The sequence below is a fragment of the Stegostoma tigrinum genome, chromosome 30, assembly GCF_030684315.1.
Source record: "Stegostoma tigrinum isolate sSteTig4 chromosome 30, sSteTig4.hap1, whole genome shotgun sequence".
Classification (NCBI taxonomy): Eukaryota; Metazoa; Chordata; class Chondrichthyes; order Orectolobiformes; family Stegostomatidae; genus Stegostoma; species Stegostoma tigrinum.
In genome coordinates, this window is record NC_081383.1 from 19,891,528 (window position 1) to 20,138,856 (window position 247,329).

The following is a 247,329-nucleotide window of genomic DNA, read 5'->3' on the forward strand; positions in this document are numbered from 1 at the left end:
CCTTTCTTTCAAGGTAGTTTTAGATTAGATTCCCTACAGTGTGGAAACAGGCCCTTCGGCCCAACAAGTCCACACTGACCCTTGGAGCATCCCACCCAGACCCATCCCCCTATAACCCACACACCCCTGAACACTACAGGCAAGTTAACATGGCCAATCCGCTTAGCCTGCACATCTTTGGACTGTGGGAGGAAACTGGAGCACCTGGAGGAAACCCATGCAGACACAGTGAGAATGTGAAAACTCTGCACAGACAGTCGCCTGAGGCTGGAATCAAACCTGGATCCCTGGCGCTGTGAGGCTGCAATGCTGACCGCTGAACCACCGTGCCGTGTGAGTATAAAAGTAAGGAAGTCATACTGCAACTGCACAAGTTACTAGTGAGACCACGTCTGGAGTATTGTAAGCAGTTTTTAGTCCCCTTATTTAAAGAAAGATATCATTCCATTGGAGGCACTACAGAGAATGTTCACTCAGATGATTCACAGGATGGAAGGATTGTCTTATGAGCAAAGGCTAAATAGGTTGGGAGTCTACTCACTGGATTTTAGAAGAATGAGAGGTGATCTCATTGAAACATACAGGATTTTTAAGGAGCTCAACAGGGTAAATGCTCAGAGGACATTTACCCTCATGGGAGAGTCTAGAACCAGAAGACATAGCCTCAGAATAAAGGAACGCCAATGTAACATAGGACATAGAACATTACAGTGCAGTACAGGCACTTCAGCCCTTGATGTTGCACCTACCTGTTAAGTGCAGGCTAGGTGGATTGGCCATGCTAAATTGCCTGTATTGTTCAGGGGCGTGTGGGTTATAGGGGAATGGGTCTGGGTGGGATGCTTCAAGGGGCGGTGTGGACTTGTTGAGCCGAAGGGCCTGTTTCCACACTGTAGGTGATCTAATCTAAACCAGACTGAAGCCCATCTAATGGACACTATTCCATTATCATCCATATTTTTATCCAATGACCATTTAAATGCCCTTAAAGCTGGTAAATCTACTACTGTTGCAGGCAGGGCATTCCATGCCTTTACTATTCTCTGAGTAAAGAACCTACCTCTGACATCTGTCCTATGTCTATCACCCCTCAATTTAAAGCTATGTCCCCTCGTACTAGCCATCACCATCTGAGGAAAAAGCCTGTCACTGCCCACCCTATCTAATCCTCTGATCATCTTGTATGTCTTTATTACGTCACCTCTTAACCTTCTTCTCTCTAACGAAACAGCCTCAAGCTCCTCAGTCTTTCCTCATAAGACCTTCCCTCCGGACCAGGCAACATCCTAGTAAATCTCCTCTGCACCTTTTCCAACGCTTCCACAGCCTGCCTGTAATGGGGCGACCAGAACTGCACGCAATATTCCAAATGAGGCCGCACTAGCATTTTGTACAGCTGCAGCATGAAATCCCAGCTCCAGAACTCAATCCCTCTACCAATAAAACCTAACACACTGAAAGCCTTCTTAACAGCACTATCAACCTGGGTGGCAACTTTCAGGGATCTATGCACATGGGCACCGAGATCTCTCTGCACATCCACACCACCAAGAATCTTACCAGTACTCGGTAATCCTGTTACCCCTTCCAAAGTGAATCACCTCGCACTTTTTCGCATTAAACTCCATTTGCCACCTCTCAGCCCAGCTCTGCAGCTTATCTGCGTCCCTCTGTAATCTGCAACATCCTTCCACACCATCCGTAACTCCACCAACTTTAGTGTCATCTGCAAATTTACTAACCCATCTTTCTACGCCCTCATCCAGGCCATTTATAAAAATGACAAACAGCAGTGGCCCCAAAACAGATCCTTGTGGTACACCACTAGTAACTGAACTCCAGGAAGAACATTTCCCATCAACCATCACCCTCTGATGGATACACAACTTTTGTTTTGTCAAAGTCATTGATAAATATATCATACGCTGAGGCCTCTGTACAAATCCCCGAGAGACATCATTCATCACATACAGCCAATGTACATATCCAGTATATCTATTTTGTCTTTTACTTAAATCAATTGCTTGTCTATGCCAAAAGCATAAGGAATTTGTTTCAAGTCATTTTTGATAAACAGTTTATTTGTGAACTAAGAGTATTCTGGAAAAATGTTTGTCTAGAAATGTCCTTTAATTAATGAGCAGAATGAGAGCAGTATAGAAAATCAACATTTTTCAATTCAGTCTTCTGCACCGTAAGCCCAGCAAAAGTTTTCACCCAAAGTGAAAGAAGTGGCTGCAAAAAATGCTGATTTCACTGCAGCAACACCACAGATCAAGCTCACCTCACATCAACAGAAAGCAAAACTGCATAATAAGAATTATTTAGTACAATGGGTTAACTTACCTCTCTGTGCGTTAGCTACTGAGGTTGATGTTGCTGGGCTGCTCTGTACAGTATGTACAAAAGCCGACTTGAGGTTGAAGATGTCATTAGTCAAGTTGGGGCATTCCCTGAGGGTTGCAAATCTTTGGAACTCCTTTCCACAGAGAGCTGCGGGGAAAGAATCCTTGTGTATATGTAAGGCTGAGATAGATAGATTCTTTGTCAGTGGGGGATTCAAGAGTGAGGGAAGAGGGAAGGAAAGTGGACATGAGGATTATTGGATCAGTCATGATCTATTCAGTCATTATTGCCACTATGCAATAAGATCATTACTGATCTGGTAGTGGTTGCAACTCTACTTTTCTATCTGTGTTACCCCCCCCCCCACCCCCCCCCCCCCCCCCCCCGCCAATTACCCTTGACTCCCTATCTGTCTCTGTCAGCCTCAAACCACTGAAAAGGATGTATTAATTGTCTAATAGTGCTCACGATCCACAAACAAGCTTCCATTGACGTTCTTTGTGAGGCCTATCAGAATTGTCCCATCACCCAGACCTTATCTGTTTGCCCATTCAATGTTCAAGTTGATTAATCTCCCCAATTGTCATAACTAATGAATTGTTGTTGACGTTTAAACAAGATCCAAAGAAGAAAATGATCAACCTTTGAGCAAATGGAGCAATTACTACAGAACAAAACAAAAGTTAAAGATCACCCTCAAGATATTCTATTTCAATTGCGTTCCTTTTGCTTGTACAAAATAGACATATTTAGATCTTGGGCCAGATAGGTACACCTCTTGATACAAAATGCGCCAATCATATATAAGTGCTCACCATCATGGTATTCAGTAGAATATCTGAAGCAGACTTGAAACTTTGTCGAGTTAAGTAGTTTTATACAGCTTGTCAATAATAATCATTCTGTAACTTCTTTTAAACAACTGTAATGTTAAAATTGGATTGCAAAGCAAGATGGTCAGGACTACTAAAAGATATCAATTTACTGCTTTTCTAATTTAAGTGGTGAAATTAGCCATACTGAAAAAGGGGAAGTTACACGGAGAGAAAGGGACCCCAGAAACAACTTGATCTGGTTCATTGCAGGAGCAACTGATATAATAGCAGATTTTATGCTTGAAAAGATAGAACAGTTAACCCAATATATTGAGAAAAAAAAGTAAAAATCTGAAACAAAACATAAATTGCTGGAAAAGCTCAGCAGGTCTGCCAGTATCAGTGGAGAGAAATCAGAGTTAAAGTTTTGGGTCCATTCACCCTTCTTCAGAAACGTTAACTGTGCTTTCTCACTGCAGATGCTGCCAAAGCTGCTGAGTTTCTCAAGCAATTTATGCTTTTGTTCTGAATACACTGAAATTGCTTGAGTGAACACTGGTTCTGAGTAAGAAAATTAAATGAAATCAAGAAGACAGGATATGGAGACCTCTGCAATTGTTTGCAGAAAATAAAGGCTACAATGAATATGAAACTATAGTTTGGTAGCTAAGCTATTTCATTTTAGAAATGTGTTTAATGTAATTATTTGTTGTATTTTATTGTTAAGTTATTAACAGAAATGTGAATATTAGAACCATTGTATAAAAAGGAAACACCTGCAAAGGTCAAAGTGTTGGGGCAAGAGATGGGAGGATGACGATGAGAGAGGGGCACTTGGGTGGGGCATGTTATGGTCTATCAATGACATCCGCTTGATCTAATTATATTAACCAGCATAAACTGCAGTCTAATATGGAATAGTAGGGGTCTCTCGATGTGAATAAATGGAAAGCGTTATTGGACACACACCTGGAGAGGCAAACTATAGTCAACAGAGCACAGGAAGAATAGAGGAAGAGGAGACTTTGCCCTCAAAAATCTTGGAAGAAAGAACTATCAGAACCTGGCCCATTGCTGTTGTGAAGTATCAACTTTGTATTTCTGTGTGATATTTAATAAACTATTTAGCTTATTTAACATACTTACTTGGAGGTCAGGATGGGTAAAGAACTCTGACCAAGAGGGTTTGGGGCATCTTCTGTCTCACATAGATTATCATATTCTTGGTCTGTCTCTTTGGAACACCTTCCAACTTGCTGAAGATAATGACCCGTAAAGGTCATCACCTTAAAGACACTAGACATTTATTGGGTTAGTTACGTTGATTATAATTGAAGAAGGCAATGAAAAAGATAAGTGTTTCTGTTAGAACTATAATATGGCCGTAAGTATGAAATGTACTTGTACTCAATGTGATTTGGTCATAAGATGAAAGAACTGTTTGTTAATATATTGAGAGAGTACATTTTATTTTGTTGTACTTTTTTTCATTAGTTTTTCCCACTGACAAAACTGAATACATTTTAACAGCTTCAATATTGCCACACAAAATATTACCATAAGGAGGTAAATAAGTTGTTGGGTCACCCAATGCATCACTTAGCAACTAGTTCATAAACAAACTACAGGTCCAGAGATTGGTCAAAAATAGATTAGAAATTTATTGAGAACTGTTATCATCTGATTTTCACTTGTTTTCTTCCTCTGGAGTAAATAATTTCTCTGATTCACAAGCAGGAAATTAAGTAACCAACCTCTGGACCTGTAGTTTATTTTTGAAACATTTGCTAATGGCTTATTTGCTTCTCTATGGTAATATTTTACATGTGGTAATCTTAAAGCTGTTGAAATGTGTTCAGTCTTGCCAGCAGGCCAATCCAATCCAATGACAAGGCCAGTCACAGGAAGCTGCCATCTTTCCTTCATTGATCAAGGGTCAGAATTTGAAGTTACTGCGATGAGATGCCAACCTTTTTACATAAGTCTTCTGTTCCCAGCAAAGCTGCTAAGTATCTAGCTGTTGAGTTGACAGGAGTCCACTTAATATAAACTCCTTGCCAATTCCTATACAGTAATTCTTTGGCAGTTGCAACTCTAAATTTGAAAACAAAACTGCTTTCCTCTTCAGAAAATTGAGAGATGAAATCCTTCACTAAGAAATTCTGAGGAGTGGAAATCAGGGTAAGAAGTCTAAATATGCTGACCACTAAAATGATCAGCTCAAAGAATTTCACCCAAAGATTGCCATGGAAACATTATGAATTGGCTTTAGCTTCTAGGCAATTATGTCGTTATGTACATCTGGGAGAAATTGGTTGGGAATTTAAGTTAAAACAAGATTGCTTGCTTTTCTCGCTGACTAATCTCCCCCTCAGAGTGAAGTAGGCAGGTCAATGCTGTTGTTTAATCAGCAGTTAACACATGTTTTGAATAAAATCTAATTAGAAACAGCCATTTTTACGTGAAGTAAAGTTTTGAGATAATTTGTAAAGTAATACTGCACTAGATGTATGGGATTTCAATGTTCTTACCAGGTTTAGGTTGCAGTTTAATCACTTCAATTTACAGTTTGAGATGAAATTTATCAGTTTAAAAGTAATCTCACAAGGGTTTTTATGTTAAAAGAAATCTTTTGATAAGATGACTAACTGAATATTTAAGGACATTGTAGAAATTATGAAAGAATTTTTAGAAAGTATTCAATAAGGTGTTACACAGTGGATTTATTATAAAAGTGGCTAATACACATTGGACGTAACAGATTTGGATAAATGGACTTTTATTCTGGTTTGAAGGTGTGAGGTTTGGGAGGTGAGGGGTTAGTTATCACTTACTTTTGATCACCTTAAACAATAATTTCCATCACCGCCTGCACACACAGTAGCTGCAATGTGTACCATCAACAAGATACACATTAACTCAACAAGTCACCTTCAATAGCACTTTCCTGAGTCATACCCTCTACCACCCTGAAAGATAAGGGCAGCAGGTGCATTCCTTTCAAGTTTCCCTCTAAGCCGCTCACCATGTGGACTGGTAACTGTATATACCGTTCCTTCATATTGCTGGGCCAAAAAACGTGAAACTGCCTCTGTTTCAGCACTGTGGATGTACCTACATGCCATGGATTGCAGAAGTTCAAGTAGGTATCATATTAAGATCCTCTCAATTAGCAAAGGACGTCAAATGCTGACCCAAACTGCTTTTGCAAAAGTCTAGGAGATGGATTTTCTGACCACAGGACTGGAATTCACTGGAAGAATTCGTCCAATCAGCCACTCAAAAACCCCGGTGATAATACTGATCAACGAGAAATATCTAATTACTGAGAACTCACAAGATAACTGAAAATAATGGCTGACTTGGGATGCTGAGACTATTTAGTTGAGAGTTTTGAATACTGTCTGGTTCTGACAGGATGATTTGGGAATATTTATTTCCTTCTCATCACTGAGTCACAAGCTGAGAAAGTCAGCTTCAAATGCATGAATAATTGTTCTTGCAAGAGAATCTGTGAACAGAATTTTGCCCAAATCTCAGTTGCTACAATTTACATTGTTCCATCATTATTGCAAAAATGGGAATATCATCTTCTCACCATGTGTTATTTGGAGGATCTGGAGAGCAAGCAAAAGAGGGATTACAGGTGAATATAGTAACATTGGAAGTCCACTGACCAGAGGGTTACTTACTTTACCTACTTGCATATGTGCCTTGAAATATCATTTTCTTATTTTTTTTATTCATTCATGTGATAAGCGCATCATTGGTTAGGCCAGGATTTATTACCCATCCTTAACTGGCTGAGGGCAGTTATTGCTGTGGACCTGGAGTCACATGTAGGCCAGACCGGTGAAGGGCAGCAATTTCCTTCCCTAAAGGACATTAGTGAACCAGTTGAGCTTTCCTAACAATTGACAACAGATTCATGGTCATCAACAGATTCTTCATTCCAGATATTTATTGAATTCAAATTCCACCACCTGCTGTGGAGGGATTTGAACCTGGGTCCCCAGAGCATTATCTAGGTTAACAGTCTAGTGGTAATACTACTAGGCCATCCGCCTCTGCTGAATAATTGCATAACATCATAATTAACAGATAGTGTTTTATTAAGAATGCAGTGATAACATTGTACCATCTGTTGAACTCTGACAATCAACCAATCAGCACAACATGAGAAGCAATCTCTGTGGTGATAAATGTTATCACAACCCTGCTTTGGTATCCAGGACAGTCCCATGACAGTGTATGAGGTTGCATCATTGCAAGCTATCTCATTAATTTTTCATAACATCTGCCAATGGCCAGTTTACAGATGTGTTCAGTGAGTGCCAGATATGCTGTTTACAAGATCAATTTAAAAACTCACCCCATGTGCAGCCAACAGCAAATTGAGTGGATTGCTCATGAATTGTTTTAGGACAATTGCTCTATAATGTATTCTGCGTTTAACTTGTTTGATCACTGAATCTTAACAAATTATGTTACAGTACCATGTTATGTTGTATTTGTGTGAGTGAGTGTATGAGTAGCTGCGGGGAGAAGGAAAACATAAGCATAGTACTCACCTTGTGTTACTGAATTTCTTGCTATCTGACTGAGTCCCATGTGTTCTGAAGGGACAGCACTTCACTTAGCATAGCTCATTCACACTGAACAGGAGCTGTAGACAATGACAATCTTTTGTTTGAGTCTACCCCTGCCTGATGAGCAAGGTGTTGAATCAATGCAGATGCTGTACATCACAGGACACTGTGACTGAACTGTGCTGGATTCGAAAGCAGGATCTTAGACTGCAGGAGTGGGGGGCCATTCTCTGCTGGTGACTGTGATGTGACAGTGCTTTGAACTTCTATGCAACTGGCTCTTTCCAATGAGTGATGAGTGACCTGTGGGGGATCTTTGAGATACTTGCTCACCAATACATCAGGACCGTGACCAATGCACGTGTAAGACCAAACTGGTCGAGTTTTCTGCCCGCATGATTAATTCAGTGCTGCAGCCTGGACAGTAAGATTCGGGAGCCTAGCTGACTTCCTCCAGGTGCAGGGTGCCATTGAATGCACACACATGGCACTGAGAGGGCCATGTTTGCAGCATCCCAGAATCTGTCAACAGAAAGGAGTTCTATTTGATTGATATCCAGGCTTCAACATCCTGGAACACCCTCCTGTTATCTGGCATTTTGTCCAATGGCCTTACCACATTGGTTACTGGGAGCTAAGAGCTTCCCACTGTCACCAAGGCTCATGACACCGTTGTGCAAACCCCTGACTGTTGCAGAACACAGTAGATCCAATGCTGCTCATAATTTGACCAGTGCTGTGAAGGATTCACCTAACCCTTCCAGCTTTCTCTATTGGTGGTGAATCTACATTGTTGGTTAAGCATCTGATATGCAACACATACGACCTTCCCATGGTCAGAGCTATGTGTCAGGGGAATAGGTTCCTTATATGAGATCAAGGATAAACTGAAATCAATTTATGGCAGGGATGGCTCTGTGTCAAAACAAGTTGTTGCTCAGTGGCCTGAATGAACAGGCAGGGCAATCCATTTGTCAAAGCCCTTTATATAAGAACTTTGATGAAGAAGCTGGTGGGACTATCTGGAACACTAGAGTGATTACCTTATAGCAAGGCACTTGTTTGAAACAGGGCTGATGGGAAACTTATAAAGCGTGGAAGAATGGTTGATAGACAATATTATCTGGATGTCAGGTAGAAAAGTCAACAACAAACTTGTATATCCAAGATATGACAGAGAGAGAAGCAAACTATTAATGTTGAAATTCAGAGTCCAGCTCATTATAGTCCATTAAAAAGCCATCCACTTGCACAGTGTTTGAGTCAAACCTCACAGAATCTACAGTCAGTGAGTTATGGTTGTGTTTTTGTTGTCATCAGAACAATAGAACATTTTGTGAATAACTGTCCTAGTCACCAAATGCTCAAGAAGATTTCTTGATACAGTGTGTCTACTAGAAAGGACTCGATTCAGTATTTACTAAATCATTAGCAGCTGCTTTCATTGAGAATGTTATAATTGGAATCTCTTTGTGGTAATTTAACTCAAATACACTATCGTACATTGCATAATCAACATTTTAATTTTTTTTAAATCTATTCCCTCATAGGATATAGACTTCAGTGGCTGGCTATCATTTATTGCCTCCCCCCCCCCCTCCACTGTTGTACTGGAGAAGGTGGCAGTGGACTGCCTTCTTGAATCGCTGCAGGCCATGTGCTGTAGGTAGACCCTCAATGGCTTTAGGCAGATAATTCCAGGATTTTGACCCAGCAACAGTGAGGGAACTACTATCAACCATTTAAAATGATTAGATAATTCCATCAGATAAACTACTGGAAAGGAGAAACTTAAGAAATCAATTTCTGCAATAATCGAGATTGATTCTTTATGGCAGAGTCAATGATCTGACATTTGAACTAAGATTTCTGTAATGTTCCAAGGCATGATTAATGATTAACCTCCTCATTGATGAACTCTGAACAGATAGACTTGTCACTGGGGCTGGACATCTTTTGCTTGGCTCCAGATAACCCCACCAGCCATTTTTCTAGTGCGTTGCGTGGTCAAGCGTCAGTTGTTTACCCAGTTTTCTATGCTAATAAACTACTTGATTAAACTATGCAATGATCCTACTTACAATTGGGAAGACCTAAGTCTTGGTCCTCACTGTTGTGTCTGAAGGAAAAACACACAACGTATCAGGCAAACTTCAGCTCAATGTACATGAATATCTCTTGAGATCCAAAGCACAAAGTCATGTATTTCCTTGACCAAAAATTGTACCATCTGCCAATTGTGAATTTATTACTTTACACACTTACTGATGAAATGTATTTACTGTGACAATTTTTAAAAAACCTTAACATTATCCCATTGCAATCTTCAGATACAAAATTCTGTTACTCATAAACTGTGTTTGACTTTATACTTGAGTAAGTTAAGAACAAAGGTTATACAATGTAAACTACAGAATTTTAATAACTGCTCATGCCCTGTAAAAATCAACAAAGATAAACTGTTACACGTGGATTGAAAGAATGAGCAATAATTCTTTTTAGAATAAACTGCTGCTTGAGATGAAAGGAACAACTAGAAACTCATTAAAAGGAGTTTCAGCAAGGCGTGAATTAACCATCTCTGGGAAGAAGGAGCTACATAAACAATACAAACCAGCAGTTTCCTGGGAGAGAGTTGACAAATTACAAATGTGCAGTTTGAATTCATTTGTCTCCATTGACATCGTTTCTACAGTAAAATTACACAACAGCTGCTGATACTGTGTTATCGTGATGAAACAATAATCTGTCTGCCTCAAAATACAGTGACCAGAAATATCTACTGTCTGAAATTTACAGCAGAACATGTTTCAAGCTAATTGGACTCTGTAAAATGCAATAGAGAATGCATGGATTGGTACTAAAAAGCTTGTAGAATAGTGTTGTGGGTAAATAACCAAAAGTTACCTTTTATTCAGCCTATTAAGAAACCTCACAGAGACAATCAAATACTGAAACTGTAATTTACATGTTATCAAGATCCCTCAAGTAAGTAAGTACAAACGTGAAACCCAGCTTAGCTATCACCCGAGTAATGGTGAAATCTGGCCAGGATTTCAACAAACCACAATCTGTTTCTGGAAGTCTCCAGGGTTCAGTCCTTCTGTTCTTCGAAGTTCTGCTGTTGAGTTGTTCTAATGTTCGATTCTTGTACAAGTTTTCTTTCTTTTAACTTTGTGGTGTGACATTGTTGATAATTTTTTTACATTCTTTCTTCCCCAACATTACTTTTATTTTCAGAGACCACAAGTCCTCTTCTGGCCTTCCCACCAAAAAAACCTTCTTCGTTCCTTGTTACATTCAGGGCTAGCTGTGTGTTTAAAATGTAGCTTTTTCCTGCAATTAGCTCCTTTTCTTCAGAACATTGCTTCAGCAGGCAAGTCTTAATTGTTCATTTGTCACAAAGCAGCAGATTATCAAATAAGTGTTATCACCTCTCTCCCAGGAAACTGCTGGTTTGTGAGATAATGGGAACTGCAGATGCTGGAGAATCCAAGATAACAAAATGTGAGGCTGGATGAACACAGCAGGCTAAGCAGCATCTCAGGACCAGTGCTCCTGAGATGCTGCTTGGCCTGCTGTGTTCATCCAGCCTCACATTTTGTTAACTGCTGGTTTGTATTGTTTATGCAGCTCCTTCTTCCCAGAGATGGTTAATTCACACCTTGCTGTAACTCCTTTTAATGAGTTTCTAGTTGTTCCTTGCATCTCAATAAGCAGTTTATTCTAAAAAGAATTATTGCTCATTCTTTCAATCCACGTGTAACAGTTTATCTTTGTTGCTTTTTACAGGGCATGAGCAGTTATTAAAATTCTGTAGTTTACATTGTTACAATGGGCAGGTAATTTTAGAAATGAATTTCTAGTTAGCTAGCTGAAAGAATATGAAAATCACTTCCTTTTTGAAAAAATAGGATGCAGAGGTATGGTTTCACAAATTACTAAAAACAATAATGTAGCTACTGTGGCTCTAAAAAATGCAAACAAAATACTGTGGTACATTTTTAGAATAATAGGATTAAAAGTTAGAGACGTTATGTTACAGTTACCAAAACTTATTGAGAGCATATTTGGAACGTTGTGCACAGGTTTAATCGGCTTATTATGAAAGGGACACTAAAGCACAGGGGAAAGTACAAAAAAGTTTCACTAGCATAATATCAGTACTTATATTTTTATTTTAAAAATCAAGAAACACACAAGCATGCACAGTAGGAGCAGAAATAGACCATTGACGCCTCAAACCTGTTCCTTGGGCTGAAGCCTGATACAATGGGATTATTTCCTGCAGGAAGGAGGTCTTTGATATTATGAATAGATTTGACAAAGTAGACTACAGAAGTTTCAGCTTTAGGGTGATGCCAAAACAAATGTCAATAATGTAAAATAGTCTCTGAAGAATCCAACAGAGATGAAGCGACTTGACCCAAGTGTGGTAAGAGTGAGGAACTCACTACCACAAGACATAGTTGAGGAAACTATCATATCTGCCTGTAAGAGGAGCTAGATCAACATGTGAGAGAGAAATGAATAGAAAAACATACTGAAGGGGTGTGAAGAGGGGTGGTAGTAGGCTCACGTGGAGCATAAGTTGAGGCATGAGCTCCATTTGACTGAATATATCACCACTGTAGATTATGGGTGAGAAGCTGAAACTTTTTATTTTAGAAGTGATAAATATATTTTTCCCAGAATGCATCCACTGCTTACATACACGTTTGGCGTCAGATGGCACATTAGAGAGAGGATTAGAATGGGGACAAGGAACAGGTGTCTGAACCACATGCAGCAGGGAGATCAGAACACCAATTGCCATGCAACTTTGATTTGATACCAGTGATTCCATTCTGGATCTTTACATTCCAGCTAATAACAGCTAAAACACCCCTCCCCTTTCTTTAGGGATTATCAACTACTTACAGATTAGTACCTGGTTGACTTCTTCCATCTTCTTTTGATTCTGCAAGTGTTTGATGCTGTCTCCATAGATTCATAGAGTTATACAACATGGAGACAGACAGTTTGGTTGAACTTGCACAGGTCTACAAGGTCTGGTGCGGCAATTGTTGAAAGAGATATTGTTGTACTGATTTCAAGGCTCCTGAACAAATTATTTTGCTCTCAAACATGGATATACCAAAATGGATTGCCCTACAGAATGAACAGAGGTCACATTGAGTGGGATAAGCTGTTGGAAGAGGGAGGAGTAGGAGTCAGAGAAGGGTTCTCAATAGGACACCATCTCCATCCAGAGTGTTAAGGAAACAATGCACCTAACTGAATGTGAGGAGCAAAGTGTAAGATATCTATATGTCATTAAGGTCATTCGAATTGAAATCTTCTATCTGCTGCAGCCACAACTGCAATTTAGAGCAGAACAATAATTGCTTTGCCTGTGTCTGGCAAGATGAATATGGATCCAAGTTATTATTTTACTTGGTTCCTTCCAGGCTGTCAATGGGGGTGTTAATCATTTTTCACAGTTTGCAGCGCGTTATTATCTAAGTGGGGTCAATGTGGCTGAGTATTCAAGGTGAACTAGTGACATTTCAATCTGCCCTGCCAGGCATGTAGCCAGAAAGATAGCAGTTGGGTTAGGGGTGCCATCAATTGCTTTTGGGCACCACTTGTCATCTGTGCCTTTTCTGGAAGTGAAATGTATTTCTCTCCTTTAACATCCGGTAGTGAGTGACCAGACACAGAGAAATATGCAGGTCAGTAAGCAGACCTCTGCGCTTCCTGTATTGGAACCACAATGGTATACCAAACGTGATGACTGGGCAATAAAGGCTTATCTCTGGTGCTATGGCTGATGACAGCACTGCACCACCCATGCATGTATATTTAGTATGCATGGAGTGAAAACCATTCTGGCACGCCAGATTCATAGAATCACAGAGATGTACAGCACAGAAACAGACCCTTTGGTCCAACTTCTCCATGCCAACCAGGTATCCCAAATTAATCTAAGCTCATTTGTCAGCATTTGGCCCATATCCCTCTAAACGCTTCCTGTTCATGTATTCATCTGATGAAGGGTCGAGGCCCGAAACGTCAGCTTTTGTGCTCCTGAGATGCTGCTTGGCCTGCTGTGTTCATCCAGCTTCACACTTTGTTATCTCATGTACTCATCCAAGTTATCTTTGTACAGCCTCCAATATTTCTCTGGCAGCTCATTCGATACACGCACCACCCTCTGTGCGAACAAATTGCCCCTTAGGCCCCTTTTAAATCTTTCTCCTCTCACTTTAAACCTATGTCCTATAGTTTTAGACTCCCCTATCCTGGGAAAAAGATCTTGGCTACTCACCCTATCCATGCCCTTCATGATTTTATAAACCTCTATAAGGTCACCCCTCAACTTCTGATGCTCCAGGGAAAATAGCCCCAGCATATTCAGCCTCTTCTCTACAGCTCAAACCCTCCAAGCCCACCAAAATCTTTGTAAATCTTTTCTGAACCCTTTCAAGTTTAACAACAACTAAATGTGTTGGAAATGTGTAATGAAATGACCACTTAAACAGTTTCTGCTGCTTGGGCTGTTCTGACAGAACTTCACTGTTCGTGACAGGGTGGGTAACAATACTCAGGGTGTTTCTCCACAAGTGACAGAACACTGCTTCCAGAAGGGGAAGGCCCTTGCAGCCTTATTGTGAGCAGCTGAGGAGAAAGGGCATTAGGATGAGCAGGAAAGGAGGACACATTCTTTTCAGCTCTGATGATTGTGAAAACCTAAGTGTGGTACTGGTATCTACAACTCAAATTCTCTATTTGCTTACAGTCCTAAATATTGCCTTCCCTCTGGTATGGAGTTGCCAGTTGTCTTTTTTTAAAATTCATTCATGAGATGTGGGCATTACCAGCCAGGCCAGCATTTATTACCCTTGCATAGTTGAGAATCAACCATATTGCTGTGGGTTCAGAGTTAATGGTAGCAGTTTCCTTTTCTAAAGAAGACAGTGAACCAGATGGGGTTTCCAACAAGCAACAACAGTTTCATAGCCATCATTAGACTCTTAATTCCAGATTTTATTGAATTCAAATTCCACCATCTACCAGGCTGGGATTTGAACCCTGTTCCCCAGAACATTATTTGGTTGTCTGGATTAATAGTCTGGTGATAATACCACGAGGCCATCACTTCCCCTGAAGGAACACAGTAACACTACATTAAAAAAAAATTGTGTGCTTTGATCTCTCACTCATTTTTCAATGCTGTCAATATTAGCACCCAACCTCACTCTAATTCAATATCATGAGAGTTTATTCTTTAGATAGTCTCCACACCCATTTAATCTCCAATGGGAAAGCTCTTCAATAACATTCCCTGCTTTCCTAAGGGAAAAACATACTTAAATGTCTATTAACATTACAGCTTACATTATTCAACTATGAGTGATCACCCAGACATTTCCTTCAGTGCCGGCAGCTCTGTTACTGTTTCTCGAGTATCATAAGAGGTACATCTATCTCCTAACTCTCTATAAAAATTTATGGTTGCATCACACAAAAATATAGCATGTGAACCAATCACCTCTGTATAAGCTGTAGCTGAACTGCATGCTCAAAGTCTTAACACAGAATATTTGTACTGAAGTTTTACTCATCACTCGATAATGCCTACATTTTTGTGTGCCCAGAACACAACCCCAAGTTTAAACGTAAATTCAACTGTCACATATTGGCATTAGGCCATGGGAAAGTTCTCGGGGTGCCCTTTGACCTCCCTCAGATGACATACCCGGCGTTTCTGTTCTTGGGAACAATAACATTAATTTAATGAAACATCTGTCTTTGTGTTCTGCCGGTTTGGTATTGAATATTTATTCAAAATTCTTTCATGGATGCAGGAATGGCTGGCAGGGCCAGCATTTGCAACCCTCATTGCTACTGTGGACAGTTAAAAGTCAGCCACACTGCTGTGAGTCTGGAGTCGGACTGTAGGCCAGACTTGGGATGGAAAGCTGATTTCCTTCCCTAAAGCAGACTAGCAACACTTTGGGGTTTTTAGAAAAAAGTCCACGCTGAACATTTTGCAGACCTTTCATCAATTTAAATTCCACAAGCTGCAGTGGTGGGACTAGAATCCATATCCAAACACCATTAGCTTTGATGTCAGCATACTAGTCTCATGATATTACCATGAGATCACATATCCCCAGCAATAGACTGCAAGATTACAACATCTAATGCTCTGAAATCTAGAAGATGAAGAATGTGTTAGTCATATACATTAAAAACACAAAGTGCTGGAGAAACTCAGCAGGCGTGGCAATGTGTGTGAGACAGAAACAGTGGTAATGTTTCAAGTCCAGCTTCTTTGAAAGCCTTGGAACCATGGCTTACCAGGAAGCTTACCTGCATAACTGTAAGAGAAAGACTTGTAGGTGATAATCAGGCGGCTGTCTGGCTAAGATGTAAAGCTACCTTACATAGCCATTAAGTCCTGGAGGTGGACTTAAATCTCGAACCTCTGGCTTAGAGAAGAAATACAAATAACTGTGCCACAAAAAAATTGTTGATGAAGTAGTTGTTGTCTTATTCATTCACGGAATGTGGACATTGATGGCTAGGCTAGTATTTATTACTTGTCCTAATTGCTGTTAGGACTATGACCGTGAGCTCCCTTCTTAACTGCTGAAGTTCGTAGCATGTAGGTACACCCATAATGCTATTAGGTAGAGAGCTCCATGATTTTGTCCCTACTGCACTGAAGAAACAGTGATAAAACTCCAAGTCAGGATGGTGTGTAGCTTGGAAGTGCTTGTTTAAAATATGTTTTTACATCTTTCCAAACAATGAAAAAGCATTTTTGATTTTATGTTATACAGCCTACAGCCTTTAATGGGAAAACACTTTTACTGGTAATGAAATAGATTAAGTGCTATTTCATATTCCAATTAAACTTTTATCTGTCACTGTATTTTGTTTCCTGAATGTTTTTGTTGCATTAAGTCTTCAATAGAAGTACACATTATTTATCTTCAGCCAATTCTTAAAATCGGCGAGAAATTAAGAATTTCAACTTGTGTCAATGCCATTTTGGTGTTGTTGCCACTGCCTTCCATTAGGTTTCCATCACAGATTTGCTATTGCACAGATCTCCCTATTTCTGAAATTAAAATCAGGGCACGGTGCCAATGAGGTCATCAACTTTTGCATGTTTGTAGGCCTCCACCTGCCTGGTACGGTTTACCTTTAAAGACGAACATTTCCCTCAGCTAAAATGCTTTTGGACAAGAGAGGTCTAGAAATGCACAGTTACTGTTTTTGTATCGGCTGGGCTGGATTAAAATCGGGATTTGAATGTCATGTTGAATTACAAACCAAATCAGTAATGGAGCAGTGAAGTAAGACAGACCCGCATTGTCAGGTTTATTTTGCATGTCCTTTTGTTTTCTTAAATCCATACATGTACAAATTCTAAACAGGGCCAGTAGATTTGATTGACACACAAGACTAGGACATTTTGTTCTGTGGGTGGTTGAAATTAAGCAGCTGCAGTGAACCATAAAGTGTTGAATTCTTAATCTTATTTGCTCTGTTTAATCATGATATGATTCAGTATCCATCTGCTTGTTGAAAATATGTTTTTAATATGTCAAGGTTCTATTTTATTTATTTCTGCAAAGTATTAGTTTGTTTTACAACCTGTCAGTTGTGTTCCTTGCTGTGGCATATTGCGCTGACTATGTGCCTGCTGCAGGAAGATGATTAGCAACAGGAACTCACTGCACAATTCTCAGCCCTTGCTGTATGCAAATAAAATGATTGACAGCAGCACAGAGATAGAGTGAAACACTGTTACATCCCATTTCCCTAAATTGTCGACAATTTCAGCATCACAAAGAGTCATTCACTTATATTTTGTTGTCATACATACATAGATTACACTTAATCAGCAATGAGTCCGAGAAATTGTCACATGCATGTATTTGTTAAATGGTAAAAACTACGGTTGTAGGCAGGACTCTTGGAATTTGCTTAAAGTGACACTTTTAACGAAATGTGTGTTCTGCCTGGTGTGGGAATGCATAGAGTTTTAGAGTTGTACAGCAGTCCAACTCGTCCATGCTGACCAAATGTCCTAAATTAGTCTAGTCCCATTTGCCAGCATTGGGCCCATATCCCTCAAAATCTTCCTATTCATATACCCATCCAGATGCCTTGCAAATATTATAATCATACCAGCCTCCACCACTTCCTCCGGTAGCTCATTCCATACATGCACCACCATCTGTATCAAAATTTTGCCCCTTAGGTCCCTTTTAAATCTTTTCCCTCTCATCTTAAAGCTATGCCACCTCTAGTTTTGGACTCCCCCCCACTTTGGGGAAAAGACCTCCTTAAGGTCTAAGTGAAAATTTTTAGCTCAAGTTGTGGACATAGTTGTTCGTTGTTCACCAAGCTGGTTGTTGTGTGCTGTGCAGACGTTTTGTTACCCTTTTCGGCAACATCATCAGTGCACAATCTAATCAAAGCGTTGGTGTTCGGCTTCCTTCCAAATTTATATAATCCTCTGGTGTGATGGATCTTGTCACTTCTAGTTCTGTCGTTTTTAGCAGCGATCTGTATATGGAGTCTATTTCTATGTGTTTGTTAATGGAGTCCCATGTTGAGAGCCAGGCTTCCAGAAACTCCCTTGCATGTCTGTTGTTTGCTCGTCCCAGTATAGTCTCTTTCTCCCCGTAAAACTGATGGCCCTCGTTTTCTGTGTCTGTGTGCATCAAGACACGTGAATATTAGTCGTGACTTTTCACTGCCAGCTGGTGTTCATGTATCCTGGTCATCAGTTTCCTGCATGTTTGTCCAATGTAATGTTTATTGCACTCGCTGCAAGGGATTCTGTATATCACATTGGTCTTGTTTACTGTCAATATGGGGTCTTTAGTCTTTGTTTACATTTGATGCTGTGTTGAATTAGGTTTGTGTGCAATCATGATCTTATGTAGTCTTAGGAGTCTATTTAGGTGTTGTCTACTTACCCAATCCATGCCCCTCGTGATTTTATAAGCTTCTGGAAGGCCACCCCTCAGCCTCCAACTCTCCAGGAAACGTATCCCTGGCCCATTCAGACTTTCCCTGTAGCTCAAACCCTCCAGCCCTGCTAACATGTGTGTAAATCTTTTCTGAACCCTTTCAAGTTTCACAACATCCTTCCTCCAGCATGGAGATCAGAATTGAATGCAATATTCCAGAAGTGGCTGAACAAATGTCCTGTATAGCCGCAGCATGACCTCCCAACTCCTATACTCAATGCACTGGCTAGTATAGGCAAGCATAACAAATGCCGCCTTCACTATCCTGTCTACCTGTGGCTCCACTCGCAAGGAATATGAACCTGAATGCAGAGAGAGTTCAGCATGGATTTCTTGGGTCCACTCAACTGAATGTTAAACATGTACATAGGAGTCACCCTCTGCTCTTTTATTAAGAGGTGGGATTAAAATAGCAAAAAAAAAGAAAAATCTGCTGTGGAGACCCTCCTCCCTTGCTAAGTGGCAAGCAGGGAAGGAAGTGTCAGTGGCAATCCCAGTGTGAGGTGGAATTTGGTAATCATGGCCAAAATGCCGAAACACTATTGCACACCCTAACCCTCTCTAAACCACCCTTCTCTCTAATGTCACATTATTTCCTTTTTTAATTACCCTTTCCTGGGATGTGAGCATCACAGGCAAGGCCAACATTTATTGTACATCCTTCAGTGCCCTTGAAGAAGGCGTGCAGGGATGTTGGCAAACTATCTTCTTGAACAGCTGCAGACCATGTGCTTTGTTTCAGTAGTGCTTTGCTACAACTAGATGGCTCATAGACCATTTCAGAAAGCAATTTAAAGTTAATGAAGTCACATACAGGCTAGACAACCAGGGATTTTAGGTTGACAAGCATTCATGAACCAATGAAATTTTACCTTTTCTAGTGAGAAAAATAGCTTGTACTGGAATTCATAATTAATTAAGTTTAAATTGTCCCTCTACTGCATTGTGATTGGAACGCATGTGTCAGGAACATGGTTCGGACGTATGGAGTTTCCTCAGTAAATAACATTCAGACTATGCTGGCACTGCCAGCCTTTCTGGTTTTCAGCAGGATTGTGATGAAAATTCTCTCTCTTCCAATTTACCCTGGCTGTAAAGTGTTAAGGTATAAGTGAGCTCAGTATTCATCCATCCGTGTAGTACTGTGATGCAAAGGTCTGATTCACTGCATTGTACTTGGAAACAACTCCAAAATCTATCCATGTGGAAAAGAATCTTGATGAAATTAAGTTGCCCTCAGAGGAATTGGCACAAAATATCATCACAGGAACTAGCACAGGAAAGTGTTCCAGTCAGGAGAGGGGGATGATGACTGTTTTGATTCAGAGTGGGTAACTATTAAAAATAACCTTAAGTACTGATTACAAAGCAAAGGGTGGAATTTTCCCATTTTCAGGCACAATGTCTGTTGAGTGAAATTCATGTGGCCCGATCCATCATAACCTTCAATGACTTTTCTCATGCATTCTTCTATTGTTCACTTCATCAATTACACAACTGGACTTTTGGGCACCTTTCTTAAGGAATCACCTTGCTTGGCCACTGCTGTCATATTTAAAGCACATCATTTCTGATGTTACAGACCTCATATTGTGGTGATTGAGCCTCCACGTTAGAACATGATGCAGAGAAAAGGAAAGCTTGCTTCCTGCTTTAAGGACAGTAATATGGAGATCTTGGTGGATGGGTTTAGAGAGAGATGGTAATCCTTTTCTCAAGCTGGCTATGACAGGAGCACAAGCCACCAGACAAAGTCAGCCTGGACATCAATTGTAGCCTGGGTCATCACTGTGTCCTGAGTGAAAGGGACGCCTGGTAGTTCAGGGGCAAATTTAATTATCTTCTTTGTTCCAAGATCTCTTTACTACTTTTCACTCACAGGGTCACACTCACGCTAACTCGCATGATGCATATGCTTCTCACCAAGGATCATGGACTACAACTCTCACAATTACATGCGTCTTGACTGCTCAATGGCTCTCAGTATCTCATCCTCCCAAACTGCTAACTCTTCCTACCCACTGCATTTCCTATTCATTCAGTTGGGATACCTCACTACCTCCCCTGTTCATGTGTCACTTTCAACTGCCCTTCCATCCGCTTCCATCATACTCAATCCCCCGCTTTGTCTCACTGCAGGAAAAATTGGCAGCAGGTAAGTAATTACAGTCAAGAGTCTAAATACCAGGAATAATGTGGTACCGAGCAGGAGGCACCGAGTTCAGCCTTTAATTTCTGAGTTGGTTTGAGGACAGCTGAATTTAATAATTGGCCTCAGTACCCATGTATATGAAAGGACGAAATCAGCCATGATTGCATTCCCTGATTGTTACCCTTCCCAGAAATCCAATTGTGCACCTTTTTAGTTTCTCTAAATGTTTCAATGTGGCATGTGATGACTACACGCTCAGTCCATTATGGAACTGTAACAAATGCCATAAGAGTTTGCTTGTTCATCTGAAATAGGTATTAGGCCCATTGTCTAAGTGTACTTGGGCCTAATAAATTGCTGTTCTAAATTGGGTCTCGTTTGAATGAAAGGAAGTCTCTATAAGGAGCCACTCTATGGGCAGAAGAAAATCACAAAATGCTTTGAAATTGATCTGCAAGACTTGCTTGTCATCTAGGCCATGTCATTGTTGATCTGAAATTTGCCATTAAAACAGTAATGAATAAGGCCAGCAGACATAATGCAAAAGTAGGCCAGTCAACTCATCTTGGTTTGCTCTACCATTCAATGAGATCATGGTAAATCAGATAATCTTCAACTTCACTTTACTGCCTTATTCCCAACACTCCTTATTCCCATTAAAAACCTGTCTCTCTCAGCCGTGAGTATACTTAATGGCCCAGCCTCCACAGCCCTCTGTGGGGGAAGAATTTTACAAGATGAGAAAATAAAAATCCTTCCCATCCCTGTGATAACAGAGCAACCCCTTACTCTGAAATTATTTACAGAATCTCTACAGTGCAGATAAAGGCCATTCATCCTACCAAATCTGCAGCTACCCTTTGAAGGGCATCCCGTTCTGACCCACCCAATCCCCATAACCCTGCATTTATCCTGGCCAATCCATCTAGCCTGCACATCACAGGTCACTGCAGGGTGAACTAGCATGGCTAAACCACCTAAACTGCACACCTTTGGACAGTAGGAGGAAACCAGAGCACCTGGAGGAAACCTGCACAGATACGGGGAGAACATGCAAACTCCACATGGAAAGTCACATGAGGCTGGAATCAAACCCACGTCTCTGACACTGTGAGGCAACAGTGCTAACCGCTATGCCACCATGCTGCTTGACTCTCCTACAAGGGGAAGCAACGGCTTTATGTCTCCTTTTGTCAAGATCCCTGGGAATCTTATATATTCCAACAAGGTCAGAGTGCCATACAATCATATAGCATAGAACATACCCTTCGGCCCACCGTGTTACGTTGACCAACAAACACCAAACTATACTAACCTCATTTACCTGCACTTAGTCCATAGTCTATTGTGGCCCAGCATTTTAGGTCTCCTCTTATCTTACCAAACTCCATGAGTACAACTTACTTATCATCTCCTTACAAGAAAATACTCCCATGTCCTGGAATTAACTGAGTGAATATTCTTTGGACTGGCTCCAATGCCAGTTTGGATTTCCTAAGAAAATGGGTCCAAAACCATTCACAGTATTCCAAATGTGGTCTAACCAGTGCCATGTGTATTTTTAGCAACTTCCCTATTTTTGTAATTAGAACAAACGAACAAGAACAAAGAAAATTGCAGCACATGAACAGGCCCTTTGGCCCTCCAAGCCTGCACCGACATGCTGCCCGTCACAACTAAAACCCCCTATCCTTCCAGCAACTGTATCCCTCTATTCCCATCCTATTCATATACTTGTCAAGATGCCCTTTAAAAGTCACTATGGTATCTGCTTCCACTACCTCCCCCAGCAGCAAGTTCCAGGCACTCACCACCCTCTGTATAAAAAACTTACCTTGTACATCACCTTTCAACCTTGCCCCTCGCACCTTAAACCCATGGCCCCCAGTAACTGACTCTTCTACCCTGGGAAAAAAGCTTCTGACTGTCCAGTTTGTCCATGCCCTTCAAAATCTTGTAGACCTTTATCAGGTCGCCTCTCAACCTCTGTCGTTCCAGTGAGAACAACCCAGGTTTCTCCAACCTCTCCCCATTGCTAATGCCCTCCATAATGCTCTGCAGGCAACATCCTGGTGAATCTTTTCCATACCCTCTCCAAAGCCACCACATCCTTCTATGGTGACCAGAATTGACCAGAATATTCTAAATGCATCCTAAGGTTCTATAAAACTGCAACATTACCTGCCAATTTTTAAACTCAATACCCCGGTCGATGAAGGCATGCATGCCACATGCCTTGTTGACTACCTTTTCCATCTGCATTGCCACTTTCAGCACCCAGATCCCTCTGCCAATCAGTACTTCTAAGGGTTCTGCCATTTACTGTATATTTTCCATCTGGATTAGACCTTCCAAAACGCAATACCTCACATTTTTCTGAGTTAAACTCCATCTGCCATCTCTCTGCCCAAGCCACCAATCGATCTATATCGTGCTGTATCCTTTGACGGTCCTCATCGCTATCTGTAATTCTATCAACTTTTGTGTCATTGGCAAACTTACTAATTAGACCAGTTACGTTCTCCTCCAAATCATTTATACTTATTACAAACATCAAAGGTCCCAACTCTGATCCCTGTGGAATGCCACTAGTCACAGCCCTCCATTTAGAAACGCACCCTTCCACTGCTACCCTATGTCATCTATGACCGAGCCAATTTTTTTATCCATCTTACAAGCTCACCTCTGACGCCTTGCAACTTTACTTTTTGTATTAGCCAGCCCTGAGGGACTTTGTCAAACACCTTACTGAAGTCCATGTTGACAACATCTACTGCCCTACCCTCATCGATCATCTTCGTCACTTCCTCAAAAAATTCAGTCAAGATTCCATTTGAAGTAAAGACCAATATTTCATCTGTATCTTCTATGACCTGCTTAACTTGGATGCTAGTGTTTTGTGATTCATGCACCTGGACTGCCAACTCCTTCTGCTCTGTAGATTTCTGCTGTATTTCCCCAATTAAATAATATTCAGCTCTTCTGTTCTTCCTGCCAAAGTGTATAAATTCATATTTTCCCACATTATATACCATCTGCCAAGGCTTTTGCCTATGCACTTGACATGTCTATATCCCATTGCATGCTTTGTGTCATTCTCGCTGTTTGCCTTCCCAAGTATTTTTGTGTCATTAGTAAACTTAGTGATAGTACATTCACTTCCTCCATCCAGATCATTTATATATATTACAAATAATTGTGGCCCCAACATTAATTCCTGTGGTGGCACTCCACTATTTACAGGTTACCACTTTTAAAATTGGCTGCCTTACCCCAACTCCTTGTCTTTCATTAGTTTGACAAGACTCTATCTATGCTAATATATAATGCCCCCAACACCATGAACTTTAAATTATTAAGTAACCTTATGTATAGCATCTTATCAAATGCCTTTTTGTAATCTAAATGTACTACCTTTAATAGGTCCCTTTTATCTATTCTGTTTGGCATAGCTTCAAAGAATTGTAATAAATTTGATTGGCATAATTTCCCTTTGTGAAGCAAAGCTGACTCTGCTGGATACTTCTATACATTTCTAAATGCTCTCCCATTACATCCTTTATAACAGATTCTTAACAGTTTCCTAATGACAGGCACTAAGCCACCTGCCCTTTAGTTACCTCTTTTACATCTCTGTCCCTTTTTGGGTAAGGATATTACACAGGTAGCTTTCCAATCCTTAGAGATTGTTGCTAAATCTGAGTATTCTCAGAGGTTTTCTACCAATGCATCCATTATCTCTGCAGCTCCTTCCTTTAAATTCATAGGATGTAACGCACAGGCCAGGGGATTTATTTGCTTTTAGCCCCACTAATTTCCCTAATAATATTTCTCTAGTTATAGTTATTGAGCATGTTTTTTTCCACCCTTGGACTGCTTGATCATTTAGTTTTTCTGAAACTCTATTAAGGTCCTCTACTATTTTCTCCTTTGTTTTCTTGTTTGACATATATTATTTGTCCTGCTTGTTCTGTAAAGGCCCGACATTTACTTTAGCTTTTCTTTTTCTCTTTATATACTTAAAAATGCCTTTATTGTCTGTTTTCATATTACTTGCTAGTTTACCCTATAGTTTATTTTCTCCCTTCTTTTGGTAGCTTTCAAAGCTTTCCTAAATGTCTGGTTTACCACAACTGTCTGCCACTTTGTATGTTTTTCTTTCAATTTGAAGATATCCTTAACTTCCTTCGCTAACCATAGCCAGTTTATCCCCTTCTGAGAGACCTTCGTCCTCACTGGGATATACCTTTACTGTGAGTCATAAACCATTTTCTTAAAATATATTCTAACATTCCTCAATCATATTTTCTGCTAAACTCCATTCCCAATCAACTTCTGCCATTTCTGCCTTCAGCTGTATGTAATTACTCTTCTTAAAATTTTAGTTCACTTGTTTCTGACTCAAGTTCAAACTGAATGCTAAATGCTCCTATGTTAGGTTCACAGTTCCCTCAGGGAAAGTCTTTACTTTGAGATCATCTTTTAAAACTGTGTCATTATACATTGCCACATCCATAGTGGCTTGTTCCCTAGATACACAACATTTTGTCCTAGGAAACTATGATATGTATACTGCACGTATTCTTCCTCATGGTCACCTTGGTCAATTTTGATTTCCCCACTCTATACATAGATTAAAATCAACCATGATTAGTTACTGCATTTTTTACAAGTCCTCATTATCTCATAATTTATTCTCTGTCCTGCAGAACAGCCATTGTTAAGTGGCCTATAGATTACTCCCACCAGCGTCTTCTTCTGCTTGTTATTTCTTCCACTGGTCAAATTGTTTCTACACCATCACATCCAAGATCATTTCTTGCTATCATACTTAATCCATTTCGTACTACCTCACCACTCTTCCAACAAGTCACACGTCCCTGAATCTTTAGTCCCCAGCTTTGATCTCCATGTAACCAAGTCTCCATTCTGTCACTGAGACTATACCAATGAAACTCTATTTGTGCCATTAACTCATTTATTTAGTTCTGAATTCCGTGCACATTTAAGTAAAGAGCCAATACTATTTTTTCTCCTTTGACCCCGAGAATTTAAAAAGGACATCTATGATCTACTGCTGATGGTTCAGGACACCAACTGAACAATTGTGGTTGCAGATTAAAATTTTTTGTTCAACAACACTCTAAGAACTTTAAACTATATGTTTCTGTTATTTAACATTGCAACTGTGTGTGTTTGATTTTCTTATTTTTCTCAGGATTAGCAGATAATAATCTTATACTCAATTTCAATTTAATTGACTCCTTTCCCTACAATAGAAATAGTTAAAGAAATTTCCATAGGAGAGAGGTATAGCTTTGATGTGGCTAGTCAGGGATGTTGAAAAGAGGGAACCAATTCACCGCTTGTCACCTGGTTAAGACAGGGTACCCAAACCATTACTTCAGTTCCAATGCAATCCTGACCTTGCCATTCTCATCAAATATCTATGCTTGTCTGGAAAGTTGGTTTATTCAGTTGGAAGTTTCCTTGATCCTAAGTAAGAAGGTTGTGGATTTAAACTCAATTCCTAACTTGAAGCGTTAAATAAATACTTCAATCTAGTGATAAGAAGTATAGAATTGAAATGGCATGGGAGGTGAGCGTGTAGATGGGGAGGTCTGTTTTCTAGTTTACGCAGATATTAATGATCCCCCATGATACTTTTGAAAGATGATTTTCCTAGTGCCCTGGCTAGGATTCCAAACTCAGTCAACACCGCTGTCGTTTATATGATCCTGCTATGTTGTATAGTTCTCATAGTAATTTATTATTGAGACTCTTTGCAAACAATGCTGAAAAGTGCTAGCTAAACATATTTGTTTTATTTCAAGGAGTGTGTGACCTGACAAAGGCTAGCCAGGGTTTAATCTCCCTGAGGAGAGAGCTGCAATTACGTGTATACACAACGTAAGAAGCATTTTAAATGCTTTAGTCATCTTGATATGTAACTCCTTAAAAATTCTTCTATATGTTTTGAATACTTCCTTGAAATGATTACATGAGTGGGAATTATTGAGCTACATTATCCAGCATCCATTTTACATTATGGACAGTACAACTCATTAAATATTTTTGTCATATAATCTAAACATTTTCATGTTTCAAAATACCAGCTGCATCACTTGATAATAGATTAGTCAAGAACATATTTGAACTGTTAGCAAATTGCATCCTGATATGATATTCTTCTAATCACCTCAATGGCATCAAATCATTGCTTAACATCAAAATGAACAATTTTTGCATTTTTTAATTCATTCATGAGATTTGGGTATTGCTAATTGGGCCAGCATTTATTGCCTGTCCTTGTTTGCCCTTGAGGAGGTGGTGGTGAGCTACAGTCCATGTGCTGAAGATAGACCCTCAGGGATGAAATTCCAGGATTTTGACCCGCAGACTGAGAATGAATGGTGATATGTTTCTGTAGTGATTGGAACCAGTTGGATCATGTTGACTGCGAGATCTTTGATTGGGATTGTTAACCTGGGCCAATCAGGAAAGCCCTGGCTGACCAATGTAACCAGATGATTTGGAATCTCCTCAGTGCAGGGGACTAACTCTGAGCTGGCTGGCCACAGTCAGTGTACTGTACACAAGTAAATAAAAGGGGACAGGATAGTGGCCTCTGCAGTTATTTCAATTACCAAGTCAGGAAGGTGAGTGGCTTGGAGGGGAACTTGCCTTTGTCTTTCTAGATGAAATTGGCCTTGGGTTTTGAAGGTGCTGTCTAAGGATCTTGAGTGAATTTCTGCAGTGTATCTTGTAGATAATATGCATTGCTGCCACTGAGGGAGTCGATACGAGTAGATGTGGAGCCACTTGAGCAGGCTTGTTTGTCCTGGATGGTGTCATGCTTCTTGTGTTGTTGGAGCTGTACTCATCCAGGAAAGTGAGGGGATATTCCATTACACTTCTGACTTGTGCATTGCAGATGGTAGACAGGCATTTGGGAGGTAGGAGGTAAGGTACTCGTTGCAGTATTCCTAGGCCCTGACTTATTTTTGTAGCCATTGCATTTATATGGCAAGTCCAGTTGAGTTTCTGGTTAGTAGTAATGCCCCAGGATGTTGATAGTGGGGGATTCAATGAGAGGAAATGCCATTGAATATTAAGGGATGATTGTTAAATTATCTGTCTTGATGGAGATGGCCATTGCCAAATGACAGTCTATGCATACACCATATCCTCCAACTTAAGTAGTCTGAACTTTATTCACTTGGTACCAGCAGAGGTTTGATTAACAGCAAGCTCTGGAATGTAACAAAGTGCAGTCAAAAGTTTAAAAACATTTCACACAAACATTGAGGTCTAGAACTTTCTGAGTAAAGTGCCTGTCATAGATTTAATGAAGCTTTCTTTCATACTGAACATTAAGTGCTGTGTTTGCATTCCACTCTCTGAACAATACGTGGGTGGTCATTGCTAAATCTTTTAACTTCAGTACCCAGATATTTATGAAGCTTCAGCCTAATTCTGTTAACTTTACATTTTACTTAGACAGACAGGCTTTTAAAGCATCATTAATTCTGCCATAGGGTAAAGTGGAGGGATTGGCACTGCAGAAGTCTATAGCCAAGTTTGCAGGTGATACAAAAACAGTGGGAAGGCCAGTGACGTAGGTGACACAAAGAGACTACGGGGTAGATAGATATTTAGGGATAAGAGAATGGGCAAAATCTTGGCAGACGGAATGCAATCTGGGAAAAGGTGAGGCTATGCACTTTGGTAGGAAATTGAGAAGCTGAACATTATTCAAATGGAGAAAGATTTCAGAAAATGACAGATGAATTTGACAGTCCTCGTGTAAGAGCCAATAAAAGGTAGTATCCAATTCCAGCAGGTAATAGAGGCAATTAGAAATTTTGGCCTTTGTTTCGAAGGGAATGAAGCATAAAAATAGGAAGGTTTTGCTAACACTATACAAAGCACTATTCCGACAACAGCTGGAATACTGTGACAAGTTTTGGGGCCCCTTATCTAAGGGAAGATATATAGTATTAGCACGAGTTGCAGCCAAGACAACATTTACAAGGCTGATACAGAGTATACAGGGACTGATTCGTTGAGTCGGTTGGGTCTGTGCTCACTGAATTTAGACGAATGGGAGGAAATGTGGATGTTTTTAGGGGACTTGTGGGTAGATGTGGAGAAGTTCTTTTCTCTTGTGGAGAAATCTATGACCAGAAGGCATAATCTCAGAATAAGGTGGTTGCATATTTTAAGGTGGTGATAAACAGGAATTTCTCTTCTCAGAGGGGAGTGAATTTGTCGAATTCTTTACCACAGAGTGCTGTCTAGGCTGGTTTATTAAGTATGTTCAAGTCAGTGAAGGAATCGAAGATTATAGGAAAGGCATGGAAGTGGAGTTGAGGATTATCAGATTAACCGATTAACCATGATTTCACTGAGTAGTGGAGCAGACTCGATGGACTGAATGGCTTATTTCTGTTCCTGTGTCTTATGGTGTTATGGACTTATAACTTCTCTTTCCCTGTTACCTTGAATTATTGGTGAAGTGGTTTCTTCTCCCCCCCCCCCAAAAAAAATTATTTGCTCCTTTTCAACAAAATTTGACATTCCAGATCCATGAAAGACTACTTTTTTTTTCTCTCTGCCATGGTAGCCACTTCTAGTTAGTTTTCATCCCACACTGTTCTTAAGTAAACCATATTAGGTTTCATGTCATGCTGCTGCACTGGGTCTCTATTTAGCACTGACGCCTCACAATGTCAGGGATTCAATTCCAGCCGTGGGTAACTGTCTGTGTGGAGATGCACATTCTCCCCGTGTCTGTGAGGGTTTCCATTGGGTGCTCCGGTTTCCTCCCACAGCCCAAAGTTGTGCAGGCTAGGGTGGACTGGCCATGAAAAATTACCCCATAGTGTCCAGGGATGTGCAGGCTGGGTGGATTAGCCATGGGAATTGCAGGGTTAAGGGGGTAGGGTAGAGGATTGGCGCTGACTTGATGGACTGAAAAGCCTTTTTCTGGGCTGTGGGGATTCTATGATTCTGGTGTAGAGATTAACTATTCTCCCATTTAAAGTGATTTATCACATAAATCCCAACTGCCCTTATATTTTGGCCCCCATTCCTCGTAGCAACTCGACCACAACAAGCAAAATTTACAAAAGCTCACACCAATCATTGAACTGGCCCACAATTCCAACTAGTTCAGTGGTGCAACAATCTCATGCAAAAAAGACCAGCCTCAATATTTCTGGAAGCACTACAGCCCACCTGGGGTCTCTTCATTGATAATGGGAACTGCAGATGCTGGAGAATCCAAGATAATAAAATGTGAGGCTGGATGAACACAGCAGGCCCAGCATCATCTCAGGAGCACTAAAGCTGACGTTTCGGGCCTAGACCCTTCAGAGAGGGGGATGGGGAGAGGGTTCTGAAATAAATAGGGAGAGAGGGGGAGGCAGACCGAAGTTGGAGAGAAAAGAAAAAAAGAAAAAAGCTTCAAAATCTCCCCTTCCCCCAACGCATCCCAAAACCAGCCCAGTTAGTCCCCTCCCCCCACTGCACCACACAACCAGCCCAGCTCTTCCCCTCCACCCACTGCATCCCAAAACCAGTCCAACCTGTCTCTGCCTCCCTAACCTGTTCTTCCTCTCACCCATCCCTTCGTCCCACCCCAAGCCGCACCTCCATCTCCTACCTACTAACCTCATCCCACCTCCTTGACCTGTCCATCTTCCCTGGACTGACCTATCCCCTCCCTACCTCCCCACCTATACTCTCCTCTCCACCTATCTTCTTTTCTCTCCATCTTTGATCTGCCTCGCCCTCTCTCCCTATTTATTCCAGAACCCTCACCCCAACCCCCTCTCTGATGAAGGGTCTAGGCCCGAAACGTCAGCTTTTGTGCTCCTGAGATGCTGCTTGGCCTGCTGTGTTCATCCAGCCTCACATTTTATTATTATGGGGTTTCTTCATTGCTTCTATTCGATCAGTGATCAATTGGAAGCATCCAGTCCTAGAATATTATCCAATCAGTGGCACTCAGTGAAAGAAAGTTTGACCCAGGGTCACCCTCAGAACAATCACCTGATTTATCTCTTAAAATACCACTAGAATCTCTGTGGAGGTCTTGGCATCAACCTACCAATGCCTGTGGTGGCACGAACTGCACAAGATTTGGCTAACAAAAGGCCTTATGCAGAACTATGCAATGTTGAACAAAGAACTTGCAGTGTTGGTCTGATGGCTTGCCGGTCAGCTATGACCTCAAACCAATTTCCATTTCCTTTTTGTTGTACTGCAGTACTGGCCTAGGGAATGGTGCCTTTTTGTGGTAAACAGTGGCACATGCAGTATAACTCCATCAGCTGTGATCAAACAAGGTCACATTGGTTGCTCCACCATTGTCAGTATAAGAACCTTGTCTCTTTCAGGGGTCAGGTGGGTGCTCTGGTACCTGCTGTTCTTGCTTCTGCAATAGCGTGTCAGGCATGGGCTGCAGGCAGCGCTGTGTGTGCCTACCCTTGCCTCCCTTTGACCTCAGTCATGATCCAATTGCTCTCAGGAACATAACCTCCTTGGAAATCTAGGCCAATTAACACATTCAATCATTCCTTAATTGGTTCCAAGAATGTTGCTGCAGGCATCCATTTCAATTGAAGACTTTGTTCACTCTTTTTGAGCTCGTAAGATCAACAACATACACAGAATTGCATAAATGTATCTCAGGGAAGGCAGATAAGTAAATGAGGGAGAAAAGAACAGCAGATATGATATTATGTTAATACAAAGTAATATGGGAGGAGGTTTACACAGAGCTTAAATATCCTAAGTGATGTATTTCTGTGCTGTAAATTCTAAAAGAAGAATGTCCTGTGGGAATGCCTACGGCGTGACAAAATAAAAGCAAATTTCCTTGAAGGCGTAAGTAATGCTCTGGGTAAATATATTCGACAATCAGCAGCATTAAGATGTCACCAGGATACACAGTGAACAATGCTCTCCAACTACTGAGTGCCCAACAGCCAAAGCAAATTGAATATTTTTTACAGATTTTAATAGTTGGTGCAGGAAGAATGGGTTATAGCCAGTTATTCTGCACTTAACAACAACAAATTCAACTGGCAAAACTAATTTGAGAGATGAGGTTATGGAATACTTTCACAACAGTTTCCTGGAATAATATGTGATAGAATAAAACTATTGTGAAATGGCTCAGATTTAATTGGCTATCACAGTAAAAGGCTCTTGTGTAATATAATTTATTTCCAAATTAATTTTGAAAGCCATGGACCTCCAATGCCCATCCAAGAATCTTAAAACTTAGATAAAGTGAATTAGGTCAGCATGAAAAAAGCTGGCTAAAATTTATTAGAAACATGAACAAAAAGGTATGATGGGAAATATTTAAGGAAATAAATTAGAATGTTCAACAGAATTACATTTATTTCATGGTTTACTGGGGAAGTTAAAGCAAAAGTCTTTACTTAAAGAAAAAGAATCTAAAATCTGGTAAGTCTCCAGAACCTGATGGTTTATACCCCATGGTTCTTAAAGAGGAATCTGGAGTGGATACAAAGGTTATATTTTTCCAAAATTCCCTAAATTCTGAAATGACCCAGTGGCTCAAAAGTTACAAAATACAGCTCTGCTTTTCAAGAAAATAGAAGCGAGAACAGAAAGAATTAAGACCAGTTAGCTTAGCATAGAGTCATATAGCTTGGGAGCAGATCCTTTAGTCCAACCAGTCTATTGCTGACCATAATCCCAAACTAAACAAGCCCCACCTACCTGCCCTTGGCCCATATCCCTCCAAATATTTCTTATTCATGTACTTAACTACATGACTTTTAAATGTTGTAACTGTATCTGCATCCACCACCTCCTCTCAAAGTTCATTCCATGTACAAACCACTCTCTGTAAAAAAAAAAGCCCCTATGTCTTTTTAAAAATCTTTCTCCTCTCACCTTAAAAATATACCCTCTAGTCTTGAAATTTCCCACCCTAGGGGAAAGACACCTGCCATTTACTTTACCTGTATTCCTCGAGATTTATAAACATATATTTAGTAAGACATTTCAAATGTGTAATGCAAACTATATTTGATTAATTATAATTCCTGTGCTGTCTGTGATACCCTAAAGAGAGTAAGTTAAAACAGTGCTTGGAGAAGCCTGAAATTATTGTATAATTTTAATCTTGGAGCAATTATTCTGAAGGTGTCTGTTCAAATTAACATGTGGAAAGGAGTCAATCTCTAATGTACAATGGCTTACCAAAATGGTCAATGCTTATTCCATTTGACTACTCTTTACACAAGGAATTTTATGCCTTGGTGTATTCCAATAAGCAGTAGCTTGTGATTGGCGCATATAGCTCTCAAATTACAGGGTTTCGAGCTGCACACTGGTTAATAATAATCCTGAAGCCTAAAGCACGTAACTACACATCTTCAAATGTGAAGAAGAGAAATCAATGCACCAACTAACAAACCACTTTCTTTTCCCCCAATCTTCTTGATGGGACATGGTTCCACAGGGACTGGCAACTCATCAGTATCCCAATTGTCTTTAACTAACAAAAATCCATTTGTTAAGCATAAACTATTGTTGCTGTTTTTTCTCCCTATCCCATGCTCATGGAATTGTTGCATCCTCTCCGTGTGCCAATTGAGGCCAGGCAACTTAATACAAACATGGATCCATTAGTCTTCTTGGTCTGAACTCTTGTTATCATACTTTTGAAAGCCTCCAACATACCAGATGTCCCTTTTACTGTGAACAGTCTACTCCAATCGATTTTTGAATATTCTTGACTCATACCATTAAAATTTGCTTTACTCCAAATATAAACTTTATTTTTTATGGAAGGTTTATCGTTTTCCATAACTATTTTAAAACAAATAGAACTTTGATCACTTGTTCCCCTACTATCACTTCAGTCACTTGCTCTGTCTTATAACTCAAGAGAAGGTCAAGTTTTGCTCCTCTAGTAGGAATATTATTTTCCAAAATGCTGGAATCCATTATTAGGAAAGTCTTTATAAAGCATAGAAAAATTAGTAAAGAACAAAGTCAAATAAGTTAATGAGGGGAACATTGTTTTTACCAAATTACTTAGAGATTTCTTTGAGGATATAACTAGACTAGTAGACTAGATAAAAAGAAATAAGCAGATGTATTTTACTTGTTTTTCCAGTAGGCATTCCATCAGATGACACACAATAGTTCAAAATGCAGGGTAAAGCTCAAGAAGATGGAGGTCATATGTTCGCTTGAATGAAGGATTGGTCTGTATACAGGAAACAGTGATTTGATGGAACATAAATCATGTGAGTCCTTTAATAATCAGTTCAATATTTACATTTGATATTAATGCCTTAAGAGAAACCAAGTGTAATATCGAAGTTTGGCTGATGATGCAAAGTTAGGTAGGAATGTAAGCAATAAGGAGGACAAGGAGAGATTGCAAAGAGATATAGGCAGATTAAGTGAGAGAGTGATAAATTGTCAGATGAAGTACTTTGTGGGAACATTTGAAGTTATTCGCTTTGATAGGAATGATAGGGGAAAAAACTACAATGATGCTCAGAGAGATGTGAGTGCTTATGCAAGGATAGAGAAAGTTTGCTTGAAAACATAAGCAGCAATTGAAAAGCCAAATGGCATATTGTAAAGGGATTGGAAAGCAAGAACAGCAAGCCTTGCTATCGTTGTATGGGATTTTTGATGGGCTCACACGTGCAACTGTGTACAGTTTTGTCTCTATGTTTTAGGGTGGCTGAACTTGCCTTGTTGGGGCCCCAGCAAAGGTAAACTCAATGAAACATGCAGGATTTTGAACAGGGTAAACATGAGAGGGTGTTTCCTGTGGCTGGGGAATCTAGAACATAGTGAGGGTTGGGCATAATGGGCGATAGAGCCTTTGTATATGGCATTGATTGTACAGGACTGAGATAAGAAGAAAAATCTGCATGGAATCTTCTGAATTGTCCAACCCAGAGAGTGTGAATATTCTCTGAAAATTTTCAAAAATTTGATCAATAGATTTTTGATCACTCAGGAAAGCTGGGGGGATGGGAGGAAAATGGATTTGTGGTAGAAAAGCCACCACAATGGTACTAAATGATAGAGCAGAAGCAAAAAGTCAAATAATCTCTTCCTGCTCACATTTTTCTTTCCCTAAATAACAAACAGATGTGGCAGATCTATGCTGACTTGTCTTTGCTAACGTTGGCCAAGAACCAATCTGATTTGCCTAAAGGAGCTGATGTCTGAAATGTACTCAACATTGAATTAGAAGTTATGGTCCCTTAGTGTGTTTTCGGTTTTGTACTGCTGCCAAGCCTCTCTAATTTGAATAGCTAATGTTGCCTTATCAATTTTGTCATAGTTCCATTAGACTTGGAATTTGCTAACTTTTAGAATGCTTCAGCAGATGGTTTTGCTTGGTATTATGAGCTTCTTTCTCAGGAGAAAACATTCTAAAAACACAAATCAATCTATTAGATATAATCATTTCAATTAAACATGCAAACATGTATATTTCGGCCTGCCAGACTTAAGAGATTAATTAATGACACACATCAAAAAATGGACTTCTGTTTAAAAAAGGTTAATACTTTACTAGAGATCTGGAACTCTGACTTGGAAGCAAATTGCTTGAGCTGTATTTGAGTCAACTGCTGAAAGTTTACAGGACTTTATACTGATGTGTTCCATCGGGTGTACGTTCCTGACTAGCATTTCAGAATAAGAAACTGCACTTTCAAATCTTGCAGAAAATTTAAACTCAAAGAACTTTTGGTGAAGGATGAAGTTTGTTTACTCCAGTGCCGAATAAAATTGTAATAATTTTGTAATGAAAGTATTAGTCTTATGCACTTCAAGAAACTTAAAAAATTGCAATATTAAAATGTGAATGTTGGAACATGTGTCTGAAAGTTAAAAGCACCAATGAGCAGTGACTTTACATGAAGATTTACTCAATTTATTGCTGGATTGAGGGGTTTATTTTATAACAAAAAATTTGAACAGATTAGTTCTATATACGTTGGAGTTTAGAAGAATGAAAGGTGATATTATTGAGACATACAAGATCTTAAGGAGACTGGAAACAATGGCCTGATGGCCAGTGGATGCTCCCTCATGTGGGGAGAATAGAATAAAACAGATTAGAATAGTTTTTCTCTCAAAGGGTTGCTGGAGTGTGGAATTCTCTGTTTGAGTTAGGCAAGATTTTAATAGTTCTACAACCAATTCCCAGGCAATATTTCTCAGTTTGGTTCCTGATGGAATTTGCCAACTCATTCAGCTCCCAGTTGAGGAGGGATGAACTGGCTTCCCTTCATTACTCACAATCTATTGGTTGACTGCAAAATGGTGAATTTAAATAGGATCCTTCTCCCTATGGATACATTTCTCTCAGGCTAAACAAATTTAGTTTTTAAATGTCAATTTAATCAGGCTTTCTTAAGTTAACAAAACAGTGAGCTTATTACTTACTAAACATGAGCAGAAATAATAGCACAACACATGCACCCTCATTAGAATTGAGTCCAAAGAAGAGTAGATGAAAAAAATAATGCAGACATTATAGTGGATACTACCAGTAACATGATGTTGATAGCTGGAAGTCAATTTTGAGATTCTTAGCTTTGCAGTTTGATTGAAATTCTTTTATCTTGGTTATTCTGACACAGCCTAGCTGGCAGCACTCAGAATGCAAGAGATTTTTCTCTTTCCTTACCTGTAGTGGAGGAGTATTTGTAACTTTTCTCAGAACTGCAACTGAATTAAAGCTCAATATGTCCGTAGGTTTCCTGGGGTTATGATCCACAGTCATGATAGTAGATTGTGAAGTCAAGGATTATGGGACACCGATAGGAAGTGGAGCTGAGAACACTAAATCAGCAATCATCTTATTGAATGGTGAATTAGGCTCTTGCCTTGAAGTCTTTTATTGCTATGAGCACATGCACAAGCTGTGTCATGCATGTGAATGTCAAGGGTGAAATTCTTTGCCAACATGGTTCTTTTTGCCTCTAATTTCAATAGAATTCAATGAAATGTTTCCCTATTGGGCTACCATCAGAACATTGGATTCATAGCAGTTAATTAGGATCAAGTTGCAAGTGTAATACTAGTTAAGTTCTACAAATTTTAGATGAACAGCCTGCAACCTTGCAAAGCTGATAAATTATAAAGCTGAAAGGCCTTGTCAGGTTACATAATCCTAAATAAGCTATGCAAAATAATTTAAGGCCAGCTCAAAGACATTGCATTTAAAAAATGGAAACATAGAAAATAAGAGCGAGCAGACCATTTGGATCTTCAACTTTGTCATTCAATATGATCATGGCCAATCATCAAACTCAGCACCCTGTTTGTGTTATCTCTTCAAATGCTTTGATATGTTCAGCTCTAACAGTTGAAAACATTCAATATCTTGTCCTCAATCACTTCCTGTGACACAGAATTTCACAGGCTCACCATTCTCTGGGTGAGGACATTTCTCATCTCAGTCCTAAATTGCCTATCTGTATGCTTAGGCGATGATCTCTGGTTCTGGATTCCCGGACCATCCTTCCTGCTTAATCTTGTTACAATTTAATAAGGTTCAATGAGATTCAACTCTTGTTTTTCTAAACAATGGCAAATATTCCTAACTGATCTAGCCTCTCATTGTTCAGTCCTGCCATTCGAGGAATCAGACTGGTAAACTTTTGTTGCATTCCCTCTATAACTCTTCCTCAGGTAAAGAAACCAAAACTGCACACAGTACTCTAGGTGTGGTCTCGTCAAGGTCCTGTACAATTGCAGCAAGCCATCCCCACTTCTGTCCTCAAACTGTCTCACTATGAAGGCCATCATACCATTTGCCTTCTTCACCTACATATTTATTTTCAGTGATTGGGGTGTAAGCATACCCAGGTCTCATTGTACATTCCCTTCCCAATCTATCACCATTCAGATAATAACCTATCTTTATGCTTTTGCTATCAAAGTGGATAACCTCACATCGATCCACATTATACTTGATCTGGCATTCATTGGTTTACTCACTCCACTTGTCCAAGTCACACTGAAGCATCACTGCATCTTTCTCACAGTTCATTCACCCACACTGCTTCATATTATCTGCAAAGTTGGAGACTGGGCCCTTCTTTCCTGACTTATTTTTGCACGTCAGAAACAGATAAATTGTTACAGTCCCTTTATGGTTTCTTTAAATGTTTGCCACTACTTATCCACCATGTCTTTACGTAACGTTCCCCAGCTTATCACAGCCAGCTCATGCCTCATACCATCATAGTTTCTTTTATTTAGAGTCAGAACCCAAGACTTAGAATCAGCTATGTCACTCTCCATCTCAATATCATATTACTCACACAACCCCCAAGGGCCCTCGCACAGCTAGACTGCCAATTATTCCTTTCTCACTGGACAATACCCATGGCCTGTTCTTTACTTGATTCCTCAATGTATTGATCAAGAAAACCATTCTTTATACACTCCAGGAACAACTCCTTTACAGGATTGTCACTAATTTGATATGACCAATCTATACATGGATTAAAGTCACCCATTATTGCAGATGTTCTTTTATTCATTGCGTCTCTAATTTCCTGTTTAATGCCTACCTCAATATTACCGCTAGGATGGAAGTGGATGTACAATACTCACTATTGTTTTCAGGCCCTTGGTATTTCTAACCTCCAACCATTGAGGTTACACTTCCTGGAGCTAATATTACTCCGTGTTGCAGAATGTATTCTTTCCAATCTTACGAAAAGCACACTTGGAGAATTTGTAGTTTGGGGAAGGGTAGACCTGATTGATATTCACCTGGGTCAGTGAGCTGCAGCTTTTTGCTTTTGCCTCTAAGAAGGATTTTGGATTTTGCGCATTACATTAACCAGTGCCTTATTCTTAAAATCGCTCCCTTTTGATTTTGCTCTTAATTTCTTGAGAAATAATTTGGTTAGTTGTTGAGCCTGATGAAATAAAAAATGTAAAAGTTTGGGAAGATCTGGTCCATGCAGCATGTGCTCCTCCTTGACCGAATGGGAGATATTCTGATTCCCACAATCTTCTTTATTCTCACTGTAGCTCCATATTTTCAATGGAAAATCATTTTTACCTTGCATAAGTAAAAGCTATGGTATCTTCATAGTACAGTATGGGCCAGTGGCTCCCCAAACTGTATCATAAAGTACACTATCACATTTGAACTAAATTAATAGAAAGTGCTGTTGCTGTCAACAGAGCAAAATTTTACGACTCCACTCCAATAAGTGCAACGGATCCAGAACTATAATTTGATTACGATGACTACCCCAATTTTGGGGTTAAGCAATTTACATTTAGTAATGATTCTGCACAATAAGCACATTTTCAGCATTAAGTTGGTGCAAATTATGTCAAATACACCTGGGATTGCTCCAATGGAGCCTTGATTTAAGATTAGAGAAACAAGCAGAACTTTTATTTAAAACTTCTTTCTAACCTTTCCCCCTCCCGAGTTATTTCTTGAATCAGAAAAATACTTTTTTCCCCTTTTGCCTTCCTTCATAGTGATTTTTTAGCTTTTTGCTGATTTAATCAATAATCAAGAAAACTGTACAATATGCTGAAAAAATGACAAATTCATTTCTTCAATGTTCACAATTAATCTACAGTTATTCTGGCTATTAAAACAAAACTAAACAATGGATAGCATGATGCATCTCACACAAAAATTCTTTACATGAACAAAGACAAAAAACCCCATCCTTTTCAAGATAACAAAGTGTGGAGCTGGATGAACACAGCAGGCCAAGCAGCATCTCAGGAGCACAAAAGCTGATGTTTTGGGCCTAGACCCTTCATCAGAGAGGGGGATGGGGAGAGGGAAATGGAATAAATAGGGAGAGACGGACTGAAGATGGAGAGAAAAGAAGATAGGTAGAGAGGAGAGTATAGGTAGGGAGGGCCTAGGTCAGTCCAGGGAGGACAGACAGGCCAAGGAGGCGGGATGAGGTGGTAGGTAGGAAATGGAGGTGCAGCTTGAGGTGGGAGGAAGGGATGGGTGAGAGGAAGAACAGGTTAGGTAAGCAGAGACAAACTGGGCTGATTTTGGGATGCAGTGGGGCAAGGGGAAGAGCTGGGCTGGTTGTGTGGTGCAGTGGGGGGAGGGGACGAACTGGGGATGAAAATGGTTCGCGACTGGGAGGTGCAGTTGTTTGCTGCGAACCGAGCGGAGGTGTTCTGCAAAGTGGTCCACAAGCCTCCGCTTGGTTTATCACCCAATCCTTTTCACAGTGCACAGACTATTATGTTGAATGCATGTAGTTACACAGCACTAGAGTAGAAACACCTTCTGATTCAATGCACAATAAGAACTTGGTGACAGCAGCTGAAAATTCCAGAATGATAAACACATTTCCAATTGAAAGTACAGTGTGAAGAGCTGAAATTTGACATAATTTTTAATCACTTAGCAACTGATCTTGTATGCAATTTTATACACTTCTTTTAGAATTCTTTTTATAGATGTGAATAAATAGTTAAAAATTATCGTCACCTGAATGAAAAAATGTCGGACAAAACTTGCATGAAGTAATTTGGGAAATTGGTCAGTTTTGTGAGTACTGTAAAGTAAATGGCAGCCTTAGGAAAAATGGTCAATTCAAGTTTACTCTGCTCCTGCTTTTACTCTTCACTAGCTCAAAGACACTTAAAATTAGTGGCAACAAAAAATTTATCACAATATTTGGTGTTTCGATAGGCAAATAATATTACAAGCCCAATGTGTGAAACGCTAACACTGCATGACAAAATTTCAACTGATGCAGAGTAAGTTTTTTTTTAGAAAGCTGCAAGGCATCTCCACTCAGGAGTATGCCAGTATTATCCATACTGTAGATGTGAAAAATAAAGATGTGGGATCAAGCGCCAGTCCAGGATTTAATTCAATACTGGGAATGCCACCTCGCCGACAAGACATTGAAAGACTTAAGTTCTCTGCTTAGGTAGATATAAACGATCCATAGCTATATTCAACAAAGTGGGAACTACCTAATTTGTCCATTACCTTTTAATCGACACTAACTACATGCATCAATAAATCTCAATGCATTTGGAAACGTACTGTGTGAAAACTGACCATATCAGATATAACAGTTGCTGAACTGGAGAATCCTGATATTATAGAACTGGAGTCTTCCTTTGCCAACAACACCATTCAAAATTACATATTTAGATATTTGTATGGCACACTGGATCTCAATGTAATATTGAGCAGGGCACAACACTGTAGGACTGTGTCAGTTCACATAATGGTTAATTCAAGATAGTGCTTGTTAAGAGCTTATTTATTCCTTGATATTCAGCAGATCAAGAGGCGATTTAAACAAATTTTTAAGATAAAGGACGACAACCAGGCCAGACTGGGGGTAAAAAGACTATTTTCACAAGTTGGAATGTTTAGGTCTAGGTGGTGTGGGAGGAGGGAAAAGTGACCAGTGTCTAAAAATTGGAGTCGGTGTTCAGAAATGAAGTTATAAAATATTCTTCACTCAAAAGGGATGACAGAAGTACTCTCTTCAATAAATGACAATTGACGTAAATAAATTGTTAGCTTTCAAGCTCAGTTTAATAGATTTTGGATAGCCACATATATGAAGGGATAGGGAACATAGGCAGGCACATGAAGCTTGACTGCATATAAAACTTGACTGCATATAAACCATGATTCATAAATGGTGGAATAAGCTTGAGGGATTAAATAGCCTACCCAACTTTTATATTGCTTCTGAAAAAAACTGTATTTAAAAAATGAAAAACTGCCAAGTTCTTGCAAAAAGGAGATCAAAGCAACAACACAAATATATGTCAAAAGATGCAGGCATTTTAAGAGATTTAGTTCTCACAGCTGGACAGTTATGAATTTATAATAAGCTTGTATTTCCTTGACCAGAAGCTTACTAGAAAAACAACAGTAAAGACAGGGTTAAAATCTCACATTACTGTGGAAAAACAAAGTGTCTTGTTTGGAAGTAGCATTTTAAAGTCTTCTGTCAATGTGCGTTGCAATCTCAGGAAAAGGGTGCAACCAAAACACAATAAACTGTCACATCCTTTGACACTGGTGCTATTACCTTCTGTAACGATATCTTTTGAAGTGAAACCATAGTTGAAATATTCCATTAGCAAACTGACACCTAAAACCATGCCTGTGAGAGTACTCCCATTCACGGTTCACAATTTTAAAAGCAATATCTTCATATGGAGGGCCTGCATGGAAGCGTAGAATTGCAAAGTCTTTGTTGTCCACACATGGCTCAAGGAAATAATGTGGGGTTGCCCTTTTGTCAATAAGATCTGGATAAAATATGTTGAATTTGTAACCCTGGACTATCTTTGGAGGAGGATTGTCAAAATCATAATGTGTTTGATTGTATTTGTTCCATTCAAAGCCAGTATGAACACGATTGAAAAAGCGGGGTTTCCTTGGACGATATTTGTCAGCCCAAAGATAGACTTTGCCAGTTAAGGGCATCTCCACACTGAACTGAGCTTCATCAGTTCCCATCCCCTCCTTGGCTTTGCGTACAAAGGCATCTTCAGCGCTCTCACTGGCGTCACCTATGCAAAACAAGTAAAACAGACGCTGAAAACAGAAGACAATTCAATCTATAAAGCAAACATTACTTACTTGAAGAAACTACAGGTCATAATAACTAAAATTTATAATTTGACGTACAGATCCTCAATATTTAATATGCTTAGATAATCATGACATGTAGCTCATTAAAATGCAACATCTCGATGCTTAGGAACCAAAGGACAACTTGCACATATCTTAATCATAATTGTGCTTTCTGCTCTTGCTTTTCATTCAGAATTTGAGGAATACAATTAGAACACACAAATAAGAAATATTCTGGTTATCACAAGTGAGTTGGAAGGGCATCCTTATTGACATTATACTGAAAGCTGTTTGCTGAAAACAGAGACTGTCAGAATGAAATGTGAGAATAAAAAAGGTAACCCTGCTGACCCTTCAAGAACAGAACACGTGAAATGAAATAACCTTTTCATCGAGACAGGAAACCTTGGGCAAGGTAAGGTGACATTTCAGAGACTGGTGTGGAAAGATACGTAATAAATAAAAACTGAAATGCAATTTTTGCAGTTAATGAAAATAATTAGTAAAATAGTTACAACATGAAGCAACACAGTTTATTAAAGAGAAACTGAGATTTTGGAAGATTGTTTAGTCAACCAATCATTCATTTACCTGTCACTTGCAACTGCTGTCTTGCCATCATTAATTTTTGCAGATCTTCTTCAGCATCTACTATGTGGGTGTCCATAGGTAGTTCATGAGGGCTGAATAACCTAGGACTGTATTTGCCAGCATCATAATCGTCCAAGCTTTGCTGGATTAGGTCCTCCTCAGTAAGCACCGCCTCTCCTTCAGCTTCTGGTTCTGCATTCTCATCATCTTCATTCGTTTCTGAAGTGCCTGAGGCAGAGGTGCCTGGTGCTTCCTCGTCTTCACCTGACCTTCAGGGTAAAGTTAAAAAATCAGAATCTCACTCTTTAAAAAAAGTGATAGCTAGTGGGCCTCAGAACTATCAAAGTGGAATCACTTTCAAAATTTCTATCAAAAATGGTTGGTTAATTTGAAAACGAGTAACGGTTCTGCCAAAACATGCTTAAACACTTTTGATCCTTCTTTTGGATATATTCTGTCCAATCTAGAGGACGTTACCCCAGATATTGCTATAAATATTTGCTATTTTATAATGCGGAAGAGTATTTCAAGGGTACAAAACATAAAAGTAGCTTGGTCTTTGTGCCAAAGTTAATTATATAAAGAAGCCAGCTTTCTAGAATATAATGAAAGGGTGATGTGGCAGACAAGTAACATCAATTCTGAACATCAGAATTTGTGTTTGTACCTAGGAATTTTAAAAAAAGTACCTGCACTAAAAAGGCGAGGGCCAGAGGAAAGGGACAAATGTTACACAGAGAGGTTAGGCTGAAACAAGAGTTGGGAAGGTATGAAACGAAGTTAAATTGGTCAGCACTAGCATAGAAGTCATGAAGAAAAAGCAAAAATAAGGAGGTGAAAAAGGACGGAGGGGGTTCCAAGAGGACGGACACTGTGACTGATGCCATAAGATCGAGAGGATTGCAAATGTTTACTGTGTGAAACTGCTTTAGATTAGATTCCCTACAGTGTGGAAACAGGCCCTTCGGCCCAACAAGTCCACACTGCCCTTTGGAGCATCCCACCCAGACCCATCCCCTTATAACCCACACACCCCTGAACACTACGGGCAATTTAGCCAGGCTGATCCACCTAGCCTGCACATCTTAGGACTGCGACAGGAAACCCACGCAGACACTGGGAGAATGTGAAAACTCCACACAGACTGTTACCAGAGGCTGGAATCGAACCTGGGTCCCTGGCGCTGTGAGGCTGCAGTGCTAACCACTGAGCCACCGTGCCGCCCAAGTAAATTAGTAAATTCTGAAATTCAATTGATGTCTACACCATTAGGTCATAAAGTGAGTGGTTAAAATTTCTTGGTCTCCAGAACAGGCACATATAGCACAGAAATTTAAAAAAAAAATAAGGGTTTGTACCTGTTCTTGGGAAATGGAGGCTCTTTACTTGGAATTAAAAAGAATGGCTCACTTTCAATTTCTTGATTTTGCTTCAGCATGCAAATATTCTGATGTAATTCATTTCGGCCAGTTTCATCCATTCTAACAAAAACAAAATAATATTCAGATAAATTGAAACTGCAGAGTACAAAAATATATTTGTGTTTACCTCTTTGACATTAGCCATTTTCTGTTACTTGTTACAGATGGATGTTACAATAACGAGAGAGAATAGTATTGTCTCTATAGAAACAGAGGTTTAACATCAACAATCTTGATACGTAAACTTTTCCCACATTGCACTGCTACTTCAATTGCGGAAATTGACTGATCTAGGAAATTAATAAAATTATTCCATAATAACTAATAGTTCACCATCCTGTATAAAATTATTATTTCAGTTAAATACTTTATAGTAGTGCAAGGTGTTAAAATATTTAATTGGAATTAGTCTCAAAGCAATTCAATGGAAATCAGCAATAAGTATCTCTACCACTTCATACGATTTCAATTATTTTTATGATTCAGTATAAAGTAGTATTGGCCATAGAATCATTTCAATTCATAGTAGCTTCAATTTTGCTATATTTTGTGGCTCATTTATGGAATGCTGGCATTGTTGGCTGTGCCAACATTTTATTGCCCATCTCTGGCTGCCCTTGAGAAATGCCTTCTTGAAGTGCTGCAGTCCAAAATGTAATAGGCAAACCCACAATGCCAATTGGGAGGGAATTCCAGGATTTTGACACAGCAAATTTGCAGGTGATGGTTTTCCATGTGTCTGCTGCCCTTGTATTTATAGATGGTAACGGTCAAGAGTTGGGAAGACATTTCATCACCAGTGTCAATGAAGGGCAGGGTTTTATAGGTCTTTATAGACAATGCTATTGATGGAATTATGCTGTAGCCACACTGTATAGGAACTCCTCCATTTTAGTAATCTTGCTAAGTTTTCTCCAGTTCTTTTTGTTCTTGTTAAGGCGCTGATAGTCAGAGTCCAGTCTCTGTTCTCAATTTATCAGTAATTTTCAAACATTTATGACACAACACTGAAAATTATTATGACCAATCCAACAGAGGCACAGCCAAAGTATAAAATAACTTACAAAAGATATACAAAGTGATTTTACAGTCACAAGGAAAAGATGACAAATGTTCTCATTTTAATCTTTCAAATATCTGTTATCCTTACTTGACAGCAAGGTTCTCTGTATTAGAACTGTTGGATGAGGACAAGTTGCTCTGTTCTTTACTGAAATTTACAGAGTACACAAGTAAGTGAGAATAAAACAACTTTTTTAAAATATGCAGCTGCCTCAAGTAAGCCTGCTGAGATCAATCACTTGTAACGCAGAACACTTTTCACAGGTACCTCAAAAGCAATTTCCATGAAAATAAATAGATGTACAGAATGGAACCAAAGGTCTTGATTAACATGAACAATGTACCAATTGTCAATTGGTACAGGAGTAGACCATTCGGCCCTTCAAGCCAGCACCACCATTCATTATGATCATGGCTGATCATCCACAATCAGTATCCTGTTCCTGCCTTATCCCCATAACCCTTGATTCCACTATCATTTAGAGCTCTATCCATCTCTTTCTGGGAAGTATCCAAAGACTTGGCCTCCACTGTCTTCTGGGACAGAGCATTCCACATATCCACCACTCTCTAGGTGAAGAAGTTTCTCCTCAACTCTGTTCTAAATGGCCTACTCCTTATTTTTAAACTGTGTCCTCTGGTTCTGGACTCCCCCATAGCAGAAACATGCTTCCTGCCTCCACAGTGTCCAATCCTTTAATTATCTTATACGTCTCAATCAGATCCCCTCTCATCCTGCTAAACTCCAGTGTATACAAGCCCAGTCGCTCCAATCTTTCAACATATGATAGTCCCGCCATTCCAGGAACTGACCTCGTGAACCTATGCTGCACTCCCTCAATGGCCAGAATGTCCTTCCTCAAATTTGGAGACCAAGACTGCAGACAATACTCCAAGTGCGGTCTCACTAGGGTCCTGTACAGCTGCAGAAGGACGTCTTTTGCTCCTATACTCAATTCCTCTTGTTATGAAGGCCAGCATGCCATTAGCTTTCTTCATTGCCTGCTGTACCTGCATGCTTGCTTTCATTGACTGATGTACAAGAACACCCAGATCTCATTGTAGTGAACTATCATATGATCCCATTGCCCTCCTGAAGGTTAATAATCAGAATAATACAAAGCTGTAAGGCTGTGGACAGGGTAACATCAGAAACCATGACAGTAAAACACCATCAGTTCACCAACATCTGAAACCCAAAATGTTTACTATGACCAAAAAGTTTTAATCTATCCTTCTTCCATTTACCTTTATAGTCAGTAGAGAACACAGTTGACTGCAATGAACTTCATGAAATAGAAATTACATTGACCACCAATATTTAATCTTAAGAATGTTTCCAACATGGAGCAGTGCTAACACTTAGTGTGATAGCTTCTACATACTGACCCAACATTAAAAAATTAGGTTAATTAATGATTCAAGGTATTAAACAAGAAGTAATTCTAAGTACTCTTGTTCTCTGCAATAACCAGATGGAGAACAGACCTTAAAACAGTATGAATACGTACTTTTCCTCCGAAGATTCTGATTCTTTCTTTAGAATGGGAAACAAGGGTTCACTTTCCACTCCCTGCTCTTGCTTCAGTTTGTAAAGCTTCTGACGCAATACATCCTGATGCCTTTCACGTAGTCTGAGGGAAACATCACAAATACAAAATATGTAACAGTTCATTCAAATAAGGTAATAATATAGAGGAAATAAAGGACAAATCTGTGACCTTTTAATATCTCACTAGGATAAAAAAAAACAGAAGATTGATTGTGACTGCTCTACTGTCTCATAAGATCACAGCTGGTCTTCACCACATCACTATCTGCTTCATTTTGACTCCTCAATTCCCTTAAAAATCAATATTTATGGATCTCTGCCTTGAATATCCATAATGCTATCTAGAGCACAGAATTCCAAAATTCCCAGCCATCTGAATGAAGAAATTTCTTCTCATCTTAAGTAACCTGATATTTATGACACTAGTTCTAAAAACTTTCCATCCAAATTCCGTACTGTCAATCCTTGAAGAATCTTATAGGTTGCAATGAGGTCATCCTTCGTTCTTCTAAGTTTAAGAGTGCAGGCCCACTAGAGTTAATCTCTATCATAAAACAACCACTTTAAAATAAACTTTTTTGCCTCATCTCAGAGACATTATATCAATAGAGACCAAAACAGTTCATGGTACTCCAGATATCATCTCACTAAAGCTCTGTATAATTGTAGCAAGACTTCACTTTTCTCTTACTATGTCTTCCTTAATGCTTGCTGTACTTGAATGTTAGCAAAATATTGCCTTAAGTTCATTCAAATCCTTCAGATCATCACCACTTAATAAATTCACGCTATTTGAAAAATACTCATTTTCTCTTCCTCCTGCCAAAACTGACATCACATTCCTCCACATTTCACACCGTGCACTGTTATAAAACATGGATGCATTAACACTGCCTTCAGGATGACAATATAAATCATTTAATAGTTGACGTTCCAGAAGTGAGACCTTGTAGCACCACACTAGTCAGTCAACAGATTGCCAACCTGTGAGTGATCTCTTTATTCCTTCGCTATCTTCCATCTTTTCAACTATTCTCTATTCACATCCAATTCCACAAGCTTACCTTATGTAACCTTTTGTGCAGCACCTTATGAAACACTTTCTGAAGATCCAAATATATTACACCCACTAGTTCCTCATTACATACTGTGACTGTTAAATCTGTTAAAGGTTTGGGATGTAATTGACATAATTTCACTTTTGCAAAACCACTTCTATTTGGTGTAATCAAGTGATAATTTTCCAAGTGCCTGTTACCACATCTTCATAATGGCCTCCTGTATTTTTCTGATGACTAATGTCAGGTTAATTGGTCTATAGTTCGCTGTGCTTTCTCCCCCTTTTTTGTTTTGAGCAGAAGCATTATATTTGCCATTTTTCAATGTTTGGACATTTCCAGAATTTTGGAAATCATAATCACTGCATAATATCTGTAGCATTTAAATGCACAACTTAAAGCACTGAGTGATTTCAAACTTATTTATGACATGGAAAATAAATAAAATTAAAGGCTATTTGTTTATCTTCACTTTGTGGAGGCTAAATACTGAGACATGTCACACTGAATAGCCTGTCACAGTTTTTATGTAGGATGGCCAGTGGACAAAAAAGCTTGCTGATTGTCTTTGTCTAAGAGGAGCTGGGCAACTTGGGCAACATTCCAGAATCCAGATCTCATGTAAAAGGACTCCATTGCCTATATGTTTGTAATATTCACATAGATAGACACTGATATGTACCATTCAATGGCAACAATATTTCAAAAATTAGAGTTCTACCAAGCAGTACCATTACAACCATAGGAAAGCAGATCTGAATTGAGCCAGAAGTTTCATACCCATAAACCAATATCCCCTCTGAAATGCACTGTTGCACAGCAATCCAAAACACTTTGCAAAGCCCCACTATGTGCAAATAAGAAGGAAATAATACTCATTATGAATCCTTTTGTTTTTTTAAATGGCCCTCTGCCCCTTGTGGTCAATCTTACCTGGCTCTGGCCATATATGCCTTGAGTTGTTGTAATAAAGATTCCCAATAGCCAATGTCCAAATTTGAACCACCAGTTTTGATCTTTGCCTCAATGTTCAGGTACAATGCTTGAAGCTGGTTGTAAGTTTTCCCTTTAAATACCGACTGGACATCAGTACTCACTGAAGTGTTAATTCCTTCTCTCCTCTCTCCTGGAGAAGAATTTAAAGAAAAGCAGTGAATTAGAAACAGTATTCTACAATTATTTAGCTTTGAACAAAATTCAAATGTGACCAATTCTAGAGGAAGAAACATACCTGGACACTGCGAGTTAAATTTGTAAACAAGCACTTATTCAATATGGAACTACTATCATTTAGGAGAATGTCCATGCCTAGAAACCATGCGTGATATGTCAAACTTAATGTTTTAGTTACTGTACTATTTGTTTTCCACTGTGTACTGAAGGTATACCTGCATCACAATTGCAAGATCCCATTTGAGGACTCAATGATCCATTTATTTTTCAATATCCACCTAAACATTATAGAACATAGATAGAAACAACTGTATAAAACTAAAATAACACGGTGTGAAGCTGGATGAACACAGTGGGCCAAGCAGCATCAGAGGAGCAGGAAAGCTCGATGTTTCGGGTCGGGAGCCTTCTTCAGAAAAAAAAAATTCCTCTGAAGAAGGGTCCCGATCCGAAACGTCAAGCTTTCCTGCTCCTCTGATGCTGCTTGGCCCACTATGTTCATCCAGCTCCACAGTGTGTTATCTCAGATTCTCCAGCATCGGCAGTTCCTACTATCTCTGTATAAAACTAAAAGATGGTTTTCACATGGTATCACACGTTACAAGGCCTGTGAACCATATTCTGCAAAATGTGCATGTTACATGATATGATCAACCAAGAGCAACAGGCATTTTAAGCCAGGGCTTCTACAAAGTGAGGATGAAGACACCTAGTGTTTTGCAAGGTTTGCAAGACCACTATGCAATTTTGACTGTTATATCAGCTATTCTCAGTCAATGATCACACTGATTTTCAAGTCTCAAAATGGCGTCACAGTGGGAAAAAATTTGGGAAGCAATGTTTCAAGCTCTAAACAGAATGCAGCAGCTCAAAACTTTTGCTTATTGACCCATTTGAGTGACAGAAATGCTCAAAGTAAACAGCGATATGGAGTAGAACTTGTATTACAAAAGGGTCAGGCGTCAAAGGACATAGATTGTAGGTGAATGGCAAATGAAGTAACATGACATAAGAAACATTCTTCTTTCACTACGCTAAAACTAAATCTGGAAGTTTGGAGAGAGTTAGAAGTAGAAATTTTGTCCAGAGATCACGAGCAGCCTGCTCCGAGACAGGTTACACATTTAAAGTTCAATTTATCTGCAACCAAATGCATTACGTTCCAGTCATTGCTCAGTCCTAAAAGCCCATTCATGCAGTCATAGAATAATACAGCACAGAAAAAGGCCCTTCAGTCCAACTTGTCAGTGTGTACCAGACATCCCAATCTGACTTGAGTCCCATTTGCCAGCATTTGGCCCATATCCTTCTAAACCCTTCCTATTCATATATCCATCCAGATGTCTTTTAACATGTTGTAATTGTACCTACTTCCTCCTCTTCCTTTGGCAACTTGTTCCATACATGCACTACCCTCTGTGTGGAAAAAGTTAGCCTCGGGTCCTTTTAAAATCTTTCCCCTCTGACATTAAACCTGTGTTCTCTAGTTTTGGACTCCCCCACCTTAAGAAAAAGACCTTGGCAAGACACCCTATCCATGCCCCCATGATTTTATAAACATCTGTAAAGGTCAATCCTCAGCCTTTGCTGCTCCAGGGGAAAAAAAAAGCCCAGCCTATTCATCCTCTCTGTATAATTCAAACTCTCCAATCCCGGTAATATCCTCGTAAATCTGTTCGGCACCTCAAGTTTAACAGCATCTTTCCTATAGAAGAAGGGCAACCAGAATTGTATGCAATACTCAAAAGTCCTACCGCAACATAACATCCCAACTCCTATACTTGTGTTCTGACCAATGAAGGCAAGTATGCCGGATGCTTTCTTTACCAACCTGTGGTAAATGTAAATCTTGAGATAGCGTGGAACAAGACCTACATGGACTTGAACTAGTATTGAAAGTTGGTTAAAAATCTAAAGAATGCAGAACCCTGTAGATTATTGCAGCTTGCTAGGATATCATAACTATAAATTAGAAGGAGGACAGAACAATGGGAAGTCCGAACAAGAGAGATCAGAATATTGAGCTCAAAGCCACGTAAAGCAACAGCATGGGTTGCTATTCTTGAATACACTTAGTATTTGACTGGGTCTAGGAACTCATCCTTGGTATAGAATACAACATGATTACAAAAATACACATCCTAATAGTCCCTTCAAAGAAAACAAAATGGATGTGATTGTACTTCCCAGCAACAAAATCCTTCACTGAGTGAACAATGAATTGTATTGGAGACGTTTATTCAGTTTGTTTGGTTCTCTCTAGCCCTCAAACCTTATATTTTGTCCTTGCATTGCTTCTGACTGTTTCATACAGTGTATTTCCCTTTGTTATCATGATGTGCATGTGGTGTAGCTCTAAGCTACTGCATATAATTTCTGCCACTGGAGTCTAAATGGAAAGCACCGATACAAAGAAAAAGAAAGTGCTGGCATTAGCAGTACTTCTGTGTCACTGAGAGGTCTTGCTGGATTGGTTTCTCATACTGTGCTTTGCTGCATGAACTCCTCAACCATTGACTGGCGTCCTGATCACAACCTGCTCCACTATAAGTATTGGTTTGAAATTCTAGCTCAATACTTTAAGTTTTTTCTTTATTTGTTCCAAACATTCAGGAGTCGGTGCACTGTTTCTCTGTATGCCAGAGTGCAAATAGATAGCAGTTGGAATCAAAATGGAGAATAAATGTATCAGGAACTTTTGAAAAGGAGAGGAGCTTTAGGTTGGTTCAGGGAGGCAGACTGACTGGGAACTTGCACTAGGAACCTGAACGAGGTAAACATGCAGAGGCTGGAAGGCTAGGGAGTTCACACATATGGAAGAAAGTGTCCATGGCATGAGTATGCACGTCTAAACTGGCAAGTGACAGTTTCAAATATAAAGCATGCTTAGTCTGAGAGGGTGCGAGGGGGGGGAATAATAAATTGGTTAAAAAAAAACCTGTCAAACCTGTCAACCTTTCTAAAGCAACAATGCGTACACAAGGAAAACAAAACTCCCTGGGTGTCACATGACATGAATTAAGTTTGGAGATAGACAAATACAAAACACAGTAACCACCGTTCCAACTAACATGCTGTTTAACCCACAGAAACTAAAGGCTTTTATTTTTAGAAATAGTTTCACTTGGTATAGATTAAGACACAATATTTTGCATTATTAAAGGAAATTTTTAACAACCTTCCTGTACCACAGGGAAATTCCTCAGACATGACTAGATCAGCCATCACCCTAGATGATATAAAACTTTTCCTGCAGATCATTCCTAACTATTAAATTAATATTATTTGATTAACATTCTACAGTCAAGTCTGTTACAGGTTTCAACTGGCTTTAAAGTCCACCTTCAAAGCTAGATGTCACGCAGTTGGATAAACGTTTTCAGCCAAGAGAGGTATTTTCTTTTCCCCATTTAGATCCCAAATTTACTCACCAACTCTTGTTCTAATTTTAGTTTTCTGTAAATGATTGTTTTGTTGACTCTTGAAAAGTGGTTAAAGTTTTTTCCATTCATAAACTTTAACATTGTACACAAATGAGGTAATGTGAATGAAAAGTATACATAGAAGTAACAAGAGAGTAAATCATAAATTAAATAATTAAAACTCATTAAGAATGACAGTTCTGATGGAATGTCAAGGTTGCAGTATGTGGGAAGTCGAGGATGTCAACATGATCCACGACAAGCAGGTGTGCAGTATGAGTTTGAAGTTCAAGCAGAACCAGCTTAGTTTGAACGAGATGCTGAACAACAGACATTATGATGCGCAAGGTAGGGAAAAGGGCTGGGGGGGGGGAGGGGGGAGGGAGTTTAACTGCGTTATTTGTACCAGGAGGCAGTCATACTGCTTAGGTCGTCAGATTTAGTCAGTGTTACAGAGTGAGGCAGGTAAGGGAGTCAAAGGGCAAAAGTATCAGTACTTGCCCAATAGGTCTGAAATTCTCTCAGCTGATGGAAACCAAAGTGTATGCAAATTGGTTATGGCAGAATATGCTGAGGCCTCAACTTTTTAAATTTACATAAATGACCTAGATGGGGTATCACTAAGATAGGTATGAAGAAGTTACAGATGGACATGGGTTGAGTGAGGGACAAGGATCTGGTAAATGGAGTATAATATGAGAAAATGTGAAGTTGTTCACTTTGGCAGGAAAAATTTAAAACAAATGCAGAGTATTATTAAAACGGAGACCCAATTAGAATTCTGAGTTGCAGAGGGATGTAAGTGCTCAAGTCACAAATTAGTATGCAAGGACAATATGTATTTCAGAAATCCTTTATTACATGAGGAATTAAACATAAAATAAATACTATAATGAGAACAGGCAATGCTACATCTTGAATAATGTGTGGAGTGTTAATCTCCTTATTTGAGCAAGGATGTAACTGTGTTGGAGGTGGTTCAGAGGAGGTTTACTAGACTGGCCTTCGAATGATTGGTTGCATTATAAGGATACATTATATAGGCTGGACTTGTTTCCAAAACGGAGTTTGGAAAAGCGAGAGGTGGCTCGATTGAATTGGACAAAATAATCTTGACAAGGTGGATGTGGATGCTTCCTCATAGATCAGAACTAGGACGTTATTTTAAAATTATTCGTGTTTTATTGCCCTTTCAGAACGAAAACATCTCTTTCTCCCACTGGTTATGCGACATTTGAACAGCAACAATCTTGAAGAGAGGGGTGGATAGTTCTGGTTAGGTAGGGGAAATCAAGGGTTAACCATGAGTCGATGGGGATGTGGAATTCTAAACAAAACAGATCAGCATGATCATATTGAATGATGGAGCAGGGTCAAGGGGCCAAATGGTCTATTACTGCTCAAATTTTTGTATGAAATCTATATTAATAGCAAAACTTGTATAATTTGAGAGTGTCTGGGAAGGTAGCTAGGTATATTTATTTGTGCACAAAGTTTTAACACTGCAAATCTGCAGCATAACTGGTTAATGAAACTAAATTCAGCTTAAATAAATTAAAACTGTCCACTCTCTGAATATATTGCATTATTTCCCATTTACCTGGTCCTTTTCCAGAAGCTTCAAGCTTTTTCAGGTTACTTATTTCATCCTCAGTTATAGTTGTCATATCTCTCCAAAAGTCAGCATTCTTTCCCTGCTCCAACTCCATATAAACCTTAGGAAAATGATAAAAGTCAGTCAATCTCCAAGATCTTCAACTTGCATACGGTTAGACCTTGCATAATGTTGATGTTTCTATTTCTAAATCATGTAACAGTCTAATTTGCTGAAGTGTTTTTCTTTGAAGTTTATCTACACTAGGTACTCAAAATATAATGAACACAGACCAATTAATATTTCCACAGTAACTCAATCCAAAGTGATACACACCCATCAGTAATGTGTGACCCTTGCCAGTGAATGTTAAAACAGAGCCAATTATTGCACACCTCATGACCAAACAGAAACCTGCCCTCATTAATTTTTCATATACATCCACTTGCAAAAGAAATGAATTCCATAGAAAGAAACAAGCCATGTTCACTGTGGAAGGCGGTAACTTGTGGGGTAAAATAGGTATTATTGCTGGGCCTCCAGTTTCTCATACCATACATCAACAATTTAGCTGACACAATTAACATAATATTTCCGAGTTTGTTGATGACACAACTAAGAAATTGAGAGAGGTGAAAGGGAAGAAACTTCAACGCAATTTAGTTCAGCAAGTGAGCAAATACTTGGCAGATGCATCATAATGTGATGAGGCATGCAGTTAACCACTTTTGCATTATTTAAATGTTGGATATGTGACTAAAAGCAGTGGACCCAGTACCGATCATCGTGGCACACCGCTTGTTACAGGCCTCCAATCTGAAGGGCAACCCTCTACATCTTATTCCAAGCTGGAGGAAGCACAGTTACTAAAATCTTATCGAATTAGGTTATTTTCAAGGATGACCTCAAATAAGTCAAGCGAGGGAGTGATCTGCCTTAAAGCACAACGATCAATGATAGGACACATCCGAGCTTTTCTTTCACAACCCGACAAAATAGTTCCCAACAAGTAAATCCAAATGCCTTTTGAAATTTCCCAAGGAAGCTGTTGCCACCACTCGTTCACATAATGTGTTCCAGATCACTATAATCCTACGTGGAATAAATTTGTTTCTCTTGTTCATTTTTAAAATCTGTGACCTCTAATGACTCACTTGCTTGGGAAACAGTTTCACCCATCTTCATCTATCAAAACCCCTAAATGTGGGGCACTTCTTTTACATTTCATTTCGATCAACTCTGTTACGGGGACAAAAATCCCAGTTTATCAAATCTCTCCACGTAACTGAAGCTCCTTAACTTCTGGTTATTCTCCACTGTACCACTGCTGAGACTCTGGCATTCTTTCTTAACAGTAGTGTCCAAAATTGTATACAATATTTCAGATGAGCCTAACCAATTACTTCTAAAGTTTTAGCAGTGACTTCCTTACTTTTGTATTACATCTCTAACCACAAAGCCAAATAACTGATATAGTTTAAGCACATTATCAACCAAGCATACCATTTTCAAATGCAGCCCAGGCCACTGTTCTCATCCGCTCAGAATAACACCATTTAGATGGTACACTTGGGACAGATGGTGGTCAGGGCACTGGTATGCAACACATGTCTTTTGCTGCTTTTGTCTGGCTTTTCTTCCCGAACAGCAAGTCTTTGAGATGCTCGACGCCTTCCTGGATACTCCTCCTACACTTTGGACAGTCTTGGGCCAGTGACTCCCAGGTGTTTGTGGGAATGCCATTCTTTACTAATGAGGCCTTGAGGGTATCATTGAAATGCACCCTCTATCCACATGGGACTCATCTGTTGTTTCAAAGCTGGGAGCACCTTCTTGGGAGTCTTGCGTAAGTCACGTGGATGATGTGTCCAATCCACTGTAGCCAATCAAAAGTGGTCAGTGCCTCAATGCTGGAGATGTTGACTCGGTTGAGGGTATTGGTGTTGTTATGCCTTTCTTCCCAGCAGGTTTGCAGGACCTGTTGCACGGGCAACATTGGTGCTACTGCTCCAGTGCCTTGAAGTCTCTGCTGTCGACAGCCCATGTCTTAGAGCCATATAGGAGGGTGGAAACCAACACAGCTCTGTAAACATCGATCTTAGTGTTAGATCTGACACTGTTGTTCTCAAACACCCTTTTCCTCGAGTGACCGAAGGCTGTACCAGCACACTGGAGGCGATGCTGGATCTCTTCTACAATAGTTGCTTTGGTCCACACAACACTTGAGGTATTGGAATGTTCTCTGAGGCATCCCCACGGACCTCGATTGTTGAGTGTTTACTCCACAATGCCAGGCCATTGGCATGGAGGACCTCTGTCTTACGGATGGTCAGGGTGATATGCACGGTTTCATGTGCCTCAATAAAAAGGTGCTAACAACAGTCTGGAGTACGACCTCAGAGTGCACATACACAAACATCATGCATGTGCTGTGGCTCAATGACACTAATTGGGATGACTAGTTGCCTCCTAGTTCAGAGGGAGGGACACTATCAACATACCATAGGACTCCTCTTGCAGAATATCCGGCATCTGTTCAGAGATATATTTTTACCCTTGCACCAGATAGGAAACCATCATTCACAACTCACAACTGTGGTCATAGAACCTGTGAATCTCCTATAGAAAAAGAAGTTCTCTAGCTTCTTGTAAACCCTGGGCAGCTGAGTTTCTTAAGGTGCCATGATTTGGTTTTACTTAAAAAAAAAGGAAAAAAGCCATCTTTCTCTCTTCCCATGTTTTGGTCCCTTCTCAGGCTGACAGCATAACAGGAAATTCAATTTTAAACAAATAATAAAGTATTCAACCTGCTCAAGATAAATTACTGGGAGGGCAAGAGGGATCTGAAACATCTACACAATAAAGCAAGTACATTTCAAAGCAGTTTTGTTAAACTTGGAAACTTTCAGCCATTACTACCTCATTGTTCTCCAGAATTCTTTCCCTTCGTATTTTCAAGAGTCTCAAATGTTGAGCTATTCATAAACTTAAGTGTTTTGAACAACTTCCACATTGTGAAAATTCAAATTTAGCGCAGCAGTGACATCTAGTGGCAGTACCTCAAACATACATCTTTAAAAGTTCTGAACATAATAAATTTAACACAAGAAATCTGAAACATTCTCACAGTCAAATTTTGACAGCGCAAGCTGGCTGAGAGGCAAGTCAATTGAATACTTTTATCTTGATTACTTGTCAATGCTGGCGCTGATCAGCTCTCAGACCAAAAAAAGCCAATAAATTGCCATCTCCCAAAATCAGGACTTTGCTAGTTCACACTCAATATTGAGACAACTACAATTTATAAAAAATATTGATGTGTGTTATTTTAAATTGAATTGGTTCAGATCTATCCCTATTTTGTTAAAATTATTTAGTACTGTCACATTCGTCCAAGCGACAAAATTTCAAGTAAAGTGGAGCAGGCTCCAAGCTGTTACAAAGTAGTCACTGTATGCAGTTGTCTAATATTACTACAGTGTGGTAGCTACAGTTAGAAGTAGCTGTGAGAAATTTGCTTTCCTTTTAGTATTCGGAGTAGTGAGGGGGCTGAAATACTTTTCAACTTCAAAACTAGCATACTGGAAACAAAATTTTGCTATTTCTCTTATAAATCCTCAAGGAGCACATGCATCACTGGCAACATCGACGTCTATTAGTCATTCGTAGCTGCCGGTGGTGAATCAACAAGTGAGCAACCTAAACTAGAACCTTAGTGGGAACACCACCACCTGCATGCATCCCTCCAAATCACTCGCGACCTTGACTTGGAAATATATTGCCATTCCTTCACTGTTGCTGGGTCAAAATCCTGAAATTCCCTCCCTATGGGCACTGTGGGTCAACCTACAGCACATGGACTGCAGTGGTTCAGGTCAGCACCTTCAAGGACAACTGAGAATGAGCAATAAACGCTGGGCATCCAGTGATGCCAACATTCCGTGAGTGAATTTAAAAAAGAAGGATTTTTAATAAGATAATCTTAAGATATCCTCATCTTTGGTAATATGAAATGGTACATACCCTTATATCTTCGAGAAGATCTTCCAAGTCTGATGCAGTCAGCCCATTTAGAAACGTGTAAGGTTCGTGCATTTCTACAGCTAGATCATCATCTTCTGCACTGATGTATTTTGCAAGAAGGTCAATTGGCTTGGCTCTGCCTCCTAAAATACGAATCTTTGACCTACAACAAGAACAAATTGACAGCTTTCTTCTCACTAACATAAATACATCAACACGAAGTACACTACTACTCCAACTTACTATTCTTCCATATTGCACACCATGTAAAAGTTGGATAGAATTATCAGATGAAATAAATGAACAGATTGCAGGAACAAAGCATACATTACACAAACAAACTTCTTTCCCAGCCTCCCCAGAGGAATTCATTCAGGTCTGTATAAAATTAACACTCACATTTTATACAGGATAAACATTTAAAATGAATTTTGAGTTTCAGTTGAACATCTTTACTAATTATTCAAGGTGACTAGTTTAAAAAATGTAAATCTCATCTGTTCCAAGAAAAATTCAAAATTAAAGTTTTCAAAAATTCCTTCGGGTAATAAATACTGTCCCAGTTAATGAAACCCACATTCCACGAATAATATCTTTTCAAAAGAGTAGTTTATGGCTTGTGCACACATGCAATCAGCAGAAGTCACATAGCTGCCAATGGGAGCAGGTACTTAAGTTTATTTTATTTATATTTTCTGCAGGGTCAACAAGGGTTGAATATCACAGCAAAAAGAAAGGCATTCAGAATGCTGGAAATTTGAAATAGAAAGCACTGGAAACGCTGAAAATATCAGGCAGCATCTTTGGAAACAGAAACAGAGTTAACACTTCAGGTTGATCTTCCATCAGAATTCAGTCCTGACAAAAGACCACTGACCTGAAAAGTTTGTCACATTTTTCTCTCCTCAGCAAATGCTGCCCATCTAGCTGAGTATTTTCAGCATGTTCTGTTTTTATTGAATTCTTCAGCTGAGAGAGATTCAGTAGCAGATCAAACAGCAAACTTACCATTAAGCATCAGAATTGATTAATAAAATAAATGAGCCAAACAAAAATAAAACATCACTTAGGTTTAATTTTGAATAATTCAGCAAATTCGCTTCAAGTTGTAGTATTTTAAAAAACAAACGTACATGTGTGCAAATGTTTGGACTTACTGCAAGTATTTTTTTTAAATAACACACTGTAACTCACTAGGAACAATGTCACTTTCCTCTCTGGAAATAGAGGTTACAATGCCCAATACAGAACAAGTGATATTCCAATAGAGGCAGAACCACATTCTTTTCAATCTAGAGAATACGGAACAGTTTGTCTTAATACACCTTGCCAAATATGAAACTTGTTTTGTTTACCTCAATTTAGCTTGCTGTAAATGGAAATAATCCTCTTGTTCTGCCCAGGTCTTAAAGTGCTCAGCTTCCTTCTCACGCTGTAACATCTCCAGCTCCTGTTCCCGTAGGCACTTTTCCCGCTCTCGTTCCAGACGCAGTTGTTTCACCTACAGCCATAAACAGAATGTGTAAGAACTCTTTGCCAAAAAACACATTGTTTCACTTGGCCAAAAGATTTTGCTGTACAACCAAAGGCTTGTAAAATTAATGATCCAAATTATGGCTCATAAATTAGCTCTTTTCTTTAATTCACTGAAGGAAGGTTTATTGAATGTGTGTTAGTCATTTACAGAGCAGGGTTTTATCAGTTTTATGTTCGTTTACATTAGAAGTGTAAATTTGTTCCCTTTAATATTTCTCACTGAAACTGTTTCTACAAAATTGATACTAGTTTGTCAACAAGTTTCATTTTGTTGATTTAAAAAAAAGTTAACAAATTTTTAAACATAAAATAATGCTGACAAGCCTGAATTCCAGGAAATAGGATTGACAAAGCAAGGGATTTTCTAAGGTTTTGGAGTAGATTTGTAGCGCGGGTTGTGGGTGTTGAGGTTGGTTAGCTCACCAAGCTGGTTTGTAATTCTGCAAACATTTCATTACCACACTGGGTAACATCATCACTGCAGCCGCCAATAAAGCATCAGAGTGTTTTCCTGTGATAATGGGAACTGCAGATGCTGGAGAATCCAAGATAATAAAATGTGAGGCTGGATGAACACAGCAGGCCCAGCAGCATCTCAGGAGCACAAAAGCTGATGTTTCGGGCCTGGACCCTTCATCAGAGAGGGGGATGGGGTGAGGGTTCTGGAATAAATAGGGAGAGGGGGGAGGCGGACCAAAGATGGAGAGAAAAGAAGATAGGTGGAGAGGAGAGTATAGGTGGGGAGGTAGGGAGGGGATAGGTCAGTCCAGGGAAGGTGGACAGGTCAAGGAGGTGGGATGAGGTTAGTAGGTAGGAGATGGAGGTGTGGCTTGGGGTGGGAGGAAGGGATGGGTGAGAGGAAGAACAGGTTAGGGAGGCAGAGACAGGTTGGACTGGTGTTGGGATGCAGTGGGTGGAGGGGACGAACTGGGCTGGTTTTGGGATGCGGTGGAGGAAGGGGAGATTTTGAAGCTGGTGAAGTCCACATTGATACCATTGGGCTGCAGGGTTCCCAAGCGGAATATGAGTTGCTGTTCCTGCAACCTTCGGGTGGCATCATTGTGGCACTGCAGGAGGCCCATGATCGACATGTCATCTAAAGAATGGGGGGGAGCAGTGGAAATGGTTTGCGACTGGGAGGTGTAGTTGTTTATTGCGAACCGAGCGGAGGTGTTCTGCAAAGCGGTCCCCAAGCCTCCGCTTGGTTTCCCCAATGTTGAGGAAGCCACACCGGGTACAGTGGATGCAGTATACCACATTGGCAGATGTGCAGGTGAACCTCTGCTTAATATGGAAAGTCATCTTGGGGCCTGGGATAGGGGTGAGGGAGGATGTTTGGGGGCAAGTGTAGCATTTCCTGCGGTTGCAGGGGAAGGTGCTGGGTGTGGTGGGTTTGGAGGGCAGTGTGGAGCGAACAAGGGAGTCACGGAGAGAGTGGTCTCTCCGGAAAGCAGACAAGGGTGGGATCGGATTGTAGATGGCGGAAGTGTCGGAGGATGATACGTTGTATCCGGAGGTTGGTGGGGTGGTGTGTGAGAACGAGGGGGATCCTCTTTGGACGGTTGTGGCGGGGGCGGGGTGTGAGGGATGTGTTGCGGGAGACGCGGTCAAGGCGTTCTCGACCACTGTGGGGGGAAGTTGCGGTCCTTGAAGAACTTGGACATCTGGGATGTGCGGGAGTGGAATGCCTCATCGTGGGAGCAGATGCGGCGGAGGCGGAGGAATTGGGAATAGGGGATGGAGTTTTTGCAGGAGGGTGGGTGGGAGGTGGTGTATTCTAGGTAGCTGTAGGAGTCGGTGGGCTTGAAATGGACATCAGTTACAAGCTGGTTGCCTGAGATGGAGACTGAGAGGTCCGGGAAGGTGAGGGATGTGCTGGAGATGGCCCAGGTGAACTGAAGGTTGGGGTGGAAGGTGTTGGTGAAGTGGATGAACTGTTTGAGCTCCTCTGGGGAGCAAGAGGCGGCGCCGATACAGTCATCAATGTACCGGAGGAAGAGGTGTGGTTTGGGGCCTGTGTAGGTGCGGAAGAGGGACTGTTCCATGTAACCTACAAAGAGGCAGGCATAGCTGGGGCCCATGCGGGTGCCCATGGTCACCCCCTTAGTCTGTAGGAAGTGGGAGGAATCGAAAGAGAAGTTGTTGAGGGTGAGGACGAGTTCAGCTAGGCGGATGAGGGTGTTGGAGGAGGGGGACTGGTCGGGCCTGCGGGACAGGAAGAAGCGGAGGGCCTTGAGGCCATCTGCATGCGGAATGCAGGTGTATAGGGACTGGACGTCCATGGTGAATATGAGGTGTTGGGGGCCAGGGAATTGTAAGTCCTGGAGGAGGTGGAGGGCGTGGGTGGTGTTACGGACGTAGGTAGGGAGTTCCTGGACCAAAGGGGAGAAAATGGAGTCCAGATAGGTGGAGATGAGTTCGGTGGGGCAGGAACAGGCTGAGACAATGGGTCGACCAGGCCAGGCAGGTTTGTGGATTTTGGGAAGGAGATAGAAACGGGCCGTGCGGGGTTGGGGAACAATGAGTATTTTCCTGCCTGGTTTTTAAACTCTGGGGTCCGTTGAGCTGGATTGCCTCACTTCCAGTTTTCCTTTGTAGTGGAGCATATATGGGGTCAAGTTCTATTTATAAATAAATGACTTCCTTCGTGGCTTGCCAGGCTTTAGGAATTCCCATGCCAGTCTCTGCTTAGCTTGTCCCAGTCGAATTGGTCGTTCTGCTTGTCCACGTGGAATGAGCTGAGTGAGTATTGGTCGTGTCTTTTTGTGGCCAGTTGGTTTTCATGTACTCTTGTTGTTTCTTTTCTGTTTGTCCGATGTAGTGTTTCTCAAAGTCACTGCAGGGGATCTTGTAGATGACATTGGTCCTGTCCATGGCGCGGAGTGGGTCTTTCGTTCGGGTGATCAGTTGTTGTAGGGTTGATGTGGGCTTGTGTGCCACTCTGATGCCCATCAGTCATAGGAGTCTTGTGGCTAGTTCCGATGTGTTCCTGACATAGGGTAGTGTGATGAGCATGTCAGGGCGTGTGGTATCTTCCTGATGTTGTTAGTGTAGACATCTTCTGACCCAGTTTTTTGGATATCCATTATCCTTGAAAACCTGGAAGAGGTATTCTTCTTCCTCTTGGCATAGTTCTGTATTGCTGCAGTGTATTGTCACCTGTTTAAATAGTGTTCACACACAACTTTGTTTGGGTGTGTTGGGATGGTTACTGTTGAAGTTCAGTACCTGGTCGATGTGTGTGGCTTTTTCAATACTTTTCTGACCTTGGAATGATACGAAATTGGAAAGATGGTGAGTAACTTGAGAATCACAGCATCACACTGCCTCACAGTGACAGGGACCCAGGTTCAATTTCACCCTCGGGCTACTGTCTGTGTGAGGTTTACACGTTCTCCCTGCATCTGCATGGGTTTCCTCCTGGTGCTCCGGTTTCCTCCCACAGTCCAAAATGTGCAGGCTAGGTGGATTGGTTTTACTAAATGACCCATAGTGTTGAGGGATTTGTAGATTAGGTGGGTTATAGGGGGATGGGTCATGGGTGGGATGCTCTGAGTGTCTGTGGGGACTTGCTGGGCCAAACGGCCACACTGCAGGGATTCTATGAACTTTCATTTTCTACTTTATAACTGGTCCTCACGTTTACAAACAAGATATATTCTAAACCAAACTTTAATTAGCTGTGTCCAATATCCAACATTTACCAACGGCACAGTTTTGATATCTTTCAGTGTAGCTCATGGCTAACTAAGAAGAAATTTTTCCACATTTCTCCTGTTGATGGCAATTAAATAACCTTATAATATTATCTTAAGCAAATAAAAGAAACATGTAGAAAAAGACAGTCAACAAATGTGTTAAATATTTATGGAATCAAAGAAAAGCCGCATTGCAGAAGGGGCCATATTGGGCCATCATGACTGCACCAGTTCTCCAACAATCTCCTGCTTTCATTTGTAGTGTATGTGGAATCTCAGAAGATGCTGGATAACATGTCACACAACCAATTTGAAGGAAATTATAAACATGGAGTAAGAAGATACAAATATTGTGGATATAAAGCTGGCCGAGTGATAAGAAACAGAGATTAATGGTTCATAGATATTTTCCAGCTGCAGTAACGTTCGCAGTGGAGTTCCCAAGGGGTTGGTATTAGGATCTTTGCTTTTTCTGCAGTATATTAATCATGATGTGCAGGATGCAATTTCAGACTTTGCAGATGACAAAACAAGAACTACTAAACTGCAGAAAAAAAAAAATTTGGAGCAGTCATTTAATGAGAAATGGTGTTTCGTGCGAGTGGAGTCTCCAGCAAGCAATGTTCTCATTTCAGGTAACAAAATTAAATCAATTTTATTTTAAGAAACATACTACAGACTATATACTAAATTAGTTACTCTTCTCAATAAAAATATCCCACGAACTAACTCTCAAACATTCAGCAGTCAGTTACAACTATTATGAGAAAATGGCTGAGAAATGCATTTAGCTCATATTTGCAAAACACAAGGTACAGTTGCAACAGAAGTTTGACAGATATTAAACCCATACCTTTTGCAATTCCAAGCGGTTGTCCTCTTGAATTTGCTTGTTTCTGTCCTTTAAATCCTTCTCAGCCAGGTGACTAATTCCTTTCTTTTCCAAAGCCTATAATGAAAGAAATGATAAGTTAATTTTAATAAAGCAATAAAAAATTTACTGAACCACAATCTATTCTCAACGAGAAAAATCTATAAAATCAAAAATACGAACACAAAGCAGCAACAGGCAATTGACCCTTTCAAGCCTGCTCTGCCATTTGATATAATTATGGCGGATTGCAACCTCAACCCCACTTTCCTGCCTGTTCTCCATAACCCTCCAACACATTTCTACTTAAAAATCCATCCAACTCCTTAAAATGTACTTAAAAGTCCCTTTATCCACTACATTCTGGGGTTCATGAATCTTCAAGAGAAGTAATTTCTCATTTCCATTTTAAATCTGGTCCACCTTAATATAAAAGTATGATTTCACATTCTAGATTGGATCGAGGAAATATGGTTTCTGAGATTCATTTTGTCAATCTCCACTTTAGCACCTTATATCTCAATTCAAGGAGATTTTAGCCAATTAGAGCTCAAAGAAGAATTATTTTCAATCAAAGCTCCTTCAGATCTGTTACAATGCAATGTTATCTGAGGACTGCTTGTGGTACAGTGGTAGAGTCCCTCCCTCTGAAAGAGAAGACCCAGGCTCAAGTGCCACCTGCACCAGGCGTGCATCACAACTTCACTGAACAGGTTGATTAGAAAGTACCTACAATGTTATTGATCACAGTTCTAAAAAGGCAAGTGCCGCTCCTGCGATGATTTGCAAATATTAAAAAAAAACACCTTAAATGAACAATATCTCAGAACATTTCACAGGAGAACAATCTGACACTGACCCACACAGAAATATTAGGGTAGGATACCTAAATCTTGGTTGTAGATTTTAATGAAAGACTATAAAAGAGGACAGCTGAGTATAAAGATTTAAGGATGGAATTCTACCCTGAGGAACTAGACAGCTGAAGGCATAACCACAAATGGAGGAGTGAAGGAATTCACAAATATCCACAAGGCCAGAGTTCAGGAGAGCAAGATCTTAAAACATTCTATGGTTGAAGTTAGAGTTAGGAAGAGTCGATACCAATTCAATCACAAAGGTTGGGAATTTTAATAAAAGTAAAACATCCAACATCATAAAATCACTAGCAATAATTTTGGTGCAGGCCACTCTCAGTGGTACTATTAAACCTAGGTTCCACCTACCTCTTCAAATGGATGCATGAGATCTCATAGAAGACTGGTTATCCAGGGCAACTTTCATCACTTAACTATCAAAGCAAATTAACTGACATAGGGTAGATCGACTTCTGAGAGAGTATAGCAATTAGAAGTAAATATATGTATATAAATGCTAAGGAAGAAATTGCAGAGGTTGGGCAGTGTAGAATTTGGTATACATTAACATAAAGCCATAAGAAAAGTAAGGCAAAACAACACTTGGACAAAATTCCAAAACCTTTTTCTCAACAATCACAAGCTATATTAACAAGACTTTAAATAAAGGTCTCAACTCTTGCAAGGTGCAAGTAAAAGATACTGTACCACTTCTCAAAGAGGAAGAGAAGAATTCTCCTGGTATCCTGGCCTATGCATCAATCTCAACATCAATACAAATTAACTGCTCATTGTCACATTGCTGCTTGCAGGACTTATACACGCAGCTTCAGTGCTGTTACTTCCTACAGTACAACCATAAACAACCCTTAGAAGTGCTTCATTGGGTGAAAAACATTTTCTAGCAGCCGAATTGTAAAAATTAGGGCAATAAATGCAAGTTCCTTCATACCAGGGGCAGAGTCTTGATGCAGAGGCAAGGTTCTCCTCAGCTGGCTGGAGAGCTGGTAATACACCTGTACTGACTCTTTAAGATCAGGCTCAAGGGGCATGCCTCAGTGAGGGCTGCTGCCTGGGGGGCGGCAGTGCCACAGAGGTGGTAATGGCTGCTCCGAGGACAACAACCAGGACAAAGCTACCACAAAAGTAATTTTTGTTTGTATGCGTGTGTACGTGTCAGGTGGAGTACTCTCAGTGGCAATCCCTGCTCCATGTCCAACTTCATGGCAAACACCGAACACTTTTGATCACAAGCCCCAGCTTAATAAACTGCTTGAATAGGTTAACTTGTTGGGTACACCACGTAGTGACAGGCCTGCTTGCAGCTTGGTTCATCATTGGGGCAGTGGACTACAGCCTATGCCTAAATCTTAAATGGTCACTGAACAGCCTCAAATGGGGGCAGGGCAGGAAGGTCGTCCTTCTCACTAAATTTAATTCTGGTGGAGTCAGAAAATTCTCCTCCTGCCCCCCCCTGTCTAAGTGGCCATCTAAAGTTGCTAATTCTGGGAGTACAAGATATGTCCCATGAATCCTGAGCATCACCAAAACGATGAGCAAGTCAGCTTTAAGATTAGAAACAAAAACAGAAATTGCTGGAGAAGCGCAGCACGTCTGGCAGCATCTGTGGAAAGGCACCAGAGTTAACGTTTCGGATCGAGTGACCCTTCCTCATAACTTTTTAAGATTAGTACCAAGCCTGAACGAAGGGCGACTAGAGTTTAGAACCTGACATTCAGCAGCAAAACGAGTGCGAGACAATTTTCGGTAACCTTATGCCAGATAAAGGTGCCGAGCAGATTGTTGTCTCCGAATGGATTGTCAGCGTTCGTGTAGCCCATGTACTCCTCGCTCCAGCCCATTTTCTCCCTCTTCTTCCTTTCTTTGGCCTCTTTCCTAGCCAGGCGGCGGGCCCGCTTCTCCTCCGGAGTCTCGATGGCCTTGGCCAGTTCTCGCTGCTGCTTCTTCTCGGCTTTCTGCCTCAGCTTCTCCTGGAGGCTCAGCAAGCGGCTGACACTGCTCGGGCTGCGGGAGGGGGAAGGGGAAGAGGAAGAGGAAGAGGAGGTCGAACGGGGAGAAGGCGGCGGTGAACGAGACCGGCTCCGGGATCGGGCGGGGGAGGAGCGCGATTTCAACCGTCGGTCGCCTTTGGGAGACGGGCTCCGGTTCCGGCTGCCCTCCCTCCTCCATCTCCCGTCCCGGGAAGCTGACCGGGAGCGGCGCCGCTTCTCCTTCCTCTTGTGGTGGCTGTGGCTGTGGCTCCGGCTCCGGCTCCGGTCCCGACTCCGCTTCGAACTCATCGTTCACTCAACCGTCAACACCAGAACTAAGGTCCTCTCACCCGCCGGCGCAGCTCTGACCATAACCCGCCTGACCCACTCCATCGATCGTTTCACTAATCACCAAACAGAAATAATGTCTCGCGTTTCTTTTGCGATAAGAAAGCACAAAAGAAAAAACAAATATGGGGAAGTATCACTGGATTATATTATAAACAGACGAATCAGGCGCCTGTGACCATTTGGGTCCTTTTCCTGGTTGTGGTCTCGTAGTAAATGCGACACAGGCGGCTGGAGGAAGTCGGTCGTTGTCAGTGTCTGAGGTTGTGCGGTGGTAGCGTTTGCAGACCTGAGCTAAGGTCCGTGGGTTCAGGTTCCATCTGCTCCAGAGGTGTGTTATGATATTAATAATTTATGATGCAAATAATCAGGTATTTGAAAGTTGTGTATAAGGACTGTTCGGAGTGACCGTATGCTGAAGAAGAATGATTGTTTCAGAATTATATAACAGTGAATAAACATGGTTGTAAATATTTAAAGATTTTATTTTTCTTCTGGGTTGATGCTAAATTTATCACAGGGAGTCCTGGGGGACAGGAAGGAAAGTTAAGTTCACAAGTATGTCAGCTTTGATCTTGTTGAATGGTGGAGCAGTTTTGAGGGCCCAGTGGCCTACTTGAGCTCCTATTTCTGGTAAGATATAAAGAAAACTTAAGCCAAAGCTACGCTTTACCCTCCCAATCCAAACAAACTACTCTCCCAAACATCCCACTGACCTGATTACAAATTCACCTAACCCAACTGGGCTATCCACTTGGCTACTTCACCCTGTATGACCCAAACTTGCCTCCCTATTTCATCCAGCAATCCCCGATCTACTAACGCAGCCAACCCCCATCCAAATACCTGCTTCATTTACCTATCTGTTCACTCATCTATTCAATAACATCAAAGTATACTTTCAAACAAGTGTTTATTGAGTTAGTCTCTGTATTTCAAGGCAATAATATGCACAATAGCTCCACTTGACAAATTTCTTTGTACTTAAGATTCACAGTATATTTATTCTGTAAGGTACCTTGTACAAGTATAGTGGAAGAAAATTGTTCTTCATTTTTATAAAGTCTTGAGTTAAGTACTATGCCACTTTATGATGCAATCTTTCATACATAGTTTTTGGTGAACAAAAATGGTACAGATTATGTATTCTCTTACACACTTTTTTTGAACAACTTTAAGCTAGATATTATTAAGTCATTGGTAGTACAGTGATGAACATATTTTCAACAGGGAATTGACCATAATACAAGATCTGTTTTCTACCTCTACAATCAGATAACCAGAGTTATCTTTTAGACTGTCCATCAGAGTGGCAACTACAGGTCCAAGTGCTAAACAGCCTTTCAATAAAGGAAAACTGAATGGGCTATTATTGAGTAATGTTCTGAGGGGCATTTACAAATGTGGAGTAAAATTATTCAACTGCATTAATACCTGTGTGCTGAAATCATGTTGATGGATTCAATAATGAATTTGATAACTTAGATTATTTGAAAATATGGATCCAAATATTTTAAAAATTATTAAAAGCAAATCTCAGCTGCACTAATTATATTGGCTCAATTTTCAAAGTGATAAAGTATTGATTCACTTCAACATTTTCCTTCAATCTTCTGTGGGATGGCATGAATAAAATGACAGCTGACCACTTTGTTTTGCCTCGTTTTTACTTACATTTAATATTTTCCTCACAATCTTGCGCAGAATATATATCTCATTATTTTATACAACTTTTCATACATTCATTACAAGTGCCACACTTTCTTCATATATGCCTCTTTAAAACCATAGTCACTGATGTAGTACCCCACATCTGGATGACTTTTCAGGCTACAAGCAATAGAAGTTGTTTTAAAATATTCCAGAAACTGATGTGTTATATTCTGAATACTAATAATTGTGTCCTCTAATGCAGGCAACACCCTATTGACATACTGCGTCCAATCTGGAAGATTTATTTTCCACCATTCCTGGTCAGGATCAGGCAGAACTGTTCCATTTGATTCCAGGACATGGACAGAATTCTTGTATAATTCCTCCGAGAGCTCCAGAACATCTTTGCAGAACATTTCCAAACAGACTAGTGATTCTGGAAACACGCAGAATAAGGACTCTTGAAAAGAAAAGAGAGATATTTTTCACATGCATTTATTCTATGCTAGTACTGTAGGGTAGGTTCAAGATTCTAAATAAACATTTTTAAAAATCTGTATGGCAGTGTCTTATCAGTGGCTTTCTCTTCTTCTTGAGGTCTCTGCCGAAAGGCGAGACTAAGTCACTGTTCCATAATCTCCACCATGGATAGAGCAAGAAGACTGGTGCTGACTCCACTGCAGCTGGAATGGGAATCATGCCCCATGGTATATGGTACCAATCTGATTGAGGTAACTGGACTAACCAAGACCATAAGCTGTTAGTTTCCTGGGTGTACCACTTCTGAACAGTATTCTGGGTAATGACACAGCGCCTTCCACCAGCTCCAGTTGAAAGACATAAGCCACCTTGTTCCTACAAACCAAACTTCCAGACTCCCCAAACCCCCTACTGATCAGCAGAACTGATTTTTCTCTACCTGTTAGCACTCGACTCCTCATAGTTCTCAGTCCTTTCTTACCCCTACTGCTCGATTACCCACCTCCTGCTCTGTTCTCTTTCTTTTCCATTCCAAACCCCACATCCCTTTCTACATCCTCCCCCATCTCCCTATCTTCCAACCCACGATTTCTATCCCTACTCCCTTCCCCATCTCTCTTGTTGCTACAAATTAAAGTCACCATGCGACCTTCTGGATGAATCTAGGGTGCTTCTCACAATTTGAAAAACCAGATCACTGTTCAACTTACGTGCAGATAGTAGACTTTAGTAAGAAGGTAATCTGACACTCATTCTATCACACGTCAGAATCTTTCATCTGTCTAAACTTTCAAAAGTTTAAGAAAACTGATTTTAAAGAAGAGAACCGCAAGCATGTAGTCAAGCAAATCGTGCAAGGACCAATGATTTAAACTCAGTCAGGAATAAGCATGTTTGATGTGGTCATACACCACTATTACTTTGTATTCTGGCTGTGAGGATGCTGCCTCTGAGTGTCTGCCTCTCTGGCAGCTTTGACCGACGTGCCTGGGTGGCCACGGAGCAGGAGTTAGCATGTTAGCATACACTTGAAGCCTTCTGTAACTCACAGACATCCCTGGAAGTCAAGTATTTATTTTTCATTCGCTCATGAAATGTAGGCGTCATTGATAAGGCTAGCATTTATTGTCCATCCCTAATTGCCCTTGAACTGACTGGCTTGCTTGACTGTTTTGAAGGCCACTTAACCACATTGCAATGGGTCTGGAGTCATATGTGGGCCAGACCAGGTAAGGACAGCAGTTCCCTTCCCAAGGGGAAATTTAAAAAATCATATGGAATTTTACGACAATCACCAAACCTAAATGCCAAGAGTGTTACTCTGGAATTCTGGATTACTAGTTCAGTGACGTTACCTCAACTACATTAGTTGTAGCACTCTAAACAGGGTCACCTTAGGTTTTCTATTTGTTTCATGGCTCTGCGGAGACTCAGCGCCTTCTTAATTTATTTAAACAAAGGACATAGTGTTATAAAAGAACATACCAGCACTGGACTCAGAAATACAGCTCCCCACAGTCCGGCTTTCTTTGTTATGCATGTGTATCAACTCCTGTAGTAAATAAAGAAGGAAAGATGCAAATTGTTTGCTGAAATCCTATTTCTTTATTTGTCAGACTGCTTAGTTTACAGCACAAAGGATTTGTCTTTTTCTACTGAGTTATATAGTTGCACAGGGACTTCCTATAATGGGATGTGAGTCAGTCTCAGTCTTGCCATTTAAAAGGAGATAGAGTTGTATTAGGTTTCGTTAATCACCCTGATGGAATTGGGTAATATGAGGCATTAAAATCACTGAGGCAAGATGCTACTTATACTCTGCAATTTCAACTGTGACTTAGGACCTCATTCCAGGCAACGATGGAGCTGATGGAAATACAAAATGGTGGGGTCTGAGGATAACAATTACTTTAGCATATTTTCTGTGAGGTCAACACCTAGTGCTCACCTCCAGTAGTCACAGATGCCAAAACACAAGATGGAAAAGATAAATTGTAAACCTTTTCTAGACTCCACAAGGAAATCTAGGGCCTTCTATACCTCAGACTTTCCTTCGATTGCCTGTGATTTGCTTTAGAGACCTTCAACCCCCATTTAGATGTATTTTTACTGGTGCATTTTTTCTAACCCTGTTGCACATGCTTGCTATCTGCTGGGGCCTCATTTCTGCCAGGTTATAGAGAGAATTGGGGCTAATTTATATAAATAAAGGAACAGGGGTCTTGACTTCATGCCAGTAACTAGGTGAACTTGGTGCTTGGCTACCATTACATTTGGGCTATTGAAATTGTACACAAGTTTATTATGGAAAGTAAACAGCTTCAGCAAAATATAGTGATTAATGGCCATTTGGAGAGTGAGAGGAAAAGGATTTAACATCACATAACTCCTGAACAATTTATTTTACAATGGCTTTTGTTGTGAATGGAAGCAGTCTGCCGCTGCAGAATAGATGTGACAGGACAAAGCTATAGACAATAACATCACTAATAAATCAGAAGGACCAAACTACTTAAAACGTGACTTAACTAATGCCGAGAGTTACTTGGAAACTGTAAGCATGTATACAATGGGGGAATGCGGCCAAAAGTCTCTCAAGCTTCTGGGTGGTACCATCCTTTGTTGATCATTTTATTTTTCTTAATTGTAGTCATTCTTTCACAAGGAGGGCTATGGTATGATACAGTTGTTGCAAGTTCTCATGAGCCCTTACTGCAAAGTTTCAAGTCCACCAAGTCTATTCCATATTTCTAAATGGTGAGAAAATTCGTAAAGCAGAAGTACAAAGGGATCTGGGAGTGTTGGTCCAGGATTCTCTAAAAGTTAACTTGCAGGTAGAGTCCGTGATTACGAAAGCGAATGTAATGTTGTCGTTTATCTCAAGATGGTTGGTATATAAAAGCAGCGATGTGCTTCTGAGACTTTATAAAGCTCTAGTTAGGCCCCATTTAGAATACTGTGTCCAATTTTGGGCCCCACATCTTAGGAAGGACATACTAACCCTGGAGCATGTCCAGTGGAGATAGCCACGGATGATCCCTGGAATGGTAGGTTTAACGTATGATGAACGGCTAAGGATCCTGGGATTGTACTCATTAGAGTTTAGAAGGTTGAGGGGAGATCTAATAGAAACTTACAAGATAATGTATGGCTTAGAAGGGGTAGACGCTGGGAAGTTGTTTCCATTAGGTGGGGAGACTAGGACCCATGGGCACAGCCTTAAAATTAGAGGGGGTAAATTTAAAACTGAAATGAGACGACATTTCTTCAGCCAGAGAGTGGTGGGCTTGTGGAATTCATTGCCACGGAGTGCAGTGGAGGCCGGGACGTTAGATGCCTTCAAGGCAGAGATCGACAAATTCTTGATCTCACAAGGAATCAAGGGCTCCGGGGAGAGTGCAGGGAAGTGGAGTTGAAATGCCCATCAGCCATGATTTAAATGGCGGAGTGGATTTAATGGGCTAAATGACCTTTTTTCCACTCCTATGTCTTATGGTCTTATACAGCTGTGACGCCTTTGCACTCAGGTCAATAGCCACCAGTTTCATTTCTCTGTTAATGTGAACAGCATGAGTCAGGTGGGGCAAAAACTATTGGTATTCAAGAAGCCACTACCTGTAGTGCTCAGGCCATTATTGTAACTAAGGTTTTGCCTGTATGGCTTTGAATCCCACTCTCATTGCCTTTTAGAGAGTTCGTGTGACCTAATGGTAGTGTTTGTACCTTCGAACCAGGAAGCTGGGTTCATGTCCCACATGTTCAGGAGGTGGCAGTTAATAGTTACAAGCAGAAGAAATCTTGGTGATGGGGAAAAAAGTCAGTTGTGTGTGATAGCACTTCCAGATATAAAAAGGAAAAAAGAAAGCTGGGTGCTTCACTCATTCCTAAGTATTGGACTTGCATTTGATGGTGGTCTTAATGCAAATTAATAACTCAGCATCAGTAGTTAATGCAGTCATTTGAGTGTGTAGAAGCATTTACTTATGAAGGGGTTTACAGCCTACATCAGGGTGTCAACAGATTGCTACTTTATACATAGTCAGGGAGAAGGTAGCTGCTCTTGGGTCCTCTGTTGTGATGAGTCTGCAATTAGACATAGCAGGAAATTTGAAGCACAAAGGGACTTAGAAGTTATGCTTGCTCAGGATCCACCTAAGGTTAACATGTGAACTCAGTTGGCAGTTGGGAAAACAAAAGCATTGTTCACATTTGGAGAGGGCTAGAATGCAAGTGCAGGGATATACTACTGAGGCTGTGTAAGGCTCTGTTCAGAATGAATTTGGAATACTGAGAGTAATTTTAGGCCCCATATCTAAGGAAGAACGTACTGGCCTTGGAGAGGGTCCAGAGGAGGTTTACTAAAATGATTCCAGGAATTAAGAGCTTGCTGTATGAGAAGTGGTTGAGTTGAGGACTCTGGGCCTTTACTCAATGGAGTTTAGAAGGATGAACAACAGGGATCTCACAGAATGCTGAGAGGTATAGACATGGAGAAGATGTTTCAACCAGTAGGAGAGACTAGGAACCAAGGCCACAGACTCAGTGAAGCAATGACCTTTAGAACTGAAATGAGAAGGAATTGCTTCATCCAGAGGGTGGTTAAACAGTGAAACTCATTGCCACAGAAGACTATGAAGGTCAAGCCATTTAGTGTATCTAAGACAGAGATAGATAGGTTTTTGATTAGTAAAGGCATCAAAGGTTATAGGAAGAATGGAGGAGCTTGGAGTTGAGTAATATAACAGAGACTAATTGGCTGACTGGCATAATTCTCTTCCTTTATCTTATGGTTTTATGGTCTTTATGAATAAAAGTGATCAGGACATTGAACTTCAATCTAGATTGAGTTGTCTCTTCTGCATTCACCATGTTGGATAACAGATGTTAATATAATTCTTCTGGCTCCTGTTTGTCAGCATATAGATGGCAAAATGTTTACATTGCAAACAAATTTAATGCAAAAGGTTTTGACAGTGATAGTTGCCTACCTCAGTGGTCACCGCTGCATGGCGTAAATTTTTTTTCTGTAAATATATAAATTCTGAGATAAATTTCACATGTTGCTGCTCAATAGAATTCAGTTCTATATCAGTAACACCTTTTCGATGGAGCTCATATACTTTTCCACTCCAGTTGCGGCGAAGACTGGTGATGCTATAGGTTGCCTCTGTGGACTCTGTACCATTCCACCTGCAATATAATAACAGACAAAGGTTTTCAATTTTAGAATACTTCATGATTTATCTAGTGAATTTCAGTGCTGAGGTGTTGACAGGCCCGTTGGCCATATGTCCCAAAGACTGTCCAATAGTTTAAAATAGCATATCCTTTCAGCTAAAAACTGAAAGAACTGCGGATGCTGTAAATGAAATAAAAATAGAAATTGTTGGAAAAGCTCAAAAGGTCTGGCAGCATCTGTGGAGAGAAATCAGAGTTAACTTTTTGAGTCCAGTGACCCTTCCTTGGAATTGAGGATATTAACTCTGATTTCTTTCCACAGATGCTGCCAGACCTTTTGAGCTTTTCCAACAATTTCTATTCTACTTTTTGAGTTTTTCCAGCAGTTTTTGTTTTTGTATCCCTTCAACTGTTTGTTTAGCTCATTTGGCTGATTTGCAATGTACAATGATACCAACAGCATGGGTTCAGTTCTTGTTGTGGCTGAGGTTACCATGAAGGACTTACCTTCTCAATTGCTCCCCTCTCCTGAAATGTCACGACCCTCAGATTAAATCACCACCAGTTGTCTCTAAGGAGAGAGCAGCACTATGGTCTGTTGGGACTATGACAACTTTATTTTTGCCTTTTACCTTCTGTAACAAGCAAGGTATCGACCATAGCCAACTATACCCAAACAGCTGGTGCTTGCAAAATCCCGTAACCCAGTGTACAACATTAGATGTAATTCTACAATTGGACAGCATTTGGTGAATGATTCCAAATGTTTGTAGAATTGTGCTGACAATGAGTATTGTCAGTCAAGCTAGCAGTGTAGTGTACATATGTGTACTAGAAGCGTTATATATTAATACACAGGGCTTTTTCTTTGCAGACAGAGAGAATTTGTACATCAATTCTACCTGTTTCAACTCAACAGAATAGATGACAGCATTTGATGGCAAAGTCCTGACCAATCAGAGTCAGAGTTTAGAATTTCGGCAAAGCTTGATATTTAAGTGTCATTCAGCATTAATCAGTGCATTTTCTCTGGCCATGCCTCTGTCAGAGTCCACTTGCTGACCTATCAGTATTATCACCTCATGCAGAATAAATGTTGGTTTTCCATTTGAATTGTCCAGATGAATGAAATGTGAAAAGCTTCAACTAAGTAAGTCTTTCTTCAATGTGCTGATTTAAATGAAGAATTTTCAATGCATGATCAAACAAAATTTTCGGTATATATGCTCTGTAATAGAATTTTCAGACTATATTCTCTCTAAATTACATGTCAAAAATGTCTACAGAGGTATCTTGTAATATATGAAAGTGATGGATAGAAAAGATCCACTCTTCCACACCTCAAATTAAATGGGACTTTCCTAAAATGTTGAGCTTTCTTTACTTTCCACAGATGCTGACTAACTTTCTGTATACTTCGTTTCAGGTTTCCAAATAATAGGCTGGAAATTGGCAGACAGATCCACACGAGGCTCGGAAGAGGACTCCTGCTTACTTCCACATCCATTCTCTCTTGGATAAGGCTTTCAAGAGTTGAGTTAATAGCTGATGTCTGCTTAGGCTTTACAATGTCTAGAAACAGGAGACTTGGATGCTCTACCCATTTCTGGAATGTTGCAGTTGTGATTCCGTTCCAGACATTGCCAAAACTTTGTACAGAATTTTTGGGTTCAGATATTTTGTAATTTAGCTTTTCTGAGATGTTGTTATAAACTTTGGTGGAGGATGAAATTTGTTCCTACCACTACAGCATTTCCCTGTTCAGGGATGTTGTGACACTTCTTTGGAACAGGCGAGACCTTAACCTGGGCCCCCTAGCTCAAAGTTGTGGATGCTACCACTGCTCCACAACAGCCCAGGTCTATATAAAGACGAAACTGAAACTTAATAAAAGTGGACAAATAACACCCTGAGTCGCTGACCTCCTATTCTTCAAGCAAGACACATGCATGGCAGAGAAACTCTGGTACTTTCATCCAGAGTTGAGGGATAGGATCTTGTTGGAATGCTATAAGCCTTCCTGGTTACAGGCTATTCAAATGAGGTAGATGGGGGAATAGAGGAGGAGGGAATCCTAATATTGATCAAGGAATCAATTATAGCAGTGAGGAGGGATCCTATCTTTGAACGATCATAAAAGTAGAGCACATTGATGAGTGAAATAAAACACAAAAAGGCAAACATGCTAGACACGCGAAACAGTCACAAAGAGATAATCAAAATTTCAGAGAATTGTATGAATAATAAGGTATTAATAGTAGTGGATTTTAACTACACAAATATTAACTGGGATTGTTTCAGAGCGCAATCTAGGGAGGGCACAAAATATTTAAATTGCATCCAGAACCGTTTTAGCCGCAGAGAGGAGCCTGGGCAGATGGCAGGGAACATTTTGTACATAATCACCATAATTTCATTAGATTTTGGATAGTGAAGGAAAAGGATAAGGATGGGCTGGGAATAAAAGTTCTAAATTGGGAACGGCTTTGTCTTACTAAGATAAGATACAATCTGGTCCAGGTGGACTGGGGGCAGCTAGTTGCACATGAAACTGGGCAGTGGAGGCATTCAAAAAGGAACTAGTGAGACTACAGAGCAAATATGTTCCCATTAAAACAAAGGATGGGGCCAAAACCACAGAAGTCTAGATGGGACATAAAGTTTAGGTCTAAGAAAAAAAAGAAGTCAAAGCAGAAATCAAAAGCTCAATATGGTGAAATGCAGATGGTAATTTAGGAAAGCTAAGGGAGTGCATGAGAGCATTTGTGGGTAGAATAAAGAAAAACCCAAAAGGGTTCCGTAATATATAAACAGCAAGTGAATGACTAGGGAAAGAGTAGGGCCTATTGTGGACCTTAGAGCCAATATGTCTGTGGACTTAGAAGTTAGAGGCATAATCCTCAACGAATACTTTGTGTTCAGGTTCACAATAGAAAATGATGCAAGTATAAATTTCAGAGGTGGAGGACTTTGAAATTTTGGAGGCAATTAACAAAAAGTACTAGCTGGTTTTAGCAGCCATATAAATGGATAGCTCTGCAGACCTGTATAAGATGTATCTCTGTAGAGTAAGTCAAGACAGGAGATAACAAGGGCAGTAATTTTCAAATGTCCTTTGGCCATAGGTGAGGATCTGGAAGACTGGAAGGCTAATGTTGTCACATGATTTTTAAAAATGAAGAAAACTGGAGATATATCAAGAAATTACAGGCCAGTCAGTCTAACTTCAGTGGTAGGGATGTTATTAGAAAGTACTCAAAGTGTCAGAGTATATCTGCAAATTAAAATGCACGGATTGATCAGAGATAATCAACCTGGATTTGTTAAGGTAAGGTCACGTTTGACAAATTTGATCAAACCTTTTGAGGAATGCTGATGAAGTAATACGATTAATGAGCACTATATTGACTTCACCAAGGCTTTCGATAAGGTTCCTCATGGCAGACTTATCAACAAAATAAGAAACCCATGGGAAAGTAACATGTTGGATCTAAAATTGACTGAGAGGCAGAAACATGAGCTTGATGTTACAGGAATGTGATTGGAGGTGGGATTCTGCTAGGCTCAGTGCTGATGCCCTTACTGTTTGTAGTGTGTGTAATTTATTTGGATTTAAATATATGGGACATGATCAAGAAGTTCATGGATGGCACAACATTTGGTGGCAAAAAGTAAAGAGGACAGCTGTAAACTGCAAGAGGAAATCAATAAACTAATCAGCTGGGCAGAGCAGAGGCAAATGAAATTCAACATGGAAAAGTGTGAGATCATGTACTTGGGGAGGGCCAGCAAAGCAAAAGATTACATGATGATTCATAGAAACCTGAAAAATATTGAAAATCAGAGGTACCTTAGTATGCCTGTTAACAAATCCCTGAAGATAGCAGAGCAGATACATCAGATGTTAAAGTGATACAAATGTTGTCAGATGAATATAAGTCACTTCTTTCTAAAAACATAAAGCATGAGACACGCTATAAATTCAAACAAGGCAAGTTCTACCCTTATTTTAAATGTAATCTAAATAAGAACAATTTTATGGGAAATTAGTAAATGTTTACTTTTTATTAGTTTGTTTAAATTGGACTTTTATAAAGACGCAGACACTAAGTGAGGAATCTACTATTTTAACATTATTTATCTTTCTATGGCAGTACCTTCGTATGCTACACTACCTTCTATTGTATTACATGTTACAACTGATATTATTGAAGTATTAATTTTTGATATGTTCTATCAAGATGACTTGATTTTACAGAAAATATGAGCAGGAATGGCCCATTTGGTTTCTTGAGCCCGTTTCTTTATTCAATAAGGTAATATATTATCACCAAACACCACTTTTCTGCTTGATCCCTACATTCTCAAAGGTTGGCTGATTTCATTGGACATTAGCAAATGTCATGTACTTGGTTAATTCAGAAATTAACATCTTATCCTGTAATGAAACTGTTCCAATTCTTGTTTTGCAATTTTATAAAGTTATACCTGGGTATGATTTACTGTAACAAACTGCATCAGGGGAAGCAATACCTTAGTGGTACTATCGCTGGACTGTTAATCCAGATAACCAAATAAGGCTCTGGTCACCTGGGTTTGAATCCCACCATAACAGATGGTGGAATTTGAAATCAATTTGAATTAAGAGTCTAATGATTTCCATGAATGCACTGCTGATTGTCTTGGAAAAAAAACATTTGGTTCACAAACGTCCTTTAGGGAAGGAAGCTGCCATCCTTGTCTGGCCTACATGTGACTCCAGACCCACAGCAACATTGTTGACTCAGTCCTCTGTGCAATAAATGCTGCCTAGCCAGTAATGCCCACATCCCATGAATGAATAAACAAAAATGCTAAATATAAATGTAACTGCATAAAATGCTTAAGATATTTAATCAAATTCTGGAAAAGCAATGAATGTTAGCTCTTGAGAATTAAAATAGTTTAATTCCAATGTACAGTAATGGATAGCTTGTATTTTGTTGAAATATGATATAGATCAAAATGGGGAAAAATGGCTACAATGATACACTGTGTTAATAACAAATAGGATGGCATCAGGTGGGTGGAGGTGACTATTCAATTGCGGCTAATGCTCATGTTACAATACAGGAATTGTATCTAGGCCATTGCCTTGGGGACACTGAATTAGTTTGAATAGATAAGAAAGGTGTGAGTATATTGGTGGTTAAAATGGAGAAATGACTTATCAGCAAGGAAAAAAGTGATCAGGATATTGTTAGGCCCAATGAATGTCGAAAGGTTCAGCATGATTTGTTTAAATCATTCATCCTTTAATCTGGAGGAAAAAGTGCCAGATAAGATGAAAAAAAATTTCAAGCTTGAAAGCTAGGTTTCACTACGTACCCAAAGAATGTCTGGAATTACTTTGTTATTCTAAGGTAAGTGTAGAATGCCTTCAGATGAACAATTGCATTTTTGATGTCCAATGTAAAAAAAAATTCTGACACGAAAAAATTTAAAAATCAAAAGATAAGGTCACACTAATTCTAATTCAAATTGAAATACCATGGCAAGAGGTCTAAGACAAAAAGGTTTCTATCACACAAGTATTAAGAGGGAAGGAATGAATATGCTCATGTCGGTGGTCAGTGTTGGGTCCACTGCTGTTTGTCATTTTTATGAATGACCTGGATGAGGGCGTAGAAGGATGGGTTAGTGAATTTGCAGACGACACTAATGTCGGTGGAGTTGTGGATAGTGACGAAAGATGCTGTAGGTTGCAGAGAGACATAGATAAGCTGCAGAGCTGGTCTGAGAGGTGGCAAATGGAGTTTAATGCAGACAAGTGTGAGGTGATGCACTTTGGTAGGCGTAATCGGAAGGCAAAGTACTGGGCTAATGGTAAGATTCTTGGTAGTGTAGATGAGCAGAGAGATCTCGGTGTCCAAGTACACAGATCCTTGAAAGTTTCCACCCAGGTTGACAGGGCTGTTAAGAAGGCATACAGTGTTTTAACTTTCATTAATAGAGGGATCGAGTTCCGGAACCGAGAGGTTATGGTGAAGCTGTACAAAACTCTGGTGCGGCCGCACTTGGAGTATTGTGTACAGTTCTGGTCACCGCATTATAAGAAGGATGTGGAAGCTTTGGAAAGGGTGCAGAGGAGATTTACTAGGATGTTGCCTGGTATTGAGGGAAGGTCTTACGAGGAAAGGCTGAGGGACTTGAGGCTGTTTTCATTAGAGAGAAGGTTGAGAGGTGACTTAATTGAAACATATAAAATAATCAGAGGGTTAGATAGGGTGGATAGGGAGAGCCTTTTTCCTAGGATGGTGACGGCGAGCACGAGGGGGCATAGCTTTAAATTGAGGGGTGAAAGATATAGGACAGATATCAGAGGGAGTTTCTTTACTCAGAGAGTAGTAAGGGAATGGAACGCTTTGCCTGCAACGGCAATAGATTCGCCAACTTTAGGTACATTTAAGTCGTCATTGGATAAGCATATGGACATACATGGAATAGTGTAGGTTAGATGGACTTGAGATCGGTATGAAAGGTCGGCACAACATCGAGGGCCGAAGGGTCTGTACTGCGCTGTAATGTTCTATCTTCTATGAGTGATTTTATTGTCATGTATATTTCACAGTGAGAAGAACAATAAAATACATTGAAGAGCTTTTCCCCTGTTGCCATGATCCATGAATTGATAGTATTAAAATTGGAAGAGTTCATTCAGAACCTAGATGAGAATGTTATATGTAGTTTACTGCACAGTATTCACTTACTTCAGTGCATGAAAAAAGTTAAATATGACAAAACACCCTCACATTGTTTTCTCTGTTAAAACAAGTGTTAATATGAAAATCATTCAAGTGAATGACTTCTGCCTCTTTGGTAATTAATGCTAGCTATAAGCAAAAAGTACTTAACAACTGCAATGCTATTGCTCTGAATCTTATTTTGATACTTAATAGTTGATGCAGTACGCATGTAGTTTGATAAAATGATTAACATTGCATTGAGAGCCTTCTTAAACTCCATTTTAATTTGCCAAAATATAATTTAAATGAATGATAGGTCAAGTGATTTCCTGACATGCATTCACTATGAATGCTGTCCATTACTGGAGGAGTGTTATCAGGGATTCATCTCTTATCTGTGAAAACTAGGGTCCACTTTTATGCTGAAGAATATTTAGAGAATGCTTGATATGGTTAAGAATGTCATAATGTTACCTTACCATCTACAACCAGTAGATGAAGTAGGTGGTGAATGGTACTACAAAAGGGCTGGATTTTATCAGTGGTGGGTGGTTGAACAGACGAATATCTATTGTTGAATGAAGCAGCGAAAGGTTTTCAGTGATTTACAAAGGTTTAATTGTAAATCTAAAGTTTAACACAAATACCAGTTTCCACCTTTTTCTTCTGGACACTTTCCTTGTCCAGAGGCTAATTCCCCACTGGCAATGAAACCAAATTAGTTTCATATTAAGAAGTGCTCTTACACACAACTGAATTTTTTTTATACCACCACATCATCAGTGGTAATTTTTCCAACTGTTGACCACACCAATAAATGATCCCACCTTTTAATCACAAAGTCCAATGAACAGCTCACCAGTCTCAATTATCTCTGAAGATGTGCTGGTTTAATTTAGAATCATGTTTAAGAATTAAGGTTTTATTGTTACATATACTCAAGTACAAAAGTACAGGAGTACAATGAAAAGTGCACAAAGTTCTCATTCTCCAGCGCCAACTTAGGTATTAAAACCTAAGTAAGAAGAAAGCAAACATCTCAGATACAAAACCAAACCAACCATTTGAGGTACAAAACCTAAAAAGGACCCGTATTTTTAACATGGGTGTCCTAATGCCAAGCTGGAAAGTCAATACAACCGAGTGTTTAGTTGACCTCTGACAAGATCTTTTTAGAACTGTGTCCCAACCGCTTAAAAGACAGGAGCCTATCTCCAAGAACTACCATCTATTTGAAGGATTGATAACTCTTAACTTGTAGAAGTGCCACTGAGTGTGATATTTACTGCTGGGACTGCAAGTGTCAAAACTGGATATTAACTTCCCCACAAGAGGTTGGAGTGCTAATGGAAAGGATAATGAGGTTTTCCACGGGATAACCTTTGTCACTTGGGACCCCTGGACCACAGATTACCAAAACAGGCAGCCTGCCCTAGCCAACAGCATAATTGCCAGGTTTCACTGGGAGGTGTCCTCACATAGTGGGAAGGCCACCAGCATAAATTTCCAGTTGGTATCTCCAACAAGAATACAACAAATATACAACATTATGCAACAGGTAAATTGCCGGTGATTGTAAAAATAAATTGTTAGTCCCTGTTGCAAATAAAATTCTATTGCATTGGAAAGGTAACAGGTAGTCTATGACCTCACCTTCTCAAACAATTTTCTAACAAACATCCATCTCCCTGTCTTTAGAGGGTTCTTAAATTGAGCCCATTAGTGTGGAAAGCTCAACTCCTTGGGAGGCTAAATCATTAATGCTAAAATGCAGGTGGGAGTTTCACTTTGTGGTCTAGTTTTGCACAGTGCTGGAATTCTTCAATGAACAGCCTCAAGCATGAAGGGAGATGGAAATTTGCTGGCATGTCACATATCTCTTAGCTTTGTAACATTACAGAGTCAGATTGGAATCTCATTCCAAAGTATTTCCCAACCCTTTGCAATTTGATGGTAGTTTGTACAAGGATCAAAGTAATTGCAATTACTCCACATTCCCATATGTGTCTTCATGCTTCTCGGAACCAGACCACACCTAGTCCCAAGATTATGTTCAGCTGAGAGCTGAGCTTTAAACCCTACATTCTGCTAATTTACCTTTGTAAGATCTCACGCACTGACCTCTATCAGGATGCACCATCATTTACATTGTTTCCAATTTATTATCCTTTCTAAATTATTTCAATTTTTCTTCGCTAGTTTTTCCATTATGTACCCTCAATCAATTCTACTTTTTCAAAATTGAAATATATCCATTTCAAACCAAGCCCCATTTATCATTCACTTCACCCTTTTTAAAATAACAGCTTCTTTGATTCTTGATTCCATAAAGTATAAAGTTTAAATTCCTCATCTTTATGTTTCAAATCCCTCCACTGCTGCTTTGACATTTCCTGCAATGAGGGAATGTCACTGCCTGCCATTTCGTATTTAAGTCACATGCCACCCTGACTTGGAACTGTACTGCCATCCCTTCACTGTCCTGCCATCACTTCACTGTCAAAATCCTGAAACTCACTCCCTAACAGTGTTGCTACACCATAAATATTGTGGAGGTTCAAGAAGGCGGCTCATCACAATCATCCTAAAGGCAATTGAGAGGAGGTAATAAATGCTGGTTTTCCTACATCCATGAACATTAAAAGAAAACTGCCTTCAGCTTTATGTCTGTGAATTGCATCTTATGGTCTGAGACAATGGCCCTTTTCCAAAGGACACAGATATATGGAGGTTGGCAAAGAAACCAAGGTAACATGAGGAAATTGTTTTTGGAAAATAAAGATTTTGTGATCTGGAATGCCATGCCTGAAAAGTGGTGGAAGCAGATTCCATTGATACTTTCAAAAGGGAATTGGATAAAAAGAGAAGAAAAATATATGACAGTGGGAAAAACATAGGGAGAGGAACTAATTGTGAGTTCTTTCAACAAACCAGTGCAGGAAAATAGCTCCACTAACCTCCTTTTGTGCTGTACCACTCTACTATTAGTAATGCAGAATAAATGGTAACAATGCTGAACTGGTCAATCAATAATCCAAACTTAAAGGGCAAAAAAACCAATAGATTTTACAATATATTGGAAAAAAATAAATGGAAAGCATTTGGAATCTTTGGAAATGTGGTAAAGGAAATAAAATTTGAATCTGGAAATATACAAGACTGCAAACAATAGACAGTAAAATGTCCTCCCAGTAATTTAATAATCAGGGAAAATGCTTAATGGCTGGATGTGCAAACCCTGTACATAACAGCTCAATAATAAATTACCCTATCCACAATGTGTCAGAATTTGCTGGAGTTGAGCATCTTTATTACATTTCAAAATCAAAAATGATCTTAAGAATATTTATTGCTGTAATTTGCTGGTAATTTGTACTGATTACAGCACAATAAGGGCAAGAGGGCATATGAATGGCAGGAGCAACGATATATTCCCTCTACCAATTCTACTTAGGCAAGGCTGGATTTCACAACCTTATCAAATACATGTGAAGAATTAAAGACAAAAAGATATATTGAATTAAGAAGGATGAGAGACAGAAAGGAAGTACAGAAAAGAAAATTAAAATCTAAAATTAAAAAAAAACTCCCATGTTAATTAAATATCTAGAGGATACCTTTATAATTGTTCACTTTCTGGGCCAGTGACTTTGATTAGCAGTTATCAGTAATGATCATGTAGTTGAACGGGTGCTAATGTTATTAATTATGAGACATCTTTCTTAGTGGCTGTATAATGTGCAACAGCAGTAACTTCACAGAAGTCAGGAGGAGATGGAGGGTGAAGTGCCATTCCTTTGATGGTAATGAGTGGTGAAAATTAGTCAATAAATTTGGGGATTTACAATTCAGAGGGAACCTACTCTTTGCCTCAAGTTGTTGACCAATTACCACATCAATGAAATACATCTTGTTCATATGCTGTTATTATATTAGCAAATTTTGGCATAATAAAACAAGAAATTCTCCACATGAAAAGCCTAACCCACCTTTTGTTTGCAATTGTTTTTGCACTTGTCTACTCCTTCACTGTCTCCTTCGCCTTCATAATCTACCCAATGCTAGTTAGTTAGATCTTCCTTTCTCTCTCAGCTGTGAATCAGTTTGCATCACTATGATCCAAAATTCACTCCATCAAATTAAAACACAAAAAATCTAGGCTGACCCTCCAGTATAAAACCAAGGGTATGCTGCATTGCTGGAGGTGCTATCTTTCAGAAGATATGATAAACTGAGGAACTGTTTGCTTTCTCAGGTGGATTAAAAAAACCCATGACACTGTTCTGACGAAGAACAGAGATAATGGGATCTGCAGGTGCTGGAGAATCTGAGATCACAAAGTGTGGAGCTGGATGAACACAGCAGGCCAAGCAGCATCTTAGGAGCACAAAAACTGACGTTTCGGACTTAGATCTGATGAAGGGTCTCGAAACGTCAGCTTTTGTGCTCCTAAGATGCTGCTAGGCCTGCTGTGTTCATCCAGCTCCACACTTTGTTATCTCTGAAGAAGAGCAGTTTGGCAAACTCACCCTGAATTGCGTGTAGTCTAACTTTACTAATTAGTCTACCATGCAAAACTTTGTGGAAGGCTTTACTGAAGTTCATGTAAACAACATTTACCATTGTACCCTCATCAATTTTTTTTCGGTTACTTCCTCAAAAAAATCAAGTTTGAGAGACACCATGACTGGAAAATATCAAAGTGAAGGCAACTGTCTGTAATAAAGCAATTTATACTTATGATGAAAAGATTGAAGCACTGATTAGTTCCCAATAAACGAGGTCATTTCACACATACTTGGTCCAACTCACAGTGTACCCCACAACCGGGGCACTTTGTCATCACTCAAACGTTCAGAACTCTGAACCCTGAATTACTTTACAATCGGAAGATTCCATATTTTGTGGAGTTTGTAGCCCCAAGCCCATCAAATTTTTTAGATGCGTTATTAATGCAAAGATCACAGTTTTCTTCGCTGTTTTGAGTTATCACTTCCCGATGCCCGAGCAATTTTACACAAGCCATTCTCTGCGGATCAGAAGCGGTGAGAATTCATGAAGAGAGAATTATTTTGGGGACAGAATGCAAGATTAGAAACTTTCCCACGCATTAATGTTAATAAATGCAGCACATTATTGTGGTCACACATCTGTTGGAGCCGAAAGGAGCTACTTCACAAATGCAAGTGAGAGAATCTGTCACTATTTCCAAATGTCCAATCCCTCCCAAACTCCTGATTGCGGATTTAATTTATTCTCTTCTCTGACCTAGATTAAGAAAAGCATCCGCAGTGCACTTTTTAAAAATACGGTAAACTACGACATTATCCATCATGAGTTGCAGATGCCTTGTAAATACAAATTTAACAAAACAAACATGTAACGGTCTACCTTCGATACAGATTGACAATGTCATTAAGAGCATCAGCCCACTTCCAGCGGTAGTACAGCAGCAGGATATTAGAAGGTCTGCTGATCCACTGTTTGGATGCATTTCCGATTGATTTGAGCAAGATTACTGCATCTCTCCGGGCTGCGTTTAACAAAGCTTCGTGACTTTTGATTAAATCCACTGACCAGAGCGCCCGGTATCGCTTGTTGGAAATGTCACACTGCTGCAACATGTCTGGATGGACTGTCATCTGGTGGAGCTGCTGGTGTTTGCAGTCATAGCGCTCAGCCACTGCAGATAGCCATCTCTCTCTACCTATGTATCTCACCGAGATTGCAACAAATTTCACTGACGTCACAGTGATGGACTTGCTGTGAAATGATTTTAAACTCAGCCCCCGCCAAGTTACAAATATAGAAACGGTATCATAGCAACAACTGGCAGCAAGTCCCACGAGTGTCGAACGGGTGTCAGGCCAATCAGTGATAAGAGAATTGTAACGGATTACATGTCCTTCCTGGCTCAGGGATGAGCAAAATTTGGAGCTAAGGTGCAGAACGTTGCAAATACGCAAGATGCTAATTTCCAACACCTTTGGAATATCAATTGCCATCTGGAGATAGCAATTGCAATGACTACAACAAGTTTGTCACTCTGTGAATACCCAAGTGCGTGTAATATTGCCAGCTAGATGATTGGTGAAGGAAGAGAATTTTAAGTAGTGCAAAAGTCAGTATGAGCTTACATTCCCCCCTACCTCCCCAATACTGTTGGCTGAGAAGATTTATTTAGCTCAGAAACCTTATTATTGAGGTGGTACCTGTTTCTGTTCCATTTTCACAGTGGCAACTGCAGATGATAGATGCCACCTGTAATCGAATGCATTTTGGGATGGAGCTCCTGCAGTAAAGAATAAATTGTGACTATCAGCTCATTGTGGTCAATGTAATGATAAGTGAGAAACAGTGATTCCTTGTTTCACTTTATTAGTTAACAACTGAGACCATTATGAGAGAAATATTAAAGTTTCCGTTTTAAAGTTGGCAAACGTTTGAGACAGTGTGTCAACGTATGAAAACCTTCTGCTTGGGAAGAGTGGGAATAAAAAAAACACAAGTTGTGATGTTAAGCAGAAAGATGTAAAAACATAGATACACCTTTCATTTGGTGCTCCATTTCCACGAACACTCTCCAATAGGGCTGCAGCAGTGAAACTCTCGAATCATGAAATATCTTAAGGCTTTTCATTGTTATATTAAATTGTGAGTATTGGGTCATAATTGAGGCTAATAAACTTAATGGCTTCCAGTCAATCCAGCAGAAAAGCTCAAAATTCCCATGTTGAACAAATATGAAATAATTTTTAGTTTTGCAAGATAAAGAGCAACAGATCTGAAACACACCAAAACAGAATTTGCTGGTGAAACTCAGCTGGCCTGGCAGTATCTGTGGAGGGAAACGAGTTAACTTTTTGAGTTATTATTAGCCTGAAAAATTAACAATCAAGACTAATTCAAATGTAAACATGCACAAAGAAATTAAGGTAAAGGCGCGACGTACTTCATACTGAGTGTTTACATTGGCAGCTTTCCTGAACTATGACATTCTAAAGGATATGCATTAACATTTAATGGTAAGATTTAATCATATAATGTTTTAAAGATTTAATTACTTACCGTGCTTTACTGATAGAAATAATCTATTCTCTGAAGGATGCCATCTGTTTGACTGTTCAGATTGTATTTTGAGAAAGAACCTAACTGAAGCCAGGTTTAAAAAGAAATGGAATAACCTGGATGTTTGACTGCGTGGTTATATAATATTTTATTATTCTAACAATTTCTGCTTAAGATTTTATCCATCCTGTAATTCTTGTTGTATTTGCTACACATTTTTGAGATCCAAATTGAAAATGATAACATTTTTGTTTTTGGTCGTGGTTCATTGGGATATTTTGTAAATGAGACTTTTGGATGAAAGACAAAAGTTCATAGTACAGAATACTTCTAAGGATAAGAAGAAAGGATGTTCAGGTAATTTGAATTATCTTTGGACAATGAATCATAAAATACTTCATGTGGAATATGTGCAGTCAGTGTACAGGCAAAAGCCAGAGCGGAGGATAGCTGACTCTCTTCTCAGTTAGCTAATAAAGTGGGTGTACAAGCCTATGTGAGAGGGTAAGGGAGTGTACATCAGATAAACTCTGCTAATCAACCAAACAAGATAAAAAAATTGTTCGCACAAGTCATTAGTTATTTTTTATATTCCATGATGCAATTTGGCAATGAGTGAATCTTAAATCCTCATAAAATTTATATCATCCTACAGAATTAGTCTTGTGGCAATTGTGGGAAGGGCTGAAGTGAAAATTCTTATGGTAGATAAACTTGTCTCTTGCATCTTCTTTGAAGTTACACGTTTTACCTTAAACATATGGCCCCATGTAACTGACATTTCTAACCTGGAAAAAGACTCAGTCTTCCTATTCTACCTATGCCTTGCATTATTTTGTAACCATCTATCAGGTTGGCTGTCATCCTTCGACATTCAAGTGAAAACAAACCAAAGTTGTCCCATCTCCCCTCATAGCCAATACCCTCCAAAACAGGCAACATCCTGGTAAATCATTTCTGTACCCTCTCCAAAACCTTGACGTCCTTCAGGTAGTTTGGCAACCAGAACTATATACAGTATTCTAGATGTGGCCTAACTAAAGTTTTGTACAGCCATTATTCTAGAATACACAATTAAATACCCCTATAGCCAATTTCTATGTCCCAGTTAATCTCCAAATCCTGCTGTGTTATTTCTCACATGTTTGTATTCCTTTAAGAGATCTGCATGCATTATCACTATGTCATAGCATATGATTGGGGATAAAAAGGTCTCGCTAGTGCCTCTTGAAGTGCAGTGGTAATGTCCTTACTACTATGCCAGAAGGTCCAGATTCAAGTCCTACTTGTCTCAGAGGTTGTGCCTAAACAATTCTGAACAGGTTGGTTAAAATAAATAACAACATCAGAATTGTTTGAAGCATGACATGCTACTGGAAGCATGTTACTCAATTTTAATCTATTGTTTGTATATAATAATTGTAATAAATCTGTAATAATCTGTTGGAGTTTGCAAAACCACAAAATTGCATGAAACTAGTATGCAGTTACAGCAGGTAATAAGAAAAGCAAGTGGAATTTTGGAATTTATTGCTAAAGGAATAGGGTATACAACTAGGGAAGTGTTGCTGCAATTGTATAATGCATTAATGAAACTGTCTCTGCAATATTGCATACACTTTTGATCCCCTTACTAAAAGAGAGCTGTAGTTGTATTGGAGGCAGTTCAAAGGAGGTGCTCTGGTTAAATTCCAGAGATGAAGGTTTATCTCATGAAGATAAAATGAACAGTTTAGGCATTACTTTCTGGAGTTTAAAAGAATGAGAGGAGATCTAATTGAGGTATACAAAATGCTAAAGGAGATTGACAAAGTAGATGTAGAAAGAATGTTTCCTGATATGGGGCAATCCAGAATGAGAGGTCATTGTTTTAGGACATGGGAAAGCAGATTTATATCTAGTAGATTTTTAATTAGTCATAGGCTGAAGGGTTATGGACAGCAGGCAGGAAATGGGAATTGAGGCCAAGATGTAATCAGCCATGATCATACCAAGTGTCAGAGCAGGCTCGAGAGGCTGAGTTTCCCACTTCTACTCCTAGTGCTTATATTCATGCAAAATGGGGAAATACTGCAAGCATTGCCATACCAAGGAAAGTACCTTGCTGGAGGCAAAATCACATCAAGGTTAGCAGCAGCGGCTGTCCGTAAAAAGACTCCACTGTCTTCACAGTAGATATTTGGAAAATGAATTGAAGATTAACTGGACAATAGCTCTGGCTAACAGAGAATTTTGAGAACCAGCAGTATAAGTTCCTATGCGCATAGATATCTGTACAGATCTGTAGATAGGGTGAGATAACAGAGCTGATTTATTATGATTAGAATATAAATTTTGTCTAGATAAAGGAAATGTGTCCAGTGTGCTTTTCTTAAAAATAGATCAAGATAATCAATCAAGACCAAAAGCTACAGACCTGTAGTGAAGCACAGTGAGTACGCTACCTCTCTCTCTGTAAAAATATACACAAAAAACAGACTACTGATCTGATTTTAAAACAACAGAAGTTAAATAGTCCTGAAAGCACAAACGCCAACTGAAAGCAAATACAGTTTTAAAACACCAATAAGGTATTTTTCTACATGAAAGAGGCTGACCCGTGTCAAGATATCATTCAGTTCCACTATTTTCATTCTCCAAATTGGTATGAGTTTTTTTAACATGACTGTGTGAAATCATCACTCCTTTTTGGCATGAATACTATCTAGATGCAAGAATGCAAAAAAAACCCAACAAGGAATGTCAAAATCAATAAAACCATTATGGTTATATTAGGAAGAAAGAAGGCTCTTGAGAATATTATAAGGCTGTAAAAATTGACAATGATGATAATATAATTAAAAGTAAGGAGATCATGGACATGTCAAATAGTTTATTTGCATTAATATGTATAATAGAGGAAGAGCATAAAATTCCAAGGAAACTGGTACTGAATCAGGGATGGGAATTCACAAAAAAATTAATCAACAATCAGAGATAGTAAGAACTGCTGATGCTGGAGTCAGAGATAACATAGTGTGGAGCTGGAGGAACACAGCAGGCCAGGCAGCATCAGAGGAGCAGGAAAGGTGGCGTTTCAGGTCGAGACTGTTCTTCCAAAATGGGGGAGGGAGAAGGGAGCTGTGAAATAAATAGAGAGAGGAGGGGTGGAGCTGGGGAATGCAGGAGGGACAGTGATAGGTGAGTGCAGGTAGGCAGTGGTGGGGATGGGTCAGTGAGGTGGGAGGAATGGATAGGTGGGAGAGAAGATGGACAGGTCAAGGAGGCGGGGATGAGAGGGAGAGATGGTCATGGGATGAGGCTGGGGGTGGGGAAGTTTTGAAACTAGTGAAGTCCACATTGAAACTATTGGGTTGTAGGTTCCCAAGGCAGAATATGAGGTGCAGCTCCTCTAGTTTCTGGGCGGTGTCGTTGTGACACTGGAGGAGGCCCAGGATGTACATGTCGTCTAGGGAGTGGGAGGAGGAGTTGAAGTGGTTCGCAACTGTAAGGTGTTGTCGTTTGATGCGAACAGAGCGCAGATGCTCTACAAAGCAGTCTCCGAGCCTCTGCTTGGCCTCACTGATGTAGAGGATGCCACGTCAGGAGCAGTGGATGCAATAGACCACATTAGCAGATGTGCAGGTGAACAGCTGTCTGATGTAGAAGGTTTTGTTTGGATTCTTAGATAGAGATGAGGGACAGTGTAAGGGCAGGTGTAGCACCTCCTGTGGTTGCAGGGTAAGGTGCAGGGGCTGGTGGAGCTAGTGGGGAGTGTGGAGCCGACGAAGGAGTCGCAGAGACAGCGGTCCTTACGGAAGGCAGATAGGTGTGGGGAGGGAAATATATCCTTGGCTGTGGGGTCAGATTGCAGGTGTCGGAAGTGGCGGAGAATTATACGTTGAACCTGGAGGTTAGTGGGGTGATACATGAGGACAAGGGAGATACTGCCTTTTCTTTGTTGTGTAGATGGGATGTGAGGGCGGAGGTGTGGAAAATGCAAGAGATGTGGTTGAGAGCATTTTCGACCACTAAAAGGGGTAAGTTGCTGTCCTTGAAATAAAAGGACATTTGGGATGTTTGGGAGTGGAATGCCCCATATTGGGAGCAGATGTGGCAGAGGTGGAGGAGTTTGGAGTAGGGGATCACATTCTTGCAGGAAAGTGGGTGAAGAGGAGGTATAGCCTAAGCTGTGGAAATCGTTGGGCTTGAAATAGATATCAGTTTTGAGGTGGTCACCAGAGATGGAGACAGAGAAGTCCAGGAAGGAGAGACAGGTATCAGAGATGTTCCAGGTGAAGTTGAGGTTGGACTGAAAGGCGTTAGTAAAATGGATGAACTGTTCAAGCTCCTCGTGGGAGCGCGAGGCGGCACCGATACAGTCATCGATGTAACAGAGGAAGAGGTGTAGGATTGTGCCAGTGTAGCTGTGGAAGAGGGAGTGTTCCATGTATACTACAATGGTAGAAAAGGGTTGGCAGTTAAATGGCCTTCACTTGTGCCTATGCCAGGACACAATGCATGTTAACATGCAGAAAAGAAGATAAAGGTTAATATGAAACAACTTATCTGCTTGTCACATAATGTGAAATGTACTATGTCAAAACAGAAATAGGTTGAACACTTAAACAATGTATCTCATTGCATATAACAGGAATAATGTACAAATAATTCTGTTTCTGGTACCAGGATACCAAATGCTTTCGGGATTAGGGGAATTATATTTTTATCATATTTTTAAAAATCCTTTAAGTTCATGTTGTAGATAAATATTTTGGTTTATTCTTTGTCATCTTCATTTCTATTGCACAAGAAACTTCTATTTATTGTTATAGCAAAATCTATAACCTTGCGGTTTATATTTTGGTGAGAGACCATCTCATTAAAATCAAAAATACATGATGTGATCTAACATTGTAGACTTCAATCTGGAGTCTGATTGTTAAGCAATCACCTCAGCTGGGATCATAAGGCTACTGTTAACAGATTTTGAAAGCTTTACAAGATCTGCTGTTCCCACATTCAAAAGTGGTGAAATCATCTGTCTGGATGGGCTTTGGGGAAAAATTAACACTCGTTCAAGCTGTATTCTAACACTGCATGGCACTAAGGAAATATTAACTTTCATGATCGTGCATCTGAAATTTGTATCTTGAGTTCTGCTATGGTCTTCATCAGTTTGACAGGCATCCTGATGCAGACCTTTTCTCACCCACCTATCCTTGTTCACCCCTCAGCATTTGCAATTTTGTATAGGCTGCTAAATGAGCATGCAATGCTTAACTTTACTCCAAGTTACAGAGTTTGTGCTTGAAACCTTTTTTTTCCACTGGAACATTGTGCTATGAGGCAGTGTTGGATGTTAATGGAACATTGGGTATCACCCATCCCTAAATGAGATCATGCTCCCTTGTAAAACACAGAGCTAGAATGAACCATTGCTCTGAGTCAAATATACTCATGAATAGACATTCAATCAAAATCAAATAGTCATACAGCATTGAAACAGGTCCTTTGGCTCACCATGCCTATCCTGATCAACAACACCAAACTGCACTAATCTCATATCTCATGTATCTGCATTTGGTCCATAGCCTACAATGCACTGGCATTTTAAGTGCTCATCCAGATGCTTCTTAAATGTTGTGAGAGTACCTGCCTCCACCACCTTCTCAGACAGCATGTTCCATATTTCCACCATTCTCTGAGTAAAGAATGTTTCCTCAGATCTCCATTAAATCACTTACTCCTCACCTTAAACATATACCTTGTGGTCTTATGCACATCTGCTATGTGGAAAAGATTCTCATGACTGCTCTGTCTATGCTTCTGAAAGTTTTGTACTCATCAGTAAGATGTCCCCTCAGGGTCCTTTACTCCAAGGATAACAAATCTAGCCTACCCTGTCTGTCCAAGTAACTGAGACTTTTTATTCCAGGCAACATCCTAGGAACCTCCTCAGTAACCTCTCTGGTGCAATCACATCCTTCTGATAGTGTGGCAAACAGAACTGCTCACGGTATTCCATTTGTGGCCTGACTAATGTTGTATAAAATTGTAACAAGGCTTCCTTGTTCCTATATCTAAACCCTGGCTAATGAAGGCATGTACCCTGTGTGCCTTCTTTACTACCCTGTCTATCTGTGCTGACACCTTCAGGTACTTGTACATTAAAGTTCCTTTGTTGCTCAGTACTCCCTAGGGACCTACCATTCATTATGCGTGACCTTACCCTACTAGCTCTCCCAAATACATCACCTCACACTTATCTGGACTAAATTCCATCTGCCGTTGCTTTGCCTAGTTTACCAGCTGATCAATTTTAGCCTGAGACTAACCGCCTCACAATCAACAACACAAGCAATTTTCGTGCCATCTGTAATAACTAATAATATCTTTTGCCTTTACATCCAAGTTGTTAATATACAGAACAAACAGCAAGGATGTAGTTGCAGTCATGTGCAACATTAGGGTGGAACATAAAAATACCTGTTTTAAGGAATTCACGTTAACTTTGCAATCTGTAATTTACTCACCAAAGTACTAAATATTGGTTTCTCTCATGAATGTTAGGGTCGAAGGATCTCTGAACTCTGTTGATATCCAGAATGCTTCCCAGAGACGAGCAATGTTTCATCAATATAACTTGCATCCACCTTGTGAAGAGGCTGCTTAAATCTGACCTAGTAGTCGCATAACTTGGCCCTGTGGCTAAACTAACAGTTGATCAGACAGGGGATGATGTAAAGTATACATACAGATGTGAGATTCTATTTACAATAAATTATAATCCATGCCACCAATGTGCCTTCTGAATCTTTTCTTTGTGCTTGTCCCCTGGGTATTCCGAGGGCCCGCAGTTAAAGCGAAGAGGGCCCGACCTGTAGTGAAGCTGATTGACCTGAACGATTTGGGCAGATGAGTCCAGGTACATTTTAGAGCTAAAGGGCTCAAACATGCTAACAGTGTCCTGCCCAAAGGCAGGCTCACCATCCTTAAATACAGCTCCCACTGTGGTGGGGATCACAGACAGGACGGGGTTTAGCATATCTGGAATGTCCTGACTGGAGAGTTCTGCAGCGCCTGTATGTGGTTCCTCCTCTGATTCTGTGCCTGATGGCAGCAGCCTATCTCCTTGAGATGAAGGGGCACTTGGAGTAAAGTCTGTCTGTTGCCTTGCCACTGATGCTGAGCACCAATGGCTAAATGACGGAGTGCGGGTTTATGTCTGTGTCAGGCACCCACTGAGGTATTCTTCTAGATTTGGCTTTGAATGGCAACTCCCAACCTATCCATGAAGGCAGCCAAATGCAGGACTATGCTGATAACAGTGGCTCACACAAACTTGCCTGGTGTTCCAATGTCTGTGAATTTGCACAGAGTTAGTAATTACTGACACCAAGGTATCATATTCTGCCTGAGGCTGAGCATGTGCTTGGTCTCAAGCAGTCCTCTGAATGCCAGTGACCTGGGTCATTTCTTTCTTGGCCCACTGCAGGGACATGCAAATAATATTTTCACCAGATTGTGCTCCCAAGTTTAATCTAGATAAAGTCCAATCAAAGTGAATGTATCTGAGTTGTGGAGGTTCCAGGAGAAAACCCGACCAGTATCTCCTCTGAGGAGTTTGCTGGCAGTTTGGTCCCTTGTGGAAAAGGGTGTATGAGTAGTGCTAGTGCCTGAATAAGAGAAGAGAGTAAATTAGTTGCACAATAGGGGTAGAAGCTTAAATAATCACTGTGGTGGTAAAGGAGACAGGTGTAGGACAGCACAATGAAACTTACATGGTTGTCTTGACATAGAAGTCTTGGCATTCACTCGTGAGCAGATTCTATCCTCTCCTGCAAGTTCAAGGATTTTCTCCTTACAGTGGGTGAAAAGAGAAATGTCAACCACGCATCTTTGCCTTTTCTGAACTTTTCAGGTTATTTTCCCCTGTAGTAATGTGAACTGAGGGACTGAGAGAGATGAAAGTGCCTGGGAGGTCTGTTAGTTGTGGTGGAGGAGCATGGAAGGCTGTGAGGTGTCCCTAAAGAATGAGTAGGAAGTGCAAGGGAGGCCTAGTAGTTTAGGAAGATTCAGTGCATGACAGTCATTGAGGAAAAGTTGCTGCAAGCAATGAAACACATGAATATGCAAGGAATGGAGAGATATGGACCAAGGACAGGCAGAAAGGATTAGTTTATTTTGCCATCATGTTCGGCACAACATTGTGGGCTGAAGGATGAATTTCTGCACTGTACTGTTTGATGTTCAATAGTGAGGCAGGCAGACCATTAGCTTTTGTGGGACGTTTATGAAATGGCAGAGTTAGAGTCAGTATGAGGTAGCAGAGAGAAGAGGGCGGCACTTATTAAATTGCTACCTGTTTCTAATGATTATGGAAATTCACTGACCTGAGTGGCTATCTTAGTTCAGTCTGGCAGTGTCTGGTACTGCACTCTCCATTGGCAGCCCTGAAGAAAGAGGATGGCCCTCCTATCCACCAGAACCTTCAGCTGTCCAATAATGAACCAAAAAACCAACCTCCTTTCCTCAACCATCTCCTTTCGAACTGCAGTAGAACAATGCACTTGGAATGGTACTTTCTGGCTTGCAGCATTGAACTGAGTTTAAACATGGCAGCCACATTCTCACTGCTGGAAGATGCTGGCAACTGTGAACAATTCTGCCTTTAAGTCTGCACGATTTAATGAGAAGGGCACTGTGGAGTCCAGATGCATTATTAATGAGAGCATTGCCATGGACCATGAATGGGAACCCTCCATGAAAGTCCCTGAAAATGTCACTAAGTCAAAAGATGGGAAAACTCAGCCCATTGTTTTTAATCAAACCAGGATGTTCATTGTTATTCACTTTAATGTTTTAGTTATACCAAACATTTATTTACTTTTCTGAAATCACTACAATTGTATTCCAACCTAATTTCATAATCTATACTCATAGGTAAAATGATTTTATGGCAAGTGAGGAAGCTCACAAAACTACCATTAGTATCAGCCTCGAAGATAGTGGAGAATGTGAACAGCAAATGATACGTGTGTCCTCTCCTTCTGGTGGTGCTCACTCCTGTACAGTAGTGATAGTAAACTTGCTACCAATTTCATATTCTTGTTTAAAAGCAATGTTAAAACTTTCTTTCTTAGGCAGGATTCCTTGTTTCACAAACTTGGCTCTGGGATGGTTAAGATTCTTCACATTGGCATACAGGAAAAACAGGGCAAATGACTGGCAACTATCACAGAGTTAATCTTGTGAAAATCCTCATTAGTGTTACTGTTGCTCTAGCTACACTGTTTTGTTCGAGAAAGAACAAACAAACCTTGATTAATGAATAATATGGTTGGGTAATATGCCATCTATCACTTTATAATTTCTTCAAATGTGAATAATGTAATAGTAACATTCAATGCATTAGATTGAATGCATCTAGAACATAGAACATAGAACAGTACAGCACAGAACAGGCCCTTCAGCACACAATGTTGTGCCGACCATTGATCCTCATGTATGCACCCTCAAATTTCTGTGACCATATGCACGTCCAGCAGTCTTTTAAATGACCCCAATGACCTTGCTTCCACAACTGCTGCTGGCAACGCATTCCATGCTCTCACAACTCTCTGTGTAAAGAACCCGCCTCTGACATCCCCTCTATACTTTCCTCCAACCAGCTTAAAACTATGACCCCTCGTGTTAGCCATTTCTGCCCTGGGAAATAGTCTCTGGCTATCAACTCTGTCTATGCCTCTCATTATCTTGTATACCTCAATTAGGTCCCCTCTCCTCCTCCTTTTCTCCAATGAAAAAAGTCCGAGCTCAGTCAACCTCTCTTCATAAGATAAGCCCTCCAGTCCAGGCAGCATCCTGGTAAACCTCCTCTGAACCCTCTCCAAAGCATCCACATCTTTCCTATAATAGGGCGACCAGAACTGGACGCAGTATTCCAAGTGCGGTCTAACCAAAGTCGTATAGAGCTGCAACAAGATCTCATGACTCTTAAACTCAATCCCCCTGTTAATGAAAGCCAAAACACCATATGCTTTCTTAACAACCCTGTCCACTTGGGTGGCCATTTTAAGGGATCTATGTATCTGCACACCAAGATCCCTCTGTTCCTCCACACTGCCAAGAATCCTATCCTTAATCCTGTACTCAGCTTTCAAATTCGACCTTCCAAAATGCATCACCTCGCATTTATCCAGGTTAAACTCCATCTGCCACCTCTCAGCCATTCTCTGCATCCTGTCAATGTCCCGCAGCAGCCTACAACAGCCCTCTATACTGTCAACGACACCTCCGACCTTTGTGTCGTCTGCAAACTTGCTGACCCATCCTTCAATCCCCTCATCCAGATCATTAATAAAAATTACAAACAGTAGAGGGCCAAGGACAGAGCCCGGTGGAACACCACTCATCACTGACTTCCAGGCAGAATATTTTCCTTCTACTACCACTCGCTGTCTTCTGTTGGCCAGCCAATTCTGTATCCAGACAGCCAAGTTCTCCTGTATCCCATTCCTCCTGACCTTCTGAATGAGCCTACCATGGGAAACCTTATCAAATGCCTTGCTGAAGTCCATATACACCACATCCACAGCTCGACCCTCATCAACTTTTCTAGTCACATCCTCAAAGAACTTGATAAGGTTTGAGAGGCATGACCTGCCCCTCACAAAGCGGTGTTGACTGCATTTAATCAAGCCATGCTCTTCCAGGTGGTCATAAATCCTATCCCTCAGAATCCTTTCTAACACCTTGCAGACGACAGACGTGAGACTTACTGGTCTGTAATTGCCGGGGATTTCCCTATTTCCTTTCTTGAAGAGAGGAATTACATTTGCCTCTCTCCAGTCCTCAGGTACGACTCCAGTGGAGAGCGAGGATGCAAAGATCTTCGCAAGTGGCGAAGCAATTGCATTTCTCGTTTCCCAAAGCAGCCGAGGACAAATCTGGTCCGGGCCTGGCGATTTGTCAATCTTAATGTTTGACAAAATTTTCAGCACATCAGCTTCCTCTATCTCTATCCATTCCAGCATGCATACCTGCTCTTCAAAGGTTTCATTCACTACAAAGTTCGTTTCTTTCATAAAGACAGAAGCAAAAAACTCATTTAGGGCTTCCCCTACCACCTCGGACTCCACACACAAGTTCCCTATACTATCCCTGATTGGCCCTACTCTTTCTTTGACCATTCTCTTATTCCTCACATAAGTGTAAAATGCCTTTGTGTTGTCCCTAATCCGTTCTGCCAAGCCTTTCTCGTGCCCCCTCCTGGCTCTCTTCAGACCATTTTTGAGCTCCTTCCTTGCCTGCGTGTAATCCTCACTAGCTGAACTTGACCCTAGCTTCCTCCACCTTATGTAAGCTACCTTCTTCCTTTTCACAAGAAGCTCCACCGCTCTCGTCATCCAAGGTTCCTTTATCTTACCCCTTCTTGCCTGTCTCAGAGGGACATATTTACTCATCACTCGCAACAACTGTTCCTTAAACAGTCTCCACATGTCTATAGTGCCTTTACCATGGAACAATTGCTCCCAGTCCATGCTTCCTAACTCACGTCTAATCGCATTACCTGAGTGTGAAACGTAAGGCTGAATGAGAGCAGTAATGGGGCAGATACCAACTTTTAAATGAGATGTTAAACTAAGGTAGCATCTGACTTGATTGATTTTTTTTGTTGTCACATACTAAGATACAGTGAAAAATGTTTTTTGTATGTTACAAAGGGAGATTGTACCATACAAAACGCATCAGGGTAGCAAGACAGAGTGCAGAATGCAGTGTTACAGCTGCAGAGAGGGCGCAGACAGAGATCAGAAATAACATCTGAGAGGTCTGTTCCAAAGTCTGATAACAGCGAGGAAGGAGCTGTTCTTTGATCTGTTTGTGCGCATATTCAAACTTTTATATCTTTTGCCCAATGAAAGAGGCCAGAAAAGAGCATGTCTGGGGTGAAAGGGTCTTTGATTACGTTGGTTGCTTTCCTGAGGGCAGTGGCTGCAAGTTTGGTTTGCATAATGGACTGGGCTGTGTTCATAACTCTCTGTTTGCTCAAGTAAATGTAAAAGGTCTCCTCACCAGGAAATTCATCCTAGTGTTCTGGCATTGTCTATCCAACAATCAACATCACAAAAATAGATTATCTGGTGACTAAACATAATTATTTGCATAAATTTGTTTTGTACAAATCAGCTACCACGTTTCCTACATTATAACCATGTGAAAAGTACAGAAGTATTTCATTGGTTATACATTTTTCTGGGAAAATTCAGTAATCGTGAAAAGCCAATATGAAGAGAAGTCTTTCTTTCTTTGTGGTTGTTGCCTGGAGCTTGTGTTCTGTGACTGTTTCCTGCCACTTATCAGGCCACATCTGAATGTGGTCTATGCCTTGCTGCATTCAGGCTTCAGATTGCTTCATTATCTGATGAGTTACGAATGGAACTGTACATTAAACAATCATAATTGAACATGGTAACTTCTGGCCTTACGATGGAAGGAAGATTATTGATGATTATTGGTCTCAGGATACTGCCTCTGAAGACCTCTTGCAGTGCTGTCCTGGGGATGAGACACTATAACCACCTTCTTTTCTGCTGGGTATGACTCCAAGCAGTAGAAAGTTTCACCCCTCTCCTGTCAATTCACATGGATAACAATTTTACCAGGACTCCTTGATGTCACATTTAGTCAAATTCCACCTGATGCCAAGGGCAGCCACTCTCATCTCACTTCTGGATTTCAACTTGTGCATCCATATTTGAACAAAGGCTGAAAAGAGATCCTGAGCAAAGTCATCCTGATAGAACTCAAACGGAACAGCATTGAGCAGGCTATTGGTGAGTAAACTACTTGATAGCACTGTTGGCAATACCATCCATGATTTTGCTGATAGTCAATACACTGTGGATTTTAAATGGTAAATATGAACACACAACGGATGAGGATTCCTTATTTAACAGAATGCAAATGAGAGAAATGTGTTGCAAGGCAGTTATACTTTCAGGGAGTAAAGTGATACCAGAATCCATGAAAGCAAAATACAAGCGATAAAACAAAAGAGCCCAATGTAGCCATGGAATCCTCAAACATACTGGGTCTGCTTATATAGCAGGGTTGATTTCTGATGATTAGAATGCAAAGAATCTGGGTGAGTGATACACTTGCATGGTGGGCCATGGAGACATTTAAATTTCTAGGCACATTTCAAAATCTATACTCAGCTCTCAGATGAACCTGGCAGAAATCACTGCTTGTACAGCAGAACCTTTCTGAAGAAGGGTCGAGGCTCGAAACATCAGCCTTCCTGCTCCTCTGATGCTGCTTGGCCTGCTGTGTTCATCCAGCTCTACACCTTGTTATCTCAACAGAGAGAGCAGATCTGCAGGCAGCAGGAAGCTTCCAGCATGACCCAAAGAAGCTGTCATTGACAGGCAGGTGGTGTGGGGAGCAGGGGGAGACAATGCATTGTAACATCACAAGCGCTTGAACATAATGTACAGAGTGACACTTCATAACGTGGTTGCACCCTTGCCCACTGTGGCCCTTGCACATGTGCGCATGCACACACACACAAACACCACATACTATAAAACCTTATGCATTTTGATTGTATGCACACAGTAACAGGATAAGTATTCTCTAAATATCTGAAATTTTGTGATTGATTGGTATGTTCTAAACTGGCAATTCCTTCTGTGTTCTGGATACGAAGCTGGTTTACTTCAAAGTAAGCAAAACTGATCTCAAACTCTTGGCAGGCACTACTAAATATGTAATTAGTCCCAAATTATGAAACAATCTAATTACAGAAGATTCTAAGGCTCCGCGTAATTGGATCTTCTGGCACAGGTTTCTCCTACTGCAATTTATGTGATGTACCAATGGAACGGTGATCAAGATTTTGCTGTCCCATTCATTCACACACACAAACGCACACACACAAAATTAAAAGTAAAGTGCAGTACAAAAGGACAATAATAGAATATACATTTTGGGGCCCTTCCAGTGTCCTTGAGGCATAAGATTTTAGTCTGAAACCACAGTTGGCTATTGGGTTTAGGTACTGTCAATAGTAGTGAAGGTTGCTTTTATTGATTAAGTTCAAAGCTCCTGATGCTTTTCTCTGTTGTTTCTGTGGGAACTGGCTGCTTTTCTTCATATTGGGCAAAGGGAAAGAGTTTTCAGCCCAAGTTCAGGTCTGTATGCTTAATTTCATCTTCCTTGCTCTGATAAAGAAGCCCCTTGGAATAACAACTTGTTGTATATTCTGTGTCTGCTGAAGATTTTGTCTTCAGGATTGATTATTGTAAGGAAGGTTCCATTGTGTGAAGATTTTTGACATGGTGCAATTTGAAATTGGTGATGATGACTTTTTCACACCTCCCAGGGGTATCTGACACACTTAGTTGCTTTTGGGGAAAGATGTTCATTTTGGCTCAGGATATCTCTTGACTAACCTACATTGGTTACAATGAAACGCAGTGAACCTGTGTGGATCAGGGATGCCCATGCCCATTTTAAGTCTGATTTTTGGTCCCTTTTTAAAACCATTTCAGTCCATGAAACCCTTAGGTATTTAAGTAGAATATTCAAAGATCACCAGCCCATAGTTTATATCATTTTGACAATGTTCTGACCATTTTGATAGTTCTATGACTTGGGGCAGGATTTAAATGGGCCAACAAAGTGTGCTATGCAGGGAAATATGGGATAATCATGTGAAAAGTCAGGTGAGGCCTTTCTTGATATCAGAATTAAATAGTTGTATTTTCAAAAAAGATTTCTGGGTGCTGAGATGTAGGGCTGGCTTACAAATGGTGATGTACCAACTGAGGGGGTTACTGTTGTTAACAGTTAACCTTACGCCATTACTATACTACCTATCACAAGGAAGGTAAACACTGACAATTCTTACATAAAAGTCAGTGCTGGTAGCTAGCAACTTCAGTTCACTCCTTGACCTCTGGACCATCTCTGACGTCAGACAGTAACCCTTGAGTATGCATCAAGGCACAATCCAGGGCACAAACCTACATCCACTGACTTATCCATCCATACAATCATATGCTCGGGGCAGCTAAATCTCCAGAGCAGAGCTGCAGTCATGCACTTCGGCCATTGCCTCTCATATACCTTTTTGATACTCCTGTGTCTGTTTGTGCATTTGCTTGAAGTCCTTGATTGCCAATACTATGGGGTCTTCATCTGGCTGAGGCTGAACTGATGCCTGGTCTCCAGCAGTCCTTTGAGTGTCAGTGACCTTCCTCAATCAGTTACGGGATGTGCGGCCCTGATGTGCGCACTAATTTGTGTAGCTGATTAAAATTTAACTACAGTTCCAAGCAAGGTGTTAATTTTTGATCTTGTGAGGGGTGTAGCCTCGTCTATGCATCTTCTGACCAATGAAATCTCCTCCTCAGGACGGCTTTTCTTGTGGGTCAGCCTGCTGAAGCATCCAGGCAATGGCCACCCCTCTTGAACCTGGAAGACACAGGATTAAGGTCAAGGGCTATAGGTTGTGAACAATGAAAGACATTGACAATGGGATTAATTTGAGATTTGCATTAGAATGAAGAATGGTAATCACTCAGTTTGCCGGAGTTGGATATCTTAGCATCCCTGCAGGAGTGGTCTCAGTCTCCTCCCACTAGGGCTGTGATTCGCTCCTTGTGGTGGGTGAAGAGCCTACTGTCAGGCACCTCACCACATGTGCCAGCCCTTTCCACCATATTGTGGCCTCTCTTCTGTAATGAGTGAAATTTACACATGGAGTTAGCTGAAAGTGGAAGCACAACTGTAGTGCCTCTGCAGGTCAAAAAAAGGAGGAGAGGTTCGCCAAGTGAGAGAGTACGCAGGGCAGAGGACATCCAGGATAATTCAGATGGGAGGTTGGGGGGACGGTGGGTTGAAGCGGGGAGGGTGGTTTAGAGCGAATGAGGCATGATAATAGATGCAACAGTGAAAATGGTAGACCATTAGCTATGGTGGGAGGTAAGCATCGTCATAGGGATAGAGAAAGTGTCAGATAGCAGAGAGAAGATGGTGCCACTTACTCTGATGGAGCAGAGAAATTTATTGATCTTCTTGTGGCATTGTTATGCGTTCTTCCACGCCGGGGGCACCGGTGACTGCACTGAGCCTGGTGTGAACATTGGCAGGATTGGCACGGTCTGATAGTGTAGCCTCCTCTGCCTATCCTGGGGGGAGAGAACTTCCCTTCTGTGCACCACCCCATTAAACAGATTATCCAAGATGCCGTTTGCAAAGCAGGGTTCCAATTTTCCCTTGTCTGCCAATTCTGGGGAAAAAAATGACGAACTATGCAGTGCAGCTTCAGAGTGCCAGTCTCTGATTGCATGTCAGTAGTGTTTTAAAGGTGGTGTAGGTACAAGGGAATCTGATCCATTCTAGGATACCTGGTGTGATGTGTTTACTCACCTTTAGTGAGCTGATAGAATCACACTAACATTGGGGATGAGGTGCCCCATAAGAATAAATAGCTGAGTTTGGGAGTGATACAGCAAGAAATCTCACTCCACCTCACGGAGAGAAATTCTTTGTGAAACTTGACAAAATTGACATTGAATCAAATATTGTAAGATTCAGCCTTTGGATGTGAATGTGAATGCACACCATGCTTTGTTTGTTAGGCCAATCTGAATGGTTTTGAAAGATATGCCGCAGAATGACCTCAACAAAGGCTGAACAATGTCAAACAGGGAAACCATTTTTACTAGTGGCTGAGAACTGATTTCCATTGAAATCAGCTTGAAAGGGAAGCTACAAGGTCCAGATCCACTCCCAACACTTGAGTGAATAATCTTGGCTGACACTTCATTGTAGCTCAGAAGGAGTGCTTTGATGACATGGGTGACTTCTTTTGACTCGCCGTCAAATGAAGACTCCATCTTCCTTCTCAGGTCAGCATAAAGATCCTTTGTCACTTTCTGAAAACTGCTCTTATTGATCTTGCCAAAAAAGCTCAGATAAAATCAATAAAACAGGTTTATTGCTATTTGGAACTGTGACAACATCTCACCTTTTTCCTTTCAGCACTTCAAAAAGGCTGTGAAGTGCATTGAGATATTCTTAGGTCCTGAAATGTTCTGTGTAAGTGCAGGCCTTGGCAAGAGCCAGGGCTCCTTGTAGACAAACCTACATCTTTGATTCAATCCTCTCTTTTTCCTATTCCTATTTGGAATCCATTCTTCACTGAGAAGTGTTTTAGAATGTTTTACTCAGTTATAGATGCTAAGGTTAATGTTGTTGAGCTGGTTTTGAAATGTTCCGTTTTAATCATCTGGGTTAGGTTTCAGCGATTGGGTGCTATCGTCATTAACTGTTCACAAGCTAACTCCAAAGACTCTGTGGACACTACATTAGCATATGCTTTAAGCCACCTAGATATGTTTTTAATTCTTTGAAGGGATGTGGCAAGGTCAACATTTGTTGCCCATTCCTAACTGTCCTCGAGAAGTTCTTCTGAGCAGTATTATTCAGTTTGGATTCCGGTGATCTTATAAAATGTTGCAAATATAAGATTAGAAACAAATATTATGAATATTAGATAACAAAGTGTGAAGCTGGATGAACACAGCAGGCCGAGCAGCATCTCAGGAGCACAAATTGCTCGGCCTGCTGTGTTCATCCAGCTTCACACTTTGTTATCTTGGATTCTCCAGCATCTGCAGTCCCCCTTATATCTTCCGAATATTGGAAACGTAATTAGTTCGTTAAGACTAACACTTTCAAGTGTTAGGAATCTGATCCATTCTAGGATACCTGGTGTGATGTGTTTACTCACCTTTAGTGAGCTGATAGAATCACACTAACATTGGAGATGAGGTGCCCCATAAGAATAAATAGCTGAGTTTGGGAGTGATACAGCAAGAAATCTCACTCCACCTCACGGAGAGAAACTCTGGAACAAGGAAATAAGAGGACCATATTTAACACTACACATTAATACTGCCGGCAGTAATTTCTCGCCATTACTCCTACTAAATGAAATGAAGGGCCAGATTATAAAATTGACATTTGGCAGCTTTGTTAAAATCTACCTTAATTTATTTAAAATACTTAACACTTGAATTTATGCAGAGTTTAATTTAGGAAAACAATCTTCACAGATTGAAATGTTTGAGATATTTCGTGATCAATTCCTTGATAGATTTGACCCAGAGAGGAATTATTCTGTCCATCAGGTGCATTCTCAGTTCTAGCAGCTGTCCTTAAGGCACACGTACTGATGACACTTTCCAATCAAATCAAACATTGGTTTACTGAACTTCCTCGCGACCGATGATACTCAGAGTAAAATTTACAGTCTATTGAGACAGCGCCCTTCCCTACATTAAGCAACCCAGAGAATGTATAAAACAAGCTGTTCCTCAAATGAAATTAGATTCGAGTGCGTCATGTGATGCAATTTCCTCCCTGCAGTCTATATGAAATATTCACTGCAAAGGACTGTACTTTAGTCCTAAATAGAAAACTTAGTCTCGTCCCGAGTTCAGACTTGACGGCAGTGGAGAAAGCGACATAGTAATATTTACCTTACTCGTTAGACTTCATGGTATCCAGCCCGACGGCAGTCTGATTGCTCTTCAATGTATAAAAATAGCTGCTTTAAAGGCAAAGCCGTCCGACCTACATAGTGTGCCACTGGGAGAACTCTGCGCTAAGTAGATAGCTGAGAGAAGAAAGATTGCTCGGGTAAGTTTGTTTTAATATTTTGAAACGGTAAACGTATCAGCTCCGACACCGAGCTGTATTCAGACACCACTTACCCAGTAACACCAGCAGTTAGTCAACATGCCGTTTCTCAAACCCTCAATGAGTGTGGGCTAACACTCGGCTGGAAACGTCAGCTCTCGGCTACGTTCTTGTCAAAGTGGATTACTTAGTCTGCATTCTGACAACTCACGATCACGTACGGTTTATGTGCTTCTTTAAAACTATTGCGCAACCACCAACAACATACAATTCATTTGCAAGTAACAAAAATGGGCTTGTTTCGAAAGACAGACATCCCAGATCATGCTGAGGGGGAGCAAGAGAACGCTGGGCCCATTTTATCCATCGGTATTTGACAGAACAGTGAGTGTTCTCAAGATGCTGCCATCTCTGCACCTAGAAAGGTTAGCAGTGCAGCTTCGAAGTAACACTTATCAAAAGAGAGAATTTCCATGCTACCGAATCCTAGGGCTGCTGTCTCATTAAAGGGAGAAGACTGGTGGTGGTCTGATCCTGAGGGTCACCACACCTCAGGTGAGGGGAGAGGTTAAGAAGGAGAATCCTTCATAGTAACCTTACCCATTGTAAGAATTGAACCCGTGCTGTTAGTATCACTCTGCATCACAAACCAGCAGTCTGAGCAAACCGACCCCCCGCCTTTCCTCATACTTAGTAATATAGAAGCTGAATTAATGATCTGTCCCGATTGTAAAAGAATAGAACTTCTGAAAATAATTACACATTAAAGCTGTGCTGTTATGTTATTGGTTTCGATAACAAAACTCATACTATATTCCAGCCAGTGAGCATTACTTCCCATCATATTTACATTGATATTTGTTAGTGTTATGATATGGCATGGATATAATGTTTTTGACTTGTTGGAGCTTTTATGTTCTCAATGTTTCAACCTCACCACATCCAATCCAGGAAAGAATGCAGGTTATAAATGTTAGCATTTGTGGTTTTCTCTTAAAAATGTCACGCTATTGCCCAAACATGTGTTACAGACAACACAGGGTAGAGGATCTATAGACGAAGCTGGCATTCCTTGTGTGCAGCTAATTGTTGGACTGCTGACACAGCAGTATTTCTTTTATTGCCTATGTCTCAGGGCCTGAGTTTGGCTTGGAAAGGTTGGACACTGTGATAGTATCTATTATCTATTGTCTCACTGACGCTGACATTTAGATGTGTTATTTTGTGGGTTCCTGGTTGCTTCACTTCATTTATTTCAAACAATGTCTCTTTATCGTTCAGCACCAGCATTGATATTATTTACACTCATTGTGCATTGCTTTGCAAAGTCCTCTAGAAATGTTTATACTTTTTACAGTTTTATACTTTAAGTTTTTACACTTTAAGCATATGGCCACATTGAAACTTTGGATAAACTCTTTTTTGTGCAAATGGTCAATGCGGGATTAAAATGCAAGTATTTATTTCAGTGAATGTACTCCATGACCTTGTCACCTTTGAAATGAGACCCAAGATATGCCTTTTATTTGTATTTCCACGACAATATTTATTGATGGTTCTGGTTTCCTTTTATTCTTGTTTCTTTTATTTGCTTGTTTGTAGTTTTCAGTGAAAAGGTGATCACATTTTCCAAAACAGACTGATCACATGGCATTGCTCTTAATAAGCTTATGGCTAAGGATCAGTAATGTTAAAGTGACTGAGTCGCTACGGTTATAAGAAAAGACAAGTGCAGAGATTCACAGGTCAGGAGAGGAGGAAGAAAGTAGAAAAGAAAAAAAGCTGGAAATTAGAGCATATTAAAACAGAACATCTGTGGAGAGAAAGCAGAGTTAATATTTTGGCGTCTGGTGACTCTTCTTCAGGTGAAAGTAGAGATCATTTGAATTTGTGTTTTCTGTCCTTACTGCTGTTATCTTCTCAACTTTTCTTTTGCTACTTCCTGACACATTGAGTATATTTTCTTTCAGCTTTGACATGGTAATTAGGAAGAAACTGTTTACTCAGGCAGGAGGGATGATAATTTGAGGATACAGATTCAGGAAAGGAACTAGGGTGTGGCAAATTTGGAAAATTGTTTATAAGCATTTAATTGCTGTAATCTCAAATAAAACTGATGAAAAAAGTAATAGTTTAGAAGTGGTATCGGATGTATATGATGATAAGGATATAAAGATACATGGCCATAAGTAACAAACATGAAAAGTGGAACAATATCAGCTTTCCAAAAGATGACAAAAGCATAATTACCTGAATAATTTTATTCTTTGATTTTGTTATTAGTTGAGCTTCAAGTCTGTAATCTCATAAGATTATTTTTAGTACTGAAATGATAACACAAGCATTGAACTAATTAGGAAAGTGAAATATTTCGCTTTGGGGTTTGTAATTAAAATTGCCAAGGTGCTGAACTGCTAAGCAAACCAATGGGAAATGTCTTTAGCATTAGTTCCATCTCAATTGACTTTTGAGTTCAGGTGCATAATTCTTTGAAGCTTGCGTCACATTCAGATAGGATGGTCAAGGAGGCGTTTAGCATAGGTAACAGAGTGTGGAGCTGGATGAACACAGCAGGCCAAGCAGCATCTTAGGAGCTCAAAAGCTGATGTTTCGGCCCTAGGCCCTTCATCAGAAAAGGGGATGGGGAGAGGGTTCTGAAATAAATAGGGAGAGAGGAGGAGGCGGATTGAAGGTGGATAGAGGAGAAGATAGGTGGAGAGGAGACAGACAAGTTAAAGGGGCGGGAATGTAGGGGTGAGGATAGGTGGGGAGGTAGGGAGGGGATAGGTCAGTCTGGGGAGGATGAACAGGTCAAGGGGGCCGGATGAGGTTAGGAGGTAGGAAATGGTGATGCGGCTTGAGGGGGGAGGAGGGGATAAGTGAGAGGAAGAACAGGTTAGGGAGGTGGGGATGAGTTGGGCTGGTTTGGGGATACAGTGCGGGGAGGGGAGATTTTGAGGGTGGTGAAGTCCACATTGATACCATTGGGCTGCAGGGTTTCCAAGCGAAATATGAGTTGCTGTTCCTGCAACCTTCGGGTGGCATTGCTTTGGCACTGCAGGAGGCCCAGGATGGACATGTCGTCTACGGAATGGGAGGGGGAGTTGAAATGGTTCATGACTGGGAGGTGCAGTTGTTTATTGCGAACCGAGCATAGGTGTTCTGCAAAGCGGTCCCCAAGCCTCTGCTTGGTTCCCCTAATGTAGAGGAAACCACAATGGGTACACTGGATGCAGTATACCACATTGGCAGATGTGCAGGTGAACATCTGCTTGATGTGGAAAGTCATCTTGGGGCCTGGGATGTGGGTGAGGGAGGGGGGCAAGTGTAGGTTGCAGGAGAAAGTTCTGGGTGTGGTGGGCTTGGAGGGGAGTGTGGAGCGGATAAGGGAGTCCCGGAGAGAGTGGTCTCTCCGGAAGGCAGACAAGGGTGGGGATGGAAAAATGTCTTTGGTGGTGGGGTTGGATTGTAGATGGAGGAAGTGTCAGAGGATGATGCATTGTATCCGGAGGTTGGTGGGGTGGTATGTGAGGATGAGGGGGATCCTTCTGGAGGTTGGTGGGGTGGTTTTTTTTTGCTTAGACGTTTGTAAATAGGAATTGGGGATGTCATGTTTAGTTTGTGTAGGATGTTGGTGAGGCCTCTTTTGGAGTACTGTGTCCAGTTCTGGTTGTCCTGTTATTGAAAGTATATTATTAAACTGCAGAGGGTTGAGAAAAGATTTACCAGCATGTTGTCGAGAATGGAAGGTTTGAGTTATAAGGAGAGGCTAGATAGGCTAGGGTGTAGGAGCTTGAGGGTGATCTTATAGAGATTTACAAAATCATGATGGGCATTGATAAGGTGAATAGCAAGGGTCTTTTCCCAAGGGTGGGGGAATTCAAAACTAGGGGCCATATTTTTAAGGTGGGAGGAGAAAAATTTAAAAATACATGAGGGGCAACGTTTGTACACAGAATAGTTTGTGTGTGGTGTGAACTTCCAGAGGAAGTGGTGGATGCAGGTGCAGTTACAATGTTTAAAAAACATTTGGGCAAGTACGTGAATAAGAAATGTTTGGAATGATATTGGCCAAATACTGTTAGGTGGGAGTAGTTTAGTTTGGGATTATGATCAGCCTGGACTGGTTGAACCAAAGGGTCTGTTTCTGTGCTGTGTGACTTCATGATTCTATGCAGTCTGAAATAATATAAAAAAATCAAGAAAAAGCAAATGAAAATGTGTTAACCATTGTAAAAATTGTCCTTTCAAAAAGATTTTTACTAAAACGTGCAAATATTTGCTCAATGGGAGAATCAAAAATCAAGAAGTTGAACACTCTTGCACAGTAAGAGTTGTGAATATGAAGGAAGTACAGTATTTCGGGTTTGCTTGTATAAAATACCAAGATTGAATCTTACCATTTTCAGTCATGCAGAAGATGTAGCCATTATTCTTGAAAATGTTATAATGCACTGAGTTTTACACACCCGGCCATTGAGACAACAGCAGAAGCAGGTGGAGTTTTACGTATTTCACTTTTCCGCTCAGACAACGTCTATGCAGAAATTTGTGCACAGAACATCAACTATCTCAGTGGGAAGTACAAACATTATCAGAGAACTTTGCAAAGTGATGACATACCGCTGAGAAGAACACATCATACTAACACTTCATTGTAATATGATATTGTTAAATTTTTGTTAAGCAAAATATTAACTGATATGGGCCAAAGGCAGGTCTATGGAATTAGGCCACAGATCAACCATGACCTCATTGAATGGTGGAACAAGTTTGAGGGCCTTAATGTACTACTCCTGTTGTTGTGTACCTAATCAAATTTGCTAAATATCTTTGATGGAGAGAATAGGTGGAATGGTGACTCTTCATAGATGTGACTAAATTGTTGCAACTACACCTAGTGGCCTTTCTGCAAAAAACCCACAGACACCACATTCTTAAAATCTGGGTTGTGGGTTATAACAAATAAGTCTAATTTGAGATGTAAAAATCCAGCCCCACATTAATGTAAATAAACCGAATTTGAAGAAGTATAGCGAAGTTTTCTTTAAGTTCAGTTATGGGACATAAATGTTGTTGTCTAGGCCAGCATTTATTGTCCATCTTTACTGCTCTTGAAATGGTGGTGATGAGCTGCCTCCTTGAACCACTGCAGTCGTTGAGGTGTAGGGACTCCCACAGTGCTGTTAGAAAGGGCATTCTGGATTGTGATCAAGCAACATTTGAAGGAATGGTGATTGTAGTTCGAAATCAGGATGATGTGTGGCTTGAAAGGGAACTTGCAGGTGGGGGTGTTCCCTTGCCTTAACTGCTCTTGTCCTTCTGGATTGTAAAGGGTGTGTTTTGGAAGATGCTGTCGGAAGAGGCTTGGGGGATTTACTGCAGTAAATCTAGCAGAGCACACAATGCTTCCACTGTGCATCTGTATGAAGGCACTGAATGTTGAAAGTGGCAGGTGGGGAGCCGATCAAGCAGCTGCTTTGTCCAGCTTGTTAAGCTTTTTGAGTGTTATTGAAGTTGCACTCGCCTAGGCAAGTGGAGATTGCTCTTGATCTGTGATTTGTAGGTAGTGGACAGATACTGGGGAGGTGAGGTACTAGCCATCAGACTCTGATCTAGCCTTGTATCTGTAGTATTTAAATGGCTGGGCCAGCTAAGTTTCTAGTCAATTGTAAACCCTAAACTTCTTTAAATTCGGCTTCTTCATTGTAATCTAAAAGGCCAGATTTTTTGATATCTCATTCGACAGGCAACACCTGTGAGCTTTTATCTCTGGAGTACCAGACTTGATTTTGAACTAACAGCAATCCTGGCAACAATTCCAAGACCAGGTAAATTCAGGCATCCAAAAAAAATGCATACCCCACAGGATATTGAAAGTGGGGGATATAGTGATGGTAATTGAACATCAAGTGGTGATGGTTTTGTTATTTCTTGTTGAACATGATCCAAGACCTTTGATGCCAAACAAGCAATGTATGACATAAATGGCAAACTTAGTGTACAGTGGAAAAAAGGTTAAATAAAGTGGGGCAAAACAAAAAGGGAATAAGATTTCATAATCAGAATGCTTACATATGAAAAATATTGGTAATCTTATCTTGTGCTTAATAATTATTTTTAGTGCAAGCTTCTATTTGAAACTATTCTGAAAGTAGGCAGATAAGCAATGACAATCCAATTCACCCGCTTTTATTGTGACAACAAATTTAGTTAAGATGATACATAAACCGAAGACTTTTATTTATCACTATACATCCTATTGGTTCAAAATCCAAAGACACCTTTTTAGTGTTGAAGTGGTCACAGTTAAGCTTACTCGGCATTTTGTTGGTTGTTATGAGAAACACACTGTGAACATATGTGCTGTGTTTAAAGTTTATACGACATTTGTGCATTGGTAACATTTCAGCGGAAAATTAATGAAAGAAGAATTAACTTAGCACATTGAATAATTAAAAATAACAACATGGATGGATTGCAGAGCATGCATAGCATATACAGTTGTATAAAGCTTTTGCTCGTCGTGCCCAGTCTACCTTTGGACAAACTTGCATTGTAAAATCATGCTTCCAACATTTATGTTCTTGAAATAAGCAGACTTCCCCTAACTAATTTTAACAAAATCTGCAAGTCTTCATTTTCATTACTTTGAAATAGGACGGCAAATACGCTTAGATCAACGAGCGTGGTTGTTTCTGTCTGCTAATGTTTATGATTACTGTAGTAACCTAATTAATTTTCAGCAAATTGAGCATCTTCACCATATGGGCAAGAAACTAGCAGAGTGAATCTCTCAGCCATTATAAAGCCTGTTTGAATTTCATTGCAGGGATATTGACAGAATGAAAATAAGATGGGATATATACAGTCCGTGCGGTGAAGATGAATATTTACTCTGAAGATAAAACTAAATGCAGTTTTCAGGTAAAGTAGGTCCAGATGGTTGCTTTGAGCTCAGGTGAATGGGTGAAATGTGATACACACTTAGAAATCACACGTTTACTTCAAATGGAGTTAAATGTGAAATGGTACATTTTGGATTGAGAGACTGAATTCTAATAGTACTTAGCATGAAAGCTGAAAGAAGTGGAAGAGCAGAGAGATTTGGGGATTCAGGTTCACAAGACATTTAAAAATACATAAGCCATAGAAAACAAAATCAAAACTGATCTTTGACCTGAAATATTAACTCTTTTCCTCTCTCCACACATGCTGCCAGGCCTGCTGACTATTTCTAGCATTTTCTACTTTTAATACCGTATATATATTGACCTAGCCAACCCCACCTTTCCTTTGCAAAAAAGCTTGTTTAGCTGTAGGCTTTACATATGGGATCAAACAGCATGCATCAGCTGTGTTGCCTGGAAGATGTGTGGAAGTTTAAGAAATGCTCAGACAAAGCAGATTGCCACACATGGTGAGTGATGATAAGAAATTGATCCATCCACAAAAAAAATGAAGTATGAAGCTGGTTTCAAACTAAAAGTCACAGCAGCTATTCATGGAAAACTGGTGCAAAAATGGAAGATGTACCAATCCAGCCTGAAGATGATGCCACATGATTCATAAAAATAGGGGATAGCCATTGGTTTGATCTTGAGAAGCTTGTATCAGAATAGGTTCTTGAAAACTATCAGAATAATCAAATAATTGAATCATATGATCTCAAGTGGATCAAATTAAACCCATGCCAGCCAAGCAACAACTCATTGGAGTAGCTAATTAATGGAATAAAAATGTCAAATATTGCAGAAGACGACTTTGATTGCTCAGAAACTAAAAGGTCTGAATACAAAAAGACTCTTTTCAGCAAATCATCATTGGCCTGAAAATACACAAATATCCAGCATGTCACAGTAGCAACCTGAATGAAACACCACGAATTTTGAGACGCTAAGCAGCCAAACTGTACAGTAAAAAAAGCTTAAAAGCTGTTCTAATGGAAACCAAGGGACAAGAAAACATAATAAAGTACCTGGGGTTGTGGGGATAGTTAACAAATGCAGAAGAAGGTGTTCACGTTCTTAAATTGCCAAACTCAGTGTTGAGACCTGAGGCTGTAAGGTAACTAGGCAGAAGATAAGATATTGTTCCTCCAGCTTGTTTGAGCTTTGCCGGAACACTGCAGCAGGCTGGAGGTAGAAATGTTAGCATGGGAACACTGGGTGTGCTAAAGTGGCAAGAAACTGGTTATAACACCCTCATTGCATTATACCAGAGATGTAATGTTTGTAGTTCAACCTTTGAATGTGTGTCTCAACAAAACATTCAAGAATCTTTTTTGCACTGAATGGGCTGGACAGGCAGTTGATAGGAAAAAATCTTTAGAAACAACGAAAGCATGTCTCTCTTTTTCTAAATCTGTCATCAAATCCTGAGATGTTATTCGTGTATGAACTATCTGCATATCGTTTGAACTGTGGAATATCTGCAGACAATTTGTTGTGGATAAACTATCCTGAAAATGAAAAAACAATCTGATCCAGATTGGGATCCTTATGATGATCCTATGACCGAATTGATACAGAATGACTGATGAACTCTTACATCAGATGTAGAAGGATGTAGAATAGTTTTAAAATTTTTTGTTTGTAGTTAAAGATACGCTTATAAAATTAATTCCTTCAGTAAAAGATATTGTAATGATTTAATTTGAATTTTCATGTTTCAGAATGACAATCACCTACATAAGCACTAGGGTTTAAGAATTGTTCTGATGCTTCAAAGCTTGACTTCTCTGTTGTACAACACAGTATATACTAAAATACTGGCTTCAATAGCAGGACATGTAGGGTGGAATATTATATGGGTTTGAGCATGTTGACCAAGGCCAGACTTGTGACAGTATTGGAGGAAAGCCCAGTGAGGCCTATCTTGACATCGGAAGTGTCTCACTGCATCATTTATGCATTTGCTGAGCAGTGAGGTGAGTTTCTTGTTGGAAGTGGCAAGTTGCCATTGAAGGGAGATTATAAGTTTGCTAACATTTTATTAACCCCATAACTCACCTCATTAATTTTCAACTTCTTGTCTTACCAAATGTGAGGAATTACACAGGGCAGCTCTGCACTGAGATGTGCACTCCACGTGGACATGGGCTTTTAAAGATGACAGGGTTCGGGGGTGTGGTCTTTCAGTACAAATTTGCTGAGTGGAGAGTTGTACTGGAAACAGAATTGGAAGTGAGGAATGACAGGAATTAGGTACTAGCTAATAAGGAACGTTTGGTTGGATGTGGTGAGGAATTTCACTCATCTGCATGGCAAAAGTCCAAAAACTCTACACTGCCTATACTTAGCCAAAGAATTACACAAGTGAAACTTTGTTGCCCCAACTTCACTCGTCTGCTGCTGAAACCTTTATTGATTCTTTTGCAACGTCTAGACTCAACTATTTCAATGCTCTCCTGTGTGCTCCTTCGCATTCTACCTAAAATAATTTGACGTCATCCAAAACTCTGCCATTTATGTCTCCTGTCTCAGTAATCATTCACTTTGCTTGCTGACCTCTACTGGCCCCTGACCAAACAATGTTCTGATTTTTAAAAAATCTTGTTTCAAAATCCATTGCTTTACTCTTACTGGTATCTGTAATCTTCTCCAGCCCCACATGCTCTGGGCTGTCAACACACATCTAGTTCTAACCTCTTATGCATTCTAGGTTTTAATCAATCTATCACTGTGGACATACCTTCAGTTGCCTAGAGTTGCAAGGTCTGGACATCTCCCAAAACACCTCTCTGCCTGTCCACCTCACTTCTACATTTAAGGCACGCCTTGGAACCCATTTCTTGATCAAAACTATGGTTGTTTTATCTAATATGTCATTACATGGTGCAGTATCATGCTTTATAATTCTTTGAGGTATTGTGGGAAGTTTTATTGCATTAAAAGCATGATATAACTGACGGGTGAATGAATAGAGTACAGAAGGAAATGAGAACATTATGGGCACATTGGATTAGAATTATTTTTATTAGGGGCATAAACACTCTTTCAGACAATCTGGGTTTCTAGGGACGGACAATAAATACTGGCTGAGCCAACAATGTTCTCGTCCCTTGATTGAAAAGAAGAGAATATCTGTTTCAGTGCTGCAGCTTATTTGTGTGGAAATTCTCCTGCTGTACAGCAGCTGAGCACATGTTTCACTTTGAAAATAGTTTTGAAAAATGCATGATAATTGATACTACCCATTATAAATGTGGAATTTGGAATTTATAATAGAAAGAGTCAACGAAAAGTGTGCCAACAGGAAGTAATATTTTGTAACCAGGACGTGCTTGCAGATGTCAGCGTTGTGAAATATCGTGAATGTGTAATCACTCTGTGGTTAGTTTTTTTACTCACTAACCTTTTATACATCATAACAAACAGTCTGCTCACAACACATCTACAATAAAGGCTTTAATTTTCAGCTGTTACCTGTAACTTTCCCGACCAATTCATCAGCCAAGACTTTGTTTCACTTTGGTGTCGAGGTCACTTCCTTTGACCTCATGAAAAACATGTTATTTCAATTTCAGCTAATCCCAAGAGCTCGGCTGTCCAATTAAGTAATAGTGTGCCAGAACCCTAGAGAGAGACCTGCCACAACTTTCCTGGTCCAACCGACACCCAGCAGAGAGGCCATCTCAAACCGGGGTAAAGAAAGAGTTCTGATGAAGAGCTAAATAATACTCAATGTTAACTCTGTTTCTGTCGCCACGGATGCTGCTAGACATGCTGAGCTTCCCCAGCATGTTTTCTCAGCGTCAGCGATATTTTGCTCTAATTATAGCAGTTGGAAGGGCCTTGCAACAACATGGTGAGAGACTGCAACAGCAGAGAACATCTTTAAAGGTGAAGTTTAGTTTTGGTCACTGTTGTTATGATCTGTGATTATTAGTGTGTCCCTTTATTGCAAATTATCATTGCCATTATCATTTGTACTTGTTATATTGCCCGGAGAATAACATATATGTTTACCCAGCTTTTTAAAACAGAATGAGTTTGCAGAAACGGGATTAAGCAATGCTGTGATTGAATTTAAACTTCTAGAAATTCTGGGATGAGGGCATGTGATTACAGTGACAGTGGACTGGCTAATTAAAACTGCTGTGAACAAAAGCAATAACAGTTAGAAGGGATATGTTAGATCAACTAGAATGAAAATTGAAATGGATAGGATCACATTTGAACAAGTAGCTAAATTTGTCCATTTAAGACAAATGAGAAGAGAAGATGTTGGATATAATACTGAAGTTACAAGGATAAAGATGGCCAGAAATAATTTTGTGAAGATGAAGGATGTATTAGCGATAAAGAAATTCACTGAATTTAACATGGCGTACTGTGTTCCAAAGATTGTAGCACACTTAAACTTTTGATGGATACAGAATGACAATTTTCAGATTTTTGATTTAACAAAACTCAAAGTTAGCGTGTACTATCAGCTGGCCCAAATGTCTTGCTTCTTTAGCATTCAGTTTTTCTCTGTATGCAATCATGTTTTTGCAAAAGTTATGACAAGCCAGTTCAGTTTGGTTATTAATGGCATGTGCAGAGGAACATGGGGAGCTACTATAGTTCCCACAGTTATTTTACTCTGTTTTATTGATACAATGTGTTCCCTGAGGGGTGTGTTTTGTATGAATGATATATGAAACAATCATTTTACTCTTAAAGGCATGTTCAGCAGATTGAAAGCCCTCTATTTTCAATTCCTTCTGCACTCCTTGCTTCTTTGTTCTTTGCTTCTTAGTTCATAGCTACATAAAAAAACGAAAGAACTGCAGATGCTGTAAACCAGGAAACAAAACAGAAATTGCTGGAAAAGCTCAGTAAGAATGCTTCACAGGTGCTGCCAGACCTGCTGAGCTTTTCCAGCAATTTCTGTATTGTTTCTCAGTTCATAGCTTTTTGGGAGTTTGGTCACTGCAGATGGATGAGATTAAGATCATCATAGAAGGAAGACAGGAGAGGTTAGGGGAAAAGTTTTACTTTATTTTAGAACAAGTATTGAGCTTTGAGGAATAGAAGTGGAAAATGAATCAGCGTTTCTTTTTGATGGGAATTGGATTAATATTCAAAAGCCAATTTTTTTAAAAAAATGCAGTGAATGGGACTGGAAAGTGAAATTTTTCACAGTAGGGACAGCAGTGCTGGAAAAATGTATGATTAAATTGGGATGTCCCACATTTTTATTTGATTATTAAAGCTGCTTAACTACTTTCAGTTTCATTTCAGTTTGATGTATCCTTGTCTTGACAAGCACAAAATTGTCTTTTCACGGTACTGATAGAAATAGTTCCTCCAAAATCAAGTAGGACAAGTTTCATCATTTGAAACCTGGGTGAATTATGTTTTTGATTTGGAAATGCCAGCCCATTATCATTGCAGATTTTGTCTTCCAGTTCACTGTGTTTGAATAGTGCAAAGTCTGCTAAGGAAATGTCAGACAAGAAATGAGACACTAACGATTTGGGGGAAGCTGATTCGAGAGTGATGCAGTACTGTGGCTCCCATAGTAATTTTACTCTGTTTTATCGATGCAGTCTGCTCACTGTAGGGTGTGTATTGTAGGAATAAGATACAAAACCATCATTTTACTTTTAAAGGCATGTTCAGCTGATTGAAAACCCTCCCTTTATTTTAAAATCATTCTGCACTCCTTGCTTCTCAGTTCCTTGATGTATCCGTCTCAGCTGGTAGTTTGCTGGTGGAATTTAAACACCATGATCGACTTGATAAATCACGTGGTTTATTTTTGTGTAATTAATACAAACTTTTTAGGAGCTTATAAAGCGAATTAGAGTGGCACAAATGGCTTACTCTGCATGCTGTCTTGGAAGTCAGTGTTGTTACGGACTGTCACTTTGTACAATTGTACAGAGCCTATAGTTGAAAAGCTGCAACTCACTCGAGATATTTGAATGACATCATGAATATGGATAAAAATGTTGAGTGTTTTACATTGTCTTCTAAAGCTAAAATGCATAATAGCCTTGAACATTTTCCTTAAGAGGTCATTTTTAATAATAAGTAAACAAAAAAAATCTAAGCCTTGCAGACTATTTCTTCACTGCTGATTGCCCAGTGTTCCACATGCCTTTGAGTTACGGGGAATGCATTTAGCAATATGAAATCAGACCTGAAGTCTAAGCTCAGCCATAACGTTGGAGGAGATGACAGAGGATTAGTTACAGGTTGTATATATTCTAAATTTTTGTAAGGAACAATGTTAATTATTTTTAATGTCCATTTGGAGATGTTGCATAAATGCAGCTGAGGTGACTACTAAAACATATAAAACTGGTCAAACATGAGACTGGTTTGAGGACATAGAGCAAGGCCAGGCCCTTTTTACCATTGCAATTTGTGGATTATTAGTAAACTACAGTATTATAAATTTTAAATATATATGTGAAGGAATTTAAAATACCATTTGTAGCAATTTAGAATTATAGCTTTAACTGCTTCCATTTTTTTTGGAAAAAAAAATTAGTTTGTGAAAAAAAAAGTAACTGCAAAGCTGTTAAACTTCCATGGAGGCTGTTCCAAAATTGAATTTCTTACTTGGATCTCAATTTCCCATTAATCTGTCTCAAAGACTAATGAGACCCATGAGAGCTAAATGTGGGAAGTGTACTGAGACATCAGAAACTAGACCAGCACAATGTGTTTCTATTATCAAAGCAATATTTTGCATGTGTTAATTTTCATCTGGTCTATTTACAGTGTAGGTGGCTGAAGTGAATCCTAGATTAACCCTGCAGAGGGTTGCAGGTATGAAATGTTTCCTTCTGTAGTTTGGTCTTGTATTCTAACTTTCAAAATAATAGCTTATGGTGTATTATATATTCTCTTGTTCAGTTCAAACCTTGAGTTTATTAAGTAGCATTTTTTATTTTTTGACAGGAATTTTCCATAATGACCACTTCTGAATGTTCAAATTCAAATAATTTTGAGACACTTCAACTAACAAAGGGTAAGATATTTGTACATTGTACATGTTATACACTCAGCATTATCATCAAACACATCCTTTGCTTGCTGTGATCGGCCCATACCGCTTGTAAACAAAGCTTTTCACTGTAATTCAGTAAATGTGTCAATAAATCAATCAATAAGCACTATCATCTTTAGAATCCTGTACTGGCACTTAGTACTGGGATCCAGAGTTGCTCATTTACAAACACTAAAAATCATGGCACTTTAATCTCAGTTTATTAAGGTGACATAAATAAATAGCTCAATATACCGAGAAATATGGAAAACCAAAGGGCATGAGATAACAAGGTGTAGAGCTGGATGAACTCAGCAGGCCGAGCAGGAAAGCTGATGTTTCAGGTCTGGATCCTTCTTCAGAAAAGGAGGAGGGGAAGGGGAGTCTGAAATAAACAGAGAGAGAGGGTGATGTGGATGGAAGGTGGATAAAGGAGCAGCATAGGTGGGGAGGAGACGGACAGGTCAAGAAGGCAGGGATGGAGCTAGTAAAGGTGAGTGTAGGTGGAGAGTTAGGATGGGGGTTGGTCAGTCAAGGGAAGACTGACAGGTCAAGGGGGCAGGGATGAAGCTGATAGGTAGGGGTTGGGTGGGTCAGTGAGGTGACAGGAGCGGATCGGTGGGAGAAAAGATGGACAGGTCAAGGAGGCAGGGAAGAGCTGGGCTGGTTTTGGGATGAGGTCGGGGGTGGGAGATTTTGAAGCTTGTGAAGGCCATGTTGAGACCACTGGGCTGCAGGGTTCCCAAGTGGAATATGAGGTGGTTTTCCTGCAACCTTCAGGTGGCATCATTATGGCGCTACAGGACACCCAGGATTGACATGTCATACAAGGAGGGTGAGGGGAGTTGAAGTGGTTCATGATGGGGGAGGTACAGTCGTTTGTCGTGAACTGAGCGTAGGTGTCCCACAATGTGGTCTCCAAGCCTCCGCTTGGTTTCCCTGATGTAGGGGAGGCCACATCGGGAACAGCGGATGCAATATACCACATTAGCAGATGTGCAGATTAACATCTGTTTAATGTGGAAGGTTTTCTTGGGGCCTGGGATGGGGGTGAGGTGTAGGGACAGGTTTAGCACTTCCTGCGGTTGCAGGGAAAAGTGGCGTGAGTGGTGGGGCTAGTTGGGAGTGTGGACCAGACAAGGGAGTGACAGAGAGAGTTGTCCCTCCGGAAAGCAGATAAGGATGGGGAGGCAAAAATGTCTTTGGTAGTTGGGTTGGATTGCAGGTGGCGGAAGTGGCGGAGGATGATGCGTTGAATTCGGAGTTTGGTGGGGTGGTGCATGAGGAGAGGGATTCTGTTTTCGGCTGTTATTGCGGGGAGTGGGTGTGAGGGATGAGTTGCGGGAAATGTGAGACACGATCAAGGGCATTCTCGACCACTGTGGAGGGGAAGTTAAGTTCCTTGGAAAAACAAGGACATATAGGATGTCCGGGAGTGGAATGCCTCATCTTGGGAGCAGATGTGGCAGAAGCGAAGGAATTGGGAATAGGGGATGGCATTCTTGCAGGAAGGTGAGTGAGAGAAGGTGTATTCTAGGTAGCTGTGGGAGTTGGTGGGCTCGAAATAGAGATATCGGTTTCCAGGTGGTTGCCAGAGATGGAAACAGAGAGGTATCGGAGATGGTCCAGGTGAACTTAAGGTTGGGATGAAAGGTGTTGAAGTTCCTGCTTCCTTGACCTGTCTGTCTCCTCTCCACCTATCTGCTCCTTTATTCACCTTCCATCAGCCTCCACCCCGCCACTCTATTTATTTCAGAATCTCCTTCCGCTCCCACATTTCGGAAAAGGGGCTAGACCCAAAACGTCAGCTTTCCTGCTCCGCTGATGCTGCTTGGCCTGCTGTGTCATCCAACTCTACACCTTGTTATCTCAGATTCTCCAGCATCGGCAGCTCCTACTATCTCTGAAACAAAAGGGCATGTTCGGCTGAATTGGAATCAACAGATATCTGAGAGGCGTTGGCACTGCTTGCACTCAAAACAAAGGTTTAGTGTTCTCCAGATGATGTCAGGGATACTGATTAAAATGGATAATACAATTGAGAACCAAGATGAATATAAAAAGTTTAGAATAGATCTGAGAGAGCAAAGAGAGTGTGAGATGAGACTGCACCCATCATAAAATTGAGTACAAAACTTGTCTAGAAGCATACATGTCATAAATGAGTAGTAAAAGGAGGAATCCAAGATAATAAAATGTGAGGCTGGATGAACACAGCAGGCCAAGCAGCATCTCAGGAGCACAAAAGCCGACGTTTCGGGCCTAGACCCTTCATCAGAGAGGGGGATGGGGAGAGGGAACTGGAATAAATAGGGAGAGAGGGGGAGGCGGACCGAAGATGGAGAGTAAAGAAGATAGGTGGAGAGAGTATAGGTGGGGAGGTAGGGAAGGGATAGGTCAGTCTTCCCTGGACTGACCTATCCCTTCCCTACCTCCCCACCTATACTCTCTCCACCTATCTTATTTACTCTCCATCTTCGGTCCGCCTCCCCCTCTCTCCCTATTTATTCCAGTTCCCTCTCCCCGTCCCCCTCTGTGAAGGGTCTAGGCCCGAAACGTCAGCTTTTGTGCTCCTGAGATGCTGCTTGGCCTGCTGTGTTCATCCAGCCTCACATTTTATTATCTTGGAATTCTCCAGCATCTGCAGCTCCCATTATCTCCAGTAAAAGGAGGAATGCGGCCAAGAAACCTAGAAGGGAATTTATGCTTTGAAGCTGGGGCATGGTTGAGGTAATCAAAGAACACTTTGGACCTGTTTTTAACAAGGAAGAAAATTCTCTCCAGGTTTGTGAAAGAGAAGGTAATTCAGACACTTGAAAGATTTAACCTTAATAGGTAGGATCAATTGGATAGACCATCAGAACTTAAAAATGACAAGGCACCAGAAGAATTGCATATGTTATACCTTGTTTAAAATTTTGTAAAGCTGGTCAGCTCAACCTTGATGGTGAGGAAGTTTTTAAAAACAATAATTCAGAACAAATTAACGATCATTTGGGAAATTGTGGTGGATTTGTTAAGGGCAAATTGTGTTTAACAAACTTGCTTGACTTTTTTGATGTGGTGTACATGAACATCCGTAAGACATTTGATATACTGTCACGTCGGAGAGCCGTGAGCAAAGTTATAGATTGTCGAATAATAGGGACAGAAGCAACATTGCTCAGATCTTGGCTATGTGACAGGAAAGAAAGAGCATCGCGAAAAGTCATTTTATAGACTGACGTAATGTTTATCATGGAGGCCTGGGGCTTCGGAATAGGATCCCTGTTTTCTCTGATGTATGTGGTAAAGGTAAAGCTGCCATAGTCTTAACCCATCATAGAGCTGCTGTTTAATTAGTGAGAGATCAGAGGGTTGGCACACCTCAGGCAAGGGAAGATGTTGAGAAGGAGAGTCTTTCATGGTAACCTCAATCATTGTGGGAAATTGAGCACAGCTGTTAGCATCACTCTGCTTTGCAAACCAGCTGTCCAGTGAGATGAACTAAACTGCCCCCTGCCCTCTCGGATGTATTGTATTGACCTGGACCAAAATTTGTAAATGATACAAAACTTGGAAGTAATGTGAAACATGATGAGGACGGTGTAAAATTTTCGAAGGACCTAAACAGGTTGGTGGACAAGTGGCAGATAAAATTTAATGTAGTTTCTCATTCTGGTCAGACAGATGTGGAGAGATGACAGAAATGAAAGGGTGCAATTCTAAAGGGGGTGCAGCAGTTGACGGACCTGGGTATATAGGTGCATAGATCAATGGTAGTTGAAGGATGGGTTAAGAGAGTAGTTATTAATGCACATTTTGTCTTAAAAATAAATGGAGCATAGAGTGCACAAACAAGGAAGTTATGTTATACCTATATAGAACACTGGTCTGTCCTCAACTGGAACCTGAGGTTTTGGGCAGCACAAGGATTCAGAAAGAATTCAGAAATGGCTCCAAGTATGAGGAACCTTGGCCATGTAAAAAGATTGGAGGATTGGGACCATTTCCCTTGCTGCAGAGAACACAGAAATGAGATTTGATAGAAGCATTTAAAATCATGAGGGTTCAAGATGAAGAGAAACTGTTCTCATTGGTGGAAAGAACAAAAACCAGAGAGTACAAACTTAAGGTAATTGATGAATTAAATAATAATAACATGGGAAAAACATGCTTCACACAGTGAGCTGAAATACAGTGTTTAAGAGGAGTGGAGACAGGGCCAGTTTCAGAAAGTATTTGGAACATTATCTGAAAAACAAAAATTTGCAGCACTAGAGGAAAAGAAAGGGAATGGCGCCAGGTGAATTGCTCCTTCAAATGTCTGGCACAGACATGATGGGTTGACTGGTCTTATAGAGTGCTGTGGCCACTTTGTAATTCAAGGATAATTCTAATTTTAACTCTAACCCTAACCTTAACTCAATGACCTGAAGATACCAAGAAAAGAAGGTACTTTTGGTCTTACAAATATCAATAAATATGGAGTTACCTCACCCAGCTCTTCCATAATATAGGGCCATTTTTATAGCTTAGTGAAATCACCCTTGCTTCTGAGTCACCAGGTTGTGGATGCAGAGACTTTGGCACAAAATCTCAGCTGACATTCCAATGCATTGCACAGTTGTCTTTCCCTGGGAACTACCTGGACATAAAATCCCTTATGGTAACACTTTGAGATCAGGAGAGTTTTCTTCAGTGTTTTGGCCAAAGTTTATCGTTTATTATCACTGCAAAATGGATCATCAGATTATTATCACATTGATGTTTGTGGGACCTTTCTGTGTGCAAATTCACTGTGCTATTGCTATATAACATAACAGTGATTACACTTCAAAAAAGAAATAATTAATTAGCACGTGGAAGAGGTGTGAGAATGCCATATCATATAAAGCGTCAAGATGCTTTTGGTATCTTGCTGGATTGGTTTGTTCGGTTACTTAAAAAAGAACAGCTGTAAGAGAACCCTTTCTGAGGCTTTTTTGAGATGTTATGTGCAGCACAGATAAAGGAGAACCAGTGGATGTGGTGTAATTGCATTTTCAGAAGGCTTTTGATAAGGTCTCACACAGGAGATTAGTAAAGAAAATTAGAGCATGTAGGACTTGGGGAAAATACACTCATACAACTCGGGAATTGGTTAATAGCAGAGACTCGGAATGGGTCATTCCCAAGATGGCAAGCTGTTAATAGGGGCACAGGAAGGATCAACGCTAGGTCCATGCTATTCACAATCAATATAAATGCTTTAGATGACACAAATCTAGGCAGGAATATAAGTTCTGAGCAAAATGCAATGAGGCTTCAAATGGACTTGAACAAATTAATTGAATGGGAAAGAACATAGCAGATGCAAAGTAATGCAATTGAGTGCAAAGTTATCCATTAGACTATAAAACATAGGAGCAGAAGTAGACCAACCAACCCATCAAGTCTATTTTGCCATTCAATAAGTTCGTGTCTGATTAGATAACCATCAACTCCACTTCCCTGCTTTTCCCTATAACTATTGCTTCCTTCACTAACTGAAAATCTGTCTATCTCAGCCTTGAATATACTTAATGACTCAGCTTTGATGGTGCTCTGTGGTAAAGAACCCGACAGATTCTGTACTGTCTGAGTGAAAAAAATCATCCTCCTCTCTTAAGTGGACAATCCCTTATTCAGAGATTATGCCCTCTGGTCTTAGACTCATCTAAAAGGTGAAATAACCTTTCCACATCTACTTTGTCAAGTTCCCTAAGAATTTCAATGCTTCAATAAGGTAGCCTCTTATCTTTCTAAATTTCAATGAGTCCAGGCTCAATCTATTCCACTTCTCCTCATAAAACAGTCCTTCCATAACTGATATCAGCTGAGTCAACCTTCTCTGGACTACCTCTTATGCCGCTATATCCTTTCTTAGATAAGGGGCCCAAAACTGTTCACTGTATTCCAGCTGTGCTGTGACTAGTGCTTTTGTATAATTTTAGCAAGACCCAGCTACGTTTATACTCCATCCCCTTTGAAATAAAGACCAACATTCCATTTGCCTCCCATTACCTACTGAATTTGGATGTTAGATTTTTGTGATTCGTTCTCTTTGGAGAAAAACCAAAGAACATTTCATAAATGGAAAGAGATTGAGAACTGTTGGTGTTCATAGTGACCTGAACGTTCTTACTCACAAGCCATTAAAAGCTAGTTTGCAAGTTCACCAATCAATAAGAAAGGCAAATCATACTTTGGCTTTCATTGCAAGGGGTTTTGACTTTTGGAGTAAAGATGTCTTGCTGCAATTGCACAGATCTTTGGTGAGATCTTGCTTGACATGTTGTGTACAGTTTTAGTTTCCTTATCTTAGGAAGGAAGTACTTACCACAGAGAGAGTGCACTGAGAGGATCACGAGCTTAATCCCTCAGAAAGCAGAATTTTCTTACGAGGAGATTGAGGAAACTGAGCTCGTATTCTCTACAGTTTCAAAGAATGCTAGGTGATCTCATTGAAACTATGGAACTCTTGCAAGATTTGACAGGCTGGAAGTAAGCAGGATGTTTCTCCTTGTTGGTGAATGTAGAAACAGGAGACATAGCCTCAGAGTAAGGAGTAGGCCATTTCAAACTGAGATGAGATGTAATGTTTTCACTCAGAGGATAGCGAATCTTTGGAACTCCCTACCCTGAATGCTGTGGTAGCTCAATCATTGAGCATGATCAAGACAGAAAATGATTGCTTTCTGGAGACTGATGACACTCGGGCAAGCACAGGGAGGTGGGGCTAAGGTAGATGATGAGCCTTGATCTAAATGAATAATGGAGCAAACTCAATAGGCTGAATGGCTGACACCTCCTCCAATCTTGCTAAACTTTAGTCGTCCCAAAAGCGTTTGTGGCACTAAAGAATCTGAAGTTTGGGATAGCTAACAGGCCTCCTTGGGAAAGTGATCGTGTAAAGTGCTGTACTGAACTGTGCTGGCGTGCAGGTTGCATGTTAGTATTTCACACCCGCAGCAAATTCCTGATTTGTAGGTTGATCAGAGGCCAATCTAGGATGATTAATCCTCCTTCTGTAAAGAAGGGAAAAGACAGCTAGTCTCTGGATGCAGAGATAGTAGGAACTGCAGATGCTGGAGAACCTGGATGGAGGTGGTGAATCTGGAGATGCTGGAGGTAACAATTCAGGCCTAGACCCTTCTTCAAAATTCTTAATATTTCTGAAGAAGGGTCTAGGCCCAAAACGTCAGCCTTCCTGCTCCTCTGATGCTGCTTGGCCTGCTGTGTTCATCCAGCTCTACACCTTGTTATCTTAGTATCTGGATGCAGCAGCGTTCCTCCAACAGTCAGTCTAAGAACAGTTCTGACCAAGGCTTAAAGCAACTTCTACAGTGTGAGGAAAAATTCAGGAAGATTTTCTTTTAGAAGAGTATAACACCTAATTGCATAGTGGAGGCACTACATCACTGCTTATTTTGCTTTCAGATTTAATACATTTGTTTCCAGATGTGAACAGTGACCCTTTTGAAAACATTAATAATTATAACTGGACATAAGCAGGTTAAGAAGTTATCTGCATGGCACACATTTTGTTTTGTGTATTGTTTCAAGAAGTAAAAGTTCAGGATGAATCACTTGGCCAGGAATGAGTTCTGAAGAAAGGTCACTGGACCCAAAACCTTAACTGTGATTTCTCTCCACGCGTGTTGTCAGATTTCTGAGTTTTCCCAGCAATTTCTATTTTTGTTAATGATTTCCAGCATCCACAGTTCTTTCATTTTTATTTATTCAGGCTGAATCTCTTGCTTTTAACAGTGGCTTATGCCATGCTATCTGTTGAACAGTTCTTGGAGCTGATCCTTTCACTTTTCATACATATAAATGGACAATAATCCATTTCTAGGCTCCTACCATTTATCTTCTGCAATTTTTGCATTTATCTGAAAATGGTGTGAATTACAGCAGCAATCTAGCATAAGACTCTTATTTTGGTTGCATGGTTTTAATTCTCAACATATGACCAAGGCTGATATCAAATTCTGCAGCTGGAATGGCATTACAGTAATGTTATTGACATTTAATCTAATGTGCTTTGTTAGGGTCTTCACAGTAGTACAGAAAGCACACAAAACTCTTGCCATTTATACTTTGCATTTCATTGTGAAGCATTGTACAGTATTACAGAGGATATAGTATCAGATTTAGAGTACTCCCAGCTTTGAGCAGTGCAGAGTTATACTGTTAGCTCTACATTGCTCAAGTAAATTGAAGAAAACCTACATTTTCAATATAGCCAGAAATGAGTGGGTCTTTGCTAACACTAGGGAATTAATTTTGAATGAAGCAGACTGAGTCCTCCTTTGGTAGTGACTTGCTAGGATTTGGCAGTGATTTTCAGTCTGATGTTCAGTTGCTTGCTAAGTATTAAGGCGTGTTAATAGTCACATTGTACCAAAGGAGACTATTCCAGGCAGCCTGTTAATTTCAAAATGTATCCTCTGAGAGCAGCAGGGGATTGCTGACCATTTTATAGATAATGTCCTGACTACATATTATTTTAAAACAATTTGTGTTAGCCTTAATGTTGTATTCCACATATGGCAAGCTCCTTGAGCAAGGTGTTCAATGATGTTGTGCCTGTGACTTTGCAAATCCTTATAGTGTGGCGTGAGTGATAATGGGAACTGCAGATGCTGGAGAATCCAAGATAATAAAATGTGAGGCTGGATGAATACAGCAGGCCCAGCAGCATCTCAGGAGGACAAAAGCTGACGTTTCGGGCCTAGACCCTTCATCAGAGAGTGCTCTATTATAGTGTGGATTCAATTTTCACTGTTGGCAGTCATAGATCATCCAGAGTGCTATTCACAGTGAGATTAATTGTTTAGTAGTACAGAACTTGAGGGTTGGTGATAAAAGGCACATCTTGTCACAGTTTTTCATCTTCAACTCATCAAGCCAAGTTCCAAGAATATGAATTCAAAGAAAATACCATGCTGCCATCAATCATAATCCACTTGTCAAGCAATTCCCTCTCATGCAGCATAAATGTTGATTTTTGACTTGAATTGGTTTTCTTTGAAATTGTTGTGAAGATGAAAATCTTTGACAAGATGTATCTTCTTTCAGCAAAAGTGAAAAGAAGCATTATATAAAATTACAGTTCAAAATAAATGACACCGAAGTACACTTTGCATTTGAAATTCTGAAGGAGAGTCATCTCAGACTTGAAATATTAACTCTTTCTCTCCATGGATGCTGTCAGACCAGCTGAGTTTCTCTAGCATTCTCTGAGTTTGTTTGTTTTAGAGTTCTAGTATTGATAGTATTTTGCTTTTATTCGCTGTGTATCTTGTTATTTACCTTCAGCCACTTAGTTCTCTATTTGAGTGGTAGAGAGGGAAAGTGTCGCTTCGGTGAACGTAGTGGCAGTCAGAATACAGCAGGAGACAGCAGTGGGGTCAGGAGTGGGCAGAGGAGAGAGCAGTGAGAGGTGGGAATGAGTAGAATAAGTCTGTATTTTTAAGCATACCACCTAAAGACAGAAAATGCATAAATCAAATATAAAGGGGAAAGAATGTAACGATTGATGCAGGTGGTCTGGGAAATCAATAGATAAACCTGACTGACTTGGAATTTCTACTTTGCAGACCATACCTGGGAAGTCAGAGCTAACAACAGGAGATATCACACTCAAATCAAGGAACGTTTCTTCCTCTGCTTTAAGAAAAGGAAATATGCTGTAAGTTTCTTTCTCATCTTTGACAGGGAGTAGTCTGCAGTGATTACCTCATGTCTGACAATTCACATTAGCAAGTCTTTCCTGTTGAGCTAAAAACATAAGCGCATCTTCAACATGGAAACTTTCTTGCGGATGTTCCTGGGGTTTCTGCTGCACTTACAGCAAATGTAAAGGGAGCAGCTTCAAGCAAATTCCTGTTCTATATTCTCAAAAAATATATTTCTGTATATTTTATATTGAAAATTATTGTGTTTGTGCAGACATAAAGACTTTAGAACTATTCTTCTGTGTTTGACCTGCAACAGTTAATAGAGTCATACAGATGTACAGCATGGAAACAGATCTTTCAGTCCAACTTGCCCATGCTGACTGGATATCCTAAATTAATCTAGTCTCATTTGCCGGCATTTGACCTAAATCCCTCTAAACCCTTCCTATTCATTTATCCATTCAGATGCCTTTCAAATGTTGTAACTGTACCAGCCTCCACCACCGCCTCGGGCAGTTCATTCAATACACACACCACCCTCTGGGTGAAAAAGTTGCGCTTTAGGTCCTTTTAAATCTTTCCTCTCTTACCTTTAAATGTATGCCCTCGAGTTTTGGACTCCATGGGGAAAAGACTTTGACTATTTACCCTATCCATGCCTCCCATGATTTTATAAACCTCTCTGAGGTCACCCCTCTGATGCTGCAGGGAAAATAGCCCCAGACTATTCAGCCTTTCTCTATAGCTCAAACACTCCAATCCTGACTATATCCTTAAAACTTTTCTGAACCCTTTCAAGTGTCACACCATCTTTCCTATAGCAGGGAGACCAGAACTGAACATAGTATTCCAAAAGTAGCCTAACCAATGTCCTGTACAGCTGCAACATGACCTCCCAACTCCTATACTCAATGCACTGACCTGTAAAGGCAAGCTTATCAAGTGCCTTCTTCACTATCCTATTTACCTGTGAATCTGTTTTCAAGGAAGTATGAATCTATACCCCAAAGTCTCTTTGTTTGGCACACACCCAGGGCCTTGTCATTGTGTATAACTCCTGCCTTGGTTTGCTTACCAAAATGCAGCACCTCATGTTTATCTAAATTAAACTCCATCTGCCACTTCTTGACCCATTTGCCCTTCTGATCAAGGTCCCGTTATACTCTGAGGTAACTGCAATGCTGTCCACTACATCTCCAATTTTGGAGTCATCTGCAAATTTACAAGCCATACCTCCGACATTCACCTCCAAATCATTTACATATATCAAACAAAGCAGTGATTTATAATTGACTTGACCAAATTTTCTTACACCTTATTTCCAGTAAGGACTGCATTCCATTCTGAGTTTCTCTGTCTCCATTGCATCTTTTCCAATGATACCACTTTCCATTGGGATCCCTCAGATATGTTCTGCTTTTTCCTGAACTGAAGATTAGCTTAATCGTAGTTGACAAGGTCTTCAGCCTTATGCAACCCATTTCCCTGCACTTCTGCCCTCACTCCTTCCTTTCCAGATCTGCTGAGTTTCTCCGTTACTTTCTGCTTTTATTATAGTACACATCTGACTGACTCATAAGGCTAGCTGTAGACCAGAGGCTTCACTAGCCATTTGTCCATTTGCTACTTCTGCAATTCAAATGCAACTTAAATCATGAAGCCTGATGTTTGGGCAAATCCTCATTCATCCTGATAGTGAATGTTGGACCTGTTAAAGCAAGAACCAAGAATGGATGTACAAAAACATCAGATTGCACAGAACCTTTGATAAGATGTTTTATAAACCTAATAACTTCATACATGACAACTGTACAGAATCAGTTATTTGAAAGATTAAAGGTTCCAGTTCTAATACATTGTTTGTGCTCCTAATAAACGGGTGAACAGAATCAATAGAAATTTACCTGGTTCACATTTCTAGCTAGAAACACCACTGTCCTCTGTGGTTACCCTACGTGACTCAGGATATTTTTCTGGATCGTGTTTCAAGTGTAGAATTAACAAGTACAGAATGACGTGACACTCTCAGGCTACAGAAAATCTCTGCTTAGAGGTTTACTTACATCGTTATTAAAATCCTCTTACACGGATTAACTCCAAATTACCAACCAATTATAGCTGCATGTTGCTGAATTGTTGAACCTGAGTTTACTGTGACTAGCTTAGTGCACAGCAACGAAAGCTAGACTCCGCCATCTCACAGAAGCACAGGTCTAGGCCCGAAACATCAGCTTTTGTGCTCCTAAGATGCTGCTCGGCCTGTTGTGTTCATCCAGCTCCACACTTTGTTATCTCGGACTGTCCTGGATGTTTACTTTCCTTCTGTTCTCCCTGACTTCAAAGACAATTGTGGCGTGTATGTTGCCTGACAGTGGTGAGCTAATTTAGAACAGACTGGGGAGTGAACCGAGGACCCTCCTTGCTTATGACCCACCACATTGTCAATGAACACATTAACCCAATGACAGATTAGAGGAGCTGAAACCTAATGAAATAGAATTCCTGGTTTATTTATCAAATTACTCATACCAAATACAATAGGACTGAAATGTTTAATCTGTTGGTAAGATTGCAAGATAAGAGTGGTGAACTGCTTGAATCTCCTTTGAACAAAGCTGATAAGTCCCCATTGAGAGAGTGACATTGGTTACAGTTGTGGAGAAGTTTCCAGCTCAAACTGTTTCACACTTTCTCCTGTTACAAAGACATTCCTGACTTAACCAGGATAATACAGGATGCTGTTTCATTGAAGTGATGAAGACCAGCTAGACAGCCAACAAGAAGCCTTTGCTGCCATTTTTTCTGGGAGGTCCATCAAATGAAATGCCGCTGAGGATTAAGATCTCAAGGGCAGAAGTCCTGCCTGCCAAGAGCTGCTGGCCAATCAGAGATTGGCACATCAGAAATGACACCCCCCCCCCCCCATCACTAAACCCGCTGTTGGACAACCAATTTGGAGAAAGAGCATTGCAAAGGATCCGACATTTTGAGCCTCCCGCACAAACCCAGATGGAGAATAAGCACAAATGAAGGAGAAAGCATCCCACTACCCACCCCAACCACCACCAGCACCACCATCACCACTAGCTTCAGCAACCACCATTGTCTCTAGCTATGGTAGAGTTATTGGATCCAGTGTTGGATTGTTCAGTCACCTCAGTACCACAACACCGGGGTAGAAGAAAATCATTCTCAATCCCGAGGGCCTGCCTAAGAAGGAGGGGTGATGCGGGTTGGTGGCAAGGACAGTTATATTTTCAGTGTTCCATTTTTTAAAGTTGTTTTCTTTACTAATTATAATATAGTTGTTGAGTGGCAAGTTCATGAAATCTGAAAGATAGTAAAGAAACAAAGGTTACAGAAAAGATAAATTCCTCAACAGCTACATAATCTTTGCTGGACAGTTAGTTAGACTAAGAATAGTTCCTGAATATCAGCTGGAAAATAGCAGCAAAATGAACATTTTCCTTCAATTAATGGTGAAACAAATTACTGTGTACATTATAAAATACGCACTGAACTTCTATTACAATCAACTTGTAATTTTCATCGTGATGTCTGTTTATTTCAGGGCAATGAAATTAAGACTTCGAAATACAACATTATTACCTTTCTACCTCGCAACCTGTTTGAACAGTTCCAGCGAATTGCTAATTTCTACTACTTGCTTATTTGTATTCTCCAGGTAAGAGCAGTTTGACTAATCCTCTCTGTATAGGTTGGGTTTTGGCAATATTTCAAAGAGGTGTTAACTAAAACAAAGAAATTGTAATCCTTGTGCGAATCTTTTTCTCTGAATATGCTTCTATTAACCAAATTTAATCTAGGTTTAAGAATGGAAGGCCGCAAACACTGAGTACTGAGGTGGATGCTACTCGTTGCTGATGAGGGCCAGAGGCAAAAGCCAATTCTAAAGTTGTGGTCAGGAGTGGAATAGGATGAATACTTTATGGGTTGGTTGTGGATTGGGAAATGGGAAGGCTGGCACAATGCACAGGTTGGATTGTGTGTTGATGTCTTCCTGCTTCCATGCCATATGCTATCAAAGGAAAAGATGGCCCTTCCTCCCAGAACCTAATTGAGGCCCTCCCTTAGTGAATTCAGGGCCTCTTCCAACCTCTATTAGCATTCTACCAGAAGCAGGGGCCCATGGACACCAGTCAGTGAAATCTGGCTGCCTCCTGGCACACGGATCATGAGGGAATGGGGACCTCTTTTTTTTCCTTTTTAGCTCGTGGAGGCAATCTCACTTGATGGCAATCTCAGTTTAGTCCACTCAAAGCCATTAGCAATACAAAATGCTGGAAAAGACATCAGCTTTGATTCTGACATATGTATGTAAGGTTGGTGGGATTTTAGTCCGTAGATTGAAATACAGGAGTAGTGTTTGCAAGGCACACATTTCTTTTTATTCCTCCATGGGATGTGGGCATTGCTGGGCATTTGTTGCCCATCACTAATTACCCTTGAGTGGCTTATTAGGACTATTTCAGGGGAAGATTAAGAGTCAACCACATTGTTGCAGGCTTGGAGTCATGTGTGGATCAGAGCAGGTAAGGATTGTGAGATTTTCTTCCCGAAAGCACTTCAGTGAAGCAGAATTTCTTTTTATAACAATCAATGATAATTTTATGATCAATACTCCTGATATAGCTTTCCATTCCACACCTTATTAAGTACATTGTACTAGCTATCATGGTGAGATTTGAACCTCTGTTTCTTGAGCAGCATCCTGCCCCTGTGGTTTACTTCTCCAGTGATGTGCCACAATTTCACTCAATTGAATTCAACCTCATCCTGGAATCCCAGCTACATTGTGATTAGCAGCTGGAGTACAGTCTTGTGAATTCAGTGGGAGGCAGTCTTGGGAGAATAGATTGAGCAACTAGGAGGTGAACAGTCATTAAGATAGTCTCTGTTGGAATAGCTTTTCTGGGAAATCAGAGACTAGATTTTCAAATCAAAAGAGCTGAATTGCCTTATTAGGACAATGGCATTTTGAAGAACTTTTGTGACTTATTGCTCATTGACATCGGTGTTGAATGCTGAAAAATTCATAAGATTTGTCTTGGTTGTGTCTGCAATATAACGTTCAGACAACCACAAACTAGCCATTTATTTATGTTCACCTCATATTACTTCTGGATATTAGAATGCCAAAATAGGTATTGTTCCTTGCTTACTGACTTTGTATGGTGAATGTTTTTCTTTGATTAAACTGTGAGACTTTGTGGCTTTATTCTTTTAGTAACTGACTGATATTTCAAATTCCATCTCTATGAAACAAAAAATTAATTTTCCCTAGCTGTAGTGTAACTAGTTTGGAAGTTTTTTTGCAACTGAAACCAAATGCTGGCCTGGAATCATTACAATGGCCCTTTCATTACACAGGGCACCGCAAAAGTGTTTGATAGTCAGTGATGTACTTCGGAAAAGTAGAAAACACAACACCCAATTTGCGCAAAGAAAACTCTCACCAGCAACAATGTTATGAAGACCAATCTGTGAGATCTTGATTGAGGGACAAATATTGGCCAGGAAATTGAGAATAGCTCCCTCGCAATGGGTTCATTTATTTCAATCTACAAAAGCGGACTGGACCTCTTTATCATCTCATCTAAAAACAGTGACTCCCTCAGTGTTGCACTGCAATGTTAGCCTTGTTTTATGCTCAAGTCCTTGATATATGTTTCAGTTGTACTTGTCTTTTATGATAGGTGTCTATCGTTAGCTTGATCCTAGTTTTTCATTTTTTTTGTATTAAATTATAGGCAGTTGGTTGATCCCACATTTTTTTCCCTTCAGTTTCTGAAGAGATCAACCTGGCACTTTATTCAGGCTTCACCTGTTCTAATGCTGTAGCTGTGAAAACAGAAGAAATAAGATCAGAAGTAGGCCATTCAACCCTTCCATCTTGCTGCACCATTAAATGAGGTCAGGGTTGACCTTCCACTTCAACACCATTTTGCTACACTGTCCCAGTGTGTCTTGATGTTTTTATTGTACAAGTCTATCTGTCTCAGTCTTGAACATGCCCAACAACTAAGCCTCCACAGTTCTCTGAAGTAGACAATTCCAAAGATTCATTGCCCTTTGATTTAAGAAATCCCTCATCATCTCCATTCTAACTGGCCTGCCACTTATTCAGAGACTGTGTCCCCTGATTCTAGATGCTGCACCCAGGAGATACATCCTATTCATATCTAACCTGTTATGCCCTATAAGAATTTTGTATGCTTGAATGAAATAATTTCTCATTCTTCTAAACCCCAGAGAATATAGGCTGTATCTATTTAATCTTTCCTCAAAAGATGATCTTTCCAACCCAAGATTAGCTTAAATGTTTCTTTGTGGCAGGTTTATCTTTCCATTGGTGAGGAGACCAAAACTGCATGCCGTACTCTAGATGTGGTCTCACCATGGCTTTGTGTAATTGTAATAAAACATATTTACTGTTCTACTCAAATCCTGTTGTAATAAAGGCCAAAATATCATTCGCCTTCTTAATTGCTTGCTGTTAACCTTCAATGCTCATCAACAAGGACATTCAAATCCCTTTTAAGTACATTTCCCCACCTCTCAGCATTTCAGAAATAGTTTGTTTTCCTTACCAAGATCCAATGCCAGTTTTTTTTTCTACCCAGTTAACCTTTCTGAATCCCTTTGAAGCAACTTTGCATCCTCCTCACAACTCACACTTCCACCTTGTCTTGTGTCGTCTGCAAACTTGGAACTATTTCATTTTATCACCACACCAAACTCATTGGTATAGATTATCAACAGCTGAGGTCCAAACTGGTACCTTGTGGTACTTCACTTGTAGCAATTCTGCCCTCCTGAAAATACGCTATTTATTCCTATTCTCTGTTACTGTGAACTAGTCTTCAATTGTTGTGGGTAAATTTCCACAAGCTACCTTTAATTCAGCAGCTTATTAAGAAATCTTACAATCAAATACTGAAATAATTATTTAAAATTTATTTCATGTAGCAGCCAAAATAAGACCCCTCAAGTGAACAAGTTAAGCTTCACAACTCAATATGGCTATTACCTGTTTAATGATGGAATTTAGGTACAATTCCAGTGAACAGCGTCTGGAATTCTGCTCCCAAGGAGTCCTGGAGTTGAATTCTTACACAAATTTCTGTCTTTCAAGTTTGTGGTGTGACGTTAACGATGATCTTTTAGATTCTTTTATCAATAATATTGATTACTCCTTTGGAACCATCAAGTCTGTAGCTTGCTTGCCTTCTGATCAGGAGTAGCTTCTCTGTTCCTTGTTACATTTGGCATTGACTGTCTGTTTGAAGACACAGCTTTCCTGCAATTAACTCCTTAAATTCTTCTGCAGGGCAATGCTTACCGAGCAGTTGTTAAAACAGCTTTGTTTATGCAGCTTCGATTTCTTCTTTTCCCAGGCCTGGTTAATTGCTTTTAACCCCTGATTAACAGTTTGACCTTGTTCCTGAACAGTTTATTCCAGGCAGAGTTATTGGTGCTTCTTTCAATCTACAAATCGTTATTAAAGTTCTGAAGTTTCCCCTCTCATGTAAGTCAGTACACGTCTCCCAATCCCATGTGCTGTGATTTCGTTTACTAAACTTGAGTGTAGGATATTATCAAAACCCAGGTGAAATCGTTACTTACAAGAGGGCATAGGTTCATGGTGAGAGGGGGAATGTTTCGGGGAGAAGTATGGGGAAAATTTTTCACAAAGTGGGTGGTGGGTGCTTGGAATGCACTGCCACTGGAGGCGGTGGAAGCAGACAGGTTAGCTATGTCTAAGGCGTATCTTGAGAGACACATAAATGGGAGGCTAACAGAGGGATAAGAATGTGAATAGTGGGTCTAAATAAGATGTGGAGGTGCTGGTGTTGGACTGGGGTGGACAAGGTCAAAAATCACATGACACTTGGCTATAGTCCTACAGGTTTATTTGAAGACACGAGCTTCCGGCGTCTCGCTCCTTCTTCAGGTGTTGGTGATAGAGGTGGCATCAGACACAAAATTTATAAGCAAAATAGCACAGAACAAGTGTCATAGAACTGATGTGAATGTATTGAACAAACCTGAGATAGCTGTTAAATCTTTAATCTGTTAGAAAGAATTAATATGCAAATCCCAGAATTTCCTTAAATTCGATGCCCTGAGACAACTAAAGTAAACCAGAGGTGACATCTCAGGTCAGTCAATGCATTTTAGGTATGAGACCTTGTTTAAAATCTGGCTGTTTATTAACTTGGAGTCAAGCTGGTTTTATTTCCAAAGTAAGAATTTATGTACTGCCACTTTGTCTACAAATTACGTGCTTTTTGAACAAAATAGAGTGTAACTGCAGTTACAGTCAACCACATTGCTGTGGGTCTGGAGTCCCATGTAGGCCAGACTGGGTAAGGATGGCAGTTTCCTAAAGGCCATCAGATGGGTTTTTTTAGCCAACAATGGTTTCATGTTCATCATTAGGCTTTTAGTTCTAAATTTTTTAAAATGAATTTAAATTCCACCATCTCTCACTGCAGGATTGGAACCGGAGTCCCTAGAGCATTACTTGGGTCTCAAGATTAACAGTTCAGCAATAATACCGCTAGACATCCCCTCCCCTTGCAAGAAAAGCACCAATGTATCTATTGTCTCCACACCTACTTCTTTCAACATTGGGATCTTGAAGATCTGCTCTGGGGATATGTCCACAAAAAGTTCAATTTGTTTTTTTTTGAACATCAAGACAATCCAGGTCCTTGTTTATACCCTATTCTCCATTTTTTCCAGGAGATGTTTATAATTTTTTTGACATGAAGAACGACACAATATATTTGTTTATGATGCCTCTGCAAGTTCCTTATTCCTTATTGTGAATTCCCCCACCTCTACTTTTATCTTTGCTAATCTTTTCTTTCTCTGTGCTATTTCAGTTGGGTGACGTAATCCACACCTTCTTTGTCACTGCAGTCCAAAACTCAATGCTGTATTTTGAAATTTAAAGATCCAGCGTAATGGACAGCCACAATGACAGCTAGGGCGCCAAATGTGTAGGGGATAGAATGCGAGAGATAATGGGGACTGCAGATGCTGAAGAATCCAAGATAACAAAGTGTGGGGCTGGATGAACACAGCAGGCCAAGCACCATCTCAGGAGCACAAAAGCTGATGTTTTGGGCCTAGATCCTTCATCAGAAAAGGGGGATGGGGTGAGGGTTCTGGAATAAATAGGGAGAGAGGGGGAGGTGGACCGAAGATGGATGGAGAAGAAGATAGGTGCAGAGGAGAGTATGGGTGGGGAGGTGGGGAGGTGGGGAGGGGATAGGTCAGTCCAGGGAGGACGGACAGGTCAAGGGGGTGAGATGAGGCTAGTAGGTAGGAAATGGAGGTGCGGCTTGAGGTGGGAGGAGGGAATAGGTGAGGGGAAGAACAGGTTAGGCAGCAGGGGATGAGCTGGGCTGGTTTTGGGATGCAGTGAGGGGAGAGGAGATTTTGAAGCTGGTGAAATCCACATTGATACCATTGGGATGCAGGGTTCCCAAGCCGAATATGAGTTGCTGTTCCTGCAGCCTATGGGTGGCATCATTATGGCACTGCAGGAGGCCCAGGATGGACATGTCGTCTAAGGAATGGGAGGGGGAATTAAAATGGTTCGCGACTGGGAGGTGCAGTTGTTTACTGCGAACTGTGCATAGGTGTTCTGCAAAGCGGTCCCCAAGCCTCCGCTTGGTTTCCCCAATGTAGAGGAAGCCACACCGTGTACAACGGATGCAGTATACCACATTGGCGGATGTGCAGGTGAACATCTGCTTGATGTGGAAAGTCATTTTGGGGCCTGGGATGGGGTTGAGGGAGGAGGTGTGGGGGCAGGTGTAGCACTTCCTGCAGTTGCAAGGGAAGGTGCCGGGTGTGGTGGGGTTGGAGGGGAGTGTGGAGCGAACATGGGAGTCACGGAGAGAGTGGTCTCTCCGGAAGGCAGACAAGGATGGGGTAGGAAAAGTGTCTTTGGTGGTGGGGTCGGATTGTAGATGGCGGAAGTGTCAGAGGGTGATGCGTTGTATCCGGAGGTTGGTGGGGTGGTATGTGAGGACGAGGGGGATTCTCTTTGGGCGGTTATTGTGAGGGCGGGGTGTGAGGGATGAGGTGCGGGAGTGCCACCAGGGTGGGGTACCAGGGCTTAAGTTGACATAGGGATCAGATAAGAGAAACAGTATTTAGGTTGGGTCAGGATGAGTGGGAGATATTGTAGGGTTTGCCTGCTTTATTGATCACCAGATCTCTGGGTCTGGTAGTGGGCTTATGTAGTGGAATGTGGTGTGGTGGAAAACACAGGAGGCAGATGCTTCAGAGGCAAAGAAAACTCTGATTTTATTGAAAAAGAAGCAAATTGAATATATTCATAGGAAAACTGGAAAGTGAATATCAAACCTGGCTGCTACTGACTAAGACCTCTCTCACAGTTGACTTGACCCCCAGTGAAGTCTTGCAGCCAAGACTTGATATGAAGGGTTCAGTAGTTACAGTGAATAGTTGTTACCTAATGGCTGACAGAGAGACAGAGAGAGAGAGAGAGAAACAGTGAGAGATTACTTGCTAACCCAAAGTCCTACCCCGCTTCCCTTCCTTCGGGATGCCCTGCAGTGTTTGCCCCCAAAACCCCAACTTCCCCTACCTTTGACTGGCCAAGCTGGGTTAGAGGGTGTCAATGACCTGTGTCTCATCCCTGGAGCAGAATGTGATTTCGACTTGCTCTTGTCCGTGGTCTCTTGCCATAATTGGGTCTCTGTGGGTGGGCTACGAGTGTTGATAACCACCTGTCTGGTGGCGCCCTCCAATGCAGTCAGGCATGTTGCTGATAATGGGTGAGTACCTTGGGTTTTCTTTCCTTTCCTGGTGGCCCTTGTGAGCAGGTTGTTGCCTTGGATAGTGGTGGATGTTGCTGGTGTTGCCCAGGTTAGTGTTTTATGGCTCTGGATGCTTTCGGTCACCTCCAATTATCGAGTGGATGCTTGTGGTTGTTTCATGGTGTTTGGTGGTAGTGAGGGTCGCTCTCGGTGTGGAGGGTTCACAGAGTCCTTGAATCAGAGGTATCTGCAGGATCTTTTCTCTCGATCTGTAAGTCTGACCGATCTACTTTCCCTTCCTCGCGGCTTCGGCTGAAGGAATCCTTTGCGTGCAGGGCCTGATTCTTGTTCAGACTCTCAAACTCCTCTCGTGAACTGCTCACATCAGGCATGCACAGATCCCACCCTGGAGGAGTAGGAATCGAAGTGCATTGCTGGTGTCACAGTGCATACGGCTGGGACCGGGGTGCTATTGCTTTCTATTTATCTGGTTAGGTTTCCTTGGGATTTGGAGCCAATCTACCATCCTCTGAGAAAAAGAACAGGAAATGACATCACCAACCCAAGGAAACCTAAACAGATAAATAGAACGCGGGACATAACACCAGCGCTTCACCGGAGGCTCACTGATGATGTTGCCTAGAATGGTGACGAAACGTCTGAAAACTAACCTTCCAGCTCAGCGAGCAAACTCACATCCAGAAACTCAACCTGAGCTACAAATCTTCTCAAAACTTGCTACCTCTTATTTCCTGCCAAATCTGGTTTTGGCTGCCAAGCTATTGTTCCTCCTCCTGGGGCTTAATGAGCTTCCTGATCACTGGATGAGTTGTGAATGGCTTTTCAGTTAAGGTGAATGGGTTTGATGGTTTGGATTGTCCAGTATTTCCCTTGGATGGGTATTCATTAAGTTTTGGATAGCAGTGTGAATGTTCTTGCGTCTGAAGGTGAAACAGGTTTACATGTAGCACAATGCTGAGCCTGAGCACTGGTTGTAAATTGAATGGCCTTCTACCTTTGTAGACTCCAGAATGTCTGAAGTTGTTTGTTTGCTGCAGTCTGGCTTCCATTATTTTTAGCTTGGGCATGAATGGGGTCTTCCTTTGGTTTCAGTTGGCTAATCCCTGTGCCAGACATCTGCCTTTGGGCTTGTATATTCCCCAGTCTGCCCCAGTCAGCCTTTTCCAGGTCTGGTTGAGGCCCGTGGTTTCTTTACTCCAAAACGTTCAGTGAATTTTAGTCCAATGTAAGTTTCACAAACATGCATCTTCAGATGGCTTTAGTGCATGGTATATCCATAAGCTGATGGGCATTTTTACCCCACCTGACAATATTGATTTTTGGCAGGGGGCAGGGGTGGTATTGGATCCATGATTTGGTGGGGGATAGACAGGAGTTTGGGTCTAGAGCAGCAAATAGTGTATTTGGGTTCTGGGGTGAAAGATGGGACATTGGCTTGAGGTCTATGGGGTATTGAGCTCTAGGGGAGATTTAATTTGGGCTGCATGTGTCAAATTCAAGTGAGTCAATTGAATAGCTACTTGGTGGATGGACTAGGCATTTAATAACCTAACTTTTCATGAGTAACTATTTATTTAACTGCACCAAAACCTCTCTAAATCCTCCTACTGAAACAGATGTTTTCCGAGGGTTAAATACATAGAGAAATTGCCCAGTAGAATTGTCAATTTCTCAGCCACTTCCCTCAGTGTCTGTTATGCATTGGGATTCTGCAGGGTCCTCATTGTACAACCCCATCTAAACCTCAGAGCCTTTTTTATAATGTATTTGTTAGAGGCAAGGGCAAATCTGTGGAAGTGTGTGTGGTATGTTGTAATTTTTAAGGTATCTGTGATTTTCTTATCATATGGAAATTGTACTCTTTTTCATTTATGAAATAGGCTGCAGTTTTTCCTGCTTTATGTCCTGTTCAGAATAAACTACGTGGCGGTGAAAAACATAATTGTATTTATTCCTGAAATCTGAGAATATTTACTCTCTAGTTCAGTCTTTTTTCCCCCATTCATTCATGGGATGAGGGTGTCGCTGGCTAGGCCAGCATTTATTGCACATCCCTAATTGCCCAGAGGACAGTTAGTCAACCACTTTACTGTGGGCCTGGAGTCACATGTAGGCCACACCAGGTAAGGATGGCAGTTTGCTTCCGTAAAGGATGTTAGTGACACAGATGGGTTTTTCCTGACAACCAGCAATGGATTCATGGTCATCATTAGACTCTTATTCCAGATATTTATTGAATTTAAATCCACCTGCCTTGGAACTTAAACCCAGGTCCCCAGAACATTACCTGGATTAACAGGTCCAGCAGTAATACTGCTCAGACATTGCGTCCCCTTGCTATATCAAGCCAAGAATAATGTAGTATCGTAATGGTTATGTTAGTGGACTAACAACCTAGAGGCCCAGCTTTGGAAATACTGGTTCATATCCCGCCACAGCAGCTGATGAAATTCAAGTTCATGAAATAAACCTGGTCAGAAATGGTGAAATGAAGCTACCATAAATTATTGTCAAAATCTGTCTGTTTCATGAAGGCCCATATCATATGGAAGGATAAGAAAAAAGGAAAAGAGAGAACTTGGAACACCAAACAAGAAGTTTATTGGGAATCTATTGACAGATTTGGAAATGCTTTCATTCTCAGTTGAATATGCTTTCTATTGTTTAGGCTATCCCTGCTATTTCTACTCTGCCTTGGTATACAACGATGATTCCTCTCACGTTCGTTTTAGGAATAACAGCCGTTAAAGATATCTTTGATGACATTGTGAGTACTTCCCACCTGCTACTAGCTAACAACTTTAATTTTCATCTGTATAGAGGCTTAACTGTAATATAATGTTTCAACTGGGTTCCACAGGAGCTCTTAGACTGTAAGTGATACTGAGACAAAGATAGATACTTTAAGACAGGTGACCAAACACTTAAATCAAAATAGTAAAATTTTAAGCTAACATGCATCCATATGGGTTAAATAAAATGGACCAGTATAAGGGTTAACTGAATTCTGGGTTCATAAGCTTGCATGATTTCATTTCTCAATCTTCACCAGTATAGGCTGCATTATCCTTAGCTGGAATGCGACTGAAAGCAATGAATATTATAACTTGGACCTATCTATGACAGCAGTCCTGTGACATCATGCCACATATTAGGTTTTAGTTTATTGTTAGCTTTTTAAAAAAAAATGATAAACTGGAAACCTATGATTTCGCAGCTGTTATAGCTTTCAATCCATGATGCTCATTGACACATGCCCAGTACCTGATTGAGGGACTCTGCCTGGGGAAGGATAGAATCCATTAAAAGCAATCACCCGCCCCTTCTGCCATCCTGGTATCCACCCTTCCCATGGCAGCCACCCTGTGACTCCCATCCCATCATCACTCACCTGTGGCCTTGGCCTCTGCTTTGGACACTGCCTGAACCAGTTGTCCAAACGAGCCAGTCTAGTGTCTAGATCATCCCTAAGGACGGATAACTTGGTCAATGATTGTTGTTGTTCTGGGATTGAACATAGGCCCCACTAGAGCATGGATCACAGTGTATTGCAACTTGTACACCCTTCTCTTCTGGGCCGAGGTGAATGGAGTTTAATGTGGAGAAATTACATTGCTCATAAGCACAAAAAGACAAAATATTTATTAAATGGTGTGAAACTGATAAATATTGATTTCCAGACAGACTCGAATGTACTCATACAAGGAATGTAAAAGGTTAGCATGCAGATACAGCAAGCAATTAAGAAATTAGGATTGGTGTTCAAGAATAAAGAAATCTTGTAATAAAGGTTACAGGGCTTTGGTGACACTAGATTTGGAATTCAGTGAGCAACTTTGGTCTCCAGATTTAAGGGAAGCTTTGAAGGGAGAACAGCAAAGATTCACTTAAATTGGCCCTTGGCATGGTGAGGTTATCTGATGAGGAGCAGCTGAGTAAATTGGCTTTCTATTGTCTGGAATTTTGAAGATGAGGAGTGATCTGATTTGAAATGTACAAGTTCTGAAGGAGTTTGAAAAGGTAGATGCTGAGATTTTGGTTTCCTCCCAGGGAATCTAGGAAAAGGGGGAACCAGTATCAGGATAAAGGATTTGAGGTGAGAAAAAACTTAATAATCCAATGCGTGTGTTTCTCCAGAATTCTTTATTACAAAAGTTTATGGATGCACCATCAGTTAATATATTTAAGGCTGAGACAGATTTTTTAGTCTCTCAGAAAGTTAGTGAAAGGGTGGGAGAATGAAATTGAAGTCCAACATCAGCCGTGATTATATTGTAGCCTTGGCTTGCTGAGTGGCTTTCCAGATAAGAGAAGTTTAACAAAAAGGACTTATCTCTTCAGACCCCTTCAAGACTAAGTTCCTTTTTCTGTGAGACTGAGTTGTTGGGAAAGCCACAAGGGCTTGCCCACTCAGGCCTGTTGTGAAAACAGCAATTGGACCCTGATGATTTCATTGGAACATGATCTTCTTATTTAAGGAAAGATTGTCCTGACTTCTGTCAGGGGTCCTTCCCACCCACTCTACACCATAGATGAAAAATTGTCTGCAATTGATAGCTGTGGAGCTCTTTATGAATAGTTCGCACCAGACCATTTAGAACATCGTCATGGTCTGAAGTGAAAACTTTGTTTGACCAACAATGATTTTGTAACCTCTTCAATGAACCTCTTTAGAGTTGGAATGTATTTCGAACCTTTCTTGAAATGTTTGCTTTAAGCACTTGACGTTTAGATAGAGTTACCGCATGACTCTAGATAGCTTTCTACGATGTTTGATTGTCATTGGAAAGCCTTCTAGTCATTGCTAAAAGATGCTATGATTTGTGATTAGCATCATGAGTGGAGCATGTGCAATTAAAAATAAAAAAAACAGATTTTTGTAATGGAAAACCATAATTCTGGAAATGTAGGCATCATTTTTAAACAGAATGTTGGAAATAATTTTGAAAAAGAGAACACAGCATTATGTAAAATACCTTGGGTATACCATATTCTTGTACCTAATCTGCCAGGGAAAGAATGTATTTACAACACTCCTTCTATAGAACATAGGATTTAAGATGCATCAGGAGGTGGTTTGGGTCAGGTATGTTATTAGCTGACTACATCAGGACAACAGACTGTAGCCTGAATAATCAGAAACTTCTGCTACCACATTGGTCCTTTTTGAGGGTCAATTGTGTGCCAGCTAGAGTTTGGCACCTGCTGCAGTTATTCCAACAAAACTCCACCCTCCCACCACAATTCCACATGTCCCCCATAATTCTGTCTCTCCCCCAAAACTCTGTTCCCCTCACCACAACCCTGTCTACCCACTACCTGTTTCATGTTGAGATCCTTTGAAATAAGTATTTTGGGTTTAATTTAGCTTTGACATATACAATTTCACACAATGTAATGAGTTCCCTCCATCTTTATTGATTCTAGAACATCATCTTCTCCAATCTCCCCTCACTGCTTACTTCCTTTGCAAGTGAGATCATTCTGGTTGCACTGTGTAAACACATGCGGTATCCAGGATAACGTCTCACTTATAATTACATTTACTGAAACACATTTGGAATTCACTGGAATTTATGGAAATGTGTTTAAATTAGATACACTGACCAACACCAACAATATTTGTAACTTGACTGGCATATATGTTCATTTAACAGAAATATAAAACTTCTGTTGTTTTAATTGATCATTGATAAGTTATTAAATTTGTGATGATTTACAATCAGATGACATTGGCAAAAAAAGAGTTAAGCTTGCTCAAGAATAAAATGTGAGGCTGGATGAACACAGCAGGCCCAGCAGCATCTCAGGAGCACAAAAGCTGACGTTTCGGGCCTAGACCCTTCATCAGAGAGGGGGATGGGGAGATAGGGAGAGAGGGGGAGGCTGACGAAAGATGGAGAGAAAAGAAGATAGGTGGAGAGGAGAGTATAGGTGGGGAGGTAGGGAGGGGATAGGTCAGTCCAGGGAAGACGGACAGGTCAAGGAGGTGGGATGAGGTAGGTAGGTAGGAGATGGAGATGCGGCTTGGGGTGGGAGGAAGGGATGGGTGAGAGGAAGAACAGATTAGGGAGGCAGAGACAGGTTGGACTGGTTTTGGGATGCAGTGGGTGGAGGGGAAGAGCTGGGCTGGTTGTGTGGTGCAGTGGGGGGAGGGGACGAACTGGGCTGGTTTTGGGATGCGGTGGGGGAAGGAGAGATTTTGAAGCTGGTGAAGTCCACATTGATACCATTGGGCTGCAGGGTTCCCAAGCGGAATATGAGTTGCTGTTCCTGTAACCTTCGGGTGGCATCATTGTGGCACTGCAGGAGGCCCATGATGGACATGTCATCTAAAGAATGGGAGGGGGAGTGGAAATGGTTTGCGACTGGGAGGTGCAGTTGTTTATTGAGAACCGAGCGGAGGTGTTCTGCCAAGCCGTCCCCGAGCCTCCGCTTGGTTTCCCTAATGTAGAGGAAGCCACACCGGGTACAGTGGATGCAATATACCACATTGGCAGATGTGCAGGTGAACCTGCAGTCACGGTTGGACATAGAACAGTTTTTCCACCGCCTTCGCCTCCACGCCTACTTCTTCAACCGGGAACCTAACCCTCCCTCCACTGACCCCTTCGCCCGCTTCCAACACAAGTCCTCCTCCTGGACACCACCCCCAGGCCTCCTACCTTCCCTTGACCTCTTCATCTCTAACTGCCGTTGAGACATTAACCGCCTCAACCTCTCCACCCCTCTCGCCCACTCCACCCTCTCCCCTGCAGAACGGGCAGCCCTCCGCTCCAACCCCAACCTCACCATCAAACCCGCAGACAAGGGCGGCGCAGTGGTAGTATGGCGCACTGACCTCTACATCGCCGAGGCCAAACGCCAACTCTCTGACACCACCTCCTACCGCCCCCTCGATCATGACCCCACCCCCGAGCACCAAACCATCATCTCCAACACCATTCATGATCTCATCACCTCAGGGGACCTCCCACCCACAGCCTCCAACCTCATTGTTCCCCAACCCCGCACGGCCCGTTTCCATCTCCTTCCCAAAATCCACAAACCTGCCTGCCCTGGTCGACCCATTGTCTCAGCCTGTTCCTGCCCCACCGAACTCATCTCCAACTATCTGGACTCCATTTTCTCCCCTTTGGTCCAGGAACTCCCTACCTATGTGACACCACCCACGCCCTCCACCTCCTCCAGGACTTGCAATTCCCTGGCCCCCAACACCTCATTTTCACCATGGACGTCCAGTCCCTATACACCTGTATTCCGCATGCAGATGGCCTCAAGGCCCTCCGCTTCTTCCTGTCCCGCAGGCCCCACCAGTCCCCCTCCACCGACACCCTTATTCGCCTAGCTTAACTCGTCCTCACCCTCAACAACTTCTCTTTCGATTCCTCCCAATTCCTACAGACTAAGGGGGTGGCCATGGGCACCCACATGGGCCCCAGCTATGCTTGCCTCTTTGTAGGTTACATGGAACAGTCCCTCTTCCGCACCTACACAGGCCCCAAACCCCACCTCTTCCTCCGGTACATTGATGACTGTATTGGCGCCGCCTCTTGCTCCCCAGAGGAGCTCGAACAGTTCATCCACTTCACCAACACCTTCCACCCCAACCTTCAGTTCACCTGGGCCATCTCCAGCACATCCCTCACCTTCCTGGACCTCTCAGTCTCCATCTCAGGCAACCAGCTTGTAACTGATGTCCATTTCAAGCCCACCGACTCCCACAGCCACCTAGAATACACTTCCTCCCACCCACCCTCCTGCAAAAATTCCATCCCCTATTCCCAATTCCTCTGCCTCCGCCGCATCTGCTCCCACGATGAGGCATTCCACTCCCGCACATCCCAGATGTCCAAGTTCTTCAGGGACCGCAACTTCCCCCCACAGTGGTAGAGAACGCCCTTGACCGCATCTCCCGCATTTCCCGCAACACATCCCTCACACCCCGCCCCCGCCACAACCGCCCAAAGAGGATCCCCCTCGTTCTCACACACCACCCCACCAACCTCCGGATACAACGCGTCATCCTCCGACACTTCCGCCATCTACAATCCGACTCCACCACCCAAGACATTTTTCTATCCCCATCCTTGTCTGCTTTCCGGAGAGACCACTTTCTCCGTGACTCCTTTGTTCGCTCCACATTGCCCTCCAACCCCACCACACCCGGCACCTTCCCCTGCACCCGCAGGAAATGCTACACTTGCCCCCACACCTCCTCCCTCACCCCTATCCCAGGCCCCAAGATGACTTTTCATATTAAACAGAGGTTCACCTGCACATCTGCCAATGTGGAATACTGCATCCACTGTACACAGTGTGGCTTTCTCTGCATTGGGGCAACCAAGCGGAGGCTTGGGGACCGCTTTGCAGAACACCTGTGCTCGGTTCGCAAAAAACAACTGCACCTCCCAGTCGCAAACCATTTCCACTCCCCCTCCCATTCTTTAGATGACATGTCCATCATGGGCCTCCTGCAGTGCCACAATGATGCCACCCGAAGGTTGCAGGAACAGCAACTCATATTCCGCTTGGGAACCCTGCAGCCCAATGGTATCAATGTGGACTTCACCAGTTTCAAAATCTCCCCTTCCCCCACCGCATCCCAAAACCAGCCCAGTTCATCCCCTCCCCCCACTGCACCACACAACCAGCCCAGTTCTTCCCCTCCACCCACTGCATCCCAAAACCAGTCCAACCTGTCTCTGCCTCCCTAACCTGTTCTTCCTCTCACCCATCCCTTCCTCCCACCCCAAGCCGCACCTCCATCTCCTACCTACTAACCTCATCCCACCTCCTTGACCTGTCCATCTTCCCTGGACTGACCTATCCCCTCCCTACCTCCCCACCTATACTCTCCTCTCCACCTATTTTCTTTTCTCTCCATCTTTCGTCAGCCTCCCCCTCTCTCCCTATTTATTCCAGAACCCTCACCCCATTCCCCTCTCTGATGAAGGGTCTAGGCCCGAAATGTCAGCTTTTGTGCTCCTGAGATGCTGCTGGGCCTGCTGTGTTCAACCAGCCTCACATTTTATTATCTTGGATTCTCCAGCATCTGCAGTTCCCATTATCACCTAAGCTTGCTCAATGTTTGGTCTGTGTATTAGGCACGTCACAAGAGCGACAAAGAGATCAACAATAGACCATGCGATGTTCTTGTTGGGAAAAGGTAAGTAACTAAACTACCAGACAGCGGATGCAACGTAGTGAGCATCAGGAGCAAACAGTCAGTACAGCATTGTGTTTTATGTGATACCAACCTCGGCTAAACATTAACATTCACACTTTTGAGTCAGAAGGTTTGGGGCTCCAGGCGTTCGTGGGAAAATAGAGCATATTGCCTAGTTTGGCACTTCATTGAGATACTGAGACTGTATTGCACTGTTCGAGGTGCTTTCAGATGAGCAATTAAACTGGATTCTTGTTTGCTGTCTCAGGTGAATGTAAAATCTCGGGTAAAATATCCAATGACATCATTTGATGAAAAGCTGGCAAGTTCTCCTAATGCCCCAGTCTACATTAATATGACCAGTAGCATCAGTAAAAACAGATTCTCTGGATGTTTGACTAATTGCTGTTTGTGGGAAGTTGTTGTATGTAGTTTGGCCACCAAAGCGGTCTTTATTTCAAAAGTGAATATTTTAAAAATTATTTAATTTGTTATGAAGCATTTTGAAATGCCCAAATGAGAGCCACTATATAAATTGAACTCCTTTGCCTATTTCTTTTATAGCTTCACAACTTCAAAATGGAAAGAACTCCAAGTAGGTGATGTGGTTTGCCTGAGGAAGGATGACTTTGTTCCAGTGAGTTTTCTTTGAAAGATATACATTTTTTTTCCTACGGAATGATAGTGCTTAAATATCTCAAACAGTATTCTTGTTTATGGTTCTCCTAGGCTGACCTGTTCTTGCTGTCTAGTTCGGAGCCAAATAGCCTGTGTTATGTTGAAACAGCTGAAATCGATGGGTAAGGTTTCAACATTTTGCTGTTATTCCTAGTTCCTTTTCCTGCATTTGTTGTGTTCAGTAATTATGTTCCTCTCCTTCCATTTCTGACGGTGGTTTTGATGAAGGGTACATTTTCAGTGCACAAATCATTAATAACATTAAATTGTATTCAATTTCTTGACATTTGCCTCTGATTTGCAATGAGTTTGACACAGTCAGGAATCCGTTACCATGTTTGTGAGTCTCGGTTCAAGTTACGGAGAACCCTGCTCAATATGAATTGCACACTCTCCTTTCTCAGGGACACAACTTATTTATCTAAGTCGTGATAATATTTTGGCCAGTATAAGATCAGTTTGCTTATCTTTCCCAACCAGCTATCAGTTTTCTTTCTGTGCTCTGCTGTCTATTAGCTCCAAAACCTATTTGCATCAAACCTGCTTGCCATTTTTTCTGCCCAACATCACTAGTAATTGCTTTTCCACAATTCTGTTGTCTTCTTATTTAAAAAAAATCTGTTGCATAATCGTCCCATTTTCTTTTTTCTTCCACTTTGTTTCAATGTTTTGAAGTGTGGGGAGTGGCATCTGCTCTTTGGTGAACTTTTGCATTTCTTAGTAATGATACCCATTGCCTTGATGAACACAGATCTCACCAAAAGAATAAATGCATCCATGATATTCCCTGTTCAGTGCATTTAGGTTAAGTTTGCAGATTTTATAATGTCTTTGCAGAACTTCTTTGGAAAGGAACATGTCAGGAAATCACGTGCATTGGTCTACAAACGTGACGTGGCTTTTCCCTGTGGCAGGATATTTGTGCCTGATGAGGCCAGAATCATGTTAGCTCCTGGAACAATATAAGATCCAAATGTTGGACTGTAGTACTGAAATAGTCAATTGAGGTTTATTACAGCTTATATTATTTATACATATTATAGTCATGGATACTTCAGTATGTGGGCCAATATTAAGCAATTAAGCTATTAAGTTACAAACAGAATATTTCCATTAGCATGTCATGCTTCAAATGGCCCAGTTAAGATGGAGATTGAGACCATTTTACCCTTAGGTCACAAACTTTGATACAGTAATAATATTATGATCATATCTCTTAAATGTATACTGCATACTAACCATAAGACATAACACAACATGCACCAATGTTTTTAATTTACAACACAGTTAAACTGAGAGAACAATATGTGACCCTGTCATGTGAAACTCTTTGATTTTGGAACATAGCGATATGGGACATAGGAGTAACAATAGGCCATTTGACTCTTCAAATTACTGTTTCATTCACTAAGTTCATGGCTGATCTGACTGTCTCAATTTCACTTTCCAGTCTGCCCTTTGTAACCCTTAACTTCCTCGTCTGTTATATATCTATATTTGAATAAATACAAAACGCGTCCTCCGCCTTTTTCTCAAGAAAAATGTGATCACTAGTGGCCTCCTCATCACCATGTTAAACCATGTTCCCTCGCTGTAGTCTTTGTGCCAAGGGGGAGCATCAGCATCTACCTTCTCATGCCCCCTCAGGATCTTTCATATTTCAATAAGGTAGTGATAGTTTGTCACAGTGCAACCAACAATAACTGTTGGATTGCTTTCTGCTGATGCTTTTTTAGGTTCAATTTCCCCAGACTTTCCAATTTCATACCCACCCTTTTCACTCGCAAGTCGCCAGTTTTTGCTTGGTAGCTTGTCCAGTAGTGTCACAGGAATTATTGGTGCAGACAGAATGAGTGACGATCATATTGAATGACAGAGCAGCCATGACGGACTGAATAGCCTAATCCTGCTCCTTTTTTTCTATGTTTCTGTATAATCTAATCTGTGTTGTGTAGGGAAGTGGTCCTGCGATTTCATAATCTGTCTTAATGAATTTTCTCTCCATCTATTTTTATACTCACTTGTTGAACAAAGATACCGCTGTAACTATAATGTTTCTTCTGTCATTTAATCCTGCCGATGACAAGACCTTACAACAGCACAAAATTTCTACCAGTTCACACAGCTTGCTGACACAGATCAAATTCAATGATTTTTATAACAAAAAACAATTTTGCTTTCAGTGAAACCAACCTGAAATACAGACAAGCACTAAGTGTTACACATAATGAAGTGAACACCATGGACCAACTAGCACAGTTTGATGGTGAGTATTGACTATGGTTGTAGAACCTTCTCAAGTTTAAGTTGTTGAACGACTTTCCAAATTAGCAAATTTTTCAGGTCTGCAGGAGAATTGGATTGATGGACTTGAGGAACTTCTATCATTCTATAATTTCCCATTTTATAATGTCTGACCTATCAGTAAGCATGGCCTTGTGTTCAAATAGTGAACAGATGTTGATATGAGATATTCACATTCTTGGGTGTATTACCCATGACAATAACTTGACAATTAAAAATGACTTACCTGGTTTGAATTTAAATGAAAGCTTGTCAGTTAACTGTTCTCTGGAGCACTCTCCATGCCAGTCCTCTATCAGCCAGCACCCTGATTGCATGATGTTGTTCCCGTTGAAATTTAATGTTCTGGCAATTGTGTCCTGATGAATGCAAGATAAAAATCTTCAACAAGAGTCTCATTTGTCAACAAATTTATGTTCTGTAAACCTAAAGTTCTCTCGTGTTTACTTCTTGAACCAAAATATTAAATGGTTGAGAGTTGAATTACAGTCTCCAATGGCCTATACAAATTTGCTTGTTTTGCTATCAATACATCAGACATTCTTTGCTGCTGCCCCATTTCATTAACAACCCAAGTGCAGAAATGACATCTAACTGTATGGAGTGTTTTGTAGCTTCTGATCCATGCTGTCCATTGCTGCCCCTGACTCCACCATTTAGGTCTGACTCACTTGTGTTGTATAGGTTAGAGCATAGAACAGTCCAGCACAGAATACGGCCCTTCATCCTGCTGTATCCATGTTGACCATGACACCATTTCATTCTAATCCCATCTGCCTGCACATGGTCCATATTCCTCTATTCCCTGCCTGTTAATGTGTCTGTCCAAATGCCTCTTTAACATTGCTATCATGTCTACTCCTACCAACTCCCCTGGCAGTTCATTCCAGGCCCCTCCTATCCTTGCGTTTAAAAAAAAACTTGCCTCTCACATCTCTTCTAAGCATTCCCCCTCTCACTCTAAACATATGCCCCTTAGTTTTTGACATTTCCACTCTGGGAAACACCTCAACTATCGACCCTATGCATTGCATCTCATAATTTTATATACTTCTATCAGGTCATCTCTCAGCATCCAAAACTCTAGCGAAAACAATCCAAGTTTGTCCAATCTCTCCTTATGTCTAATACACTCCAAACCAGGCAATATCCCGGTAAATCTGTTTTGCACCCTCCATATCCTTCTAATTGTGTGGTGACCAGAACTGCGAAAAATACTCCAAATATGGCTAACTAAAATTTTATACAGCTGCAATATGACTTGCCAACTTTGAAAGTCACTGCCATGACTGATGAAGGTAAGCATGCTGTATGCCTTCTTTATCATCTTATCCACTTCTGTTGCCACTTTCAGGGAGCTATGGACTTGCAGTCCAATATCCTTCAATTATATCAATGCTCATAAGGGTCCTGCCATTTACTGTATACTTTACTCTTTCACTTGACCTTCTAAAGCATCACTCCACACTTGTCCAGATTAAACCCCATCTGCCATTTCCCCACCCAACTTTCCAACTGATCCATATCCTGTTGCATCCTTTGACAACCTTTCTCACTATCCACAACTCCGGCAATGTTGTGTTGTCTGCAAACTCACTAATCTGACCATCTACATTTTCATGCAAATTACTTATATATATTACAAACAACAGAGATTCCAGAACTGATCCTATTAGAACACCACTGGTCACAGACCTCCAGTCAGAAAAACATCCCTCCACAACTACTTTTTGTCTTCCATAATCAAGCCAATTTTGTATCCAACTTACCAATTCACCGTGGATCCCATATGCCTTAATCTTCTGGACCAGTTTACCATGAGGCACATTGTCAAGTGATTTAGTAACGTCCATGTGAACAACATCCACTGTCCGACCCTCATCAATCATCTTCATCAATTTCTCAAAAAACTCACATTTATGAGACAGACCTTCCCCAAACAAAGCCATGCTGACTGCCCTTCCCTAATCTTACTATCACCTATGTCTTTCTTCTTGGTGAATACTGATACAAAGTGTTCATTAAGGTCTTCACTCACTTCCTCTGGCTCCAGAGAAGTTCCCTACTTTGTCCTTGCATGAACCTACCCTTTCCCCAGTTACCATCTTGCTCCTAATACTGTATAAAATACCTTGAGATTCTCCTTATTGCCAACGACATTTCATGTCCCCTTTTTAGCCCTCCTAATTCCTTGTTTAAGCTCTTTCCTGCATTTTTTATATTCCTCAAGAGCCTTGTCTGATTTCAGTTTCCTTAACTTTACATTTAACTCCTTTTTTGTTTTGACTAAACTTTCAATATCTCTTGTAATCCAGTGTTCCTGAATCTTGATATTCATATCTTGCATCCTCAGAGGAACATGCTGGTACTGAACTTTGACTGACTTACCTTTTAAAAGACTCCTATGTGCCAGATGTGGACTTACCCTCAATCAACTGCCCACATTCTAATTTCTCCAGCTCCTGCCCAACTTAGCACTATAACCCAAGGACCAACATTATTCTTACCCATAACAATCTTAAAACTTATGAAATTATGACCCTTGTTCCCAAAATGCTCCCCCACTGAAACTTCAATCACCTGGTCAGGCTGATTCACCCCAGTATAATAGTATGACTCTTCCCTATTTGGACTATCTACACATTGTTTCAAGAAACCCCCCGGATGTGTCAAACAAATTCTGCCCCATCTAAGCCTCTGGCACTAAGGGAGTCCCAGTCAAAATTTGGGAAGTTAAAATCACCCAAAGCAACCCCTGTTGTGTTTACACCTTTCCATGATCTGCTTACAAATATGTTCCTCTATCTCTCGCTGGCTACTGGGAGGCCTACAATATAACTACACCATAATGGATGTCCCTTTCTTATTCCTTGGTTCTACCAAATGGTCTCGCTGGATGAGCTGTCCAAGATGTCCTCTAGTTCAGCTCCTTCATCAGTAATGCTACTGCACCACCCCTTTTACATCCCTCTCTATCTGGCCTGAAATATCTTAATTCTGGAACACTGAGCTGCCAGTCCTGCCCTTCTCTCAACTAAGTTTCTTTAATGGCTAAAACATTGTAGTCCCATGTACTAATCTAGGCTCTAAGCTCATTTGTGTTAAACATTTGCACTGCTTGCATTAAAATAAATAGATTTCAGACCATCAGTCCCACTGTGTTCGTTAAGCTGACCCTACCTGTTCTTCCAGTTATAAAAACAAAGTTTCTGGAAAAGTTCAGCGAGTCTAGCAGCCTCTGTGGAGGAGAAAACAGAGTTAATGCTTTGGGCCTGTTGACCCTTCCTCAGAACTATGAGGAAGGGTCTCTGGACCCGAAACGTTAACTCTGTTTCTCCTCTACAGATGCTGCCAGACCTGGTGAGCTTTTGCAGCAACTTTGTTTTTGTTCCTGACTTACAGCGTCCGCAGTTCTTTTGGTTTTTGTTCTTACAATTAGACTTACTCAACCGCTACCTTATCCTCAATCACTCCATATATTGACCTACTGCTCCAGTTCCCAGCACCCTGCCACACTCGTTTAAACCCTGCAAGAGCAAACCACCCTGCAAGAATAGTGGTGTCCCTCCAGTTTAGGTAGTAAGGTAAAGGCTCAAAGGTCCTCCTTTCTGATTCCAATGAAGTGAGAGTATCTGAGATGGTACATGGTCTGTATGAATCTTGTGCCAGACCATTCTTAGAGCGAGTGGCATACTCTGAGGACTTGACACTGTTCCCTGTAACAGCTCCTGCAGGACACTCATTGAATGAACTCAAAGATTGAACACAAAAGTGAGAACTAAGGTAACAATGTTGTACATAAGACAAATAGTTACATTTCACTCACTGCTGATATCACAAGTGAGGTTTGTAGACAAGGAGCTGTCTGATATTTAATATTGCCACCCAGTGACTAGGAAACCCCTGTCTGCCCAACTCCTCACCTCCAACAGTCAACTGCGGCAAGATCTCCAGATCTTCTCTCTTTTGCAGCTGTTAGTTGGAGAGGGATGGAGGGGCACTTCCATTCCTTGCGTTCTGTCCTATTATCCTCAAAGGAAGGTGACAAGAAGGTGTGGAGGGGGGATTGGTCTGTAGGTAAGAATAATGAATGGAGAACAGATGTTGAGGGTGACTGAGAGAGAAGCCTAACATTGATAAGGACGACGCTGAGAGTCAGATCGATGAATATGCGGGGATGTGAGGAAGACCATGCACAGTAAAGGTACATGCACCTGCAAAATCAGTTGGTGTTAGACGATGTGGTGGAAGGAAGAATTGGCAGGCAGTTCAGGAAGTGGTTGAATGTGACACTGCATGAACCTTTTCTTCCCTATTAAGGTCATTCAGCCATTTTCAGGATTGAGTCCAAGAGCAGGGCATTGCAGTCCTGCTGTAGACACCCAATGAGCAATCTCCAACCAGGACTTTGTTCGCGATCTTACTCTTCATCTTAGTAAGGCACAGTATCTCCCTGTGAGCCCGTGCAACTCTTGCATCAAATCCAGCAGGCTTCACCAAAACCACGTGTGGCTTTTAAATGTTTGCACTCCCACTGTCAGTGAGTTTTGCAATGCGCTGTGCTGTAGATTCCATTAAATTTCCTGTTTGAAATGCCCTTTAAATACTATAATTGGCTTCAACTTGTGCAGGTTAACATCTCACTGACTCATGAAATACAGAGATACTGGGTTAAAGAGACACTCACGAACTTGCTACACTTATCCGTGAGTTTCCTGTCTCAAATGGCTTCAAACAAGGGAAAATAATGGTGTGGTGCTAATATCACTGAACCGGTTCATCAATGTAACGCCACTTTATGTATTAGTGGTAACGATAATGCCCAGCAAACCACTCAATTTAAGGGCACATAAAAATAAATAGCAATAAATGCTGGCCTTGCTATTGATGCAAACATCCTTTGAAAGAATAATCAAAATAACCCACTCACTTGCTTACAACTTAAACTCCAGCCGTATCTTCCAATTCTCCAAAGTTAATATGCCAGGGTTTCATGTGTGATTTTCAAAAATAGTTGCACATGTAGATTTTGCTGTGCTCTCAACTGATCCTGCGAGCACCACAAGTTTTATTTTGGGTCTCTCACTAAAAACCAAAATTCTCAAAAATGTGTTTTTTTTTAATTTAACAGCTGTGAATCTCTGGAATTTAGAGCTGACATATTTCAATAAATGCCTGCAGAATACACCTTTTTAATTAAAAAATAAATTTCAAGTTGACTTGAGGACAACCAAATTGTATGAAGATTTTAAATCTGAGAGACTGTAAAATTGTCCTGGGATATACCTAATGGTCTGTATTGACCTCATTTTCCCCAGTAATTGATGACAGATAATAAAATTCACACCTCTTTATTAAACTTCAGGAAGGAATGTGGAATCTCAGTAATTGAGATATTCAGTGGTGGGATCAATAGGTTTTTGGACTCGAGGGAAATCATAGGATGGAAGAAATTGAAGAAACAGGCCATTTGGTCCATCAAGCCTGCTCCTCCATTCAGTTAGATCTTTGCTCGCCCAACACCAAAATAGAGAATGACAATTTTTTTGTTCCATCATTTCTGCCCCTGCTTCTTTTCAGTCTTTCTCCTACCTCATGAAGTTCATGAGTACTCTGGAAGTCATGCCTCAGTGCAGGAACACAGACACCTGGGTGGTATGGTCTTATGATCAGAAATTTAGCAGGTCAGCCATGTTATTGGCCTACTTTGCGTGGCTGTCAAATCCTGAGGTGGAGCTTGAAATATCAGGGGTGAGGGACTTCAGTTATGCAGAAAGCCGAGAGAAGGTGGGTTCTCCAGCTTACAGGAGAGAGAATTAAGGCAGAACTAACAGAAATGACCCACGTCCTGAAGAATCTTGACAATGTAAGTCCAGTTCAACCATTAGCTGAAGCTTCGGTGACCAGAGTGACATCAATTTAAGAACATTGTTGAAAGGCGAGATGAGGACCGTATTTTTCATGCAGCAACTATGCTGCTCTGAAAGGCTCAAATGGTGACAGATGCAGATTGATTATCCAGTTCCTTTCTGAAAATAACTAAACATTGGAAGGGAAAATAAATTGCAGGGCTAAATGGAAAAGAACAAAGGAATGAGGCCAACTGGATAGCTCATTCAAAGAGCCAGCACAGGCATAGTGGGCTGAACAGACTCCTTCTGTCTGGTGTTATTTTGTAATTATTGATTCTTCTGGCCTTTAGGTTTTCAAAACTTTTTTGAAACACACCTGAGAGAGATACATTTCTGTGCCTGGCATCAACCCTGTATGGTTGGTTGTTCACTGTCTGAGTCAGTTGTTCTGTGGTGTGTAAACGTTTTGTTACCCTTCCAGGCAACATCATCAGTGCGACTTCTAATCGCAGCATTGGTGTTCTGCTTCCTTCCGGATATATATGATCCTCTGGTGTGATGGATCTTATCGCTTCTGGTTCAGTTGTTTTAGCAGCGGTCTATACACGGGGTCTATTTCTCTGTGTTTGTTAAGGAATCCTGTGTGGAGAACCAGGCTTCCAGAAATTCCTGCAGAGATAATGGGAACTGCAGATGCTGGAGAATCCAAGATAACAAAGTGTGGGCTGGATGAACACAGCAGGCCAAGCAGCATCTCAGGAGCACAAAAGTTGGCGGTATTTTTTTCTGATGAAGGGTCTAGGCCCGAAACGTCAGCTTTTGTGCTCCTAAGATGCTGCTTGGCCTGCTGTGTTCATCCAGCCCCACACTTCGTTATTCCAGAAATTCCCTTGCATGTCTCAGTCATGTTCGCTTGTCCCAGTCGAACTGATGGCTCTCATTGTCTGTGACTGTGTGTATTGAGACAAGTGAATAATGGTCGTGTCTTTTCACTGCCAGCTGGTGTTCATGTATCCTGGTCGTTAGTTTCCTCCTTGATTGTCCAATGTAATGTTTATTGCATTCACTATATGGTATTCTGTATATCATATTGGTCTTGTTTACTGTCGGTATGGGGTCTTTAGTTTTTGATAACATTTGGCGCAGTGTTCACATTGGACAAACAAGGAGAAAACTAATGACCAGGATGCACAAACACCAACTGGCTTTAAAAAGACATGACCATTATTCACTTGTCTAGATACACACAGACACAGACAATGAGGGCCATCCGTTTGACTGGGACAAAGTGACTATACTGGGACAAGTGAACACCAGACATGCAAGGGAATTTCTGGAAGCCTGGTTTTCAACATGGGACTCTATTAACAAATACCTAGAAATAGACTCCATATTCAGACCGCTGCCAAAACAACAGAACCAGAAGTGATAAGGCCATCACATCAGAGGATCATAGAAATTCAGAAGGAAGCTGAACACCAATGCTTCGATTAGAGGTCGCACTGATGATGTTGCCTAGAAGGGTAATGAAACATCTACACACCACAGAGCAACCAGCTCGGTGAGCGAATGAACAACTGCATCCACAAACTGAGTTACAAATTTTTGCTGAGACCTTAAAAACCTTGTATGGTTTATGTAATGAACAGAATTGGCTACACTGAACTTATGGCTGACTGACAGCATTTCTACAGTATTGCCCATGTCTGTGGTCCCTTTTGTTTACACTTTACCATGGGTTGTACCCACTGCTTTGCCTGTTGCTTGGCTGGGAATTCTAACCATTCACTTTCTGCACCTTTCTATTCTGTTGCACCCATATATATATATAACCTTATTTTAAACAAGATCTGGTGTGGAATTGTCTTCTAACCACACTGGGACATCTAAGTATGGGCAAAAACATATTGCCCTGATTTGACTTTGTAATTTTGAACTGTACAGTGGCCAAAGAGTTTCCTTTGTGCTTATCTCTACACCCTGGCTGAACCAGTTGGCCATACTGCTTTCAGCCAAATTGGTTTGTACTCCCAAAGCTCATTTAGGTGAGCAAATCTCCTGCATTTGGTAGAGGGTTCAATACTGCTGTGTAGTACAGAGACTTGTGAGCAGAAAACCAATGTCTGTTTAAGATACCTTTCATTCTGACAATCAATTTGTTCTCAATAATGTGATCTGAAACTTCTGGACAGTTTGTTTTTACATTTGATAGACATTAGAAATCACAACTTGAGTCAGTGTGAGTGCATACAATGCTTTTTAGTTTGCCAAAGCATCTGTAACTTGGGATCAACAGGCTTGAATCAGCATGTTATTTGGGATAACTGTCACTGGTCACCATCAACCAGAGCTTTAACATAGTATAATGCAGTGGATCTCAGGAAGAAAATACCACTTTCATAAGATTATAAGCAGGGACTTGCATTGCTTGGAAATGCACTGCCTGAATGGTGACAGAAGCAGAATCATTAAACTGTTAATGTGTCGAGACAGATATTTGACACGTGTGAAAGGTCCATCTCAGGACGCTTTCAGCTTTATTGTTGGGGTTAAGCTGTTGTTGCCTTTAACAAGTCGCTCCCTATCTCTATAGCCTTGTTAGCTCTCAATATTCTAAAATGTCCTCATTCTTCCAATTCTTACCCTTTGTGAATGTCTGATCTTAAACACTTCACAAATAGCAACGATGCCACCAGCTTCTTGGACCTGTGGCTCTGGAATTTCATCTTTTAGTTGCTCACTAATACCTTTCCCCTTGACTAAATATTTAGCCATCTGTTTGAATGTCTCCTTCCATAGTCTAGTATTGAACTTTGTTTAAAGCATTAGTATTAAAGTATTTGGAATGCTTTGTTTTATTCTGTTCTAGATGCTATATAAATGTTAGTTATCAATCTTGTCTTTGTAACATTAATATTGCATGTTTATTTAAGACATCCTTCAAACAAATATGTTATATAACTTGGGTATTTTTAGTGCATAGCTGCCACCAGCCTTTAAAATAATACATGTTGTTTTCACAGGTAGAATAATCTGTGAAAAGCCAAACTGTGACCTGCACTCATTTACAGGCACATTAATTTGGAAAAGAGAAGAATTCTCACTTGACAATGGACAAATATTACTCCGAGGTTGTAGAATACGGAATACAGAAAAGTGTTATGGGGTGGTTTTATTTGCAGGTAAGTAGGACTGTACATAATAATGTATTGTATTGTCGTCAGAACACACGTCTTCAAGTAGAAGGTGGTATATTCTGTTCGGCTGGTGTCAGGCAATAACTGTCAATTTGAATGTGGTAATTGGGTTAGTCCCGGGAGGACAGTTCACTCCTTGATTTTAAACTAATTTCATCTGAGAATGTTCTTTCATTTTATTGTATTCATTAGATTGCTTCACTCAGATTACTGGATATTTCCAAATAGTGAATAATTCCAATTTCTTTAACTGATAAAATGCTTGTAGCTGTAATTAAATCTGGCTTTTTAAAAACTTTTCAAATGCACAGAAGAAGAGTCTTCTCTCTGTGACTACAATGCTTGCACAGTGAGTGATTCAATATGTTCTGGCCATTAGCAGGAGATAGTGAATAGCTGTTGCAGGTGCCCAGAGCCATGCAAGATTCCTATTAAGGGAAATGTTTGTATGTGGGACTGCACAAGCCTCCACAAGGAGTTTCCAATTTCTGTTGGTGTGATTTGGTGTATTTTTGATTGCTGTAGGGTCCAGTAGGATAAGAATGGGTATATTCTGGGTATTGTTGGCAAGTTGATAAAACTGTGTGCCAAAGTGTGGATTGTGTACCAGTGTGGATATTCTTTCTCGAAGATGACGTTCCATGTCCCTGCCTGTAATCAAATTGGGAATTAGAGGTTGGGGCATTTGGATTATTTTCCCTGTATCTCAGTCCATTTTTGACTGAGTGTGACTTTCCAGCATGTCTACAATAGTATTGTAGGGTTCTTATGTATAATACACAAGTTTCATTTCTACATTGCAGTGCATCTTAATGAGATGTATGAAGGTATAGAAATGATTTGCAGATTTAGTCCTGAGAATATGCAATGATCGAATTCTCCTCTCACTAAGATTTTGGAAGAAAGCATATCGGGAGTAGCCATGGGGAAGTGACTAAGTGGACAGTTATTTGAAAAAGACTGCACTGCTGTAAGGAATTGAAGGAATTCTTCTGTGCTGTAAAAGTCCATGGACAGAATTTTACTGGACCCCAGAACAGTGAGGCAGTGGAGAGGAGGAGTAGCACTGTACACTTCTCTGCATGGCAATGCTGCCAACTAGTCTCCTGTCTCTTCAGCCTCAGAAATTTTATGGAGGGGGAAGCATGACCAAGGTCTGGCATGACCTATCTGCTTTGACCCAATCTTTGGCCATTTAAGGGCCACTTTCTGCCTGGCCACAATTTTGAGGCTGGTGGTGTTGAGGTCAGGGATAGGGATACTGCTGGATGTAAACCTACTTGGCTTCAAGTGAGGAAGCTTCTGACACTGCCCCCATTTTTCACCAGGACCCCTGCTTCCACCAGGCATTTTGAACATAAGCCCTATGCCATTACTGCCCACTACCTGTCAGGGCCTTCTTCCAGTTTCACAGTAAGATTCTGGGATCTCACTTGTCCTGTCCTCCTGGTGTTTAGAATCTGGTGACTGTCTGTGGTTTCAACAGTAGTGATCTCTCCTTGTGATACAGCCAGGACTACAGAGCTGCCAGTTAATCAGATTGCTCTCTGAGGTGGGACTCCTATGTGTTTGCTTATGAGCCTTTGTCACAGACTGACAAGTTGTCAGGCTCAGTTTAAACTACAAGATCTTCCCCAGCATGGTGAGCTCCTATTTGTGGTTATGTCCTGGAGGATGTGACTCCAGCTCTCTGACCAGATGCCTCTTCCTTCCAATTTTTGGTGTCAGGCTGACTGAGTCAATTTCCCAGAAGTTTGTGCAAAGCTGGGGAGGAAATTGCTGGGCTTCTTGCTGAGATATTTGCATCATCGACAGCTATGGTTGAGGTGCTGGAAGACTAGAGGTTGGCTAATGTGACACCACTATTTAAGCAAGGCTGAAAGGAAAAGCCAGGGAACTATAGACTGGTGAGCCTTAGGTCGCTGGTGTGTAAGTTGTTGGAGGAGATTTTGAGGGACAGGATTTGCATACATTTGGAAGGACAAGGACTGATTAGGGATAGTCAAGAAGGTTTTATACATAGGGAATCATGTCTCACTAACTTGTTTGAGTTTTTTGAAGAGGTGACAAAGAAGAATGATGAAGGCAGAGTAGCAGACGTTTATATGGACTGCAGCAAAGGGTTCAACAAGGTTTGATATGGTAGATTGGTTAGATCACACTGGGATTCAGAAAGAGCTAGCCAGTTGGATACAAAATAGGCTTGAATGTGGGAGACAGACAGTGATGGTTGTGGGTTGATTTTCAGACTGGAGACCTGTGACCAGTGGTGTTCCACAAGGATCGGTGCTGGGCCCACTGCTTTTTGTCATTTATATAAAATGTTTGAATGTGAATATAGGAGATGTGTTTAATAAGTTTGCAGGTGATACCAAAATAGGTGGTGTAGTGGACAGTGACAATTATCTCAGGTTACAACAGGATCTCGATCAGATGGTCTAATGGGCTGAGGAGTAGCAGATGGAGTTTAATTAAGATAAATGAGAAATTTTGCATTTTGGTAAGGTAAAGCAGGCAGGATTTTTATTGTTAATGGTAGGGCCCTGGGGTATGTTGCTGAACAAAGAGATCATGAATGCACATTCATAGTTCCTTGAGATTGGAGTCATAGATAGACTGGGAAGTGAAGAAAGCATTTGGCACACTTGCCTTCATTGATCAGTGCATCGAGTATAGGAGTTGGGATGTCATGTTACAGCCGTACAGGATATTAGTGAGGCCAGTTATAGAATACTGCATGCAGTTCTGGTCTCCTTTCTGTAGCAAGGATGTTGTTAAACTTTAGAGAGTGCAGAAAAGATTTAACAAAGAAGTTGCTGGGACTGGAGGGTTTGAGTTATATGTAGAAGATGAATAGGGTGGGGCTTTTTCCCTGGAGCACTGGAGGCTGAGAGGTGACCTTTAAAGAAAATTATAAAATAGGGAGGAGTGTAGATAGAGTTAATGGTAATTGTCTTTTTCCGAGGATAGGGGATTTCAAGATGAGGGGAGCACATTTTTAAGTTCTGAGGAGAGAGATTTTAAAAAAGACATGCAGTGAAGTTTTTGCACAGAGGATGGTTTGCATGTGAAATGAACTTGCTGAGTAAGTGGTGGATGTGGGTACAAGCACAACGTTTAAAAGTCATTTGGATAAGTAGATGAAAAAGAAAGGTTTGGAGGAATATGGGTCAGGAGCAGGCAGGTGGGACTAGTTTAGCATGGGATTATGTTCGGTTTGGACTGAAGGGTCTGTTTCTGTGTTGTATGACACTGAGGGGAATGGATCTTTTTTCCTATGGTGGAGAAGTCCAAAACTAGACGGTATAGGTTAAAAGTAAGAGGGGAAAGATTTAAAAAGGACCTGAGGGGTAACTTTGTCATGCAGAGGGTGGTGCATGTATGGAATGAGCTGCCAGAGGAAGTTGTGGTGGCTGTTATCATTACAACATTTAAAAGGCATCTGGATGGGTATATGAATAGAAAGAGTTTAGAAGGAAATGGTCAAATGCTGACAAACAGGACTAGGTCAGATTGGGATGCCTGGTTGGTGCAGACAAATTGAACTGAAGGGTCTGCTTCTGTATGATTGTTTCATAATACATCACAAGAGTTCAAATGACTTGGAGCTCACGTTTCTGAGGTCACGATGATTTAGCACCAGTCTGGGAGTAACTTGCCCGATTCCCACTTTGACTTAAAACACACACCCTTGGTTATCAGGGCAGTGCTAAGATTTTGTAACATGGAAATGCATGACCTTTCAGATGATGCCATTACAATAAAAAAGAAATCAGATTCTGTCCATGTGAATACATTAGTTGAGCCAGATAGACACAGGAGCATGAGTACAAGTTAGGAAAGCAGAACACTACACGTGTGTAAAAATACTTATTACAGCTGACCTCTGGATTAAGTGCTGGCACATTCACAAAGTGTATATTTGCTGTATGAGAAATTCCTGTATGTAATTTTCTCTACTTACATGATGAGAATTGCTAATATTACCAGTCATCAGGATCTCCTGGGTCTTACATAGCTTTTTGGAAACAAATAGCTTGTTTACACTGTTTCCCAAAGCCAAAATTATTTATTGCTGATAACTCCGAATGGACACATTTTAACTTATTACATTTTCCATTTGATTTTTAGGGGTGGATACAAAAATAATGAAGAACAGTGGGAGATATGTCTTGAAGAAAACCAGAGTAGAGCGCCTCATGAATCGTGTGGTCCTTCTTGTATGTTTTATTACTTCCCACATGTTCTATTTTAGAATTATGAAAATTTACATTCAATAAGAGGCTATTTTACTCATCATGTCTCAGTCAATCTTTTGCTGAAATGAAGCTCACTGCCTTGCTGTCTCTCCCATTTCTTCTTCTGCCCATTTTTATCAGCTACTTTACTTTAGAAAGCTGAACTGGTTCCGAACTTGCCTACCACTGTCCATGGCAAATCTTATTGCGCTCTAGCAACTGTCTGCAGAGAGAAGATTCATGATTTCCTCAATATCTCATCGGCAATTTAAATTAGTAGTGCCTTTATCATTGGTTCTCTTATCAAAATCCTTATTTGCTCTATCAAATTCTTTTGTTATTTAAAATATAAGAACCACTGTTAAATATCCCTTTACCCTCTTCTCCACTCTGATCTTTTAGATCAATCATTAGAAATCTCCTCTTTTCCCTTGGTGTTGCTTTGATAAATCTTATGTTTTATTATTTAGAAGATCTTGATTAAATTACCCTTCTGCCAGCTAACCTTAAGGAATACAAGCTAAAGATATGAAAACATTTCATACAACTTAACACTTTAAACTTGCTATTGTGGTAAATTTGCACTGAACCTTCACACCGTCATCCTCCCACAGCCAGTATACCAAGTTCCACTGCTCCGGAGTTGTGTGACAACATCTCTGAACAGGTTGATTAGAAAGTATCTACCCTTCCTGAGGTTTGTCCCAAAAGTGGACAATATGTAGGGTCAGAGCAACTAAAGCTCTGTACAAACTTCCTCAACTTGTTGCAAACCTCCTCATTTATAAAGTTCAACAGTCCATTAATTTTTTTGACATTTTGCACCTCTCCACCAGGTTTTGGTGATTTGCGTACATGAATATTTGTTTCTCCGTACTTCCTAACATCTCACTGTTAAGAAAATATTCAGTTGGATAAACTCACAGTTGCCCACAATGGTTTCCATTTATCCTTTTGCTCCCTGCTACACAATGTACTATGCTTTCTATCATCATGTCATCTGCACATAATGTTAATAATTCTCTTTTCAAGTCATCAGGAAGGTCGGTGAAAATTTGAGGCTTCAGACAGTCCCTTGGGATCAACACTGGTTATCTCCCACCAAATACAGAACACTCCCTTCATCCTGACTATCTGTTCCCGAACCTAAATTACTAATCCATGTATAAAGTGCAGCCCCAGTTTTTTTTATCCCAGTTTCTTAAGAGCTCAGCAATGTAATAAACATTTTTAAAATAGGATTTGACTTAAGGTAAAGGAATTGTATATTTGGGGAAAAGTTCACAAATAGAAATGTTGTCCGTGCAGCATTTCATAATACTGTACATATAATTAAAGTTCAACTTGTGTTATTCTTGCCTTGCATTACAAATAAAACTAATTACCCCACTTTTTAAAGAAAGTGCACCATTGTGTAGGAAGTGTTTAACAATGTCTTGTGGGCAACGAAGGTGCTTCCTAAAGACATAAATTTCTTATTAATGTTTGACTTCTGTAAGCACTGATTGTCAACTCTGGGCTGTGGGATCAAAGGTGACTTTAGTAATACTTATAAAGTGGAATGCAACTGACTAAGTAATTACACACTTGATATTTTTTCAGGTCCTCTTGATTCTTGCTGTTTTATCGTTCTGCCTCGCAGTTGGAGGTGCCATCTGGAATGAGAAATTTGGAAAGAAAGCTCCGTATCTCAACATTGATTCCAAACATTTCAGTCCTGGATATCAAGGCTTCCTGTCCTTTTGGGGCTACGTTATTATTTTAAACTCAATATTGCCAATGTCACTTTATGTTATGTAAGCAAGTCATTCTCTGTCTGCAAAGCTATATACAAACTCACACACTCTTTGTAACGTGCAGCTGTTTAGAATCTTCTCCCTGGAGGTTTATAATGCAATGAGAAAACTCTTCATAAGTTGCAGGTGGAGGCGAAGGTTCAGAGGTATTACTGTTGGACTATTAATCCCGAGATCCACTTCTGGGGACTTGGGTTCAAATTGAATTTGAATTCATTCAAAGTCTGAAATTAAGATAACCATGAAACGATTGTCGGGAAAGAAACCATCAGGTTTAGTAATGTCCAGTAATCATCTCCCACCTTCCATCAGGGAGGGAAACTGCCGTCCTTATCTGGTCTCGCCTACGTGTGATTCCAGACCCACAACAATAAGGATGACTTGCATAAGGCGCGTGCATTTAAGTTGGGGGGGGGGGGGGGAGTTCAAAGCAGACGTGAGGGGCATGTTTTTCCAGGAGTCTGGAACGCACTGCCAGGGTGGTGGTAGAGAAAGATATGATGAGGGCATTTAAGAGACTTTTAGATAAGCACATGAATATGCAAAGAATGGAGGGGTATGGCCCAAGGGCAAGCAGAAGGGATGTTTCATTTGGCGTTATGTTTGGTACAACCTCATGGGCTGAAGGGCCCATTCCTGTGCTGTACAGTTCCATGTTCTATGTTCCATGACTCCTAACTTCCCTCTGGGTAATTAGGAATGGCCAATAAATGTTGGCCTACCCGGTGACACCCATTTCATGTGAACGAATTTAAAAAATCAAAAATTCCACTGATTTCTTCATAACTGAGAAAGCAAAAGAAAGAGAATAGTTATAATATTTTGGAGAACAATAGAATTTTTTAATGATTTCTAGGCTTTGTTAGTAATGCAATCTGAACTGAAAAAGATTTGGAAGAGATAATAACTGTATTAATAATGCGTGGAAGCATATACTTTAAAACATAATCCTGGACTAGTCCTGATATGGACTGAATGCTCTGACCTGAAATAGTAAGAGGTTTGGTGTATGTTAAGGCTCTGAAACATGAATATATCAATACTGCTCTTCTTGAAATGCAGAGTCTCTTCTTTTGATAAGTTAAACATTCATGTTTTTCTTTTATCAAAAATTGTTCTCCTTGCCACTGATGTTACAGTTATTGCATAACGTAGTGGAACTGAAGGGGTTTATCTTCTTGTTCTAATTATTGGTTCCACCCATTTGACTGATGTCACGCACAGCCTATCTATCTGTACCAGCTGTCCAGCAACCTAGTAAATATGTCCGACCTGATGAGTTATACCTATTGCTATCTTGTAATCTACAAACATCCTCTACGTCCTCTTTGCATATGTATTGGGGGCTACACTCTACAACTATTTATTAGATAGGCCCAAGAAAACAAATAATGTCAATTTCAAACAACCCTTACTTGCCTACTAGTGGCAAATACCAACATGTGCTGGCAGTGGTCGTCTGGGAAAATACTACAACTGCCACGAAAGCCAAAAATTGAGTCAAGCGCATTGATTTAGAATGAGTCAAATTTCCGGAGAGAAGAAACTGGGGCAGTGCATTGTTGTGTGCTAATTATATTGAGGGTCAGTAGGGGGAGCTGTTTTACTGCCATTGGAAGTAAAGAGGATGATTAAGTTTACGCTGTCCTCTAGCGACGGGACTGTGAAGCGTACTTAGGTTGTATGATTAAGGAAGTTCTAAAATGATCATGCTTCCCTTGAAGTACAATAGTTCTCATACCAGTACAATCACGAGAGTTTCTGATGTTGTAAGAATTGCTTTGCTCACTGTACACCAATAATGATTGAATCTATAAATAAATGTTGCTGCGTTGCAGACATAATTTAATGGATCTCTTCTAGAAAAAAAATGTAATTCTTAATCACTCCACATTGCAGTTTAGTGTTAAACGTGCCATTGTTCTTGCCTCTCAGCGTTTGTGTAATGCAGTGGCTTAATAGAGCTGATTTAACCAACTGCAACTCTGACTCTGTTCACATATCACTGCATAGAGCTGTTGTTTGGAGTGAATAATTGTAGCAATTTTGTATTTCAGTTTTGAACTTCTTCATGTGGTCCAGAGCTTTTTCATCAATTGGGATCTAAAGATGTACTGCGCTGAGAGAGACAGTCCTGCCAATGTAAGAACAACTACTCTGAATGAAGAGCTTGGCCAAATAAAGTACATTTTTTCAGATAAAACTGGAACTCTAACCCAAAACGTCATGACCTTTAAGAAATGCAGCATCGGTGGACGGATATATGGTAATTCTTGTATTGCTAATGTTCAGGAATAAGAAACAGTTTATACACCATTAGTTGTCAATAATATCCTCTCCAAGGGAAATATTTGCAAGTCTAAGAAGAAAGATTTAGGCAAACTCTTTCCAAAGAGTTTTAACTGCAAAAAGCACTTGTGTGATGACTTGCAGTTCCATTTTAGTTTTATTTGTGAAATTGCTCAAATTTATATGGATTAGGGATGCACAACCTTCCCAACCTTCACAGAAATTTGTGTGCAAGTCTTCCCTGAAAATTAGTTGCAGGAATAAATTCATGCCCCCCCATTGCAATGGGACATTTCATGGGCAATGTCTTGTATGTCCATGGTGCATCCCAAAGCTGACGCTGAATTACTTCTGAGGCTCAGCCATAATGATATAACCAACATGCAGCTAATGAGTGAACTGCAAAATCTTACAAACTTCAGGTTAGGCAATCATTTAGTCAATCTGTTAAAACAGGTGCCCTGACCGAAAACCCAGGTGTCTATTGGGCTGGATTCTCCCACTTTCTCCAGGCAACAAGTGTTGGCCCAGACAGAGAGTCACATCCAATGAATGCATTAATTAAAGGGCCAGAGATTTCCATGCATTATGCTATTCTGAGGTCTTGTAGTGCAGTGGGTAGTGCCCCTGCTCTGAGTAGAAGCTCTGGGTTCAAGTCCCTTTCCAGGACTTGATGCTCAAGGAAGGTGGGATTATAATGAGGCCATAAAGGTTGAGTACCAATCTGCAGTTCCTTTCAACGATGTTCCTTTAGCCAATGATGTACAGTAACAGCTGGAGATATCCCTCGTCAGCCTTGTTATGGGAAATAATTGACACCTTTACTATTATTGTCATCTAGTTGGGGTTCTATTGTGGGATGTGGGCATCACTGTTATTTGTTATCTACTTCTAATTGCCCTTGAACTGAGTAGCTTGCATGACATTTCACAGGGTGGAATAATGTATAAAACAGAACAGGTAAAGATGGCAGAGATAACACAGTGTAGAGCTGGAGGAACACAGCAAGCCAGGCAGAATTAGAGGAGCAAGAAAGTTGATGTTTTGGGTCAGGTCCCTTCTTCAGAACAGATTTCCACCCTAAAGGATATTAATGAACCATGTGTTCTCCTGTCAATCAATGATGCTTGTCATGGTGGCTATTTCTCAGGCAATCTTCCAATTCCAGATCTAGGCAGGTGCCATGGTGGGGTTTGAAGCACTGTCCCTTGATTTGCCTGGGCCTTTAGATTTCTAGCTTAGTGACAATGCCTCTACATGACCATATTCCCTTAAGTGTTGATCTGCATATTGCCCCACAATGTGGACACCCTAGTTGGCTTGATGGCGAGTAAGTATCAGGTTGTTGGCAACCACATGGAGACCAATCCCTGCCCTGGCTGGAGTGCTTTCAGAACTTGCCTCGTTGCCCTCACCATGCTGGAGGTTCTGGTGCAGTGGCTGAGGGATATCTTTGCAGAAGATTGTGGATTGTAGAGTAAATTATCAATAAACAATACTCCATACTTTACAAGATAAAATTTGAATTCTTTCACTTGCAGGCAATCAATTTGATGGTGTCAAAAATGCAAAGGTAAGTGCTTAATACTCAAAATAATTTGGTAGAAGTCAGTTTTTTGATTTTGGCAGTCCTTGGTTTTTGAACTTCACTTCAAATCTCCTACTCACTAAGAACAGGTCCCTGAGTAGAAGTGATCACAGGAAGATAGAGAGGTCTCCCTTCCATCAGAATCCCTACTGTGTGGATACCATACGGCCCATTGAATTTACACTGCATCCCCCCAACCCCGAAGAGCATCCCACCCTACCCATCCAGCCCTGCAGTTCCTGTGGCTAATCCAGGACTGTGGGAGGAAACCAGAGCACCAATATGAAGCCCACACAGACACTGGGAGAACATGCAAACTCCACACAGGCAGTTGTGTGAGGTTGGAATCAAACCCAGGTCCCTGGCGCTGTGAGGCAGCAGTGCTAACCACTGAGCCACCGTGTAAATCTTCTTATCATAAAACTCTAACTGGGCTGCTCCATGATGAGCATCAATGCCTCAAAACCTGTCATCGCGGATCAGAACAAATTAAAATGCAAAGGGAAAAATGGGCTGCTCCTGTTCTAGTGTTCCTATAACTAAATTAGATTAAATGTACTCCCATCTTCTGAACAAATATTTTATCAGAAGTTGAAAGTGGAATCATCAGTGTGTCATGTGTGGGCTTCCTGAAGACAAGCCTTTGGTTCCTTGTCAGCTGATGGTTCATCCTGGGCTGTTTCCTTGGCAATTGTTGTCAGTCCTGGTTTGGCACTGCCTTGCACTGTCAGTGGCAGGGGAACAAGATAGATCCTAGGGCTGCCTGTGCTGGAGCAGAAATTGAATCTGTACAGTTGTGGTTATTCTAATGTCTTTTAGGGAAGGAAACTGCCATCCTTACCTGGTCTGGCCTACATGTGACTCCAGACCCACAGCAATGTGGTTGACTCTTAACTGTCCTCTGGGCAATTAGGGATGGGCAATAAATGTTGCCTAGCCATGAATGAATTCAAGAAAAATGATAAAATAAAAAAATATTCTGAATGATGCGCTAGCCACCCAGATAAGTGTCCAGCCCTGAATGTGACATGTAAAGTATTTCGGTTCTGATTCAGCATTTTTGTGCTTCAACCAATATTAAATTCCTTGTTCACTGATTGTTGTGCAACTCTTACTTCTCATTGAGAAAGTCCCTGGGTTATTTTCAGGTAGTTGATTTTAGCTGGAACGCATTTGCTGATGAAAAGCTGAAGTTTTATGACTGCTCACTGTTGGAACGGATTCATTCAGGAGACGACCCAGGAGTTCATGAATTCTTTAAATTATTGGCAGTTTGTCACACAGTGATGGTGGAGGCTAAAGATGGTGAGTTTGAACTGTTTCTGTTTCCTGGTTGTTGGATTATTGTGATTATTGTGGCCTGTAGTGAGAGACGCAGGCAGAATATTTCTTATAGTAAATAGGCAGTTTCTATTGTGTCTAAACTAATTCTTTATACCCAGCAAGGACTGCAAGACTGCACTAAGTATTAAATATCATAAGAACATTGGAAATAGGAGCAGGAGTAGGCTATTCAGCCCCTCGAGCCTGTGTCGCCATTTCGTAAGATCATGGCTGATCCGCCCCCGGCCTGAACTCCTCTTTGCCTGCATAGCCCTGAACTCTCCAATATTTCAAATGTTTAGAATTAGAATTAAGTTTTATTGTCACATGTACTCGAGTGCAGAAGTGCAGGAATACAGTGAAAAGTGTACAAAGTCACCATTCTCAGCCATCTTAGGTACAAAATCTTAAGTACAAATTAGAAAAATAAAGAAATATAGTTAAAAGTTCAACATTGCAATCATCTTACAGCCATGAACCTGCAGCCGCTCCTCACTGCATTTTCCCCGAAGGGTCACACACTCCCCACTAGGGTGCACTCTTCCCCCACACTGGGCCTGCATCCCCCCACTAGGGCACACTCTTCCCTCACCCTGGGCTGAGTCCTTTACCACCCTGGGCTGACTACCATCCAGACTTGCCAGCCGCTTCATTGGCAAAAAACATTCTACTTCCTCATTGCATATGAAAATTAACAGAAATGTAAATATAAAATTGATAGACTTCTGAAAGTAGTGCAGGATTCAAGTTAATTTAACTGTCAAAAATTATTGCACTCAAAGTCCAGATGATCATTGGGGCTATTTTATGTTTTGGATTGGGATTTCATGTTTCAGTGATCTTGCCTCCACAACTCTCTTGGCTAGAGGATTCCAGACATTCAGAGCTCTCTGATTGTCCCCTCAATCTATAACTACATTCCCTAGTATGAGATTCCCCTGCTAGTGTAAACATCCTCTCAATATCTAGCCTGTCAAGCCATCTCTGAATTTGTACGTTTATATTGGTGAGGTTCTGAACATAATGAACTGAAGAGCAATTTGATAGCAATTTTACAGTTTAGAAAAAGGAATCCCGAAACTGCTTTTCATGGCACTTGCATTGCTTAAAGCTTAAAACTTTGTGAAAAGCCATTGTTCATGTTTTAAATCAAATAGAATAAGGAAGGTATTTCAGATACACAAGTCATTGATTGCTGGAATCTTGTGGTCACAGTGTGTACACAGTTGGGGGGTTGGGGGTGGAGAGCTTCCTCAGTGAAACTGACAGCCTGGAAAGGCTTTGATCAGTGAAACTGAAGCTGTGCATTCCTTGCCATCAAGGACCTGCTACTGGACCTCCGAGTAATGTTGAGAGTCGTGGGGAACAGTAATCTCAGGTCAGCTGTCCTGGACGTGTTGCTACTGTTTTCTGATTAAGTCTTTTGTTGGGTAAGGCTCCGCATCTAGCCCTCACAATTCCACTTCCAAATACTCATCAGTGTGATCCCACACTGTTTCATATGGACAGGTGGTTAAGAGAGAACAGAAAAGCCACTATTTCAAGTGTGGCCGCTACTGTATCTGGGAGATAATTGAATCAGTGTGCATGCATACAAACACATTGGGTGGAATATTCCTGGGCGAGGGGAGGCAGGTTTTCATGTTTGCAAGACTTCAATCCCCTGAAACTAATGTCAAATTGAGGCTCCAATGTCATCCTGCCCTTTGGTTTCTGTGGACAATACTAAAAACATACAGGGAAACCACTCACTTTGGATCTGTTGGGTAAGCTATGACGACAACCATAAAGCCATTTAAGAACCACTGAAGGCTCATTTCTGGAATTTCCCAGATCGATGAACTCTTTGCAACCTAGTGAGTTTTGAGAGGATTTGTAGCTCAGGTTGAGTTTCTGGATGTGAGTTTGCTCGCTGAGCTGGAAGGTTCGTTTTCAGATGTTGCATCACCATTCTAGGTAACATCGTAAGTGAGCCTCAGGTGAAGTGCTGGTGTTATGTCCCACTTTCTGTAAAAACTGGGACATAACACCAGCGCTTCACCAGAGGCTCACTGATGATGTTACCTAGAATGGTGACGCAACATCTGAAAACGAACCTTCCAGCTCAGCGAGCAAACTTACATCTTTCCAACCTGTTAGAAACTCTCTACGTGCTGGTCACAGTGTGTACACTGTTGGGGGGGTGGGGGTGGAGAGCTTCCTCAGTGAAACTGACAGCCTGGAAAGGCTTTGATCAGTGAAACTGAAGTTCTGCATTCCTTGCCATCAAGGACCTGCTACTGGACCTCCGAGTAATGTTGAGAGTCGTGGGGAACAGTAATCTCAGGTCAGCTGTCCTTCATGTGGTTGCTGTCGTCTCAGAAATCGAAGAGTTGGTCAGCCCTTGTGGCTCTTTTTAATTAAAAGTCCTCCCTTCAATGTAATGAATATGTCAGCCTACCTGGTCCAGTTGGCTGGGTTATCCAGAGGTGGATGGCTCCCAGGACTCTCGGAGGTGGATAGCTAATGCTAGGTTTCATTTAAAGAGGCAGAAATTCAGTGCTAGTAAATTATTTCTCTAACCAGCAAATGGCTCTGCAGTTCTAATAGCTAAGTCTAGAAAATCCAACAATCTGTGCTTATTTTAATAAAAGGCTTCAACTTAGTATGTGATTATTTGTATTTTAAACAGCAAAATTTACAACAGTTTGTAACAGCAGTGATATAGCATTAGTTAGCATGATACAGAAGCTTTACAGTCCAGGCAAAGGACTTGGGAGATGTAGGGCTGATATGAAGTTAAGTAGGCAGTTCCCATTATAAAACCTGAAATTTATAAGATTCTTAGCGGGCTTGACAAGGTAGATATGGAGAGGTTGTTTCATTTTGTGGGAAAGTCTGGGACCGGAGGGCATAAGCTCAGAGTAAGAGTCACCTATATATGACAGGGTTGAGATAGATTTATTTTCTCTCCAAGGGTGATGAATCTATGGAATTCTTTCCCACAGCGGTCTATTGAGGCTGAATCATTAAACACATTCAAGTCTGAGGCAGGTAGAGTTCCAAACATTAAGGAAATCAAGGGTTAAGGCAGGAAAGTGGAATTGAGGATTAGCAGATCTGCCATGATCTCAGTGAATGGTAGGGGCACTCAATGGGCTGAATGTCCTAATTCTGCTGCTCTGCCCTATGGCTTTATAAAGGTGGATGTGAGAACTAATCAAGGACAAAGTAAATATAAAAGTATCAAATAATAATCAGAGATGGGTCTTTTTGAATAGTCAGTGAACGTGAATGTGAATGCTTAAAATTTGGTAAATATTTCCGTTGTCTCTGTCAAAGTTCATTGCCACAGAGTGCAGTGGAGGCTGGGACGTTGGATGCCTTCAAGGCAGAGATCGACAAATTCTTGATTTCAGAAGGAATCAAGGGCTATGGGGAGAGTGCAGGGAAGTGGAGTTGAAATGCCCATCAGCCATGATTTAAATGGTGGAGTGGACTTGATGGGCCGAATGGCCTTACTTCCACTCCTATGTCTTACGGTCTTACGGTCTTAAAAGAAGTTGTGGTTCACAGGTCATTTTTGTAGGCAACTTACACTTCCATGGTGGATGCATGAGCCCCTTTGGCAATTTTTCCAGAGATAAATCAACACAATGCCATTTCACCCACTTCAGAGTCACAGCACCAAATGGTGCTTCTCACAGCAGATGCCGCAGAAACATTCCCGAAGATCTAATAAGTTAACCCTTTTTAAATGAAAATCCAAACTGAAGACAACTAAGGTTAACAAGACTGAGAAGGGATAAGTCCTTTGGAAGACAGAAGAAGTGAAAATGATACAACTGATGGCGATGAGAAAAGACATGGAGGGTGGAATTTAACTTTGGAGGCAAAAAGGCATTTATTCAGGTGGGAAATGGTGGGTGGGAGCCCCATTGCCTTGGGATGTCTGCCCCATTAAGTTTGAAGTGGGAAGGCTGTTGGAGGACCTTCCCTCTTAATGGCCTCTTCCTGCAGCCGCTAGTATTGATTCAACAGCACTGGTAAGTGGAGGGAGGGAGTGGTTAGAATCACTGCGAGTAAGTGAGGGGTGGGAGAGGGCAGGGAGTGGGAGGGGTAGTAGGGGCTCCGGGAATGAGGCAGAAGAGTAGGTGGGGATGTTGTCATCCAGGGCGCTCGGGAAGCAAACCTTATTGGGTTTGTTTGCAGGATTCCCGGAGAAGTCATCATCCAAAGGTGTTCGCTTGTGACTGAGGGATTTACAGCTGAGACTCACATTCCTCCACCTCCCTACACTGAAACAACACACTGGAATGGTGCAAACCTGTCATTGATCTGATTTTGGGTAGGTAGGGTTGGGTTGTAACCTTGGATAATTTCCTAGATTTATGCCTTATTTGATCTACAAGGTGACCCCTTAGTCTGGGCCCTTGGGGTAAGGTAGGAAATAGCCGTCTTCATCAATCCTTAACAGACCACCAAAATCAAAGAGATGCAGTTACTTAATGGATATGTGGCCTCAAGTGAGGCAAAATCCTTTTTCAAAAACTGTATCAGGTTATCCCAATGGTTAAATTGCCTTTAAAATGCTCAGTTAAATTTAGAGGCAGGAATGAGCGTCCATGGGAAAACAGCAATGGAGTATTTGAATAATGCTGGACTACAGACGTTGCCAGTTAAAATGGGCGTGAGGAAGGATTACACTCTCAGGAAAGGAGTGCACATTGCTGCTGGGTCAGAGTGCATTACTCATAGACATTACGCATTTGTAGCATGGTCTGGAATGTCCATATTTTGCACCAGGAGAACCAGACCCACCACATCAGTTCAACCATTTGTTCAAATTAGTCATAACTAAATGACCAAAGTTTGGCTCAAGAAATAACTTTAAAGAGTACCTTAAAGGAGGAAAGAGAGTTGTAGTAGGACATCACAGGGCTTAGACAACTGCTTTTCATCAATATATAAATGATTTGGATGTGAATATAGGCTGACTGACTCTGTGTCATGACTTATTTTGCATTTATCGTGTTTGAGTCTCCCTCAGGCCAACCTAAGAATAAGACATAGAAAACAATGGATTCACTATCACGGCATTCCTACTTTTATTTCTTTAAAAACGATGTGTCCAGTAGCAGGAATTTGGCAGTGACTTTGTGCAATGGGATCACTGGACAATTTCAGATTTCTGTTTCAGTTGAGATCTCTCTCTTCCAACCTACAGAAGCCAATCGTGCTAGATGCAATTAACTATGTGACTCAAGAACAGTCTGTTCCAGCCTGGTGCACCATTACTGAAGTCGGTCTGCTGCGTTCACTGGGAACTCCGAAGACTAATTTCACAGAATTTCCTAATCTTTTCCAGGCTGTATTTGGACATTGAGCTTTTCTTATTTTCCTGTCTTCAAGGTCAGCTTACTTACCAAGCTGCTTCTCCCGATGAAGAAGCACTCGTTACTGCGGCAAGAAACTTTGGCTATGTGTTCCTATCACGCACACAGGACACAATAACTGTTAGTGAGCTGGGAGTTCAGAGGACGTACACAGTGCTAGCAATATTGGACTTCAGCAGCTGCCGTAAGAGGATGTCTGTTATCTGTAAGTAAACAAAGAAAACAGTTAAATACCTTTCCACTTTTAGAGTCATAGACCTTTTTATGCAAATGAAGCATATTGAATCCATGTGGCCTCTCTGTGGAGCGATCCAGTCAGCTGCATTCCCTCCGCTCTATCCCTGTAGCTCTTTATGTTTAGTCCCCTCGATTGTGCATTTAATTACCTTTGGAGACCATTAATTATTTCTGCTTTCATCACCCTATAGGAAACTGGTTCCACTGCATTACAACTCTCTGTGTTATGTCGAAGACTTGTTTCTTTTCTGTAACTTGTATCATACTTTTTCTCAACCTATTACTCAACTTCTTGACTATTTTTTTGTTCCTTTTCTTTGCCAAGCACCCAGGAAGATGGGTAAAGGCCGAATCGTGTTCCCATCCAATCCCACCTGGAGTACTGTGCTTCCTTTCCAGAACATGCAGTCTGATTACTCATCACATTTAAAAGAGCTTTTGGGTGAAACACTATAGCCTAGTGGCATTACTGGATAACTCAGCACAGACACAGTGCGAACTTTTATACTTGCATGGTTCTTGCTCAGTGGCTTGTTAATCCATTTTTTAAAGAATTGAGAGTCAACTGTACATTGCAATTCTGAAGTTGCACAGACACAAGTGGCAGTTTTCCTTCCCCAAAGTATTTTATTGAGGTAGTAGATGTTTTACAGCAGTTCATTGGCTTTCATTGACATTTTCTGGTACAAATAAATCACCAGACTATTTGAGCTAAAACTTAATTGACACTAAACCAGGTTTACAAGCATGAAACCATTACCCAGTGTTCAACTTGGTGTGTGGTGCCTATATTCTGAGCCAGGAATGCAGTGTCATTGACATTTGAAAAGGATGGATTATCAATATCCGAAGACAATGTCAGAAAGTTTTGCACATGCATTGATGAGGCCTACATTTGTTTCAGGAGCTCTTTCCTAAATTGGACTACTCTGGATTGAGCCATAATGTGCTCTAAGATTCAAGACCTACCTAAACATAAGGACAGAAAGTATAACTTCAAAGTGAGGCTGAACTGTAGCTGCCACCTTATCCCATTACTATCTATAGCACATACTGGGCATCAAAGGTGAAATGTTTCTTGGCTTATAGAATTGTTTCCTCTAAGGACAATGGTACCACATGGAAATGAACCATCCTCCCTCTGTATGAGGTCAGCGTTTTAGTTTTATTTTTCTTACTGTCTGCAGTTCTCCTGGGCTCTACTGGAACCAGAAAATTGAAAACAATTTAACTACAAAATCAAGCTCTGACTTTGTTGAGCTCATTTTATTTTTGGAAAGCATCATGCTTTGTGATGCGTTCTTGATAAAGTGCCAGATTACCTCTGCTGTCGGTGGCTGTGAGCCCAGTCTCAGTTGATCTATGTTGCGAATTCTTTGAAGTTGTAAATGTTCATGTGCCTGGATTCACTCAGAACACTTTTATTCTGCAGTGGAAGACTCTGAGGGAAAGATTAGACTGTATTCCAAAGGAGCAGATGCGGTGATATATCAAAGGCTTTGTCCAAACTGTCCCCACAAGGAGAGCACTCAAACGGCACTTGATGTAAGACTACACATTTCTTTTTCCCATATTCAAACTGTCTGAATCTTGAGGACTGTGGATGCAGTCAACCTATTTAGCAGTCTTTGTTTTTTAGAATCCCTGAGAAGGAGAAATTGTCACTTTCTAATTTTCACAGCCCTTGGTCTTGTAAATGTTACATTTATGAAATTATTCAGCTTCCATGTGTTCTACAGGGAATTGTAGATCCCACAGGTTGAGAAATGACAATCTGCATTGAACTGATAAGTTGATTTGATATTTTCTGGTGCACGGTTTACTAGGAGTTATTGGAGAATGACAGTGCCCAAAAGCAGGAAAGCACACGTCTTTGGAATATTTATATAGAGCAATAATGCAGCACTGCCAGCTTAAAGTGAACTTTTGCCAGCACCTTTTTGAGATGCAATCATTGTCTTGTTGCTCAGACCTTTTGAGTATAGGAATTGGGAAGTCCTGTTGAGGTTGTACAGGACATTGGTGAGGCCTCTGCTGGAATACTGTGTGCAGGTCTGGTGTTGCTGTTGTAGAAAGGATATTATTAAGCTGGAGAGGGTTCAGAAGAGACTTACCAGGATGTTGCCAGGTAAAAAGACTTTGAGTTACAAGAAAAGGCTGGATAGACTAGGACTTCTTTCACAGGAGGGTAGAATGTTGAGAGGTGACTTTGTAGAGATTTATAAAATCATGAGGAGTGTAGATAAGGTGAGTGGCAGGTGTCTTTTCCCTACGGTGGGGGATTTCAAACTAAGGGATGTATTTTTACAGTGACAGGAGAAAGATTTAAAAAAGACATAAGAGGAAATTTTTTCTACACACAGTATGGTTCATGTGTGGGACGAACTTCCAGAGGAATTGGTGGATGTGGATACAGTTACTATATTTAAAAGACATTTAGGTAAGTACATGAATAGGAAATGTTTGGAGGGATATGGGCCACGCAGGTCAGACTAGTTTAGTTTGGGATTATCGTTGGCAAGGACTGGTTGAACTTGAAGGGTCTGTTTTCATGCTGTATGTCTTTATGACTCTAATCACCATAGTGAGCACTTGATGACACTGGGATCTGTATCATGTGAAAATTATAAACATTTGTAAGTCAAAGAACAAGCTTCTTGTCGAGATCCTCGCTAATATTCTACTAGTAGTGCAGTACGGAAATTATTGGTCCTGTTGTTTTTTGACAAGGTGGCTGGGGGAATTTGCTGGATGGGCATGGAACCTGTAAGCCCCAGTACAAGTAGCAAATCCATTTGTAGCCTGGCTAGTCATCACGTGTTTACATGTGATCTAAACATGACCAAATCGATGACTTGAATCGAGAATGGGTGAGGAAATTCATGGAGTAAGGAATATTTAAATTTGGACCCCACCACTCTTCTGTCCTACACTGGCCTCCTTACTTGCTCAAAAGGTAGGGTAAAATCAGGGCACGACAAGTCAGCAACTTTTTTCAGTGAGGATAAGTTACTAAGGTCATTTTAACTGAAATTCTGCCAGATCCAGAAAATACGTTAAAATCAGGGCCATCACCAATTCTCGGGTTGGCTGATGAATTTAGAAGATTAGATGGAGGAAGTTGAAGGTTTAAGACCCCTAACATCTGTGGAATCATATGATGCATGTTGTAACAGAACCAGCATACTCATGAGGAATAATTTAAGACTGAAATTAAAAACTATGGATGCTTTGTCTTTTTAAGTACTAATTCTCATGTGAATTGTGAATAATAGGAAATTCTGAGTTTTGCTGAAAATACAACTTTGCTACCTTTTCTCTTAAGTCCATTTTAAGAAAATTATTTACTTGTATACTTCAGTAATCCTTTCTTCAACATAATGTTTAAACATCACCCTCACCCTGACTTTGAGTAACATTTCCAATGTCAGTGGAATAACATCAGTGATAATATGCACAAAGGGGATTTTTTGAAGTACTCCAACTGCTTATCATTTCCACAAGACAGGACATAAATTCTGCGAAGTCACTGTGATGATTGCATTACAACAGATCACAGGAATGAGTTCTCTTCGTGTTGCAGTGTTGCTGGGGTTAGTTTCTTGTGAAAATTCTGATTACGTCAGGTAAAACAAAAATGAAGTAGCCTTAAATGGACATTGAGCAGATCATGTTACAATTTCAAAAACCACAATGGCTCATCTTGGTGTGCTTATTTTCAGCGCAAACACTGGACCCGAGCCCATCGATGCTGTGCCCTTTTCTCTTCGAATGGCTTGAATTCAAATTACAGTAGACCATGCTCTTATAAAGCACTTTAACAGTTTACTATGTTAAAGGTGCTACATAAATACAGGTTAATAAAATGTGAGGCTGGATGAACACAGCAGGCCAAGCAGCATCTCAGGAGCACAAAAGCTGACGTTTCGGGCCTGGACCCTTCATCAGAGAGGGGGTTGGGGAGAGGGAACTGGAATAAACAGGGAGAGAGGGGGAGGCGGACCGAAGATGGAGAGAAAAGAAGATAGGTGGAGAGAGTATAGGTGGGGAGGTAGGGAGGGGATAGGTCAGTCCAGGGAAGACGGACAGGTCAAGGAGGTGGGATAAGGTTAGTAGGTATATGGGGGTGCGGCTTGGGGTGGGAGGAAGGGATGGGTGAGAGGAAGAACAGGTTAGGGAGGCAGAGACAGGTTGGACTGGTTTTGGGATGCAGTGGGTTGGGGGGAAGAGCTGGGCCGGTTGTGTGGTGCAGTGGGGGGGAGGGGACGAACTGGGCTGGTTTAGGGATGCAGTTGGGGAAGGGGAGATTTTGAAGCTGGTGAAGTCCACATTGATACCATTAGGCTGCAGGGTTCCCAGGTGGAATATGAGTTGCTGTTCCTGCAACCTTCGGGTGGCATCATTGTGGCAGTGCAGGAGGCCCATGATGGACATGTCATCTAAAGAATGGGAGGCGGAGTGGAAATGGTTTGCGACTGGGAGGTGCAGTTGTTTGTTGCGAACTGAGCGGAGGTGTTCTGCAAAGCGGTCTCCAAGCCTCCGCTTGGTTTCCCCAATGTGTGGCCTCTACATTGGGGAAACCAAGCGGAGGCTTGGAGACCGCTTTGCAGAACACCTCCGCTCAGTTCGCAACAAACAACTGCACCTCCCAGTCGCAAACCATTTCCACTCCCCCTCCCATTCTTTAGATGACATGTCCATCATGGGCCTCCTGCAGTGCCACAATGATGCCACCCGAAGGTTGCAGGAACAGCAACTCATATTCCGCCTGGGAACCCTGCAGCCTAATGGTATCAATGTGGACTTCACCAGTTTCAAAATCTCCCCTTCCCCAACTGCATCCCTAAACCAGCCCAGTTTGTCCCCTCCCCCCACTGCACCACACAACCAGCCTAGCTCTTCCCCCCCCCACCCACTGCATCCCAAAACCAGTCCAACCTGTCTCTGCCTCCCTAACCTGTTCTTCCTCTCACCCATCCCTTCCTCCCACCCCAAGTCACACCCCCATCTACCTACTAATGTCATCCCACCTCCTTGACCTGTCCGTCTTCCCTGGACTGACCTATCCCCTCCCTACCTCCCCACCTATACTCTCTCCACCTATCTTCTTTACTCTCCATCTTCGGTCCGCCTCCCCCTCTCTCCCTATTTATTCCAGTTCCCTCTCCCCATCCCCCTCTCTGATGAAGGGTCTAGGCCCGAAACGTCAGCTTTTGTGCTCCCGAGATGCTGCTTGGCCTGCTGTGTTCATCCAGCCTCACATTTTATTATCTTGGAATTCTCCAGCATCTGCAGTTCCCATTATCTCTGATACATAAATACAAATTGTTGATTTGTGCTCTAACTCATTAGCACAAGTACCAAGTAATGCAAAGCGCTCTTCTAATTGGAAGTAAATTAATTTAAGAGACACAAGAGCATTTCTGCCTGGAGGATTTCAAAGCAATTTCAAATGAATGTTCCTGGTATTCTGTGGAAAAGTGTTGTTGGTATTGCACGTTCCTTCCTAACATTGGTCTTGGACCTCTTTAATATTGACATCCAGCCTGGATTTAGCTCTACCGTCACTATCTCAGTCTGGAATTAGTTGGGAATCTTATTCTGGGGGCTCGATGCAGCCACCTAAACCAGTACACATGGTGGTAGGCCTGTGAATGTGGGTGATGATGAAAGTGGTTGCCAGTACAGTGACAATGTTTAAAAGACATTTGGATAAGCTCCTAAATAGGAAAGGCTTGGAGGGATATGGGCCAAGTGAGGGCAGTTGGGACTGGTTTAGTTTGGAAACATGGTTGGTGTAGACTGATTGGACAGAAGAGTCTGTTTCTATGCAATATGACTCTATGTATGTTTATCAAAGAACAAAGAGTACCAATAAGGGAATAGCAGAGGAACAGGCCATTCAGCATGCACAGACTCATGACTCCTTTCCAAAATATAACCCTGTTACTTGTATGTGGTTTGTATACCACTATTCCCTGCCTATTCATTTATCTGTCAAGATGCATCTTAAATGTTGCCATTGTATCTGCTTCACTGGATCATATATCTCTGGACCATTTGGCAGTTGCTTTTATGTCAGTTGCCTGCATCACCTCATTCACGTGCAAGAAAAAGCAGCATATTGAAATGACAGGGACCCTGCTTTACAGCTACAAGTCAGCATGCACTGGTAGATACATAGCATGGTATCCATCAGAAACCTGGATCTCCTCCCGTGCTCGAGGGTGAAGGGGCATAGGGTGAATGATTCCTATGGTGCCCAAACCTCTCTGTAGTTCTCCAGTGTAGCCATTCTGAAAGTTTCTCTGTCCCATTTATTAATGGGTTTACACCAACCATTTTGAAAGTGAATGTGATTTTTGTAAAAGGCTTCATGAAGGCATCTTGTTAACATTAGTGATTCAGGATTGTCTCTTCTCCATAAGGCTTGAACAAATCAAAGCCTCAATCTTGACATCTTGCTATGTTTGAGTACTGCACCTGCTCGAGGGGTTAGTTCTTTGTTGATTAAAAATTGAGTCATTGTGCCTTCCTGGAATATTCCATATTGGAGTGGAGCAAGGAGTAACAGAACCCATCAATCTTTCTGTCAGCCGATTTTGAATGACACTAAGACACAGCTCATCTCACTGCTCTGCTGAGGGACATTAAAAACAGCAAGGCCTTTACACATAGAAACACAAAAAACATCTGGGATAGAAGGATACCATTCAGCCCATTGCATCTGTACCAGTTCTGCTTTAAAACAAAGCGTTGCATAGCATTAAAATCTTTCCTTTGCCAAAACTCGTTCTTTTTAAATGATTCAAGTACAATTTAAAATATTTCATACAATTGTCAACATAATTTGAAAAGTCTAATCTTAAAGATGTATTTCTCCTGGTGTACTGTAAATATTTTTCATTATAAATGGGTTAGCATTTCAGCATAAATATTAGAAAGAGCATCCCTTGCTTATGAAATATTGTCGAGGTGGACAGCATAGGGAATACTGTATCTTCAATAATCTTTTCACACATAAATTGTGACATAAATCAATGCTAGCTTGAAGGTAAGCTTCATTTGCCAGGACTGTGTTGTGAAAATTGATATGCTTTCTGCAGTACTTCGCTGCGGAAACACTGCGGACATTGTGCCTGGCATACAAAGAAGTGGAGGAAAACTACTTCAAAGACTGGAACCAAAGGCACCATAAGGCTAGCGTCGTTCTGCAGAATCGTGGAAGGTTGCTCGATGAATTGTATGAAGAAATAGAAAGAGATCTAGTGGTAAGCCGTAGGCTTTATTAAATAGATATGCCTGGAAGAGGTGTTTGCAAGTCAAACCCTGTCATTTGCTAACTAATAGAAACAATAATGGCTGTTGCTACCAGACTAAGAGCCTGTCGCTTTTGAGCATCATTATTTATATATAGCCGATAGGATGCTTTCCAAGTTAACCTTTTGCGAGGAGAAGCTCATTATTTAGACCTTTAATAATAGTGAAAGAAATACAGAGCTTGATGCTACGAATGTACATCTACATCAATGCAGGAGGTACCCGTACGGCCAAGGCTAATGTTTAAGCTGAAAATATGCAGTGGCCAGTTTCCGGCCGAGTTATACCCCATCCTCTCATTACCAAATGGATCACTAGAAGACATGGCACACCAATACCCTTCTGTTCAAATCCTTGCATAGCCTCACCATCCTTAAATCTGTAACATCTGCCAATCCTGCAACCCTTGAGAATACTTTATTTTACCAATTCTGATCTCTTCATTTACTTCTGTCCTTAGTGGCTATGTCTTAGCTGCCTAGGTTCTAAGGTCAATTTCCCTAAGCTTCCTTTACCGTCAGTGTTTCTTTAAGATGGTCCTTTCAAACCTAACTCTTTGACTAAGCTTTGCTACCCGTCTTCCCGTCTTAATACCTCCTTACACTTGCTGTCAATTACATCTGGTTATTTTTCTGTCGAGTGCCTTGGGGCACTTTATGAAGTTACAGATGCTATAAACAACCTGTGCAGAGTGTGAGAGCTCAGCTTTCCCTTCAGTAATCTAATTGGTTTTCATAAATGACACCTTCCTTCCTTATCATCTTATTGCTAAATAATGTATTAAATATGTAACAAGGATCAGTACCAGTTTGAATACACTTCATCTGAAACCTACTGATAATTGGAGAACAAATCTCTATTTGCTTCAACTGAAAGTATAACAATTTCTTTTAAAAGTCTCACCTTAAGAATTAATTACATGTCTTTGTATTTCAGGCAAACTGTAGTGTGGGTGCAAACGCATCGAACATCAATTAATTTGAACATCAGTGAAATTAACATCTTCACTGTTAATTTATTTTTGTAAATGACTAATTGGCTTAAATATTTCGATTTATAGTGCTGTAATATGAAGTCTGTGAAGCCCCATTGAAGCTGCAAAATGTTGAGTCAGAGTATGAGATTAAACTCCTTTTCTAAGCATTCATTCACAAGATGTGGGCATGTCTGGCTGGACCAGCATCTGTTGCCCATCCCTAATTGCCCAGAGGGCAGTTAAGAGTCAACTACATTGCTGTGGGTCAGGAGTCACATGTAGGCCAGACCAGGTAAGGATGGCAGTTTCCTTTCCTAAAGTACATGAGTGACCAGATGGGATTTTCTTGACAAATGACAATGGCTTCATGTTCATCATTAGACGCTCCATTCCAGGAGTTTGTTGAATTCAAATTTCACCATCTGCTGTGGTGGGATTCAGAACATTATCTGAGTCTCTGGATTAACAGCCCAGAGATAATACACTAGGCCATCACCTCCCTGAGTTGTGTTCTGTATTGATGTAATGAGGTCTGTTTTGCAACACCATCAATGGACCTTACTTGATCTCTCCTGAATCTTCCAGTTCAAATAAACAAGCTGATTTAGTGGTGTGAGATAACAAGGTGTAGAGCTGGATGAACACAGCAGGCCAAGCAGCATCAGAGGAGCAGGAAGGCTGACGTTTTGGGCCTAGACCCTTCTTCAGAAAAGTTTAGTGATGTGTTTGGAGAGTAATTCCATTCAAATTCTGGATAGTACAAAGAGACTGCAAGATCAACATTAATTAAGTGGAATGAAAACTGAAAGTGCTGAAGAAACATAGCCGGTTAAACAGCATTAGTGGGGAGAGAACATTCCAGGTCCTTTCTCTAGAACTGATAAAAGTCATAGATCTGTAAATATTCGGTTTGAATCTCTGCCCAGATGTGCTGCCTGATTTCCTGGGTTTTTCTAGAACTTTCTGTTTTTATTTGAGGTTTCCAGCATCTTATAACCTGCTTTTCATTTCATGTATAAATTAAGGAGACATTTTTGGGCTTGTAACTTCGGAGGAAATCATTAATGTCATAAAGACATTTACTCCCAGCTGAGGCTTTGTTCCAAGGGTAATTGTTCTAGATATTCACCCAAGTGACTGTTATTCATGTGTGAACCTTGATGCTGGGGATTGGATTTTTAACTCACAAGTGGGAGTTTCCAGGGTGAAAGAAAGACGTTTCTCTGGATTCAAGCTGAATTTAAAACCAGGGCCGGCTTGTATTTTTTTTCTCTCTGTTTCCTGGATAGTGCCAGCCAGATTGAAGGGGTGGGAGGGGTTGGTTTATGATACTAGGCCTCATCCAGGGAGTGGAGAGTATGGAAGGGTTAAAGCTGAGGGCTGAGTTTGAAGGATGGTGGTGTGAGGGGCGTGAACTGCAGGCAACGGGGGAGCAATGGCCTAGTGGTACTATCATTGGACTGTTAATCCAGAGATCCAAGTAAAAATTCTGGAAAGCTGTGTCCAAATGCCACCACAGCAGATGATGGAATTTGAATTCAGTCAAAATATGAAATTAAGAGTCTAATGATGACCATGAACCTGTTGTTGATTGTCAGACAAACCCATTTGCCTCACTAATGTCCTTTAGGGACAGAAACTGCCATCCTCACAGGTAGCGCAGTGGTTAGCTTTGCTGCCTCATAGTGTTAGAGACATTGGTTCAGTTCCAGCCTTTGGTAACTGTCTGTGTGGAGTTTGCACATTCTCCCTGTGTCTGTGTGGGTTTCCCTTTGGTGCTGCAGTTTTCTCCCACAGTCCAAAGAAGTGCAGGTTAGATGGATTGGCCACGCTAAATGCAGGGTTGTGGGGATAGGATGGGGAGCTGAGTTTGGGTAGGACGTTGATTGAAGGGTCATCACGACCTCAGTGGGCTGAATGGCCTCTTTCCACACTGTAGGAATTCTATGATTTTTGGGGGAAAAGCCTTCTGGTTCAGTTTGATCCTTTTGGGAAGGAATTTGACATCCTTATCCAGTCTGACACTTAAATAGGGATGGACAATAAATGTCAGCAACAACTGTTTTGTCATAGAACATAGAACATTACAGCACAGTACAGGCCCTTCGGCCCTCGATGTTGTGCCAACCTGTCGTACCAATCTGAAGCCCATCTAACCTACACTATTCCATGTACGTCTATATGCTTGTCCAATGATGACTTAAATGTACTTAAAGTTGGCGAATCTACTACCGTTGCAGGCAAAGCATTCCATTCCCTTACTACTCTCCGAGTAAAGAAACTACCTCTGACATCTGTCCTATATCTTTCACCCCTCAATTTAAAGCTATGCCCCCTCGTGCTCACCGTCACCATCCTAGGAAAAAGCCTCTCCCTATCCACCCTATCTAACCCTCTGATTATTTTATATGTCTCAATTAAGTCACCTCTCAACCTTTCTTCTCTCTAATGAAAACAGCCTCAAGTCCCTCAGCCTTTCTTCATAAGACCTTCCCTCCATACCAGGCAACATCCTAGTAAATCTCCTCTGCACCCTTTCCAAAGCTTCCACATCCTTCTTATAATGCGGTGACCAGAACTGTACGCAATACTCCAAGTGCGGCCGCACCAGAGATTTGTACAGCTGCAACATCAATGAAGAACAGAAAAGTCTTTGTAGTGCAGGTTGTAAGTCTCATGAGGGAGATTGGGGTGTCTGATCCTGATAGGTAGTGAAGCAGGACAGAGGAAAAGAATCTGTGGGTGCTGTCTTTTATATAGGGGATAAATTAAGCAGTGGAGAAAGATGAAGTTATGATGAAATATTTAAACTTTGAACTCACACCTTGGGCATTGCCTGCCCCTCATCCCACCTCCATTAACTTCCCTGTCTTTAACCTCCCAGCCAACCTGTACCTGCTGTCCTCTGGGGTTAAAATTCCCTCTTGCCGACAACAAGGCTTCAGAAGGCTCCCCGACTAGGGGAGCATCACAGAGGAAGCCAAAGCTTTTCACCTGATGTCCACAGGCATGCAGTTTCAGCAGAGGCGCAGGTAGTGTTGAAACTCTGTATAATTTTCCTCTCTTGGTCCTCTGGGCACTGAGGCCAATTACAGAACCCCAACATAAATCCACCTAATCCAGATCCGGCTCCAATCCAAGTAAATCATTGGGTCAGATCCCACAGCAGGGATGAGGGGTTGCTAAGGGAAGCTAAAATCAAATCATAAAGAGAATGCAAAAAGATAAGAAAAACTGTCAGACAATTCTGAATGTTACAAAATTCTAGTCTAACAATAACAATCTTTATAGAATCCTTACAGTGTGGAAACAGACCATTCAGTCAAACAAGTCCACACTATCCCTCCGAAGAGCATCCCACCCAGACCCATTCCCCTAATTTTCCATGTCTAACCCCAACTTCGCTGGGCCCTATGGGCAATTTAGTGCTGCCAGTCCACCTACCCTGCACATCTTTGGATTATGGGAGGAAACCCACGCAGACACGGGACAATGTGTAAACTCCACACAGCCTAAGGCTGGAGTCAAACCCAGGTCCCTGGTGCTGTCAGGCACATTGCTAACCACTGAACCACAGGGCCAGTCATGGTTCTCCATTATAGATGCTTATTTTGAGTATAATCAGTTGAAGGCCTTTGCTTAAGTGAAGTTCATTTTTGCATTTATATTACAGCTTATTGGAGCCACTGCTATTGAGGATAAATTGCAAGATGGAGTCCCTGAAACTATTCAAAACTTGAAGAAGGCGGATATTAAAATCTGGGTACTGACTGGAGACAAGAAAGGTGCTGGAATCATCAAAATTTACTTAAATATAAGTTTTAAACAATCCTCTCCACTTGTCTAAGATTTCGTTGAGCCATTCACCTCCTCATGCTTTTCAACAGCCACCTGGATATAGAATATAGAATAGAATCCCTACAGTGTGGAAACAGGCCCTTTGGCCCAACAAGTCCACGCTGAACCTCAGAGCATGCCACCTAGACCCATCCCGCTACAACCAACCTAATCTACACCTCCCTGAACACTATGGGCAATTTAGAATGGCCAGTCCACCTACCCTGCACATCTTTGGACTGTGGGAGGCAACTGGAGCACCTGGAGGAAACGCATTCAGACACGGGGAGAATGTGCAAACTCCACACAGTCAGTTGCCTGAGGCTGGAGTTGGACCTGGGTCCCTGGTGCTGTGAGGCTGCAGTGCTAACCACTGAGCCGGTGCTGCCCCCAAACCAATCCCTCCTGGGTTTGCTTTGTGATTATTCTGAATGTTGTTTATTGTTGGCTAATATTAAGCCACAAGGCATGTTACAGAATGGTGGAAATGTCACTGGATTTAGCAACTGAGAGACCCAGGCTGATGGGTTTGAATCTCACTGGTGCCCAGGTGTTACTTAAAATTAATTAGTGAAACTGGAATTGAAAGCAATATTGCAGCCTGAGTCAGAAGGTTGTACATGAAAAGAGCCTTTTTCTTTCTGGAAGGCAGATCAAGCTTTGCCTAAGGACAACTAGCTGTTCTCATTATCCATACAGGCCTGGATAAAGTGACTAATCACATGGCTGGGCAGGCAGTTGGATGTTGGCTCTGTCATTGACTCAAGGAGCCAAACATCCAGGAAATAGATTTACGGGCGCTTGGCCAGACAGGAACTAATTTTCTTGACCCAGGACCATCACAGTTTTGTAGCTTCCCAGTAATTCCAGGACCCCTCCATCGACTTCACTCTGTAGCTTCAACCATCATAAGAATACAAGGAATAGGAACAGGACTAGGCCATCTGGTCCCTCGAGCCTCCTGTTCCACCATTCAGTAAGATCAAGGCTGATCTATTTGTGGACTCTGCTCCACTCACCCACTCATTCAGTGTGACTCTTATTTCCTTTATGGTTTGAAAATCTATCTTTGCTTTGAAAACATTCAACGAGGTAGCTTCTCAATTGTTTCACTGGGTAGGGAATTCCACAGATTCACAACCCTTTGGATGAAGAAGTTCCTCCTCAGTTCAGTGTGAAATCTGCTCCCCCTTTATTTTGAGGCTATGTCCCCTAGCGCTAGTTTCACCCACCAATGGAAACAACCTCCCTGCTTCTATCTTGTCTATTCCCTCATATTTTTATGTTTCTATAAGATCCCCTTCGTTCTTCTAAATTCCAATGATTGTAGTCCCAGTCTACTCAATCTCTCCTCATAAAGCAACACTGTCAACTCCAGAATTAACCTAGTAAACTTTGTTTGCAGCCCTTCCAGTGCTAGTATATCCTTTCTCACATAAAGTGATACAACTGGATCCCATCAAATAAGTGGAGCTGCATGAACAAAAATCTTAAAATTCCATCCAATAAACGTGAACAAAATGATGAGTGAAAAATCGTTGTCACCACTTCCCAGCCACTCCCCGTCCTCAGCATTAATAACCATACTGTAACACCATTGCTGTCTTGTCCACACACTGTCTACCTCAACGCACCTTACTGCCCCAGATTTGCCAATTGTGGTTGAACAGTTTCTAGTAGTTGTTGTACATGACTTCTCATTTCCTGTTGTTCTGCTATTGAATCCACAATTGCTCCAACACAAAATAATGCAACAGGTCAGGTCTCTGTTCATCAACATAAGCTAAAGTCTTAATATGTTTAGGCCTAAACAACATTTCTGATCTGAGTTCAAAATGGCTGCTAACTTAAACCTGGTTTATACAGGCTGATTTTGATCCTTTGGGGCTGTTGCTGTGGTACCCAAAATCTCAAAGAATCCCAAGCATTGCCCCTAGGCACTTCACTCCCATGTCAATGGTACATGGAGGAACAGTGCTATTTGGGAGGAGGAGAGAGCAAGACCATCGTCCTACCATTGCAAAATCGAGACACAATGGAGGCATCATCTTCAGGCTTGGAGATTGTTTGGAGTGTGTGACCATGGTATAAGATATGAATTTGAGCATTGTTCCATCCCCAACATAGAAATTGTTACAGCTGCAGTGCAGAGTTGAAACCCACAGAAGAAAGCAGTCGCTGCTGATGTGGGCAAATACATATTATCAACATCAGAATTTGAGTCATTGAAGGTTTTGGGGAAATTATGTGATCCTGAGGTACCTACTCGGTAAGCAACAACACTTTCTGGAAAAAATAGCAATTAGCTGGTTTTAATTTCATTAATTTTTTTCTCGTCTTCAACAGAAACAGCAATTAACATTGGATATTCCTGTAAGTTACTCACAGACCGAATGGAGCTTTTTGATGGGCATGATATCAGGTCAGTAATGAGGAATGGCGTTCCTTGTTAATGAATCACTTCAGCAGTGTGATATGACTGCCATGTTGTAAGGTATTTTCCAATTTAAATAGCCTTGGCAATGTGGGGCAGTATCAAAGTAGGGGGCGGGGGGTCTGTTGCTATGACATTGCTATGTCTAACTAGTACCGAGTGAGCCAGGCCTGAGGCATCTGAGTGGGAATCTCCCCATCCTAGCCTGGCCTGCTGTGGGTGACTCAGTGTGAGCCAGCGAGAGATGACTGGAATCTGGTGCTTCTTATGCTAGGGCCTACATCCAGCCTTTGGAATGCACACTGAATGAGCTGGAGTAATTCATGGAACCATTATTACACAGGAAGGGGAGGTGATCACCCAGTGATATAATGGCAGTATCACTGGGCTAATAATCCAGAGGCCCACATTAATGTTCTGGGCAGATGAGTTCGAATCCCACTGGGGCAGATGGTGATAATTGAACTTGATTAAACATTTGGAATTAATAGATAGTAACCATTTTTGTAAAGAGTACTGTTTAAGGCGAGGAAATCTACTTGCATGTGACCATTCAGCAGTGTGGCTGACTCTAAACTGCCCTCTGAAGGTGCATAGCAAGCCATTTCATTCAAGGGCAATTAAGGATCGGCAACAAAAGCTGACCCAGCCAGTCACATTCCATGAATGCATGAAAGAAAGGGTCAAATTGTGTTAGTTCCCAATTATATGACAAAACCTTTCTTTTTAAGGCCTGCGTATGATATGATCATTTTAAAGATTATTGCTAACATTATGGCAACATAAGAGCGCACTGTCTTGCTCTGCCCCCTTCCTTGTGAGCTGCTTTCTTTTCCGATTGTGGCCTGGGTTCAAGTCCTGCCAGTTCTAGATTTGTGTCAGAAAACATCTGAACAGGTTGATTGGAAAATATCTAAGGACCGTTTGGGATGATAGGAATGTTCAGTAGCTCATTCACTTTGTCATGTGTAACCCTTTAAATGGTGACTGGTCAGCATGTTTTACACACGTCTGACTTAACGTGCAAGAGCGTGAGCCAAGGGATCTTGTGTGAGATGTGAGCCAACAGTAACACAGTGCACATTTCTATCATTTCATCACCTCAGCAAAGCCTTGGAGAAGTTACAGAAGAGCAACTACATGCACAAAGATAACAACATTGAAACCATTTCTGGGGCTATAAGCAACAGCGAGCAACCTGACTTGCTCTCGTGTGACAACAAGGCACTAATTATCACGGGAAGCTTTTTGGTAAGCTACATGTTTCTATGTCATCGTTACTTCCGGACTCATTATTATGGGATGTTTTATCAAACGTTAGCAATTGTGTTACGTGCAGATCTTAATAGTGACCAGGAAAATGGGAGCATTATGCATCTTCTAATGGATTTTGCTGAAACACTCTCACAGAACATGGCATGCCATGTAGCATCACCAAGGTCTGCAGCTGAGACCAAGCAGACAGAGTGACACGAGTGAGATAATTACATTAATGATTGAAACTGATTGACAGGGAGCTGTGTAGATTTCAGGTTTAATTCCTGGGATTACAGAGCTATGCTCTGACGTCAGAGCTGGCAAAATGGACCTTTGTTCTCTGGCGTTTAAACAATGAGAGGTGATCTCAATTAAAATGCTAAAAATTGTAACAGTCATGAAAGGGCACATGCTGAGGTGCTGGGCTGGATTTTCCCAGGCTTAGCCATCCTGACATTGGGTTGGACTTAGTGTCAAGAATCCAAAATGGTTGTGGCTGATGAGCCTGGACGTAACCAATGAAGAGGTGGCAGATCAGGGAGTGACGTTAAAGCTGCCAACACAGTTTTCCCACTCTGAAGAATCTAGAACATGGGGCCTCAGTCTCATAAGGGGCTACCCATTTATGATTGAGATGGGGAAAAATTTCTTAACTCCCTGCTTCTGTGGAATTCTCCACCTAAGATCAGTGAATGCTCAGTTGCGTAGTATACTCAAGAGTGGGATCGATAGATATTTGGTTACTAAGAGAGTGGAGGGATAATGGGTTAGAGCAGCACTGTGACGTTGAGCTCAATGATCAGCCACAAGCTCTCTGAATGGTGGAGTAGGCTCAAGGGGCTAAATAGCCTACTCATGCTCCAATGTCTTAATACTTTATTATAATGTAGTATTGGAATGGGTTGTCCGGTATTTCTCATTATGTTTGATTTCTCTAACTGCTTTTGCTGCATTTTGCTCCAAAATTGAGATTCAATTGAAGTGAATTCACACTTTGCAAAAAGTGCAATTGAGCCAGCGGCTCACATTAGTGACATGGTGGGATGTTACATTGCTGTGATTGTAACATCTGTTGGATACCAATGGAAAGGTCGATCTTCTTGTGAAAACCTCTTCAAATAAAGCTGTGGAGATCAGTTATTGTGCTGGGGCACTGGCGACACAGTGACACTGCAGCTCCTGGGATTTGTATTACTGATTGCTGAGAAATTGCATAGGATACACAACTTCAGACAATAAGATTTCACTATATCTTCAAGAGAGGTAGAAAACCCACCACCACCATATAATCTAATGTCAGCTATTGAACCCACTACAATATGTGCAATGATGTTACAAGAGGTAACTGTATATCCGTGGATGATCAATCCTTGTAGGTCCTTGTGAGTAAATGACTGGCCAAGTCCCCTCCTTCTATTAGCAATCAGTGCCCTCAACAGGAACATTTATATGTTCCTTCACTGGTGCATAGCATGTTACACTGGCAGGTGTTATTGTCCTCTAAGTGTTCTCCATAATATTCTGTGCCCAATGGAGTGTTGGGGTCTTTCATTAAACCATGGAGCAAAAGCCTTCTCTTTTATAATGTACCTTCTGTGCATTTCTCAGGCCATAGTCACTCACATTTTTCCTTATCTTACCCTGCACCATCTCCCATTATTCCCTTTATACATATCCATTTCCTGGCCTAAAATCAGCTTTCATTTCTTTTTATATTAGCATGTTATCAGTTTTTTTTAAACTGTTGGGGCTGGTTGTGATGGTTAGATGTTCACATTTTTTGATTAATTTGTTGAAATGTAAGTATTTCATTGAGACCTACTAGTTTTTTGTTTGCATTCTAGCACAAGAATTTTATGATTTAATGCAGCTTTAGAGTGTGGTTGTCTGTTGTGCTTAGCTGTCTTTTGTTCTCTTCACAGCTAGACTTGAAGGTGTTGCTTTCAGTCATATTCCAATGTTGTCTGTGAAAGAGCAGTTTATTACCTTCCTACCAGGTTACTTTGAAAGGTCTCTTGGTCTTGCAAAACACCTTCGTCAATTTCAAATTTGATTAAGTTTATCAAATGTATACACTTTGACTTGTTCGTTAGCGATCATGGGCTGCTGGTGAAAGACAGCAGGGAAAGTGCTATGGAATATTGCCTCACACTGGTGAAACTTTTAATTACAAATATCAATTCTATTTAAACCGCGCTTGTTGAATTTGAAACTCTGTTTTCCAAATTACATTTAGAACAAGTTCACAACAGGCTTGAAGGAATCAAAACAGAAGAGGAGATCCTACTGGAAGTTGAGAACTGCTGTTAACCCAACATCAAGAGAGGACGTTGACTATGAAGAGGAGGCTCATGAGAGAGCTTTTGTAGAGCTGGCCTGCCGATGCAAGTCTGTCATTTGCTGTCGTGTCACTCCCAAGCAGAAAGCCATGGTGGTGCAGCTGGTCAAAAAGTACAAAAGTGCCACCACGCTGGCCATAGGGGATGGAGCAAATGATGTTAACATGCTGAAAAGTAAGAATAGACTCACAAAGAGAAGGCACAGCTAGGATCCAAAGCCATAGAGCAGTTATAGAGTCATGGAGTCACAGAGATGTACAGAATGGAAACAGACCCTTTGATCCAACTTGTCCATACTGACCACATATCCTAAATTAGTCTACTTAACTGGTTAACTGATCAGTCAGTTAACTTCAGTTATTAATCAGGTGACTGTGATTTTAAGGAAGATCAGTGTGAGTATTAGGAGTGAAGGAGGTGATGGGTGAGAATGGGACAATATGGGGGGAAGATGGGGGGAAGTAGGGGGGGAATGGAAAGCCATCCCAGTGCGATATCCACAGGAACCTCAATTGTGTGTCCTGCCTGGGTGATCGGAGTCTAATTTGGTGAGAAGAGCTGGCAGACAGGAGCAGAAATTCAGGTGATGGGGGAGAAACAAACTAAAGGCTATGAAGAGGGAACAGGGAATGAGGAGGTCATTCACTGAGGAGTTTTGTGCGGAAAGAACCACTAGCACCAAGCATTAGAATGATAGCATGAACCTGATGGGCTGAATGGCCTCCTTTTGTGCTGTAACATTCTAATATTCTGTGACTACAACTGTCAGCAATAATGACAGCATATTTGAGAGACATGGAGCATTTAAAAGAGCACGAACACTACCAAACTCGTACCCAGAACTGGAAAGGTTCTGTGAGCCTCTGAGATAACATATTAATATTGGCTGATTGATTTCAGATCCCTCTGATTTATTACTAAAATACAAAAATGTAATGTTTTGTAGTTGTACAATTGGATGCAGGCAGATTATATTAACAGAATGCCACAGCTGAATGTGGTCCTCAATTCTTATGGATTCAGACATTAATCCTCCTATTGCTCACCACATCCTGCAAACTTACTGGTTCCAAAAACTGCTAGGGAATCACGTAACTTAATTTTCCATTACTCAAAGACATTAGTTTTTAAAGCGATTTCAATGTCTTTGCCACCAGTTCTGAAATCTAATTTGACATATTGATCGTTCGTCAAGAGAAGAACTTCCTCACACCAAGTCGAAATTTTTCTTTTATGAGTTTGAACCTTTTGTCTCTTAACCCTGCACTCCCAAATTTTACTTTGATTCATTGACATCTTTTACTTTTTCCATTATGGTTGAAATACTTTGTTAATTTCTCATTAAGCAAGGCCTAGACTTAAATATTGGTCTCAAACTCCAGTACTGAATCATGTCCAGGTTATGTATGTGTAGTGACTTGGAGACAGAAAGGACTGCAGATGCTGGAAGCAGACTCCTTTGGTGTGAAGCTGGAAAACAGCATCTGAGGAGCAGAACAGTCAACATTTAGGGCCAATGAAAGGTTTCCTCCCGCAAGGTTGACTTTCCTGCCCCTCAGATGCTGTCTGTCTGACTTGCTGTGCTTTTCCAGCTTCACGCCTATGTAGAGTGTTTACTGGAACTGTGCTGCCACCTGGTGGCTTCTTAAAAAATATTTTTACAACACATTGAACTCAAATCTTCAGAAAAGTTTTTTTTAGGAAACTTTTGGTTATAAAAGCTAGGGTTAAAAAATCCAATCTATTCCAAATGTTTTTCTTTTTTAAGGGTAATTGAAAGATTTCATTTAAAACGGTCAGTGAAACCAGACAGAAATATATAAAAAGATGTGATTTAAGATTTTGAGAGATTGAAAGAGAAATCTGTCCTGAATTATGCTGCTTGAATGGGTGATAACATTCTGAGACTTAGTATTAGAAACCTGCTGTGATATTCTAGCAGGTTAATGTTGTTTGGTGAATGTCACACCAGTCCTTTTATTGTAATAAACAGGCAAATCAGGTTTTTGTGAGGTTTTCTATTTAACATGTCACTGGGGCCCGGAAAGAGAGCTTAAAGTTATCATCATTGCAATGGAGGATTACTTAGCTTAGTAATAACTTGGTGTCAGTGAGTTTCACTATATTCTAACAAAGACATGAAACCAGTTTAAAATGGTGATTGTTTTATATTGTTATATTAATATTGTTAGCCCTCTTTCCTAGATAAACAGCAGTTCTGGCTCCTCATCCAAACAGTTTCTATGGTTAATGCAAATTTTGAAGTGACTGTATTCAGAGATAGCTTCATCCTCAATCAAAATGTCAAGCATTTGACTGAGAAAGGATCCCAGAAAAGTGAAACAGAGGTTGGGGTGGTGGAGGGAGAGACAGTGATGGACAGGGGCTGTGGTGGGAGGTGTGGGGGTTTGACAGGTGGTGATCAGAACAGGAGATTGTCGAAACAGGACAATCAGAGTTTCCTCCACTCTAAACTTAAAAGGAAGGAACTTACTTCTGTGTATTTTACGGCTATTTAGACAGACAGACAGATGAACAGGTGGAGAACACAGGGATATAGACCATGTTGAGGTAAGTGGTATTAATTAGGAATGGTATCATAGTCAGCAAAGACATTGTGGCCAAGGGGCCTGTTCATGTATTGTACTGTTCGATGTTCTATTGTTGGGCAATCCAATCCCATGAGTTTCCTACCTGGGGGCATTGTGTTAACATGATTCCTGCCTTGACTGACTGACCTTTTCTTCTCCTCCCTCGCCATCCCCTGTTCTTGATTATTAAGGCATTAAGGGAGAAGGCAGGAGAATGGGGTTGTGAAACATAGCCCTGATTTGACAATAGGAAAATAATATTTAAGGAGACTACTTTAAACTTGCAATCAGCCTCACTTTTCAAAAACATAATATTTTGTTTTGCTCCTTATCATAAATGGTATCATGATCAAATGGTGGAGCAGACTCAATGGGCTGAACGGCCTAATTCTGTTTCTATGGCTTAAGGTCTTACTGTCTTTTCCACTAGAACACTAAGTATTTTTCCCTGCCCCTGCGCAGTCCCAATAAGTTCAGTTCTTTTGTCTTGCTAAATAATAGCAGCCGTAATTTGCAATATTCATTTATTAATATGTGGTTCCTTTGGAGCAAGATATCTATAAAAGATGAAAAATAGAGTGGCTGATTGGACAAAACCCCAAGATCATTCATGATCTAGTTCCAGGTCGACTCTGTCTTCACAATATTGGGTTGGCTGCCCAGCAGGAGGTGCAAGTGAGCTGACCTCTCAAATGTCAGTAAGTTTGACTGCCACAGTCAAAAGAAAAATGTCACTCCAGAACCTGTGAATGGTTTGAGATTGAGTCTGCCTCTGTGCACAGTGAGTGATTTTATAAACTGTTGTGTCTTTTCCCAGCGGCGCATATCGGAGTTGGAATCAGTGGACAGGAGGGCATGCAGGCTGTTTTGTCCAGCGACTACTCAATCGCTCAGTTTCGCTACCTTGAGCGGCTCCTTCTAGTTCATGGACGATGGTCTTACTTAAGGATCTGCAAATTCCTGAGATATTTCCTGTACAAGACGTTTGCATTTTCCTTTGTCCAAGTCTGGTTTTCGTTCTTTTGTGGATTTTCTGGTCAGGTAAGTATAAATGTCTCAATGTTGTTGTTTTGCTAACCTGAAATTCCGATTCAGGTGGGATGTATGGGATTTATGAGTGGCAGCAGATAGAGGCTGTGTTTGAGAGCTTTCTGGATCAGGAGACATCTGATTTCAGAGAACCAAAACTCGACATGTTTGTCTGATGTCAAATCAGGCTTGTTTCACAATATGGAAGGAATACTTAAGGAAATTATTTCACTCTTGCAATCTTGACCTCCACTGAGGTTATATCATAAACTATCTGAGAGGGACCTGGCCCCCCTCAGCTCACCCATGCCAACCAGCTCCCTCCCCAGTTTCCTGGGTTTTTGGTGGGTACACATGGCTGATATTCCCCAAATTATGAAAAGCCCAGATGTGCAGACTCTGATTCCTGACCCCACAAATGTTGGTGGGCTTGGAGATGTGGCTAGCCTGGATTTTAAATGAGGAAGATTGATCTTGCTTCTCCTATTCCAAAGGCCTGGTGGTTGTCCTCTAAGGGCACCATTTCTATCTTCAGCTCGTTGAACTCTCCCCTTAGAAAACAGGAAAACCAGCCTCTTGGAGACTTACTAAGCACACCACCCAGTGTCTAAAGGAAGTAATGCTGTCCTACACTGACAACATCTCTCTGTTGAGGAGCTGTTAAGATCATAGAGATTTTGCAGCACGGAAAAAGACCCTTTGGCCCATCGTGTTTGCGCCAATCATCGATCGTCTTGAATCACAGAATTCCTACAAGGACAGAAGCAGACCACTTGGCCCATTGAGTCGACACTGACTCTCCAAAGAGCATTCCACCCAGAACCCCCTACCCTGTCCCTGTAACCCTGCATTTCCCATTGCAAATCCAGCTAGCCCGCACGTCCCTGGACACTATATGGACTGTGGGAGGGGAACCTGTAGCACCTGGAGGAAGCCAACATAGACATAAAGAGAATATGCCTACTCGAAACTGACAGGCACCTGAGGATGGATTCGAAACCAGGTCCCTGGTGCCAACCACCGAGTCACTGTGCCACCCCGTCTTTTCCATTCTCATCCCATTTTCCAGCACCTGGCCCATGGTCTTGTATAATATGGTTTTTGACATGCTCGTCTAAATACTTAAGTGTCTCGAAGGTTCTCGAGTCTGCCTCCCTTCAGACAGTGAGTTCCAGATACCCACTACCCGCCAGGTGAAAAAACTCATTCCCCAAATCCTCTCTAAATCTCCTGCTCCTTAACTTACATCTAGGCTTCGCTGGCGAATGACCCATCTACTAAGAGAAGCCATTTCTCCCTATCTATGTCCCTCATAACTGTGTACATCTCAATCAGGAACCCCCCCCCCCCCCCCCCGCCACCTCAGCATTCTCCCCCCTACGAAATATAACCAGCCTGTCTAGTCTGCTGTCAGAGCTGATATGGTGATTATTATTAATTATTCAATTTTTTCTGCTGTTTTTAAATTCTATCAACGTTAAATTCATCATCGGTATGTTGTTTCACAGTGTAAGTGATTCTAAGGTATGAATTGTAGTGGATATATTTCCAAAGGTGTTCCTTCTCTGTTAGAAACTATAGAAAACAACTGAAATGCAAAATGTGTTCAGCCCTGCCCTGTGTTCTATTGAAGACACAGTTTGTCAATTAATCTAAATTTACATCAAAATAGGATAACTTTAACTTGCTTCGCGTCAGCTTGTTCCTTAACCAGCGCAGTAACCATCAGAATCCTGATCTTTGTTTTCTCCAAAGTCTGTCTTCGAGCAGTGGTGCATCTCCTTCTACAAAATTGCCTACAGCTGGCTGCCTGTCCTCCTGCTGGGAGCACTCGATCAGGTAAGGTGACATTGAGTTTCTGGGGTCGCCAGATTCCAGAAATGAAAACACCTGGAATTCTGCAACAGAATGAGTGATATCCTAGCACTGGGAAGAAAATTGTAACACATTGCTGAATTATGCCAAGTCATCAGCACAGAAACAGACCATTAAATCCAACTGGCCAAAATCACAGTCTGTTTTCACAGAGGACTCTAACGACCTCTTCGCATGTTGCTACCCACCCCTGTATTTCTTCATTCCCAACTCGAGTTAATGTACAATTTCACACAGTTGGTAGCTTAGTGGTTACATTGCAGGATTAGTAATCCAGACACCAAGGTTAATGCTCTGGGAGCACTGTTTCATGTCTCACCTGGGAGCCAGCCCTTGATTAATTAATAAATCTGGAATTGAAAGTTAGTTTCAGTAATCATGAGCATAAAACCATTGTTGATCGTTGTATAAATCTACCTCATTCACTGATACATAGAACATAGAACATAGAAAAGTACAGCACAGTATAGGCCCTTCGGCCCACGATTGTTGTGCAGTGGAATAATCCTAATCCAAAAATAAAATAACCTAACCTATATTCCCCTCAATTCACTGCTGTCCATGTGCATGTCCAGCAGTTGCTTAAATGTCACTAATGACTCCGCTTCCACGACTACCACTGGTAAACTATTCCATGCACTCTCAACTCTCTGGTTGGAGAACCTCCCTCTGACGTCTCCCCTATACCTTCCTCCTAACACCTTAAAACTATGACCCCTCGTGGCAGTCAATCCTGCCCTGGGGAAAAGTCTCTGGCTATCGACTCTATCCATGCCTCTCATTACCTTGTACACCTCAGTCAGGTCACCTCTCTTCCTCCTTCTCTCCAGAGAGAAAAGTCCGAGCTCAGTCAACCTCTCCTCGTAAGACAAGCCCTCCAGTCCAGGCAGCATCCTGGTAAACCTCCTTTGCACCCTCTCCAAAGCCTCCACATCTTTCCTATAATAGGGCGACCAGAACTGGACACAATATTCCAAGTGTGGTCTCACCAGGGTTTTGTAGAGCTGCAGCAAAAGCTCGCGGCTCTTAAACTCGATCCCCCTATTAATGAAAGCCAAAACACCATATGCTTTCTTAACAACCTTATCCACCTGGGTAGCAACTTTGAGGGAGCTACGCACTTGAACACCAAGATCCTGCTGTTTCTCCACACTGCCGAGAATCTTGCCTTTAATCCTATATTCAGCATTTAAGTTCGACCTTCCAAAATGCATCACTTTGCATTTATCCAGGTTGAACTCCATCTGCCATTTCTCAGCCCAGCTGTGCATTCTATCAATGTCTTGCTGATGCCTGCAATAGCCCTTGATACTATCAACGGCACCTCCAACCTTTGTGTCATCAGCAAACATACTGACCCACCCCTCAACCTCCTCATCCAAGTCATTTATAAAAACTACAAAGAGCAGAGGCCCAAGAACAGAGCCCTTTTAGGAAAGAAGATCTGCCACACTTGTCTGGCCGACAAGTGACTCCAGAACCACAGCAATGCAGTTGAGTTTTAATTGACCTCTGAAGTGACCCAGCATGCCACTCTTTCCATGGGCAACTAGGGAGTGATGCCCACATGCCATGAAAGAATTAAAAGAAATTCAAACCTCAGAGAGTCATAGAGCTGTACAGTACAGGAACAGACCCTTTGGTCCTACTCATCCACGCCAACCAGATCTCATTTAATCTAGCCCCATTTGCCAGTATTTTCCCATATCCATCTAAACCCTTCCTATTCTTTTATCCATCCAGATGCCTTTTAAATGTTGTAATTGTACCCGTCTCTAGCACTTCCTCTGGCAGCTCATTGCATACATTCATCGCGCTCTGCGTGAAAAAGCTGCCCCCTTAGATCCTCTCCACCAGTGTTATCTCTTTCAACCATCCCATGTTACAGTGAGCTTCATGTTCTTACCACTGGTTAAAGAATTTCCTCAGAAATTCTTCTCTCATACTCATACTCCCTTACAATGTAACCGAACTATTTAGTTGTTTATCCTAGCCTTCAAAACATGTAAAAAGTGAGAAAGTAAAAACCCTCTAGTAATTGTCCACATTCTTTAATTCTTTTTCTAATCATGACACTGCATATAACACACGATGATGGCAATATTTCTCATGGTTTGTGTACTCTGTCGCATCTCAAACTAAAAAACTGTAAGGATTGCCATCCAGTTTGACTCCGTTCCCAGGACAACTCAAAGGAGATGTTCTGCTTTGCTAGCATTCTCGTGCATGTGGTCAGTGGTAGATCCACCTCACTCAGTGGTGGATGAGTTTCCACTGTTAGCGTAAATAATTGAACAGTCGGCAATGTCTGGAAGACACTTCATTTTAGGCCCAGAGGCTTGGGAAGAGAAAACGTAGTTAAAAAGTAGAGTTGAATGTCAATGCTCAGATGGATCCATCAACTTCCAAAATAGAAGGAAAGTTAATCTGTGCGCACAGATCGCCAAAGTGGAAGGATCTCGACTAAATATAGTCTGTTAATTGCTAATCTGATGTGGATAAACGTATTGTTCACTTCTAGCACTTTCCCAGTTATACTGATGATGTGGAGGTGCTGGTGTTGGACTGGGGTTGAGATGGTCAGAAATCACATGACGCCCGGTCAGAGTTCAGCAGGTTTATTTGAAAACACAAGCTTTTGAAGGGGCTACGCTCCAAAAGCTTGTCTTTTCAAAGAAATCTGTTGGACTGTTACCTGGTGTCGTGTGATTTCTGACCCAGTTATTATACTGCATATAGAGTCATAGAGTCGTACAGCTTGGAAATTGACTCTTCAGTCCAACCAGCCCATGCTGAACATAATCCCGAACTAAACAAGTCCCAACCTGCCTGCTGCTGGCCATATCTCTCCAATCCTTTCCTATTCATGTACTTATCCAAATGTCTTTTAAATGTTGTAACTGTACACACATTGCACCGCTCCCTCAGGAAGTTCATTCCACGCATGTGAATCACTCTCTGTGTAAAAAGAATTGCTCCTCGTCCTTTTTAAATCACTCTCCTCTCACCTTAAAAGTGTGTTGCCTCGTCTTGAAATCCCCCATCCTAGGGAAACCTCTGACACTTGTGATTGCTGCCTATTCCCTTATAACATTGATTTTATTTTCTTGCTTATTTCTCCATAAATAATTGAGCAATTGGAAAGAAATCACTGGGTGTGATCCAGTTGGTGAGAGTTGTGTTTTGATTTTCTGCTGAAGGTGCGTTAGTTCCCTGACGTAACTCCGGAGCACTGGGACGGAACATTCAGTGGGAACAGTGCAGCAGGCTTCCCACACATCCCATCAATTCAGGAATAGTCTGCTGGTAGGAACATAAGGCATTTAAAATACATGCCCAGAGTTGTGTGGATGCCTTATTCACATGCAAGTTGCATGAAAATCCCACATCCTGTGTAAGAAACAGATAAGAACCTGAGAGGACTTAATACGAAGGATGCTGAGATGATGTTTCTGACTGTGGAGTGAGTCTAGAACTAGGGGCCGATTAAAGTGAGGTTTCCCACTTAAGACTGAGATGATTTTTTTTGACAATGAAACCAGCACATCCACAGATACAGTGAGCTAAATAGCCTCTTCCTACACTGTAACAATTCTCTGAGATGGGAACAACGATTCATCAGTTGGTTTCGTCCATGCAGGATGGATATATGATGGGAAGATGTTCATGAGGTGGGGGTAATTGTAATTGAACTCTGTTGGCAACAGACCCTGATCTAATTGAGCTAAGTTGACCACTTCACACTCTGACTAATTTCACTCTCCGTTGACTTCAGTGTAGACTGTGGGAGGGTGTAGAGCAGGCAGTTGACCTGAAGCTAATACCTTCCCATCTGTGAGGTTAGGTTAAAATTACCCCTATTATATTTTCAATGTAACTCCCCTCGGAAGTCACGGCTGACTTACAGATGGAGCGTGATTTGGATATCAGTAGGAAAATTGGTGCATTCTCCTTTCAGTGCATCTGCTGGCCAAAATGATTCAATGTGAAATGTTCTTTGAGACATATTGATCCAACAAGGCAGGGCATCCCAAACCTTTTTGTGATGGATGGGACCTCCCACAGCAGATGGCAGTGCTGTTGGAGGGCGCTGAACAAGGGAGCTGCAGTGTTAACGTTTCGGGTCTGGTGACCCTTCCTCAGAACTGAGTTCTTTCTCAGTTCTGAGGAAGGGTCAGTGGACCCGAAACGTTAACTCTGTTTTCTCCTTTACAGATGCTGCCAGACCCGCTGAACTTTTCCAGCACCTTTTGTTTTTGTTCCTGATTTACAGCGTCCGCAGTTCTTTGGGTTTTTAAGGGAGCTGTAGTGTTGGGACTGGCACCAGCATGTGACGTTGATGAGAGCTAGGGCAGCTCGAGGAGTCTCATTTGAGAAGGAAAGTGCTTTTGGTGGAGAGAGGGCTAACGGCACAGGATAGGAGTGAGAAAAGGAATCCTTTCCCCTGTGTAAACCACACGCTCATTGCAATTTTTTAAAATCCATAAGTGCTCTTATACATAATTGAATGTGTTTCTTTTTCCCATCACCAAATCACCAAAACTTTTTCTACTATCTGTTAATGGTTGCCAGTAAATCACCCACATGGTCAGTTGAATGTTTACATGCAAATCTTGCACGTGGTCATTCTTTGTATATGGTGTAAATCTTTGTTTATCTTTAACTTCCCTGCCAGTTTTTAATGGCTAGCTAACATTGGAGTAAAGAATCGTTGCTTCATGAGCTTTGAGTCCTCTGTGTCTTAAAATCTCATTTGTGTGACCACGTTTTAATGCCTCATATTTGGTGAACCCACAGAATGAAAACCTTGGAGGATGGTATGGACAGAGTTGCTAACATTCAGGGTAGTGTTTAAACTTCTCGGATACAGATATAAAGATAGCTAAGACATTGAGCATTTTGCAAACTTTGTTGCTGGCCAAGATTTGCCCTCACAGATCGTTTGATGAAACCACACCCACTGACCTAAAAATCCACCTGCATTTAAAGGGGCCATGCCTCTGATGCAAGACTGTTCAAAGTCTCTACACCATATCTGCCATTGCTATCATAGAGTTTATGATGCCAAATGGTCATCATGTGACCCCACTATGGATTGCAAGCCACCCACTCTATTAAGTAAGGTGCAGCTTGTGTGTAAGCCATGAGTAATGTCATTCTGCTGAATTGGTTGTATTGCCCACATCAAACCATTTGCTGTATAATGATGTTGGAGCTCTGAGACTACAACTTGAACTCAATCACTCTAGATAATGAAGAAATATTGGTATAATATTTTGTATTAAATCAAGTTTTAGCTTATTAGACACCTCAACGCTCTAATCTGATGATTTCCTCTCTTCCTGTGTTTGTACTTTTGGCATTACAGGATATAAGTGACGATCTGAGTGTCAAGTGTCCGAAACGCTACAAAATTGGACAACGGAATGAGCTGTTCAATTACAGGATCTTTTTAATTACTCTATTTCACGGCCTTCTCAGTTCAATAGTTATATTTTTTATACCATATGGAGCATTCTTGGGCATTGCAGGGAAAGATGGCAAAGTAGTCTCAGATTACCAGTCTTTGTCAACAACTGTTGGCACTGCTGTGGTGCTATCTGTTAATGTAGAGGTAAGTCCATAATTTAATCTTTGGCTATCCCAGGGTTATGTAATAGAATGTACATTAATGACCATCTGTATTAAGAATCCTATTAAAAAATACCTTTTTGAAGTTGAAACTGGCTGACCAATTGAGCCACGGGTTCTATAAACTTTGATCTGTGGATCACCTGAGTGAGGTGGACAAAATAATGCAGAAGATGGTAGTTGTAATGGATTAATAATCTGGAAATCTCGAATTGAAAACCCATAATAGTGACCATGAAATGATCATTAATTAATTGTTGTAAAATCCAGTCTGGTTCACTAATGTCATTTCAAGACAGGAAATCTCTCACCTTCACGCAGTCTGGAGTACTTATGACTCCAAATCCACAGCAATTTTAACTGATCTCAGAAATTCCTGATGAAACCGCTTGGTTCAAGGCAATTAGGGACAGGCCAAAAAAATGCTGACCTTGCTAATGATGTCCATTTTCTATCAAAGAATAAGCTTATTGAGCTAGACTGGGCTTATGAATAGGTAACATAGACAATTGATTAAAGCCCCCATGGAGTGATTTGACAAATATTAAGAAAATTTGGATCCTCTTGCGTTCGGTGAAAGAGATGCAGAAAGTTATGAAGCACGCATCAACCCATCCTTTAATTAGCCAATTTTCAAATGCTTAATTGTCTAAATGAAAGCAGTTTCATGCAGAAGCTGAGAAATGTGTAGTTTTGACTTCTGTAAATCTCTAAATAATTGTGTCTGGAGGAATTCAAGGTAATAATTAATTCTCTCAACAGGTTATGTTGGAGATTTCATACTGGACAGTTCCCTCTGCTTTTTCTATCATCATCAGTATTGCACTGTACTTTTGCATCACCTTTCTAACCCAAAGTGAATTCTTGACTCAAATGAAACCAGATGAGTTCCAGTTCTATGGTAAGAAAACAATTTATCTGTTTATGTTTATGACACTTAACAGTAGGTAACTATTATTTTAGCAGCCTAGTCAATCCAAATTTGCAACTGATTTTAAGATGAGCAGATATAATACAAATTTGTACTCTGTTCCAGGTTTTGAGAAATCTTCAAGCAGTTGTCACTCTGCAGAGCTTCAAATCATGTTTCTCTAGTCTGTAGCAATCCCTACTAGCAACTTGCATTTTCTTATAAGTTTATCCTCCCTGGCGTTTTATTGACCATTTTCAATCCACACCAAAATATTAAAAAAAGTAAAGGAGATCACATGAATAAGAGCAAAATACTGTGGATGCTGGAAATCTGAAATGAAAATGGAATGCCAGAAAAACTCAGCAGATCTGGCAGTATCGACAGTGAGAGAAATATAGTTAATGTTTTGGGTTCAAATACTGTACTTCAGAACGGAGTTTTGGACTTGAATAGTTAACTCCGTCTCTCTTGCTCCACAGATGCTGCCAGACCTGCTGAGTACCTCGAGCATTCTCTGTTTTTCATTAAGGGGATCATACACTTTGGTCATCCTTCTGGCTTTTAAATTCATATTTGATCAAACAGTGAATGCTGAATGATGGGGTCAGAGGTTTATTGAGTCACGGTGTGAAGCAACCGAATTAAGATTCTCAGCAGTCATATCCTTTTCAGTTGTACATAGTTTAAAAAAAACTTGCTGTTGTACAGGTACACAGATCACTGAAATTGGCAATGCAGACGGGGAAAGTAGGCAACAAGGCATACGGCATGCTTGCCTTCATCGGCCAGGGCATTGAGTTTAAAAAGTGGCAGGTAATGTTGCCGCTTTATAGAACCTTAGTTAGGCTGCATTTGGAATATTGTGTTCAATTCTGGTTGCCACACTGCCAGAAGGATGTGGTGGCTCTGGAGGGGTTACAGAATAGATTAACCAGGATGTTGCCTGGTATGGAGGGCAGTAGCTATGAGGAGAGGTTGGCGAAACTTGGGTTGTTCCCACTGGAATGATGGGGGTTGAGGGGGAACCTGATAGAGGTCTACAAGATTATGAAGGGCATGGACAGACTGGACAGTCGGAAGCTTTTTCCCCGGGTGGAAGAGTCAGCTACCAGGGGCCATAGGTTTAAGGTGTGAGGGGCAAGGTTTAAAGGTGATGTACAAGGCAAGTTTTTTTTTATACAGAGGGTGGTGGGGACCTGGAAGTCGCTGCCAGGGGAGGTAGTAAAGTAGATACTCTAGTGACTTTTAAAGGGCATCCTGACATATATATGAATAGGATGGGAATAGAGGGATACGGTCACTGGAAGGGTAAGGGGTTTTAGTTGTGATGGGCAGCATGTCGGTACAGGCTTGGAGGGCCAAAAGGCCTCTTCCTGCCCTGACATTTTCTTTGTTCTTGGTTCTGAGAATAAACAGAGCTGTTTAAATGCTGAAGCTCTAAGTGTGATTCCAATACTGAATTAGCAAAGTCTAGCAGGTTTGTATGTACATGGATCTTTGCTTCTGAGAACCTGATCCTCACTCATCCCTGGCTGAAGGGCCAAGACCAGGCATAATGTGAAAATTGTGCTCCTCTTGTAGTATATTAGTCTTCCAGGGCTTCCAGAATGTGCTGCTTTCTCAAATCGAGAGCAGGAGCTGGAGAGAACCGACAACCAGAACCACAATTGTCAGCCCATTAAATGCTTCCAAGAGCTTGTCAGTAAGCTGTGTGGATCAGGCAATGGTAATTTGAAATCACAGACAATCAGAAAAAATAAACATATGCTGATGACAACGCTTGGAACCAATGAATGTTATGTTTATTTGGCGAAATCCGAATTGTATTGTATTTTGTTTTGGAAGAGATTTTCACCACGAGGGCCAATGACCTCTTATCAAACTCACCACATCAGTGACCTACCCTGCCTTTATTGCATGTCTCGTGCCTAATTTCCACCCCATTTTATCACACTCAGTGGATATCCTGGAAGTGACTGGCATCCCTTGTGCCCATGCCATCTTTAAAAACCCGTTTTGTACCCTGACAAGAACTGTTAGATCAGAACTGCCCTGCACAATTCCTGACATTGGCCTTGTATATGGCACACAGGGGGGAAGTCAGCACCTAGCTTTGTGGGCAGGGTCATGCTGGATGGATTGATGCCAACATGGCCTGAGGCTACCACCAAGCTCACTGCAGTCTTAACCATCTGGAGAAATGCCCAGCACTCTAGGAAGAAGATCGCTGTCCCCTCTCCACTCTACCTGGGACTAAGTGACTGTCTTCTCTCCAATACATCACAGTCACTGAATCTCTGCTATTGTACCCACCTTTCACCAATACTCATGATCTACCAATTTCACCGTTGCCCACAGTATGTTCCCTGTGCACTGTCGCCCACCCCAACCCTTGATGCCACTAGCCCTCTGCACTACCTACTCACCCACTTGAGATATCTCCACACCTGCACGAAGAATAATGACTGAGCCATCTGCTTTCATCTCCCGTAATACCTGTTTTCTCTTTTTTCCTTCTCTCTCGCACATTCCATGAGGAAAACAGCCCACAACAGGGGAGAAAGAGTCAAGACAGGTAGTGGGATGTCCAAATTTAGCACTTCGCCCCTTCTAAGTAGAGGATCCTGATTCTGACCATCCTGGACAGAGCTTGGATGGTATCAATGGCCATTCTTGACTTAGTGTGTTGTGATTCCACCCCCCCCCCACCACCAGCCAAGTGAAGGTTATCCCCCTTAACTCGCCCTGCTGATAATGATGACATATTTCTTGCTGTCATGTTTGCACTAAGCAAAATGGCAAGACAGAAGTAATATGACCATGGTGTCCCTGTCTAAGGGGGTAAGGTGCAAAAAACACAAGGCCAGGTACAGCAGACATACTGTCGGCAATGAGGTAAGCTCAGAATGACTGAGCACTTTGAGAGCAAGCAAAGTGCCCAAGGGTGTGGCCTGGTCCAGTCCCTGAACTGGATACATGCTCCTGAGCACCCAGTGTCCTTCCTGCATCATTGCAATGAATGCTGCCAGTGCAACCCGAGATGCAACACTGAAGTGCAGCAACATCTCACAGAGCAGGCAAGTGGTATTTGATATTGATTTTCTTGGGGCTGAGAGAAAGCTATTTGGGAACAATTCTAAGAAGCAGCAGTTCCCTGGTTTTCTTGGGGGTACTGCTCGGTGACTACTTGGAAGAGTAATAGATTCCAACAGGAACATTCAGTCCAATGTCTCCTTGCCTTTTCAATCCCCTCATGGGGCATGATGAGATTTATTAACTCACCCCACATATGCTTCTCTGGAACCACAGTGGTTCATTAGAAAAGGAACTCCCTGACCTTAACCCACCAATGTTGTAAGGAACATTTAAATATACATCCAAGGTGTAATGGTTGGTGTCTTTACAGCGAAGTGATGCTCCAGTGCAGCAATTCCTGTTGTCCTTGCAGGCAGAGGAGGATATGGGTGAGGAGAATAGTGGAAATGATCCCTTGTTCAGTCTCTACAGTGCACACTGTGTGTAGTAAAGGCTGCAGGCCAAATGGGCTGCTGATGGGAGGAGCTGGTCAAACAAACAGTTTGCTTGGTTAAATATATGCATTCACTCCATTGAGGCAATTCAGAGCCTCCACAATAATCTGCAAATATGGTTAGTGTCAGAATTTTGAGTGTTTTAATTTTTTTTTGCTTTGTACTTTACAGGAGCAGCATTAAATATCTTTAAACAGCCTTACATCTGGCTCACCATCCTACTAACTGTTGCTGTAAATTTTATCCCGTCTGCTACGATACGATTAATTTGGCGAATCTTTCGCTCCAAAACTGCTGGAAGAGTAAGTACTATTGCTTTGAGTGCAACTATTTCTTATAAGAAAGTAAGTGACGATAAGAAATGCAAAATACTACGGATGCTAGAAATCTGAAACAAACGCAGAGAATGTCGGAAAAACTCAACAGGCTAGCAGCATCTGTGGACAGAGAAACAGAGTTAACAGTTTGAGTGATCCTCCTTCAGAATTGGTGATGCTAATTGAAATAAGTCCACAGAGGCCAGTATCCTGTCACCAAATCACCTTTTATTGACTTGTGCACCATACACTGGCTGTGGGCATGGAGTCAGTCCCCTGAACTGATGAAATTCTAAATCCCCTGTTAATATTGGTCAGCCAGGATTTCCTGAATGGCCAAGGTTAACAACCACAATCAAGGACTTCATAGTCAATGAGATATACCTGGTTCCAATCACTACGATAATGCTTCTTTTAAATACAATTAGATATTTTCATATAATGAATGTGGACAAGTGAAGCTCATTCCTACTGTTGCTTACCTCCCCACAATAAAATATGGCTAAAATATTTGACTCAAGCCAGCAACTGAAGCTAAGACTCTTCTGAGCAAGTCTTTTGGTGAATTGAGAACATTGCTACCATATGTCTACTGGCAGCTTTAGGGACAGTCATCTCTGCTAATGGGTGGAGAAAAAAAGTTCAAAAGTAACTCAGGTAGCCAGTTCCAAAACCTCATTATGAAAATGACATTTGCTTTTCCATAAGCAGGTTATTGTGAATGTTGGAAATTGGAGCTAGAAACAGAAAATGCTGCAAATGCCCAGCTGGTTTGGTGGCAATTCCCACTGGGATCCAAGGCAAGAAACAGGGAAACTAACCCTGAACCCTTTAGCATGTATCCAATGATTTCCCCTGCTTCTCTGATTACACTCCAGAATGAGCAGGTTCTAACTTAATAAAAACTGAAACTTAATATCTGATACCTGTGATACAGGTCTCTGAACCAAAGGAAATCATGTCAAGTCCTTTTGTTATGTTAAATACCTCCTCCAAATTCTATACCAAGGAAGCATAAGCTAAGTTTACAGAATCTGTCCTCACATTGTAGCCCTTTAACCCCTGTCATCATTCTGAAGAATCAGGACTTCAACCTCTCCAAGGTCAACAGATTCTTCTTGAAATGGGATGCTCAGAACTGAGTGATGTACTTCGGGTAGGGGTCTGATCAAGGCTCTGTACAAGCACTGAGGTAGTGGGAACTGCAGATGCTGGAGAATCCAAGATAACAAAGTGTGGAGCTGGATGAACACAGGAGGCCAAGCAGCATCTTAGGAGCATAAAAGCTGCTGTTTTAGGCCTAGACCCTTCATAAGAAAAGGGGGATCGGGAGAGAATTCTGAAATAAATAGGGAGCAAGGGGGAGGCAGACTGAAGATGGATAGAGGAGAAGATAGGTGGAGAGGAGACAGACAAGTTAAAGGGGCGGGGATGTAGAGGTGAGTACAGGTGGGAGGTAGGGAGGGCATAGGTCAGTTCAGGGAGGACGGACAGGTCAAGGGGGTGGGATGAGGTTAGTAGGTAGGAAATGGAGGTACAGCTTGAGCTGGGAAGAGGGGATAGGTGAGAGGAAGAACAGGTTAAGCAGGGACGAGCTGGGCTGGTTTTGGGATGCAGTGGGGGGAGGTGAGATTTTGAAGCTGTTGAAATCCACATTGATACCATTGGGCTGCAGGGATCCCAAGCGGAATATGAGTTGCTGTTCCTGCAACCAAGCCTCCGCTTGGTTTCCCCAAAACACCTCCTCCCACCCACCTTCCTGCAAAAATTCCATCCCCTATTCCCAATTCCTTCGCCTCCGCCGCATCTGCTCCCAGGATGAGGCATTCCACTCCTGGACATCCCAGATGTCCTCGTTCTTCAAGGACCGCAACGTCCCCCCCCTCCCCCGCAGTGATCGAGAACGCCCTCAACCGTGTCTCCCGCATTTCCCGCACCTCATCCCTCACACCCCGCCCCTGCAATAACTGCCAAAAGAGAATCCCCCTAGTCCTCACATACAACCCCACCAACCTCCGGATACAACACATCATCCTCCGACACTTCCGCCATCTACAATCCCACCCCACCACTAAAGACATTTTTCCATCCCCACCCTTAGAACATAGATAGAACAGTACAGCACAGAACAGGCCCTTCAGCCCACAATGTTGTGCCGACCATTGATCCTCATGTATGCACCCTCAAATTTCTGTGACCATATGCATGTCCAGCAGTCTCTTAAATGACCCCAATGACCTTGCTTCCACAACTGCTGCTGGCAACGCATTCCATGCTCTCACAAGTCTCTGCGTAAAGAACCTGCCTCTGACATCCCCTCTATACTTTCCACCAACCAGCTTAAAACTATGACCCCTCGTGCTAGCCATTTCTGCCCTGGGAAATAGTCTCTGGCTATCAACTCTATCCATGCCTCTCATTATCTTGTATACCTCAATTAGGTCACCTCTCCTCCTCCTTTTCTCCAATGAAAAGAGACCGAGCTCAGTCAACCTCTCTTCATAAGATAAGCCCTCCAGTCCAGGCAGCATCCTGGTAAACCTCCTCTGAACCCTCTCCAAAGCATCCACATCTTTCCTATAATAGGGTGCCCAGAACTGGACGCAGTATTCCAAGTGCGGTCTAACCAAAGTTTTATAGAGCTGCAACAAGATCTCACGACTCTTAAACTCAATCCCCCTGTTAATGAAAGCCAAAACACCATATGCTTTCTTAACAACCCTGTCCACTTGTGTGGCCATTTTAAGGGATCTATGTATCTGCACACCAAGATCCCTCTGTTCCTCCACGCTGCCAAGAATCCTATCCTTAATCCTGTACTCAGCTTTCAAATTCGACCTTCCAAAATGCATCACCTCGCATTTATCCAGGTTGAACTCCATCTGCCACCTCTCAGCCCATCTCTGCATCCTGTCAATGTCCCGCTGCAGCCTACAACAGCCCTCTACACTGTCAACGACACCTCCGACCTTTGTGTCGTCTGCAAACTTGCTGACCCATCCTTCAATTCCCTCGTCCAAGTCATTAATAAAAATTACAAACAGTAGAGGCCCAAGGACAGAGCCCTGTGGAACCCCACTCACCACTGACTTCCAGGCAGAATATTTTCCTTCTACTACCACTCGCTGTCTTCTGTTGGCCAGCCAATTCTGTATCCAAGCAGCTAAGTTCCCCTGTATCCCATTCCTCCTGACCTTCTGAATGAGCCTTCCATGGGGAACCTTATCAAATGCCTTACTGAAGTCCATATACACCACATCCACAGCTCGACCCTCATCAACCTTTCTAGTCACATCCTCAAAAAACTCGATAAGGTTTGTAAGGCATGACCTACCCCTCACAAAGCCGTGTTGACTGTATTTGATCAAGCCATGCTCTTCCAGATGGTCATAAATCTTATCCCTCAGAATCCTTTCTAACACCTTGCAGACGACAGACGTGAGACTTACCGGTCTATAATTGCCGGGGATTTCCCTATTTCCTTTCTTGAAGAGAGGAATTACATTTGCCTCTCTCCAGTCCTCAGGTACGACTCCAGTGGAGAGCGAGGATGCAAAGATCTTCGCAAGTGGCGAAGCAATTGCATTTCTCGCTTCCCAAAGCAGCCGAGGACAAATCTGATCCGGGCCTGGCGACTTGTCAATCTTAATGTTTGACAAAATTTTCAGCACATCAGCTTCCTCTATCTCTATCCATTCCAGCATGCACACCTGCTCTTCAAAGGTTTCATTCACTACAAAGTTGGTTTCTTTCGTAAAGACAGAAGCAAAAAACTCATTTAGGGCTTCCCCTACCTCCTCAGGCTCCACACACAAGTTCCCTATGCTATCCCTGATCGGCCCTACTCTTTCTTTGACCATTCTCTTATTCCTCACGTAAGTGTAAAATGCCTTTGTGTTTTCCCGGATTCCTTCTGCCAAGCCTTTCTCGTGCCCCCTCCTGGCTCTCCTCAGACCATTTTTGAGCTCCTTCCTTGCCTGCATGTAATCCTCTCTAGCTGAACTTGACCCTAGCTTCCTCCACCTTATGTAAGCTACCTTCTTCCTTTTCACTAGAAGCTCCACCGCTCTCGTCATCCAAGGTTCCTTAATCTTACCCCTTCTTGCCTGTCTCAGAGGGACATATTTACTCATCACTCCCAACAACTGTTCCTTAAACCATCTCCACATGTCTATAGTTCCCTTACCATGGAACAACTGCTCCCAGTCCATGCTTCCTAACTCATGTCTAATCGCATCATAGTTTCCTCTTCCCCAATTAAATATCCTCCCATTCTGCCTAATCCTCTCCTTCTCCATAGCTATGTAAAATGTGAGGCAGTTATGGTCACTATCACCAAAATGCTCCCCCACCACAAGATCTGATACCTGCCCCGGCTCGTTTCCGAGCACCAAGTCTAGAATGGCCTCTCCCCTCGTCGGCCTGTCAACGTACTGCGTTAGGAAACCCTCCTGAACACACCTTACAAAAACAGCTCCATTCAAATCTTCTGCTCGAAGGAGGTTCCAATCAATATTAGGAAAGTTAAAGTCACCCATTACAACAACCCTACTGCGTCCACACTTTTCCAAAATCTGTCGACCTATGCTTTCTTCAATCTCCCTGCTGCTATTGGGGGCCTGCAGTAAACCCCTAACGAGGTGACTACTCCCTTGCTGTTCCTAATTTCCACCCATACTGACTCAGTAGGCAGATCTTCCTCGACAATGGAAGCTTCTGTAGCTGTGATACCCTCTCTGATTAGTAGTGCTACACCCCCTCCTCTTTTTCCCCCCTCCCTATTCTTTTTAAATGTTCTAAACCCTGGAACATCCAGCAACCATTCCTGCCCATGAGAAACCCATGTCTCTGTTATGGCCACAACATCATAGCACCAGGTACTGATCCATGCTCTAAGTTCATCACTTTTATTCCTGATACTCCTTGCATTAAAGCAAACACACTTTAACCGATCCCTTGGTTCCTTCCCAGGAAAATCCTTCCCACTAGCTGGTCTACCTCTTGCTACTGCCTCACCTGCATCAACGCTCACCACTGGTATACAGCTCAGGTTCCCACCCCCCTGCCATACTAGTTTAAACCCTCTCGAACTACTCGAGCAAACCTTCCACCCAGGACATTGGTCCCCTTCCAGTTCAGATGCAACCCGTCCTTCTTGTACAGGTCCCACCTTCCCCAGAAGGCATCCCAATTATCAACATATCTGAAGCCCTCCCTCCTACACCAGCTGCGTAGCCACGTGTTCAGCTGCGCCCGCTCCCTGTTCCTCACCTCGCTATCTCGTGGCACCGGTAGTAAACCAGAGAACACTACTCTGTTTGTCCTGCTCTGCAGCTTCCACCCTAACTCCCTGAAATCACTTTTTATATCCTCAAACCTATTTCTGGCTATATCATTTGTGCCAATATGTAACACGATTTCTGGCTGTTCGCCCTCCCCTTTCAGAACTTTATACACCCGATCGGAGACGTCCCGGACCCTGGCACCAGGGAGGCAACATACCTTCCGGGAATCCCGATCTTGCCCACAAAACCTTGTCTGCCTTCCGGAGAGACCACTCTTTCCGTGACTCCCTTGTCCGCTCCACACTCCCCTCCAACCCCACCACGCCCGGCACCTTCCCCTGCAACCACAGGAAGTGCCACACCTGCCCCCACACCACCTCCCTCACCGTCATCCCAGGCCCCAAGATGACTTTCCACATCAATCAGATGTTCACCTGCACATCTGCCAATGTGGTATACCGCATCCGCTGTACCCAGTGTGTCTTCCTCTACATTGGGGAAACCAGGCAGAGGCTTGGGGACCGCTTTGCAGAACACCTATGCTCGGTTTGCAATAAACAACTGCACCTCCCAGTCGCGAACCATTTCAACTCCCCCTCCCATTCCTTAGACGACATGTCCATCCTGGGCCTCCTGCAGTGCCATAATGATGCTGCCCGTAGGTTGCAGGAACAGCAACTCATATTCCGCTTGGGAACCCTGCAGCCCAATGGTATCAATGTGGATTTCACAAGCTTCAAAATCTCCCCTCCCCCCACTGCATCCCAAAACCAGCCCAGCTCATCCCTGCCTGCCTAACCTGTTCTTCCTCTCACCTATCCCCTCCTCCAACCTCAAGCTGTACCTCCATCTCCTACCTACTAACCTCATCCCGCCCCCTTGACCTGTCCGTTCTCCCCGGACTGACCTATGCCCTCCCTACCTCCCCACCCCTACTCTCCTCTGCACCTATCTTCTCCTCTATCCATCTTCGGTCCGCCTCCCCCTCTCTCCCTATTTATTTCAGAATCCTCTCCTAATCCCCCTTTTCTGATGAAGGGTCTAGGCCCAAAACGTCAGCTTTTGTGCTCCTAAGATGCTGCTTGGCCTGCTGTGTTCATCCAGCTCCACACTTTGTTATCTCTGTACAAGAACTGTCAGTCCAGACCAGTCCTGCAAAGAAGAACTTCCTATCAAAACATTTTTTAATGGGAATTTGGGTATAGCATGGTATTAGTGATTCATCAGTTATCTCTGAAATGGAAGCTTTGACAATAACAATGAATAAACATTAATTATTGATCTTTTGCAACCAATCTTTTTTTTCATTTAAAAAAAAGATTTTCTCAGAGGTTCTGTGTTGTTTCATGGTAATTTCATTGAGAGGATTCCCAGTAAAAGATAATCCCAGAAACAGTAGCAACAAGCCTTGGGATCTGATCACCTAAGTTAGTTAGTTGACCAGAATCATAGCTTAATCTTATGAGAGAAAAGCATGGAAGAAAACCTCACATTAACTGACTGAGTTTACGTGATGATTTGGCAGACTGACCTGATAGGCTTTATAACAGTTTGACTGTTATGTTGTTCCATTATTTTTGTTTTTATTACATTGTTGTATCATTATTACACCATTATGTTGGCCCAAGTCATCCATTCTCTAGATTGTCAGAGACCAGATATACCACCCAAAATATGCAATGGAATCTCATTGCATTCCTGATGCACTGACTCTATGGAAATCGTTGGGTAACTCCCCAGTTTCCCGGGAACTCTGAAAACGTTTCCGACTCTAAAGCTGGAGAGTTCAAACTTATTTTCTAAAAGAGTTACATAGGAAATATTAAAGAGAAACTCCTGGGTTACTACGCAACTGTTTGTAACACCCCTACCACCAACCACCACCACCACACTCCTAACCCCTCTGACACACCTCGCACCAGACCTGACCACACTCCACACCCCTGACTCAAACTCCTCAGACCCAACTATACCTCACCATTCTAGTTCACCTACCAACCTATTCAGCTACCAAGCTACTGTCCTATCTTGCTCATCCTAACCCCTTCCTATTTCCCAGACCCTCATTATGCCTTACACACTCATCTATTCATTCACCTATTTGCTCAACCACTCATTCACGAAAACACTGAGAAGTTTTGAGATATTTAATTGTTTCCCAGAATAGAGTAGCAAATGCCACAAGATGGTCTGGCTTCTGAACAAATTCTTTTTGCTTCTCCCTTCAAAGTATGCTCCCCTGAGAAACCATCCATCAGAGGTTCAGAAAGCAATAGTAGCTTTTTGTCTGGCCAGTATTGGAAAGCAGGATTCCTAAGCTAATGGATGATCGGAACCATTATTTATAAAGAAATAGGCACTGATTGTCCTGGGAATATACATGCATGTCATTTTCACTGCTGCACTGCAGTCAGGTGCTGACAAAAATGTGCAGGCCCACTAGCCACACAGACAGCTGTTAGTAAAACAACGCATGAAGCTCCAGAGCCAGAAGACATTGAACACTGACCCACTTCCCTCGGTTACTTGTCATGTAGTGAAGTTGAAAATTACCCCCAGTGTCTTCAAGCTACAGCCCAACAATAGATGTCAATACTTCACAGAAGATCCTGATTGTAAGTGAACTAGTATTGTTGAGAAAGGAGGGCCTTATTGAATGAATGTTCATGAAGCGTGATCTAAATGGGTATGCAAGAGGGATAACAAGTTCTTCTAATAAGTGTTGGCCTTTTTTGATTATTTTCAGGCTACTTATGAAGACCTAAACAAAGGTCAGCCAACATCAAATAACAAGGCTACTCTCTTCAGAAGAGGTTCGACACAACGGCGCTCAGCCTATGCGTTTTCACAGGACAAAGGTTACGCTGATCTCATCACCTCCGGGGCAAGCATCCGAAAGAAGAGGCCTGCTTCAGGTACGAAGACAAACACATTCTCCGAAAGTATGCCTGAAGGAGAAACTAATGTGGTGCAGGAGAGATTCTGAAGTCTTCACTAAGATGCCTTCATTAAGACGCTTTCACTAAGACATTGGAAAATGTTCTGACACTGTTTCAGGGACCATTATGGTAAATGTCAAAAAGACTAGGATTCTGACTGACTGAAGACTGTGCTAGGCCACAATAAGAGTCAGTTTAGTTGCTGCAACTTGAATGAAACATAGTGCCTTTCTTCCTGATCTGTTAGTGCCTGTGTATAATTTGGCCTATTTAAATCGTGTAATGCTATTCTTTGACTGTTAATTTCTTGAATTTGTTCAGTGGTGCAAGGGAATCTTTGATTGGATTCCTTATTTTTGGTTTCTGAAAGCCAAAGCCCATTCAGGTTTCCGAATGTAAAGAAATTCAATTTGTACAACTAGACCACCACAAAGAATAATGGCGATTATGGTTTATGTTGTTCTAGCAGGGAGTCTCTCTCTGTCTGTCTCTCTCTGTCTGTCTCTCTCTGTCTGTCTCTCTCTGTCTGTCTCTCTCTCTCTGTCTCTCTCTCTCTGTCTGTCTGTCTCTGTCTGTCTGTCTCTCTCTCTCTCTCTCGCTCTCTCTCTCTGTCTGTCTGTCTGTCTGTCTGTCTGTCTGTCTGTCTCTCTCTCTCTCTCTCTCTGTCTTTCTCTGTCATGCTTGGTACATAATCCAAACTAGAGTATCTGACTAAGAGAAAATGTAACTTAATTCACTGGGTAGGGTGGAGTTCTGGCTTTTGTATCTCGCTTAACATTGCACACCATCTTCAACAAGGAATAAAATTGGGTGGGTGTAAAACTAACATTGAATCTGATCCTTTTGATTTCCTGTTGGGCAGGTTAAGTTAGAATTGCTTGTAAGTATTTAATTCTCGTTTAAGGTTTATCCTTCATTAGATCATCAAAACTCGTATAACATAACAAACATAATGCTGCTAGACAACTAAATGTCAGATATAAATCTATTCCTGTCTAGCAGAGTAATGTCTAATAGAAATCTCTGACTAAACATGTAACCATGGTGACAACAATGAAGGAATATGACATTCAATAGAAAGGATGGCACATATTTGTTCATTCAACTTAAATATACCAAATTAAGTGAGAAAGTCTGTTATTTCTCAACAAAGTTTGGGATAATTAAACAGACACATCACACTTTAGTATCCTAAATTTTTAATTAATAAATGTACGTAACAGATACCATTATTAAGCATAATATCTCAATATTCATTTTCTGAATGGTATGTGGACTTAGTCAGAGAGATTGCTGGGAATGTTGGCTCACACAGTAAGAGTTCTTAGGCCTGTCCATGATCTGCATTGCTGCATTCACTTGCTGGCCTGGGACAGTTATTCCAATCAGTTGAGCTGATCTCCTTGTCAACTCCTCTCTCTTTTTGATATTTCTGGTATTTCCCTGGTGTTATAGTTCCATGGTTTCATTTAACTCAATTTTAAGAGACAACCAGTAACCAAGGAGGTAAAAAACACACAATGATTAATAAACACACACACAATGCTGCTCATATCTTTTCACAAACAAGGGTATGAAAGTGCTCAAATGCACATGCATTCACTGTGTGAGCATGAATATTGAGATATTATGCCTCATAATCATATCTGTTACTTAGTTTTACTTATTCCTATCTGGATTCTTGATTAGAGACACAAAGCTAGTGACAAAAGTTTTGGACAACATTTCATGAAAATCAAAATTGGTTGAATGTAATAGCTACAGTACCTAAAACACAAATGTTTAGATAATTCTTTCTATCTAAGTTGCAGACAATCACTTCCTGTAATGTCTAGAATTTAGCATCAGGCAAACACTTACTATAATATCTAGAGTTTATTCAGATATAAATATGTATTAGATTGCCAGGAATCAGAGATTCATTCCCTCCCAGTGTCTCTCTAATCCTTTGATTGTTAATAGTATGCACTTCATTTAAATTGGTTCATAATTTGTCACAAAAATTGATGTTCAGGATTGCTGTTTGCACATGCATGTATGGTTTTATATCAAAAGTTCAAGTAACACAAATTGAACCACATATGGTCACTTCAAGACTGAAGTTCAATTCCACACAATTGGTATGGTATTCATTTTCGTACCATGGAGTTCATTTTGTCAATTATAATATGGTTAAAATAATCTGTTAAACATTCCAAAATATTTAGTATTTCCTGAAGGAACCATGTGTGAAATAATAAGTCAAAGCTTGAACATAGACTCTCGGTGATTTATACGCCTCAAGCGCCATCCATTAGAAAGCTTCCATATTGGATTTACTTGAATGTAAATCCAATTTTTTTTTATATGTTATTATTGTTCCCAAAGTTAAAAAAGGAAAACAAAAGCATGATATGCCATGGATATATTTGTAGTGTTCCTAGTGTTTCGTTGTTCTGTAGCCTGGATGAATCTTGTGTTCCAAAGGAAATCATACAGCCTGCAGTCTGCCTTAAATGGTGCTACCTTTTAGGGATCGAAAAGGAAAATGATCTTTCTCTCTCATTTGCGTAAAGCAAGCTTAGGAATGGACTGTCCCCTAATTCCCAGAACTAAAGTGCCTCTCCATGATCTGGTCACTACAGATCTCAATTATTTGACCAATTTAAACATTCTTGTCCTCAAATTCAAAACATTTCATTTGTTTCAGAAATCACAAAATCATATCTGGTTACAAGTTGAACTTGTCTCTGAAATCAGTTTGATTTTCATCTCCACTATCCTCTATTCCAGACATGTTCAAAGCATGTATCTGCAGATTGGAGTTTGGGTTGTGAAATGCTTTATTATTGACTTTAATGTGGTATTTTATTCGAAAGGAAAAGGTCTGAACACTCCATATTATTATTTATGCCATTTTAATTCATTACACAGAGGCTATATTTACATATATTGTATTTTTGATATTTTTATATTCAAATTGTTTATTCATCAACCAATTTTACAGTAATGTGTAATGAATAAATAGACTACTGCAACTATTAACAAATCCATGTAGATTGGAGACACGTTTGGATGAAGCATGTATTTTGTCTGAAAGTAGATTATCACTGAAAAATTCTTGACAAATGTGCTACAGAAATTGTGAACAGCACTGTTCTTATGCAAACACTCTACAATTTTGCCAGATTTTTCTGCAATGTATTTCCTTAAAAGCAGTAATCAGTATAAAAACAGTGCGGACTGTAATTTCCACTTACGTATATATGTGTATGAAAACAATTTGTAATGAGACATTGCACTGTGAGATTACTCACTTGAGTAAATAGTCTTCTGTTAAATAAAAGGCTGAGATTATAAAACCATTTTATGCTGTTGTCTACCAATCAGTCTTTAAGACAAAATCTTCAGGGTGCAAGTTTGTTTTTAACCATGTCGGGAATGTCCAAGCTTTTGTGCTTACGGACAATAGCATAATGCCAAGCCTTGGGCGATATTCAAAGTTTCAATCAATGATCCAATTAATTTGTTACTTTCCCAGTCTGCTGATAACGCTTGGTCTTCTGATGTAGGTTTTTTTTCTCTCTGATAAGGCAACAACACTAAATATAGCATGATACAACCTCCAGCTCCAGGAAATTCAAACCAAGTCGAGTCAGCAAATAAGGAAAATGACAACAAACGAGACTGTTTTTGATTAGACTTTGAAGTTTGGATGACTAGGCTTGAAGCCACTTGTGGGCGAAGAGCCTCAGGCCAAGCCCCAGGCCTAGGTTCATCCTCATCAATATGATGGCCAGGGACAGGGAAACAAATGGAAACGTCCAATTCACTGCCCACAGACACTGTGGTTGTTGTGGAAATGTTCATTAACCCTGCAGTGCATTTGTTTAAAGATTACTTGTTCATTCAATATCCCTGGAAACAGTTAAATGCTATATCGTTCACACATTGCACACTCAAGAAAGATATAACTGAAAAAGATACATATGTTAAACCAAAAGAATAATTAACAGGTCTCAAGCTTGGCTAGCTATAGGTATCAATCATTATGGATAGAGAAAGAAGTCAATTTCCAATTTGGAATTGTAATTCAGATGGGTTTGCATAGCTGAAGCCAGATATCCAGCCTATTGTAGGATTCCTTTGAAGAGGTAAATGTTCAGCATTTTGCGAAGCTAAGCACTTGTGGTTTTTGTATCTGAATGTCAAATTTCTTTCCAGATGGATTTGGAGTTTTGGAAATGGGCTGGAGTGCTTTTAAAGGCTTTATTACCTCACAGTTCTCAAAAGTAAACACTGCTTTTTTTCAGCTTGCATCCATTTTCCAGTATCTCCTGAAGATTACCCAGGTCTTTTCCTGGGTCTTAGAATAATTAATGATTTCAGTATTAGAGAGACCAGTTTCCATCACATGATCAATAGGCATTGTCCATCCAGAATATTTCAAGGCTGAAAGACCGTTGATATGCAATAGGAGATAGATAGTTTCACACTTACTTTGTACAAACTGGTCCCTTCAGTTCTCTTATGTGAAGCAGTGATCTTGGAGAGGAGAAATCAAAAGGACCATTGAATCTGTATATGGGGAAAACGCTTTGCAATTCAAACCTGGCAGATGTGAATTCAGCAGATAATATTTGACTTTGTATATCCATTCCAGGGGGAGGCCTCCACCCAGGGTGATTCAATAGTGCATTCCAGAGGTTTGGTAATGCCTGTGATAATAGGCAAACACAACCTGACCCATCACAGCCATCTTATGAGTGTTCATTGTAGAATATAAAAGACAATTCCAGAAGCTTTATCAGTAATCTTTATTTCTGTAGAAAGAAGTAGTTGAATTTATAGCTAATTGAAATTTCTCAGTTTTTCACACATGAATGTACTATTTAGATGCAGCAAAGAAGGCTATCTTTGGCGCAATTTGATGTAAAAACAATAGTGAGCATAATAGTGAAAACAAAAAATGTTGGAAATCACAGTGGGTCAGGCAGCATTCATAGAGGGAGAGCAAGCTAATGTTTCGAGTCTAGATGACTCTTTGTCAGATAATAGTGCTTGTCGTTATTCAGATAGAAATTATATAGCAACTTCAGATGAGTGGCAGATGCACAGTCAATTTGGAAATTTAATAGTTATTGGATTTGCACACTTCCACTGTTAACTTTGTGAGGTTAGGACCTTGCTGTCTGCCTCTCTACTTAAATGCTGCCCCTCATTTTTCTTGGTTCAGCAGTATTAGCCTACACTTTCGTAAACTTGCCGTGCAAACAGCTTCAAACTGGAATGTACAAGGGCAACTCTGAGTAGCTGTAAAAACTGCCAGACTTCTTGCTACAGCAAAAATTCGCCCAAATATATGGGAATATGACCTTTTGTAGAGTGGTGAACTAAAGCAAGTCTAAAGCAGTGAAGATGATAGTTCATTTTATTGTGTAAAGTTCAAAAAGAAAGAAAGAAAAAAAATTATGAGGATTTATTTTTTCATGACCACTTGACAGCCAATGAATTATTAATTTAAACTAAATTAAAGCCACTGTTATTAATTTAAACTGGACCATCATACATACTTTGGGTATTCTAAACATAAGCAAGTATGTTTCTTATACTGAATTCCTGTTGCTAGTATTAGGTCTTGAGTGCGATTTATATATTCCAAGAAATTTGGGACATACTTCTATTTCCAGATGGTGCTGCCAACTATAATTTTCAAATTTACTGTGTTGTTATGTGCAGTTTTTATCAACAACATGAACGGGGACTATTGGCTCCAATTGTAACAGTGTATTGTCAGCAATTATGCAGGTGTACATTCTTTTCACCATTTAAACTGAATTAATACAGCAAATTATCATATAAAGTAATTCTACATCTTTTCATTTTATAAAGGTACAACAATAATTAAAGTTTTGTTAATCTACCATATTTAGCAAATCAATCAAAATAACTGATTGGCAAAGGTTGTCAGAGAAATTATTTTGAGCAAAACATCATTTTCAGAAGCCTCAGAAAAATATTTATCAATCTGTTGTGACTTATGATAGCTTCAGCAAAGTAATCATTGCTAGTTGCCCCTCAATAACTTTAATAAGCTTTGTGTTCTCTTCCACTGTAATGAGTAGGGACTGACATTCCACAACTGGAGAGGCAGTGCAGAGAAATCTATAGTAGGCTATGAATAAAAGTTTTGCTAGTGAAAAACAGGTCAGATAGGACCTGTTTTCCCAACCAAAAATGTCAGCTTTCCTGTTCCTCTGATGCTGCCTGGGCTGCTGGGTTCCTCCAGCTCGACACTTTGTTGTCTCTGAGTCCAGCATCTGCAGTTCTTGCTAACCAAGTATTGTTCAGTTTGTTCTTTTTTTGATTATTATAGACACATTTCTATTGCCATACACTGTTATCAGTCATACTCTCGGCTTTGTATTAATTGATTGATTGCTTTATAGCCATGTGTACTGAAGTACAGTGAAAAGCATTGTTTATGAGTAGTACAGGCAGATCACAGAATGCAATGATGTACAGATCAGAGGTTGTAAAAAGACTTAGACAGAAGCATACAGGTTACATTGCACAGGAAGAGTGCCAGGTGCGATCAACATTAGCAAGATCAGCATTATTTGAGACTAGAGAGTCCATTCATTGGTCTAATAACAGCCAAGAAGAAGCTGTACCTGAACCTGCTGGTGTGTGTGTGTGTTCAGGCTTTTGTATGTTCTGCCTCTTGGGAGAGGTTATAGAAGATCATGACTGGGGTGTGATGTGTCTTTGATGTTGGCAGCCTTTCTGCAGCAGCAAGCTGTGTAAATAGAGTCCACGGATGAAAGGTTGGCTTCCGTGATAGTCTGGGCTGTGCATACCAACTTCTATAGTGTCTTACGGTCCTGGACAGAGCAGTTGCCATTCCAGGCTGTTATGCACCCGGACAGTATGCTTTCAATGGTGCATCTGTTAAAGTTGATGAGGGTCCTGAGGGACATGCCAAATTTCCTGAGCCGCCTGAGGAGGAAGAAGCATTGTTGACCATCACATCTATGTGGGAAGTTCAGGACATGCTTTTGGTTATTGTCACTCAGAGGAACTTGACGCTGTCTGCCCTCTCAACCTCAGTTTCATTGATTTAGATGGGGTTGTGTTCTCCCTCTTTCTTTCTGAGGTCAATGATCAGTTCTTTTGTTTTGCTGACATTGAGAGAGAGATTGTTCTCATTACACCAGATCACAAGCACCCACATCTCTCCTCTGTACCTTGACTCATCATTGTTAGATATGCATCCTACTATGGCGGTGTTGTCAGCAAACCTGTAGATGGGCATTCATTCAGAATTTGGCAACACAATTGTGAGTGTACGGGGAGTACAGAAGGGGGCTAAGGACGCTTCCTTGGGTGACTCTAGTGTTGAGCGTTATTATGGGGGACATGCAGTTACCTATCCTCACTGTCTGTGGTCTGTAGGTTAGAAAGCTGAGAATCCAGTATCCAATCTGATACTGAAATGATTCCAGACTGTTTTGTTTCTGGTGAGAGACGGATTTCTTAGGCACCACGTGACTGAAAATTCCACACATTGGCGGGTGTTTACTTCAAGTGACAATGATCTCACTTGCCAATTGAAGAACTGGTGACAGAACCGCAACACCTGTCCTTTGGGTGGGACCCATCCTATTACATGCTGGCCAAGTATCTAAGTAGCCAGCATGGGTCTTCCCTTGAATCAAGGACCCCAAGCAGTTGAATACGACCTTCAGAGTACTATAGGCCAATTAGAGGCCAGCAGCTCCTAATTGCTGTGAGGCAGGAGTGGCTGCAATGATCCCACCAGAGACTCAGGACGAGCAAGGGAACTGGGCTAAGTGAATGTGAGATGTGGGTACTGGGGAGGGAAATACCTGGGCTTTGGAGTCAAGAACTGAAGTGATGGTAGTTCTCAGCTGGCCCTACTCCACTCAGTTGGTATCGGATTGACTTCTGGTCAAGGTAGACATTTCCCCACTCAAAGATAGACAGCTAGATCCTAGGGTCTTTCTCAGGCTAATTATTTATTGACACCATGCTAACTGCATACATTATAAATCTGAACAAGGTCTAAGCTGCTGTTCCTTCTTGAGAGCATCGTCATCATGACATGTTCATGATGTCGTCAATGACATGACTTTCTCTCTACATGCTTGTAAATTAACCCTTTACTCTACACCTTCTATTCACTTTGGTGAAGTGTTTATGTACCTGTCTGAGTGATCTTTGCTTCGCGTCAATCCAATTATTAATTACACTCTTGATTATCTTGATTACACTCCTGCAAATCATCTTGGGGTATTTCAATAGATATTAGATATAAATCTGCAGGTTATTGTTGTAGTAATAGCAATAGGTGCTAACAGTCACTGTCAGTACTGTCTGCTCCTCATTGACTTAAAAAATGCCATCTATTCCTTGAGTGGCTCAAAGCTGATTGATCAAACTGCCTAAAATGTGAAGCAGTGAAGCATCTGTGAAGAGAAACAGCTAACATTTTGAGTCCAGTGACCAAGATCAGGAACCAGCAGAATGCACAGTGCTCCTGGCTTATAATGCACCAGCAGTTGTGGTAAAACAGACACACACATAGTGCAAATGTCTCTGACTCAATCTTAAACGGATTGTTAGAAGCATGACATGATGATGAGAGCATGCTGCTCTTTGTAACCAAAGAATGTTAGCTCAGACATTAATATGCCTGTGAATGTATTAGTGAGCTGTAATCAATTAATTTTGGAGCTTTCCGTACCCTGTTGCCCACATCCTAATTTTTCTTGTGATATGAAGGAGAACAGAAGCATCATTCTAGTTTACTTTGTGTTACTGTGGATAACTTAATATTGCTTCATCTGGTAAAGATAGCCTGATGGAGGCAAAAGGCGCAGCACAAAGTAATGCAGTGGTGATTTAGGTACAGGAATGCGAGCAAAGAGTTTAAATTCGTATGTGATTTCAAACTTTACCAACGATATTAATGTACAAGACAGTGTGGGGGATTTACAATCCATCACCTATTCAGTTAGCTATGGCTTTTCCATTCACTACATGACATATTTGCACAGAGTTTGTAAGGCACGCCTGTAGAACTGTGTTATATTATTTCCTGTCTCTACAAATAGTTAAAATAGCCTTCTGTAATTTTTATGAAAGTAAAGCTAATGCTGCCTCTGTAAAAGAGTGCAAAATAAAAGCCTATTATCGACTTTCTAAATGTGTTCATCTTTGCATGGAGAAAATATAAAAATAGCTGCCTAGAGATGAATCCTAGTTTAGCTGGCTGCTTCCTCATAAGCACATATACTTGCAAGTTGCAAAATGGACTTATAAATGCAGAACACCCCTGCATTAGGTTATAAGAATCTGCTTAACATTTGTCAAAAATCCATTGAAGCCCAACATTTTCCTAAGAAGTTTAGTCCTCATGCCCTATAATAATAAAATTAATAAATAACATCATTTCTTGCCAAATAGGAATGCAAGGCCACTGCACTTGCATTCATAGGAGATGTGAGACCACCTAGGTTTGCTTCAAGCAGTGCAAATGAAAGGTGGGTAATGCTCTATGACTTGAGACTGTAATCTTGGTAATCTGATCACCTGAGAGAGAGTGTTGTTGAATTATGTTCTGTGAGGATTTTATTTGCACCACTTTAATGTGTTGAATATTGATACTTATAAATTGAGCTGTGTTGACCAGTGGACACAGTTTGAGCATCAGAAATGTGGCATGGAAGTTGAATGTTGATCTGGCTTGACACTGTCAAATTTATTTATTTTAGAGTGTAAGGCAACTGTCTGAGAGAGGAGTCTATCATGCCATCTGTCCTTTTCAGTTCTAAAACAGCTTATATCAGAAAGTAAACCTGATGAGGAAATACTGATATTAGTTCCAATAACACAAGAATTAAGTGTCGGTAATGTAATACTGAATCATTCAATAGGTATTTATTTTGGTATCTACATTTACGTTACAATGACAGGCTCTGTTGTACTTGGGCTGGTAATGAGCAAATTGGCTACAAACTGTTACATGCTTCCCTCACCTATACATGTCATGCTACAAGTGGTCCCAGTAAGATGGAGACTGAGATCTTTACACTCTCATGTCACAGGCCATGATACAGTAATGATATCATGAACATTCATCTCAGTAGTGTATTGCACAGTCATTTTGAGACACATCACACTTCTTTTTTTCCAAAAATTCCCAAACATGTACATTTCCAGGTATTTGTGACTGGATTTTGGACTTCAAATCTCTGTCTGGTGTACAGTTGTGATTGTCTATCTACTTGTTGATTGGGCATTTCGTTCCCTCTCCTCAGTCACTGAAGAAGGATATCCTGTGTCTGATGGCATTAGATAATTGCTTGCCAGGCAAAGTGTTTGACACATGGTGAAGTAGAATTGGAAATATGTAGATTCAACGAATTTCTAGAAGATTACCAGCTTCAACTCAACTTTCTGTCATCACAAACCAAATTCTGGCATGATGAACAATGACTATTTTACGATTCGTGATGGTCTGCTACTCCCACATACTCTCATCTCGCAGAACTGGGTGTCAGTTAGGTCCTGTCTGAAATGAAGTGTCTGATGCATCTGAACTCTCTCATGGGCAAGGACAGCTTCCTCCTCCCCACTGCCTTCATCTGTCCTCAGAAGACTGCTCCCATTCCTTCAGTTCCTCAGCATCCAGCACATTGCCTCGCTGTCTGCTCCAATTGTGCAAAACATCGCATGTTAAGATAATATGGCACATTCTGGAGTTTACTGGAGGGCTCCAAACAGCAGAAGTATATCCTCAACAGCCCTACTGTCTACCCCATCATGCTCCTGGGTGAATCATAAGTAACACTGTATCTGTGCTCCACAACAGACAAGAGGTTGCACAACGGTGTCATCAGTCATAGTTGCAATGGGTAGTCCCTGTCCTTTGGTAACTAACGTTAAAGGGCACCTAGACCCTCAAGCACACAAAAGTGCTCCAGGAGTTGGGAGTCATGATAGCTGCCAGCGTGGTGGGCATACACCTCCAGAAAGTGGTAAGATCACCTGAATATTAACTGAATGGAATCCCTTCCTATTGATGAATTCCAAAGCAGTTGTCTCAGTGCCATGTGTGTGCAGTTAATGGCACTCTGTGCCTGGGGGATCTCAGCTATTTTCCTAAACCTTACTGTCCAGGCTAGAGAACTGACCTTGTCATTGGGGAACAAACTGAACTTGAGTGATCTTACACAGATGGCACCGGTCACTGTCTTGATGTATTTTTGGGTGCACTGAGGGATCACACACAGGTCACTGTTACTGCCAGGAAAGAGCCAGTCACAGAGAAGTTTAATGCGTCATTCAGCTTCACAGTCACCAGGAGAAGATGGCCTCCCACTCCTGCAGCCCTCAGAACCCACTTCGAGCATCACAGTATCCCAGGGTGGATGGAGCTTACATCAAATTTGGGCCTTGTTCATCCTCTGGAAATGGAGCTGAGGCCAAAAATCTCTCGTCTTCCTGCAGACCTCATGTATCCTGAGGAGGTCTGTGGCTGTGACCTCACCCTGAGGTGGGTGCTCCTTGGGCTCCGTGGTAACATTCTGCTGCTCCTGCACTTGCCTTTGGCCCTGGTCCCCCTGCATCCACCTTCCCCTTTTTATGAAGTCAGCCCCAGTGACTAACATCCCATCAATTATTGGGTTGGTGCATGACTTGTACTGCAATGACCTATGTTGGAAACTGAAGAAGCAGAACAGGTTCTGAGCTCTGAGAACTGTCAGTGGTGGCACAGCCTGCAGATCAGGGATGCATACACTGCACCATGCAGTGAGACATACCAGACCCGGATAACAAGGACCATGTCTCCATCATTTATCCAGCTCCAACTTCAATGAATGCATCAACTCAGTGAAGATGTTGAGCCAGCTGAGTGACCAACATGCGATGTCAACAAAAAGAAGTCTGTTGTGCTCTGACTCCCTTCCCATCCCAGAACCTTATCAACCATGAAACTCATCATTGAATTTTTGATTTTTATTCATTCCTGGGATGAGAGCGTCACTGACCAGGAAGCATTTATCGCCCACCCCTAATAGTCGAGAGGGCAGTTAAGAGTCAAGCATATTGCTGTGGGTCTGGAGTCATATATAGGCCAGACCAGGTAAAGACAGCAGTTTGCTTCCCAAAAGGACATTGGTGAACCAGACAGGTTCTTCCAACAATTGATCATGTATTCATGGTCATCATTCAACTCCTAAGTCATTAGTGCTAACTTTTGCATCATTGGGATGCCAGTTTTCAATTCACAGGACCAAATTGATGGTGCAAATCATTGTTGAACAGCATTTGAATCCTAAGATCTGCATGCATTGCAAATGGACAATGAAATAATTGCAAATGAAATGAAGCTCAAGTTTGCAAATGCAAATCATTTGCTTCTTCAATGCCTTGGTATTCAGGAAACATGGATCCTGTGATTTTGCATAACAAGCTTAAACTGAGACACCACCAATGTAGACATTGCCACAGCTAAGGTTTTAGAGTAGATTTGTAGCTCGTGTTGTGGATGTTGTGGTTGGTTGGCTCCATGAGCTGGGTCGTTGTTCCATAGATGTTTCATTACCCTGCTGGGTAACATTGTCAGTGCAGCCTCTGAAGAAGTGCTGTTGAGGTTTCCCGCCTGGTATTTAAACTCTGGCGTCTGTTGAACTGGGTTACCTCACTTCCGGTTTTCCGTCACAGTGGAGTACATATATGGTCCACATATATATGTGTGTGTGTTTGTTGACGGCCTTCTTAGAGTAGCACACAAACCCAAATCAACCGTGTGCCAATTGCAAACCCAAACCAAAGACCCACTACTCACTATGGACAGGACCAATGTCATATACAAGATTCCCTGCAAAGACTGCAACAAATATTACATTGGACAGACAGGAAGGAAATTAGCCACAAGAGTTCATAAACATCAACTAGGAACAAAAATGGCCAATACTCACTCATCTTCATCCACATAGATAAGGAAAACCACCAGTTTGATTGGGACTACACCAGGGTCCTGGAACAGGCCAAGCAGAGACAAGCATGGGAATTCCAAGAATCATGGTGCTCCACGATGAAAGCCACCAACAAACACATAGAGCTAGACCGTATATATACTCCACTGTGAAGGAAAACCAGAAGTGAGGTAACCCAGCTCAACGGACACCAGAGTTTAAATGACAGGCAAGAAAACACAACAGTGCTTTATGAGAGGCTGTACTGATGATGTTACCCAGCAGGGTAATGAAACATCTGTGGAACAACGAATTAATCCGGCGAGCCAGCCAACTACATTGTCACAGAAATTTTCCAGTTGCAGTTAGATTATATTAGATTAGATTACCTACAGTGAGGAAACAGGCCCTTCGGCCCAACAAGTTCACACTGCCCTTGAAGAATCCCACCCAGAACCATCCCCCTATAACCCACACACCCCTGAACACTACGGCAATTTAGCATGGCCAATCCACCTAGCCTGCACATACTGGAGCATCCAGAGGAAACCCATGCAGACACGGGGAGAATGTGCAAACTCCACACAGACAGTCGCCTGAGGCTGGAATTGAACCCGGGTCCCTGGCGCTGTGAGGCTGCAGTGCTAACCACTGAGCCGCCCAACGGTGGTCTAGTGTCTACTGAATGGCAAGTGATGGGAGGCTGCACAGATCCAGATGGTGGAACTGACAGCACTGTAACACCCACCTCATTGAGTTGTGCCTCCAAAGGTCTCCTTTCCATCTGAGCCCTGACCAACACCTTCATGATACCCACCATGCTCTTTGCAATCTCTGTGGAAGCCAAATTGGATGTCACTACCAATAACACCCTCACATAGCCTACCATGCCCTCCAGTGCTGTTCCACATATGGACTGGAACCAGGTGACCTCACTGACTATGAGACCCTTGATTGGCTCAGGTTAACAACACCAGTCAGGAAGCCCTCACTGACAAAAGTAACCAGGGGAGTGTCCCAGGAAAAGGAGTATGTGGTGTACACTGGCACTCTCGATGCCTTTCAGGAGAGGTGGGCACCATGGGGTGTGGAGTGCTTTATTTCCTCCTTGAACTATTTTGATTTGATCCCTAGCCTCCCCCTCAATTTTTTGTTCACATAGGCATTGCCTTCAGAGGGACTCTGCTTGCTACTGTTTCTTTGGTGACATGGGTGATTTTCCTGACGATGGACTATCAATAAAGTTATTTAGTCAGCTGGTGCTTTTACTCTGTCTCACGCCTACACATGCACGAAAAAAGCCCAGGAGATTTGGAAAAGAAATATAATTGGAAATTAGAATCTCCTCAGTTCAGGGGACTGACTCCAAGCTGGCTGGCCACAGTTAGTGTGCTGTGTACAAGTAAATAAAGGATGACGTGGTAATGGGTTACCAGCCCCTGTGCAGTTATTTCAGTCTACTTTCCTTATATCATGATCTTCCCCACCATTCCTGAACCATCTCAAACATGCCTCTGTTCTACCCTTCCCAAGCCTTGACTGCACCCCACTCTTCTGGCAATGTCACCTTTGCCCCCACAGACCCTCCTCACCATCTCCACAATGATCACCAAACAGAAACCGCCCTCCCACCCTGGACTGTATTCACCTCAGATCTCAGACCTCCTTTAACAAGCAGGCCCAATATGTGTCTGACCTCTATCTTCACTGCTTCCTGACTGACAATTCACAATTCCCCTGATGCTTGTGATAGCCATTCAGGGCTGATCACTGCACACTCCCCAGACTGTAGTTGGATAGATTCCCTGAACCATTACCAGCCAATGTGAAGAAGTGACTGCAGCGAAGCCCCTGGGCAGTGTACAGATTTTATCTGGGCTGACAGTACCCAGCCGCCCCAATTGACAGAGGCCTTCCCTTCAATGGACTGAGGACTAACCCTCACCCACCTTCTGACTTGGCCATTTGTTTGAAGAAGCGTGCAGTATGTTCACTGTGCAGGAAGCCAGCACATGCTATAGATATTAGATTGATGTTTGGGTGCACAGCGAGTGTAATGAGAACGTCAGTACTGCAGTGTTGATGGCCTTTAGGCTCTGGCTGAGGCACCAAATCACGAACAGGTGGAACACGGCATAGCAAGGCAAGGCATGGATGTTGCAAGCATGTAGATGGGAGCTAAGTGAGTGTTAAGAGAGCAAGAGAACAGTCTTGGCTTTCTTTCTGGTCTAAGTTGGCTGCCTTTTTTAGGTTAAAAATATTCTTGCAGCAGCCTTTCATTGCTAGTTGAAGGTGCTCCCTTCAGCGCAGGTCTGAACTTCCGAAGCAGCCTGCAAGTGGATTGTAAAGGGGCCAGTAGAGCATGTCTTGAGATGCTGTTGCAAGGTGCGCCACGGGCGAGCTGAAGTCGCTGGGTTTCTGCTCTGACTTCAACATCGAGAATTCACAGCATCTAGATGGTTAGGGTAGGAAGCTACATATCAATGAGGCAAGATATGCAGTTAAAACATTGGTTAACAAACAATATTCCCTCTTCATAGACAATACGACATTGCCTAACAGGAATCCCACCTCAACGGCTGGAATTTATATCAAGTTGCTTCCGATATCGAGACAGGTCTGGCCCAAGGTCTTGCATGACCTCCCACTGAAGCTCACGCTGTTGAGATCTCTGGAAGATTTCATCCCAAGCATCTGTTCATTATACATTTTGTAAAAACACCAACAACATGTAAAGGTAATGTTATCACACAAATGCCTGTTATGTTTATCGCAGTTTCCTTTCCACTATTTAAACTACATGGCTAAACATTGTATGACAGAGGAACTTGGCACTAGTGCACCGAACATTAATGCAGTAACATTACTCACTGTCATTTCTATTTTAACACATGGTAGAAATCCATTGTATCACTGGTGATATCAATTTCCATTTATCTAAGAGGTAAGGTGTCCTCCTTGAATTTGCCCAGTAAAGTGGACCTGATTAATTTCCAATTAGGCTGGAAATTTTCTTTAAAGTTCTAAATGTTAAAACGGTGACTTTGTGAGGCTATATCACAGCAGGGAGTTTCACATAGACTGCAAAGACAGCTCTATAACCACTTCTCCTCTATTTATTTTTGAGCTCCCCTCCTGCTCCCCAATTTTGAAGAAGGGTCCCAACCCAAAACGTCAGCTTTCCTGCTCCTCTGATGCTACCTGGCCTGCTGTGTTTCTCCAGCTCTACACTATTATCTCTGACTCCAGCATCTGCAGTTCTTGCTATCTCTTTATTTTCCAGCTGGGTTCCTGGGTCCTGATATCTGTAAACAACTTACTCAGACACACCTCTGGAGGAAGCAGGATTTGAACCGAGACTGCATGGCTCAGTGGTAGGGACACTACCACTACACTTTCATATTTACTCTTGTCTGGTAAGGCTCCAACCTGGGAACATAACCTCACAAAGTTTTCCTTAAGTTTTAATGCCAGAATTATGGTGTACTCTTCATTTTCTCTGGGCTATTTTAGTAACAGATGAAATGTTGAGAACAGATAACACAAAATTCATGACTAAATTTGACACCGTGCTATCCTAAAGGGATACTTATTTTGAACAAGTAAGTGAACAAAAGTTGGACATTGTCACTTAAATAAATTGTCAATTATTTCAAGTTTCATAATTTGACAAGAGATTTATTTTACTTAATTCCTATTGGGAAATGTAAAGTTTTCCAGACATAAATCTTCTTCTAACATTGGTGTCATATGGTTTTAGTCTTGAATCTCAAAGCTGATTAAAAGAAATCATCTTAAGGGTAAAATCTTCAAACGTAATTTCTAATTCACAAGTTGCCATGCGATTTTCCTACTAACTGAGAACACTTCTGTTAAAATAGCTTCAAATTGAAACTAATAATTCCATTTTTGTGACTCCATAGTTCACACAACTGACAGGGTTCTGACGACAGAGAGATTGACTTCTCTACGCCTTTACTGTTGTGTAAAGCAGGTAGGTGAACATGGACATCCATGAATTTGGATGGAAAATGTGCAAAGGTGATACCATATCAAAGGATTAATTAATGAGCCATCTATCTGGGAGAGCTTGCTCTGCTCAAATGGATTGCTATTTACAAAAGTAATTAATTAATTGTAAAGCACTTTTTGATGTCCTGATGTCAAGTGAAGTGCTTCCTAGGTATGAATTCTTTCTTGCTTTCTATCTGTAAACCTGTAAAACAATGCTATTTGAAATTATTGTGTGCTGAGTATTCCTGTAGTAGCACATGGAAAGTATGGCATGGGAGGTGGTAAGTTAAAGGAAAGTAGCCAACACATTTCACTCAAGAACTCACAGTTAATCAGCATATAGTCTTCAGAAAGTATAGGCGACAAACAATGTGGTATTCATTATTATCCTGAATGGAGCTATTTACTGAAACCCAAACATGTCAGCATAGAGCCCAGTAGCAATGACGTTAGTCATGGAAAGAAATATCTTGGAGTAATCTTTATTTTCTCTCATGTATATCTTCTTTCTCCTCTACCCTTACTGTCTACACATTCACATTTTTATTACTCACCATAGGGGTACTTCCCTGTTTGCCACCGATGTTGCTTCTTGATGGATTAGCAGTGCATGTTTCCCAAAGAAAGATTGATTCTGCTAGCTAATGCTGCCCTCTATGCAGAATATGCATTGCTACTCAGCAATTGGTGAAATGTGCTCAATGAAGGAAAACAAACAGGTTAGATTAAGAGTCAAAGTTGAAATTTTAACTTGTTCACGTTCCCCTGTCCCCTTTTCCCATGTTTGGAGCTTTTGCACTAAGACTATGGGCCAATGTTAGCTTTGGAGATCAAATGTGTATCTGTGTGAACACACAACATATATTTGAATATTCCACACATTAATACACACACATACATATATATATATTTCATACATATTAATAACTCTTTAATGAAGGAGGACATTTGCACTGTGAATATTTGTGTAATAAGAAAACCATATTCTTCCACCAACATGATCAAATGGATAGGTAATAAATCAGTAAGCTCTGGGTACAATGGGTTTGAAATATTATAACAGCATACAAAATGAAATTGCAGCAAGCAGTGTGCAAGCATTTCTCTGCCTTGGCTCAGTCTAACACTCTAACATCTAAGAGATAAGGTCCTGAATTAAAGTCTCATTACAGAATCTGAGTACATAGTGTCTGCAGGAAGTTCAATACAACACCAAGTTTTTTTTAGTATTTCTGTAATGTGTTTAAGGGTATGTTGCACTGTCAATGGTTCTGTCTTCCAGATGAGTTATTATATCAATGTTCTATCTGTCCAAGGGTCCATGCCACTAATCAAAAAATGATAACAGCAGTTCACCTGATGGTCTGCATTATATATTCCCCCAACATCTTCAACCATCTTTCTGCATCTGGAAGCTTGCTGTGTTGAAATGGATTGCCATTTACAAATATAATTAATTATTTGCAAAGTCTTTTGGATGTCCTGAAATCAAGTGAAATGCTTCCTAAGTATGCATTCAGGGTTTCCTTTCTGTGAACGTGCAAAACAATGCTATTTGAAATTATTGTGTGCTGGCTGCTCCTGGAGTAGCACATGGAAAGTATGACAATGGGTGGTGGTAATTTGGAGGCAAGTGGCTAGCATATTTCACACAAGAACATGCAGTTTACCAGCATTTTGTCTTCTGAAAATATAGCAGACAAATGATGTGGCATTCATTATGAATTGATAATTATAAGAATGCAATCTCTTTATCAGGGTTTATCAGGTTTTCACTATACAATATCAAACAGAGAAAAAAATTTTGCAATGAGCTTGGCACAAGCTAAATTAATAATGCCAGGTGTAGGACTCCATTATTAGTGAATGATAGAAAATAATTTATTGAACATAAATGTCAAAATTTACAGCACAGTAATGACAATAAAGCATGAACAAATAGGTGATTTTTGACAAGATGCAAATAGAAAGACACAATTGTGTATCTGATGGAGAGTTTATGACAAGATTATAGTACCTAAACACCGGACTATATATCAAGAGTTAGGTAACTGTATAAAGTGCCGAACACTTACCCATTTCAATAGCTTAACAACACTGAACAGAGTGTCTACATTTATAATTGCATTTCACAGTAGATAAGACGTATGAAATAAGTAAGGTGACAAAGCTAAGCTATAAATAAAGAAATGCAGCCAAATCTCAAGAACCATGCGCTAAGATGGTATTTATATTTCTACAGAAAAAAGCTGTTCAACATTTTGAAGTCCGTACCATAAGATTCTTACTTCATTACATTTCTTGTCCAAAAATATGAGAAAAGAGACAAAAAATTCAACCAAATAATATCACACCAATTCAATACGCTGGATGCCACGTCATTTCTTTAATTTTCCTTGTAGAAGAGGATCATTATTCTCCAGAACAGGCTATTACAACATGAAAGCATTATACAACAGTGGCAGCCTCACAATATCATCTGTATCTTAGTTGCGACATAAGACTCTACAGATTTTATACATAGAAAATTTGTATTACCACAGTGTGGAAATTTTAATCTTTGGTTTCATTCACAATAAACATTTGCTGTTTATTGGTACTGTGTTAGATAAATAATAACAATACTAAAATACCCTTATATTCAAAAATTCACTGGACTCCTAGACAGTTAACAACAAATATAAATAAAGTCCCATAACACCAAATAGGGCAGCGTGTAAATCTTATGAAACGTGTATGTCCTCAGATTAAATGGTATGTAGAGTTTGTGGAAATGGGCCTGTCCATTTACATTTACAGAAGTAGCAGGTAATAACTGAAGTGTAACAGACAGCATCATAGATAAAATTACACCTAAAGACATCACTATTGATTAAAGCTTCAGATTTCTGAAAAATGTCTCATTCACTTAAATGCTTGAATGTCTTAATATCTTTTGATTTGTAATTGGTTGACAATTGGGCATTACATATTCTGCTTTAAGTGGACAAACTCCAGAGTGTTCTACTCATGTGTATATTTTATGTGGTAACCAAAACAGCATTTTAGTTTCTTTTAGGTTTGAATGAATGAATTCTAAATGCTAGAACCTGGTTAATGAGGGTTCAGAGCTGCAACAATAAACTTCACATTGAATAAATTTGAGATAATTATTTATATCTAATTGCATTTAATATTTTTGTGAAAATTAAAAATCTTATATTTGTATGTGCAATTTACTTTGTTGCAGTACATTATTGAATGCCTTCACATTCAGGTCAGATCTTTCCAAAATTGTTCAGTTTAACAGAATAAATATTAATGGCATTGCAATTTATATCCTAATTACAAAAAAATTCCTATAAAGTTTCAAAGGGTGGATATTTTCAGGCACAACAAGCGTAAAAGGTTGTTGGGATGATATTGTATATTATTCAGTCACTGAGCTCCTAAAATAAGTTTGTGCATTATTTGACAACATTGCACATTGTGCATCAGTATATTGGGAATATTATAATTGTTACAGTATGGTTAAATACCAGTTGGATATTGTCTAAGCTGCTTTCATCTTCTTTAAAAAATTAAGAACACGTTTTCCATCATAGCACTTCCAATATTGTTTTTTGACTTTATTAAATTTTACATAGTGATCCAATGACAAAAAATAAGAGAAATTGTACTGCATGTAAAACATAAGCTTCTTGATCTCACTGAGACTATATTTATGTAAAGTTAAAGAAAACCTGAATGTGAATTGCATTAGGATGGGCAACAAGGAATGGTCCGAAACTATTTTACTTTAAAGAAAATGCTTGGAAGCAATCGTTTCCTTCTTGTGCACATCATAGTGTTATATTTTGGACTCAACAACTAAGTCATTAAAAGCAAGAATCTCTGCATGGGACATGATTTAGCGGGTGCTGTATATCAATGTCTCAAGACCAAAATCTCTTGAACTGTAGTAATAACTAAAAGTCAGGTTGAGACAAGTGGTCGGCCTCTCTCAACTGGACCTTGGCAATGTGAGGTCGTGAAGCTTTAATATGTGGGTCTTTCCTGCTTGGTGCCAGTCAGCTGCTTGTGGGGAATGAGTGGAAGCAACTGCTGTTGGGAGCAGAAATTTGACTGGTAGGAGCCTAAAGGAACAATTTCAGACAACAAGATAAATCCCAAGGAAAGTTGTTTCGGGAAGATCTGATGGGAGTGAATAGGGCAGTGGTACTAATACTGTGAGGTTGTGGGGGGGGGGGGGGAGGATGGAGTGAAGCAAAGCATGGGAGACTAAACATTCTACTCATTTGGGCATTTCTGGTTTTGGATTTACTTCCATCCATATTTACCGTGAAGACTTTCCCATTCAGGCTACAGTTTAAATTGTGGCTGGAAGCTCAATTACATCAGCAGGTCCAGGTCAGCATATTTGAGCAAGCTTGTTGCATGCTCAGAACAGCAGATTAAAATTGATGATGACCAGATTGTTAGAGAATTTTAGTGGGTTACATCTGCTGCCCACCTTCTGATGGGTAGGAAATATTAAATTTCTCCCTTATATTTCTGACATCATAAGAATTAATTGTTATGTATGAAATGATGAAAAGGCCAACTTAAATTCAAAAATCAAGCATTAATTTGCAAATAATTTGGGCAAAGTGGAAAAAGCAGTGAGACAAAACACTCAATTCAAACTACTGAGATATCATTGCATCACTACTATTGGTGAAATCGCTAAATTGTGACTTGGTTTTATTCCACCACAGAACATTTCATTCACTAATGATTATTTGTCATCTGACTATAAAGTGATTTAAAGTTTCACTAAATAAGAAAACCAGGTAACAGGATTAAGTGTTCAGGTGCTTTATGGTCAACCAATTCCAAGTCTAAATGAGATTGCTATGTGAGACTACCAGACTCTTACTCTCAGCCAGTCACAATCCTTAAAAATAATAATTTTAAACTGACCTGTGCATAGAAACAAGACTGGTATCTGCTTTTATTGGTTTACTTAAAACAGGTGTAGAACAGTCAAGTTCAAAATGGTCATTCTGATTAATGTACCTGCACAGCTGGGTTTATACAATTTCGCACCTTGAATAATTTCTCAAAACCAATGTACATTCAGCCATTGAAAAACATCTGGTTGTAATCACAGGTCCTAAGATCTCTGTTAGTTGAAATTAGAATCTGTTTTTCAGTTTAAAATGTGCTAACTTGAACGTTGTAACTTTAATAATTAATAATTCTGATGATGGTTGCTTAATGATGGATTGTTTCATGTGAGCCACCATTTGACATCAATTTTCCTCCATGCTCCCTTTGTCCCCACTACATATGTGCAGCTATCTGAAACATTTGGAAAGCAATTTCACTTTCCCTTGGCGACTGACATTTAATACCTAATGCCGTACTGCAGTGACCTGCAACCATTTTTCATAACTGGAATGCAGAGAAAAGCTTCAAGTCTCAGTTGCTCAGGCATTTCATGTTATAACTGTCACAATGGGTTCAGTTATTTGTCTTTGCATTCTTACAGATGTGTACTGGGCCACCGTGTGGGAGTTTCATGTTACCAACACACAAGCACATGTTCACTAAACCAGGGTCCTTCTGAAATTACAATGCTGCATCTATGATACTCAAGATGAAATAACAATGAATAGGTGTATAGAATCCCCACACACATGAAAGTGTCTTAGGAGGCAGATAATTGTCTCACATTGTGTTATGGACAGAACATTATAGACTGTGGGCATAACTAATTTACTAACTTCACTGAAGAGTAATCTGTTCATTAGCATTAGATTTTCATTTACCTTTATCCAACAATCATTCCACACACAATTTATTAACTAGAAGCAGAATCACTGAATTCAAATAAAACAATTCAATACCAGAAGGCAAACTAATATACATAGATGCTACTAGCAGTGAGTTTTTCCAATTGTTTTATGTATGAAGTTAGTGTGGAATTAGAACTTGAGACAGTCGCATTGACCAAATGCATGGATCAATACAACTGTTTTCCATTTATATTAATATGATCTGCGCAAACTCCAACTGACACTACCAAACTCCAGCTGGCTCATCTTAATAAATAGAATAAGGAAATAAATAGTATTCATTTCAATGAAGTGCCTCCCATTTCCAGTGTTTATCTTGTCATTGTTCTTATTTTTGATTGATGGCAGCACTTAATTTATTTCCTTTCATTTCTATTTCATTGAGGCAGTATGCTTTAATGAGGTGTAATACTTGAAACAAAACCAGACTACTTGAGTCTGAGAAAATATTGCAATCCTATTTTCTCTTTTCCCGCAGTTGTCTTAACCTGCTGAACTACGAAGGCATTTGCTGAAGGTTAAACTTAGGAAAGTCTGTCTTCTGAACATGGTGACAGAAAAGATGTAAAATCTTTGTGTATTAGCTTAACAAAATCAGAATGCCAACTCCAGTTACAAACTAAAATTGTGATTTTTTTAAACACACAAGCTTGACATGGAGAACTTGCTAGTCTGAAAACACTCTATGCTGATTGTCTCTTTAGTAACACAAAAGACACTTGGTTCAATGTATATCTCCATGAGATAAAAAGCAACTACTTTGAAAAATTTGACTAAAAGGGATTTTATTTAATGTTTTGTCTAGACTGTATTGTCAAGATCACTATTTGTTCAAGCTTTGTTTTTCTGTTTTTTAAGTTTTAACACGGAATCATGGACTTTTTTTCCTCACTTGCTATTCTCCTATCTGCACTGTACAGCTGGCCCTGCGCAGTTACAAGAATAACCAGGTTTGGGTTATCCCTTTACATTTGACCATAGGCACAGCCAACACCACCTGCAGTTAATGCACAAACTCAGCACCTCAGCTTTTCAAATCAGGTCAGAGTGTCATCACAACACAATATATACAAAATTCTTCCACAATATGCAACAAATAACAGTTTCCATGCATAACTCCTATTCAAAATGAAATTTGGTATTAAAATCAATCATTTTCCAATACTAACCATACATTATCTCTATAAAGAGTACATATTCATGCATAAATCATAAGTTTAGTTAATCTGTTTTTTTAGTTATAGCTGAACACATAACACTGATAAATACTGTATTAAGACATGACTCTGAAAGAAACACATCTGAACATAAAATTACCTCAAAGGACTGTAAAAGTATGAAAAGTGTAAACTCCGGGGTCCTTTATCAACCAGCATCAGCTTTCTAATTCATTGCCATAACATTCATATGTCTTCCATGAACGCATCAAAGTATACATGCCACCTTCTGCAAAATTATAATTTAACAGTATAAAGCTTCAAGTCACAATTTCCAAAACTAGCTAGTATTTTATCACATAAACTATACATTAATAGTTGAGGTATTTCTGAGAAATTGTCAAAAGCTTGCACGGTCTGTGTCACAGGCCCACCCGCAACAATGGGAACTTTGGTATATTCTTAAAAGAGTTTGTTATTTTTAAAGCCAATCACATACTACCAGATCGTTAGTGCACACGTTCTGTGTCAGAGTTGAGATGAATATGAAGATGGTTTAATGAGAAAGTTCACCTTGCTCAAATGGTCAATTGTTTCTTGAATCGTATGTTGACTAAAATGATTGTACTTGCTTTTCAGTCTGTTTACTTATTTGAGGATTGTCATTGAACTATTAGTATTACAGCATAGAAAGTAATCTGTCATGTTATTAAATTAATACAAAATATAGAGAGGACATTCAATAGAACATGAAAACTTTTCCACAAATGAGGAAAAATTACTAACTCAGAATTGATTTAAGCCATGAGTGCATTATTAAGTCAGCCTTTGGTTAGGACACATTACAGACAGAGACATTGTATGATGTACTTATACTCTAGGCAATATAATATGCTGCAGATTTCCTTCTACT

The 247,329-nt window shown here is 41.0% G+C and overlaps 3 protein-coding genes and 2 long non-coding RNA genes across 10 annotated transcripts; 2 read left to right on the forward strand and 3 right to left on the reverse strand.

The window, feature by feature from the left end:
- Window positions 1-41,524: 41,524 nt before the first annotated feature.
- Window positions 41,525-67,897, reverse strand: cactin. The gene is made up of 10 exons (XM_048559483.2): window positions 67,233-67,897; window positions 64,586-64,681; window positions 59,854-59,999; window positions 58,499-58,661; window positions 54,482-54,596; window positions 49,220-49,412; window positions 47,188-47,310; window positions 44,552-44,674; window positions 43,194-43,462; window positions 41,525-42,538 (listed from the first exon to the last, which is right to left on the reverse strand). The coding sequence occupies exons 1-10, from the start codon at window positions 67,758-67,760 to the stop codon at window positions 42,048-42,050; spliced, it is 2,247 nt and encodes a 748-aa protein (XP_048415440.1). The 5' UTR covers window positions 67,761-67,897; the 3' UTR covers window positions 41,525-42,047.
- A 110-nt stretch (window positions 67,898-68,007) lies between these two features.
- LOC125465725 (uncharacterized) lies at window positions 68,008-70,009 on the forward strand. The gene is made up of 2 exons (XR_007250304.2): window positions 68,008-68,130; window positions 69,715-70,009. It is a non-coding gene; the product is annotated as an uncharacterized LOC125465725 (long non-coding RNA).
- Window positions 68,784-87,712, reverse strand: LOC125465724 (uncharacterized). 2 transcript variants are annotated; one of them, XM_048559485.2, is made up of 4 exons: window positions 87,413-87,712; window positions 74,921-75,122; window positions 71,418-71,484; window positions 68,784-69,912 (listed from the first exon to the last, which is right to left on the reverse strand). In XM_048559485.2, the coding sequence occupies exons 1-4, from the start codon at window positions 87,475-87,477 to the stop codon at window positions 69,545-69,547; spliced, it is 702 nt and encodes a 233-aa protein (XP_048415442.1). In that variant the 5' UTR covers window positions 87,478-87,712; the 3' UTR covers window positions 68,784-69,544. The 2 variants fall into 2 exon arrangements, with proteins under 2 accessions (XP_048415442.1, XP_048415441.1); XM_048559484.2 differs by having other exon boundaries at window positions 87,227-87,706.
- Window positions 87,713-100,010: 12,298 nt separating this feature from the next.
- LOC125465726 (uncharacterized) lies at window positions 100,011-107,791 on the reverse strand. Its single transcript, XR_009442819.1, has 5 exons — window positions 107,677-107,791; window positions 107,443-107,579; window positions 106,692-106,808; window positions 104,021-104,368; window positions 100,011-101,788 (listed from the first exon to the last, which is right to left on the reverse strand). It is a non-coding gene; the product is annotated as an uncharacterized LOC125465726 (long non-coding RNA).
- On the forward strand, window positions 107,253-225,784 carry LOC125465721 (phospholipid-transporting ATPase IC-like). 5 transcript variants are annotated; one of them, XM_048559479.2, is made up of 30 exons: window positions 107,253-107,602; window positions 114,435-114,529; window positions 121,324-121,371; window positions 121,504-121,573; window positions 131,197-131,288; window positions 134,849-134,962; window positions 144,790-144,888; window positions 151,229-151,290; window positions 151,855-151,927; window positions 152,020-152,090; window positions 154,152-154,234; window positions 163,148-163,306; window positions 167,453-167,541; window positions 169,162-169,355; window positions 171,413-171,621; window positions 173,186-173,217; window positions 174,381-174,537; window positions 179,947-180,135; window positions 181,600-181,712; window positions 187,274-187,438; window positions 192,137-192,248; window positions 194,647-194,722; window positions 195,841-195,985; window positions 198,228-198,504; window positions 201,739-201,962; window positions 203,706-203,789; window positions 209,194-209,439; window positions 210,219-210,357; window positions 214,071-214,201; window positions 222,248-225,784. In XM_048559479.2, the coding sequence occupies exons 4-30, from the start codon at window positions 121,516-121,518 to the stop codon at window positions 222,485-222,487; spliced, it is 3,633 nt and encodes a 1,210-aa protein (XP_048415436.1). In that variant the 5' UTR covers window positions 107,253-107,602; window positions 114,435-114,529; window positions 121,324-121,371; window positions 121,504-121,515; the 3' UTR covers window positions 222,488-225,784. The 5 variants fall into 5 exon arrangements, with proteins under 5 accessions (XP_048415436.1, XP_048415437.1, XP_048415438.1 ...); XM_048559480.2 differs by having other exon boundaries at window positions 121,329-121,371; XM_059638578.1 differs by lacking the exon at window positions 107,253-107,602 and adding an exon at window positions 109,360-109,467.
- The last annotated feature ends 21,545 nt before the right edge of the window (window positions 225,785-247,329 follow it).

What these genes read in the sequence shown, in the direction of transcription:
- cactin (XM_048559483.2), bottom strand. Translation starts at nt 67,760, where the DNA reads ATGAGTTCGAAGCGGAGTCGGGACCGGAGCCGGAGCCGGAGCCACAGC. An exon ending in AGCTTCTGGAAAAGGACCAG is followed by an intron (nt 49,413 to 54,481) that starts GTAAATGGGAAA and finishes ATTCTTCTCCAG; the next exon opens with GAGAGAGGAGAGAAGGAATT. An exon ending in ACAGCAGTTGCAAGTGACAG is followed by an intron (nt 42,539 to 43,193) that starts GTAAATGAATGA and finishes TGTTTTGCATAG; the next exon opens with GTGACGCCAGTGAGAGCGCT.
- LOC125465724 (XM_048559484.2), bottom strand. Translation starts at nt 87,477, where the DNA reads ATGACAGTCCATCCAGACATGTTGCAGCAGTGTGACATTTCCAACAAG. An exon ending in ATGCAGCGGTGACCACTGAG is followed by an intron (nt 71,485 to 74,920) that starts GTAGGCAACTAT and finishes TATTTACTACAG; the next exon opens with GAGTTGATACACATGCATAA. An exon ending in TATTTCTGAGTCCAGTGCTG is followed by an intron (nt 69,913 to 71,417) that starts GTATGTTCTTTT and finishes TTTCTTTTCAAG; the next exon opens with AGTCCTTATTCTGCGTGTTT.
- LOC125465721 (XM_048559479.2), top strand. Translation starts at nt 121,516, where the DNA reads ATGACCACTTCTGAATGTTCAAATTCAAATAATTTTGAGACACTTCAA. An exon ending in TGCTTATTTGTATTCTCCAG is followed by an intron (nt 134,963 to 144,789) that starts GTAAGAGCAGTT and finishes TCTATTGTTTAG; the next exon opens with GCTATCCCTGCTATTTCTAC. An exon ending in ATGGTGTCAAAAATGCAAAG is followed by an intron (nt 173,218 to 174,380) that starts GTAAGTGCTTAA and finishes GGTTATTTTCAG; the next exon opens with GTAGTTGATTTTAGCTGGAA.